At 37.0% G+C, this 277,579-nt stretch overlaps 1 protein-coding gene across 2 annotated transcripts; it reads right to left on the minus strand.

Moving 5' to 3' along the window:
- Nucleotides 1-2,993: 2,993 nt before the first annotated feature.
- Nucleotides 2,994-224,413, minus strand: LOC123547552 (protein mono-ADP-ribosyltransferase PARP14-like). 2 transcript variants are annotated; one of them, XM_053551802.1, is made up of 28 exons: nt 224,116-224,409; nt 217,630-217,751; nt 216,704-217,442; nt 206,121-206,225; nt 190,432-190,674; nt 183,522-183,779; nt 170,092-170,391; nt 164,226-164,474; nt 139,840-140,073; nt 136,258-138,021; nt 130,496-130,751; nt 110,173-110,399; nt 108,744-108,851; nt 102,199-102,311; nt 101,152-101,388; nt 98,953-99,174; nt 98,605-98,707; nt 43,230-43,436; nt 42,502-42,567; nt 36,104-36,283; nt 32,185-32,388; nt 31,661-31,884; nt 19,976-20,100; nt 16,802-16,984; nt 6,879-6,982; nt 5,022-5,164; nt 4,170-4,347; nt 2,994-3,404 (listed from the first exon to the last, which is right to left on the minus strand). In XM_053551802.1, exons 1-28 carry the CDS (start codon nt 224,309-224,311, stop codon nt 3,112-3,114), a joined length of 7,383 nt encoding a protein of 2,460 aa, XP_053407777.1. In that variant the 5' UTR covers nt 224,312-224,409; the 3' UTR covers nt 2,994-3,111. The 2 variants fall into 2 exon arrangements, with proteins under 2 accessions (XP_053407777.1, XP_053407778.1); XM_053551803.1 differs by lacking the exons at nt 2,994-3,404; nt 4,170-4,347; nt 5,022-5,164; ... (6 more) ...; nt 42,502-42,567; nt 43,230-43,436 and adding an exon at nt 70,558-79,783 and having other exon boundaries at nt 224,116-224,413.
- Between the last annotated feature and the right edge of the window lie 53,166 nt (nt 224,414-277,579).

Genomic DNA, 277,579 nt, shown 5'->3' on the forward strand with positions numbered 1-277,579 from the left:
TATTTCAATGTATTAGAGACAGCAACCTTTGATCTTATCTAACGTCTACGAAAAGTATAATTTTTAAACGTGCTTTATATACTAAGTTTTTTCAAAATTTGTCATTCAAAAAAATACTTTTTTGCCAGCATGCACAAAAAAAAGCCTCTGAAATAAATAATGCAGATACTAAATTATAATATGAAATGAAAAGAAGAACTTTGACAATAATGAACCAAAATGTTGATTTTTTAAAGTAACAGTTTTAAAAATTTATTAAAAAAAACCATTTGAACCAATAGCCAACTATTCGAAAGGAAACAATGAAAACTGGAACAGCCTTGTTGTTATTGCGAGTTGTTAAAGACAATAGTAATCCTTTAAAGGGAAATACAGGGTGTTTTCATGCTATTTTTATACTATTTCACAAATTAACCTCTGAAAAAAGTATTGTAAAAAGGATATTGAAGAATAAGCAAAAATCGCCAGATGGTAAAAAGTGACAAGCAAGAGCGAAGTGTACTGGTAGCCAGAAAAATAAGCATATTTTACTCATAGGAAATACTCATGAAATATACTAACATGGCCTAGCCTGGGTTTGCAAAATCATGAAAACAACAACGAACGTCATCCAATATGTCATAACGAATTGATCGAACGTCAAAACAATAAAGAAAACGTTAACGTATATGTCCTAAACCCTGCCTCAAATAAAACACGAAAAAGTTCCTTTAATATTTTGTATACTATATAACCTGTATTTTCCCCTTTTTCCAGCAAGCGTTTAATAGTATATAGACAGAAAAAAGGATAATTATTATATAACAATATAGTCATTAGAGAGGCTGAGATTTCATGTTGTATTTTATTGTTAATGATTTCCATTTTGTTCCGAGGCACAGATTCAGAACATGCAATTTCAACTTGTTCCAGACCATTCAGTCTAGGACAAAATCAGAGAGTTCTTTAAAAACCTTTTTGCAAATAGGTTTTTCGATGATTTGTCAAAAAATAAAGGTTAAATGTCTGGCCTTGAAAACCATTCTCTGATACAGAAATATTTTCTTTATGGAAATAAACATTCGAACTTTCCTTTCTTTTTGTGTAAGAAATCACACCATCAGGTAGATTTCCCATTAGACTTTGGCAAATGTCTCTAAACATTAATTTTATGAGCAATAAAACCCCATTGAGAATTTCAAGACAGTCCATACTGGTGTAAGAATAATGTTATAAAGCAACGGCACAAATAAAATGCATCGAAAAAATGACTACAAACATGTATTCTGAAAACTAGGAAAAAACAACAATATCATTTTAACTGTATTTTTAATATCTCAAAACATTTCCCAGTGACCTAATTCTTACCCCCAGATAAACCAAATATCAAATTTGACTAGATTTCACATGACAAAATTTTACTATGTCATGTAAATCAGGTAGACGCTAAAATAAAATCCCAACCTCTCCACTAAATTTTAAAAGGAAACTGGCAATGATGACCCATAATCGCTCAGCTGTTTAAACCTGGCCTTGGAAAACATCAAGATAAAAAAATCTGACCAATTTCGTGAACATGGTCATACATGTGGCTCTACAGTGTTAACAAGCTTTTCCTTTGATTTAGTGGTGACTTAAGTTTTTGACCACATGATACAGTTTTCGAACTTGAACTAGAATCACCAGATAAAACATCTTACCAAGTTTCATGAAGATAGAGTCAAAAAAGTGCCTCAAGAGTGTTTTAACAAAGCTTTTTCCTTTGATCTGAACCTAGTGCAAATGACCCCAGTTTTTTGACCCCCATTTGACCCAGTTTCGAAACTTGACATAAGAATCATCAAGATAAATATTCTTACCAGGGTCATAAATGTGCCCTAGGGTGTTAACAAGTAAATTTTATTTTGATTTTACCTGGTAACCCAGTTTTTGACCCACATGATCCAGTTTCTATCTTGGCCTAGAGATCATCAAGATAAACAATTCAGTGCAAGTTTGCATCCCAAATCAAAAACAATAAATGGAAACCCTCTATATGGCTGAAAGGCCAACTTTGAATAATTGTGCCCCTAACATGAAATTACAAGGTAAAACTCCACATCAAGATAAAAAAGATTATAAATCGATATACCAGTTCAAATTCACAGAAATTGTATTAAGACATTCGAACAATTTGGTAATAAAATTCACTAAATATGATATTTTAGTTTTTTATTTTAAAAATAAGATCAGCAATAAAAGGGTTTTCAAAGACGTATCCTTAAAATGACATTAGTGGTGTTATTGGATTACATAGTGAAATTTTCAAAACGTCCTTTTGAAAAAAAGACAAAAATGAATCTTAATGTTTACAAATGGGGGTAATCGTGTATTTGAACAAGTCAAGTGTAAATCTTATATTTTTTATCAGGGGGTTTAATCCAACAATTAAATTTAAATTTAAACAAAAATCAAGCAAAATCAGATAGCAGCAAAAACAAATTTTTACCAGCCCACCATTTGTTGTTTTTGATAAAATCTTTAAAGGAAGTTCTTTAGTAGCATCAATGCAACAAATACTTGAACACTTTTAAAACAAATATTCTAAACAGTCGATATCGACCCCCTCCAAGCCCAAAACAGTTTCTGAAAAGTCCAATTTAAATTTTTCATACTAACAGGTGTGAAAAACTTCTTCGCAATTCTTACAGTTTGGATAAGGTCGAATTTCCCCCAAAAGATGACTGCTATACATATTACTTGTTTCACTGTAATTCATTTGGTCTTCAAAAATATATTTCATCTAAAGTAGTATCTTTTCAGCTCATGCTAAAATTAAGAGAAATTAGTTTAGCTTACTTTGTTTTTATTTTTGTAAAATTATATTTGATTTAACTTATTGCAAAACTGATTCAAACAAATTTAGGATATTGTATAATTTTATATTGAAATACAAATAGAAAAAGTGGAAACTCCACAGGTAAGACATATATTCATTACGTCTTTATGTAATAAGCAATATAAATGGATTCTAACCATTTAACTTTTACGAACAATATATGCTACCAAAAAACAATTGCAGGGTGAAAGGATGACCGAACAATTACACATACTGTCATCACTCATTTGAATGTTTTTCTTTCTCATACTTCGTTACTGTGGCTTAAATGATACAAGATATTCTGGATAGGCTTGTGTGTCGTGAAATATGATGTACATTCCTGGAGAACCTGGTCTATCAACAACAGAGTCATATAAGGCTGTGCTCCCAGCGCCACCTTTGTTAGGCGGTACACGCATTCCTTGTTTGCCTTGAGTAAACTCCCCTGTCAACACACGACAATAGTACATTCTCTTCACGCCACTAGGATCAGGTCGGGAGTATGTATTTCTACACGAATACTGTGCACTTACTGCAAAATATACGCCGTCACCATACATTGTGGCTGCAAATATTTAAAATAAAACGTCTAAATGAAAAAGAAATTTCTTTCCAGATCGTATCAAAGCAATAACATGTTCTTTATGAATTCCTATATACCCAATCAAGAATTTCAAGTTCTTAAATATCAAATCAAGAATTTCTAAGAAGTTTACTACTGACTAAATTTTGTCCTTTTTTTCTTTATATACCACATTTAAACTTTAATGCACAAGAAACTAGAGCTATCAATAAAAGTGATGAATGTACCCCCGCATGCATTGACACAGTACATTGCAATTTGACGCAAACAAATTTGCATAATTATGTGGACTGTATGTATATAGACTGTATATATACAGTATAGTAACAAAAAAACAAAGTCCCATAACTATGCAAAATATTTATCTAAAAGAATGTAACATGCACCATGCACAACTAGGGTTGTTACTGATCACTTGTGTGAAGTTTCATTAAACTGTGTCAAGGGGATGAGGAGAGATGGTGCGCACAAGATCATGTCTATGTATATAGTATAGTAACAAAAACAAACCCCCGTAACTCAGCAATTTTTTTTCTAAAAGAACCTAACATGCCCAATGCACAACTACTGTTGTTACTGATCATTTGTATGAAGTTTCATTAAACTGTGTCAAGGGGATGAGGAGAGATGGTGCGCACAAGATTGTGTCTACGGACAGACGGGCAGACAGACAACCTGAAACCAGTATACCCCCCTTACAACTTTGTTGTCGGGGGTACAATTAATTAGTTTTCACTTTTTACAAACCATTTTTGCCACAGTAACTTCTATTAAATCCATGTGCGTTGATATTGTCTACTGTTTCCATTGCTGTGCCATGCCATAATAATCTTTCATTTGTAGTATTGGGTGGGTTCTGATCATCAAGCTGCTTCTTCTTTGCCTGGTACTGAGCCCAAAGCGTCTTATTCTGCACACGCTCTACCTACATTAACATGAATAATGTGTTGTGATCAGAAAATCTGTAACTTTCTACGTTTTATTTCAAAGTAGAACATTTGCATAAGGTTTTTAACCTTTGCACTGCTAAATGTCTAAAGTTGACTTGTATGGCCGGTACCATTTATTATTCGAAGGGGTGTTTATTAAAAATGTACTGACTGAATAGCGAACAGTGCAGACCAAGATCAGCCTTCACGGATGTGCTTTGGCCAAAAGCTCAAGACCACTGCGCCATCGTAGTGTTTTTTAAGTATGAAGAGTAATTAAGTTATGTTGACCCTGAACTTGACCCACTGACCCCATATACAATCCCATCCTTGGATTTTCTACAAGCCACCTACAAGCCAAAATTACTTTTATTACATCAAGGTAAACTAAAGTTAAAATTTTCTATTTTAAGCAACAGTGACCTTGACCTTAATGACCTCATATGCAATCCCAACCCCCGTTTCCATGCAAACTACCTATATACCAAGTTTCATCTGAATTGGTCACTCCTTACTCAAGTTATTGAGTGAAAACCAAACGTTGACACTGCCCGCACGCCCAAGAACATTCCCCAATTAAATAACCAGTTTAACACTGAAAGCTGAAAGGACACAGTCATGAATTTATGAGCATTCTTTTATTTGTTTCACTATAACCAGAAAGTTATACCTTAACAACATTAAAACCAGCACCAGCTGAAGCCAAAAACTGTTGTGATACATCTTGATATTCTTGACTTGTAGTCGGTACTACCACAACTCTAAGATTTCCAGTCATATCTGCCCAAAGAGCTGGTTGTTCAAAGGCACCCTCTGAAAAACAATTAAGTACATGTACATTACAACTGCGATTACACAAAAAAGCATATTTGTAAGCAAGTTCCTCACTACTAAAGGATTTCATTAGTTTATCTTAATCAAGAAAATACTTATGTGTTCAGCTAAAAAAATGATTTAGTTGAGAGAAAAAGCAACTTTGTTCTGAAATCAATAACAAAGTTATTCTTATACACTCATAAATAAATCAGATGTGTGTCCATAGGACACATGTGCCCTAACTCCTATCACTGTATATGGTTTCATGACTATGTGAAATATTTTTTAAGATCTATGCAACACATTTTAAGCACTTTTTGCGTTTTTTTTTACTAACTGAAGGACAATAACTTTGGTCTAGCTGACTGAAACCCTAAAAAGAACAACAGGTGTACAACTTCACATGTCATATAACAATCCTATGTTTTATGACACTATGTCAAGTACATTTGAAAAACATGGGACACACACTTTAATTTTTTTTGACTAAGTAGAAGGCTTTACTTTTGTCTCGCAGAGTGAAAACAAAAAGCTCATGGTGCTGAATAATTACACGGTTTCATAACTTTAGGTGAAATATTTTTAAGATATAGGCAATACAATCTTTTAAGCACTTTGTGTGTATTTTTCACTAAGTCAAAGAACATAACTCTGGTGAAATCCCGAACAGAACATCAGGTGCACATTTTCACATACTATATAAATAGCCTGTAATGTTTTATAACTCAAAGTCAAATATTTTTAGATATAAGTGGCACAATATTGTAAACCCTTCATGAATATTTGTTTACTTTCTCAAGTGCAATAACTCTCGTCTGACTGCCAGAAATCCCAAAACACTCCAAGTGCACACCTTCACATACTGAATAATATTCCTATTATGTTTTTATGAATTCAGGTCAAAAACGCTTTAGGACACAAAATTCTATGTTCAACATAAATTTGGGTGGACGGACAGAAGGAATGACGGACAGACAAAGGCAACTCTTGCCCCCCCCCCCCACCCACCCCAAAAAATGGGGGACTGCACAAAAATAAATGTAATATATGTCTGTTCGCTTTTAATTTTCTAATCCAACATAATTTTGCAGGTATTATCAAAGGTATATTTCAAAATGGTTTATGAGCATCTTAATACAAAATAATGAAATAATACAAATTTCAAGATTGTGAGTCTTTGGAAAATTAATATAGTGACTTATTTTAACACTTAAATCAATTGTGCAATATATATGTTGCTTTCAGAGAGTACTTGTCGCAAGCAAAAAACAAGTATACTATACTTGTTTCTTGCTTGCGACAAGTATAATACCTAAGTTGTTAGGAAATACACACTATAAGAAATAATATAGCTGATATTTCTTCGGTCAAACTATTACGGGTAAAATAGGTTCACACCAGACTGACATTCATAGTGTTGTGTTCAAGCTATAGAGCTTACTGGACAGACCAGGAGGGTTTTAAAAAATAACTGCTTTCCAAGAGAATCCACTGTGAAATAATATCAGTCGTTAAATTATCAGATAATCTGTGAAAAAAATATCAGCTGATATGATTAACAGTGCAACCTGCAATTTCCATGGGACAAGTTTAAATCGGACAAAAAGCAACCGTCTTGCTTCCGAGAAGACATCAATTTAGAGCAATATATGATAACTCTGGTTGAAACAAAAGTCAAATGAATTCTTGCACTAATTAATCAGTTACTTACGCTTCACAAGATCTCTACGTAAAACTGTCACAACATCTGTCTTATCATCTTCAGGGTACTCCTCCATTTTGCCGAAATCCAGCACATATTTGGTTTTATTAGCGCTACAGGTTTAGAAAATAAGAAGCATGAACAAGGCAAGACAATACTGACAAAACATTGCAATATAATGACTGTCTACAACTTTAATACACATCTTCTAGTTTCATAATCCCTTAGTCTACAAACAAAATATGTTGTTTTCGTTTGTAAAGTGTAGTATTTACTTGGTCTGTAATGAAAACTGGAAATTGGGTGCCTTATAATATTTTGATAGTGAAAAGATCTGTCACTGCAAATGGGCATATGTTCTAAAGTATATATGTGTTATTGAGCAGATATTCTATTTTAAGCAACAGTGAACTTGAATTTTACACTAGCTGCCACTCTTAATCTACATCTACTTGCTATCAACACACACCTTTTGGAAAATAATTCAAATCTAAAATTACTGAGCTTAAATCATTTATTTCTATTTTTCAGTATTATGATCACAGATGCCTTAAAGACACTAGGTATCCAGGTAAATTTGCTATACATCAAGGTTCATGGCAATATGTCAATCCAACCTAATTTACTGGCCAGAAACTTTTGATAAAAGGAACATTCACACCAGTGACTCAAATGGCTTTTTTCTAACAAGAAAGCCATAGTGACCCTAGGTGATGGCTCATCTGAGTATTAATGTTGATAGTGGGTCACACCTGGAAAATATATGTAAAATTATTGTACTTTCTGACAAGAAATTGTATAATGTATCCACTGTATGCGCATAGGAAATACTATTTACATATGAAAATTTGACTACCCTCTATGGTTTCTGAAAACAAATGACCAAGCTTGGTACAGGTTCAGAGTTGGAACAATTCTATGAAATAATTTTAACTAGCTTTCATACAAACAATAAAATTAGATAGTGGATAAACATTCTGGCCAAGTTTTATGTAAATCAGTTAGACCATTAACTGTGTTTTGAAATGATTCGACCTAGCAACTTAGTTTATTACCCAAGTTACAAAGTTATCCTTGATTTTAAACTGACAAATGTTCTGACTAAGTCTTAGGACGATCAGGCAGAAAATGTGGCCTCTACAGTATAAACATGGCCTTTCTAGGATTTGACCTCGTTATTGACCTAGCCTACATAACCCAATTTCAAATTTGACCCTGTTTTCATAGAAACAAACGTTCTCACAAGGATTTTATGAAAATAAAATAGAACAAGGGTGCCACAGTCACAAAATACGCCCGCAGAGAGCTTGTTCAGTTGTCATTTTTGTATCTGACATTGACCTCTAAGCGTGACCTTGACCTTAGACCAAGGAACCTGGCTCTTGCGTATGACACTTTGTCTCATGATGATGAACAATTGTGCCTAGTTGCATCAAAATCCCTCCATGCATGAAGAAGAAATGCTCCGGTAAAAGTCATTCTTGAATTTGACCTTTGACCTCTAAGTGTGATCTTGACCTTTGATCTTGGGACCTTGCGCATGACACTCCGTCTTATGATGGTGAACACTTGTGCTAAGATACATCAAAATCCCTTTATGCATGAAGAAGAAATGCTCCGGAAAAAGTCATTCTTGAATATGACCTTTAACCTTTAAGTGTGACCTCCATGCATGAAGAAGAAATGCTCCGGACAAAGTATGTATAAGCCGACAGACTGCCCGCCTGCCAAGGGCGTTCCCATAATACGCCTCGTCTTCTAGACGTGCGAATAAAAAGTGACCTACCATTTGACCTCAGTCGTCACTTTTTTTACCCTGACCTCGATTTCACAGAAACAAATATTCTGACAAAAGATTTATGTTGATCAAATTGAAAATGTGGCCCCAAGTGTCAACAAGAGTGCCTGAATGTCACAATGTACGCCCATCATAGCAAATTTCTTTAAACTAGCACCAGTATTTGCAAATGGAATTCTAATTCTGTGGTTCTGTTGTAATTATTGTAAATGTTTTATTTTTCTAAATCCACAAAAAAACTTCTTACCAGGTAGAGATACCTTAAAATACACCTAAAATTTGGAAGTAACATCTATGTTGTACCATAGAAAAGTGGTCTTGGTTTTTCCCTACGGTCAGTTATAAAAAAAGTTACAATATAAGATATTTACAGTAACAACATAGGGAAGTAATTCTAAAGAAGGGACACTCCTTCTTATGATGGTGTACAATTGTGCCAAGTTACATGAAAATCCCTCCATGCATGAAGAAGAAATGCTCCGGACAAAGTCATTCTTGAATCTGACTTTTGGCCTCTAAGTGTGACCTTGACCTTAGAACTAGGGACCTAGTTCATGACACTCCGTCTCATGGTGGTGAACATTTGTGCCAAGTTATATCAAAATCCCTCCATGCATGACGAAGAAATGCTCCGGAAAAAGTTTTCATTCTTGTACCCTTTGACCTCTAAGTGTGACCTTGACCTAAGACCTAGGGACCTGGTTCTTGTGCATGACACTCCGTCTCATTGTGGGGAACATTTGTGCCAAGCTATATCAAAATCCCTCCATGCATGACGAAGAAATGCTCCGAACAAAGTTTTCATTCTTGTATCCTTTGACCTCTAAGTGTGACCTTGAACTTAGACCTAGGGACCATGTTTTTGCTCATGACACTCCGACCCATGACTGAGAACAACTGTGCCAAGTTTCATCCAAATCCCTCCATGCATGACGAAGATATGCTCCGTACAAAGTCATTCTTGAATTTGTTTGTTTGTTTTGGGTTTAACGCCGTTTTTCAACAGTATTTCATCATGTTAACGGCGGGCAGTTAACCTAACCAGTGTTTCTGGATTCTGTACCAGTAAAAACCTGTTCTCCGCAAGTAACTGCCAACTTCCCCACATGAATCAGCAGTGGATGACTAATGATGTCAGACACAATGTCGTTTATCAAATAGTCACGGAGAACATATGCCCAAGGATCGAACTCGCGACCCCACGATCCGTAGACCAACGCTCTACATACTGAGCTAAGCGGGCGGGCTCTTGAATTTGATCTTTGACTTCTAAGTGTGACCTTGACCTTAGACCTAGGGACCTGCTTATTGCACAAGACACTCCGTCTCATGATGGTGAACAATTGTGCCAAGTTTCATCAAAATCCCTCCATGCATGAAGAGGATATGCTCCGGACAATATCTGTAGCCGCCCGCCAATCCGACCATCCAACCGCCCGCCCGCCCGCCAGGGGCGTTCCCATAATACGTCCCGTTTTTCAAACGGGTGTATAAAAAGGCTTTGCTGGGATTTGACCTAGTAACATAGCTTTTTATTTGAAGAGACCTTATGGCCCAATTTGAAGAAATTCAAGAGAAGACATTTTTCTCTTTCATTTTTTTTGCAATGTCACTCTGACAAAATTATAGGTCATATAGTGACTTTCTAGCTTTTCATGGTGGGGGAAAACTCCAGGTGCCCATCCAGGCATCATTTCAACATGGACGGGCACCTTGGTAGAACCACCAACCTTCTGTTTACGACTCCTCACATGAAGAATTCTACGCCCAAAGCGGGACTCAACAAGAGCGCCGCCAAGCGGGGCAATATACGCCCGAAAGGCTTACATCATAGGATGGGAGCAAAATTTTAAGAACTTGACTGTTGTTGCCCCAAAGGACTAAAACAACAAAAGGATAACTTCAAAAAAACAAATCTAAGTCCACAAAAAAATATTCAAAGTCTACAAAAAAATCCTTTTCAGGTACAGGTATGTAAAAATACACCTTAAAATTGGAGGTACCATCCATGTTGTACCACAGAAAAGTGGTCTCGGTTTTTCCCTACGGCCAATAATAAAAAAGTTTCAAAATAAGTTATTTATAGTAACATAAAAGGGAAGTAATTCAAAAAAAACTAGAACTGTCACAGGAGTGACTCATACCCCCACCATACAGTCTTGTCACAGAAGAATGGCAACCATAAGAAATCTTAAAAATACTTAGTCTTTGGAGTACTTCATCCTGGGCTTCCACATGTAAGTAATACTAGTAAATATATTAAATCTCTAATATTAGAGATACACTAGAAGTGAATACAAAAAAGTGTCTTACCGACCCATGTTACCACAGAAAAATGTATTTACTTTTTACATAGGACTTATAATAAAAAAGTTAGAAAAATACCTAAAATATTGAAAATCTAAAAATAGGATTTCTAAAAATAGACCAATTCCTGGAATTTAAGGTGAAGAAACTCCATACAAAAGTTAAAAAAAGGTTACTTCCCTTTGGCTCTAAGCCAATCAGAATGAGATATAGTGAAAATACATCAAAATTAACCTTAAATTCTAGGTAAAAGGGGACACAATTCAGGAAAAATTAGTGTCAGAGTTATGCACCTTGTGTCACATGATGTGGGTGATGAGGTGGAACATCTATTTTAAGTCTGAATCAAATCCATTCTGTAGTAACTGAGATATAGTGAAAATACATAAAAATTAACCTTAAATTCTAAGTAAAAAGGGGCATAATTCATGAAAAATTGGTGTCAGAGTTATGCACCTTGTGTCACATGATGTGGGTGATGAGGTGGAATATCTATTTTAAGTTTGAATCAAATCCATTTTGTAATAACTGAGATATAAAGAAAATACATCAAAATCAACCTTAAATTTAAAGTAAAAGGGGACATAATTCATAAAAAATTTATGTCAGAGTTAAGCACCTTATGTCACATGATGTAGGTGGTGAGGTGGAACAACTATTTTAAGTTTGAATCAAATCCATTTAGTAATAACTGAGATATAGTGAAAATACAACAAAATTAACCTTAAATTCTAAGTAAAAGGGGACATAATTCATGAAGACTTGGTGTCAGAGTTATGCACCTTGTGTCACATGATGTGGGCACATGATGTGGGTGATGAGGTGGAACATCTATTTTAAGTTTGAATCAAATCCATTCAGTAGTAACTGAGATATAGTGAAAATACATCAAAATCAACCTTAAATTCTAAGTAAAAAGGGGCATAATTCATAAAAAAATTGGTGTCAGAGTTATGCACCTTGTGTCACATGATGTGGGTGATGAGGTGGAACATCTATTTTAAGTTTGAATTAAATCCATTTAGTAATAACTGAGATAGAGTGAAAATACAGCAAAATTAACCCTAAATTCTAAGTAAAAGGGGACATAATTCATGAAAACTTGGTGTCAAGAGTTATGCACCTTGTGTCACATGATGTGGGTGATAAGGTGGAACATGTATTTTAAGTTTGAATCAAATCCATTTGGTAATAACTGAGATAATAGATTTCGGGACGCGACGGGACGGGGCGGGACGGGACACGACGGGACGCGACAAAACTGACTCCTATATACCCCCTCAAACATGTTTGGTGGGGGTATAATTATTGTAAGTACAAAAAAAGAGATCTGACAAATAAAAACAAGAGCACTGCAATGCAGAGCAATATACACAAAGCAAAGTCATATATGACCTTTGACCTTAAGTGTGATCTTGACCTTGAAGCGAGTCATCCGGAAGATGCGCTCTGCACATCGTCTTGGTGTGGCGAACATTTGTGTCAAGTTTCTTTGAAATCCTTCAAGGGGTTCAAGAGTTACAGAGCGGACACGAAACAAAGTGATATGACCTTTGACTCCTGTGACCTTGACCTTGAAGCGAGACATCCAAAACATGCGCTCTGCACATCGTCTCGGTGTGGTGAACATTTGTGTAAAGTTTCCTTGAAATCCTTCAAGGGGTTCAAGAGTTACAGAGCGGACACGAAATTGCTAACGGACAGACGGACATTCCTATATATGGATACTTATGTGGCTACTCTTATGTTCTCTCTATTGTTCTTTTAGCCACGTAAGAGAAAAATAGCCACATAAAAGCCTTACGGAATGAATGACATCAAAGAAAAAGTACAGTTACCTATTGTTCCTATAGCCAACTAAGTATGCAAATGTGAGCTCGGACGGACAGACAGACGGACACCAGCGTCATAACATAATACGTCCCTTCGGGCGTATAAAAATACATTGTGGTGTAAATAATGTGAAATCAGCAACCTTGAACTCTAAGCCATGGAGGCCTCTAAAATACAAGACTTTATAAGAATGCTATAGACAAAGTTTGATAAAGATCCATCAAGCCCTTCAGGACAACAAATTTTGTTAAAACGTATTTTTATCCTTAGCTTTAGTGGCACTAAAGAGATTTGTGTACCCTCCTATGAATAAAATTATGGGAGGACCTTACAAGGATGTCACAGACTAAGTTTAGTGAAAATCCATCACCCAGTTCATGAAAAAAGTCATTCAAATATACTTCTATTTTAAGCTGTAGTGACACTTAACAAGAGGATCATGATGAGTAATATGAGCTACATGTTTCAAATGTCAAACTGATGATAAAATATCAAGAAAGTCAGTAGGTCACATTCATGGTCAATGAAATTCAGTTTTACGATCTGTGTGCAAAACTGTGTATGTAATCAAAATTTCAAGGCTGTATCTTAAAAAACAAGAAAGCAGGTCAGTAGGTCAAGGTCACAGTCAAGTGACATCATATTACTTGGGGTCATCAAGTAATTATAATTAAACAGTCGTGGAAATAGGATCAGATGATTTTTTAACTATTTTTCCTATATAACTCACATAATAACTAAGTGACCCCAGGGCGGGGCCTCTTTTAACCCCAGGGGCATAATTTGAACTATTTTGGTAGAGGACTACTAGACAATGCATCATACCAAATATCAAAAGCCTAGGTCGTATGGTTTCAGACAAGATTTTTAAAGCTTTTTCCTATGTAAGTCTATATAAAACTTGGGACCCCCAGGGCAGGGCCTCTTTTCACCTAAGGGGTACAATTTGAATAATTTTGGTTGAGAACCATAAGACAATGCTACAAACCAAACATCAAAGGTCTAAGTGTTGTGGTTTCAGACAAGAAGAGTTTTAAAGTTATTTTCCTATATAAGTCTATGTAAAACTTGGGACCCCCGAGGCGTGGCCATATTTGACCCTAGGGGGATAATTTGAATAATCTTGGTAGAGGACCACTAGATGATGCTGCATATCAAATATTAAAGCCCTAGGCCATGTGGTTTTGTACAAGAAGATTTTCAAAGTTTTCCCTATATAAGTCTATATAAACCATGTGACCCCCAGGGCGGGGCCATATTTGACCCTAGGGGGAAAATTTGAACAATTTTGTAGAGGACCACTACATGATGCTACACACCAGATATCAAAGCCCTATGCCCTGTGGTTTTGGACAAGAATTTTTTTTTAAGTTTTTCCTTTCGGTTGCCATGGCAACCAGAGTTCTGCATGGAATTCAATTCTTTGAAAAATTTTGAAAGGGGGCCACCCAAGGATCATTCCTGTTAAGTTTGGTGAAATTCTGCCCAGTGGTTTTCAAGAAGAAGATCTTTTTAGAAATTGTTGACGCACGACGGACATCAAGCGGTCAAAATAGCTCACCTTGTCACTTCGTGAGAGGTGGGCTAAAAATGGGAAGAAGCTGCTTACAGGAATCTCTTTTTTTATCTCTTACGATTAGGTTAAGTGTTCCCATTTGAAAAAGATTTTATAATAATGCTACGGACCAAGTCTGATTAAGTTCCATCAAGCAGTTCATTAAAAAAAGTTGTTTTTTAACTCTGTTAATACCCCCATTTGAACATAACTGGGAGCGGGCGGACATGATAAATAGTGCTGCAGACAAGGTTTATTGAAGATCTATCTATCAATTAAGACTGAACATAACTGGGAGCGGGCGGACATGATAAATAGTACTGCAGACAAGGTTTATTGAAGATCTATCTATCAATTAAAGATCTATCAATCAATTAATCAGAAAACGTTATTTAGAGACACTTCTATTTTAGCTCTAGTGGCCCCTAAAAGGTGCCAAAGACCCAAACTTGGACAATAGTAAGAAAGAACTTTGCCAAGATGATACAAACCAAGTCTGATGTTATTCTGAACAGTAGTTTTCTGAGACAAGATGTTTATATTCAAACATTGACAACGGACAATGCACGCCCGACCATCACCATCATCCTATACTAATAGCTCTACCTGAACCTGTTCTTCAGATGAGCAACCAAAAACAAGAGCCGTGTTAGACATGGCCAATCCCCCCGCCGGGCATATTATAATTGAAGGCTAAAGTTCCTGGCAAGTTAGTGTCTGAAAGTATTAATTTTGGGGAAAGCTTTGAAGAACCATTTAGTTGTGGTCCGCATCAGGGGTTTTAAAGATGTGGAAGAAAGAATAAGTCAGTGGTGAGGTGGTTTACTGCTAAATTTTATTAATTTTCATGAACAGTAAAGCTATGATGTTTTTCTATATGGCTACTGTAAAAAGAAGGAATGGAAAGCTAACAGGGAACACGAGTGCCAGAATGTCACAATATATGTCCGTCACAGCAAATTTGTTTACTCTAGCAGCTGTATTTGCAAATGGAATTTTAATTTTATGGTTGTTTAGTAATCATTGTAAGTCTTTTGTTTTTCTAAGTCCACAAAAAAACTCCTTACCAGGTAGAGATATCTTAAAATACACCTAAACTTGGAAAGTAACATCCATGTTGTACCACAGGAAAGTGGTCTTGTCTTTTGCCTACGGTCAATTATAAAAATGTTACAATATAAGTTATTTATAGTAACAACTAAGGGAAGTTAATCTTAAAAAAAAAAAAGTCCACACAAAAATCTTTACCAGGTAGAGATTGGTCAAAATACACCTCAAAATTGGATGTTGTACTACAGAAAAGTGGTCTCGATTTTTCCCTACAACTAGTAATGAAAAAGTTACAATAAAAGCTATTTAAAGTAACAACAAAGGGAGGTTATTCTAAAGAAGGGAACTGCGCATGACACTTCGTCTCATGATGGTGTATAATTGTGCCAAGTTACATCAAAATCCTTCCATGCATGAAGAAGAAATGCTTCGGACAAAGTCATTCTTGTATCTGACCTTTGGCCTCTAAGTGTGACCTTGACCTTAGAACTAGGGACCTAGATGCGCATGACACTCTGTCTCGTGGTGGTGAACATTTGTGCCAAGTTATATCAAAACCCCTCTATGCATGAAGAAGAAATGCTCCGAACAAGGTTTTTATTCTTGTATCCTTTGACCTCTAAGTGTGACCTTGACCTTAGACCTAGGGACCTGGTTCTTGCGCATGACACTCCGCCTCGTGGTGGTGAACATTTAAGCCAATATATATCAAAATCCCTCCATGCATGAAAAAGATATGCTCCGGACAAATTTTTTTAAGAAAATATGATAAAGGGGAATAACTCAAAAAATAGGCAAGGTAGAGTTATTGTTCTTGCACACTGCACTTCCTCCCAATGTGTTCTATCAGTGTATGAAGTTTGAAGAAAATCCCTCCAGTACTTTTTGAGTTATGCTCCGGACAAAATGTTTTAAGAAAATAAGATAAAGGGGAATAACTCAAAAAATAGGCAAGGTAGAGTTATTGATCTTGCACACTGCACTTCCTCCCAATGTGTTTTATCAGTGTATAAAGTTTGAAGAAAATCCCTCCAGTACTTTTGGATTTATGCTCCGACAATTTGTTTTAAGAAAATAAGATAAAGGGGAATAACTCAAAAAATAGGCAAGGTAGATTTATTGTTCTTGCACACTGCACTTCCTCCCAATGTGTTCTATCAGTGTATGAAGTTTGAAGAAAATCCCTCCAGTACTTTTGGAGTTATGCTCCGGACAAAGATCGTTGCGGACGGACGGACGGACGGAGAACATTTCTAATATCCCTACGCCTTTGGCGGGGGGATAAATAAATAGATTCGGGACGGGATAACTGTTCTTATATTTGAACTTACTGTTATATCGTAGGTTGTTACTGGTACTATCCTATTTATCATATTAGTCATCTCATACCTGAATTTCACATTTAGTGCTTTCGAGATGTATGCACTTTCTATTTTGTAATTCAAATCCTTGTCATATGGTTGCAGTGTCTGGCCAGTTTCTCCTATGTCAATATAGCTCCACTGGACAAGATTACTCATAAGTGCCGCCGAATTTTTTGCTTGCTCAAGAGAAACAGCATCTCGCATTATCCTACAGCAATAACAAATATATAGATATGTGAACATTCTAAGAAAACATTTTTCAAATAAAATACTGCTCACAAAAAAGTTGCATCTAAACGGCTCTTTCCTAATCACATACTAAATACTTTCATCTGATTCTTTGAAACAGAGAAATTGACTCCAATGGTCATGTGTGCAATCCAAACGGTACTGAAACAAGAGCTCGTAGAACACGAAATGACCCCCTTCATGCATTCAGTAATTGCACAAGGAACATAAATTATTTGGTGACAGTGGACTGGATGTTTGACCTCAAATCAATAATTATGGGTCATTTACCAATCATAAGTAAACTCTGTATCAAATGTGATCTTAGACCAAAGCATTCTCCAGTTATTTGGCAAAAAAAATTCTACTGTTCTGGGTCACATCCCAATTAAGTTTCGTGATCCTAGGCCCAAGCATTCTCAAGTTATAGTCCGGTAACTGTTTCATTATCCATAGGGGTCATCTGCTGGCCATGACCATCCTCCCTATTAACTTTCATGATCCTAGGTCCAAGCGTTCTTGAGTTATCATCCAGAAACCGTTTAACTGTTCCGGGACACTGTAACCTTTGACCTACTGACCTCAACATCAATAGGGGTAATCCGCTGGGCATGGCCAACCTCCCTATCAACTTTCATGATCCTCGGCCTAAGCGTTCTTGGGTTATCATCCAGAACCGTTTAACTGTTCCAGGTCACTGCGACCTTGACCCTTGACCTACTGACCTCAAAATCAATAGGGGTCATCTACTGGTCATGACCAACCTCCTATCAACTTTCATGATCCTAGGCATAAGCATTCTTGAGTTATCATCCGGATACTGTTCAGGGTCACTGTGACCTTGACCTTTGAGCAACTAATCTCAAAATCAATAGGTGTCATCTGCTAGTCATGACCAACCTCCCTATCAAATTTCATGATCCTAGGCCCAAGCGTTCTTGAGTTGTCATCCGGAAATCAATTGATCAACGGACCGACCGACCAACATCTGCAAAACAATATACCCCACCTTCTTCGAAGGGGGTCTGGGGAGCATAACAATGTCCTCGACCTTGATCTACTTGCTCTATAAGATACGGATCATTCTACACAACGTATTAACTATTTGTTAGTTTCTTTTGTTATAGAACCACCAATCTTCCGTAAGCCAGCTTGATGACTTCCTCACAAGTGAGAATTCTACATCCAAAGTGAGGTTTCAGGCCTACAGTGGAGACGAGAAAGTAATTCAAAGTCAGCAACCTTACCTAATGGCTATGGATATCCCAATGTGCCGGTACCAACATGTCAATCACTTGGTAGTAAATACAATGTTAATAGTTCATCTTAATAACTAATTTGATAAATCATGTCAAAAAATAAATATATATATATTATTTTCTCTCTCTCTCTCTCTCTCTCTCTCTCTCTCTCTCTCTCTCTCTATATATATATATATATATATCTGCATAACTACACATTATAATAAATAAGTACCTTTAGGCCAAAGACCTATCTAGCAGACCTTTTAGTGAGACTAATCTTGTCCAATTTCCCTATGTGCAATCCTAACCTTGTTTTCATTTGATTCACATCCCTATTAGACACATTTTTTTCTATATTTGATACTTCCTGCCCCTTATGTAATTCAAAGCTTTGTCGCTAAGTTAATTTGTATATAGATACTACATTTTTGTGTATCAATCAAAATAAAGTAGTTAAGCTGTCTAGACAAATCCAGCCCATCCCTACTCCCGCAAAACAGCATTTTGAAAACACTTAAACACAGTTAAAGACCTTAAAAGGATGATCCAGGAGATGCTGCTCATATAATATTTCATAAAAGGTCTGTCTAATTTCCATGCATTTCTTATTCTTTTCCATCCACATTTCCTTCGAACCAAGTACACATACCGCATATAAACCTATTACCTTAACTAGGAGCTACATAGAGCTGTATCCTGATTTTCAACTTCTTTTTTCTGTGCACTGTTTTATATGAATTGTTTGTAGTCTTGCACGTTGATGGTTTAACCCTTCCCAACAACTCCCCCACTTATATACAACTCCCCCATTTATTCCCACTTCCATCGACTTTCACAATGTTTTGATTATGATATATTTTGCTGATTTGTCATTCATTCGATGAAAGTCATAAACCCAATCTGCAAAATTTTTAGACTGAGACTTTCAAGTTCCACATCAAATAAAACTATATTCTTTCAGTTTTGCGATATATTTCTTTTCCCAATAATTGACATCATTCTTAAGGCTGACATAAAATTACCTGCATGAACTTAACAGTTGTAGTTTAGATATGTTTATGTGATCAAAGAATATAAGACAACTGCTGTTTGTAAACACATACGCCCCAAAGACTGCCTATCTGAGGCAACTGCATATGTAATGTTGTGAACAGTGACCTAGACCTTTGACTTAATAATGACATAAAAAACTACAAGGGGGTCATCCATCTACTGACTACAATTGTCCAATTAAGTTTGCAGGCCATGTCACTAATCATTCTACAGTAAACAAAATCATTTACAAGATCAAGGTCACTGTGATCGTGACCCTTGAGGAACTAGCGCCGCAATCTGTAGAGGTCAAGTTTATAACCAGTTGGCGCCGAAATTTGTAGAGGTCAAGTCTATAACCAGTATGCCAAAGGAGTATCTGATTATCAAGCAAAACCATTTCAGCCTGGAGGTCACTGCGATATTGACCTTTGACCTACCAACCAAAAACAATCATCCTATGAAGTTTTACGGCTGTATTCCTCAGCATTCTATAGTTATCGAGTGAAAACTGCTTTTACTCTAAAGGTCAGTGTCCTTGACATTTAACCTACAGACAGCAAAAAACAGAACAACTCACAGCGTTCACCAGTTATTGGTCTACCTATGGGCCGTTTGACATTGAGCAAAACAATATAACTGCTGTTCCATGAAGGGTATAAAATAAACATACATTTGTGTATTTCAACTTATACCTATGAATTTTATCAGACGCAGACATGACATTCGAGGCAATACCAGATATTTGTATATGGCCCTTAGCTGATTCCACTTGCATCTCTAGGTGAAACTGTTGCGCAATTGCTCGGATTTCCATCACCTGAATATAGAAAAGTATGTTTAAACTTGTGTATACATGCTTCCCTTCCTCATTCCCCTGAGTCTATGTACCTGTAAAAATTTGGGACTGAGTGCATTTTAAGAAAATACTGCTTCAAAATAAACATCAGTAACAATATTCAAATGAATATTACAATAATAACAAAATAAGTTATTTCATTTCAAATTGTCCTAGTATTTCAAAAGGATACCTATGCCTAAATCTAATCGTAGTTGTGGTATAATGACTTTAAGAATCCATTATACCAAATAATTTGTAGGTATTCTTTTCAGTTAGCTTTTCGGTCAAGAATAAGTCATGTACTTGACGAATACATTTCGCATTCCTTTTCACACTTAGCTTTCCAGTCTAGAAATTAGTCACAGGTTACATTCTTTCGCCCAGTTTATGCATTGTCCAGCAATGTATGTTTCAAAATTACTAATCGTTTTGACATGTGACTAACTGGATAAATGGCAGAGTAATTATAAACACCCGGTCTTTTGGTCACGTCGCATGACTCAAGACACGAATCATTTCTTTTATAAGCAGAAGATTTGAGACAGAACTTCAGAATCAATTTTGGTACTCAGTTAGGTTAGATACGTATGCCTGATACACACAAAATGAATAAGTTAAGATTAGTACCGAGGCAATTAACGTTAAAGTATTTATGTCGAAGAATAGAAGTTCTGTTAATAACTGAGAATATGTTAGAGAATAATGAAGAAAGACATTGATGTATATATTATCTTAGAACTTAGTACAATGTTAAATAGTAGTTATAGAAGAGAACAGTTGTTGTTGCTGTAGTTGAGTGGTGTGAACCTTATACCCTGTTACACCACACGGGTATGATTTGGTGCCTTAAAAGAACCAGGATTTAAACGAATCTTCAAACCGTCGCGGACACAACACGAAAGAAGTACTACCAACTAAGAAGAGGCCACCATGACGATTTAAGACGAAATAACTTTCACCACTGACGATTCAGCGGACGACTTGCTGAAATGGAATTGATGACCGATAAACCTCTACAGACAGCTGTTGGAATCACCTTGAACAAACGAAACGTGCAGACAAGATGCAATTTAAGACTCGGCAAGGAAAAAGAACATCCACGGTGTATGGTTATGGAAAAAGAAATCGATACTTCATCAGGTTAGTGACTGTTCATTTTAACTCGTATATCAACGATGCTATTCGGGAATTCTTTAGATACATTTTTGATTTGATGATAAGAATAATTAGGAAGATGTTATTATTCATAAGGAAAATACATTATTGTTGTACAGATAAATTTCGTACAGATTACTTATTAGCACATAAAATTGACGAAGAATACATATATTGTCCAGTTTCATTATTTTTGTTATATTAAGTGAGGAATACCCTTAGGGAAGTAAAGTAGTAACTTGCTCTCAATGGTAAAGTGACAAGGCAACATTTAATGAATCATTACCCAAATGCTCTGAACTCCATGAGATTTTGATATGACGTGGTAACGTCTGTGAGGCGTGTGTAACGCTAAATGTATTATTATAATGTATCGTTGTATGATGTGTCAAGAACCATCATACAGCATGAGTAATGCTTATACACAGTAGTATGTCGTAAGAAATGTGACCGTTGATGAAACCAGAAGTTTCTTATTTTATGAGTCTTAGGGGAATTATGTCGCTAGGAAAGCGACCATGTATTAATATGGAATATGAAGTTTATTACCGAGTCTTAGAGAATAATGTCGCTAGACATGCGACCCTGGCAATCAGACTTACGGAATGCTTATTATGTATGAGTCAGAGTAGTTGTGGTTATGTTTCTCAATATGAATTAGTAGTACTTGTCAATTAGCTGGATATTGTTTCACTAGTAACATATTTCAATGCATTATACGCATTTAAGATGAAATTCCGAAAGAAAATAGAATATTCCATGTATTTTATGAAGTTTAAAATTTACGGATAATTTATGTATAGAAAAAAAAACATACATGTGTATTTTACATTGTAGATATATCTATTATTAGAATGATTTTTGAAAAGAAATTTGTAATGAATACACTCCGAATAGTTGTCTGAAGTTTACAGAGTTTTTAACAGTCCTGACTTTAAGGTGACGACGCTTTGTTTACTAAAACGAAATAAAAACAACAAAAAAAAGATAAAAACAGGAAACCAGATTTGCATACAAAAGAGAAATTTATAAACATTCTATTGAGAAATTTTAAGAAGGCATTCTTATGTAAAGTTCTTAGACAAACGAAACTTTTGACAATGTTAAATGAGTTCTTATATCTTCATTAAACCTAGGGAATGCTCAACAACAAGACTTCTTGGAGCTACACTTCAAACCTTCTATCAAAAGGACCATCTGAAGCCGGACAAAGCTATTACTCAACAATGAAGGCTAATGATGGGCGGTGGCATACGAACATGTTTCATGGCTGTTTGGAGAAAACTGACAAGTTGATGGGTCACCACTCTTACTAATACGACTATAGCAACTGCGGTGTAGGGATGTTAACCAAGGAACAGAATGAATGATGTCACATTACTGACTACTCGTAAAAACAAGTATCGTTCCGATTGTTAAATAAGATTTTAGAACATTGTTTCTTTTTTTATCATATACTGAAAGTAGTAGATTTTTATAATTTCATTATTATATGAAACAGGTTAGGAGATTTTTCTTATTAATATTACTTTCGCGTATTTAATTGTATATTTTATAGAGTTTTGTGAAATCATTTATTTCATTATATCAGTAATTAACATTTAACACACGTCTTACTATTACTTGAAGTATTTTCTAACGATTATATTCTTTTTGACCGGTATATTTCTGATAGTAATATTGTGTACAAACAATTATTCTTTTTTTATTTCAGTTACAATCTTGAAGGCAAAACCCCTGTGGGCAAGGGAGGAAAAAGTGCATAAGTGTATTCTAGCTCTGGATTTTTGTTAAGTATTGTAAAACATATTGTGAAAATATATTTCGCTAGAAATGCTGGGTTTTATTTAAAATGTTCAGAGAAATTAAAAGGGGTTTTGACTTAAAAACGAAAAAAAACAAAACAATCTAGGACTGAAACAAAAACGAAAACATATTGAATATTCTAGGACTGAATAAAAAAAATCAGTGAAATTGTGAAAAATTATATCTATGCATACCTTTTATCTATCTTATTCATTGATAGCGTATATTATATCGTGCACTGACCTTATATATTCTTGATTTTGTGCATTCAAATTACGGCTAAAACTTTAAATATAAAATCTCGTATTAATTATCAGCCAGTTTTATGTACTGCATCATGTTTAATTTGTTGGTTGCCTCTCGTAAATTTTTGTGGGCAGCGAAGCGTGCCCACAGATTTACCATACCACAGATTTACGGACGAAACGCTTATCCGAAAACGAACAAGTTGCGTCTTTTGTAAATATTTTAATTTAAAACTCAGTTCCTGCTAGAAAAATTAATCGAAATTTCATTATTATAACAACACCAAAGAGCTTGTTTTGGTCACATGATCAGAAAACATCTAACTATCACGGCGAGCGTTCTATTTCGATATTGAATGATAAAATTGCACCCGTGTATCCGTAGAAGTTTGTAGCATAGAAATTGGTTTATGGAAAGATATATTGCATGAAATCAACAGAAGAGGTGTTATCTTATTTATTTTTCATAGTGAAAGATACGATCCTTTCATAATATTTATGTAAATAATTTTTATTTGCACGACTTAGGAAAATAATTGCGGCCGTAAACATTTAATTTCATTATAAATATTATTTTATGGTTGCTTTTAGTTTAAGAACTATTCTGAAGTGTCTTTTATCAATGTAATTTATGTATAATATATTCATAGCCTGCTTTTACCAAGATATGAGATCTCAATTTTTTTTTAAAAATCACCTGTCAATATCACAGGGGCCTGAACATGGAAACCCGTTTCTGATCAATAACTTGAGAACCACTTGACCCAGAATGTTGAAACTTCATAGGATGATTGTAGAGTAGATGACCCCTATTTATTTTTGAATCACTTGACCAAAAGTTAAGGTCACAGGAACCAGAACTTTGAAAACAGTTTCCAACCAATAACTTTAGAATCATTTGACCCAGAACTTTCAATCACGATGATAGGAATTACAGAGTAGATGACCCTTAATGTTTCTGGGGTCACTTGACTTAAGGGAAAGGTCACAGAGGCCTGAAGACAGAAAACTCTTTCTGGATCAATAACTTGAGAATCACTTGACCCAGAATGTTGAAACTTCATAGGATGATTGGACATGCAGAGTAGATGCCCCTGTTGATTCTGGGCTCACTCGATCAAAGATCAAGGCCACAGGGGCCTGAGCATGGAAAACGGTTTACCTGAGAACCACCTGACCCAGAATTTTGAAACTTCTTAGGGTGATTGGACATGCCAAGTAGATGATCTCTATTGCAGCCAACCAACAGTGTCTCTTTGGCTTTTGCTTCTATCCTCTATTGACTTCTTGCCTATTACGATTATGCATTGGGGGAGACATGAGCATCTTCTTATTTGAAAATTAATTGCTCTCCTTCGAAGAAGGGGAGGGGTATATTGTAAATATTATTGTTTGATGATGAATGTTGGTCGGTCTGTAGACCAATCGGTTTCCGGATGACAACGCCTAGGATCATGAGATCAGGAGATTTGTCATGACCAGCAGATGACCCCTATTGATTCTGAGTTCAGTAGGTCAAAGGTCAATATCACATTGAAAATAGAACTTTTTTTGCCATGGAACTAGATTATGCTTTGGTCTAAGATTACATTTGATACGGAGGTCATTTAAGACTGATAAATGACTTATAATTATTGATTTAAGTTCAATACGTTAAATGTCCAGTGGACAGTTATCAAATAATTTCTGTTCCTTGTCAGTTACTTCATGCAAGTGTTCTACAAGCTCTTGTTATAACTAGAATCTCCAAACATCACAAAATTATCAATTTGTCCATGACCTTTGCTCACCTTGACTGTTATTCCCCTTGTTCTAGTAAAAGCAGAGTGTTTTCCCATTGATTTGTTAAAAAAAATGCTTATAATTAAAAAAAGATTTTGAGCAAGATTAACCAAACCTCACAAAATTTTCAATAAGCACATAAGCTTTGCTCATACATTATTTTATCCCCTTTGACAGAGTAAAAGCAGTTTTACCCCTTGATTTGGTATAAAAAGGTTGAAAATGCTTGTTAATCAAAAGTAGTTAAACTTGAATCACCAATCTTAAGCTAACTGTTCATGCCCATTACCAGAAGCTGTCAACCGCTGCCCACATCAGTCCTCTCAGTGCTTCAATTGTTTTTGTTTTTATTTTTATTCTCTTATAGATAATTAAAAGAAAAACTCACAAGAAAGGGGCGAATGTGGTATAATGACTTTAAGAATCCATTATGCCAATTAATTTTTAGGCATTCTTTTCAGTTAGCTTTTCGGTCAAGAATAAGTCATGTACTCGAAGAATATATTTCGCATTCCTTTTCACACTTAGTTTTCCAGTCTAGAAATCAGTCATGTGTAATAACTGGCAGGTTACATTCTTTCGCCCAGTTTATGCATTGTCCAGCAATGTACTTTCAAAATTACTAACCGTTTTGACAGGTGACTAACTGGATAAATGACAGAGTAATTATAAACACCCGGTCTTTTGGTCACGTCACATGACTCGAGACATGAATCATTTCTTTTATAAGCAGAAGTTTTGAGATAGAACTTTAGTATCACTTTTGGTACTCAGGTTAGATACGCATGCCCGACACACGCAAAATAAAAAAGTTAAATTTGGACCGAGGCAATTAACGTTGAAGTATTTTTGTCGAAGAACAGAAGTTCTGTTATTAACTGAGAATATGTTAGAGAACTATGTTAGAGAATTATGAAGAAAGACATTGATGTATATATTATCTTAAAATAATATTAAATCGTAGTTATAGAAGAGAACAGTTTTTGTTGCTGCTGTAGTTTAGTAGTGTGAACCTTAGACCCTGTTACACCACATAGTTATTGTAATGCAAAAAAAAATTATTTAATGTAAAGTTCAGAAATTCCGCAACTTCTAGTTGCAGAATTATATGGAAATCGCAGCCTTTGTCTTGCTATCAGTTACCTATAAGCCGCATTTCAAAATCTCAACCAAAACTTAAGTTATTGAATGGACACCAAATTTTGATGACGATTTCAACAAAAGTTTCTTTTTTTAGTAATTGTGACCTAGACCTTTACCCAATGGCATAAAAATAAGAAATGACGTTTTGTTTTCAAACAAGAGGGTCATTGACCCTAAAGCGCTTACCTGTGTACAAGGCTTCAAGTTTGTATAAGTACAGAGTTAAGTTTCTTCTATGTTAGCCTAAATTATATACATGTCACACACACTTTTGAACCTAGGGCAATAATTTGAACAATTATGGTAGACATTACAAATCTGATAACACACGCCAAATATAAATGCTCTAGCTATTATTGATTCAGAGATGAAAAGTGACCAAGCCCTCTAGCGGCCATGTTTCTTGACGAATCGGTATAATTTGAACAATTTTGATAGAGGGTGACATAAGGACCATTTGTGTGAAATTATATCAAAATCAGACCATCGGTTTAGGAGGAGATGTCGTTTAAGTTTTTTTCCATTTTTAGCTCTAGCAGCCCCTATGTGCAACCAAGCGGAACCGTTTGAACAATTTTAGTAGAGGACCACCCAAGGATCATCATGGCTAAGTTTCATCAAAATCCATTCCGTGGTTTTGGAGGAGATGTCGTTTAAACACAAATGTTGACGACGGACGACTTGACGCACGGACGACGGACACAGCGTGATCACAATAGCTCATCATGAGCACTTTGTGCTCAGGTGAGCTAAAAAATGGAGCTCAGTGGGATTTGTACCGCCATCTATCTGTTCCACAGCACAAAATGTAACTTTGGCCCAACGCTCTAGACCACCTTGCCGCGCCAGAATTTTTTTAGTATGCAAATTAAATTAGTTATACTGACCTTGAGCCTGACCCCCCTGAGCCTTTATGCAATCCCAGCCAGCCTTATTTATTCTATAAACTACTTATATGCCAAGTTTAATTTCAATCCATCAACCGAAGCTTAAGTTATTGAGCGGACACTTTTTTCTATTTTAAGTTAGTGATCTTGACTTTAACTCGACTAACCCCAAGTTCAATCTTAGCCTTAGTCTTGCTATAAGCTACCTTTAGGCCATGTTTCCTTTCAATATCTCAACCGAAACTAAAGTTATTGAACGCAAACTAAATCTTGACGCTGCCCATCCATCCGTCCATCAATCCGCCTAATGACTTCGCCAATTTAATAACCAGATTTTCAAAAAGCCTGGTCAAAAATACCAATGTTAAGGCTCTCTACAGGCTTTCTATATAAAAAGAAAAATCCAGATTGATTTTGCTTATGTTAGGAACTTGTTTATCTACAATAACACTACTTTAGCCAACATGATGTGTAGAAAACTCTGTTTTTGTATCGCAACTACCGAAAATTATTATCAAAAGAAGGAAAGAAGGAAAAGAGGAATTTAGCTGTACTCTGCATCATACACACTGAAATATTTATTTAAACAATACTGGTTTATCAACTTCGATAACTTTTATCAATTGCTATCTTTTTAAAACAAGAGGGCCATGATGGCCCTAAAGCTCACCAGAGTTGATCTGGCCTACTGATCTAGTTAAACTGTTTTTGACCCCACATGACCCAATTTCAAACAGGACCTAGAGATCATAAAGACAAACACACTGACCAAGTTTCATAAAGATAGGGTCACAACTGTGGCCTCTAAACACACTGACCAAGTTTCATAAAGATAGGGTCACAACTGTGGCCTCTCGAGTGTTAACAAGCTTTTCCTTTGATTTGAGCTAGTTTTTGACCCCACATGACCCAGATTCGAACTTGTTTTGTTTGTTTGTTTTGGGTTTGACGCCGTTTTTCAACAGTATTTTAGTTATGTAACGACGGGCAGTTAACCTAACCAGTGTTCCTGGATTCTGTACCAGTACAAACCTGTTCTCCGCTAGTAACTACCAACTTCCGACATGAATTAGGTGGAGGACGAATGATTTTATCAAATCGTCACGGAGAACATACGCCTCGCCCAAGTTTCGAACTCACGACCCCGAGATCCGTAGATCTGCGCTCTCCCTATTTAGCTAAGCGGCCGGGCTGATTCGAACTTGACCTAAAGGTCATCAAGACAAACATTCTGAACAAGGCTCATGAGTCTCAAACTTAAACCATGGACTCAGAGTGTTAACAATGTTTTCCTTTGATCTGGCCTACTGACCTTGTTTTTGACCTTACCTGACCCAGTTTCAAACCTGACCTACAGATTATCAAGACAAACATTCTGACCAAGTTTCATAAAGATTGGGTCACAACTGTGGCCTCTAAGAGTGTTCACAAGCTTTTCCTTTGATTTGACTCAGTGAGTTGGGTTTTACGGCGAATCGACGGGTGACCTAGTTTTTGACCCCACATGACCCAGATTCATTAAGACACACATTCTGACTAATTCTCATGAGTTTCAAACTTAAATTGTGGTTTCTAGAGTGTTAGCAAGCCTTTCCTTTGATCTAGCCTACTGATACAGTCTTTGACCCCACATGACCCAGTTTCGCACTTGACCTAGAGATCTTTAAGACAAACATTCTGACCAAAGTTCATAAAGATTGAGTCACAAATGTGGCTTCTACAGTGTTCACAAGCTTTTCCTTTTATTCGACCAGGTGACCTAGTTTCTGACCCCACATGACCAGAATTCGAACTTGACCTAGAGATCATCAAGCATTCTGACCAAGTTTCATAAATATTGGGTCACAACTGAGGCCTCTAGATTGTTTACAAGGCAAATGTTGACGGACGCCGGACAATGACCGGTCACAATAAAGTGCTCAAGGTGAGCTAAAAATTGATATTGTGATGTTTATCCGGAAGCATGTCCATTTAATTTGTACCATGGCTCACAAAATCCTTCTTCATCAACCTTATCATTATTACAAAATTCAACAGGTTTGGGAGAAGGGTTACATACTACTGTAGAACAGTAATTGATATAGTCAGAAACCTTTAGCAAAATTTTCTAAGGGGAAAAAGGAAATGTAAGCAGGAGTTATGGAATTTGCCATGTTAGGTCATCTCATAATGCCAAAGACGTATGGCAAAAATATTTAGTTCAGTAATTCCTCAGAAACATGTTTTCATGCAAAACTTTGTTTAAAATGGTCATAATTTTGACAAAATAAAACCTAAAGTTTAGTAACTTGCTGTAAGAGGTGAACTTTCATGACGCTTGAGAAAACTGTGAAGTTTGAACGTATTTTGCCCTGTAGTTTTTGAGAAAACACCTAAAATACAATGTAAACAAGTAGCATAATTTTGACAAAAGAAGATATGTTTGTAAAACATGTATGTCTCTCCATGGTGGGCTGTCTCATTTTCAGTCCCCTGATCACTATGACCTTGATCTTTGACCTACTAACCCCTAAAACAATAAGGGTAATCAACTTCATAAGCCTAATCATGCTATCAAGTTTGATGATATTGGGTCAAGTGGTTCTTAAGCTATTGAGTTGAAACAGTTTCAATGGTTCAGGCCACTGTGACCTTGTCCTTTGATTTACTTACCCCCAAAACAATAGGGATATTCTATTTCATTAAGCCCAATCATTATATCAAGTTTGAAGGTTCTTGGTCAAGTGATTCTCATGTTACCGTAAAGAAGTAGTTAAGAGGTAATCTACTTCATAAGACAAATCATGCTACAGGCCTTCCAGCATGGCCTTGCAAAAAAGTAGGAGGAAAGGAGGTCCCTACACAAAAAAGTAGGAAAAAACAGGTTTGCGGACAAAAAAGTAGGAAAAGTTATTAACATAAAATTTGCAATGCTTACCTTAATAGCTGTTAATACTACACCTACACCAGGCCCGGACCCAGAAAATTTTGACTTGGGGGGCACCAGACTAGAACAAAGACGTTACTGCCAAGGCGCATAGCGAGCGCCGAGAGTAGCTAGGTATTGAAGGGGTGCCTTTGCCCATGTTAGGGGGTCACGGGGTCTCCCCCTGGAAAAATTTTGAAATACATGTATGAAATGGTGGCCTCTGGTGCATTAACTGGTGGTTTTACTACCCTCATTTTAGGGGGGTCACGGGGCTCTCCCCCTGGAATTTTTTTAAATACAGGCAAGTAATGGTGGCCTCTGGTGCATTTTTAGGCCTAAATTTTGAGGTAATGGAGGGGCTACTCCCGTCTTTATGGGGGTGGGGGTGGGGTCAGGAGCTCTCCCCCTTGAAAATTTTGAAATACAGGTGTGAAATGGTGGCCTCTGGTGCGTTTTCTGGGTCTAAATTTTGAGAGAAAAAATCCTTTGCCAAAATAGTAGGGTGCATCTTTGATAAGTATAGGTCACTCCTCAGCCAATTTGGAGAGCACGAGCCCCCTTTGCCAAACCCTGTACCCGGGCCTGTACATTGGACCCCCAGATGTCTTGACTGGCAGTTTCTGTGCTTGAATCAGTGTACCCATATGGTTTGGTAGGATTATAGGTACCTTGATATATTGCAGGAGGCACCAAATGGCTCTAGAAACTGCCAGTAACACATCAAGAGTCCATCATCTGCAAATATAACTATTGGAAAGGCTTTTTTTGTTTTTTCCTTTTTATGTCAAGCAAAAAAGTAGGAGAAGTAGGAGGTTTTCATCGAAAAGTAGGAAAAAGTAGGAGGAAAATGTAGGAAAAAGTAGGAACGCCGAAAGGCCTGATGCTTCCAAACTTGAAAATACTTGGTCAAATGATTCTCAAGTCATTAAGCGCAAACCGTTTTCAAGCTTCAGACCCCTGTGATCTTGACTTTTGACCTACTGACCCCAAAAGTAATAGGGTTCATCCACTTCTTAAGCGCAATCATGCTTTCAAGTGTAAAGTGGTTCTCAAGCTGTTCTCGAGATTCAAACCCCTGTAACCTTTATCTTTGACCTACTGATCTCAAGAACAATAGGTGTCATCTTTTTTCAAAAACCCAATAAGCTACCAAGTTTGAAGGTCCTGGGTCCAGTGGTTCTCAAGTTAATGGAGGGAAACCCTTTTCAAGTCAAGGTTCGGGCCCTGTGAACTTGACTTAATGACCCCATAAACAATACGAGTCATCTACTCAATACGCCAAATCATGCTACCAAGTTTGAATGTTCTGGTCAATTCGTTAACAAGTTATTGAGCGGAAACTGTTGGCTCAATCGACAGACGGACTGACCTGCCAACATACCGACCGACATGTACAAGCAATAAACCCCTGCTTCTTTAAAGGGGGACATAATAAAAGCGAGAGTGATACAACTTGTCCTGTGAATTCATCTTATGGTGCCAAATGCATACATGATTGGCAGCATTAAAAGTTTTAGAGAAACCTTTTACATACAAACCTTTTGTGATGCAGAGGCTGACACGACGCCAACGACAGGATGACAATAGCTCTACTATTAGTAAAAATTCTTCACCTGATTATCATCCATTTTCATGATTATGCTATCATCAAAGCGTTTAGAGTGGACTTCTTTTTCAAGGCAGCTTTCCAACTTCTTAATAGCTTGGTTGATTATATCTTCCGACAAAGCAAGAATAATAAATGTGACTGTATTTGGGTCCGTCTGTGTCTTGGGTATTTTCTTCCCTTTCGGTCTGCCAGACTGACCATCATCTGCTCCTTTACCGCTCCACCATCCTGTAAAAAAGATATTATTTTTGTATCAGTGCATCAGTAATTATTCTCACCCCACACTCATCTAAAATATCCTGCCTAGAAGAGATCAGAACAATAATCCTACAAATTTACTAAACACCCTCAAATTGCCAACGACTGAATGACGTGGCAATTGGTAACCTTAACCTCAGTATCCATTTAACAGATACATTCTGCATTGCAAAAATAACCAAATGAAACCTTGTTAATCTTACTGCTTTATCACCTCATTTTTGTTTGATATGGATTGAATTTAGATCTGGTTTTCATTTGTATGCTAACCTTTAACGCTTCTGACTAATTTACCAACACCCCAACCTTCATTAGAGCTGATGGTTTTCCTGATGGCTACGTGGAAGTCCTCAACCATTTTTTGTTGAAATATTACCAGTCTCACTTCTTGAACTGAGGTTGGTTGAGATTTTTCAAACTCTATAATTGCTTTCGTCATTGTTTCTGCTATATCTGACGCTTCAATCTGAATTCCTGAAATATGTCAAAATATGCAAATGTCTAACACAAAAACATTATCATCAATACATTCTTTGTTTATGCAAGAGGACCATCAAGGCCTTCAGTTGCTAACCTGAAAATGGGTATTTGACATTAAATTTATGTAGGACACACTGAATCATGAATGGCAACAACTGTTTAGTATAAACAAGTGAATGATGTAATACAAAGCCCCCTACTGCAAGGCTCGTTATTTTCTCTACTGTTATTTGTAGTAATAACAAAGGGAAGTAAATCCTAAAAAAAATATATATAATAGAAAATCCACACAAAAATTTTTACCAGGTAGAGATAGGTCAAAATACACCGAAACATTGGATATAACATGCAAGTTGTGCCATAGAAAAGTGGTCTCGATTGTTCCCTACGGCCAGTAATAAAAGAGTTACAATATGAGCTATTTATAGTAAAACGATGGTAAGTAATTCTAAAAAACAAGGGTGCCTCATAGTGGTGAACATGTATGAAGGAGAAATGCTCCGGACAAATCATTCTTGAACTTGACCTTTGACCTAGGGACCTGGTTCTGCGCATGACAATCTATCTCATGATGGTGAACATTTCTGCCAAATTACATCACATCCCACCATGCATGAAGAAGAAATGCTCCAGACAAAGTCATTCTTGTACCTGACCTTTGGCCTCTAAGTGTGACCTTGACCTTAGATCCAGAGACCTGGTTCTCATGCATGACACTCCGCCTCATGGTGGTGAACATTTGTGCCAAGTAATATTAAAGTATCTTTAATGATTGTTGAGTTACAGACTGGACAGGAAAAAAGCCCTTTTGGCCTTAAGTTCGAAGTGTGACCTGACCTTTCAAGGCCCGGGTTTTGCGCAAGACCAGTTGTTTCATCCAGGAAAACATTTGTGCCAACCGATATTTAAATCCTGTTTTGCATTGCAAAGTTATAGACCCGACAGGAAAAAAATCCTGTTGACCTTTGACCTCCAAGTGTGACCTTGACCTTTAAGCTAGGGTTCTAGGTGTTGAGCATGACACGTCATCTCATCATGGCGAACATTTATGCCAAGTAATATTGTAATCCCTTGATGGATGACAGAGTTATGGACCGGACAGAAAAAAAACCTGTTGACGTTTGACCTTTAATTGTGACCTTGACCTTTGAGCTAAGGGTCCGGGTTTGGCGCATGACACGTTGTCTCATCATGGGGAATATTAAAATCCCTTAATGAATGACAGAGTTATGGACCAGACACGAAACAGACCCTGTTCATGGCATGTAAACATCTGACTGCCAAGTCTGACCTTGACCTTTGAGCTAGGGCCTAGGGAGCTGAAAGTTGTGCATGACAAATCGTCTTATAATGAGGAACATTTGTGCCAAGTAATATTTAAATCCCTTCATGGATGGTAGAGTTATGGACCGGACAGGAAAAAAGCCCTGTTGACCTTTGACTTCCAATTGTGACATTTACCGTCGGGCCAAGGGTCCGAGGTTTTCGCATGACACGTCGTCTCATCATGGGGAACATTTGTGCAAAGTAATAGTAAAATCCCTTTATGAATAACAGACAAGACACGAAACTGCGGACGGACGGAGGAAATGATGGTATGACATGGACGGAAAAGCGCATTCCTATAGTCCCCGAAAGGGGACTAAAAAACATAAAACAGGTCAGGTGCCCCTTTTGAACAAATCGGTGAGGCCCTTGCTACTGACCATAGAATTAATCCAAAGATATTTCTATTTTTAGCTAAGTTTTCCCCATAAAGGAGTCAAAAGCCTCTATTTTAAATATTAGAATGCCATCTACAGACCAAGTTTGATGAAGATCAAACACTTCATTAGTAAACGTTGTTTAAAGGTATTTAAGGCTCTAATATGAAGAACATAAAAAGGGGAACATATAGTGATGCTACATACATGTACCAAGTTTGATGAAGATTCATCAAGCTGTTCATCAGCAGAAGTTGTTTAAACGTTTTCCTATTTTTAGCTCTAGCGGCCCCTAAAAAGGGTACGGACGACTAAAAACGGACACATGGGGATCACAATAACTCACCTTGAGCTCAGGTCAACTAAAATGTAAAGAGACTACGATTAAGGTATATATTCCTTGAAATTCATTATCTAACATCACAACAGCCAAATTTCGCAGGATTCAACTTATATGAAGCAATTAAAATGACATCGGTTCGCCATGTCCGTTGTGATATGGCAACTTTAAAACAAGAGGGTTATGATATCGCTCACCTAAGAAACACTGCTTCCTGAACAGGTTTGGAAGATAATTATGCAAGAAAATGTCTGTGAAATTATTCTGAAATAGTATAATTGTACAATCTTCGTAAAGGGAAAGCAGTTTTTGACCACGAGATTTTTTTTAAGGTTCCACAATATATATATAGGCAAAAGGCGGCCATGTTTTTGATGACGCAGAATAATTTGGACAATCTTCATAAAGGTTCACCAAAGGAAATTATTTTAAAATTGGACCTGTTGCTTCTGACAATAAGATTTTTAAAGTTTCCAGTGGAAAAAAATGACCACTCTCCTCTGGCTACCATATTTTTTAGATGAATCTGAAATATTTGAAAAATCTTGTAGAGGGTCATACAAGAAGCACCATTTGCGTGAAATTACTTCAAAATTGGGACTGCAAATTCACACAAGGAGACTTTCACACTATATACATACGTTTTATAACGAATCGAAATAATTGGAACAGTCTTAGTAGAGGATCGAACTAGGACAAAATGCGTGAACTTATTTCAAAATCAAATCAGCAGTTCCATACAAAAATGTTTTTAAAGTTTCCAATATATACTTATAGGGAAAGTGACCACGTCCGCTGGCGGACATTTTTTAAATGAATCGGAATAATTTGATCAAACTTGGTATAAGGTTTTATAAGGACCATTTGTGTGAAATTATTACAAAATCGGATGAGCGGTTTAGGAAAAGATGTCGTTTGAAGATTTTTCTATTTTTAGCTCTGGTGGCCCCTTCATGCGACCTAGCAGAAAACCGTAGGAAGACCTCCAAAGGAATATCCAGGCCAAGTTTCATCAAAATCTTTTTAGTGCTTTAAGAGGAGATGTCGTTTAATATTGTTGACGAATGATGGACGACCGTACAGATGCACGCACAGCGAACACAGCGTAATCACAATAGCTCAACATGAGCACTCTGGCATAATTTTGACAAAATGTAGCCAAATTTATCAAACCTACCATGTGAGGTCATCCTGTGGTGCCAAATATGTGCATAGGGTTTGAAAATATTTGGCGTAGACGGTAAGAGAAACATGAAAAAAAAAACATTCTATGTAAAAAAGTGGCATTATTTTGCCAATATGAAAGCTAGATTTATTGGCCTTTGATTTCATTTCATGATGCCAAAGACTTAGGTACAGTTTGGAAACATTCAGTCAAGCAGCTTTTTAGAAACCTGCCTACATGTAAAACATTCAAATTAAAATAAATTTTGTAGGTTGAGCTACAAATATTTAACGTGTCGAGTGAGGTCATCTCATATTGCCAAAAAACATACGCTAGGTGGTTGTGGGTGCCAAAACATGTGTGACAGCAAATTCTCTTCTTTTTGAAACATTTCAAATAGTTGAGCTAAAGCATACCTGGAGATCTTATTCAATTGCAAACGAACATACTATTCTTTTGAAAAGGCAACAAAAACAAAATTACAAAAAAAATGTTACCAACCTGTTCCTAGGGCTGGAAATGCAATACTTTTCATTTTATTCCTTTCAGCCGTAAGTAGACATTTCTCTATCATTTCTTTCCATTCGCGTGTTGTTTCCTTGGCAACAACATGTATAATACGCTCACAGCTCATTCCAGGCGCTGATGTTACAACAACCCCATTCTTTTTCATTTCCTTTCCTATAAAAAGCAATCGAAATATTTTCAAATATTTTCTACAAAATTAAATTTCATAGAAACTAAAAGCCAAATGGAAGTTCATGTTTCACACAACAAAACATCAGTTTGGGATAGGGTTGGGCAACAAGTTAAATATTTTGTATCAAGTTAAATATTCTGTATCAAGAACTGTCTCTGAAACAAATCACGTTTAAATTCAATTACACAATGCCTCTAGAAAACATAAGGGTCACTGACCCTAAAGCGCTCTTCCGTGTAAAGGCTTCAAGTGTGTTTGTATAACGTAATGGTATAAGTCGAAATTAAATGTGACAAGTATAGAGTAAAACCCTTATATTATCCACTATAAACATACAGGGAAAAGTGACCACACACCCCAGCGGCCATTTTGGGGCGAAACAGAATAATATGTATAATCTTCGTAAAAGGTCACCTATTACATATTTGTGTAAAACTGTTTAAAAATTGGACCTGTTGTTTCTGACAATCACATTTTTCAAGTTTCCAATATATACAGGGAAAAAGTGACCACTCCCCACTGGCGGCAATGTTTTATGAAAAATCAAAACAAGAGCTCGTAGAACATGAAATACTCCTCCCGCTTCACCCCTTGGTGCATTCGATAACTGCACAAGGAACAAAAATTCTTTGGTCACTGTGCACTGGCCGTTTGACCTACTGACCTCAAATCAAAAAGTTTGGGTCATTTACCAGTCATCATATGTGATTTTAGACCAAAGCATCCTCTAGTTATTCGACAAAAAAAGTTCTAAAGTTCTGGGTCAATGTAACCTTGACCTTTGACCAACCGACCTCAAAATCAATAGGGGTCATCTGCTTGTCATGATCAACCTCCCTATTAAGTTTCGTGATCCAAGGCTCAAGCATTTTCAAGTTGCCATTCCATTCGGAAATGGTTTCACTGTTCCTGGTCACTGTGACCAAAACCTTTGACCTACAGATCTCAGAATCAATAAGGGTCATCTGCAGGTCATGACCAACCTTCCTCTCGACTTTCATGACCCTTAGTCAAAATCATTCTCTAGTTATTTGGCAAAAATGTTCTACTGTTCTTGGTCAATGTAACCTTAATCTTTGACCAACTGACCTCAAATCCTTAGGGGTCATATGCTGGTCATGATCAACCTCCCTATTAAGTCCCGTGTTCCTAAGTCTAAATGTTCTCAAGTTATCGTGCGGAAACGGTTTCACTGCTCCGGGTCACTTTGACCTTGACCTTTGACCTACTAACCTCAGAATCAATAGGGGTCATCTGCTGGTCAGGGTCAACATCCCTATTAAGTTTCATGATCCAAGGCCCAAGCGTTCTAAAGAAATCAGCTGGAAACGGTTTAACTGTTCCAGGTCACTGTGACCATGACCTTTGACCTACTGATCTCAAAATCAATAAGGGTCATCTGCCTGCTGGACATGACCAATCTCCCTATCAACTTTCATGATCCTTAGTCAAAAGCATTCTCTGGTTATTTGGCAAAAATGTTCTACTTTTCTGGGTCAAAGTAACATTGACCTTTTACCTACTGACCTCAAAATCAATAGGGGTCATCTGCTGGTCATGATAAACCTCCCTATTAAGTTTCGTGATCCTAGGCCCAAGCGTTCTCAAGTTATTGTGCGGAAACGGTTTCGCTGTTCTGGGTCACTGTGACCTTGACCTTTAACCTACTGATCTCAAAACCAATAGGGGCATCTGCTGGTCATGATCAACCTCCCTATTAGTTAATACAAATTTATTTAAGGTCGACTGCGAAGCAAGTTCTACAACTTCTTTTAATCACTCTCGACACCTCATTCCAGATGGATTCCATCGCCAAGAGGGTATGAGAGAAGAGGCTAGTTTCCATTTTAATGCTGAGCGCCAAGCAAGGGAGCTACTGGTACCATCTCGAAGCGTAAGCTCCACAGTTAGGTTATCGAGGCCATCCTTATTAAGTTTCGCGATCATAGGCCCAAGTGTTCTCAATTTATCGTCCGGAAACGGTTTTGGTATTCAGGGTCACTTTGACCTTGACCTTTGACCTGACCTCAAAATCAATAGGAGTCATCTGCTGGTCATGATCAACCTCTCTATTAAGTTTCGTGATCCTAGGCCCAAGCTTTCTCAAGTTATCGTCCGGAAACAATTTTACTGTTCCGTGTCACTGTGACCTTGACCGTTGACCTACTGATCTCAAAATCAGTAAGGGTCATAGGCTAGTCATGACCAACCTCCTTATCAACATTCGTGATCCTACGCCCAAGCATTCTTCAGTTATGATCTGGAAACCGACTGGTCTACGGACCGACAGATACTGACCGACCGACCAACATCAGCAAAACAATATTCTCCTCCTTCTTCGAAGGGAGGGGGCAAAATAATTTTAAAAACAACGGTTAGGCAAGGCATTTGTGTGAAATTATTTTAGAACCGGGACACCAGTTTCATACAAGAATATTTTTTAAGTTTCCACCATTTACATATAGGGAAAATGACCACGCGCTGTGGCGGTCATGATTTTAAATGAATCTGAATAATAAGAAGTCTTGACAGAGGGTTACAAAGGACCATTTGCCTAAAATTGTTTTAAAATCGGGACAGCAGTTTCATTCAAGAAGAGTTTCAAAATTTGCACTATATACATGTACTGAAAAATGATCACCCCGCTGGCAGCCATATTTTTTTATGAATCAGAATAACTTGAATTTTGTAGAATGTCACACGACCATTTCTGCGAAATTATTTTAAAATCGAGCTGGCAGTTTCATACAATATACTATAAATGTATAGGGAAAAGTGACGACATCCTCTGGCGGCCATGTTTTAGACGAATCACAATGATTTTAACAATATTAGTGTAACATCACACATGGACCATTTGTTTGAAATTATATTAAAATCGGGCCAGCATTTTCACTCAAAAAGATTTTCGAAGTTTCAAAGTTTCCACTATATACCAAGGAGGAAAGTGACCACACCCTCTGGCGGTCTTTTTTAATGAAAAATCGTAATCGGAAAGGACCATTTATGTAATATTTTAAAATCGGGCCACCACTTTCACATGAGAAGTTTTTTTAAAATATAAAGTGGAAAACTAAAGTGTCCACTACATACATATATGGAAAAGTGACAACTCCCGTTAGTGGCCATGTTTTTTACGAATTTGAATAATTTGAATAACCTTGGTAGAAGGTGACATAAGGACCATTTGTTTAAAATTAATTAAAAATCATACAATCGGTTAAGGAGATGTTGTTTGAAGATATATCTAATTTTAGTTCTGGAGGCCCCAATGTGCAACCAAGGGAACCGTTTTAACAAGTTTTGACAAGGAGATGTCATTAAAAGAAATTGTTTACGACGGACGGACGAATGGACCGATGGACACACACACGCACGACAGATGAAGGACGATGGACACAGTGTGATCACAACAGCTCATCGTGAGCACTTCCAGCGTAGGTGAGCTTAAAACAATGAAAACTATCTTTTTCTCTTATCATACAATAACTAATTCATGGACAGCCCTAAACTTTCATTCAATGATAAATAGTGGGAAATGAACATTGAAAACTGAACAGATTCATAAATAGCACTTATTCTAAATTCCATGGAAAATAGTTGGGAGTTATTTCTATCCCGTAAGTAATAGATAACAATTTCTTCGAGAGAAGAACAATGAGAACTGGATATACTAAGACAGGAACAGACCAAGTAAGTAATGAAAGAAATCCTCAAATGAAAGTTCAATTGCAAATTTTAAGCGTACATACACACCTAAAAGTCAAGTAATAATGGTTTCAAGATAAACTATAACACAAGGTCCATGAAGGTCCTGTATCGCACACCTGGCTTTTCCATTCACACCCAAGTGACCTAGTATCCAGTTTTACCCAAATTCAATTAAAACATTCTGTTCGCGTTTTATGTAAATCAGACTAAAATGTTAACCAAACAAAATCTCTGATCTGACCTAGTGACCTAGTGTTTGACCCTAGATGACAAAAAATTTATTAAGAAAAAAACAATATGAAAAGATTTCATGAAGATCAGGATTAAAAGGTTATTTCTAGAATGTAAACAAGTATGCCCAAGGGCGTAATGTCGAGCCCGTCAGCTGTCAAGTGTGACCTTGACCTTAGACATTGGGACCTGGTTCTAGCGCATGACACTTCGTCCCATAATGGTGAACATTCATGCCAAGTTACATCAAAATCCCACCATGCATGATAAACTTCAACTTGACATTTGACCTCCAACTGCGACCTTGACCTTTGAGATAGGAAGATGTGGTTTGTGCATGACACGCCTTCTTATTGAGGTAAACATTCCTGCCAAATATAAACAAGATTGGTCCATGCATGTCAAAGTTACGGTCCGGACAAAATCGGACGGACGCACGGACGCAAATACACCGAACTGCCAAAAGTGGCGACTATATCGAGCTCACCGCAAGCGGGCTCGACAAAAAATAGATGATTTTTTTGTTATTTTTTTATTTTACCAGGTGACCTAATGTTTGAACTCAGCTGAGACAGTTTCATTCTTACCAAGACATTTTGAACAAAACATTATTACAGTTTCATGAAGCTGAGATACGGCTTCAATAGCTTTATTTTTTGTACTAGCTTTTGAACTTGGGTTACCAAGTTTCAATTTCACATAGGTTTCATGACTTGTGCAAAAACATATCTGATGAAAACAATACATAACAAACAGTGGACAGCTTTTAATAACTACAAGAGGGTTATGATGACCCCATATCGCTCACCTGTTAAACCTGGCCTTGGAATCATCAAGATAAACTTTCTGACAAAGTTTCATGAAGATATGGTCATGAATGTGGCCTCTAGGGTGTTAAAAAGGTTTCCCTTTGATTTAAGTGACCTAGTTTTTGACCCCACATGACCCTGTTTTGAACTTGGCCTAGAAATCATCAAGATACACATTCTGACCAAGTTTCATGAAGATAGGGTCATAAATGTGGCTTCTTCAGTGTTAACAAGCTTTCCTTTGATTTGACTGGATGACCTAGTTTTTGACCCCTTATGACCCAGTTATGAACTTGGCATAGGAATCATCAAGATAAACACTCGGGAGATTGGGTCATAAAAGTGGCCTCTAGGGTGTTAACAAGCTTTTAATTTGATTTGACCTGGTTACCTAGTTTTTGATGACCACATATGACCCAGTTTTGAACTTGGCGTAGGAATCATCAGGACTAACATTCTGTGCAAGTTTGTATCAAATCAAAGCATAAATGAAAACCAGAATATGGCAGGGGCAATAACCCATCATGAAATATAACCTGTTTTCGAAAGGAGCCAAGATGTTATTGTGACTTTGTAGTTGTTTGTAAGTGTGGTTAAATGTCACTTCTATCGTGTCCACAATGTAAAAATTAACTCTTTCCGGTGTCAATCAGTGGCCTAACTCTGGAAACTACATTCATCATGGAATCCAAGATCTACTGTTGTTACAGATATTTTGCAAGTTTGTATCAAATCAAACCAAAAATGAAGTCTATATGGCTGCAAAAGCCAAAATAGCAAAGTTTGGCCCTTTAAGGGGCCATGACTCTGGAACCCATGACGGGATCTGGCCAGTTTTCGACAGGAACCGAGATATTAAGCCAATACAAGTTGTGTGCAAGTTCGATTAAAATCGATTGCAAGATGTGGTCTCTATCGAGTTCCCCAGAAATAGTGCACGGACGACGGACGGACGAACAGACGAAGGGCGATCACAAAAGTTCACGGGACAGGTGAGCTGAAAATTGTTGAAATTGAACATGTAACAGTTAGTTTAGAATCATTCATTTCTATTGGCTATCCTGAATATTTAGAAAGAACTAGTGTACACATTTCATTTTAAATTACATTATTACCAATGTTCATATTATTGTGTCTTTAGCTGTAAGAAATGTGTGTTCGTATTTAGCATTTTCAACAGTTTTTCAGTAATTTAATGACAGCATCTACTTGTAGCAGTGAAGACAAAGCCCAACCTTTTCGTGCTACCATACTGGAGTATCCTGCTGTAGACATATGCCATCCCAGCCAATTTCTAAAACTATCCGCTTACTGTTATAAACCTAATACAGGTTACTATTACTATTTTGTAGACTTTGGTACGAACTGAGCAAGAACCTCTCCCTCTACCATTGTGCCACCACTACAGTTCTGTTAGAAACAGTCTAATTTTAAGGCACACTACTTACTTAATGAATCCACTTCTTTTGTTAATGCTTTGCCACCTTTTTTCATCAGTGCCTGTGAAACTTTACCTAAAAAGCAAAATACAATTCAATTTCTACTCGCGTGGACCTAATAATGCCCTTTCATTACGTTAACTATAAATCCTTGTGCTTCAAATGGACTTTCCAGATAAATTAATCCATTGTTTCATTCACGCTTTACAACCATTATATAATGTATCACGCTATTTATCCAAGCTGTAAACTTCACTTATTACTTTGACTTTAATCTGGTTCTTTATTCCAGCTGTAATATTCACTTATAACTTTTTATAGTGCTTTATCTGAGCTTTACAGTCATTTATTATTACATCTACTTACGTTCATTGGTTCATTTGACCTTAAAATTTAGTTAGGTAGTATAACCCAATTTATTCTCCATTTTTACAATTACTGCAGATTTGGTCATTTTCGAGATTTTACTTAACAATTTCTTGGCTAGCAGCCTCATTCGTAAAGAACGATTATTTTTATTTTGCAGGTAGCATTTTTTTACAAATATTTCCTTCTATATATTACTTATACATGTGTACATTTATTTAGGTCCAAAGATTCAGTCACACATTCTCACCTGGACCTAAATCTAGGCTTACTTGGATATATTTTACAATATACTGATTTTTAACAAGAGTTATTTCATATATTCGCAAGGAATTTATTCTTACCTCTTTCTAGACTGCACTTACGCTTACCTCGACTTAAATCAAGTGCCTCGTTTGAGCTATTCACGATGCAGTCTGCATTCTCTGCTGTGATGTCACCTTGCTGAACAGACACAGTTATACTGCCAAACTTATATTTCGCATCATCATCACTACCGTCGTCGTCATGTTCTGGTAAACTCTCATAGACATGTTCGTCATCACTATCATCATCTTTTTTATTACTTGATGACCTCTCTGAAAGAACGACATTTAAACTAAAGTTGGAAAAGTCTTTTTTTTTTCATTCAGTTTATGCTTATCGACTATTTTTTTGTGGTACATCAAATGATTATCTTTGGCTAAAGAAGTGTAAATTTGGTTGTTTCTGTTTGTCATGATTTTTTTATTTGGATTTTGCACTAGTTTTAGCAGTATTAAAGTAATATAACAGCTTCTCTGCAAGTAACTGCCAACTCCCTCAAAAGAATCAGAGGCGGAGCACGAATAATTTCAGAAACAAGGTTTTCTATCAAATTGTCACGAAGGACACATCCCTCGCAGAGGGGTTGAGCTAAACACTTCACAATCCACAGTGTTAAGCATAACCGTCTGGCTCTCATGATTTTGTAAATAAATAATAAAATCTATAAGAAGATCCTTTGGAAGCACAGAATGCTACCAAGCAATGTAATAGCAGGCAGACTCGGTTTGACTGAGTCTGTTCATGAGAGGTAATGGAAAGTGCAACACCCCTCACGCCCCCTAACACCGGCTTAAGCGGAACTCTATTACAAAGATGTTGAATGGACTCCATGATCCCGAAATACCATAAAATATAACAACACTGATCAAAGTACGGGGAGACTTTTAGCCGCCACACGGCATTTAAAGCTTGCTGTTGTGATAGTTAATAACATCTTTTAAATCTATAAAGTTATATGTGGTCACTTACATATGTCTTCACGAGTTATGTTTTACAGTAAGCGTAAAATGCACGTGCTTTTTTTTTTTGTTTTGTTTGGGGTCAAATCAACACAATTTAGGTCATATGGCGACTTTTCAAGCTTCTGATGATGAAGATCCAACATGCCCCTCTGTGCTTTTCCTCTTTTCCACGGTATATGACTGTTCAAAAACTAGACCAAATTGGACAAGCAGTGTAATTATTTATCAAATACATTGCTTTGGAGAGACTCAGCACATCGGAAACCTGGGACGAAAAACACCAGGAAACCAGAAGATATATTCAATGTACTCGTGGAACCTGGAGGTACTGAGAGCCTACATCTCTATGCACGAGTAAACCTGCTGTCTTTTTTAATTACCTGTATATTTAGTTGATATTTTTTTTTTTTTTGGAATTTTTCAATAAATTAAGACTTTTATACAACTTAACGAGGTAGGTAATCTGGTAACCAGGGTAAATTCAAATTAGTTGAACCGCAGCAATTTTTTGTATTTCGTGTAATTTAAAGTTTTATCTGCTACAATCTCAATTTCGTTTACCTCTGTCCCTTCAAGTACAATTTTCATCCAGGTCTGAAGTACACGACCCTCCTAAGCTGTTTCATATTGAAAGAAGAAGGCAAATACGGATATTTAACACTTTTCAGAATTTTTGGTTTTATTGTTATCCGTAGAAGTCTACATAATTGATAACTGTACTAGTATGCGCGTTAGCTTTCTACTATAAATTTAAAATGTATATGTCGCGGGGCCCCTGTTTCCATGGTAACGCATTTTCTCTCATTTTTAAACAACTATGTATGAAAACGGGATTTTCGACGGCTTCAGTGCCATTCTGTTAATGGAATATTTGGGTAATATTATTAGCAAAATACCAAGCACTTTACATGGTACCCTATTTTTCTTAAAGTTTAAATTTAAGTAACCATAGCAACAGAGATGTTTAACATAACTTATATTTTGCTTTTTATTGTAATTTCTTATACAAAATATATAACATAATTATCTTTCTTGTTAATGTAGCTTTAAATTATCTTATTTCTCACGTAAGTAATATTTTCGTGTTATTTGCACATACTTAAACACATTTCACACTTTAAAATACTTAAAGCAGTACCCCTCGTCTAACATCCTTTTTGAAACAAGAGGGCAGAGACGGCCCTATATCGCTCACCAGAGTTGATCTGGCCTACTGACCTAGCTTTTGATCCCACATGACCCAGTTTCAAACTTTACCTAGAGGTCATCAAGACAAACATTCTAGTTTCATATTGATATTGTCACAACTGTGGCCTCTAGAGTATTTACAAGTTTTTCCTTTGATTTGACAGAGTTACCTAGTTTTTGACCCCACATAACCCTGATTCGAACTTGACCTAGAGATAATCAAGGCAAAAATTTAGACCACTTCTCAGGAGTTTCAAACCTAAATCGTGGACTCTGGAGTGTTCACAAGATGTTCTTGATATGGCATACTGACCTAGTTTTTGACACCACATGACCCAGTTTCAAATTTATCCTAGAGATCATCAAGACAAACACTCTGACCAAGTTTCATAAATATTGGGTCACAACAGTGTTCACAAACTTTTCCTTTGATTTGACAGGGTGACCAAGTTTTTGGCCCCACATGACCCAGATTCGAACTTGACCTAGAGATCATCAAGACAAACATTCTGACTAATTCTCATGAGTTTTAAACTTAAATTGTGGTCTCTACAGTGTTAACAAGGTTTTTCTTTGATCTAGTCTACTGACCTAGTTTGACCCCACATGGCCCAGTTTCATACTTGACCTAGAAATCATCAAGACAAACATTCTGACCAAGTTTCATAAGACTGAGTCACAACTGTGGCCTCTGGAGTGTTCACAAGCTTTTTCTTTGATTTGACTTAGTTTTTGAACCCACATTACCCAGATTCTAAATTGACCTATAAATCATCAAGACAAACATTCTGACTAATTCTCATGAGTTTCAAACTTAGATTGTGGTCTCTAGAGTGTTATCAATGTTTTCCTTTGATCTGGCTTAGTGACCTAGTTTTTGACCCAACACGACCCAGTTCCAAACTTGGCCTAGAGATCATCAAGACAAACATTCTGACCAAGTTTCATAAAGATTGAGTCACAACTGTGGCCTCTAGGTTGTTCACAAGCTTTTCCTTTGAACTGGCCTACTGACCTAGTTTTTCACCCAACATGACCCAGTTTTGTAACTTGACATAGAGATCATCAAGACAAAACATTCTGACCAAGTTTCATAAATATTGGGTCACAAATGTGGCCTCTGGAGTGTTCACAAGGCAAATGTTGACGCACGACGGACGAGGGACGTCGACGGACGCCGGACAATGACTGGTCATAATAGCTCACTTTGAGCACTTTGTGCTCTGGTGAGCTAAAAATCTTTCTGCATGCTGCTATTATTCTCATGGATATTGTTGAAATGCAAATGAAAAGCCAGTGTCAACGCTTCTGAATTTTACATTTAGATATATATAGGTCAAAGGCTTCGTTTCCATGGTAACATGAATTTAATTCAAGAAACCACAATTTCCTACTGAAATTTGAACAATTTTAGAGCTTAGTTTTAGTATATAAGTAACAAATTATCAACGGAAACTGAAAAATAGGTATTACAAATCAAACTGCCCAATATTTATTTGAAAATGGCCGTAATAAGTAGACAGGTTCAGGATTTCTTTCATACGAAATGGATATACAAACACATTTAGTTTGTCGTAAACGTCGTCGTAAATCGTCGCGTTAGCTTCCGGTTGGGCATGCGCACATAAAAATATTAAGGTAACCTACCTCCTTCATGGTGAAATTGACATCTTTCATTTCAATCATAATTATAGATAGTAAGACTGTGCTGGTAGTGCATCTCATCTAATTTTCTGTTCACTCTTGTGTCTATTTTTTGTCCTCTTTCATTTACAATGCATACTAATTTGTGCTGGGAATAGGACATATCAAAGTTTTAAAATTAGTATAAAGTAGCCTCCTCGTCTAATAATCATGAATTCTAAACCCACATTCAATTATTTAATTGATGAAAACATTTGGCCTTAACATTTGGTCTAACTATCTGGGTTTTCGAAAAAGAAATAACTCTGACAGATAATTTCAAACAAGTAAGATTTCATAATCCTGTTAACTTTAAATCACTGCAGTCCAGTCAATTGAACTGAGGGGTGTCCAACTTTTTTGAATAACTGTATGTTCAAAAGCCGTTTGTTACTGTAACAAGTGATTTATGATCTGCACCATTCAGCAATGCTTAGACTAAGATATGTATATGTATCTTTACACTTTAAATGCCAAAGCAGTAGTGTTTCAATCTTAATTTTGTTAACCAAGTACATACATTCAAACCTGTGTTAAAGACCACCTCTAAACAGAGACCACCTAGCTCTAAAGACCACATATTTTGTTTCCCTTTTTAACATTTACAGTGTATTTTAATCTGTGAATAAAGACCACCTCCCAATAAAGACCACATTTTGGCTCTTTATAGACATGTTTGACTGTATTATTTTTATCAATAAGACAGTGTTACAAATAACTAGATAAGAATCCGCAGTACACTGGTTTACCGCACTTACGGTCAATGTATAGTCAAATGTTATTTGTCATCAATTAAGTTGTGAGTTGTTGGGTGGGTGGTTGTGGGGCTATGGATACTACAACAAGAGGGTCATGATGACCCTGGATCGCTCACCGGAGTAATATGAGGTACATGTTTCAAATGTCAAACTGATGGTAAAATATTAAGAAAGTAGGTCAGTAGGTTATAGTCATGGTCACTGAAAGTCAGTTTTAAGATCGGTGTGCAAAACTGTATATGTCATTCATTTCAAGGCTGTATCTTAAAAACAAGAATGTAGGTCAGTAGGTCAAGGTCACAGTCAAGTGACCCTTAATTACTTGCGATCATCAGGTAGTTATAATTAAACAGTCTAGGAAATATGATCAGATAATTTTTGAAGTATTTTTTTCCTAAATAACTCATATAAAAACTAAGCGACCCTCGGGGGCATCTTTTCACCCCAGGGGCATAATTTGAACAATCATGTTACAGAGCCACTAGGCAATCCTACATACCACATATCAAATTTTTGAAAATTCGCCTAGGTAGGCCTTGAACATTCAGTCAAGAAGATTTTTAAAAGTTTTTTCCTATGTAAAACTTGGGACCCAGATGGCAGGACCTCTTTTTACCCCAGAGGCATAGATTGAACAATCTTGCTAGAGGACCACTAGGCAATGCAACATGCCAAATATCAAATTCCTGGTCCGGGCAGTTTAAGACAAGAATATATTTTTTTTAATCCTATATAAGTCTATGTGAAACTTGGGACCCCCGGGGAGGGACCTCTTTTCACCCCAGGGGCATAATTTGAACAATCTTTATAAAGGATCACAAGGCAATGCTACATACCAAACATCAAAGGCATAAGTCTTGTGGTTTCAGACAAGACGATTTTTAAAGTTTTTTCCTGTACAAATCATTGTAAAACTTGGGACCCCTGAGCCGGGGCCTCTTTTCACCCAAGGGGCATAATTTGAACAATCTTTATAGGGGACCATTAGATGATGTCACATGCCAAATATTGAGGCTCTACGCCTTGTGGTTTTGGACAAAAAGATTTTCAAAGTTTTTCCTATATAAGTCTATGTAAAAAAAAACAAAGACAAATATCAAACAGGGAATGCCACGTACCAAAATCGCAGCCTCCCCAAAACAAAACCTACAGCACGCAGACGTGCACACCACAAACACACACACACATACACAAACACGTGCACACACACAAAGCCAACACACGAGGACAAAACGAACAAACAAAGGAACACACACACATACACGCGCACACACACAAAGCCTACACAAGAGGACAAAACGAACAAACAAAGAAACACAGTGGGGCACCGCCTTGGAACGGTCAGTGGCAAAAACACCACTGGGGAGCTTAAACCGGTTTATGGTGCGCACCCAACCTCACTCTTACCCTCACCATGTTCCAAAGACACGGGACACTGTAAGTAAAAGTAATCCGCTCCAGGTGAATCTCTAACACACGTAATGGAAACAAAAAGGCATGGCATGTAAAACACAAAAATGCTCGTGTATAAAAATATAAAAAGCAAACCTTTAGAACCAAAAACGTATGTACTCAATGCCTTTTCAGAAGACAGAGCAACAAGAGAAACACCCTTAACTCCCTGGGGCCGAAATGCGACTGTAGGCGTTATATTTTCTACCCCTGTAGCGTCGATATGCGACTATACGCGCGTTATCAGGACTCCCCAGGACGGCGATTGACGAGTATAGTCGCGGCACCGACATCATGATGGTTGCGATAAGTACTTGTTAATTTTAGATAATGTTGACAAAGGCAAAATTACTTTGCATACTGGCTATTATTTCTTTGATGTAATAATTACTAGTTGTGCTAATAATTAGTTCCATTGTTAAAATAAATGTCTGTAACTATGCGGTAATGTAAATGAAATAAAAAGACGATCTCCGCTGTGTTTCGTTCATACTGTATTTCAAAAGAGTAAAATAATGTCGTCGGCCAGAGATCTTTCTTAAAATGAAGAAAATATTTATTTATTATAATGCTGATTCTGGAATATCAGTTCCGTCGGATGATGATTCCGACAATGCGATTCCATTATCAGACAAATGAATGGTTGAAGGCTGAAATATTGGTAAACTTACATTACATACGATACAAATGGACTAAAAATAACACAAGAAAACATGTTTCATAAAATATAAAGAAGTATATGTAAATAAACGCATGTTTGTAAATTTAATAATTATTCAAAGATGGGTGTAAATATTACAACTGACTCAGCGCGTGACATACAACATTTGTGTACATGTTTAGAAATAGATTATACATCAAAATAAACCACTGATATTCACACAATAACGGGTGTAAGTTTAAGTAATGTTGATGTAAATATTCAGTGTTTATGATGCATTTCTAATGGGAATTTAATGTTCAAGTATCTATTAAACGCAGTAGGTGTGTTAAAATTATGAATATTTCGAAGTGAAAATTTTGTTCTATTTGAATATACGAAATTGGATATAAAAAATATTTGTTCAAACTTCGAATAATTTGTAAGTTTTTTTCAATTTACACCAAAGTTAATTCCCCTGCATGATTTCAACTGACTGTATGCGAGTGTGATTATGATAAGGTTAGATAATGTTCTTCGACGTCAGGTGGTAATTCTTATCCCGCCGCAGCAGGTATGTTACGATATCGGCCTCAGGGAGTTAAGGGCCCGACGAAACAGGCCAGAAGACAGATATCAAAACAGTTCAGTCCTGGTAGGATTTAAAAACTGCTTATCATAGAGTCCTCCCCCACTTCCATCAGACACAATCAAAGATGGAAGCGTAGTGTCCAATTGTAAACGGGTTGAACACTAAACCATGTGACCCCCAGGGCGGGGCCATATTTGACCCTAGGGGGGATAATTTGAACAATCGTGGTAGAGGACCACTAGATGATGCTACATACCAAATATAAAAGCCCTATGACCTGTGGTTTTGGACAAGAAGATTTTTAAGTTTTTCCTTTCGGTTGCCATGTCAACCAGAGTTCTGTATGGAACTCAATTCTTTAAACAATTTTTAAGAAGACCATCCATGGAACATCCCTGTGGAGTTTCACGAAAGTTGGCCTTGTGGTTTGGGAGGAGATGTTGTTAAAAGGAAAGTGTGGACGGACGGTCAGACGACGGACGATAAGCGATCACAATACCCTAACCCTGAGCATTTGGTTCAGGTGAGCTAAAAATCATCAAGAAACACAAGATGAAAGAAATAGAAGTACAGTTGAATATCGTTACCTCGATATCGGTTAGCTCGATACTCCGGTTAGCACGATGTGTTTGTGTCGGTCCCGATTTTTCCCTATTTATCTTAATGTAATTATTTCTTATTACCTCGATATGATTAGCTCGATATTTTGTTTAGCTCGATGAGATTTTTCAGTCCCGTCAACTTACCTGTACTGTTTTTACACCTGGTTTCGTCGATATCACAGCTTGTCAAAAAATATCCATGTTAATTGTAAGGTGTGAAAATCAACCTATTGTTGTCCGGCGATGTATTAATCAAATTCAAGTTAGTTTGTGTGTTTTTTGTTTGTTTGTTATTTAATCTTTAATCCAATTTAAATGTCAGGAAGTTTGCATTTAATTCCCAATAATTAGTATTATAAAACACCGTGCAAGCAGCAAAGCTGTTTCAAATATAACAACTAATTTGGGTGAAATATTTTCTGTTTGACGGAGAGAAAAAATCTGCCATTTAGGATTGAGTAACAATATGCATATTTAACTGGCATTTTTTTTTGTTATTGAAGCACAGTCAAAATGACTACTCAACTAGGAACGTTACCGCTGCATTCAGACTTGTTTAGGGAAGGAATAAAAATGCTACTGTTTAAATGTATATTTTGAAAAACTAAAAAGTTGTATGTATGTATTTAATTAAGATGTTTTATTTGTAAATGAAATTAAAATCGTATGAACGTTTTATATATTTTCTTCCCCCTTTCAAACCCTCTGAAAAAAAGCATTGGATATAATGACAATATAGTCGTCAAACACAAGTACAAAGTAGTCCCAGATAGTCGACATCATTACGTCGAACTTCGGATACGTCGATGCAATTTTTACAGTCCCATGAATATCGAGGTAACGGAATTCGACTGTATTTTTTAAACAAGAGGGTCATTGACCCTAAAGCGCTCACCTGTGTACAAGACTTCAAGTGTGTTTGTATAAGTACAGAGTTAGGTTTCTTCAATGTTAGCCTATATCATAAACATGTCACACACTTCTGAACCTAGGGCAATAATTTGAAAAATTATGGTACACATTACAAATCTGATATCACACGCCAAATATCAAGGCTCTAGCTATTATTGATTCAGAGAAGGAAAGTGACCACAGCCCCTGGCAGCCTATTTTTTGACGACTCAGAAAAATTTGAACAATCTTGGTAAAGGGTCACATAAGAACCATTTGTACAAAATTATTTTAAAATCGGTCTAGCAGTTTCACATAAAAAATCTACATATAGGGAAAAGTGACCACGCCCTCTGGCGGTCGTATTTTTTGACGAATCTGAATTATTTTAAAAACGGGCCACCAGTTTATACAAGAAGATTTTAAAGTTTCAACTATATACATATAGGGAAAAGTGACCACGCCCTCTGGCGGCCATGTTTTTCGACAAATCAAAATAATCTGAACAATCTTGTTAGAGGGTCACACAAGGACCATTTGTGTAAAATTATTTTAAACTTGAAAAAGCAGTTTCATACAAGAAGATATTTAAAGTTTCCACTATATACATATAGGGAAAAGTGACAACGCCCTCTAGCTGCCATGTTTTTTGATGAATCAAAATAATTTGAACAATCTTGGTAGAGGGTCACACAAGGACCATTTGTGTAAAATTATTCTAAAATCGGGCCAACAGTTTCAAACAAGATTTTTAAAGTTTTCACTATATACATACAGGGAAAAGTGACAACGCCCTTTGGCGGCCATGTTTTTTGACGAATCATAATAATTTGAACAATCTTGGTAGAGGGTCACACAAGGACCATTTGTGTAAAATTATTCTAAAATCGGGCTAGCAGTTTCATACAATAAGATTTTTAAAGTTTCCACTATATACAGATAGGGAAAAGTGACCATGCCCTCTAGCGGTCATGGTTTTTGACGAATCGGTATAATTTGAACATTCTTGGTAGAGGGTGACATAAGGACCATTTGTGTGAAATTATTTCAAAATCACACCATCGGTTTAGGAGGAGAGGTCGTTTGAAGTTTGTTCTATTTTTTATCTCTGGCAGCCCCTATGTGCAACCAAGCGGAACCGTTTGAACAACTTTGGTAGAGGACCACCCAAGGAACACCATGGCCAAGTTTCATCAAAATCCATTCAGTGGTTTTGGAGGAGATGTCGTTTAGACACAAATGTTGACGAACGCACGCACGCACGCACGACGGACGCCGGAAACAGCGTGATCACAATAGCTCACCATGAGCACTTTGTACATTCCAAATAAAACCCCAGATGCACATCTTCACATTCAATATTTTCTTCAGATATGTGTGACAAACTTTTCGGCCGCATATTTTAACTACGACAAGCACCAAAGCTAGGTATTTCAATGACATTGACCTTTAATGTAAACAAATATGGCGGCCGTCGATTGAAAGTAGAAAGTGCAACTCGCTTGAAAATTCGTAAATACACTCGTGATTTTTTTATGGAAAAGACATGTTCTTTAGGAACAAAATCGGCGGTGAAACTTTGCTTTTATTTAATAACATAGAAAGTTGGAAATGATTTTCAATTTTCATAAATACAGCAGCAAACAAAAAGAAATTTCTACAGATGATGGATTACCTCACAACTATTTTATTATTGCAGAAATTAAATCATTATCAACTCGCATTTACAAGCGATCTGCCTCCAAAACTTCGAATCGTAAAGTGCTCACTGCGCATGCGCAGCGGAAGTTATGAAATTCTAAGGGAGAAGCAATTATTCACTTCCTGTATTTTTTATGGTCTATTCATCACTAAAGGGGAAGTAACTAAAACATTACTTATTATGCATTCTGGAACTTATCCCTTTGTTGGAAGTAGTGGTCTCCCTTTTGTTTACATTTTTTCTTGCATCAAGAGAGAAAAAGCAGGAGAAACAATTTTATGGAGCAGAATCTTTTTTGCAATAAAATCAATTAATTTCTTAGCATTTTTAGAAAGGCATTGCCTTAAGAAATGAAGTAATATTTTGAAAAATAGGAAATGTATTTTTTTTATAAAATGTCATTGAAATAGCTACCAACGCTTCGTATTGGATCTGAAGACAAACTATAGAGGTTTACGTTGAGACGACCTTTCCGCTAGCCAATCGGAGCCTTACTTTCAACATTTTGAAAGTGAAAGTAAAAGTTAAAAAGATCTTTTTTCCTGTGATTCCTGTTTTCGATATGTGATTTTCATAGGTTTAGAATTCTTATGGCTGCGCCTTCGTGTTTTTTCTTTGCGAAAAAATAAATCAATAAAGCTTATGAGAATTACTTATTTTTCCTAATTTTCCATTCAATATTGAAAAGCCTTTGTGATGAGAACTGGAGGTCCGATCCCCTTTCTAAATTCCAGTTTGTTTTGTTCTGCCCATTGTATTCTCGTTAAGGGGAAGCCCATTATTTTAACTAGGGACCATACGCCGCACTTCATGGAATTACATGCTAGTGTATCATTGAAGGTTCCATGTGCACCGCTGTATGAATACATCTTCGGATGTTTCTAAATTGATTTTTGTACTTGTAGCATGTGTAAATGCCGAGTTCTGCTCAACCTGGGGCTAGAGGGCGTGGGCGGTAGCATGCATTTCCACTACCGTCCATGAACAGGCTCAATCAAACCGAGCCTGCAACATTTTCGTTTTTGTATTGTTGGGCGACCTGTGCTTTATATTTAACCGTCGGTAAGTACGTGTTCCTCTGTGGTATATTAATCAAGAATGCAGGCGGCCCGGGTTTGATTCCCGACTCGGGTGTGATTTTTCCTTGATTAGCATTTTTAAGACAGTTTAGAAACAAATACTCATGTTTTTATGTTCATAAAATGATGAAATTCAATTCAAAAGAAAGATTATGTTAGCCAAATCTGAAGTCCAAAATCTGAAGTCCAGTCCCTTAAAAGCTACTTGTTGGCCCAGAGTTTATGTGAAAATTTCCACCAAATTTGGCAATGAGTGTATATATGACACTGAAAAATGATAAAATGGATGAAAATAAAAGTTAAATATTGTTCAAAATGCAAGAATGGGAATTTTGAGCATTATTTCAAAAGCGTTGCGACGGTTTACTACTTCCTGCACAATATTTGGTTATTTATAAGAGTATCTTGAAAAATGTTTTGTAAGATATTTGTATCACTAGTCACTTTCAGAGTACTCGCTTTTCTGGATTTTTGAGAGGAATTATGTTTTGATTAAAATATTTGGGTCAGCCCCTTTTTTAGCCAAAGGCTTGTTGAAATGAGTTGTCTAACTGGTTCAATACAAATAAATTGGTGGAAATAAAAATAGCAATATAGGAAATCCCATTATACAGAAAGATGATTTGGAATAGGTCGCCATCGTATCTAACATTTAGGAACATCCAGTACTTTTGTCAGATTGCAACTTCTAAATGCTGAACATGCTGAATAATGACGATTCATGATGTAGCTCTTAATACCTTTTGAGACATGCACGATACAAATTTTGGGTCGAGGGGCAAGGATATATCTAAGCAGAAAAACAGTGCAATGTACAAAGTTTGAAATTCTCATTCATCCTCTTAGGGATTTAAATTTATAATTTTGTATTATAGATTGAACCTTCGATTTGGTTTATTTACGGCAATGCAAGGACATTGGAATTCATCAACGTTGAAAACTTTTGTAAACAATCCTGTCAAAAACATCTGTCGACAACCATGTCATAAACAACTTATTCATGGTAAATCAATAACTCTATAATCAACACAGGTCCTCTTGCCTGTAAGACAGACATTCTTAATTACTCCCATATGCGTAATGATTTAAAATGTGTACGGCATTGGGAATCTTCAAATCATTCAAAATATCCTTCCAACTATTTGTCCTTATTTCTATATTCATTAAATATTACTAACACTTGTAGCTTTATTTAGTGAAAATTGTACATCATAGTTTTGTATCTATGTAAAATGAATACAAAATTGAAGCAGAAATAAAACCACAGCACAAGAACAACACTTACACAATAAAAAGGATAACAGACAAGAAATGTGACATGACTCCTTTTTATCACAAAAATCAAAATGTTAACATTAAGGATGTCGGATCAATTCTTTTCTACAGTTAAATATTTTATATATTTTGTGAGTTTCTATGACAAATAGGAGCAAAAAAAGCACGGATAACCGCATTTGTTTTTTATTTTATAGGGCATTTTCTTCACTCACTGTTTAAGCATTTCTGAAATTAAGTAAAACTGAAACAAGAGCGGTCCGTAAGACAGCACGCTCGACTTTTCCCAGTGCTTGATTCTGAATTAGAGCTGTGCCAGTAAAAACTCTAAAAAGGGGCATAACTCTGTCAAAATTCAAATCAATGTTATTGGGATTGTTTCTCCTGGTGTAGACTTTGATAGTAAATAACAATTTTAAGTTTCAAGTAAAACGCTTTGATAGAGAGATATTTGACTATATCAAAAACTCACGAAAACATTCTGAGTTAACAAGGGGCATAACTCTGTCAAAATTTTAATCAGAGTAATGTGAACTGTTTCTCCTGGTGTAGACTTTGATAGTGAATTACTATTTTAAGTTTCAAGTTAAAAGCTTTGATAGTAACAAAGATATTTGACTTTATCAAAACCTTACGAAAACATTTTAATTTAACAAGGTTCATGACCCTGTCAAAATTTAAATCGGAGTTATGGGGATTGTTTATCCTGGTGTAGACTTTGATAGCAAACAACTATTTTAAGGTTCATGTCAAAAGGTTTGATAGTAACAGAGATATTCAACTTTAATAAAATCTTTAACCAAACAACTCTAACTTAAAAAGGGGCATTACTCTGCCAAAACTCAAACGGAAAACATTCTAAGTTAACAAGGGGCATAACTCAAAATTTTAATTAGAGTAATGCGGATTGTTTCTCCCTGTGTTGAATGTGATAGTAAATAAATTTTTGAAGTTTCAAGTCAATAGCTTTGATACTAATAGGGATATTTGACTTTATAAACAAGAGGGCCTTAATGGCCCTATATCGCTCACCTGTTATCACTGCACTTCAGGACAGGAAGGTCAAAAAATCATAATCAAGATCAATCAAAAGAATCATGAGTAAATATAGGTTAAAAGCTTTTCCTTTGGTATGACCTGGTGACCTAGTTTTTGACCCCAGATGACCCGATATCGAACTCGTCCAAGATTTTATTGAGGGTAACATTCTGACCAAGTTTCATTAAGATTGGGCCAAAATTGTGACCTCTAGAGTGTTAACAGTCAAATTGTTGACGACGGACGACGGACACAGGGTGATCACAAAAGGTCACCTTTGAGCACTTCGTGCTCAGGTGAGCTAAAAATCATTTTATTAAAGAGGGCCAAGATGGCCCTAGGTCGCTCACCTAAGTAAGACACCATAAAAGGGTAAACATGTTTTACCAGGATATTTCATGGAGACAAATATTCTGACCAATTTTCATTAAGTTTGGACCAAAAAACGTGACCTCTTGAGTGTAAACAAGCATTTTCTTTGATTTGGCCTAGTGACCTATTTTTTACTCCACATGACCCAGATTCGAACTTGCCAAAAATTTCATGAAAACAAACATTCTGAAAACGTTTCGGTAAGATTGGAGCAAAAAAAAATGGCCTCTAGACGGTATACAAGCTTTTCCTTTGATTTGAAATAGTGACCTAGTTTTTGACCCCACGTGACCCAGATTTGAAATCATCCAAGACTCAATGATAACAAACATTCTGACCAAGTTTTATGAAGAAAGAATCAACAAGAGGGCCATGAAGGCCCTGTATCGCTCACCTGACCTACTGACCTAAAGATCATCAAGATCAACATTCTGACCAAGTTTCATTAAGATATTTTCATAAATGTAGCCTCTAAAGTGTTAACTAGCTTTTCCTTTGATTTGACCCAGTGACCTAGTCATTGACCCCCACATGACCCAGATTCAAACCTGACCTAAAGATCATCAAGATTAACATTCTGATTAAGTTTCACGAAGATACAGTCATAAATGTGGCCACTAGGGTGTTAACAAGCTTTTCCTTTGATTTGACCTGGTGACCTAGTTTTTGACCCTAGATAACCCAAAAATCAAACTCGTCCAAGATTTTATTGAGGGTAACATTCTGACCAAGTTTCATTAAGATTGGCCCAAAATTGTGACCTCTAGCGTGTTAACAAGCTTTTCCTTTGATTTAACCTGGTGACCTAGTTTTTGAAACCACCTGATCCAGATTTAAACTTGACCTATGGATCATCAAGATTAACATTCCGACCAAGTTTCATTAAGATATGGTCATAAATGTGGCCTCTAGCGTGTTAACTAGCTTTTCCTTTTATTTGACCTAGTGACCTAGTTTTTGAACCCAGATGACCCAATATCGAACTCGTCCAAGATTTTATTGAGGGTAACTTTCTGACCAAGTTTCATTCAGATTGGGCCAAAATTGTGACCTCTAGAGTGTTAACAAGCTTTTCCTTTGATCTGACTTGGTCACCTAGATTTTGACCCTAGATGACCCAATATCGAACTCGTCCAAGAACTTTATTGAGGGTAACATTCTGACCAAGTTTCATTAAGATTGGACCAAAATTGTGACCTCTATAGTGTTAACAAGCTTTTCTTTGATTTGACCTGGTGCCTAGGTTTTGACCCCAGATGACCCAATATCGAACTCGTCCAAGATTTTATTGAAGGTAATATTCTGACCAAGTTTCATTAAGATTAGGTCAAAATTGTGACCTTTAGAGTGTTAACAGTCAAATTGTTGACGACGAACGGACGGACGGACGGACGGACGACGACGGAAGACGGACACAGGGCGATCACAAAAGCTCATCTTGAGCACTTCGTGCTCAGGTGAGCTAAAAATGTGCCCCTACGGTGTAAACAAGCTTATTCTTTGACTTGACCTGGTGACCTAGTTTTTGACCCTACATGACCCAGATAAAAATTCATCCGATATTTCATGCAGACAAACATTCTGACCAAGTTTCATGCACATCAAATGAACGAGTGTTAACAAGCTTTTCCTTTGATTTGACCGGGTGACCTAGTTTTTGAGCCCTATATGACCCAGTTTCGAACTTGGCCTAGAAATCATCAAGATAAACATTCTGACCAAGTTTCATGAAGATAGGGTCATAAATGTGGCCTCTAAGTTATTAACAAGCTTTTCCTTTGATTTAACCTGATGACCTAGTTTTTGACCCGACATGACCTAGATTCAATCCAGGCCTAGAGATCATCATTTATTTATTTATTTATTTAGGTTTTACGGCGCATCAACACAGTATAGGTTACATGGCGCCAAACAGGACTACAAATTTTGGTTCCACATCTCATTTACATCAAAAAAACAAGAGGACCATGATGGTCCTGAATCGCTCACCTATCCCCACATGACCCAGTGTTGAACTGTTTGTTTGTTTGTTTTGGGTTTAACGCCGTTTTTCAACAGTATTTCAGTCATGTAACGGCGGGAAGTTAACCTAACCAGTGTTCCTGGATTCTGTACCAGTACAAACCTGTTCTCTGCAAGTAACTGCCAACTTCCCCACATGAATCAGAGGTGGAGGACTAATGATATCAGACACAATGTCGTTTATCAAATAGTCACGGAGAACATACGCCCCGCCTGAGGATCGAACTCGCGACCCCGAGATCCGTAGACCAACGCTCTTACCTACTGAGCTAAGCGGGCGGGCTCAGTGTTGAACTGAGTATGACGTCGTTATTTCTATTATTTGACATAGTCACCTAGTTTTTGAGCACATGTGACCTAGATATCATCAAGATAAAAAATTCTGACCAATTTTCATGAAGATTCATTGAAAAATATGGCCTCTAGAGAGGTCACAAGCTTTTTCTATTATTTGACCTAATGACCTAGTTTTTGAAGACACGTGACCCACTTTAAACTTGACCTAGATATCATCAAGGTGAACATTCTCACCAATTTTCATGAAGATCTCGTGAAAAATATGGCCTCTAGAGAGGTCACAAGGTTTTTCTATTTTTCGACCTACTGACCTAGTTTTTGACCGCACATGACCGAGTTATGAACCTGACCTAGATATCATCAAGCTGAACATTCTCACCAGTGTTCATGAAGATCCATTGAGAAATATGGCCTCTAGAGAGGTCACAAGGTTTTTCTATTTTTAGACCTACTGACCTAGTTTTTGACCCCACGTGACCCAGTTTCGAACCTGACCTAGATATCATCAAGGTGAACATTCTGACCAATATTCATGAAGATCTCATGAAAAATATGGCCTCTAGAGGGGTCACAAGGTTTTTCTATTTTTAGACCTACTGACCTAGTTTTTAACCCCACGTGACCCAGTTTCGAACTTTTTCTAGATATCATCAAGGTAAACATTCTGACCATTTTCCTGAAGATCCATTGAAAAATATGGCCTCTAGAGAGGTCACAAGGTTTTTCTATTTTTAGACCTACTGACCTAGTTTTTGACCGCACGTGACCCAGTTTCGAACTTGACCTAGATATCATCAAGGTGAACATTCTGACCAATTTTCATGAAGATCCATTGAGAAATATGGCCTCTAGAGAGGTCACAAGGTTTTTCTATTTTCAGACCTACTGACCTAGTTTTTGATCCAACATGACCCAGTATCGAAATTGACCTAGATATCATCAAGGTGAACATTCTGACCAATATTCATGAAGATCTCATGAAAAATATGGCCTCTAGATAGGTCACAAGGTTTTTCTATTTTTAGATCTACTGACCTAGTTTTTACCCCCACGTGACCCAGTTTCGAACTTGGCCTAGATATCATCAAGGTGAACATTCTGATTAATTTTCATGAAGATCCATTGAGAAATATGGCCTCTAGAGAGGTCAAATAGTTTTTCTATTTTTAGACCTAATGACCTAGTTTTTGACCCCACGTGACCCAGTTTCGAACTTGACATAGATATCATCAAGGTGAACATTCTGACCAATATTCATGAAGATCTCATGAAAAATATGGCCTCTAGAGAGGTCACAAGCTTTTTCTATTTTTAGACCTACTGACCTAGTTTTTGACCCCACGTGACCCAGTTTCGAACTTGACCTAGATATCAAGGTGAACATTTTGACCAATTTTCATGAAGATCTTGTGAAATATATGGCCTCTAGAGAGGTCACAAGGTTTTTCTATTTTTAGACCTACTGACCTAGTTTTTGATCCAACATGACCCAGTTTCGAACTTGACCTAGATATCATCAAGGTGAACATTCTGACCAACTTTCATAAAGATCCCATGAAACATGTGACCTCTAGAGTGGTCACAAGCAAAAGTTTACAGACGCACGCACGCACGCACGCACGCACGGACGGACGACGGACGACGGACGCCGCGCGATCACAAAAGCTCACCTTGTCACTTTGGGTGAGCTAAAAACATGAGGTATGGAATCAAAATTTGCATACCTGCTGGAATCACAGAGTTACTGCAAAACCAAGTGTTAAGACCCTATTAATCGCCTCTTACGATCATGCAAGGGTAAGGCAGTGGTTCCAATTCTTTTCATACACAGATCGTCCCAGAACCACATGGGGCAAGATAAACATTCTGTGCAAGTTTGTATCAAATCAAAGCAAAAATGAAACCTCTATATGGCTTAACGGGCCCAAAATAGAATTTTCCCCTTTCAGGGGCAGTAACTCTAGAACTCATGATGGAATCAAGCCAGTTTTCAAAAGGAACCAAGATCTTATTGCGACTTCAGTTGTGTGTAAGTGTGGTTAAAATCAAATATAAAATGTCACTTCTATCGTGTTCACAAGGTAAAACTTAACAAATTTTGGCTCTTTCAGGTGTCAATCAGGGGCCGTAACTCCGGAACCTATGATTGGAATCTGTTCAAGATATCTTGCAAGTTTGTACCAATTCAGATTCTATAAATTATGGCTGCAAAAGCCAATATAGCAAATTTTGGACCTTTCAGGGCCATAACTCTGGAACCAATATTTGGATCTGGCCAGTTTTAGACAGGAACCGAGATATTATGCCAATACAAGCTGTGTGCAAGTTTGATTAAAGTTGATTGCAAAATGTGGTCTCTATCTTGTTCACAAGCCAAAAATAGCAAATTTTGGCCATTTAAGTGGCCATAACTCTGGAACCCATGATGGGATCAGGCCAGTTTTCGAAAGAAACGAGATATTTTGCCAATACAAGTTGTGTGCAAGTTCGATTAAAGTTGATCGCAAAATGTGTTCTCTATTGTGTTCACAAGCCAAAATTAGCAAATTTTGGTCATTTAAGGGGAAATGCCACAGTTGCCTCTATGTATATAGGGCATAAAATTTCCTACGGGCAGAATTTCTTTTAACGGTGTGTACTGACTGGGAAACAAGTTTAAAACAGAAATATGTATCAAAAAATCAAAGGTACTCAGGCTTGATCTTTGAAAGCAGATTTTTTTCAGTATTTTCCGACTTTCAAGGGCAGATAATTCATGACCAAGGCTGGGTTCCTATGGTTTGCTTTATTTCATAGTTCTGTTTTTGATTTGATTCTCTGTCAGTAAAAAAGGTTTAAAGAGGAAATTCCTTCTGTAAGAATGTTTTTTGCCCCATGTCAATATAGAGACTGTTGCAAATGTCCTTAACTATGAACATGACAAAGTGATACCGCAAAGTCCTAGTCTTTCCTATAGACCGAATTTCTTTAAACTTTTTATACTGACTGCAAATGAAGTCTGAAACAGAAATAAAATTTGAAATACACAGTTCTCTTGCTTTGATCTTGAATTATCTGTCTTTAAAAAATGGAATTTTTAGTATTTTCTGATTTTCAAGGGCAGATTACTCAAGATCATGCCTGGGTACCTATGATGTTTATACATATTTCCGTTTTAAACTTGATTCTCAGTCAATACAGAAAGTTTAAAGAAATTCTGCCCGTAAGAAAAATTTTGCCTATATACATATAGGCAACTGTCCCATTTCCTCTTAAGGGGCCATAATTCTGGAACATATGATGGGATCTGGCCAGTTTTCGAAAGGAACCGAGATATTATGCCAATACAAGTTGTGTGCAAGTTTGATTAAAGTTGATTGCAAAATGTGGTCTCTATCTTGTTCACAAGCCAAAAATAGCAAATTTTGGCCATTTAAGTGGCCATAACTCTGGAACCCATGATGGGATCAGGCCAGTTTTCGAAAGAAACGAGATATTTTGCCAATACAAGTTGTGTGCAAGTTTGATTAAAGTTGACCGCAAAAGGCTGGGTTCCTATGGTTTGCTTTATTTCATAGTTCTGTTTTTGATTTGATTCTCTGTCAGTAAAAAAAGTTTAAAGAGGAAATTCCTTCTGTAAGAAAGTTTTTTGCCCCATGTCAATATAGAGACTGTTGCAAATGTCCTTAACTATGAACATGACAAAATGATACCGCAAAGTCCTAGTCTTTCCCATGGACCGAATTTCTTCAAATTTTGTATACTGACTGCAAATGCAGTCTGAAACAGAAATAAAATTTAAAATACACAGTTCTCTTGCTTTGATCTTAAATTACCTGTCTTTAAAAATGGATTTTTTAGTATATTCTGATTTTCAAGGGCAGATTAATCAAGATCATGCCTGGGTACCTATGATGTTAATACATATTTCCGTTTTAAACTTGATTCTCAGTCAATACAGAAAGTTTAAAGAAATTCTGCCCGTAAGAAAAATTTTGCCTATATACATATAGGCAACTGTCCCATTTCCCCTTAAGGGGCCATAATTCTGGAACCTATGATGGGATCTGGCCAGTTTTCGAAAGGAACCGAGATATTATGCAAATACAAATCTGCAAGTTTTATCAAAATTGATTGCAATATGTGGTCTCTATCGTGTTCACAAGAAATTGTGGACGGACGGACGGACGGACGGACTGACGGACTGACGGACGACTGGCGATCACAAAAGCTCACCCTGTAACTACGTGACAGGTGAGCTAACAAGAGCTGTCAGAGGACAACAACGCTCGACTTTTCAGCAACCTTGTCAGTTGAATGAAAATAAAAGTTGAAAAATGGCAATAATTTTGTAAAATTGCAAAACAGGGTTATGGAACCTGTAAAATGCATATCAGCTCATGACAATGAACAACAATGTGAAGTTCAATCCATTCCCATTAGTGGGTACTGAGATACCCGAGCTTACATACAAATACTTAACCAACTGCTAAGTCAAAAAAGGGACATAATTTTGTAACAAGAGGGCCATGATGGCCCTATATCACTCACCTGTTATCATTGCACTTGAGGACAAGAAGGTCCTCAGAAAAAATATCTAAGTCCAAAGGACAGAAACAACAAAGGGAAGAAATTAAACCAAAAAGGAAAAACAATTCTTACAAGGTACAGATATGTCAAAATACACCTAAAAATTGGAGGTACCATCCATGTTGTACGACAGAAAAGTGGTCTCGGATTTTCCCTACGGCCAATAATAAAAAAGTTACTAAAACAAGCTATTTATAGTAACGTAAAAGGGAAGTAATTAAAAAAAATGATTGTAAGTTAACAAAAGAAGGATCTGCCAAATAAATCTGTTGACATAAATGAAATTTCAGATCAGTATCTTCATTAGTTACGGAGATATACCCATTTTAATTTGAAATAAAGGGAGGTAATTTGAAATAAAATCAGTCCATAGTTATCTACCCTCATTGGCTCAGTCCAACTAATGACAATAATGTAATTTCAAATAAGTCCTGTAAGTACTTACTGATATAAATCCATTTTGATTACAATCAGGGGAGTTAATCAGATATAAAATAACTCTGGAACCTACGAATGTATCTGATTTGTCATGGAATCCAAGATTTATTGTTGTTGAAGATATTTTGGAAGTTTGTATCAAATAAAACCATAAATGAAGTCTCTATATGGCTGCAAAAGCCAAAATAGCCAATTTTGGACCTTTAAGGGGCCATAACTCTGGAACCCATGAAGGAATCTGGCCAGTTCAAGAAAGGAACCAAGATCTTGTGGTGATACAAGTTTTGTACAAATTTGGTTAAAATCAAATTATAAATGAAGCTGCTATTGTGCAGACAAGGTCAAAATAGCTAATTTTGGCCAATTCAGAGGGCCATAACTCTGGAATCCATTATGGGATCTGGCCAGTTCAAGAAAGGAAACGAGATCTTATGGTGACACAAGTTTTGCGCAAGTTTGATTAAATTCAAATCATAAATGAAGCTGCTATTGTGCAGACAAGGTCAAAATAGCTAATTTTGGCCCTTTCAGGGGCCATAACTCTGGAATCCATTATGGGATCTGGCCGGTTCAAGAAAGGAACCGAGATCTTATGGTGACACAAGTTTTGTGCAAGTTTGATTAAATTCAAATCATAAATGAAGCTGCTTTTGTGCAGACAAGGTCAAAATAGCTAATACTGGCCCTTTCAGGGGCCATCACTCTGGAACCCATAAAGGGATCTGGCCAGTTCAAGAAAGGAACCAAGATCATATGGTATTACAAGTTGTGTGCAAGTTTGATTAAATTCAAATCATGATTGAAGCTGCTATTGTGCAGACAAGGTCAAAATAGCTAATTCTGGCCCTTTCAGGGGCCATAACTCCGGAACCCATAAAGGAATTTGACCAGTTCAAGAAAGGAACGAACCGAGATCTTATGGTGATACAAGTTGTGTGCCAGTTTGGTAAAAATCAGATTATAAATAAAGCTGCTATTGTGCAGACAAGGTCAAAATTGATAATTTTTGCCCTTTCAGGGGCCATAACTCTGGAACCTGTAATGGGATCTGGCAAGTTCAAGAAAGGAACTGAGATCTTATGGTGATACAAGTTGTGTGCAAGTTTGGTTAAAATAAAATCATAAATGAAACCACTATCGTGCAGACAAGAAATTGTTGACGCACGAGACGGACGCACGAGACGGACGCACGGACGGACTGACGACGGACGACGGACGAAGGGTGAACACAAAAGCTCACCTTGTCACTATGTGACAGGTGAGCTAAAAATGCAATGTAGGGTTATGTAACATCTGCATTACATGTCAGATCATGACAGTGAACAAGTGTGTGAAGTTTCAATTCATTCCCATAAGTGGGTACTGAGATACCAGCTTACATACAAAAACTTAACCAAAAACTGCTAAGTCGAAAAAGGGACATAATTTTGTAAAAATGCAAAGTAGAGTTATGGAACCTTTCCAATGCATGTCAGATTATATCAGTGAACAAGTGTGTGATGTTTCAATCCATTCCCATTAGTAGGTACCGAGATACCAGCTTACATATAAAACCCAGCTTACATATAAAACCTTAACCAAAAATTTCTAAGTCGAAAAATTGGCATAATTTCATAAAAAAGCAAAATAGACTTATGGAACCTGTGCAATGTTAGTAAGTTTATCACAGTGAATAAGTGTGTGAAGTTTCAAAAACCGTTTCCCATAAGTGGTTACTGAGATACCAGCTTACATATAAAAACTTAACCAAATCGGGACGCCGACGCCGACGTGGACCCCGACGCATGAGTGAATCCAATTGCTCTACCTATTCTTTGAACAGCCGAGCTAACAAGAGCTGTCTGATGACAGCGCGCTCGACTATTCGAAGAATTGACTGAAGAATGGGGTCAAAATATTTCCACGGATATTCAGACAAAAGAAATAAATAGATTAGACAAACAATGTTCCTGTATTACTTTGATTTCGATAAGTCTTGCGCTAAATGGCAATATATGAGCCAATTTCAAAGTCCAAAAAAGGCCATAATTCAGTCAAAATAGTTATGTACTCTTGCCTACAGATAGAAATCATAATGATAAACAAGTGTTCAAAGTTTAAAAGCCATATGTCAAATAATTTTGACAAAACATGGACTTGTATGAAAACAGAACCAATTTCAAAGTCCAAAAAGGGCCATAATTCAGCCAAAATAGATGACAGAGTTATGTTTTCTTTCCTACAGATAGAGACTATTATACTAAACAAGTGATAAAAGTTTCAAAGCCATATGTCAAACACTTTACAAACAAGGCAGTCTGAACGACAGCTAAATCCCCCGCCACTGCTATGGATAGTGAAAGGGTAAACCTTTGATTTTAGCTGTGACCTTGACCTTGAACTGACATGGCTGACTCATGAATTCTGCACAACGTCTTGAGGAGGTGATCATTTGACCCAAGTTTCATGAAAATCCTTCAAGGGGTTTAGGAGATACAGAGCTGAAACCTTTGACCTTCAGTTGTGACCTTGACCTTGAGTTGACATGGCTGACTCATGAGTTCTTGATGAGGTGATCATTTGACCCAAGTTTGATGAAAATCTTTCAAGGGGTTTAGGAGATACAGAGTGGACACCAAATGGAAGGCTCAAACCTTCTACCCTTAGTTGTGACCTTGAGCTGGCATGGTTGACTCATAATTTCTGCACATCATTTTGATGAGGTAATCATTTGACCCAAGTTTTATAAAATTCCTTCAAGGGGTTTAGGAGATATAGAGCGGACACGAAATGGAAGGCTCAAAACTTTGACCTTCAGTTGTGACCTTGACCTTGAGCCGACATGGCTGACTCATTAGTTCTGCACATCGCCTTGATGAGGTGATCGTTTGACCCAAGTTTGATGAAAATCCTTCAAGGGGTTTAGGAGATATAGAGCGGACACAAAATGGAAGGCTCAAACCTTTGACCCTAAGTTGTGACCTTGACCTTGAGCCGGCATGACTGACTCATGGGTTCTGCACATCGTCTTGATGAGGTGATCATTTGACCCTTTTTTTTATAAAATTCCTTCGAGGGGTTTAAGAGATATAGAGCTGACACAAAATGGAAGGCTCAAACCTTTGACCCTGAGTTGTGACCTTGACCTTGAGCTGGCATGGCTGACTCATGGGTTCTGCACACCGTCTTGATGAGGTGATCATTTGAACCAAGTTTTATAAAATTCCTTCAAGGGGTTTAGGAGATATAGAGCGGACACAAAATGGCAGGCTCAAACCTTTGACCTTGAGTTGTGACCTTGACCTTGAACCGACAAGGCTGACTCATGGGTTCTGCACATCGTCTTGATGAGGTGATCATTTGACCCAAGTTTGATGAAAATCCTTCAAGGGGTTTAGGAGATATGGAGCGGACACGAAAGTGTTACGGACGGAAGGACAGACGGAAGGACGGACGGAAGGACGGACGCAGACCATTCCTATAATCCCTCCGCCATGGCGGGGGATTAAAAATATGAACTGGTACGAAAAACTTAACCAAGATTTCTAAGTCAGAAGGGGCCATAATTCAGCTAAAATCCTTGATGGAGTTATGTACTCTTGCCTATACTGGACATGGTGATGGTAAACAGTTGTTGAAAGTTTCAAAGCTTTATCTCAAAAGACTTTGTCAAAATATGAACTGGTACGAAATATTAACCCAGATTTCTAAGTCAAAAAGGGCCATAATTCAGCCAAAATCTTTGATGGAGTTATGTGCTCTTGCCTATAACTGGACATGGTGATGGTTAACAAGTGTTGAAAGTTTCAAAGCTTTATCTCAAAAGACTTTGTCTAAATATGAACTGGTACGAAAAACTTAACCAAGATTTCTAAGTCGGAAGGGGCCATAATTCAGCCAAAATCCCTGATGGAGTTATGTGCTCTGGCCTATAACTGGCCATGATGATGGTTAACAAGTGTTGAAAGTTTCAACGCTTTATCTCAAAAGACTTTGTCAAAAAGTGGACTGGTACGAAAAACTTAACCAAGGTGTGACGCCGACGCCGACACCGACGCCGTGGTGAGTAGGATAGCTCTACTTATTCTTCGGGTTCAAAAGATGGAACACTACAAAAAAGGTCACAACAACAATAAGCTAGATTAAAAAAGGATTTTAACATAAAGGTAATCATGATTTTAAAAATAATATAACAATAGGGACATTAAAAATAGGCTTTACAGCAGTAACACCTGTGTCAGTTTAATTTCATATGGCACATGTCATCAAAGTAAAATTAGGTAAAATTCGAATGACACAATATGCTTTTAGCACTACTAACAAACAGTAACAGTAACAAACTGTGTTGGTTTGCTTTTTAGGAGTCATATTAACACAATTTAGGTGTGACTTTTCCAGCTACTGATGGCAGAGGAAGAACCCGGGAGCCTCTTTGGCATTATTTCGTACCAAAAAAACACTTGGTAGAACAATCAATATTCTGTAAACCAGCTGAATGACTTCCTCGAAAAAAAGACTTCTTCACCACCCACAAACAAAGTTTCGAACCCATGCAGCGAAGGGCAAGCGATATTAAGTCAGCGACCTAAACCGCTCGGCAATGAAGGTCCCATAAAACTTAATTAAAGACAGACAAACAAACAACGAGGTTCTGACTTTTAAGCGACTATTTTGCCAGTGTATACAATACAACTTTTATTCTGCTGATAATTAAAATAGTTAAAGATACTGATTCTGGTATGCAAGGTATATCGCCTATGGTCTGCGTACTGGCAGTAAGAGCCAATTTACAAGACTGGACGATTGATAGACTTGCTTCTGGTTATCATATTAAGCTACTGTATAGCTACTGTGCAGTAGATAGATTGCATGTGATATTTTTCACCTTTATAGCAAACCAGTTCTTACTTTTATGACCAGGTAAGAAAGCCAGCAATATTCAATTTTTCTGTTTTTATTTTGTTACTTAGATAAAAAGATCGTAATTAATTAATAATTGAAAAAATGCTTGTCATAACTCTTATTGAGTTTTAAATCATTATTTCATTTTTCATTAAATAAAGGTGAGAGTTTTCTAAAATAAATGGAGAGAATTGTCTTGATGTAAGAATTACAATTTAATTGGTCAGGACATTACTCAACAAGAATGAGCAATTACAATTAGTATATTATCAATTAGAATAATTTTGTGTATAATCTGATAAAAAGCTGCATTTCAATCAGTGAAATGTATAGCACTGGAAATAACCAATTATCTTTACATTTCAATAAAATTTATGATCCTCTGACATGGACTACATGTCAAGTCTACAGGGGTTTTATGGACCCTTATCAGACTGGACCAGACAGGATCATGTTTATTGGGGGATTAAAGTGTCTGGCTTTTAGGGGGGTCACTTATACAGGAGATTTTCTTTGCCTTTAATGTGATAGGTTTAATACAATTTTCAACGGTATTTCCGCTATGTGACGAAGGTCAATCTGACAACTTAGTATGTTAGGGTTTCACCTGGAGGGGATAACTTTTATTTACACTGTCTTGTGACTTTGGAACATGGTGGGGGTACGAGTGAGGTTAGGTGCAGCATAAACCGGTTTAAACTCCCCAGTGGTGGTTTTGCCACTGACCATTCCAAGGCGGTGCCCCACTGTGTTCCTGTATTTGTTTGTTTTGTCCTTGAGTGTTTACTCTGTGTGTGTGTGTGTGTGTGTGTGTGTGTGTGTAGTGCGCGAGTGTTGTTCGTGTGTGTCTTTGGGGATGCTGCGTTTTTGGAACGTGGCTTTCCCTGTTGGATATTCTTTCATGTTTTTTTTTACCCAAGGCAGCTAATCGGACGGACTGACAACTTCACAGTTGTATTTAGTTCATATCTTTTATCAATGAGCCTAAATATACCAAACATGAAAAAGAGATAATTGTAAAACAAACTACGCTTCAAAAATTAATCGCTCACCTGAGTAATATGAGCCACATGTTTCAAATGGCAAACTGATGCTAAAATATTAAGAAGGTAGGTCAGTAAGTTACATTCATGGTAACTGAAAGTCAGTTTTAAGATCGGTGTGCAAAACTGTACATGTCATCCAAATTGCAAGGCTGTATCTTAAAAAACAAGGAAGTAGGTCAGTAGGTCAAGGTCACAGTCGAGTGATCCCTAATCGCTTGGGGTCATCAGGTAATTATAATTAAACATTCTAGGAAATATTATCTGATAAGTTTTGAAGTATTGTTTCCTGTTATAACTCATTATAACAAATGATCCCCAGGGCGGGGCCTCTTTTCACCCCAGGGACATAATTTGAACAATTTTGATAGAGAAACACTAGGAAACGCAACATACCAAATACCAAAAGCCTAGGCACTGCAGTTTCGGGCAAGAATATTTTTACAGTTTTTTTTCTATATAAGTCTATGTAAATCTTGAGACCCTCCCCACCCCGGGGGCAGAACCTCTTTTCACCTCAGGGGCATAATATGAATACTTTTGGTAGAGGAACACAAGGCAATGCTACCTACAAAATATCAAAGACCTAGGTCTTGTGGTTTTAGACAAGAAGATTTTTCCTATGTAAGTCTATGTAAAACTTGTGACGCCCACCCCAGGGGCACAATTTGAACAATCTTAATGGAGGACCATAAGATGATGTCACATGCCAAATATCAAGGCTCTACGCCTTGCGGTTTTGGACAAGAAGATTTTTAATGTTTTTCAGAGTTCTGCATGGAATTAAATTCTTTGAACAATTTTGAAAGGGAGCCACCCAAGGATCATTCCTGTGAAGTTTGGGGTAATTCTGCCCAGTGGTTTCAAGAAGAAGACTTTTTTATAAAAGGTTGACGGACGCACGACACACGACTGACATTGAGCGGTCATAAAATGCTCACCATAAGCCTTTGGCTCAGGTGAGCTAAAAGGTAACAAACATTTGTAACTGATAAAAACAACCTAATCTGCATATTGTACTTTCCACATCTAAACTATTCAAGTAAAGCATTACATGATTTATTTATTTATTTATTTGGGTTTTACGGCGCACTAACACAGCATAGGTGATATGGCGCCAAACAGGACTACAAATTTTGGTTCGACATCTCATTTACATCGAAATAAAAACATGAGGTATGGAATCAAAATTTGCATACCTGCTGGAATCACAGAGTTACTGCAAAACCAAGTGTTAAGACCCTATTAGTCGCCTCTTACGATCATGCAATGGTAAGGCAGTGGTTCCCATTCTTTTCATAAACAGACCGTCCCAGAACCACATGGGGCAAGCATTACATGGCATTTAGCGTTACATGACATTTAATACTTAACCTGATTGGTTAACAACATGAAGCAAAATATCATTTATGCCTCCTTAAAGTGTTTTCACCACTAAACATGTTCATTGAAGCCTGAACACATAACGTACAAAAATATGAATAGCCTGAACACGGAAGCAGTGTACTGCAAAGAAAAGTGTGCATAGTACACCAATGTTAGCTACTGATCTTTACTTCAACTGAAAACACGCATATCTCCCAGCACAGCTTCATTTAAATGGCAAGATTATACGGATCTTAGTCATTCATGCTTTCCGTAACTTCGACTGATAAGTTGGGAAAACGCCTGCCTTACACATGCAGACATGTCATATCATTTTTCTTACCTACCGTTGATATATCTGCAATATTTTCAAAGATATTATCAATTAAAACTCGCTCTTACACCATGATGTCATAATAGGACGTCAAATTTTGACGTCAATATGCACACAGGAAAAGATAAGGTGATCTCTTTCTCGGATAACCTTGTCTTTCTCTCCGCGTGGTAGGAAATAAAACAAGAGGGCCAAGATGGCCCTAGGTCGCTCACCTGAAAAACACACCATAACTCACCAGTGTAAACAAGTTTGACCTAGTGATTTCATGGAAAAAATATTCTGACCAATTATCATTAAAATTGGAGCAAAACTCTAAAGTATAAACAAGTATTTTTTTATTTGATCTACTTTTTGACCCCAGATGACCAATATTCAAACTTGACCTGGATTTCATCAAGGCTATCATTCTGACCAAATTTTATGAAGATCAATTGTAAAATACAGCCTCTATCGCATACACAATGTTTTTCTTTGATTTGACTTAGTGACCTTGTTTTGACTCCAGACTACCCATATTCGTATGCCTTGATTTCATCAAGGCAACCATTTTCACCAAATTTTATGAAAATCCAGTGTAAAATGCAGCCCCTATTGCATACACAAGGTTTTTCCTTGGTTTGACCTAGTGACCTAGTGTTTGAACCCAGATGACCCATTTTCGAATTTGACCTAGATTTAATCAAGGCTATAATTCTGAAAAAAAGTTCATGAAGATCAGTTGAAAAATACAGCCTCTATCGCATACACAAGGTTTTTCTTTGATTTTACCTAGTGACCTACTTTTTGACCCCAGATGACCCATATTAAAATTCTATTTAGATGTCATAAAGGCTATCATTCTGACTTAATTTCAGGAAGATCAATTGACCTACTTTTTGACCCCAGATGACCCATTTTCAAACTCGGCCTAAATTTAATTTTTCCAAATTGGTGTAACACAAAGATGTGCTGGTAGAAGGACAAACATAAACATTAAACAGTACAATTAATTTCTTGGGGAAAAAGAAAGGGAAGCCATAAAAAGTAAATAGAATATTGTATAACTTGTTACGAAATGAAGGTTCTCACGCATAAACATAGTGAAATAGAGGGCCAAGATTGCCCTAAGTCGCTCACCTGTGTAACACACCGTAACAGTGTAAACATGTTTTACCTAGTGATTTCATGGAGACAAATATTCTGACCAATTTTCATTAAGATTGGACCAAAAAACGTGGCCTCCTGAGTGTAAACAAGCATTTTCTTTGATTTGACCTAGTGACCTAGTTTTTTTATCCCCCATGACCCAGATTCGAAGTTGTCCAAAATTTAATGAAAACAAACATTCTGCAAAAGCTTCGGGAAAATTGGAGCAAAAACGTGGCCTCTAGAGTGTATACAAGCTTTTCCTATGATTTGATCTAGTGACCTAGTTTTTGACCCCACGTGACCCAAATCTGAAATCATCCAAGACTTCATGATAACAAACATTCTGACCAAATTTAATAAAGACTGAATCAAAAATGTTCCACCTAGAGTGTAAACAAGCTTATTCTTTGATTTGACCTGGTGACATAGTTTTTGACCCCATATAACCCAAATAAAAATTCGTACGATATTTCATGCAAACAAACATTCTGACCAAGTTTCATGCACATCAAATGAACAAGAGTGTTAACAAGCTTTTCCTTTGATCTTATGACCTAGTTTCTGACCCCATATGACTCAGTTTCGAAATTGGGCTAGAAATCATCAAGTTAAACATTCCGACCAAGTTTCATGAAGATAGTGTCATAAATGTGGCCTCTAGGTTGTTAACTAGCTTTTCCTTTGATCTGACCTAATGACCTAGTTTTTGACCCGACATGACCCAGTTTCGACCCAGGCCTAGAGACCATCAAGATAATCATTCTGTGCAAGTTTGTATCAAATCAAAGCATAAATGAAACCTCTATATGGCTTAAAGGGCCAAAATAGAAATTTTGCCACTTTCAGGGGCAGTTACTCTAAAATCCATGATGAAATCTAACCAGTTTTCGACGGGAACCGAGATCTTATTGTGACTTAAGTTGTGTGTAAGTGTGGTTAAAATCAAATATAAAATGTCACTTCTATCGTGTTCACAAAGTAAAAGTTACAAAATTTTGGCTTTTTCAGGGGTCAATCAGAGGTCGTAACTCCGGAACCTATGATTGGATCTGACAGATTCATCATGGAATCCAAGATTTATTCATGCTGAAAATATTTTGCAAGTTTGTATCAAATCAAACCGTAAATGAAGTCTCTATATGGCTGCACAAGCCAAAATAGCAAATTTGGCCCTTTAAGGGTCCATAACTCTGGAACCCATGAGTGGATCTGGCCAGTTTTCGAAAGGAACCCAGATATTATGCCAATACAAGTTATGTGCAAGTTCGATCATAGTCAATTGCAAAATGCTGTCTATTGTGTCCACAAGCCAAAAATAGTAAATTTTCGCCCTTTAAGCGGCTAATACTCTGGAATCTATGATGAGATCTGGCCAATTTTCGAAACGAACTGAGATATTATGCCAATATAAGTTGTGTGCAAGTTTGATTAAAGTTGATTGCAAAATGTGGTCTCTCTCGTGTCCACAATCCAAAAATAGCAAATTCTGGCTATTTAAGGGGCCATAACTTTGGCACTCAAGATGGGATCTGGCCAATTTTCGAAGGAACCGACATATTATGCCAATACAAATTGTGTGCAAGATTTATTAAAGTTGAGCGCAAAATGTGGTCTCTATCGTGTTCACAAGGCAAACATTGCACATTTTGACACTTCAAGGGGCCATTACTCTGGAACCTATGAAGGGATCTGGCCAGTTTTCGAAAGGAACCAAGATATTATGCCCACATACAAGTTTTGTGCAAGTTTGATAATAATCAAATATAAAATGTGGTCTCTATCGTGTTCCCAAGGAAATTGTGGACGGACGGACGAAGAGCGATCACAAAAGCTCACCCTGTCACTACGTAGATTGTAAGCAGTGAAATTTAGCTTTTCCTATTCAAGTCCACAACAACCAATCAACCAAAACCCTGTAAAATATGCGTAACTAAGCTTAGTACTATAAAGTTTCATTGAAATCAAATCGGTAGTATAGGAGTTGTCTAGAAAAACTTTCATCAAAAATGACCTTTAAGGAAATAGAACAAGAGGACCATGAAGGCCCTGTATCGCTCACCTGATCTATTGACCTAAAGATCATCAAGATTAACATTCTGACCAAGTTTCATTAAGACATGGTCATAAATGTGGCCTCTAAAGTGTTAACTAACTTTTCCTTTGATTTGACCTGGTGACCTAGTTTTTGACCCCACATGACCCAGATACGAACTTGACCTAAAGATCATCAAGATTAACACTCTGATTAAGTTTCATGAAGATACAGTCATAAATGTGGCCTCTACAGTGTTAACAGCTTTCCCTTTGATTTGACCTGGTGACATAGTTTTTGATCCCAGATCAAAAAATATCAAACTCGTCCAAAATTGTTTTGAGGGTAACATTCTCACCAAGTTTCATTAAGATTGGGCCAAAATTGGGACCTCTAGACTGTAAACAAGCTTTTCCTTTAATTTGTCCTAGTGACCTAGTTTTTGACGCCCACCTGACCCAGATTTAAATGTGACCTATAGATCAGCAAGATTAACATTCTGACCAAGTTTCATGAAGATACAGTCATAAATGTGGACTCTACAGTGAAAACTAGGTTTTCCTTTGATTTGACCTGGTGACCTAGTTTTTAATCCTACATGATCCTAATTCAAAGTAAACCTTGAGATCATCAAGAATAACATTCTGACCAAGTTTCATGAAGATACAGTCATAAATGTGGCCTCTACAGTGTTAACAAGTTTTTCCTTTGATTTGGCCTGTTGACCTAGTTTTTGATCCCAGATGACCCAATATCAAACTCGTCCAAGACTTTATTGAGGGTAACATTCTGACCAAGTTTCATTAAGATTGAGGCAAAATTGTGACATCTAGAGTGTTAACAAGCTTTTCCTTCGATTTGACCTGGTGACCTTTTTTTTGACCCCAGATGACCCAATATCGAACTCATCTAAGATTTCATTGCGAGTAACACTCTGACCAAGTTTCATTAGGATTGGGCCAATATTGTGACCTCTAGAGTGTTAACAGTCAAATTGTTGACGACGACGGACGACTGACGGACGAACGGACGACGACGGACACAGGGCGATCACAAAAACTCACCTTTGAGCACTTCGTGCTCAGGTGAGCTAAAAAGTGGAAAACCACATTCAACCAAAAATCAATAACTAAACCAAATTATGCCAAAGATATGTAAAACTAGAAGATGCTTTTGTAGAAAAGCGCATGTCTCCCCCAATGCATAGTCGTATAGGCAAGTAGTCAGTAGGGGACAGGAGAACAAGTAAAAGAGACACTGGTGGTTGGCTGCAATAGGCATCATCTACTTGGCATGTCCAATCATCCGACTAAGTTTCAACATTCTGGGCCTAGTGATTCTAAAGTTATGAATTGGAAATGGTTTTCTATGTTCAGGCCCTGTGACCTTGACCTTTGATCGAGTGACCCCAAAATCAGTAGAGGTCATCTACTCTGCATGTCCAATCATCATATTAAGTTTCAGCATTTTGGATCAAGTGGTTCTCAAGTTACTGATAGGAATCTACTCTGCATGACCAATCATCCTATGAAGTTTCAACATTCTGGGTCAAGTGGTTCTCAAGTTATTGACATGAAATGGTTTTCCATGTTCAGGTCCCTGTGACCTTGACCTTTGAAGTGACCCCAAAAACAATAGCGGTCATCTACTCTGTAAGTCCTATCACCCTATGAAGTTTGAAGGTTGTAGGTCAAATGGTTCTCACGTTATTGACTGGAAATGGATTTCCATGTTCTGGCCGCTGTGACCTTGACCTTTCATCGATTGACCCAAAAAACCATAGGGATCATCTACTCTGCATGACCAATCATCCTATGAAGTTTCACAATTCTGGATCAAGTGGTTTTCAAGTTACTGACCGGAAATTGATTTCAGTGTTGTTAGCTGCGACCTTGGCCTTAAAAAGAATGATCCCAAAATCAATATGGGTCATCTACTCTGCATGTCCAATCATCCTATGAAGATTCAACATTCTGGGTCAAGTGGTTCTCAAGTTACTGACCAGAAATGTTTTTTCCACGTTCAGGCCCCTGTGACCTTGACCTTTGTAAGAGTGACCCCAAAATCTAAAGGGATCATCTACTCTGCATGTCCAATCATCCTATGAAGTTTCAACATTCTAGGTCAAGTGGTTCTCACGTTGTTGATCGGAAATGGCTTTCCATGTTCAGGCCCCTGCGACCTTGACCTTTGTTAGAGTGACCCCCAAATCAATAGGGCTCATCTACTCTGCATGACCAATCATCCTGTAAGGTTTTAACATTCTGGGTCAAGTGGTTCTCAAGTAATTGATCAGAAATGGTTTTCCATGTTAAGGCCCCTGTGACCTTGACCTTTAATAGAGTGACCCCTAAATCAATAGGGGTCATCTACTCTGCATGACTAATCATCCTGTAAGGTTTTAACTTTCTGGGTCAAGTGGTTCTCAAGTTATTGATCAGAAATGGTTTTCCATGTTAAGGCCCCTGTGATCTTGACCTTTATTATTAGAGTGAACCAAAAATCAATAGGGGCAATCTACTCTGCATGACCAATCATCCTATGAAGTTTCAACATTCTGGGTCAAGTGGTTCTCAAATTATTGATCGGAAATGGTTTTCCATGTTCAGGCCCCTGTGACCTTGACCTTTGATGGAGTAATCCCAAAAACAATTGGGGTCGTCTACTCCAAAAGCCCTGCCACCCTATGAAGTTTGAAGGTTCTAGGTCAAATGGTTCTCCAGTTATTGATCGGAAATGTAGTGTGACGGACGGACGGACAGGGGGAGACATAACTAACCTTGGTACTAAACCCTTTTTTACAAAGTTTGGTTGAAGTCCCAACAGAAATTTTGGTAGTTTAATGTTCGTGTAAAATAGAGACAGACAAACAGACTGGCTGACATACAGACTGACAGACAGCACAAATCATCTACACCACATACGGGGAAACAGAAAAACGTTTTCCGTGTTCTTACAGACTAGAGTACAAAGAAGGCATAATTCATTAGTAAACTTAGTACATACGCTTCTTTACTTTTACAGAAGATACTACGCATCACTGAATTTAAAACAGTTTCAATTTCACAGTTCAAGTACACTCTTTGTTCTCTCCAACAATATACAAAAGATTACTGTCTCTGAGGTTGTTTAAAGTGAAAAAAATAATAAAAACTACAAGTAGAATGGATTAGGTAAACTTATAGAAAATCAACTGGTTCCTTCTTAAAATCAAAACTGATTCTGGATAAAATATGTCTGCATAAAAAGACTCTTTCTATAAATATTTGCTTCGATAAAAGTCAAAGAGAACATAGGAATAAACAAGTAAATATTATTCTTAACAATTTATATCACTATCAACAATATTCCGCCTAAATCATATGCCACAATAATTATATTCGTGAACATGATACAGTTAAGACAACAATATGCTTTCAAAAACATTCTCAATATATGTTTCAATAATTTAGCTGATTATGACACGTCCTACATAATTTCATGTCATCAAGACTTAAAGAGCAAGTATTAAAGTTATTTTCCCTAGGAGAATGACAATAGTTTCTACAAACCTCACATTGTATCACAGTTTGGTTTGTAGCGAGATTAAGTAAATCTTTACACTGACAGCAAATAGCTACCATATACACTTTCCTACGCTGTGAAGTTACATCGCCAGGAAATTCAGGAAACGGCAATAAAGCCTTCTGTGACAAACAACCGTACAAATGGTTTCGCATTTGTTTCAAATCATAGCGATCTCCAGATGGATCTTGCCTACCTGCAAGACTAAATGCAGCGGCAATAGCAAAAAGCCCACAGTCAGCTTTGTTTTTCTGCTTTTGGAATTGCGCTAATTCAACAGTAATAGCTGTTGATTCATCTACTGGTGACATTCTGATTATTTGTTTCAGACAAAAGCTGTCAAAATGACGATACATGCTGTCAAACACTTTAATTACACCAGGGTCACACCCAATTGTTGTTGCCGTGACCCAATGATGTCCATGAGAATGTAGGATCTGTAGAAATTCTCCTGTACACTTCGTAGCCTGTCCTACCGTTGTAACACAAACATCCTCTAACCCACTTATATCCGAGTTAGTATTTTTAATGATCCTACTAGCCCTATCAATATCATCATCTTCCAACCAATATTTTGGATCATGTATACGTTGCAAACCTTTGAATGGTGAGACATAGTTTGCTTCTCTGACTTTTTCTTTTCTGATCAACTTTTGCTGCACCATGTGTTCAGATTTGTCGAACTGTGTTTCCGAGTCAGAGTCATCATCTACCAAGCAGAAGAGATGACATGTGGTAAAATTGCTTTGAATTGTTAAAACCTATCAGACAACTGACATTCAATGTCTATATCTTTGTTTTTTGAAAGAACAGATTGGCAGATTTGTAACAGTATCAAATATGATTTAATAAGGTTGTTCAATAATAACATATGTCAAGATGTTCATTAAAAATATATGCCTCTATCCCATCTCACAATGGCTAGTTGGAAGAACGTGGTATGATAACAGTCTAAAACACACTTTAACCATGATCTTTAACCTAATAACCCTAAAAGTATTACAGGTCTTCTCCTGACCACATACACTCACACTTAGTTTGACGTAGTAGGTAAAAGCATTACTAAAACCATTTTCAGTCCCATTATTCCTAACCTTTGATACCCGAAACAATAGCGCTCATCTGCTGACAACAGGTAATCGACCCCTGAATTCGGTAACCCATGATTTGTCCATTTATTGACTGAAAACTGCTTTCTATCTTCAGCCCAGACATTCTACAAAACTGATAAGAAACAGTTTTACAATCTTAATCTCACCATGAGCGCGACGCTTGACCTCTTTACCACCAAATTGATTGTGGTTATCTACTGACGACAAGCAATCACCATATAGTTTGATGTCCTTGCAAAAGGATTTTCCACCAAACTCTTTCAGCCTTAAGCTCAAGGTAACCTTTACATCTACCCTACTCATCAAAAACAAAAGCAGACAACTACTGAGAACTGGCAATCTTCAAATGAAGATTGACTGTCAAAGGTGCAAGCATTCCCGTTATTGTTCCAAAACCAAAATTTTTCAGCCAAAGGGTCAATGTAACCTCGATCATTTACCTACTTAACCCTTACCCTGCTAAATTTCTATAATAAACTTGTCCATCTTCCAATTTGGACAGTACCATTAACTGTTAGCGGTGCTTACCAAACTGATACTGGCTGAATAGTGAACAGTGCAGATCATGATCAGACTGCAAGGATGTGCAGGCTGATCATGATCTTCACTGGTCGCAAAAGCAGGACCAATCGTGTCCAGCATGCTAAGGGTTAATCAAAAACGTAAGGGCCGCCTACTCACCAAGAACTGATTGACTGACATGACCAAAACAATATACCACCGCTCTTTGTTAGTGGGGATATAAATATCACATGTTATAGTATGCACGTTGATGTTATGTGAAATAACAAACTTTTGAGGTCTATTTTTAACAAGTATATACAAGGATATTTCAAAATGCAAGCATTTTCCACATGACAGTCACTTCTGCTTGGTTTCTATCACACGACATGAGGTGTTAGACGTTTTCAATTTCTAACAAATCTGTGATCAATAAAATATTTCAATACACTTAGGATTCAATCTAGATGTAAAACAATAATTTATACAATAAGTAATCTATCCATCAGACTTTAATTATCAAAACAGGAAAGAAATAAATAATGTGTGTCCAGAAGACACTTGTGCCCACTTCTTGTCACTATTATGGTTATGCGTTACTTATTGACAATGCAAAAGACTAAATACACTAATTTTTCCTCTGGCTGGGGATGCGAGCCATTAGGAGTGCGAAGGGAGGGGGGTGAGGGGGTATGGACATACAAAACGTCTTCAAGAAACACAGAAGAAGAGAACCATAAATGGCTTTAACTTACTCAACTGACCTTGCCTATTTGACTTAAATATATGTATGACACACAGTTTAAAGAATGGTAACAATTGCTTTTAGTATGAAAGGCTCTTCAACCTTCACCTTGGAATACGACCGTACAAATGATTCAAAAGACAATCTTATCACTAGTATCAATTAAATGTTGCATGGAAACAATGCGGCATATAATAATCGTAAGACAAGAGGGCCATGAAGGCCCTGTATCGCTCACCTGACCTATTGACCTAAAGATCATCAAGATTAACATTCTGACCAAGTTTCATTAAGGATAACATGGTGTAATAGCCATATTTCATATCTTGTAACTGAATTGTAATATTTAAATCAAAGTTGGTCACTTTAAGGACGTATGCTAGAATTTGGTGCGAAAATTTTCCCAATAACAGAATTTCTTCAAACTTTGGATATTGAAGGACAATCATCTAAGAAACAAAAAAATGTAATAAAAATCATAGGTCACCGGTATCGAAAAAGAGTTATCTGCCCTTGAAAACGGCATTTCCTCCAAAAATGACGTTTTCAAGGGCAGATAACTCTTTTTCGAATCCGGTGACGTATGATTTTTATTGCATTTTTTTTGTTTCTTAGATGATTGTCCTTCAATATCCAAAGTTTAAAGAAATTCTGTTATTGGGAAAATTTTCGCCCATCTCATATACAGGGAATTCTAGCGTACGCCTTTAAAGACATTCAAAATAAAAAACTTTTCACAGAGAGATTTTTCAAATTTTATCATTTTTGGGGGAGATAATCGGTATTGAGGTTAGCATTGATACCTATGGGAAATATATAATTTCTTTGATTATGAGAATCTGACCTTGAGTTTCGAGAAAATTTTGCGGTAGAAAGCTGCATTATATGATTCTGATACAAATATCAAAAAGAAATCTCAAATTCCCCGAAGGGGAAAGGAGAAAATCATTTTTTTTCTAGTTTTCAGGGGAGAATGAAAAACCAAAATTATCAAGGGAGGTAATCTAAAGGAAATTTTGAGAACTTCTGTCACTACATAACTTGTCAATATGCACCTTACTTCTATCGTTTGACATTTTTAAAGCTAACATTATCAAGTTGTATGTACGCTTGGTGAAATTGAGGCCTATTACACCATGTTATCCTTAAGATATGGTCATAAATGTGGCCTCTAAAGTGTTACCTAGCTTTTCCTATGATTTGACCCGGTAACCTAGTTTTTGACCCCAAATGACCAAGATTCAAACTTGAACTAAAGATCATCAAGATTAACATTCTGATCAAGTTTCATGAAGATATAGTCATGAATGTGGCCTCTGGAGTGTTAACAAGCTTTTCCTTTGATTTGACCCGGTGACCTAGTTTTTGATCCCACATAACCCAGATTCGAATTTGACCTAAAGATCATCAAGATTACCATTCTGACCAAGTTTCATGAAGATACAGTCATAAATGTGGCCTCTAGAGTGTTGACAAGCTTTTCCTTTGATTTGACCTAGTGACCTAGTTTTTTACTCCACCTGAGTCAGATTTGAATGTGACCTATAGATCATCAAGATTCACATTCTGACCAAGTTTCATTAAGATATGGTCATAAATGTGGCCTCTACAGTGTTAACTAGCTTTTCCTTTGATTTGATCTGGTGACATAGTTTTTAAGCCTAGATGACCCAATATCGAACTTGTCCAAGACCTTATTGAGGGTAACATTCTGACCAAGTTTCATTAAGATTGCGCGAAAACTCTGACCTCTAGAGTGTTAAAAAGCTTTTCCTTAGGTCTGACCTGGTGACCTGGTTTTTAAAGCCAGATGACCAAATTTCGAACTCGCCCAATATGTTATCGAGGGTAACATTCTGACCAAGTTTCATTAAGATTGAGCCAAAATTGTGACCTCTAGAGTGTTAACAAGCTTTTCCTTTGATCTGACCTGGTGACCTAGCTTTTGACCCCTAATGACCCAATATCGAACTAATCCAAGATTTTATTGAGAGTAACATTCTGACCAAGTTTCATTAAGGTTGGGCCAAAGTTGTGACCTCTAGAGTGAGAGGAAGGACGACGGACGACGGACACAGAGCGATCACAAAAGCTCGCCTTTGAGCACTTCGTGTTCAGATCAGCTAAAAATAGACAGGATAAAGTATATATGGAAATACCTCAATCACATTATAATATAAAAATTTATTTTCTATCTGAAAGTTAGAGCGGCATTAGTCATTCAGTCTTACAATATAAATCTCCATTACTAAACTCAACTCCAGTTCACTCTTGGTTTCAGTTTATGCCTTTATAACCTACCTCACTTATAAAATCCACTCCTATCCATGTTTTAGTACATGCTGCCATGAACCCAAATTTTGACCTATTATAATTATAAACAAAAGCATCGCCTGCTTGGGCCATCGCTCGTCTGAAAGTTCAGGACAATATGCAAGAAAATAGTTACTAGTTACTGTTCTTGGCCTTCTTTCTCATCTTAATTGATGACAAAAATGTAAGTAATGTAAGTATTCCAGAAAAGTGAACTTAAAAGCAACCAAGAACTAGAAGATGCTTTTGCAAAAAAGCGCATGTCTCCCCCAATGCAAAGTGGTATAGGCAAGAAGTCAGTAGGGGTCAGGAGCGAAAGTCAAAGAGACACTGATGGTTGGCTGCAATAGGGATCATCTACTTGGCATGTCCAGTCATCCCGCTAAGTTTCAACACTCTTGGCCTAGTGGTTCTCAAGTCACTGTTCAGGCTCCTGTGACCTTGACCTTTGATCAAGTGACCCCAAAATAAATAGGGGTCATCTACTCTGCATGTCCAATCATCCTATTAAGTTTCAACATTCTAGGTCAAGTGGTTCTAAAGTTATTTTCCGGAAATGATTTCACATGACCAGGCCCCTGTGACCTTGACCTTTAATAGACTGACCCAAAAATCATTAGGAGTCATCTACTCTGCATGTTCAATTATTCTATGAAGTTTCAACATTCTGGATCAAGAGGTTCTCAAGTCACTGATCGGAAATGGTTATCAATGTTCAGGCCCCTGTGACCTTCACCTTTAATGGAGTGATCCCAAAATCGGTAGGGGTCATCTACTCTGCAGGAGCAATCATCCTATGAAGTTTCAACATTCTGGGTTTAGTGGTTCTCAAGTCACTGACCGGAAATTGTTTTCCATGTTCAGGCCCCTGTGACCTTGACCTTTAATAAGAGTGAACCCAAAATTAATTGGGGTCATTTACTCTGCATGTCCAATTATCCTATAAAGTTTTAACATTCTGGGTCAAGAGGTTCTCAAGTTATTGATCGGAAACAGTTTTCCATTTTCAGGCCCCTGTGACCTTGACCTTTGACAGAATGATCCCAAAATCGATAGGGCTCATCTACTTTGCATGTACAATCATCCTATGAAGTTTCAACATTCTGGGTCAAGTGGTACTCAAGTTACTGATCGGAAATGGTTTTTAATGTTTAGGCCCCTGTGACCTTGACCTTTAACAGAGTGACCCCAAAAACAATAGGGGTCATCTACTCTACATGACTAATCATCCTATGAAGTTTCAACATTCTGGGTCAAGTGGTTCTCTAGTTATTGATCGGAAATGGTTTTCAATGTTCAGGCCCCTGTGACCTTGACCTTTGACGGAGTGACCCCAAAAACAATAGGGGTCATCTACTCTTCATGATCAATCATCCTATGAAGTTTCAACATTCTGGGTCAAGTGGTTCTCTAGTTATTGATCGGAAATGGTTTTCAATGTTCAGGCCCCTGTGACCTTGACCTTTGACTGAATCAAAAGGGGTCATCTGCTCTTCATGACCAATCATCCTATGAAGTTTCAACATTCTGGGTCAAGTGGTTCTCTAGTTATTGATCGGAAATGGTTTTCAATGTTCAGGCCCCTGTGACCTTGATCTTTCATGGAGTGACCCCAAAATCAATAGAGGTCATCTACTCTTCATGACCAATCATCCTATTAGGTTTCAACACTCTGGGTCAAGTGGTTCTCCAGTTATTGATCGGAAATGATTTTCAATGTTCAGGCCCCTGTGACCTTGGCCTTTGACAGAGTGACCCCAAAAACAATAGGGGTCGTCTACTCCAGCAGCCCTACAACCCTATCAAGTTTGAAGGTTCTAGGTCAAATGGTTCTCCAGTTATTGCTCGGAAATGAAGTGTGACGTAAGGACGGACGGACGGACAGGGCAGAAACTATATTCTCCCCCAGAGGGGGGGGGGGGGGGGGGGGGGGGGGGGGGGGGGGGGTGGGGGGAGAGACATAAATACTGATTCTTTAAGTGAACAGGAGGGCCCTCAAGGCCCTGTATCGCTCACCTGAAGAAAGTAGGTTAGTAAATCACATTCAAGGTCACTGAAGTCGTTTTAAGATCGGTGTGCAAAATTGTATATGTCATCCAAATTTCAAGGCTGCATCTTAAACAACAAACAAGAGGGCCATGAAGGCCCTGTATCGCTCACCTGACCTACTGACCTAAAGATCATCAAGATTAACATTCTGACCAAGTTTCATTAAGATATGGTCATAAATGTGGCCTCTGAAGTGTTAAATAGCTTTTCCTTTGATTTGACCCGGTGACCTAGTTTCTGACCCCCACATGACCCTGATTCGAACTTGACCTAAAGATAATCAAGATTCACATTCTGACTAAGTATCATGAAGATACAGTCATAAATGTGGCCTCTAGAGTGTTAACAAGCTTTTCCTTTGATTTTACCTGGTGACCTAGTTTTGAATCCCGGATGACCCAATATCAATCTCGTCCAAGATTATATTGCGGGTGACGTTCTGACCAAGTTTCATTAAGATTGGGCCCAAATTGTGACCTCTAGAGTGTTAACAAGCTTTCCCTTTGATATGACCTTGTGACCTAGTTTTTGACCCCAGATGACCCGATATCGAACTCGTCCAAGATTTTATTGAGGGTAACATTTTGACCAAGTTTCATTAAGATTGGGCCAAAAATGTGACCTCTAGAGTGTTAACAAGCTTTCCCTTTGATTTGACCTGGTGACCTAGTTTTTCACCCTAGATGACAGGATATCGAACTCGTCCAAGATTTTATTGAGGGTAACAATCTGATAAAGTTTCATTAAGAGTGGGCCAAAATTGTGACCTCTAGAGTGTTAACAAGCTTTTCCTTTGATCTGACCTGGTGACCTAGTTTCTGACCCCAGATGACCCAATATCGTGCTCGTCCAAGATTTTATTGAGGGTAACATTCTGACCAAGTTTCATTAAGATTGGGCCAAAACTGTGACCTCTAGAGTGTTAACAGTCAAATTGTTGACGACGGACGACGGACACAGGACGACGACGGACACAGGACACAGGACGATCACAAAAGCTCACCATTGAGCACTTCGTGCTCAGGTGAGCTAAAAAGTAGGTCAGTAGGTCACATTCAACATGACCTAGATTCGAACTTGACCTAAAGATGATCAAGTTTAACATTCAGCTGAAGTTTCATGAAGATACAGTCATAAATGTGGCCTATAGAGTGTTTTCAAGTTTTTCCTTTGATTCGACCTGGTGACCTAGTTTTTCATTCCGGCTGACCCAGATCTGAACTTGACCTAAAGATCATCGAGATTGACATTCTGACCAAGTGTCATTAAGATACATTCATAAATGTGGCCTCTAGAGTGTTAGCAAGTTTTCCTTTGATTTGACCTGGTGATCTTGTTTCTGACTCCACTAGACCTAGATTTCAACTTGACCTAAAGATCATCAAGATTTACATTCTGACCAAGTTTCATAGAGATAATATGATCATAAATGTGGCCTCTAGAGTGTTAACTAGCTTTTCCTTTGATTTGACCTGGTGACCTAGTTTTTGACCACACCTGACCCAGATTTAAACTTGACCTAAAGATCAAAAAGATCATCAAGGTTAACATTCTGACCATGTTTCATGAAGATATAGTCATGAATGTGGCCTCTAGAGTGTTAACTAGCTTTCCCTTCGATTTGACCTAGTGACCACACCTGACCCAGTTTTGATCTTGTCCTAAAGATCATCAAGATTAACATTCTGACCAAGTGTAATTAAGATATGGTCATAAATGTGGCCTCTAGATTGTTAACAAGCTTTTCCTTTGATTTGACCTGGTGTCCTAGTTTTTGACCCCAGTTTTCCTAGATTTGGACTTTACCTAAAGATCATCAAGATTAACATTCTCACCAAGTGTCATTAAGATACAGTCATAAATGTGGCCTCTAGAGTGTTAACAAGTTTTCCTTTGATTTGACCTGGTGACCTAGTTTCTGACTCCATTTGACATAAAGATCATCAAGATTAACATTCTGACCAAGTTTCATAGAGATAATATGATCATAAGTGTGGCCTTTAGAGTGTTAACTAGCTTTACATTTGATTTGACCTGGTGACCTAGTTTTTGACCCCACGTGAACCAGATTTGAACCTGACCTAAAGATCATCAAGATTACCATTTTAAAATTTTGACCATGTTTCATGAAGATATAGTCATGAATGTGGCCTCTAGAGTGTTAACTAGCATTTCCTTCGATTTGACCGAGTGACCTAGTTTTTGACCTTACCTGACCCAGTTGATCTTGTCCTAAAGATCGTCAAGATTAACATTCTGACCAAGTGTAATTAAGATATGGTCATAAATGTGGCCTCTAGAGTGTTAACAAGCTTTTCCTTTGATTTCGACCTGGTGATCTAGTTTTTGACCTCAGATGACCAGGATTCAAACTTGACCTAAAAAAACATCAAGATTAACATTCTGACCAAGTTTCATGAAGATATAGTCATAAATGTGGCCTCTAAAGTGGTAACAAGTTTTTTTTTTTTATTTGAACTGGTGACCTAGTTTTAGATAACCTTACCCGGATTCAAACTTGACCTAAAGATCATCAAGGTTAACATTCTGACCGAGTTTATAATAGATATTGTCAAAATGTGGCCTCTAGAGTGTTAGCAAGCTTTTCCTTTGATTTGGTCTGGTGACCTAGTTTTTGACCACACCTGACCCAGATTAAAACTTGACCTATAGATCATCAAGATTAACATTCTGACAAAGTTTCATAAAGATACACTCATAAATGTGGCCTCTAGAGTGTTAACAAGCTTTTCCTTTGATTTGACATGGTGACCTACTTTGTGGCCCCAGATGACCCAATATCGAACAAAAATTTTATTGAGAGTAACACTCTGACTAAGTTTCATTAAGATTGGGCCAAAATTGTGACCTCTAGAGTGTTAACAGTCAAATTGTTGACGACGGATGGACGACTGACGACGACGACGGATGACGACGGACACAGGGCGATCACAAAAGCTAACCTTTGAGCAGTTAAGTCAGACTTAAGGCTCTTGGCCTTCCTACTAATTTTATGATGATTTAGAAGTTTCAACTCTCAAAGCTAGTGTTCTTATAGCATTCAAGTAAAGTGGTCCTAAACAAAAAATTTAGCCAAGCAATTCTAATTTTCTAAGTACAGAAAGGGCGATAATTCTAATAAAATGCAGGTTAAAGTTATGATTCTTGGTATACTTACTCATCTAATAATGATAAGAAGTGTTCAAAGTTTCAAAATCGTAGCACTTATTCTTTTGGGGGGAAAACGGACTTACGCAAAATTTTTAACCAAGAACATCAAATTCAAGAACAAAAAGGGCCATACGTCTTAAAAAATATACTTAACAGAGTTATGCTTCTGAGCATACGTAGTCACCTAATGATGATAAACAAGTGTGCAAAATTTCAAAGCTATAGTTGTTATAGTTTTGAGAAAAGGTGGACTTAAACAAAAAAGTTAATCAACGCTGACGTCGAAACTAGAGCTATCACTAAATGTGATGAATGTACCCCCCGCATGCAATGACACAGTACATTGCAATTTGACGCACACAAGATTGCATAATTATGTGGACTGTATGTATATAGACTGTTTTTTTGTTACTGTACTGTATACATACAAAGTCCCATAACTATGCCGAATATTTATCTAAAAGAACGTAACATGCACCATGCAAAACTAGGGTGGGTACTGATCACTTGTGTGAAGTTTCATTAAATTGTGTGCAAGGGTTCGGAAGATTAGGCGCGCACAAGATTGCATATGCAGACTGTATGTACATAGTATGTTAACAAGAAACAAAGTTCCATAACTCTGCAATTTTTGCTGTTGAAAGAACCTAACATGCCCCATGCAAAACTACTGTTGTTACTGATCACTTGTGTGAAGTTTCATTAAATTGTGTCAAGGGGATGAGGAGAGATGGTGCGCACAAGATTGTGTCTATGTATATAGTATAGTAACAAAGAACAAAGTCCCATAACTATGCAGAATATTTATATAAAAGAACGTATCATGCACCATGCACAACTAGGGTTGGTACTGATCAGTTGTGTGAAGTTTCATTAAATTGTGTCAATGGGATGAGGAGAGACGGTGCGCACAAGATTGTGTCTATGTATATAGTATAGTAACAAAACACAAAGTCCCGTAACCTTGCATTTTTTTTTCTGAAAGAACCTAACATGCCCCATGCACAACTACTTTTGTTACTGATCACTTGTGTGAAGTTTCATTAAATTGTGTCAAGGGGATGAGGAGAGATGGTGCGCACAAGACTGTGTCTACGGACAGACAACCTGAAACCAGTTTACCCGCCCCCTTACAACTTTGTTGTCGGGAGGTACAAAAAGTCAAGACAAGCTAGAAAGTCATGTCAGAGATAAACCAACTTTAGGATTTTATAATTTTTCTTGACGCCTACTGGAACTTATTTTAGATTAGTTCATTCAAGAATTTCCAACCAGGTCAATGCTGAGTATGTTAAGTTCTGGCTTCTCCATCAAGCGAAAGTTTAAAATGTTAGAAAGGATGCTTCTGACCAAATTTGATGAACATACGTCAGGTAGATCATGAAAAAAAATGTTTAAAGGATTTTCTCTACCAGGCACAACCAAATGAACAAGAGTTAGAGGGTTTTATGAAAGATGGTCTCAGGAAATCATTTGCTAACAAACTCCCCTGTAAAAGTTCATGACTCCGTGTCACATACTTCTTGTAACATGTGTCTAAGTAAAGGGTTGTAACTATGGTCTTTCCAAGTGAAATCACAAACTAAACTCAAGGTTCAAAGTTTATCATGCTGCATAATATTCCTGTATGGTTTCACGACTCTATGTGAAAAACAAGAGCTGTCGCTAATGGTGACAAATGCCCCCGCAGCGCCTTGACCTTTGACCTGGTGACCTTGACATTTGACCTGGTGATCCCAAAGTCAATAGGGGTCATGTACTCAATAAGTACTATTAGCACGTGAAGTTTGAAGGTCCTGGGTGCAATGGTTCGCGAGTAAAGTGCCTTCATGCAATAAGTTAACATTGGCCCCTGTGACCATGACCTTTGACTTGGTGACACCAAAGTCAGAAGGGGGCGTGTACTCAGTAAGTACTATCAGCATGTGAAGTTTGAAGGTCCTGGGTGCAGTGGTTTGCGAGTAAGGTGCCTTCATGCAAAAAGTTAACATTGGACCCTGTGACCTTGACCTTTGACCTGATGACCCCAAAGTCAGTAAGGGTCATGTACTCAGTAAGTACTATCAGCACGTGAAGTTTGAAGGTCCTTGGTTCAGTGATTCGCGAGTAAAGTGCCTTCATGCAAAACGTTAATATTGGCCCCTGTGACATTGACCTTTGACCTGGTGACCCCAAAGTCAGTAGGGGTCGTGTACTCAATATGTACTATCAGCAAGTTTGAAGGTCCTGGGTGCAGTGGTTCGTGAGTAATGTGCCTTCATGCAAAAGGTTAACGTTGTGACGAACGAACGAACAAACGGACGGACAGTTGAAAACTCATATGCCTCCCTTCGAGGGCATAAAAAAATTAAATATATGTCACAAAAATTTTTAAGCCCTTTATTCATGTTTTACCACGTCAAGGGCCATCATTCTGGTCTGACTGGGCCTAAATCCAAGAAGGTCAAACTAGATGCCCACGGGCAACATGTCGAGCCCGCCCGCAGTCAAAAGGAGTGGAAGTTGCACATGACACTCCCTGTCTTACTGAGGCAAACATTTATGCCAAATAAAAAAGAGATTGCAAAAAGCTACAATATAAGTTATTTAAAGAAACAACAAAGGGACGTAAATCTTAAAAAAAAAATTCTAAATCCACACAAAAATCCTCACCAGTAGAGATAGGTCAAAGTTCACCTGAAAATCGGATATAACATGCATATTGTACTACAGAAAAGTGGTCTTGATTTTTCCCTCTGACCAGTAATAAAAAAGTTACGAATATAAGCTATTTATAGTAACAACAAAGGGAAGTAATTCTAGGATCTTGCGCATGACACTCTGTCTCATGATGATGAACAACTGTGCCAAGTTACATCAAAATTCCTCTATGCATCAAAAAGAAATGCTCCAGACAAAGTCATTCTTGTATCTAACTTTTGACTTCTAAGTGTGACCTTGACCTTAGACCTAGGGACCTGGTTCTTGCGCATGACACTCCGTCTCATGGTGGTGAACATTTGTGCCAGCGACATCAAAATCCCTCCATGCATGAAGAAGAAATGCTCCGGACAATGTTGTCATTCTTGTATCCTTTGACCTCTAAGTGTGACCTTGACAGACGTAGGGACCTGGTTCTTGCGCATGACACTCCGTCTCATGATGGTGAACAATTGTGCCAAATTACATCAAAATCCTTCCATGCATGAAGAAGAAATGCTCCGGACAAAGTCATTTTTGAATTTGACCTTTGACCTGTAAGTGTGACCTTGACCTTTGAGATAGGAACCTGGGGTTTGCGAATGACACTCCGTCTCAGTGAGTTAACATTCATGCCAAATATAAACAAGATTGCTCCATGCATGTCAAAGTTATGGTCTGGACAAACAAATCCGGACGGACGCACGCACATACACCGAACAGCCATTTGGACAACTATGTCTTCGCATCCGCAAGCGGGCTCGACAAAAATCATAATCAAGATCAATCAAAAGAATTATGAGAAAATATAGTTGAAATTTTCTTAAAAGTTACTTCAAATCAAGCCAGTAGTGGAGGAGGAGGATAGGAGCAAAATTTTGACTGATGAAGCCCAAAGGACAGGAACAACAAAGGAAAGAATTTAACCAAAAAGAAAAAAAAAATCTAACAAGGTACAGATATGTCAAAAAAGTAACATAAAAGGGAAGTAATTGAAACAAGAGGACCATGATGGTCCTGAATCGCTCACCTGTTCCCACATGACCCAGTTCTGAGTATGACGTCGTTTTTTCTATTATTTGACATAGTAACCTAGTTTTTGAGCTCATGTGACCCAGTTTTGAACTTGACCTAGATATCATCAAGATAAAAATTCTGACCAATTTTCATCAAGATCCATTGAAAAATATGGCCTCTAGAGAGGTCAAAAGATTTTTCTAATTTTAGACCTACTGACCTAGTTTTTGACCGCAGCTGACCCAGTTTCAAACTTGAACTAGATATCATCAAGATGAACATTCAGACCAACTTTCATACAGATCTCACGAAAAGTATGGCCTCTAGAGAGGTCACAAAGTTTTTTTATTATTTGACCTACTGACCTAGTTATTGATGGCACGTGAGCCAGTTTCAAACTTGACATAGATATAAGGTGAACATTCTGACCAATTTTCATGTAGATCCATTTAAGGGTATGGCCTCTAGAGAGGTCACAAGGTTTTTCTATTTTAAGACCTACTGACCTAGTTTTTGATCGCAGTTGACCCAGTTTCAAACTTGACCTATATATCATCAAGATAAACGTTCAGGCCAACCTTCATAAAGATCCCATGAAAAATATGACCTCTAGAGAGGTCACAAGGTTTTTTCATTATTTGACATAGTGACCTAGTTTTTGAGCTCATGTGACCCACTTTCGAACTTGACCTAGATATCATCAAGATGAACATTCTGACCATTTTTTGTGAAGATCCATTCACAAGTACGGCCTCTAGAGAGGTCACAAGGTTTTTCTATTTTTAGACCTACTGACCTAGTTTTTGACCGCATGTGACCCAGTTTCGAACTTGACCTAGATATCATTAAGATGAGCATTCAGATCAACTTTCATACAGATCCTATAAAATATATGGCCTTTAGAGAGGTCACAAGGTTTTTCTATTATTTGACCTACTGACCTACTTTTTGATGGCACGTGACCCAGTTTCGAATTTGATCTAGATATCATCAAGGTGAACATTCTGACCAATTTTCATGAAGATCTTGTGCAATATATGGCCTCTAGAGAGGGCACAAGGTTTTTCTATTTTTAGACCTACTTACCTAGTTTTTGAAGGTACGTGACCCAGTTTCGAACTTGACCTAGATATCATCAAGATGAACATTCTGACCAATTTTCATGAAGATCTTGTGAAATATATGGCCTCTAGAGAGGTCACAAGGTTTTTCTATTTTTAGACCTACTAACCTAGTTTTTGACGGCACGTGACCCAGTTTCGAACATGACCTAGATATCATCAGGGTGAACATTCCGACCAATTTTCATGAAGATCTTGTGAAATAAATGGCCTCTAGAGAGGTCACAAGGTTTTTCTATTTTTAGACCTACTGACCTAGTTTTTGACCGCACGTGACCCAGTTTCGAATTGACCTAGATATCATCAAAATGAACATTCAGATCAACTTTCATACAGATCCCATGAATAATATGGCCTTTAGACAGGTCACAAGGTTTCTCTATTATTTGACCTACTGACCTACTTTTTGAAGGCACGTGACTCTGTTTTGAACCTGATCTAGATATCATCAAGGTGAACATTCTGACCAATTTTCATGAAGATCTTGTGAAATATATGGCCTCTAGAGAGGTCACAAGGTTTTTCTATTTTTATACCTACTGACCTAGTTTTTGAAGGTACGTGACCCAGTTTCGAACTTGACCTAGAATCATCAAGGTGAACATTCTGACCAATTTTCATGAAGATCTTGTGTAATATATGGCCTCTAGAGAGGTCACAAGGTTTTTCTATTTTTAGACCTACTGACCTAGTTTTTGACAGCACGTGACCCAGTTTCGAACTTGACCTAGATATCATCAAGGTGAACATTCTGACCAATTTTCATAAAGACCCCATGAAAAATGTGACCTCTAGAGTGGTCACAAGCAAAAGTTTACGCACGGACGGACGCACGCATGCGCGGACGACGGACGCTGCGCGATCACAAAAGCTCACCTTGTCACTTTGTGACAGGTGAGCTAAAAAATATTGTAAGTCAACAAAAGAAGGATCTGCCAAATAAAAACAAGAGCACTGCAATCGACGCAAATGCAGAGCAATATACACACAAAACAAAGTCATATGACCTTTGACCTCTACGTGTGACCTTAACCTTGAAGTGAACCATCCTAAGTATACGCAGTGCACGTCGTTTCGATGAGGTGAACATTTGTGTAAGGTTTCTTTGAAATCCTTCAAGGGCTTCAAGAGTTACAGAGTGGAAGGGAAATTGCTAACCAACAGACATACAGACAGACGGACACCGAGGCGATAACATAATATGTCCCTTCGGGCTTATAAAAAGAAATCGAGATCTTATGGTGATACAAGTTGTGTGCAAGTTTGGTTAAAATCAAATCATAAATGAAGCTGCTATTGTGCAGAAAAGGTCAAAATAGCTAATTCCGGCCCTTTCAGGGGCCGTACCTCTGGAACCCATTATGGGATCTGGCCGGTTCAAGAAAGGAACCAAGATCTTATAGTGACACAAGTTTTGTGCAAGTTTGATTAAATTCAAACCATAAATGAAGCTGCTATTGTGCAGACAAGGTCAAAATAGCTAATTTTGGCCCTATCAGGGGCCATAACTCTGAAGCCCATAATGGAATCTGGCCATTTCAAGAAAGGAACCAAGATTTTGTGGTGATACAAGTTGTGTGCAAGTTTAGTTAAAAACAAATCATAAATGAAGCTGCTATTGAGCAGACAAGGTCAAAAAATCTAATTTTGGCCCTTTAATGGGCCGTAACTCTGGAACCCGTTATGGGATCTGGTCGGTTCAAGAAAGGAACCAAGATCTTATGGTGACACAAGTTTTGTGCAAGTTTGATTAAAATCAAATCATAAATGAAGCTGCTATTGTGCAGACAAGGTCAAAAAAGCTAATTTTGGCCCTTTCAGGGGCCATAACTCTACAACCCATAAAGGGATCTGGTCGGTTCAAGAAAGGAACCGAGATCTTATGGTGACACAAGTTTTCTGCAAGTTTGATTAAATTCAAATCATAAATGAAGCTGCTATTGTGCAGACAAGGTCAAAATAGCTAATTTTGGCCCTTCAGGGGCCATAACTCTCGAACCCATTATGGGATCTCGCCAGTTCAAGAAAGGAACCAAGATCTTATGGTGATACAAGTTGTGTGCAAGTTTGGTTAAAATAAAATCATAAATGAAACCACTATCGTGCAGACAAGAAATTGTTGACGCACAAAAATAGCAAATTCTGGCCCTGTAAGGGGCAATAACTCTAGAACCCATGATGGGATCTGCCCAGTTTTCGAAAGGAACTGAGATATCATGCCAATACAAGTTTTGTACAAGTTTGATCAAAATTACTTACAAAATGTGGTCTCTATCTTGTTCACAAGAAATTGTGGACGGACGGACGGACGACGGACAAGGGTGATCACAAAAGCTCACCCTGTCACTACGAGACACTACGTGACAGGTGAGCTAACAAAACCACAGGTACACAACTTCACATGCTGAATAACATGCGTATGATGTTTGATGAATTTAGGACATACATTATGCAATACAAATTAAAATTGACGGACATACAGAGACAAATATACAGACAAATGTAAATTTAAGAGAACCACACAGAAATAATTCAATACGTGATTTCCTGTGACCTATGCAGCTCCCATGATCCTTTCATACAACACAGCATAACCTATTATGTAATTGCGACATAGTGTTTGAAAGAATAAACTAAAATACTAGAATGTGTCCGTAAGACACAGGGCATGCCCCCACTGACACATAATTAAGGGGCAATAATTCAAATTGCAGTCTTAAGTGGGTATAGCCTCAACAAACATTTTATATAAAGGATTCATTATTCTAGGCCATATACTTTTTGAGCTATAAACATCACAAACAAAAAATCCACTATTTTGGCTGTTTAAGGGCCATAACTCTGTAATAAGCGCTAAGATTCTCAAGAAGAATGGCAAGTGTGCAAGGTCACATCATGATAAAGACTCATGCACGGTTTCATGAATTTACATCAAGAACTTTTTAAGCTAAGCACATTGTTAGGTGAAAATGTGCATTTCTGACTACTTCAGGGGCCATAACTTTAAAAACAGGGAGTGGAGCCTGGCGAAAATAAGTGGTGCGCAAGTTTATATCACTCATAATATAAAGACTTATGCAAGCTTATATCAATTTATATCAGATAGATTTTAGCTAGGCGATAGGCGAATCACAATGTGAAAATGTGTATCTTTGACTATTTCAGTATTTCAGGGGCCAATTCTCTGGAAATGGGGGGTGGGGGGGGAGCCAGATGAAAAATAGGTGCACAAGTTCATATCATGATTAAGATTCATGAGGTTTCATCACTCTATATCAAATACTTTTTGAGCTAGGCGCGTCACGAGGTGTATTTTTAATTATGTCAAGGGCCATAACTCTGGAAATAGGGGGCGGAGACAGACAAAAAATAGGAGGTGCGCAAGTTCATATCATGATTATGACTCATGCAAGGTCTCATCAATTTATATCAAATACGTTTTGAGGTAGGTGCGTCACAAACTTCGGACGGATAGACGGACACACGGACAAGACCAAACCTATATGCCCCCACCACTTATGGGGTGCACAAACATTAACAAGAGGGCTAAAGTTGCCCGTGTAGTGGCTCACCTGAATCTGACAATCTGACCTTGAATTAGCCTTTTTACTTTGACATTATCTAACTTAAACAGACTATGTTTATTAACACTAATCCAACGAATGATTATTCCCTATATACCTTAACAATACTCAATGATATTTGATATTTATATCTGAATTGTTTGTATATAATATATAAATATATACAAATGTATGAGCTTTACATATCTTTGTAATATTTAATAAATTTAGACAATAGCTATAAATAGCCAATATTGTTTTTATGCCATACTGTAGTTTTCATGCCCAACTTTAGTTTATACTTGTTTTGTATTAGTTTAATGCCATTTTTCAATGGAGTATTTAAGATATGTAATAGCATTCGTTACTGTTAACCCGACAAGTGTTCATGGATTCTGTACCAGGCCTAGGGGCCTCCGTGGTCGAGTGGTTAATGTCGCTGACTTCAAATCACTTGCCCCTCATCGATGTGGGTTCGAGCCTCTCTCGAGGCGTTGAATTCTTCATGTGAGGAAGCCATCCAGCTGGCTTACGGAAGGTCGGAGGTTCTACACAGGTGCCCGCTCGTGGTGAAATAATGCACAAAGGGGCACCTGGGGTCTTCCTCCACCTTTAAAGGTCCATTACTAAGGGAAAATGAGTTGGCATTTTTTTTCATAGCCAGTGCACAGACTTCTGCCAGACACTAAATAATGAAGATTGGCAGGTCAAAATTTACAGAAGGTCTTTGGAACTCAAAGAAATGTATGTGTATTATGTTGAAATTTCAATGAATCGACAGAATGACCCAGCAGGTCTTTTTAACTTTCTTCATACTTCATAGAAAAATAATTGTATATATACTGCGATTTATTTCGAATTTCTACATACCAACTTTCATTTTCCAATAAAATGAAATAGTTTCTGTGCTTTTTAAAAGAAATTAAAATGTTCACTTTCCTTAGTATTGGACCTTTAAAGCTGGAAAGTCGCCATATGACCTATCATGTGTCGGTGCGACGTTAAATCTAAAAAAAAATTGTACCAGGCCTAACCTTCACGAAAAGTAAAAGAAAGCTTCCAAATATGAATCAGCCTCTATTGGATTTTAATTTCTGAAACAATAGATTTGTGTCCAATAGGAAGCTCCAAAATGTAACAGATAAACGTTAAAGATGCTCTAATGATGACCATGGTACTCAATTTATCCATGCCTCTTCCTACATGTGTAGCTGTGTCTACCTCCTACTTAATGGCAGGATTGATACTTTATAATTTACCTTCTCCCCTTCCTTGCCGTAAGTCTTCATATACGTTAAATTTCCGTGTCTGTCTCCCACCACGTTTCCCAGAAGCCCATCTTTCAATTTCAGCTTCAAATGCCTGAAAAAGTGTATGTTCGTTTCATTATAACAATTAACAACTGTTACAATATATATTCTTAATTTATTGTCTAAACTGGTTAAGATTTCCTCTACTTTCAAAATATTAATGTGTTATGTTTTAAAACGAACATAATGTTATAGGATGGATAAAGAAATGAATGTAACAAAATGTTTTTATAAAAGAATCTACTGCCAATAAAATGTAAGGAAGTGGTACATTAGATTCATGTGTACATAAAATACCTGAATTGTTTGAAAATCCTTCTGATACACGATAAATCTAACATCTTTGACACTAGACACTGGGTTACTTTCTGCAAATTTGGATACAGCTGTAAGCATTTCGCTTGCTACGATGTCGCGGGGAAATCCAAGGTTACCAGTGCCTATAGCAGGAAATGCTATACTAGTCTTGTTTTGTTTCTCTGCTTCCTTCATACAGTCTTTCACTAACTTTTGTAAAGCCTGAAATTGCACCAATTAAAGTTGCAACCATAACTTAAGTTTTAGTCGAATCAATTTTAGTTATAACATGGATAGAGTGAACGTGCATCAAAACATGTAACATAATTTCTAAATATAATTCATTGGATATTTCTGCCAGGGTAATGTAACTTCTGCCAGGGTAATGTAACTTGTGTACAAGGCTTCAAGTGTGTTTGTGTAACATTATGGCACAAGTAAAAGTTAGGTTTCTGATAGCTGAAAACCTATTTCTAACCAAAAAACCCATATGATCAATGAACCGGAACCATTTGAACAACTTTGAAAGAGATCATTTTTGTAAAGTTTCATCGAAATCCATTCAGTGATTTGGATGAAATGTTGTTGTTGATGAAAAGATATTGTTGATGAAAAGTTACCACGCCCTCTGGCGGCCATGTTTTTTAACGAATCAAAAAAAATTGAACAATATTTGTAGAAGGTCACACAAGGACCATTTGTGTGAAAGTATTTTAAAGCCCTGCTCCGCGGCTATTCAAATTCTATTGTGTATATGAAACCCATGATTACAATAGGGAACAGTTAACGGCCAAACAACAGGTATTTTATATAGAATTTTATATAAAATAGACTGTTTTGACAGGCGTCACTGTTCATAGTCAGGATTTTCATGCTTTTTCAGTGACAATTTAAGGTTAAAAGCTAGGACCGGAGCAGGTCTTTAAGGGTTAATTTGTTGGATTCTTCCAACATTCAGTCCTACGAGAGAAAGACTGTACTGGTGTGCCATATACAAGTGACTTCTAATACAGGTTAGACTGCAAAGGCAGATAAATAAGGTGACCTCTAATGCTGCTTAGTCTATAAGAGACTGTTGTGAACAGAAGCACACTGCATATATGTGACCACTAATGCAAGTAAGATTTAAGAAACTTATGAGCTCAGACATGCCACATACAGGTGGTGACCACTAACTCAGATTTGACTGCAAGAAACCTGTGAGCAGAGGAACGCTATATCCAACTGACCACTAATGCAGGTAAATCTACAGAGGCATGCCATATACATGGGAACTCCGTTGCAGGTGATACTGCAGTTGCATGCAAATACAGGAGACCACTAATACAGGTAGGACTGCAAAGGCACGCTACATACAGGTGACCATTAATGCAGCTAAGACTGCAGTGACACGCAAATACAGGTGACCACTAATGCAGGTAGGATTGCAGAGGCATGCAAATACATGTGACTCCAAATGCAGATAAGACTGCAGGGGCATGCAAATTCAGGTGACTTCTAAGGCATGTAAGATTGCAAAGGCATACAAATACAGGTGAACACTAATGCAGCTAAGACTGTCTAGGCATGCCATATACAGTGACCTCTAATTCAGATTTACCGTAAGAAATATGTAAAACGCTAAATGGGACCACTAATACAGGTAAGACTGCAGAGACATGCAAATACAGGTGACATCTAACACAGGTTAAGATTGCAAAGGCATGCAATATACAGGTGACCTGTAATGCAGGTTAAACTGTAAGAAACTTGTGAGCAGAGGCATGCCATAAACAGGTCATCACTAATGCAGGTACGACTGCAGAGGCATGAAAATACAGGTGACCACTAATGCAGGTAAGACTGGAGAGGTATGTAAATACAAGGTACCTCTAATGCAGGTTAAACTGTAAGACACTTGTGAGCAGATGCAAGATATATACATGTTACCACTAATAAAGGTAAGACTGCACTGCAGAGGCATGAAAATACAGGTGACCACTAATGCAGGTTAGGCTTTAAGTGCCTGCTGTGCATCATGCATTATTAGATTTTCGACTTTTGTTGTCAAATATCACTATCTTCACCTTTCTGACCATTTATTTTCAATATAACTTTTTTCATTTTTTTTTCACTTGTTCTCCGGTGCTAAGAAAACTGTTAACTACAAATCAGTAATAATAATTATTGTTAAAATGTAAGAAAGTACACAAGACATACCTGTTTACATAATGTATCTTTGCTTCCATCCCAATTTGTCATTGAACTATGGATAACAACATCACACTTCAGTTTCTGCCCAGATGTTATTGCTATCTCACCATCTTTTATACCATTTGGATATTTGCCTGATACTTCTTGCTGAAGTTCTATTCCGCCTGTTTTCAATAGCGAGGCTGAAACAGCTCCATTCTTTAAGTCAAGATTTTTAGCAGTAGTGTTAACCATCACATCAACCTAAATAAATAAACAAAGATAAAAAAATAATTGTTAAGGAGTTTCAAAACAAATGGCAACCATTTGTTCATAGATGCAAAAACCACAACCTTACTTTTTTCAAAAAATGATAAAAATTAACTACGAATCATGTTGGAATTGTTGAAAATTATTAATTCAATAAATTAAATACAAAACCTACAATAAAAGGCAGGTTTTCACAACAACACTGGTGAGTCATAATATTTGGAAGAAAGATACAAGGCACATCTATTGTAATTTACAGAATTTGAAGTTGTTTTTATTATCAACAAAATTAATCTGGTGCACCACCACCAGTACACTGTAATTACAATAATTCTAATATGAGCGAATATATCAATTATTTGAATAAAACTTGCACTTCCCCTTGTTATAAATGATCTCATACTCATAGAAAAAATATTTTTTTCAACAATTAAACATGAGCTAAAATTCAAAGCCATGTTACCACGGCAACAGCAACTACCAATGCCGATCAAAAAAAATCACTTCACCTCTTGTGTTGCTGAAACAACACCCCCACCCTCTCCACAAAAAAAATGTTTGCAAAAGGAAGTGCAAGGAGACATGTATTGATATGTTTGAGGTCAAATCCACTTAAAGGCATTACATTACATTTTGTATATACAGAACTTAACACAAACTATATAATCCATATTTAAGATTATAATCATTGCAAATATTTAAAGACTCGTCATTCCAAACACTCATATTATAATATGAACATACTTCAAAACACAATTTGATAATCTAATATTGCTTAAAAGTCTGCATGACATATATATTTACTTTTTGTCGAGCAATTTCCCCTTTCACAACAGAAACAGCAATATTTCCTATACTTGCACCGCTGTCACTTCGCTTGATAGGTCTACCCTTTGGTAAAGGAGGCGGTTGTCTTCCTACAAAAGTGAAACACATGAGCTGGCTAATGACAGGGTTCTCGACTATCTGAAGCCTTTCCACCTAACACTAGCTTAAATACAAATTGAATACGGGGGATAATTTTTCTCTCCAAGCCATTTAACATCATGCCCAGAGTTATGAAACTTTCCATGTAAGGTCATACCATAATGCCAAAGACATACGGAGAATCCGAACTCATTTGATCAAGTACTTCCTGAGAAACATGTTTACATGCAAAGTTGTTATAAAATGTCTATGTCAAAAAGGGGCATAATTTTGACAAAATAAAGCTGGAGTTATGTTACTTGTCCCATAATGTAATCTCATGATGTCAAATACATAAAAAGTGAAGTTTGAAAGCATTAGACTTAGTAGTTTTAGAGAAACCTGCTTACATGCAAAACTTCTGTAACATGAACACCAACGATAGAGGTGACAAAAATAGCTCTACCATTTCAAAAATTTCAAATAGTCTAGCTAAAAATCTACAAAAAAAGGGGGCATAATTTTAACAAAATATATAAACCAGAAAAATGGAACTAGTCCCGTTAGGTCACGTCACGATGCAAGAGACAAGCATGAAGTTTTAAAAACATTTGATTTGGTAGCTTCAGAGAAACCGACTTATTATATGCAAACTTTTAACCTAAGTTAAAATGGGACATAAGTTTGACTTGAAAAGAGCACCGCAATGCGGAGCAATATACCCCCAAAGGTATGACCTTTGACCCCTTAGTGTGACCTTGACCTTGTAGCTAGCCATCCCGAATATGCACTCTGCAAGTTTCTTTGAAATCCTTCAAGGGGTTCAAGAGTTACAGAGCGATGACCTTTGGCCCCTAACTTTGACCTTGACCTTGAAGCAAGACATCCAGAACATGCATTCTGCACGTCGTCTCGATATAGTGAAAATTTGTGACAAGTTTCTTTACAATCTTTTAAGCACGGACACGAAACACACTCATGACTATTGACCCCTAAGTGTGACCTTGAGTTTGAAGCGAGACATCCAGAACATGCGCCGTGCAGGTCGTCTCAATGTAGTGAACATCTGTGTCAAGTTTCTTTGAAATCCTTTAAGGGGGTCAAGAGTTACAGTGCAAACAGGAAACACACACACACGACCTTTGACCTTGCGATCTTGACCTTGCACGCGCTCTGCACGTCATCCCGATGTGGTGAACATTTGTGCCATGTTTCTTTAATATCCTTCAAGGGGTTCAAGAGTTACAGAGGCTGAGAGCGGACACGAAATTGCTAATGGACGGACAGACAGTCAGACAGATGGAAAGACGGACGGAAACTGTGGGTATAACATGATACCTCCCTTTAGGCGTATAATAAAAGCTAGAGTTATGTTACTTGCCTTGTGATTTTATGAAACCATGCTTACATGCAAAATTTTAACCTGATATTCTAAGTTAAAAGGGGACATAATTTTAAAAATAAGATAAAAGCTAGATTAACTTGTCCTTAGAGATCATCTTATGATGCCAAAGACATGTATGAAGTTTGAAACCATTTGGCAAAGCAAACCCGCTTACACGCAAAACTTTAAACTGAAATTCTACAAGTTAAAAAGATGCATAATGTTGACAATACAAAAACTAGAGTTATGTAACTTGTGCTTTGGGCCATCTTATGATGTTGAAGGCATGTGAAATATGAAAGCATTTGGCAAAGCAGTTTCTGAAAAAGCTCCTTACATGAAAAACCTAAAATTCTAAGTTTTAAAAGGGGCATAATTTTGACAAAATATAAGCTGAAATTATGTAACTTGTCCTTGGAGGTCATCTAATGATGCGATAGACATGTATAAAGTTAATTATAAGCAATTTTATTGCTATAGGACAAATCGTTCTTCAGCTACTGATTAGTGGTGTTCTTAGAAGCAATGTCACTGTGACAATGACCCTTGACCTGCTGACCGAAAAACATTACTGATCATAAAATGATCAAAGGCAATCATCCTACAGAGACTGACGGTCGCAGGTCCAAGCCTTCCCCGATTATTTATCTGACACTAAACGGCTGACTGACATATCAATGAACTAGAATGTGTCGGTAGGACACAGGGTGTGCCCCCCACTGGTACATTTGTCACAAATAAGGGGCAATAATTCAAATGTTTGCAGTCTTAATGGGGTATAGCCTCAACAAACATTTTATGAAAAGGATTCATTATTCTAGGTCCTATACTTGTTGAGCTATGAGTATCACAAACAAAAAATCCACTATTTTGGCTATTTCAAGGGCCATAACTCTGTAATAAGACCTAATGACCTAGTTTTTGACCGCAAGTGACCCAGTTTCGAACTTGACCTAGACATTATCATGATGTACATTCAGACCAATTTTCATACAGATCCCATGAAAAATATGGCCTTTAGAGAGGTCAAAAGGTTTCACTAGTTTTAGACCTTCTGACCTAGTTTTTGATCGCATATGACCCAGTTTCGAACCTGACCTGGATATCATCAAGATGAACATTCTGACTAATTTTCATAAATATCCCTTGAAAAATATGGCCTCTAGAGAGGTCACAAGGATTTTCTATTTTTAGACCTACTGACCTAGTTTTTAAAAGCAGATGACCCAGTTTAGAACCTGACCTAGATATCATCAACGTGAACATTCTAATTTTCATGAAGATCCATTGAAAAATATGGCCTCTAGAGAGGTCACAAGGATTTTTATTTTTAGACCTACTGACCTGGTTTTTGAAGGCACGTGACCCAGTTTCGAACTTGACCTAGATATCATCAACATGAACATTCTGACAAATTTTCATAAAGATCCCATGAAAAATTTGGCTTCTAGAGAGGTTACAAAGATTTTCTATTTTTAAACCTACTGACCTAGTTTTTAATTGCACATGACCCAGTTTCAAATCTGACCTAGATATCATCAAGATGAACATTCTGACCAACTTTCATAAAGATCCCATGAAAAATATGGCCTCTAAAGAGGTCACAAGGATTTTCTATTTTTAGATCTACTGACCTAGTTTTTGACCACACATGACCCAGTTTAAAACTTGACCTAGATATCATCAAGATGAACATTCTGATTAAATTTCATAAAGATCCCATGAAAAATGTGACCTCTAGAGTGGTCACAAGCAAAAGTTTACGGACGAACGCACGGACAGACGACAGACGCTGCACGATCACAAAAGCTCACCTTGTCACTTTGTGACTGGTGAGCTAAAATAGGGGGTGGAGCCAGCCAAAAAATTAGAGGTGTGCAAATTTATATCATGTAAAGACTTATGCAAGTTTTCAACCATTTATATTAAAAACTTTTTGAGCTACGTGCGTCACAAGGTGAAAATGTGCATTTTTGACTATATCAGGGGCCATAACTCTAAAAAAAGGAGGCAGACCCAAATGAAAAATAGGAAGTGGGTAAGTTCATATCATGATTAAAACTCATGCAAGGTTTCATGAATCTATATCAAATACTTTTTGGGCTAGGCATATCACAAGGTGAAAATGTGCATTTGTGACTATTTCAGGGGCCATAACTCTGAAAATAGGAGGCGGAGCCAGATGAAAAATAGGAGGTGCGCAAGTTCATATCATGATTAAGACTCATGCAAGATTTCATGAATCTATATCAAATACTTTTTGAGCTAGGCATGTCACAATGTGAAAATGTGCAATTTTGACTATTTCAGGGGCCATAACTCTGAAAACAGGGGACGGAGCCAGATGAAAAATAGGAGGAGCGCAAGTTCATATCATGATTAAGACACAAGCAAGGTTTCATGAAACTATATCAAACACTTTTTGACCTAGGCGTGCCACACGGTGAAAATGTGCATTTTTTACTATTTCAGGGGCCAGAACTCTGAAAATAGGGGCGGAGCCAGATGAAAAATAGGAGGTTTCGCAAGTTCATATCATGATTAAGACACATGCAAGGTTTCATGAATCTATATCAAATAATTTTTGACCTAGGCGTGTCACAAGGTGAAAATGTGCATTTTTGACTATTTCAGGGGCCATAACTCTGAAAATAGGGGATGGTGCCAGCTTAAAAAAATAGAAGGTGCGCAAGTTCATATCATGATAAAGACTCACACAAGGTTTCATCAATTTATATCAAATACTTTTCGAGCTAGGCGCGTCACGAACTTCGGACGCACGGTCGGACGGATGCACGGATGAGACCAAATCTATATCAAAAATGACTAGCAAGGTTCATTGTTCAAAACATTTAAACTTCAAGGACAACTAGAAAATGCTTTTGTAAAAAAGCGCATGTCTCCCCCAATGCAAAGTCCTATAGGCAAGAAGTCAATACATGGTTCATACAGACCTGCCCAAAAAAAAATTCAAGTAGTTTTCAAGTAGTTTTCCTCCATTTTCAAGGACTAAAATGGGCGCAATGTCACTGTTGCTGAGACATGAAATAACCAAAAATGACCTTCAATGCATCGCAGATAAATTAGTGTGAAAATTACTTGAAAGAGCATAAAACCTGTAAAGTACAGTACTGTACTGTACTATCGCCAACTCCGTGGCAGGCCCTTATGGCGGTAACAGTTGGGTTTTTTTCCGTCGTGTTTTAGTTTATTTTAGTCCGTTTATAATGTTTGTCCATTTTCACTTCGCACCTGACGAATTTAAGGACTATTTGCCATCTTTTGTATGTTTTTTCCTAAATTCAAGTAGTTTTCAAGTAGTTTCTGACTGTTACAAAATTCTAGTAGTTTTCAAGGAGTAGGCATCAAATTCAAGGACTTTTCATGGCCTGTGCGAACCATGCAATAGGGGTCAGGAGCAAAAGTCAAAGAGACACTGATGGTTGGCTGCAATAGGGATCATCTACTTGGCATGTCCAGTCATCCCGCTAAATTTCAACACTCTTGACCTAGTGGTTCTCAAGTCACTTTTCAGGCTCCTGTGACCTTGACTTTTGATCAAGTGACCTCAAAATAAATAGGGGTCATCTACTCTGCATGTCCAACCATCCTATTAAGTTTCAAAATTGTAGGTCAAGTGGTTCTCAAGTTATTTCCAAAAAATGATTTTACATGAACAGGCCCCTGTGACCTTGACCTTTAATAGACTGACCCCAAAATCAATAGGGGTCATCTACTCTGCATGTTCAATCATCCTATGAAGTTTCAACATTCTGGGTCAAGTGGTTCTCAAGTTATTGATCAGAACTGGTTATCAATGTTCAGCCCTCTGTGACCTTGACCTTTGACAGAGTGACCCCAAAACCAATAGGGGTCATTTACTCTGCATGAACAATCATCCTATGAAGTTTCAACATTCTTGGTCGAGAGGTTCTCAAGTTATTGATTGGAAATGGTTTTCCATGTTCAGGCCCCTGTGGCCTTGACCTTTAACAGAGTGACCCTAAAATCGTTAGGGGTCATCTACTCTGCATGACCAATCATCCTATGAAGTTTCATCATTCTGGGTCAACTGGTTCTCAAGTTACTGACCGGAAATGGTTTTCAATGTTCAGGCTCCTGTGACCTTGACCTTTCACAGAGTGACCCCAAAATCGTTAGGGGTCACCTACTCTGCATGACTAATCATCCTATTAAGTTTCAACATTCTGGGTCAAGTGGTTCTCAAGTTACTGACCGGAAATGGTTTTCAATGTTCAGGCCCCTGTGACCTTGAACTTTAAAGGAGTGACCCCAAAATCGATAGGGGTCATCTACTTTGCATGTACAATCATCCTATGAAGTTTCAACATTCTGGGTCAAGTGGTTCTCTAGTTATTGATCAGAAATGGTTTTCCATGTTCAGGCCCCTGTGACCTTGATCTTTGATGGAGTGACCCCAAAATCAATAGGGGTCATCTACTCTTCATGACCAATCATCCTATGAAGTTTCAACATTCTGGGTCAAGTGGTTCTCTAGTTATTGATCGGAAATGGTTTTCAATGTTCAGGCCCCTGTGACCTTGACCTTTGACGGAGTGACCCCAAAATCAATAGGGGTCATCTACTCTTAATGGCCAATCATCCTATGAAGTTTCAACATTCTGGGTCAAGTGGTTCTCTAGTTATTGATTGGAAATGGTTTTCAATGTTCAGGCCCCTGTGACCTTGACCTTTGGCGGAGTGACCCTAAAAACAATAGGGGTCGTCTACTCCAGCAGCCCTACAACCCTATGAAGTTTGAAGGTTCTAGGTCAAATGGTTCTCCAGTTATTACTCGGAAATGAAGTGTGACGGACGGACGGACGGACGGACGGACGGAAGGACGGACGGACGGACGGACGGACAGAGCAAAAACAATATGTCTCCTGGGGGAGACATAATAAAACAACAATTATTCAAGGTAAAATTTCCTTTCTGAACACAAACCAGTACTGGTGATAATCTTCAAGCTTATCAACGAAATTCCGTTGAACAAATGAAATATATCTGTATTAAACCAATAAACAATTTCAAAAACCTCTAGGAAGGGCCACGGCACTAGAGCTAGAGTAGTAGTCGTCATCTTCCTCCTCGTCAGAGTCCATTGGTCGTATATCGTAAGGATTATCGTCATAGTCATCATCATCTGTAAATGTTTTATCATGCTTCAGCAAGTATACACATTAATATGTTTTAACAAGAGCTGTCTCCATAGGATGACACATGCCCCCGATGGCACTTTGAATGAATAGTTATGGCCGATGTTAGAGTTTAGGACCTTTGACCTACTGACCTGGGTATTGAGTCGTCTTACTGTGCCATACATTCATGCGTAGTTATTTTAAAATCCATGCACGAATGACAAAGATATGGACCGGACATGCCCATCATTGCACTATCATGAAATATGACCTTTAACGTCTAAGTGTGACCTTGACTTTTGAGCTACGGACCTGGGTCTTGCGCGCGACACGTCGTCTTACTGTGGTACACATTCATGCCCAATAATTTTAAAATCCATGCATGAATGACAAAGATATGGACCGGACACGCCCATCAATGCACTATCATGAAATATGACATTTAACGTCTAAGTGTGACCTTGACCTTTGAGCTACAGAACTGGGTCTTGCGTGCGACACGTCGTCTTACTGTGCCGCACATTTATGCGTAGTTACTTGAAAATCCATGCATGAATGACAAAGATATGGACCGGACACGCCCATCAATGCACTATCATGAAATATGACCTTTAACGTCTAAGTGTGACCTTGACTTTTGAGCTACGGACCTGGGTCTTGTGCGACACACGTCATCTTACTGTGGTACACATTCATGCCAAGTTATTTGAAAATCCATCCATGGATGACAAAGATATGGACCGGACACGAAAATTGCGAACAGACCGACAGACCGACAGACGGTTCAAAAACTATATGCCTCCCTTCGGGTGCATAAAAATCTTGATCAATCAAATCTTAATAGTTAATATTTCTACTGCCAATAAGCAGCAACAATGTTAATTTGTTACTGATTAAACTTTATGGAGATAAGATTTTATGTATACATTGTTTTCAGGAGTATGGTAATATTCCTCAATGTTACTTATTTCTGTAGTCAATGGTTTTACTCACTGAAAGCTATATTTTGTACGCAGCAATTTCCTTAACATAACATGTGGACTTAACAATCTTATAACAGGCTTCTTTAAAACTGATTTCTCATGTATAACGAGGTGATCAAAAAGAAAAATGCACACAAAGTTTGCATTTTAGTATCTGCATCCTAGACAAATTGAAATAAAATCAAATATATTCTAAACATCGTTTCATACATGGAAATCTGCAAAACATTCTAAAAATGAAATTTAAGAAAAAGTTGTATATTTTATGGTTCGGTGTAATTAATTGAATACAGTGAGACCTGTACAGTCGATCTGAAAGGCATTCTTTTGAAAATATTCTTACATGAAGCAGACTTTCTCGTGGCTGGGCTTGGTCTTTTATTCTGCTTAAGAACATATTTCTGGAAATTTGTTGCACCAAATTCATCGCTTAGTGCGGCGTTGAATGCTTCAACTGTATTTAACTTCATATCACATAAGTATATATCTGTCACTGTGCTGTCCTGCACTTCACGGAAGTAGTTTTTCACAGCTTCCACTATTGTCAAGGTGGCTTTTCGCACAGGGTATCTGTGAAAATAGTAACCCATAAAACAAATAAACACTACTGGTTCGTCAATTCAATTCAATTCAATTCATTCTTTATTGCATAATAAAGCCTCCGGCCCATACACAAGAGAAATACAGAACATATAACATCTAATCACATATGTGAAGCAAAGGTCATTTACATTTACATAATAATATTATAAGGTACTTGTCAATTATGTATTATACAGTAAACACATGTCAGTATAGTCTTGTACCAAATACATGTTCAAGTAAAGTCTGAAACTAGCCTACTTCTTTCTTTAAAAGCGTAATATATATACATTGCTAGGTTTCTAATAATTTCATCACTTTCTGTTGACATTAGATCATAAAAGTTTTGTATTGTAGCATTGTTAACAAAGTGGTATGGCAAGTATAATGACCGAATATTTGAATACAAAGGACATATAAGTACAAAATGAAATTCGTCTTCAATAACAGCTTCACAATATGGACAGTCACGATGTTCTCTATCTAAACCAATATGTCTACCTTTTTCAATCATGAGATTATGTGAAGAACTTCGAAAATTTGCCATACAGGATCGAAATTTTGCTACATCTACAACAGTAACATACTTTTCCACATTGTACGAAGGTTTAAAATGTATATAATGACAAAGTTTACTACTTTCATTGCATCTAGTCCTCCAGTTTTGAACATATTGGTCCTTCAACCTTTGTTCAAATTGAAACAGAAAATAGCGTGGGTTAGCGACTTCTTGGCGTTCCCAAATATATCCAAACCCGTTAGTATATAAATATTGTTTTACATCTGTTGCCCAATTTATACAACCTAAATTATCATAACATAAAAGCATTTCATAGCACAATTTGATATATCTGTTTCTAGGCAAAGTAAGCAAACGCATCCAATATTTGATACAACGTTTAGCTGAATATATATACATGGGGAATCTACCAACGTCCCCAAGAACAGCGTCGTTACATGCACTTCTGTTCACTTTAAGAAAGCGTTTACACGCATATACCTGAAATGATTCGACACATCGCATATGTTTTAGTCCCCATAGTTCTGAACCATATAGTTACACAGCCGCAACTTTTGTATCAAATATTTTAAAGAACGTTTTATAAGGTAAACATTGCAAATTTTGTAGAGAATTGAAAATATATATCAGAACTTTTTTCGCTTTAACCGACATAGCTTCAGCCATTTTGTACAATGACAGTCTGTTAGAAAAATATATGCCAACATAGGTAAAACCATTCACAGTATCTATTACGTTATTACCAAAGAACCAGCGTTCTCTCCTCGCTAATCGTCCACCTCGCTTAAAGACCAGTACTTTTGTTTTAGAAATATTTACTGTAAGTTTACTTGAATTACAAAAGGTTTCTAAAATATTTAATTGCCTTTGTAACCCTACTACAGTATCTGCTAAAAGAGCAATATCATCTGCGAACATAAGTAGGAATATTTCCATAGTATCAGGAAATAACTGGATGCCTCTAGTATTGTTTTGACATAACAAACTATCCAATTCGTTTATAAACATGGCAAACAAGATGGGACTCAAGTTACACCCCTGACGTAGTCCAACAGGGCAAGAAAATATACTGGTAAAACCTTGTTGTGTTCTAACACATGCTTTAACAGACACATAAATGGCTTGTATAGCCTTGTATAAATGACCTTGAACACCATTGTTTTTCAAAATATCATACAATACTGACCGGTCAACCGAATCAAAGGCTTTCTGAAAGTCAATGAAAGCTACGTATATCGATTTTCCTTTTACACTTAAATATTTGTTAACAATAGAATACAGTATTTTATATATATTATACTTTAACAGTATAAAGGCGTTATCAACTGTACAATAACCAGCTCTAAATCCAGCTTGACATTCTGATATTCTACTATATGCTTCTACATAGAAAGTTAACCTTTTGGTAATTATTGATATGTAGACTTTACTTAAAATATCTAATAAAGCAATACCCCTGTAGTTATTTGGATTGCTAACACTTCCCTTCTTATGCAGCGGAATAATTATTGACTTGGCCCACTCATCTGGAAATTCACCTTTTGTAAATAATCTGTTGAACAATTTTCGTATAAAAGGTAATAATACATTTACACCATAAACTATATGCTGTGGAATAAGGTTACCACCAGATGCCTTATGTATATTTAAAGACTTTACAGTATTTACAATCTCGTCATCTGTTATACTAGAATTAAACACTAAGTCCTCGATCTCATCGATATTTATATTCATATCAATATCTCTATCGTCCTGTTCATAATCAATATTGTCATCAGCAACATTCGCTGCAAACAGGTTGCTAAAATGTTCAAACCAGCTGTTCAAAGATATATTTGGTTGCGACTTGGGTTTATCTGTCAATTTCTTCAACTCACGCCAAAACATCTTTGAATTATTTACAACAGATTCTATTTTAGACACATATTTTTTATTATTTAAGTAACGTTTCCGTCTACACATATTTTATAAACATGTTTGCTATTTATATAGTCGTTCAGATTATTTTCACATCGGCTGGACCGAAACTTGTTTAAAGCTTTTCTACTCTGTAATTTTCCAGCTTTACAATCACTGTCAAACCATAGTTTATTTTCTTTACGAATAATTGGCCTTCTTAATTTTTGAAATCTAGCACTGCTATCTACTATAGCCGTTTCTAATTCGCGTACAATAACGTTTATATCAATATTACCGTCGTCTAGCATGTTATCTATCGGGTTGAAACAACCATTCAATATATTTTCCGATAAACATTGTAAATACTCCTTACAATTGTCATCATATAGATTGTAACACAAGTGCAGATTCTCATCAGTGGTCACGGGTGTGTCACCATGACTTAATTTCAAACTTAGACTTATAGGCATATGACAACTCTCCGTGTTCGGTGAAATCTGGAACTGTTGAATGAGGTCAAACAAGCATTTAGATGTTATAAAATAGTCAATAGTACTACAACCATTACTATTAATGAAGGTATAGCCGTTACTCTCTGGATGCACACCAAAACGACCGTTTGCTATAATACAGGAAAACACTTTACAAAATTCTATAAGCTCATGACCGAATTTATTCATCTTGGTGTCAGACGAAGACCTTGCAATAACTACCTCACTGTTAATAATATCTCTAAATTCCGTTAATTCTGGTACATTGACAGAACATGTAACATAGTCTAGAGCGTTAGAAGTTCGGGCATTAAAGTCACCATTTAACAACAATTCTGTATCAAGTAATTGATTTGTAATAATACAATCCTCCAGTTCTTGTAACCCCATCATATCCTTATAATCATAAAACGGAGAATTTTCTGGTGGTATATACAATGAAACATATAGAACATCTCTATCTGTGGTCAGTAATGTTTTATCAAACAACAGCATAACACCAAAAGTAAACCATTCACATACACGCTTCACAAAAGATGTCATATCACTTTTAATTAAGACAGTAACACCGCCCATATGCCTTCCACCAGCATTTGATTTTTTAGCACTACAGGAATACACGTTATATTCAGGAAAATACTGTTCACAATAATCTGATTCCAGCTCCCATGTTTCTTGAATACCAATGACGTAAGGACTTTTCAAAAAATCCAATATGTCAAAACTATTTAACTTTGATTTAAAACCTTCTATATTCCATGTCAATAAATTAAGTGTATCTCCTGTATGTATTGGGCTTTGACCTTTATCCTATTTTTTGGTGTGATTGACCTCCAAAGAGACCGACTCCATGGCTTCAACATCAGGTTCGCCGCTATTACCACCTTGCCTGTTACGTACTACACGCCTGAAAGTTCTAGTTTCTCCATTATAATCTTCATCCTTAGAAACCGGTTTATAAGTATGCAGATTTCCACCTTTGAAATACCCACGTAAGCCCTTTCGTTTTAGCTCTTTCAATTGTTGTCGCTGAATGTAGGACAAATCATTAGAAATACGGATGCCATTTCTCCTAAGACTATCTCGATATTTAAAGAGTTTAAATTTATCTTCACTACGTGCAAACTGTGCAATTACCATCCTTGCACTTTCTCCATCTTTTTCACCAATGCGTTTAACATATTTTATAGTGTCAGCATCGAAATTTTCGACTTCATCCGCAATACTCGGTCACAGGATAAACACTTTAAAACCCCATTCTTTTGCCTAAATGTTTATTAGCTAATAAATATTATCACATTCATATGAAATTAATTATTCTAAGTATAACACACTGAAAGAAAAATAGGAATGTGCAAATGTGCAAACAACAAGCATAAAATCATGAAATAATAAAACCAAATATAGAGTTTTGGTGAACACTGTATAAGAACTAATTAAGTCAGAGAGTGGACACTGTCAATTTTCAAAATATTTAGTAATTCAAGGACAATAACTCGAGAGTTTCTAGAGTGCAACAGCTCTACTTATTCTTCGAACAGTCAAGCTTAACACGGAATACTAACAAGCCTTGCCGGTGCAGACGCTCATCTGATTTTTTTGTCTCTGTGTAATAGAAATATTTTCTAAGTACAAAAGGTTGGATTTGGATTTAACGTCGCACCGACTAAGTACAAAAGGGGCCATAATTCTTGCAAAAAGCAATGTAGAGTTACAGTACTTGCTGTGCAGAGTCAACTTCAATGGCGAATAACTGCTCCAAGTTTTCTAGCAATAGTTTGACCGTTAAGGAGAAAAGTTGACCTAAATGCAAAAGTTAACCAAGAAATCTGATATTTTCTAAGTCCAAAATGGGCCATAATTCTTGCAAAAAGCAGGATGGAGTTGTGTTTTTTGCTGTACAGAGTCAGCTTCTGATGGTGAACAAGTGTTGCAAGTTCTAAAGCAATAGCTTTGATAGTTTAGGAGAAAAGCTGACCTAAACACAAAACTTAACCATAGAATCTGAAATCCAAAAAAGGCCATAATTCTTGCAAAAAACAGTATGGAGTTATGCTTCTTGCTGTACAGAGTCAGCTATTGACGGTGAACAAGTGTTGCAAGTTTTAAAGCAAAAGCTTTGACAGTTTAGGAGAAAATTTGACCTAAACATAAAACTTAACCAAGAAATCTGATATTTTCTAAGTACAAAAGGGGCCATAATTCTTGTAAAAAGCAGAATGGAGTTATGCTTCTTGCTGTACAGAGTCAGCTATTGATGGTGAACAAGTGTTGCAAGTTTCAAAGCAATAGCTTGATAGTTTAGAAGAAAAGCTGATTTAACATAAAACTTAACCAGGTAACGCAAACGCCGATGCCGATCAAGTGATGACAATAACTCATCTTTTTTTTTCAAAAAATCAGATGAGCTAAAAACTGATAAGAGAAAGAATAACAAAACACGTTTGTTACATGGGGAAATCATCCAAGTGACCTTGACCTAAGAGTTTTCTAAACCAAAAGCTGTTGGTTCTTCACAACCAACAGATTAAGTTCAGATTTAAAGGGGCACAAGTGTCCTTTGAAATATTTACCAACATTATTATTACATATGACAAGAGCAAATCTATATGCCCCCACCACCCATGGTGTGGGGGGGGGCACAAAAATATGCATGTGGTCCAAATTTGAAGCCTGTAGCTTCAGAAATGTGAAAGTAGGTCACTAAGGTCAATCTCAAGATCAAAGTTCATTTCGATACACAAAACTATGCATGTGGTTCAAATTTGAAGGCTGTAGCTTGAGAAATGTGAAAGTAGGTCACTAGGTCAAAATCAAGGTCAAATTTTATTTCAGAACACAAAACTATGCAAGTGGTCCAAATTTGAAGCTTGTACCTTCAGAAATGTGAAAGAATGTCACTAGGTCAATCTCAAGATCAAAGTTCATTTCAGTACACAAAACTATGCTTGTGGTTCAAATTTGAAGGCTGTAGCTTGAGAAATGTGAAAGAAGGTCACTAGGTCAAAATCAAGGTCAAGTTTTATTTTGGAACAAAAAATTATACATGTGGTCCAAATTTGAAGCCTGTACCTTCAAAAATGTGAAAGTAGGTCACAAGGTCAATAACAAGGTCAAATTTATTTTCGGTACACAAACATATGCATGTGGTCCAAATTTGAAGGCTGTAGCTACAGAAATGTGAAAGTAGGTCACTAGGTCAAGATCAAGGTCAACTCATGTCAAGGTTCATCTTGCCACTCAAAACTTACATGTGGTCCAAATTTGAATGATGTAAGTTATGGACATGAAGATTCTTAGCTTTTCCCTATATAAGTCTATATGAACCATATGACCCCTGGGGCGGGGCCATATTTGACCCTACAGGGATAATTTGAACAAACATGGTAGAGAACCACTAGATGATGCTACATTACAAAATATCAAAGCCATAGTCTTTGTGGTTTGGACAAGAAGATCTTCAAAATTTTTCCCTATATAAGTCTATGTAAACCATGTGAGCCTTAGGGCGGAGCCATATTTGACCCTAAGGGAATAATTTGAACAATCTTATTAGAGGACCACTAGATGATGTCATATACAAAAAATAAAAGCCCTAGGCCCTGTGGTTTTGTACAAGAGGTTTTTCAAAGTTTTTTCCTATATAAGTCTATATAAACCATGTGACCCCAGGGCGGGGCCATATTTGTCCCTAGGGAAATAATCTGAATAATTTTAGGAGAGGACCATTAGATTTTGCTACATACCAAATATCAAAGCCCTAGGCCCTATGGTTTTGGACAAGATCAGAAACCGTTTAACTGTTCCTGGCCAATGTGACCTTGACTTTTGACATACTGACCTCAAAATCAATAGGTGTCATCTGCTGGTCATGACCAACCTCCATATCAATTTTCGTGACCCTAGGCCTAAGCGTTCTTGAGTTATCATCCAGAAACCGTTTCACTGTTCAGGGTCGCTGTGACCTTGACCTTTAATATACTGACCTCAAAATCAATAGGGGTCATCTGCTGGTCATGATCAACCTCCCCATCAACTTTCATGATCCTAGGCACAAGTGTTCTTGAGTTATTATCCGGAAACCGTTTTACTATTCAGTGTCACTGTGACCTTGACCTTTGACATACAGACCTCAAAATCAATAGGGGTCATCTGCTGGTGATGACCAACCTCCCTATCAACTTTCATGATCCTAGGCTCAAGCGTTCTTGAGTTATCATCCGGAAACGGATTGGTCTACATTCCGACCGACCGACCGACCGACCATCTGCAAAACAATATACCCCTCCTTCTTCGAAGGGGGGCATAAAAATTCTTACAAGGTACAGATATGTCAAAATACACTTAAAAATTGGAGGTACCATTCATGTTGTACCACAGAAAAGTGGTCTCTGTTTTCCCTACGGCAAATAATAAAAAAAGTTACTAAATAAGCTATTTATAGTAACATAAAAGGGAAGTAATTAAAAAAAAATTATTGTAAGTGAACAAAAGAAGGATCTGCCAAATAAAAACAAGAGCACTGCAATGTAACGCAAATGCAGAGCAATATTCACACAAAACTAAGTCATACGACCATTGACCTCTAAGTGTGACCTTGACATTGAAGTGAGCCATCCGAAACATGCGCTCTGCACATCGTTTCAATGAGGTGAACATTTGCGTAAGGTTTCTCTGAAATCCATCAAGGGGTTCAAGAGTTACAAAGCGGAAGTGAAATTGCTAACCAACACACAGACGGACACCGAGGCGATAACATAATACGTCCCTGCGGGAGTATAAAAAGGAATCGAGATCTTATGGTGATACAAGTTGTGTGCAAGTTTGGTTAAAATCAAATCATAAATGAAGCTGCTATTGTGCAGACAAGGTCAAAATAACAAATTTTGGCCCTTTCAGGGTCCATAACTCTGGAACCCATTAAAGGATCTGGCCGGTTCAAGAAAGGAACCAAGATCTTATGGTGACACAAGGTTTGTGCAAGTTTGATTAAATTCAAATCATAAATGAAGCTGCTATTGTGTAGACAAAGTCAAAATAGGTAATTCCGGCCCTTTCAGGGGCCATAACTCTGGAACCCATTATGGGATCTGCCCGGTTCAAGAAAAGAACCAAGATCTTATGGTGACGCAAGTTTTGTGCAAGTTTAGTTAAAATCAAATCATAAATGAAGCTGCTATTGTGCGGACACGGTCAAAATACCTAATTTTGACCCCTTCAGAACCATAACTCTAGAACCCATTACGGGATCTGGCCGTTTCAAGAAAGGAACCAAGATCTTATGGTGACACAAGTTTTGTGCAAGTTTAGTTATAATCAAATCATAAATGAAGATGCTATTGTGCAGACAATGTCAAAATAGCTAATTCCGGCCCTATCAGGGACCATAACTCTGGAACCCATTACGGGATCTGGCCGGTTCAAGAAAGAAACCAAGATCTTATGGTGACACAAGTTTTGTGCGAATTTAGTTATAATCAAATCATAAATGAAGATGCTATTGTGCAGACAAGGTCAAAATAGCTAATTCTGACCCCTTCAGAACCATAACTCTGGAACCCATAAAGGAATCTGGCCAGTTCCAGACAAGAACCAAGATCTTATGGTGATACAAGTTGTGTGCAAGTTTGGTAAAAATCAAATCATAAATAAAGCTGCTACTGTGCAGACAAGGTCAAAATAGCTAATTCTGGCCTTTTCAGGGGCTGTAACTCTGGAACCCATAATTAGTTCTGGCGTTCAAGAAAGGAACCGAGATCTTATGGTGATACAAGTTGTGTGCAAGTTTGGTTAACATAAAATCATAAATGAAATCACTATCGTGCAGACAAGAAATTGTTGACGGACGCACGCACGCACGGACGCACGGACTGATGACGGACGACGGACGAAGGGTGATCACAAAAGCTCACCTTGTCACTAAGTGACAGGTGAGCTAATAAAAAGGGGGGATAATTCATGAAATATTGGTGTGAGAGTTATGGCCCTTGTGCCATATGATGTGAGTGATGATGAGGAATAACTATTTTAAGTTTAAAGCAAATCCATCAAGTAACAAGAGCTCGTAGAACACGAAATGCCCCCCTTGATGCATTCAGTAATTGCACAAGGAACAGAAATACTTTGGTCACTGTACACGAAAGTTCTACTATTCTGGGTCCTTTGACCTACTGACCTCAAAATCATAAGGGGTCATCTGCTGGTCATGATCAACCTCCCTATAAAGTTTCTTGATCCTATGCCCAAGCATTCACAAGTTATTGTCCTGAAACGGTTTAACTGTTCTGGGTCACTGTGACCTTGACCTTTGACATACTGACCTCAAAATCAATAGGGTCATCTGCTAGTCATGACCAACCCCCTATCAACTTTCATCATCCTAGACCCAAGCATTCTTGAGTTATCATCCGGAAATCGTTAAACTGTTTCGGGTCGCTGTGACCTTGACCTTTGACCTACTAACCTCAAAATCAATAGGGGTCATCTGCTGGTCATGACCAACCTCCCTATCAAGTTCCATGTAGGTGCAAGCATTCTTGAGTTATCCGGAAACCGTTTAACTGTTCAGGGTCACTGTTACCTTGGCCTTTGATCTAATAGCCTCAAAATCACTAGGAGTCATCTGCTGGTCATGACCAACCTCCCTATCAACTTTCATGATCCTAGGCCCAAGCATTCTTGAGTTTTCATCCGGAAACCGTTTAAATGTTCCAGGTCACTGTGACCTTGACCTTTGACCGACTGACCTCAAAATCAATAGGGGTCATCTGCTGGTCATGACCAACCTCCCTATCAACATTCATGATCCTAGGCTCAAGCGTTCTTGAGTTATTATCCGGAAACCAATTGGTCTACATACCGACAGACCGACCGACCAACATCTGCAAAACAATATACCCCTCCTTCTTCGAAGGGAGGCATAATTACAGAGATAAGGAGAAACAAGAGGGTCATGATCACCCTGGATCGCTCACCAGAGTAATATATTTCAAATGTCAAATTGATGATTTTTAGAAATTTTTTGGAAAATTTTCCGATGTACAATCAAGTAACCACTGGGGCGGGGCCAATTTTACCCCGGGGGTCATGATTTGAACAAAGTTTGTAGAAGTCGACTAGGCAATGTTACATATCGAATATCTAAGATCTAGGCCTTCTGGTTTATTTTAAGCAAATTTATGAAGATTTCCCTATGTACAATAAAGTAACCCCTGGGGCTGGGTCAATTTGACCCTGAGGGGGTCAATATTTGAACAAATTTTGTAGAGGTCCACTAAGCAATGCTACATGTTGAATATCTAAGCTCTAGGCCTTCTGGTTTATTTTTAGAAAATATTGAAGATTTTTCTATGTAAAATCAAGCGACCCCTAGGGCGGGGTCAATTTAGACCCCGGGGGTCATGATTTGAACAACTTTAGTAGAGGTCCACTAGGCAATGCTACATGTCAAATATCTAAGCTCTAGAGCTTCTGCTTTTTGAGAAGATTTTTTAAGGTTTTCCTATGTAAAATCAAGTGACCCCTGGGACGGGGTCAATTTTGACCCCGGGGGTCTGATTTAAATAAATTTTGTAGAGGTCCACTAGGCAATGCTACACGTGAAATATCTAAGACCTAGGCCTTCTGCTTTATTTTTAGAAATTTTTTGAAGATTTTCCTATGTAAAATCAAGTGACCCCTGGGGCGGGGTCAATTTTGACCCTGGGGTCATGATTTGAACAACTTTAGTAGAGGTCCATTAGGCAATGCTACATGTCAAATATCTAAGGTCTACGGCTTCTGGTTTTCAAGAAGAAGATTTTTTAAGATTTTTCTATGTACAATCAAGTGACCCCTGGGGCGGGGTCAATTTTGACCCCGGGGTCATGATTTGAACAAACTTGGTAGAGGTCCACTAGGCAATGCTTCACACCAAATATCTAAGCTCTAGGGCTTCTGGTTTTTGAGAAGAAGATTTTTAAAGTTTTTCCTTTCGGTTGCCATGGCAACCAGAGTTCTGCATGGAATTCAATTCTTTGAAAAATTTTTAGAGAAGACCATCCAAGGAACATCCCTGTGAAGTTTCATCAAAATTGGCCTGTTGGTTTAGGAGGAGATGTTTTTTAAAGGAAAGTGTGGACGGACGAACGGACGGACGGACGGACGACGGACGGACGGACGGACGACGGACGGACGCCGGACGGTGAGCGATCACAATAGCTCACCCTGAGCACTTTGTGCTCTGGTGAGCTAAAAAGAGAAAGTGTAAAAAAAAACTTTAACCAAGGTGGGGACGCCGACGCCGGGGTGAGTAGGATAGCTATCCATATACTTAGTATAGTCGAGCTAAAAACCAATTTACTCAACCCTTTACGTGTTTCAGTATTATAGCTTTTCTTACTTGTTACCTATGGCACATCGAATGTTGCATAATTCAATACCTTTGATCTATAATGCCATATATTTACCTACAAGAGGGTCATGATGACCCTGGATCGCTCACCTGAGTAATATGAGCTACATGTTTCACATGTCAAACTGATGATAAAATATTAAGAAAGTCAGTAGGTCACATTCATGGTCAATGAAGTTCAGTTTTACGATTTGTGTGCATAACTGTGTACGTCATCAAAATTTCAATGCTGTATCTCAAAAAACAAGAAAGTAAGTCGGTAGGTCAAGGTCACCGTCAAGTGGCATCATATTACTTGGGGTCATCAGGTAATTATAATTAAACAGTCTTGGAAATAGGATCAGATGATTTTTAAGTATTTTTTCCTATATAACTCACATAATAACTAAGTGACCCCAGGGCAGGGCCTCTTTTAACCCCAGGGGCATAATTTGAATAATTTTGGTAGAGAACTACTAGACAATTCATCATACCAAATATCAAAAGCCTAGGTCGTATGGTTTCAGATAAGAAAATTTTTTAAAGATTTTTCCTATAAAAGTCTATACAAGAGGGCCATGATGGCCCTATATCGCTCACCTGTTATCATTGCACTTGAGGACAAGAAGGTCCTCAGAAAAAATATCTAAGTCCAAAAGACAGAAACAACAATGGGAAGAAATTTAACCAAAAAGAAAAAAAAATCTTACAAGGTATAGATATGTTAAAATACACCTAAAATTGGAGGTACCATCCATGTTGTACCACAGAAAACTGGTCTCTTGTTTTCCCTACGACCAATAATAAAAAAGTGTCTAAAAACAAGCTATTTATAGTAACGTAAAAAGGAAGTAATTAAAAAAATATATTGTAAGTGGACAAAAGAAGGATCTGCCAAATAAATCTGTTGACATAAATGAAATTTCAGATCAGTATCTTCAGTAGTTATGGAGATATAACAATTTTAATTTGAAATAAAGGGAGGTAATTTGACATAAAAACAGTCCATAGTTATCTACCCTGATTGTCTCAGTCCAACTAATAACAATAATGAAATTTCAAAAAAGTCCTGAAAGTACTTACTGATATAAATCCATTTTGATTCCAATCAGGGGAGGTAATCAGATATAAAACTAGAAAATGCTTTTGTAAAAAAGCGCATGTCTCCCCCAATGCTAAGTCCTATAGGCAAGAAGTCAATAGGGGTCAGGAGCGAAAGTCAAAGAGACACTGATGGTTGGCTGCAATAGGGATCATCTACTTGGCATGTCCAGTCATCCCGCTAAATTTCAACACTCTTGGCCTAGTGGTTCTCAAGTCACTGTTCAGGCTCCTGTGACCGTGACCTTTGATCAAGTGACCTCAAAATAAATAGGAGTCATCTACTCTGCATGTCCAATCATCCTATTAAGTTTCAACATTGTAGGTCAAGTGGTTCTCAAGTTATTTCCAAAAAATGATTTTACATGAACAGGCCACTGTGACCTTGACCTTTAATAGACTGACCCCAAAATCAATAGGAGTCATCTACTCTGCATGTTCAATCATCCTATGAAGTTTCAACATTCTGGGTCAAGTGGTTCTCAAGTTATTGATCGGAACTGGTTATCAATGTTCAGGCCCCTGTGACCTTGACCTTTAACGGAGTGACCCCAAAAACAATAGGGTTCATTTACTCTGCATGAACAATCATCCTATGAAGTTTCAACATTCTGGGTCGAGAGGTTCTCAAGTTATTGACTGGAAATGGTTTTCCATGTTCAGGCCCCTGTGGCCTTGACCTTTAACAGAGTGACCCTGAAATCGTTAGGGGTCATCTACTCTCCATGACCAGTCATCCTATGAAGTTTCATCATTCTGGGTCAAGTGGTTCTCAAGTTACTGACCGGAAATGGTTTTCAATGTTCGGGCCCTTGTGACCTTGACCCTTCACAAAGTGACCCCAAAATTGTTAGGGGTCATCTACTCTGCATGACCAATCATCCTATTAAGTTTCAACATTCTGGGTCAAGGGTGGTTCTCAAGTTACTGACCGGAAATGGTTTTCAATGTTCAGGCCCCTGTGACCTTGGCCTTTAATGGAGTGACCCCAAAATCGATAGGGGTCATCTACTTTGCATGTACAATCATCCTATGAAGTTTCAACATTCTGGGTCAGGTGGTTCTCTAGTTATTGATTGGAAATGGTTTTCAATGTTCAGACCCCAATGACCTTGACCTTTCATGGAGTGACCCCAAAATCAAAAGGGGTCATCTACTCTTCATGACCAATCATCCTATGAAGTTTCAACATTCTGGGTCAAGTGGTTCTCTAGTTATTGATCGGAAATGGTTTTCAATGTTCAGGCCCCTGTGACCTTGACCTTTGACGGAGTGACCCCAAAATCAATAGGGGTCATCTACTCTTCATGACCAATCATCCTATGAAGTTTCAACATTCTGGGTCAAGTGGTTCTCTAGTTATTGATCGGAAATGGTTTTCAATGTTCAGGCCCCTGTGACCTTGACCTTTGACGGAGTGACCCCAAAATCAATAGGGGTCATCTAATCTTCATGACCAATCATCCTATGAAGTTTCAACATTCTGGGTCAAGTGGTTCTCTAGTTATTGATCGGAAATGGTTTTCAATGTTCAGGCCCCTGTGACCTTGACCTTTGACGGAGTGACCCCAAAATCAATAGGGGTCATCTACTCTTCATGACCAATCATCCTATGAAGTTTTAACATTCTGGGTCAAGTGGTTCTCTAGTTATTGATCGGAAATGGTTTTCAATGTTCAGGCCCCTGTGACCTTGACCTTTGAAGGAGTGACCCCAAAATCAATAGGGGTCGTCTACTCCAGCAGCCCTACAACCCTATGAAGTTTGAAGGTTCTAGGTCAAATGGTTCTCCAGTTATTGCTCGGAAATGAAGTGTGACGTACGGACGGACGGACGGACGGACGGACGGACAGGGCAAAAACAATATGTCTCCTGGGGGAGACATAATAACTCTGGAACCTATGATTGGATCTGATTTGTCATGGAATCCAAGATTTATTGTTGTTGAAGATATTTTGGAAGTTTTGTATCAAATAAAACCATAAATGAAGCCTCTATATGGCTGCAAAAGCCAAAATAGCCAATTTTGGACCTTTAAGGGGCCATAACTCTGGAACCCATGACGGAATCTGGCCAGCTGAAGAAAGGAAGCAAGATCTTGTGGTGATACAAGTTGTGTGCAAGTTTGGTTAAAATCAAATCATAAATGAAGCTGCTATTGTGCAGACAAGGTCAAAATAGCTAATTTTGGCCCTTTCAGGGGCCATCACTCTGGAACCAATTAAGGGATCTGGCTGGTTCAAGAAAGGAACCGAGATCTTATGGTGACGCAAGGTTTGTGCAAGTTTGATTAAATTCAAATCATAAATGAAGCTGCTATTGTGCAGACAATGTCAAAATAGCTAATTCTGGCCCTTTCAGGTTCCATCACTCTGGAACCCATAATGGAATCTCGCCAGTTCAAGAAAGGAACCGAGATCTTATTATGATACAAGTTGTGTGCAAGTTTGGTTAAAATAAAATCATAAATGAAGCTGCTATTGTGCAGACAAGGTCAAAATAGCTAATTCTGGCCCTTTTAGGGGCCATAACTCTGGAACCTATCATGGAATCTGGCCAGTTCAAGAAAGCAACCAAGATCTTATGGTGATACAAGTTGTGTGCCAGTTTGGTAAAAATCAATCAAATAAAAAAAATAGCTGCTATAGTGCAGACAAGGTCAAAATAGCTGATTTTGGCCCTTTCAGGGGCCATAACTCTGAAACCCATAATGGGATCTGGCCAGTTCAAGAAAGGAACCGAGATCTCATGGTGATACAAGTTGTGTGCAAGTTTGGTTAAAACTAGAATGTGTCTGTAGGACACAGGGTGTGCCCCCCACTGGTACATTTGTCACAAATAAGGGGCAATAATTCAAATGTTTGCAGTCTTAATGGGGTAAAGCCTCAACAAACATTTTATGCAAAGGATTCATTACTTTTGAGCTATGAGCATCACAAACAAAAAATCCACTATTTTGGCTATTTCAAGGGCCATAACTCTGTAATAAGAGCTAAGATTCTAAAGAAGAATGCCAAGTGTGCAAGGTCACATCACGATAAAGACTCCAGCAAGGTTTCCTGAATTTACATCTAATACTTTTTGAGCTAGGCACATAATTAGGTGAAAAAGTGCATTTTTTTTACTATTTCAGGGGCCATAACTATAAAAAAAGGGGGTGGAGCCAGCCAAAAAATTAGAGGTGTGGAAGTTTATATCATGATAAAGACTCATGCAAGTTTTCAACCATTTATATTAAATACTCTTTGAGCTACGTGTGTCACAAGGTGAAAATGTACATTTTTGACTATTTCAGGGGCCATAACTCTAAAAATAGGGGGTGGACCCAAATAAAAAATAGGAGGTGCGCAAGTTCATATCATGATTAAGACTCATGCAAGGTTTCATGAATCTATATCAAATACTTTTTGAGCTAGGCATGTCACAAGGTGAAAATGTGCATTTTTGACTATTTCAGGGGTCATAACTCTGAAAGTAGGGGGCGAAGCCAGATGAAAAATAGGAGATGCACAAGTTCATAGCATGATTAAGACTGATGCAAGGTTTCATGAATCTATATCAAATATTTTTTGAGCTAGGCATGTCACAAGGTGAAAATGTGCATTTTTGACTATTTCAGGAGCCATAACTCTGAAAATAGGGGGTGGAGCCAAATGAAAAATAGGAGGTGCGCAAGTTCATATCATGATTAAGACTCATGCAAGGTTTTATGAATCTATGTCAAATACTTTTTGAGCTAGGCTTGTCACAAGGTAAAAATGTGAATTTTTGACTATTTCAGGGGCCATACCTCTGAAAATAGGGGGTGGAGCCAGATGAAAAATAGAAGGTGCGCAAGTTCATATCATGATTAAGACTCATGCAAGGTTTCATGAATCTATATCAAATATTTTTTGAGCTAGGCATGTCACAAGGTGAAAATGTGCATTTTTGACTATTTCATGGGTCATAACTCTGAAAATAGGGGGTGGAGCCAGATGAAAAATAGGAGGTGCGCAAGTTCATATCATGATTAAGACTCATGCAAGGTTTCATGAATCCATATCAAATACTTTTTGAGCTAGGCGTGTCACAAGGTGAAAATGTGCATTTTTGACTATTTCAGGGGCCATAACTCTGAAAATAGGGGGTGGAGCCAGATGAAAAATAGGAGGTGCGCAAGTTCATATCATGATTAAGACTCATACAAGGTTTCATGAATCTATATCAAATACTTTTTGAGCTAGGCGTGTCACAAGGTAAAAATGTGCATTTTTGACTATTTCAGGGGCCATAACTCTAAAAAATAGGGGGAGGAGCCAGAAGAAAAATAGGAGGTGCGCAAGTTCATATCATGATAAAGACTCATGCAAGGTTTCATCAATTTATATCATATACTTTTCGAGCTAGGCGCGTCACGAACTTCGGACGGACGGATGGACGCACGGACAGACGGACGGACGCACGGATGCACGGACAAGACCAAATCTATATGCCCCCACCACTCATGGGGAGGCACAATAAAATCATAAATGAAACCACTATCGTACAGACAAGAAATTGTTGACGGACGCACGGACGCACGCACGCACGGACTGACGACGGACGACGGACGAAGGGATCACAAAAGCTCACCTCGTCACTATGTGACAGCTGAGCTAATAAAACTTGGGACCCCCAGGGCAGGGCCTCTTTTCACCTAAGGGGTACAATTAGAACAATTTTGGTTGAGGACCATAAGACAATGCTACAAACCAAATATCAAAGGTCTAAGTATTGTGATTTCAGACAAGAAGATTTTTAAACTTTTTTTCCTTTATAAGTCTATGTAAAACTTGGGACCCCCGGGGCGGGGCCATATTTGACCCTTTGGGGATTTGAATTATTTTAGTAGAGGACCACTAGATAATGCTACATACCAAATATCAAAGTCCTAGGCCATGTGGTTTTGTACAAGAAGATTTTCAAAGTTTTCCCTATATACAAGTCTATATAAACCATGTGACCCCCGGGGCGGGGCCATATTTGACTCTAGGGGGATAAATGAACAATCTTGGTAGAGGACCACTAGATGATGCTACATACCAAATATCAAATGGTGAATAAGTTATGCTCCAGACAAAAAATATGAAAGACAAATTTCACCTTTGAGCCCCATTTGTGACCTTGATCTCACACTTACTGAACGCATTTACGCCATCTACTATATGCCATGTTTAAAGTCAGTATATTGAATGGTTACCGAGTTGTGCTCCGGACACGGACGAACAGTAGTTAAGTGGTTATTCCTGTGTTCTCTCTATTGTTCCTTCTAGCCACATAAAAGAACAAAATTACTGTAATCTACTGTTCTTAGCCATATAACTATCCTACTGTGAGTACAGACAGACTGACAGATTGACAGATGTATGCATCATCACATAAGATGTCCATTTTTCTAAAACGGTCATATAAAAATGTAGCCTTTAAGAAAATTAACAAGATTTTCGTATAAACTGACCTTATGACCTAACTTTTGCTAAAAGATGACCCAGTTTCAGACTCACAAAGATTCAGTAAATACAAAAATTCTGACCAAATTTTCAAAATATTTCATGTTGACAGAGTAGAAAATGCGGCATCTGGAATGGTTAATCTGGAATGGTTAACAACGATTTAACCTAATGACCTACATTTTTACACCAGACGATCAAGTTTCAAACTTTGCTTCGTTTTATAGACACACAGTCTTGACCAGTTTTCATCTTGACAAGGTGAAAACATGTTGCCCCTGAAGTATTAACCAGGTTTTCCAATGATTTGACCTATTGACCTAGTTTTTGACAAAAGACGACCCAGTATCAATCTCATCACAAAATGTATTAAGGTAACATTTCATAATGTAACATTTCTTTGTTTATTTTGGGTTCAACGCCATTTTAAACAGTATTTCAGTCATGTAACGGCAAGCAGTTAGCCTAACTAGTGTTCCTGGGTTCTGTATCAGTATAAACCTGTTCTCCGTAAGTAACTGCCAACTTCTCCACGTGAATTATCAGAGGTTGAGGACGAATGATTTCAGACACTATGTCTTTTATCAAACCGTCACGGAGAACATTCGCCCCGCCCGGGGATCGAACTCGCAACCCCGCGATCCGTAGACCAACGCTCTCCCTACTGAGCTAAGAGGGCGGACCATTTGTGACCTCTCGAGAGTTAACTGTGTAATTAGGACAACAAGCGATGCATGCCCAACAAAGGATCACTGACCTATACTAACCGCTCATCTTGAACCTTTCATTTAACAAGAGGGCCATGAAGGCCCTGTATCGCTCACCTGACCTACTGACCTAAAGATCATCAAGATTAACATTCTGATCAAGTTTCATTAAGATATGGTCCTAAATGTGGCCTCTAAAGTGTTAACTAGCTTTTCCTTTGATTTGACCTAGTGACATAGTTTTTGACCCCACATGACCCAAAATTCGAACTTGACCTAAAGATCATCAATATTAACATTCTGACTAAGTTTCATGAAGATACAGTCATAAATGTGGCCTCTAGAGTGTTAACAAGCTTTTCCTTTTATTTGACCTAGTGACCTAGTTTTTGACACCACCTAAACCAGATTTGAACTTGACCTAAAGATCATCAAGATTAACATTCTGACCAAGTTTCATTAAGATATGGTCATAAATGTGGCCTCTACAGTGTTAACTAGCTTTTCCTTTGATTTGACCTGGTGACCTAGTTTTTTATCCTACATGACCCAGATTCAATCTGGACCTTGAGATCATTTAGATTTACATTCTGACTAAGTTTCATGAAGATAAAGGCATAAACGTGACCTCTAGAGTGTTAACAAGCTTTTCCTTTGACTTGACCTGGTGACCCAGTTTTTGACCCCAAATGACCTAGCATCGAATTCGTCCAAGATTTTATTGAGGGTAACATTCTGACCAAGATTCATTAAGAATGGGCCAAACTTTTGACCTCTAAGAGTGTTAACAAGCTTTTCCTTTGATTTAACCTGGTGACCTAGTTTTTGATCCCAGATGGCCCAATATCGAACTTATCCAAGATTTTACTGAGGGTAACATTCTGACATAGTTTCATTAAGATTGGGCCAAAATTTTGACCTCTGGAGTGTTAACAAGCTTTTCCTTTGATTTGACATGGTGACCTAGTTTTTGACCCCAGATGACCCAATATCGAACTCATCCAAGATTTTACTGAGGGTAACATTCTGACCAAGTTTCATTAAGTTTGGGTCAAAATTGTGACAGCTTTTCCTTTGATTTGACCTGGTGACCTAGTTTTTGACCCCCAGATGACCCAAAATCGAACTCGTCCAAGATTTTATTGAGGGTAACATTCTGACCAAGTTTCATTAAGACTATTCCAAAATTGTGACCTCTAGAGTGTTAACAGTCAAATTGTTGACGACGGACGGACGACGGACGACTGACTGACGGACGGACGACGACAGACGACGGACACAGGGCGATCACAAAAGCTCACCTTGAGCACTTCGTGCTCAGGTGAGCTAAAAAATGAAGGTTCATAAATGATTAATTAGTTTAACAAGCCTACAAGGAGGCCAAGTCGTGAATGTAACCGTTCAAATCTCTTGCCCGTGGGATCCAGTCCGGATTATGTCAAATGAAAAAGCCATCCATCTGGCTTGCAGATGATCGGTGATTCTAGTCATCGAAAATAATGAAAAATATTATCAAATACTCACCCGTATGTGCCACAACTTATAGCTGGCATAGCAACTGATGTGAGATTTCTTGCAGAAGCTTGCTGGAGACACTTAAAGACAGCTTCTGCCAACATCTCATCTTCCTTCATCATGCCTCCCCTCCAAACTGGTCCTCTTACATGTACGATAAAATCTGCCTTTAATTTTCCTGCAGTACTAACAAATGCATCACCGTCATCAAGTCTGACTTCATCTTTAATGTAGTCACTACATTCTTTCTGTATTTCTTTGCCACCTTCAAATATGAAAATTCATAAGGTATTTACATTTTCAAAAGGGTGCATTAAGATTTAACTTTAAAAACAAGAGGGCCATGATGGCCCTAGGTCGCTCACTAGAGTAACACATCATAACAAACATGTTTGACCTAGTGACCCGGATTTTGACACCACATGACCAGTTTCAAACTTGTCTGAGTTTTCAAGGAGATATACATTCTGACCAAATTTCATAAAGATTGGAGCAAAAATATGGCCTCTACTGTTTTTTCTTCGATTTTGACTAGTGACCTACTTTTTTTTTACTCAACTGGACCCAATTTTTAACCCGTTCAAAATTTAATGGAAACAAATATTCTGACCAATATTCATTAAGATTGGACTAAAAATGTGTAACAAGAGGGCCATGAAGGCCCTGTATCGCTCACCAGACCTATTGCCCTAAAGATCATTAAGATTTACATTCTGACCAATTTTCATTAAGATATGGTCAAAATTGTGGCCTCTCAAGTGTTAAATAGCTTTTCCTTTGATTTGACCCGGTGACCTAGTTTCTGACCCTACATGACCCAGATTCGAACGTGACCTAAAGATCAAGATTAACAATCTGACTAAGTTTCATGAAGATACAGTCAAAATGTGGCCTCGAGAGTGTTCACAAGCTTTTCCTTTGATTTGACCTTGTGACCTAGTTCTTGATTCTACATGACCCAGATTAAAACTGGACCTTGAGATCATTAAGATTAACATTCTGACCAAGTTTCATGAAGATACAGTCATAAATGTGGCCTCTAGAGTGTTAACAAGCTTTTCCTTTGATTTCAGACCTAGTGACCTAGTTTTTGACCCCATCTGACCCAGATTTGAACTTGACCTACAGATCATCAAGATTAACATTTTGACCAAGTTTCATGAAGATACAGTCATTAATCTTGCCTCTACAGTGTTAACAAGCTTTTCCTTTGATTTGACCTGGTGACCTAGTTTTTGATCCAGATTGACCCAATATCAAACTCGTATAAGATTTTATTGAGGGTAACATTCTGACCAAGTGTCATTATGTTTGTTTGTTTGTTTTGTGTTTAACGCCGTTTTTCAACAGTATTTCAGTCATGTAACGGCGGGCAGTTAACCTAACCAGTGTTCCTGGATTCTGTACCAGTACAAACCTGTTCTCCGCAAGTAACTGCCAACTTCCCCACATGAATCAGAGGTGGAGGACTAATGATTTCAGACACAATGTCGTTTATCAAATAGTCACGGAGAAGAATGGACCTAAATTGTGACCTCTAGAGTGTTAACAAGCTTTTTTTTTATTTGACCTGGTGACCTAGTTTTTAATCCCAGATGACCCAATATCGAACTTGTCCAAGATTTTATTGAGGGTAACATTCTGACCAAGTTTCATTAAGACTGGGCAAAAATTGTGACCTCTCGAGTGTTAACAAGCTTTTCCTTTGATTTGACATGGTGACCTAGTTTTGACCCCAGATGACCCAATATCGAACTCGTCCAAAATTTTATTGAGGGTAACATTCTGACCAAGATTCATTAAGATTGGGCCAAAATTTTGACCTCTAGAGTGTTACAAAGCTTTTCCTTTCATTTGACCTTGTGACCTAGTTTTTAATCCCAGATGACCCAATATCGTACTTGTCCAAGATTTTATTGAGGGTAACATTCTGACCAAGTTTCATTAAGATATGGTCATAAATGTGGCCTCTACAGTGTTAACTAGCTTTTCTTTTGATTTGACCTGGTGACCTAGTTTTTTATCCTACATGACCCAGATTCAATCTGGACCTTGAGATCATTTAGATTTACATTCTGACTAAGTTTCATGAAGATAAAGGCATAAACGTGACCTCTAGAGTGTTCACAAGCTTTTCCTTTGACTTGACCTGGTGACCCAGTTTTTGACCCCAAATGACCTAGCATCGAATTCGTCCAAGATTTTATTGTGGGTAACATTCTGACCAAGATTCATTAAGATTGGGCCAAACTTTTGACCTCTAAGAGTGTTAACAAGCTTTTTTTCATTTGACCTGGTGACCTAGTTTTTAATCCCAGATGACCCAATATCGAACTTGTCCAAGATTTTATTGAGGGTAACATTCTGACCAAGTTTCATTAAGACTGGGCAAAAATTGTGACCTCTCGAGTGTTAACAAGCTTTTCCTTTCATTTGACCTTGTGACCTAGTTTTTAACCCCAGATGACCCAATATCGTACTTGTCCAAGATTTTATTGAGGGTAACATTCTGACCAAGTTTCATTAAGATTGGGCCAAAATTGTGACCTCTAGAGGGTTAAAAAGCTATTCCTTTGATTTGACCTGGTGACCTAGTTTTTGACCCCAGATGACCCAATATCGAACTCATCCAAGATTTTACTGAGGGTAACATTCTGACCAAGTTTCATTAAGTTTGGGCCAAAATTGTGACCTCTAGAGTGTTAACAGTCAAATTGTTGACGACGGACGACGGACACAGGGCGATCACAAAAGCTCACCTTTGAGCACTTCGTGCTCAGGTGAGCTAAAAAAGCATTTTCTTTGATTGGACCTAGTGACCGAGTTTTTGACCCCACATGACCCAGATTAGAACTCGTTAACATTGGAGCAAAATAGTGGCCTCCAGAGTGTAAACAAGTTTTTCCTTTGATTTTACCAAAGTTTTTGAACCTACATGACCCAGAGTTGAAAACATACAAGTGTAAACAAGATCATTCTGATCAAATTTCATGAGTATACATTGAAAAATGCAACCACTATAATATATGCATAGGTTTTCTTTGATTTGACCGGGTCACCTAGTTTTTTACCCCAGATGACCCAGATTAATTTGTTACCTAGATTTTATCAAGACAAACATTCTGACTAATACTCAGGAGTTTCAAACTTAAAATGTGGTCTCTAGAGTGTTAACAAGATTTTCCTATGATCTTACCCTAAATGACCCAGATTTAAACTTGGCCTAACGATCAAGATAAACATTGTGACCAAGTTTCATGAAGATAGGATCATAAATATGACCTCTTAGAGTGTTAACAAGCTTTTCCTTTGATTTGACCGGGTGACGTAGTTTTTGAACCCACATAACCCAGATTCAAATTTGACCTACAGGTCATCAGATAAACATTCTGACCAAGCTTCATAAAGATAGGGTCATAAATGTGGCCTCTAGAGTGTTAACAAGCTTTTCCTTTAATTTGACTGAGTGACCTAGTTTTTGACCCAACATGACCCAGATTCGGACTTGACCTAGAAGTCATCAAGACAAATAGTCCGACCAGTTCTCACGAGTTTCAAACTTAAAATGTGGTCTCTAGAGTGTTAACAAGATCTGATCCGGCCTAGTGACCTAGGTTTTGACCCCACATGACCCAAATTCAAATTTGCTTTAAGATCAACAAGATAAACATTCTGACCAAGATTCATAAAGATAGGGTCATAAATGTGGCCTCTAGAGTGTTAAAAAGCTTTTTCTTTGATTTGACCGAGTGACCTAGTATTTTACCCTACATGACCCAGGTTCAATCTTGGCCTAGAGGTCAACAAGATAAACATTCTGACAAAGTTTCATGAAGATAGGGTCATAAATGCGGCCTCTAGAGTGTTAACAAGATTTTCCTTTGATCAAGCCTGGCCTAGTTTTTGACCCCACATGACCTAGTTTCGAACTTGACCTGGAGATCATCAAGACAAATATTCTTACCAAGTTTCATAATGATTGGATTATAACTCTAGCCTCTAGTGTGTTAATAAGGCAAATGTTGACGCACGACGGATGGCAGACGACGATGGACGTCGGAAATGACCGGTCACAATAGCTCATCTTTAGCACTTCATGCTCTGGTGAACTAATAAACCCTGTTAAAACTTTTATTACGATATTTTGGTTTGGAGATTACCGGATTTTAAAACAAATGAAAATCAACTAGCTAGCATTGTTATATGTGTGCAATTATTATTATTATTATTTGCCCTTTAAGCAGCACAGTCAAAAGTCAATCTTTTTTCTAATTTCATCTTTCTAACAAAGTTCATGTGAGAAAGCTCCAGTTTCTGGCAATGACCCATTTGAAACAAAGTAGTCCTGTCTACGAGGGTTTTATGGATCAAATCTGTGTTTCATGAGGTAAGGGCAATTAACTTCCAAAAGATTAAGCAAGCTAGATGTCAGTTAAGTAGATTAGATTTTTTCAAAACTTTCCTACCTAATTATCATCCTTATGTACTACAGTTGAGGTAAAATCTGACCTCGTGAAGTACCTTGCTTTAAGAACAAGAGGGCCATGATGACACTGGATCGCTCAACTGAGTAATATGAGCTACATGTTTCAAATGTCAAACTAATGACATAATATTAAGAAAGTCAGTAGGTCATATTCATGGTCAATGGTGATTCAGTTTTACGATTTGTGTGCAAAACTGTGTGTGTCATCAAAATTTCAAGGTTGTATCTTAAAAAACAAGAAAGTAAGTCAAGGTCACAGTCAAGTGACATCATATTACTTGGGGTCATCAGGTAATTATAATTAAACAGTCTTGGAAATAGGATCAGATGATTTTTAAGTATTTTTTTTCTATATAACTCACATAATAATCAAGTGACCCCAGGGCGGGGCCTCTTTTAACCCCAGAGGCATAATTTGAACAATTTTGTTAGAAGACTACTAGACAATGCATCATACCAAATATCAAAAGCCTAGGTTGTATGGTTTCAGACAAGAACATTTTTAAAGCTTTTTCCTATATAAGTCTATATAAAACTTGGGAGCCCCAGGGCAGGGCCTCTTTTCACCCCAGGGGTATAATTTGAAAAATTTTGGTTGAGGACCATAAGACAATGCTACAAACCAAATATCAAAGGTCTAGGTGTTGTGGTGTCAGACAAGATTTTTAAACTTTTTTTCCTATATAAGTCTATGTAAAACTTGGGACCCCCGGGGCGGGGCCATACTTTAACCTAGGGGGATAATTTCAACAATCTTGGTAGAGGACCACTAGATGATGCTACATACCAAATATCAAAGCTCTAGGCCATGTGGTTTTGAACAAGAAGATTTTCAAAGTTTTCCCTATATAAGTCTATATAAACCATGTGACCCCCGGGGCGGGGCCATATTTGACTCTAGGGGGATAATGTGAACAATCTTGGTTGAGGACCACTAGATGATGCTACTCACCAGATATCAAAGCCCTAGGCCCTGTGGTTTTGGACAAAAAGATTTTTAAAATTTTCCTTTCGGTTGCCATGGCAACCAGAGTTCTACATCGAATTCAATTCTTTGAACAATTTTGAAAGGGGGCCACCCAAGGATCATTCCTATTAAGTTTGGTGTAATTCTGCCCAGTGGTTTTCAAGAAGAAATTTTTTTTAGAAATTGTTGACGGACGACGCACGACGCACGGCGCACTACGCACGATGGACGACGGACATCAAGCGGTCACAATAACTCACCTTGTCACTTCGTGGCAGGTGAGCTAAAAATTCAAAGTTAAAATTGTGTCAAGCAAACCTTTTTGAACAAGAGCTTTTCCAAGTCCTCCAGTTAAACTGAGTTTGTCATCAGCTGAGTTTACAATCATACCAACAGTCAGTTCTGTCATGTCACCTTCTGCTGTATATATATTCCTACAATCATATGCCTTACAATAACCAATGATTTTCAGTCCCTTAATTCCAATATTTTCATTCACTTCACTGTCTGCTGGAATTGTATCATAGGGATCATCAATAATTTCTTCAGCATAATCATCACCCTTCACAGACACCACGCATGCCAGTGTACTTTCTATTGTATTAAGGTTGTCTTTTCCTTTCGGGGTTTGCATGTGCTCAGCTAACCCAGGTTTGTTCAAGATATGTTCACGCTGTTGTACTCTTTTTAATAATGCCAACAGATTTGATCTTGCTTCTTGGATACCATCTTCTGTTCCATGGACTTCAAATCCTCCATATCCTGGTATTGACACTATCTGTACATGACTGTGCTTTAAACTTTTTGCAATATTTTGAAGTTCGCTTTTATGATGCCTTTCAATCAGACGATGGACATTCTTGGTACATGTGACTTTTACTTCTGTCACAGTGTTCAAACGAAGGAACTTTTTCACACTATCTACTATTTCATTTGATATATCATCTGTAGCACAAATCTGAACTTTACTAGCATCCTCTGGTACTTTTATGTAACTTTTTCCAGTATGGTGAGCATGTAATTCATCAACTTTAGTTTGCCAACTTTCTGAGTTCACCACTGTTTTGGAAGCTTTTTTAAGAGCAATAGTGTTTTCAATGACTGACCCACGTATTACACTCAAACAATCTTGAATTTGTTCATCAGATGTGCTGTATACAACCAAGCTTCCATCTATGATATCCCACACTGCTGTGAGATGACTAGTTTTTAATTTTCTAACTATATGTTCTTTTGTCTGTTTCAATAGGAACAACCCGGCTGCTGGATCGGATATTTTGTCTATACTAGCAGTTGCAAATCTGCTTTTCATTTCATACATCTTCAACTTTGCATCACGTACCTGCCCTAATGGCCCTTCAAAAACAATCTCGTTTTTGTTTTGGTTTATTTTCACCTTTAGGTCAGGGAAGAGTTTCTCCATTTCTGTGGGAAATTTGTCAGCTAAAAGCATTCTTGTTTCAATTAATTTCAATGCTGTGTAAACTTCTTTAATTTTTTCACGTTCCTTCTCTACTTCTGCCATAACTTTTTTTGTGATGTCATCAATCCTCTTTGAAAGATTTTCAGTGACATGTTTGTTCCCTACAGCTGTTATAATGCTCTCATTTTTATCTACGAATATAGCAACAGCTTCCGGATTATCTATTGTGACAGTTTGCAGTTCTTCCATTACTTTAGACCAAATATCCTGTAGCACTGGCACTTTGTTAACTATAATGTTCTTCATGAAGTCTTGAAAGTTCTGCTCTGCTGTCTCCTTCCACTGCTTAACCAACCTGAAACAGTCCTTCACTTCTTTTGTTAACATACATGTCAATACAACATGTCCAGTTTCATCAGGCCAACATATCTTTGTGTAAAAAGTGTCTAGCTGTGTTTCTAAAGCTGAGCGATTCACGTTGGAATGTTTCATGAATTTTATTTTTTGGGGGTCCACATTCTTTAGAACTAAGTCTTCTGGTACACGTAAGGTTCTTTCAGCTATTTCTCCTTCCGGTCTGCCGAGGCATTCCTGGTATCGTTTCACGTCTAACTTTTGTCCACCTAATTTGTGTTTCCTTTGTAAAACGTTTTCAATAACTGAAAACAAAATACTTTTTCATATTTTTACTGTTACATATTTTTTCTAGTCATGCATGAATCATTCAGTAAGATCAGATTAATGAAAGAAGTAGGACCTAAAATTGACAAATCTATGTATTTCTCTTAATTTGAATGTATATCTTACCTTACTTGTGGAGAAAGCTTTAAGCTTACCTGAACCAGTTCTTTGTATACTGACGAGATAAAGAAACGCCTCATTCAAACTCGGTATACAATTTTTCGTTAACCGTGATTCAAAATTAGAAAAGAACAATTCCATTCGCAAATTAGATGCTTTACAAGAATTTATGGTCAATAAGAAATCATTTCATTGTCGCATTAAGCTTAAATCTTGAATTTTAATAGCCCGGTCGGAGAAATTGCATTAGAAAAATCAGTAGCGCGTGTGGCCACCTCTGCTAGCAACCACAGCAGCAAGGCGACGCCTCATAGAGCCGCACCAGTTGCGTAACAGATACCGTGGGATTCTGGCCCACTCCTGGTGCAGCGCTGCAACCAGTTCCCGGACGTTTGCTGGCTGGGGTTGACGTTGGCGTAACCGCCGTCCGAGATAATCCCACGCGTGTTCAATCGGATTGCAGTCCGGTGAACACGCCGGCCAAGGTAAAACATTAATGTTTCTAGCCTGTAGAAAGTCCCTGGTGACGCGTGCAACGTGAGGTCGCGCGTTGTCGTGCTGATAGACTAATCCTTGACGTTGACGGAATAAAGGGACAACTACATGACGTAATATCTGGTCGATGTAACGCCTGGCTGTGAGATTACCTTGGCAAACGACGAGTTGGGACTTAAACCTATGGTTGATTGCTGCCCACACCATTACTCCACCTCCACCGTAACGATTGTGCTCCAAAACGCAATTGTTTGCGTAGCGTTCATGGCGTCGTGTATAGACACGGATACGTCCGTCGGCGTTCCACAAGTTGAAACGCGACTCGTCACTGAACACTACGTTCTGCCAACGCTGGACGCGATGGTTGCGGGCCCAAATAAGACGTTGGTGACGGTGGCGTAACATTAGAATTAGACTGCGGTAAGGCCTACGACAGGTAATTCCGCGTTCTCTGAGTCGATTTCTCACTGTATGTCGACTAATTGGACGTCCACGGTTACCTACAACTATACGTGACGTACATTGCGCCGTCACAAATCTGTCACGTAAATGACGTTGACTTATATAATTATCCTGTCGTATTGACGTTACACGCGGTCTACCTGAACGTGGTCTATCGATAGACGTTCCCGTGTCTCTAACACGTCGAATAAGACGCACAATTGTCGAACGAGAGACGTTAAAACGTCTAGCAACTTGTTCCTGCGTTCGCCCACATTCAAGCATAGCCAAAACCTGAGCCCTCTCTTCAGAATTCAGCCTCGGCATTACGAAAACTAATGTTTTTTTCAGAGAATAGCTGAAAATATGGTTGTGTGTCGTATTACACATGTACATGTGCAAAAATCGTTCAATCAAACCACATGGTTTACATGCACGGACTGCACGAGGAAATCATGACCAGGTACATGAAGTGAACAAATGGCTGAATGAAATCGCGCGAGTTTTTGTTCACTGTGTTTGTCGGTCAAAGTACATGTAGATTTACTACATTTCACAACAATTAAAAGCGTTAGGAAAAAAATAACGCCAAATTTCAATGAGGCGTTTCTTTATCTCGTCAGTATACTTTTATTTCAACATTTTCTGTCTGTTGAATATTCAGTAAGTCACACACTAACTATACCTTAATTTTTTAAAGCTTTACAGTTTGTTATAATCACTGGAAGGCAAGTACTCACTTGTATAATCTGCAAAGTATACAATGCATGTGTCATCTTCATTCATCACCACCTTCTCAACTTGTCCACCACCACTTTTTCGAGTGTTTTCAAAGTAAAACTCGACAGTGTCCTTGGTTACTTCAGACGCCACATTAGCAACAATTATACAGCTAGATATTGGAACAGGGTACACCTTCAATGTAGCTTCTTCCAATTTAAGTTTTCTGAATACGTCCTCCAGTTTCTGGAAATCTGATTACAAACAAAAAGAAATATGCTAACTGACTGAGACCTATTCTTACGGTATTTTTTCTCATTTGATAAACCGGTAGAAATGCTGTTACGTCATTCAGCCAGATAACTTGAATAAAGCCTGGACTCTGTATATGGAATGACAAGAAGATACTGGTAAAACCGATGGATGCTCCCCCGAACATGTTTTTTGCATATCAAAATAATGAATTAAATTTCCTATGAAGTTTCAATGAATTCCAGCCAGAGGTTGCTGTAAAATACTCCAGACAAGAAATGGTACTGAAGTATAGTATATTGAATAATCAAAAGGCAATAACTCAGAAAATTCATTTGACTGGAAAACTAGATAATCCTTTTAATAGTAAAGTTTCCCATGAGGTTTGGCTAAAGTCCAACCAGCGGTTGCAGAAGAATAGTGCGGACATAAATTACAATAGTATACTAATGTTGAACAAGAGGGTCATAATGACCCTGGATCGCTCACCTGAGTAATATGAGCTGCATGTTTCAAATATCAAACTGATGCTAAAATATTAAGGAAGTAGGTCAGTAGGTCAGTAGGTCACATTTACGGTCACTGAAAGTCAGTTTTAAGATCGGCGTGCAAAAATGAACATATCATCCAAATTTCAAGGCTGTAAAACCAAGAAAGTAGGTCAGTAGGTCACATTCATGGTCACTGAAAGTCAGTTTTAAGATTGGTGTGCTAAACTGTACATGTCATATAAATTTCAAGGCTGTATCTTAAAAAACAAGAAAGTAGGTCAGTAGGTCAAGGTCACAGTCAAGCGATCCATAATCGTTTGGGGTCATCAGGTAATTATAAGTAAACAGTCTAGGAAATATGATCTAATAATTTTTGAAGTACTTGTTCCTATATAACTCATATAACAAGTGACCCCCAGGGTGGGGCCTTTTTCTACCCCAGGGACATAATTTGAACAATCTTTGATTCACTAGGCAATGCTACATACCAAATATCAAAGGCGTAGACCTTGAATTTTCAAACAAGAAGATTTTTAATTTTTTTCCTATATAAGTCTATGTTAAACTTGGTACCCCATGGGCAGGGCCTCTTTTCACCCCAGGGACATAACTCGAATAATTTTGGTCGAGTAACACTAGGAAAGGCAACATACCAAATATCAAAGGCCAAGGCTTTGCAGTTTCAAGCAAGAAGATTTTTAAAGTTTCTTTTCCTATATACGTCTATGTAAAACTTGAGGCCCCCGGGGCAGGGCCTCTTTTCACCCCAGGGGCACAATTTGATAGAGGACCACAAGGCAATGCAAAATACCAAATATCAAAAGCAAAGGCCTTGCAGTTTCAGACAAGAAGATTTTTGAAGTTTTTTAAGTTTTATATAAGCCTATGTAAAACTTGAGACACCCCTCACTTCACCTCCCACCCCCCTTCCCGGCAGGGCCTCTTTTCACCCAAGGGGCATAATTTGAACTCTTTTTGTAGAGGACCACAAGGCAATGTTACATACAAAATATCAAAGGCCCAGGTCTTGTGGTTTTAGACAAGAAAGATTATTAAAAGTGTTTTCCAATAAAAGTGTGTGTGTGCGTGCGTGCGTGCGTGTTCGGGTTTAATGTCTTTTTCAACAATTTTTCAGTCATATAAACGACGGTGTCTACTTGTAGCAGTGAGCACAATGCCAAACTTTATAGTGCTGCCTCACTGGAATATCACGCCGTAGACACGTGGCATGATACCCCAACCAGTCACATTATACTGACAGTTGGCTGACCAGTCCTAGCACTATCTTTTAATGCTGAGCGCCAAGCGAGGAAGCTACTAGTACCATTTTTACGTCTTTGGTATGACGCGGCCGGGGATTGAACCCACGACCTCTTGTGACCCCTGGGGCTGGGCCTCTTTTCAACCCAGCGGCACAATTTGAACAATCTTGATAGAGGACCATAAGATGATGTCACATGCCAAATATCAAGGCTCTATGCCTTGAGGTTTCGGACAAGAAGATTTTTAAAGTTTTTCCTTTCGGTTGCCAGAGTTCTTTATGGAATTCAATTCTTCGAAAAAATTTGAAAGAGGGCCACCCAAGGATCATTCCTGTGAAGTTTGGTGTAATTCTGCTCAGCGGTTTTCTAGAATAAGTATTTTTTTTTATAGTTGATGGACGGATGACGGACGGCGGACGACTGACATTGAGCGGTCACAAAAGCTCACCTTTGCCCCAGGTAGCTAAAAATAAAAGGGCAACTAGAGCTGCTTTTGAGAAAAGCGCATGTCTCCCACAACTGCCTAATCATCTAAATAGTAAGTTAGTCTTTAAATACTGTTTTACTCACTACTCACCTTTGAAGAGTAAAAAGGCTGAATTTGGGTAATTCAATTCTGAAGTGCCTGGGCAATTTGGCTAGTTATTGAACTTGGCCGAGGAGTTATGATCAAAAACATTTGCGTCAGGTTTGGTGAAGATCGGATTAAAACAGTTAAACCTAGAGCGTGGACAAGAGTAAAAAGGACTTATGGACAAACACATTTTTGTTAAAGTTTGGTGAAGATCGGATGAGAAATGTTCGACTTAGAGCGCAGACAAGAGTAAAAAGGCCGATTTTCGGTAATTCAAGGGCCATAATTCTGAAGTGTTTGGGGTGATTTGCCTAGCTATCGAACTTGGCCGAGGACTTATGTTCAAACACATTTTGTTCAAGTTTGGTGAAGATTGGATTAGAGCGCAGACAAGGGAGGCCAAAAGGACTCCTATACTACTAATGATTAGTGTGTATATATATAATGATAATCTTTTCGCCCAGTTTCGGGGTGATTTATGTGCCCAAGACCAGAGCGTTTTTCGGTAATTCAAGGGCCATGATTCTGAAGTGCCTGGGTCGATTTGGCTAGTTATCGAATTTGGCCGAGGAATTATTGGCAAACATATTTTGTTCAAGTTTGGTGAAGATTGGATAAGAAATGTTCGACTCAGAGTGCGGACAAGTTTTGTGACAGACAGACAGACACACTGACACACAGACAGGGATAAATGAATATGTCTCCCACACCAATGTGTGGTGGGAGACATAATAACTCAGAGAAAATTAATCTGACCAAAACAGCAGGATAATATGTGCATCTTCTTTTGATAGTGATGCTTCCTATAAAGTTTCGCTAAATTCCAACCAGCAGTTGCTGAGAAATACTCCGGAAAAGAATTGTACTATCGTATACTACAGCAGATTAATCAAAGGGAAATCACTCGGTGAACTTTCATCCAATCAGAACGCGAAGAAAACATGCGCATCACCTCTTGATCATAAGTGAAGCTTCCAATGAAGTATGGCCTAATTATAACCAATGGTTGCCGAGAAATACACCGGACAAGAATTGCACTTTAGTATACTAATGTTGAATAATCAAAGGGCAATAACTCGCTTAAAATCAAGCGACCGTCACACAAAGACAATATGCGCATCTCCACTTGATAGTAAAACCTCCTATGAAGTTTCGCTCAATTCCAATTACTGGTTGCTGAGAAATACTCCAGATAAGGATTGTACAATAGTACACTACTGCCTAATAATCAAAGGGCAACAGCTCAGTATCAAATCATCCGACAAGAACACAAAGACAATATGCGCATTTCCTCTTGATAGTGATGCTTCCTATGAAGTTTCGCTAAATTCCAACAAGTGGTTGCTAAGAAATACTCCAGACTAGAATTGCGGGACGGACAGAGCGGTAACTATAAGCTTCCCCTTCGAAAAGCATAACAAGAGCTGTCACAGGAGACAGTGGGTTCAACTATTTCGATGCTTCTTGGTGAAACTGTAAAAAATAATGTGTGTGTGTGTGTGTGTTGTGTGTGTGTGTGTGTGTGTGTGTGTGTGTTGTGTGTGTGTGTGTGTGTGTGTGTGTGTGTGTTCGTTCGGGTTTAACGTCTTTTTCAACAATTTTTCAGTCATATAAACGACGGTGTCTACTTGTAGCAGTGAGCACAGTGCCCAACTTTATAGTGCTGCCTCACTGGAATATCGCGCCGTAGACACGTGGCATGATACCCCACCCAGTCACATTATACTGACACCGTGCTGACCAGTCCTAGCACTATCCTCTTAATGCTGAGCGCCAATTATGTGGAACTGAATCAAATCTATTTAGTAATACCTGAGATAGACCGAATGTGCATCACAACTTGAACCTGAAATTCTAATAACAAGAGGGCCCCGAAGGCCCTGTATCGCTCACCTGGCCTAATTCTAACCCCTGATAAGTTAAAATCTAAGTTGGCCTTGATTTCATAGAGACAAAAATTTTGACAAAGTTTTATGAAGGTTAAGTAGAAAATGTGACTTCTAGAGTTTTATATGAGTGTTATTCTAGCGCTCAAAAAAGCAGGGTGCTGTTTGAAATTGGAAAAGTACGGTAGCAGTGGTTTCATATTTGAAGTTTATATTCCATTTATGAGTATTGCACACTTGTCACAGACCAAGGTTGTAAATGATGTCTTTTTAAAGCCAGTTACAGATAATTTGATTTTAGGGACGTTATTTGAATAAACTATCTAAGCTGAAAGGCTTGAGGTTAGTTCTGAAATAAGTCTTTGTGAAATAAGTGTATTTCAGGGCGAGGGCAATTGTGAAGGTTGGGGAGGGGGGTGATTAAAACAAACTTACAAAAGGACAACTATACAATGCTACATGTCAAATATCTAAGTTGAGGGTATTACAGTTTTAGAGTATTTGAAATTTCAGTCTGGTGGTCTGCTACCCTAAAAAGGATGCGTACTTGTTTTTGTTTGGACACTGAATTTTCTACTTTCTATCCTCAGTGCGATTTTAGTATGCCCAACTTCGGGGGCATAATAATTAACAAGAGGGTCATGATGACCATGGATCGCTCACCTGAGTAATCTCAGCGACATGTTTCAAAGGTCAAACTGAGCTTAAAATATTAAGAAAGTAGGTCATATTCAAGGTCACTGAAAGTCAGTTTTTAAATCAGGGTTAAAAACTGTATATCTCATCCAAATTTCAAGGCTGTACCTTAAAAAACAAGAAAGTAGATAAGTAGGTCAACATCACAGTCAAGTGACCCCTTATTACCTGGGGTCATTAGCTAATTATAATTAAACAGTCTAGGAAATATGATCAGATAATGTTTTTTAAGTATATTTTGCTTTTATAACTCATATACAAGTGGGGTGAAAATGGGCCCGCCCCAGGGGCATAATTTGAACAATCTTGTTAGTGAACCTCTAGGCAAGGCTACATACCAAATATCAAAGGCCTAGGTCTAGAACTTTCAGACAAGATTTTTAAAGTTTTATCCCATATAAGTCTAAGTAAAACGTGGGACTCTCGGGCTGGGGCCTCTTTTCACCCCAGGGACATAATTTGAACAATCTTGGTAGAGGACCACTAGGCAATGCAACATACCAAATATCAAAAGCCTACATCTTGTGTTTTCAGACAAGAAGATTTTTAAAGTGTTTTCCAATATAGTCTATGTAAAATTTGGGACCCCCGGGCCAGGGCCTCTTTTCACCCCAGGGGCATGATTTGAACATTCTTTGTACAGGACCACAAGGCAATGATACATACCAAGTATCAAAGGCCTGGGTCTTGTGGTTTCAGACAAGAAGATTTTTAAATTTTTTCCTAAATAAGTCTATGTTAAATTTAAGACCCCCAGGGCGGAGCCTCTTTTCAACTTAGGGGCATAATTTGAACAGTCTTTATAGAGGACCATTAGATGATGCCACACGCCAAATATCAAGGTTCTACACCTTGCCGTTTTGGGCAAGAAGATTTTTAAAGTTTTTCCTTTCGGTTGCCATGGCAACCAGAGTTCTTTGTGGAATTCAATTCTCTGAACAACTTTAAAAGGGGACCACCCAAGGAACATCCAGGCCAAGTTTCATCAATTTCCACCAAATTGTTTCAGAAGAGATGTTGTTTAAAGGAAAGTGTGGACGGACGGACGGACGCTGGATGGTGAGCGATCACAATAGCTCACCCTCTTAGAGTATTGTATTGTTTAAAATTACTTCTTCAATTGATAAATCAATAATAATTAAAAGGGATGCACAGAAATACAGGGATCGAATTTAGCGGTCGCTAACTCGCGAAATTCGAGTAAAAACTAGAGCCGCTTTTGAGAAAAGCTCATGTCTCCCACAACTGCCTAATCATCTGAATAGTAAACAAGAGGGTAATGATGACCCTGAATCGCTCAACTGAGTAATATGACCCACATGTTTAAAATGGCAAACTGATTCTAAAATATTAGAAAGTAGGTCAGTAGGTCACATTCATGGTCACTGAAAGTCAGTTTTAAGATCGGTGTGCAAAACTGTACATGTCATCCAAATTTCAAGACTGTATCTTAAACAAGAAAGTCATGATGACACTGGATCGCTCACCTGGAGAAATATGAGCTACATGTTTCAAATGTCAAACTGATTAGCTAAAATGATAAGAAAGTCACATTCATGGTCAATGAAATTCAGCTTTACGATCGGTGTGAAAAACCGTGTATGTCATCCAAATTTAAAGGCTGTATCTTAAAAAACAAGAAAGTAGGTCAGCAGGTCAAGGTCACAGTCAAGTGACATCTTATTACTTGTAATCATCAGGTAATTATAATTAGACAGTCTTGGAAATAGGATGAGATAATTATTTAAGTATTTTTCCTATATAACTCATATAATAACTAAATGACCCCGGGTGGGGCCTCTTTTAACCCCAGGGGCATAATATGAACAGATTTGGTAGGGGACTACTAGGCAATTAATCATACCAAATATCAGAAGCCTAGGTCGTGTAGTTTTAGACAAGAAGATTTTTAAAGATTTTTTTACTATATAAGTCTATATAATACTTGGGACCCCAGGCCAAGGCCTCTTTCACCCCAGGGGTACATTTGGAACAATTTTGGTTGAGAACCATAAAACAATGCTACAAACCAAATATATTTTACCCTAGGGGGATAATTTGAACAATCTTGGACCACTAGGTGATGCTACATATCAAAGCCGTCTGTCTGCCTGTCTGTCTGTCTGTCGTCTGTCGTCTATCTGTCAACATTTAGCTTGTGTATGCGATAGAGGCTGTATTTTTCAACTGATCTTCATGAAATTTGGTCAGAATGATAACCTTAAATCTAAGCCGAGGTCGAAAATGGGTCATCTGGGGTCAAAAACTAGGTCACTAGGTCAAATCAAAGAACAACAGGACCATGATGGTCCTGAATCGCTCACCTGTCCACATATGACCAAGTTTTGACCTGAGTATGACGTTGTTTTTTCTATTATTTGATATAGTGACCTAGTTTTTGAGCTCATGTGACCCAGTTTTGAACCTGACATAGATATCATCAAGATAAAAATTCTGACTAATTTTCATGAAGATCCATTGAAAACTGTGGCCTCTAGAGAGGTCACAAGGTTTATTATTATTTGATCTACTGACTAGTTATTGACGCACGTGACCCAGTTTTGAATCTGACCTAGATATCATCAAGGTGAACATTCTGACCAATTTTCATGAAGATCCATTCAAAAGTATGGCCTCTAGAGAGGTCACAAGGTTTTTCTATTTTTAGACCTACTGACCTAGTTTTTGACCGCAGTTGACCCAGTTTCAAACTCGACCTAAGTATCATGAAGATGAACATTCAGACCAACTTTCATACAGATCCTATGAAAAACATGACCTCTAGAGAGGTCACAAGGTTTTTTTATTATTTGAACTACTGACCTAGTTACTGATGGCACGTAACCCAGTTTCGAACTTGACCTAGATATCATCAAGGTGAACATTCTGACCAATTTTTATGAAGATCCATTTGAAAGTATGGCCTCAAGAGAGGTCACAAGGTTTTTCTATTGTTAGACCTACTGACCTAGTTTTTTGACTGCAGTTGACCCAGTTTCAAACCTGACCTAGATATCATCAAGATAAACATTCAGACCAACTTTCATACAGATCCCATGAAAAATATGGCCTCTAGACAGGTCACAACGTTTTTTTAGTCTTTGACCTACTGATCTAGTTATTGAGGCACGTGACCCAGTTTCGAACTTGACCTAGGTATCATCAAGGTGAACATTCTGACCAAATTTCATGAAGATCCATTAGAAAGTATGGCCTCTAGAGAGGTCACAAGGTTTTACTATTTTTAGACCTACTGACCTAGTTTTTGACCGCAGTTGACCCAGTTTCAAACTTAACCTAGACAGGTCACAAGGTGTTTTTAGTCTTTGGCCTCTAGAGAGGTCACAAGGTTTTTTTTATTATCTGACTTTCTGACCTAGTTATTGACGGCACGATTCCCACTTTCGAATTTTACCTACATATCATCAAGGTGAACATTCTGACCAATTTTTATGAAGATCCATTCGAATGTATGGCCTCTAGAGAGGTCACAAGGTTTTTCTATTTTTAGACCTACTGACCTAGTTTTTTGACTGCAGTTGACCCAGTTTCAAACCTGACATAGATATCATCAAGATAAACATTCAGACCAACTTTCATACAGATCCCATGAAAAAAATGGCCTCTAGACAGGTCACAAGGTTTTTTTAGTCTTTGACCTACTGATCTAGTTACTGAGGCACGTGACCCAGTTTCGAACTTGACCTAGGTATCATCAAGGTGAACATTCTGACCAAATTTCATGAAGATCCATTAGAAAGTATGGCCTCTAGAGAGGTCACAAGGTTTTACTATTTTTAGACCTACTGACCTAGTTTTTGACCGCAGTTGACCCAGTTTCAAACTTAACCTAGATATCATCAAGATGAACATTCAAATGAAAAATATGGCCTCTAGAGAGGTCACAAGGTTTTTTTTATTATTTGACTTACTGACCTAGTTATTGATGGCACGTATCCCACTTTCGAATTTTAGCTAGATATCATCAAGGTGAACATTCTGACCAATTTTTATGAAGATCCATTCGAAAGTATGGCCTCTAGTGAGGTCACAAGGTTTTTCTTTTTTTAGACCTACTGACCTAGTTTTTGAACGCATGTGACCCAGTTTCGAAGTTCACCTAGATATCATCAAGATAAACATTCAGACCAACTTTCATACAGATCCCATGAAAAATATGGCCTCTAGAGAGGTAACAAGGCTTTTCTATTATTTAACCTACTGACCTAGTTTTTGAAGGCACGTAACCCAGTTTCGAACTTGACCTAGATATCATCAAGGTGAACATTCCGACCAATTTTCATGAAGACCTTCTAAAAACTATGGCCACTAAAGAGGTCACAAGGTCTTGTAATTTCTTGACCTACTGACCTACTTTTTGACCGCACGTGACCCAGTTTCGAACTTGATCTAGATATCATAAAGGTGAACATTCTAACCAATTTTCATAAAGACCCCATGAAAAATGTGACCTCTAGAGTGGTCACAAGCAAAAGTTTACGGACGGACGCTCGCACGGACGACGGACGCTGCGCGATCACAAAAGCTCACCTTGTCACTTTGTGACAGGTGAGCTAAAAACCTTGTGTATGCGATAGAGGCTGTTTTTTCAGTTAATCTTCATTTGGTCAAAATGATAACCTTGATGAAATCTAGGCCGAGTTTGAAAATGGGTCATCTGAGGTCAAAAACTAGGTCACTAGGTCAAATCAAAGAAAAACCTTGTGTATGCGATAGTGGCTGTATTTTTCAATTAATCTTCATGAATATTGGTCAGAATGATAACCTTGATGAAATCTAGGCCCAGGTTGAAAATAGGTCAACTGGGATCAAAAACTAGGTCACTGGGTCAAATAAAAAAAAAACCTTGTGTATGCGATAGAGGCTGTATTTTTCAATAAATCTTCATGAATTTTAGTCTGATTGATTACCTTGATGAAATCTAGGCCGAGTTCGAAAATGGGTCATCTGGGGTCAAAAACCAGGTCACTAGGTCAAATCAAAGAAAACACTTGTGTATGCAATAAAGGCTGTATTTTTCAATTAATCTTCATGAATTTAAGTCAAAATGATTGCCTTGATGTAATCTAGGTCAAGTTCGAATATGGGTCATCTGAGGTCAAAAACTAGGTCACTAGGTCAAATCAAAGAAAAACCTTATGTATGCGATAGAGGCTGTATTTTTCAATTGATCTTCCTGAAATTAAGTCAAAATGATAACCTTAATAAAATCTAGGCCGAGTTCGAAAATGGGTCATCTGGGGTCAAAAACTAGGTCACTAGGTCAAATCAAAGAAAAAACCTTGTGTACGCGATAGAGGCGGTATTTTTCAATTGATCTTCATGAAATTTGGTCAGAATGATTGCATTGATGAAATCTAGGTCAAGTTTGAATATGGGTCATCTCGGGTCAAAAATTAGGTCACTAGGTCAAATCAAAGAAAAACTGTGTATGGGATAGAGGCTACATTTTTTAATTGATCTTCCTGAAATTAAGTCAGAATGATTGCCTTGATAAAATCTAGATCAAGTTTGAATATGTGTCATCAAGGGTCAAACAAGAGCTGTCACTTATGGTGACAAATGCCCCCGCAGCACCTTGACCTTTGACCTGGTGACCCCAACGTCAGTAGGGGTGGTGTACTCAAAAAGTACTATCACCATGTGAAGTTTGAAGGTCCTGGGTGAAGTGGTTCGCATTTAAAGTGCCTTCATTCAAAAAGTAAACGTTGGCCCCTGTGACCTTGACCTTTGACCTGGTGACCCCAAAGTCAGTAGGGGTGGTGTACTCAATAAGTACTATCAGCATGTGAAGTTTGAAGGTCCTGGGTGCAGTGGTTCGCGAGTAAAGTGCCTTCATGAAAAAAGTTTATGTTGGCCCCTGTGACCTTGACCTTTGACCTGGTGACCCCAAAGTCAGTAAGAGTGGTGCACTCAATAAGTACTATCAGCAAGTGAAGTTTGAAGGTCCTGGGTGCAGTGGTTCGCGAGTAAAGTGCCTTCGTGCAAAAAATTAATGTTGGCCCCTGTTACCTTGACCTTTGACCTGGTGACCGAAAAGTCAGTAGGGGTGGTGTACTCAATAAGTGCTATCAGCACGTGAAGTTTGAAGGTCCTGGGTGCAGTGGTTCGCGAGTAAAGTGCCTTCATGAAAGAAGTTAACGTTGGCCCCTGTGACCTTGACCTTTGACCTGGTGACCCTAAAGTCAGTAGGGGTGGTGTACTCAGTACTATCAGCATGTGAAGTTTGAAGGTCCTGGGTGCAGTGGTTCGCGAGTAAAGTGCCTTCATGCAAAAAGTTAATGTTGGCCCCTGTGACCTTGACCTTTGACCTGGTGACCCCAAAGTCAGTAGGGGTGGTGTACTCAATAAGTATTATCAGCACGTGAAGTTTGAAGGTCCTGGGTGCAGTGGTTCGCGAGTAAAGTGCGTTCATGCAAAAAGTTAACCTTGTTACGAACGAACTAACGAACGGACGGACAGTTGAAAACTAATTTTTCAATTGATCTTCATGAAATTTTGTCAAAATGATTGCCTTGATAAAATCTACGTTGAGTTTGATTACGGGTCATTCGGGGTCAAAAACTAGGTCAGTAGGTCAAATCAAAGAAAAACCATCCATATGCGACAGAGGCTGTTTTTTTTTTTTCAATTAATCATGAATTTTTTTCAGAATGACTTCCTTGATGAAATCTAGGTCAAGTTCGAATAGGTCACTAGATCAAATCAAGGAAAAACCGTGTGTATGCAATAGGAGCTGCATTTTACACTGGGTTTTCATCAAATTTGGTCAGAATGGTTGCCTTCATGAAATCTAGGTCAAGTTCGAATATGGGTCATCTGGCTAAAAAAGTAGGTCACTAGGTTAAATCAAAGAAAAACCTTGTGTATGCGACAGAGGCTGTATATTTCAACTGATCTTCATGAAATTTTGTTAGAATGATAGCCTTGATGAAATCTAGTACAAGTTCGAATATGGGTCAACTGGGTTTAAAAACTAGGTCACTAGGTCAATCAAGGAAAAACCTTGTGTATGCAATAGGAGCTGCACTTTACACTGGATTTTCATTAAATTTAGTCAGAGTGGTTGCCTTGATGAAATCTAGCTCAAGTTAGAATATGGGTCATCTGGGGTCAAAAACTAGGTCACTAGGTCAAATCAAGGAAAAACCTTGTTATGCGATAGAGGCTGTATTTTTTCAATTGGTCTTCATGAAATTTGGTCAAATTGATGGCCTTGATGAAATCTAGGTCAAGTTCGAATATGGGTTATCTTGGGTCAAAAACTAGGTCACTAGGTCAAATCAAAGAAAATACTTATTCATACTAAGATTTTTTGCTCTTATTTCAATGAAAATTGGTCAGAATATTTTTTTCCATGAAATCACTAGGTCAAACATGTTTACACTTTTATGGTGTGTTATATTGTGTTTCTAAGGTGAGCGACCTAGGGCCATCTTGGCCCTCTTGTTCAAGATGCAGCCTTAAAATTTTGACGACATACACAGTTTTGCAAAAAACAATCGTAAAACTGAATTTCATTGACCATGAATATAACCTTTTGACTTTCTTAATATTCTATCATCAGTTTGACATTTGAAACATGTAGCTGATATTACTCAGGTGAGCGATCCCGGGTCATCATGACCCTCTTGTTTAGCTCACCTGAAGCAAAGGCTCAATGTCCGTCGTCCGTCGTGTGTCCGTCAACGTTTTCTAAAAAAATCTACTTGAAAACCACTGGGCAGAATTACACCAAACTTCACAGGAATGATCCTTGGATGGCCCCCTTTGAAAATTGTTCAAAGAATTGAATTCCATGCAGAACTCTGTTTGTCATAGCAACCGAAAGGAAAAATTTAAAAATCTTCTTGTCCAAAACCACAAGATGTAGAGCCTTGATACTTGGCTTGTGACATCATCTAATGGTCCTCTATGAAGATTGTTCAAATTGTGCCCCTGAGGTGAAAAGAGGTCTCGCCCCGGGGTTCACAAGTTTTACATAGACTTATATTGGAAAACTTTTTAAAAATCTTCTTGTCCAAAACTGCAAGGCGTAGACCCTCAATACTTAGCATGTGGCATCATCTAATGATCCTCTATGAAGATTGTTTAAACTAGAAGATGCTTTTGTAAAAAAGCGAATGTCTCCACCACTGCATAGTCGTATATGCAAGAAGTCAATTGGGTAGAAGAGCGAAAGTCAAAGAGACACTGATGGTTAGCTGCAATAGGGATCACCTATTTGGCATGTCCAATCATCCAACTAAGTTTCAACATTCTGGGCCTAGTGGTTCTCAAGTTATGAATTGGATACGGTTTTCAATGTTCGGGCTGCTATGACCTTGACCTCTGATCAAGTGACCCCAAAAACATTTGGGGTCATTTACTCTGCATGTCCAATTATCCTATTAAGTTTCAACATACTGGGTCAATCGGTCCTCAAGTTACTGACCCGAAATGGTTTTCTATATTCAGACCCCTGTGACCTTGAACTTTAACTGAGTGACCCCAAAATCAATAGGGGTCATCTACTCTGCATGTCCAATCATCCTACGAAGTTTCAACATTCTTGGTCAAGTGGTTCTCAACTTATTGATCGGAAATGGTTTTTCATGTTCAGGCCCCTGTGACCTTGACTTTTAATAGAGTGACCCCAAAATCAATAGGGGTCATCTGCTCTGCATGACCAATCATCCTTTGAAGTTTCAACATTCTGGGTCAAGTGGTTCTCAAGTTATTGACCGGAAATGGTTTTCCATGTTCAGGCCCCAGTGACCTTGACCTTTGACGGAGTGACCCCAAAAACAATAGGGGTCGTCTACTCCATAAGTCCTGTCACCCTATGAAGTTTGAAGGTTCTAGGTCAAATGGTTCTCCATTTATTGATCGGAAATGAAGTGTGACGTACGTACGTACGGACGGACGGACAGGGCGAAAACAATATGTCTCCCCCAGAGGGAGAGCCTTTGGCTCTGGTGATCTAAAAAGTACACTTCAGGAGTACGTTTTAACACGAATGGTTCAATGCTAGGTGGACTATTATAAATGGTTCAGTATTTTTGGAGTAAGTTTTAGGATGAATGTTTCAGCATTTTTACGAGTCTAGGTGATTAGGATGAACGGTTCAGTAATTATTGCCAAGGGCCATTATTCCGAAGAGCCTGGGCCGATTTGGCTAGTTATCAAACTTGGCCGAGGATTTATTGGCAAACACATCTTGTTCAAGTTTAGTGAAGATCGAATGAGAAATGTTCGACTTAAGAGTGCGGACAAGCTTTGTGACAGACACACACACACACACACACACACACACAGACAGTAGTAAATCAATATGTCTCCCACACCACTGTGTGGTGGGAGACATAATAAAACAAGAGCTGTTCGTAAGAAAGCCAATGCTCGACTATTCGAATTATTGTCCCAGAAGCAGGAAAATATTACCCTAAATGTTAAAATATCTATAAAGTTTTAATCCTGTATCTGCATTAGTTTTGCAGATAGTAACTTGCATGCAAAACTTTAACCAGAAGTTTTATATTCAAAAGGGGACATAATTTGACCAAAATGCATGTCAGAGTTATGTGACTTGATGCAATCAACTAGTTTTATAACCCCAAAGGCACATGTGAAGTTTCAATTTAATATCTGCATTTGTTTTGCAGAAAGTTACTTGCACGCAAAACTTAAACCAGAATTTTCTAAGTCTAAAAGGGGGCATAATTTGCCAAAAATACATGTCAGAGTTATGGAACTTGACCTGAGAAACACACCATAACACACCATAACAGTGTAAACATGTTTGACCTAATGATTTCATGGAAAAAAAATATTCTGACCAATTATCATTAAAATTGGAGCAAAAAATCTTGAGCATAAGTAAGTATTTTCTTTGATTTGACCTAGTGACCTAGTTTTTGCCCCCAGACTACCCATATTCGAACTTGACCTAGATTTCATCAAGCCAACCATTCTGGCCAAATTTTATGAAATCCAGTGTAAAATGCAGTCCCTATTGCATACACAAGGTTTTTCCTTGATTTGACTTAGTGACCTAGTTTTTTAACCCAGATGACCCATATTCGAACTTGACCTAAATTTCATCAAGGCTATCATACTGACAAAATTTCATGAAGATCTGCTGAAAAATACAGCCTCTATCGCATACACAAGGTTTTTCTTTGATTTAACCTAGTGACCTACTTTTTGACCCAGATGACCCATAATTGAACTTGACCTAGATTACATCAAGGCAATCATTCTGACCAAATTTCATGAAGATTAATTGAACAAGAGGACCATGATGGTCCTGAATCGCTCACCTCTTCCCACATGACCCAGTTTTGAGTATGACATTGTTTTTTCTATTATTTGACATAGTGACCTAGTTTTTGAGCTCATGTGACCCAGTTTTGAACTTGACCAAGATATTATCAAGATAAAAATTCTGACCAATTTTCATGAAGATCCATTGAAAAATATGGCCTTTAGAGAGGTCACAAGGTTTTTCTATTATTTGACCTACTGACCTAGTTTTTGATGGCACGTGATCCACTTTCAAACTTGACCTAGATATCATCAAGATGAACATTCAGACCAATTTTCATACAGATCCCATGAAAAATATGGCCTTTAGAGAGGTCACAAGGTTTTTCTATTATTTGACCTACTGACCTAGTTTTTGATGGCACGTGACCCAGTTTCGAACTTGACCTAGATATCATCAAGATGAACATTCTGACCAAGTTTCATGAAGATCTTGTGAAATATATGGCCTCTAGAGAGGTCACAAGGTTTTTCTATTTTTAGACCTACTGACCTAGTTTTTGACGGCACGTGACCCAGTTTCGAACTTGACCTAGATATTATCAAGATGAACATTCTGACCAACTTTCATAAAGATCCCATGAAAAATGTGACCTCTAGAGTGGTCACAAGCAAAAGTTTACGGACGGACGCACGTACGCACGGACGGACGCACGGACGGACGACGGACGACGGACACCGCGCGATCACAAAAGCTCACCTTGTCACTTTGTGACAGGTGAGCTAAAAATACTACAGCCTCTATCGCATACAGAAGGGTTTTCTTTGATTTGACTTAGTGACCTACTTTTTGAGTCCAATGACCCACAATCAAATTCAACGTAGATTTTATCAAGGCAATCATTCTGAGGAAATTTCATGAATATCAATTGAAAAATACAGCCTCTATCGCATACATAAGGTTTTTCTTTAATTTGACCTAGTGACCTGGTTTTTGACCTCAGATGACCCATATTCAAACTCGACCTAGATTTCATCAAGGCAATCATTCTGACTTAATTTCAGGAAGATCAACTGAAAAATATATCCTCTATCGCATACATAAAGTTTTTCCTAGATTTGACCTAGTGACCTACTTTTTTGACCCCAGATGACCCATATCCAAACATGACCTATATTTCATCAATGCAAATGAAAATTAATTGAAAAATACTACAGTCTCTATCGCATACAGAAGGGTTTTCTTTGATTTGACCTAGTGACCTACTTTTTGAGTCCAATGACCCTTAATCAAACTCAACGTAGATTTTATCAAGGCAATCATTCTGAGGAAATTTCATGAATATCAATTGAAAAATATAGCCTCTATCGCATACACAAGGTTTTTCTTTGATTTGACCTAGTGACCTAGTTTTTGACCCGAGATGACCCATTTTCAAATCCGGCCTAGATTTCATCAAGGCAATCATTCTGACCAAATTTCATGAAGATCAATTGAAAAATACAGCCTCTATCGCATACACAAGGTTTTTCTTTGATTTGACCTAGTGACCTAGTTTTTGACCCCAGATGACCCATTTTCGAACTCGGCCTAGATTTCATCAAGGTTATCATTCTGACCAATACTGATGAAGATTGATTGTAAAATACAGCCTCTATCGCATACACAAGGTTTTTCTTTGATTTGACCTAGTGACCTAGTTTTTGACCCGAGATGACCCATTTCCAAACTCGGCCTAGATTTCATCAAGGTTATCATTCTGACCAATATTCATGAAGATTAATTGAAAAATACAGTCTCTATCGCATACACAAGGTTTTTCTTTGATTTGACCTAGTGACCTAGTTTTTGATCCGAGATGACCCATTTTCGAACTCGGCCTAGATTTCATCAAGGTTATCATTTTGACTAATATTCATGAAGATTAGTTGAAAAATACAGACTCTATCGCATACACAAGGTTTTTCTTTGATTTGACCTAGTGACCAAGTTTTTGATCCGAGATGACCCATTTTCGAACTCGGCCTAGATTTCATCAAGGTTATCATTTTGACTAATATTCATGAAGATTAGTTGAAAAATACAGACTCTATCGCATACACAAGGTTTTTCTTTGATTTGACTTAGTGACCTAGTTTTTGATCCCAGATGACTAATTTTCGAACTCGGCCTATATTTCATCAAGGTAATCATTCTGACCAAGTTTCATGGAGATCAGTTGAAAAATACAGCCTCTATCGCATACACAAGCTAAATAACGACAGATGACAGACGACGGACGCCGGACATCGAGCGATCAAAAAAACTCACCTGAGCATTGCTCAGGGAAGCCAAAAATAAGTTTCACATCTATATGCCTTTAAGTAATAGCTGTATGTATTTGCACACTAAACTTTAACCAGGATTTTCTAAGTCCAAAGGGGGCATAATTTGGCCAAAATGCAGGTCAGAGTTATGGGACTTGATGCTATCAGCTAGTTTTATAACCCCGAAGACACAGGTGAAGTTTCAAATCAATATCTGCATTAGTTTTGGAGATAGTAACTTGCATGTAAAACTTTTACCAGGATTTTCTAAGTCTAAAAGAGGGCATTTGCCCAAAATACATGTCAGAGTTATGGGACTTGATCCAGTGAGGTTGGTAATTGACCTAGAAAAAGGAAAAACAAGTTTCAAATCTATATGCCTTTAAGTAATACAGTAGCTGTATGTACTTGCACGCAAAACTTTAACCAGGATTTTTCTAAGTCCAAAGGGGGCATAATTTGGCCAAAATGCAGGTCAGAGTTATGGGACTTGATGCTATCAGCTAGTTTTATAACCCCGAAGACACATGTGAAGTTTCAAATCAATATCTGCATTAGTTTTGGAGATAGTAACTTCCATGTTAAACTTTAACCAGGATTTTCTAAGTTCAAAAGGGGGCATAATTTGCCCAAAATACATGTCAGAGTTATGGGACCTGACCCTGTGAGGTTGGTAATTGATCTAGAAAAAGAAAAAATAAGTTTCAAATCTATATGCCTTTTAGTAATAGCTGTATGTTCTCGCACGCAAAACTAACCAGGATTTCCAAAAACGGTGCATGATTTGGCCAAAAGGCAGGTCAGAGTTATGGGACTTGATGCTATTAACTAGTTTTATAACCCCGAAGACACATGTGAAGTTTCAATTCAATATCTGCATTAGTTTTGGAGATAGTAACTTGCACGTAAAACTTTAACCATGATTTTCTAAGTCTAAAAGGGGGCATAATTTGCTCAAAATACATGTCAGACTTATGGAACTTGACCCAGTGAGGTTGGTAATTGACCTAGAAAAAGAAAAAATAAGTTTCAAACCTACATGTATATGCCTTTAAATGACAGCTGTATGTACTTGCATGCAAAACTTTAACCAAGGTGTGACGCTGACTCTGACAGGGTGAGTAGAATAGCTAGACTATTCATCAAATAGTCAAGCTAAAATTGCGAGTAGAAAATCATGGCACTCGAATATTTTCGAGATCCCGTTTGAAAATCGTGGAATTGGCTTAAACTGTCCTTTGCTCTTTAATACCTCCTTTGGGGTAGTTAATTTACCGATAATCACGTGACCGCTTGTAGACGCTTGTCGCTTCATACTAATGTAATTATCGGATATTCTAAGTAAGCGTCTAGACAACATTTGTTTTCGTTTTGGTCGGTGATTCACAAATTTCTGCGGAAATGGAGAGGAAAATAACAAGTTTCTTCGTGCCAAAAAGGCCCGCGGAGACCGAAAATGCTAGCAACACTAGGGGCAGTGACCTGAAAAAACCTAAAACTTCCGAGTCCAGCCAAACGTCCAAAGAATCATTGAGTACTTTGGTTCATATTGTACTTTCAAAACCAGAAAGTCCCCGGCCTGTCCGGAACGTGAACTTTTATATGAAACAAAACAACTTAATAAATTTAGCATGTAAACATTTAAATAATTGCTAGTGGAACCCACTATTTTGCTAGTGGAAAAAAATGGCACTAGCAAAAATTTGCTAGAGGGAAAAAAAGTTAAATTCGATCCCTGCCTCAAGTGAGCTAAAAATTTGAAAACATTACAATGCCAAAGCATGTTACCATCTATAAATCTGTTATTCAGATTGTTACATGTATAAATATTCATAAGTAGAAAGATTTCAATAAACTATATTTTGGTTTTAGTACTTGTAACAAAACAAGAGGGCGTGGATGGTCACTTGCACTTCCACTACCGTCCATGAACAGGCTCAATCAAACCGAACCTGCAACATTTTTGTTTATGTCGTGTTGGGCGACCTGTGGTTTTCCACTTTTTTATTTTACATGTTGATGTTAGATTCCAACTTGACCTAAAGATCATCAAGATTAACATTCTGGCCAAGTTTCATGAAGATACAGTCATAAATGTGACCTCTAGAGTGTTAACAAGCTTTTCCTTTGATTTGACATGATGACCTGGTTTTTGACCCACATGACCCAGATTTAAACTTTACCTAGAGGTCTTCAAGACAAACATTCTGATCAATTCTGTGAGTTTCAAACTTATAATTAGGTCTCTAGAGTGTTAACAAGCTTTACCTTTGATTTGACCTGATGACCTAGTTTTTGACCCCACCTGACCCAGATTGGAATTAGTCCTAATGATCATCAAGATTAACATTCTCACCAAGTTTCATTAAGATATGGTCATAAATGTGGCCTCTAGAGTGTTAACAAGCTTTTCATTTGATTCTTTGACATGGTGACCTAGTTTTTGACCCACCATGACCCAGATTCAAACTTGACCTTAAGATCATCAAGGTTAACATTCTGACCAAGTTTCATGAAGATACAGTCATAAATGTGGCCTCTAGAGTGTTAACGAACTTATCCTTTGATATTTTGACCTGGTGACCTAGTTTTTGACCCCACTTGACCCAGATTTGAACTTGACCTAAAGATAATTTAGATTAACATTCTGGCCAAGTTTCATAGAGATATTTAATAAATGTGGCCTCTAAGAGTGTTAACAAGCTTTTCCTTTAATTTGACCTGGTGACCAATTTTTGACCCCACCTGACTCAGATTTGAACTTGACCTAAAGATCATCAAGATTAACATTCTGACTAAGTTTCTTTAAGATATGGTCATAAATATTGCCTCAGGAGTGTTAACTAGCTTTTCCTTTCATTTGACCTGGTGACCTAGTTTATGATCGCACATGACCCAGATTTGAACCTGACCTAAAGATCATCCAGGTTAACATTCTGACCAGGTTTCATGAAGATAGAGTCATAAATGTGGCCTCCAGAGGGTTAACAAGCTTTTCCTTTGATTTTTTGACCTGGTGAACTACTTTTTGACCCCACTTGACCCAGATTTGAACTTGACCTAAAGAACATCAAGATTAATATTCTTACCAAGCTTCATAGAGATATTTTCATAAATGTGGCCTCAAAAGTGTTAACAAGCTTTTCCTTTGATTTGACCTGGTGACCTAGTTTTTGACCCCACCTAACCCACACCTTAAGTCACAATAAGATCTTGGTTTCTTTCGAAAAACCGGCTAGATTCTATCATAGGTTTTAGAGTTACTGTCCCTGAAAGAGGCAAAATTTTCTATGTTGGCCGTTTCAGCCATACAGAGGTTTCATTTATGCTTTAAACCCCCAACATTTCCTACTGGGGCAGACAGAAAATAGTGGGAGGAGCTACATTTTGTTACTCAGAAGCAGTAGCTAAAAATAACCATTGTAAACACAGGTAGCTTGTAGCAGACGATCTTTCAAAATACAGAAGAGCATGCAACTTACTTGCTGTTTTCAGTTGTAAAAGTTATTAATCCAATTTTTGTAAATATTTTCTTTAAAATCACTAGTTTTTCTTTTCTTCACAGGTACTTGATAAGTTTTGTGGGATTTCTTTTATAAGACATTGTTCTATAGGAAGTAGATTCCCTATCAATGTTATCATTCCAGTCAACAAAGCAAAATTTATTCTCATTTGATATGCTGTTTCGTTTGAGAAATTATTTAATTAAATCCAAATTAATCAAGATGACTGTAACACTAGGACTGTGAAACACAGTGTCAAGACATGAAATGAATATTTGGCGGGATTTTTGGTGGCCTGTTTCAGTCTGACAATGTATTATCAAGAAAGTCAAGATAATAGGCAATTAGTGAGGACTGTCAAAACAATACACATTCATGGCATCAAATTTACTGATAAGTCTGTGGCACTTTGCAGCTGGACTTTCATACCATATTATTCCCAAATTCAATTGAAAATAATGCATTGAGTGGGGAAAATGGAAAATAGTTACTGTGGAAACAGAACAGTCAGAAATTACAACTTATTTATCTAACACAAGCTTCAGTAAATAAACACTTATGTACTACATGTACTAGTTATATAATAAGTATTTATTCACTTCATGCACATAATAAGTGTAAATCATTTTCTGAGATAAACACAAAGGTGATAAAAAGCAGGTAAACAGAGGTGACTGTGAATGTTGTGAATAATCTTCTGCTGCAGTATTTTGGTTGATAAACAAAGCCACGTGCTTATTCTGTTTACATTTCTCTGCTCTCTGAGATTATGACCTCTAAGCCCTTCCCGGGAAATTCAAATTTTTGACAATTGAGATTTAAAAAAAATCTATAAGTATACTTTCTTGACATTTTTTTGAAAAAAATAAATGCACCAATAGAAATGATACATATCAAAGTATAAATGTGCATGTTTTAATTTTTTTTCATTCAGGAGTTCTTTCAGGATTTCAAAAAAGGGTTCTCTGATGTTTACCATGCATATTTTATGTAGAAACCTGCCCCAGTGCCATCTTCCTGCTTTTATATCCCAGTTGGGGGTTTAATTTGATACAAACTTGCACAAAATGTTTATCTTGATAATCTATAGGCCAAGTTTGCAACTTGGTCATATGGGGTTAAAAGCTAGGCCACCAGGTCAAATCAAAGGAAAAGCTTGTTAACACTCTAGAGGCCATATTTATGACTCTATCTTCATGAAACTTAGAATGTTCATATTGATGATTCCTATGCCAAGTTAAAACTGGGTCATATGGGGTTAAAAAACTAGGTCTCCTGGTCAAATCAAAGGAAAAGCTTGTTAACACTTTTGGGGCCACATTTATGACCCTAACTTCATGAAACTTGGTAAGAATGTTTATCCACAGTTCTTATGGTGTTATGGAGTAATGTTTCTTGCTGTACAGAGTCACATTTTGATGGTGAACAAGTGTTGCAAGTTTGAAAGCAATAGCTTTGATAGTTTAGGAGAAAAGCTGACTTAAACACAAAACTTAACCAAGAAATCTGATTTTTCTAAGTCCAAAAGGGGCCATAATTCTTGCAAAAAGCAAGATGGCGTTATGTTTCTTTCTGTACAGCGTCAGTTTTTGATGGTGAACAAGTGTCGCAAGTTTCAACGCAATAGCTTTGATAGTTTAGGAGAAAAGCTGACCTAAACATTAAACTTAACCAGGCTATGCTGACGCAGATGCCGATGATGATGACAATAACTCATCTTTTTTTTTTCAAAAAATTAGATGAGCTAGAACAGGAACCAAGAATTATGGTAATACAAGTTGTGTGCAAGTTTTGTTAAAATCCAATCATAAATGAAACTGCTATTGTGCAGACAAGATCAAAATAGTCAATTTCTGACCCTTTCAGGGGCGGTAACTCTAGAACCCACGGTGGAATATGGCTGGTTTAGATAATCCTTTTTTGCATGACAAAGTTCTAGACCGGACAGGAAAAAAATCCTATTGACCTGTGATCTCTTAAGTGTGACCTTGACCTTTAAGCTAGGGTTCTGAGTGTTGCGCATAACATGTCTTCTCATCATGGGGAACATTAATGCCAAGTAATATTGTAATCCCTTGATGGATGACAGAGTTCCGGACTGGACACGAAATAGATCCTCTTCATGCCATGTTAACATTTGACTGCCAAGTGTGACCTTGACCTTTGAGCTAGGAGTCTGAAAGTTGTGCATGGCATATTGTCCTATTATCATGGGGTACATTTGTGCCAAGTAATATAAATATCCCTTCATGGAAAGGACAGGATAAAAAGCCCTGTTATATTTGACCTTCAATTGTGACCTAGACCTTTGAGCCAGGGGTCTGGGTTTTGCGCATGACACGTCGTCTCATCATGGGGAACAGTTGTGCCAAGAAATATTAAAATCCCTTAATGAATGAGACCCGACACGAAGCTGCAGATGGACGGACAGAATATGGTTGGAAAAAGCGGATTCATATAGTCCCCGAAACTGGTTTTCAACCATTAGAGGACTGGCTAAAAATATACAGCATTGTGTAAAACATCAAATTTCATAACCTCTAAACCATCGAGGGTCACAAATGCAAAGCTTCTATATAACCATTTTAAAATCAGGATAGTATTTTCCGAAAAGAAGACTTTCATAATTTTCGCTTAAGCTCTGTAAGGAAACCCCCTTCTCTCCCTACTTCCCCCTCGGCTTGAGAAGCAATTATTTAAAACTGGTTAAATGATGTTAAGCAATTTGGCAAAAAGTCTCCTAAGGAACATTTCCATAAGAATAAATTAAAATCAGGCCAGAAGATTCTTATAGTTGCTTATTCTTTTGGCTGCTATTGCAACCACTATTATGTATGAATGACCTAGATTTTGCCACAATAAGGAACATTCCATTAAAGTTTGGCTGACATTGGCTCGGTGATTTAGCAGGTGTTCTTTAAAGAAATTGTGTATGAAAAACAGATGATGAATATCCAACAATTCTAAAAGCTTACCAAGGTTATATAACTTTAAACTCTGACTGTTTCAATACACACCCATTTTATGTGGGACTCTATGTAACCCAGGATATGGTCAATGTTTCTTAAATCTGCTCACTTAATATCTTAATATATTAAAGAAATTCATAGTAACATTCAGCTTTTTGTTCAAGTGTAGTAAAAACTGCAACCAACTTAGAGAACCAAACCTGGAATATCATTAAAGGTAATCATGACAACATCTTCTTGTTCTGCATGATAGTCCATGGTATCTGGTATAAATCCTGTTTTTGCCTCTATGAAGTTGAACAAACAGTCTTGTGTTGTCGATGGTTTTAATCCTTTAATCAGAATCTTGTTGTCATAAGATGGTGGTGGTATAGGAGGTATATACAGAGAAACACTCAACTCTTTGCCTTCAACATGGTGGGAGCCTTTATTGACTATGCTTTCTGCATCTGAAAAATGCATCACAATATCTAAGCACAAAGCATATTTTAGACTACAAACTCTGTATGATCTAGAATATATCTAATATTTCTAAAATATGCAAAATTAAAGAGTCTATCACAATTTCAAATCTGATATTTTCTATCCTATCACTACCAAAACGTTTTAAGGTTTTTGCGATTTTTGTTTGTTTGTTTGTTTGTTTGTTTGTTTTGGGTTTAACACCATTTTTCAACAGTATTTCAGTCCTGTAACAGTAGGCAGTTAACCTAACCACTGTTCCTGGATTCTGTGCCAGTATCAATACCAACCTGTTCTCTGCAAGTAACTGCCAACTGCCCCACATGAATTATCTGAGGTGGAGGACGAATGATTTCGGACACAATGTCTTTTCTCAAATCGTCACAGAGAACATACGCCACGCCCGGGGATCGAACTCGCGACCCCACGATCCATAGACCGTAGACCAACGCTCTTCCTACTAAGTTAAGCGGGCGGGACTAGGTTTTTGGGAACTACATCTAGTTATAATCTAACTTTGAGCCAGGCTAAAAGAGATGTAACCACAGCCAGATCACTATACAACCTCTCAGTCTAATGTGTGACTTGAAGTTTGGAACTTGTGTAGATGACATATATGTATATTTACAAAAAATATACACATGGCCTTATAACTCAGTTATTAATTCGAAATTAAGGTTACAAATACATAATTTATCACGGTGATCTACCATACCCAATATTAATCAGACTAGTAAAAGAGTTCAAGATACAGCTGAAACTTGGTTAATCTCAAATTAAGATGGTCTGAGAGTTTTACCTCAAGTAAACCAAAATGAGACTTGAAACTTACATTTTTGATGCAGTTTTTTCTTAATATCGTGGGCTGAGCGCGAAACTATTGTAACTGTATATAAATAAAATACAAGATACAATAGTTTCGCGCTCAGCCCTCGATATGTTGTCATAGCCTAATAATATAAATGTACAAGTGAACAAGGCTAACACAATCTATATATATTTTGTGAGTACAAAGCAATTGGAAACCAAATTTTTTTAAATTGTTGTTTATTTTGAAGACACATTTTTACTTTAAATCTATAGGAATTTACTTTGACTCAACCTTAGTCACAGTGTGTCCAATCTGACTTAAACAGAGAGAAAATATGTACAAGTATAGTAAAGATAATAATTAATATTGATGGAACTTGAAAACTTGTCAAGATAGCCGAAATTTTCAGATTAGCCAGTTTGAGATACAGAGCTTCAACTGTATATGAAAAAGAACTACAAGAACCATACCTCTTAAAAATGAATGAAATTCAAAACCAAACAAAAACATGTAAATTGTATATACGAATGAAGCTCAACAACAAATGTCTGAGCATTCTACCAAACAAGAGCTCATAGGACATGAAATACCCACTCCCCCCCTCTCCCTTGATACATTCAGTAATTGCATAAGGAACAGAAACTAGAAAATGCTTTTGTTAAAAAGCGCATGTCTCCCCCAATGCAAAGTCCTATAGGCAAGAAGTCAATAGGGGTCAGGAGCGAAAGTCGAAGAGACACTGATGGTTGGCTGCAATAGGGATCATCTACTTGGCATGTCCAGTCATCCCGCTAAATTTCAACACTCTTGGCCTAGTGGTTCTCAAGTCACTGTTCAGGATCCTGTGACCTTGACCTTTGATCAAGTGACCTCAAAATAAATAGGGGTCATCTACTCTGCATGTCCAATCATCCTATTAAGTTTCAACATTGTAGGTCAAGTGGTTCTCAAGTTATTTCCAAAAACTGATTTTACATGAACAGGCCACTGTGACCTTGACCTTTGACGGAGTGACCCCAAAATCAATAGGGGTCATCTACTCTTCATGACCAATCATCCTATGAAGTTTCAACATTCTGGGTCAAGTGGTTCTCTAGCTATTGATCGGAAATTGTTTTCAATGTTCAGGCCCCTGTGACCTTGACCTTTGACGGAGTGACCCTAAAATCAATAGGGGTCATCTACTCTGCATGACCAATCATCCTATGAAGTTTCAACATTCTGGGTCAAGTGGTTCTCTAGTTATTGATCGGAAATGGTTTTCAATGTTCAGGCCCCTGTGACCTTGACCTTTGACGGAGTGACCCCCCAAAAAAATAGGGGTCATCTACTCTTCATGACCAATCATCCTATGAAGTTTCAACATTCTGGGTCAAGTGGTTCTCTAGTTGTTGATCGGAAATGGTTTTCAATGTTCAGGACCCTGTGACCTTGACCTTTGATGGAGTGACCCCAAAATCAATAGGGTCATCTACTCTTCATGACCAATCATCCTATGAAGTTTCAACATTCTGGGTCAAGTGGTTCTCTAGTTATTGATCGGAAATGGTTTTCAATGTTCAGGCCCCTGTGACCTTGACCTTTGACGGAGTGACCCCAAAAACAATAGGGGTCGTCATCACCAGCAGCCCTACAACCCTATGAAGTTTAAAGGTTCTAGGTCAAATGGTTCTCCAGTTATTGCTCGGAAATGAAGTGTGACGTACGGACGGACGGACGGACAGGGCAAAAACAATATGTCTCCTGGGGGAGACATAATTATTTGGTCACTGTACACAACAGTTCTGTTCTGGGTCAATGTGACATTGACCTTTGACCTATTGACCTCAAAATCAACAGGGGTCTTCTACTGGTCATGACCAACCTCCCTATCAACTTTCATGATCCTAGACCCAATCATTCTCAAGTTATGGTCAGGAAACAGTTTAAATGTTCCTGGTCAATGTGACCTTGACCTTTGACTTACTGACCTCAAAATCTATAGGGGTAACCCGGGTTATCTGCTGGTCATGACTAACCTCCGTATCAGCTTTCATGATCCTAGGCCCAAGTGTTCCTGTGTTATTATCCGTAAACTTTTTAACTGTTCCGGGTCATTGTGACCTTCGACCTACTGATCTCAATATCAATAGGGGTCATCTGCTGCTCATGACCAACCATTCTATGAACTTTCATGATCCTAGGCCCCAGCTTTCTGGAGTTATCATCAGGAAACCATTCAACTGTTCCAGGTCACTGTGACCTTGACCTTTGACCAATCTCAAAATCAATAGGGGTCATCTGCTGATTATGACCAACCTCCCTATCAACTTTTATGATCCTAGGCTGAAGCGTTCTTAAAGTTAACATCCAGAAATGGAATGGTCTACATTCCAACCGACCAACAGACCGACCGACATGCAAAACAATACACCCCTCCTTCTTCGACGGGGGGCATAATAATTTACTAGACATTGTTTTTCACACAAAAAAACAAGAGCTGTCACTATTGGTGACAAATGCCCCCGAAGTAGGCCCAAGAATGCCACAGTTGTATGTGCAAAAAAATCACATATCATTTTGTGACCTTGACCTTGACCTAAGAGGCATGGGTCATAAGCGTGACACATCTTCTCAATATGGTTAACATTTGTGTCAAATTATTTTCAAATCCCTTGATAAATGGCAGAGTTATGGACCGAACAAGAAACAGACCAAGTTAACCTTTGACTTCTAAGTTTGACCTTGACCTTGGAGCTAGGGGTCTGGGTCTTGCTCATGACATGTCGTCTCATTATGAGGAACATTTATGCCAAGTAATTTCAAAATCCCTTAATGAATGGCAGAGTTATGAACCAGACACGAAACAAACCCTGTTAACTTTGGACTTCTAAGTGTGACCTTGACCTTGGAGCTAGGAGTCTGAGTCTTGCGCAAGACACGTCGTCTCATTATGGTAAACATTTATGCCAAGTTGTCTCAAAATCCTTTTTTGGATGGCACAGTTATGGACCGGACACGTAACAGACCATGTTAACCTTTGACCTCCAAGTGTGACATTGACCTTGGAGCTAGGGGTCTTGGTCTTGCGCATGACATGTCATCTCATTATGGTGAATATTTTTGCCAATTTCAAAATCCCTTTATGAATGGAAGAGTTACAGCCCGGACAAGAATTTACCGGACACACACACACGGACGGACAGTGCGATATTAATATGCCCACCTTCGGGGGCATAAAAACATACATGTCCAGCACTTATCATGTAAAATGGCAAAATGCCAAAAAATAAGGGCCATAACTGCAGGGTACATCACTGAACCATATCATTTCATTGACATACACAACTAGGATTGTCAGTGGTAACTCCTGTGAAATTTGGTGGCATTCCAAACAATGGTATAGAATAAGTAGCAAAGAGCAATGGATTTGACCAAATCAAGGTTCATTATTCTGCTGAAATGTATAACTAGGCTTGGCACTGACAACTCCTGTAAGTTTAGCATCCCGTCTCCTTTTACTATAAGTTATCGTGCCCAACTTGATTTTGGCTGCTGGTATGTGTGCGTGTTTACGTTGTAGGGCAACTGTGATCAAGGAATGTAGCATTCCCTTTTGAATATTCATAATTGTTCCTCTTTCCCCTTCTACCCCCTACCCGTCTATATTTTTCCATTTAAGCTTCTTTTTGTTGTGGGCCTTCTTTAAAAATGCGTGGCTCTGGGGCTGTGTTTGTGGTGCTCTGTACTTCCAAGAAATCTACCCTTATCAATTATCTTTGGTGGAAATCTGCCCAATGGTATACAAGAAGTTGCCAAAATAGCATACAATTTGACAAATAAAGGGCCATAAATATTACTGAAGCAACACATGCTAATAATATGCATATTATATACTAGTAAGAGAAGTGGCTAAAATATAATAAAATTTCAAGCATCAAGGGCCGTAAATCAAAGGCTGAAAAACAACAAACAGGAATATGCCCATGATATGCACAACTAGGCTTGGCACTGATCACTTTTATAAAATTTTGTGTAAATCCTCCTGGCTGTATTGGGAGCAGTTGCCTGGACAAAGTGAAGTACGACAAATGAAGGGCCATAAATCTGCTGAAAATCACTGAACTGGAACATGTTGATGATATGTATAACTAGGATTGGCACTGATAACTCCTTTAAGGTGTGGTGGAGACAGACGCACAGCACTTAATCAGTATGTTTGTTTGTTTTGGGTTTAACGCCGTTTTTCAACAGTATTTCAGTCATGTAACAGTAGGCAGATAACCTAACCAGTGTTCCTGGATTCTGTACCAGTACAGACCTGTTCTCCGCAAGTAACTGCCAACTTCCCTACATGAATCGGAGGTGGAGGACTAATGATTTCAGACACAATGTTGTTTATCAAATAGTCACGGAGAACATACGCCCAGCTCGAGGATCGAACTCACGACCCCGCGATCCATAGACCGATGCTCTACCTACTGAGCTAAGCGGGCTGTATCCTCCATTACATGTGGGAGACATAAAGTTATAACTCTGCTGGAAAATCATCAAACCAGATCAGGAAATGCAGATGATATGCACAACTGGGCTTGGAAATGATCACTTTTATGAAGTTCGGTGTAAATCCATCCAGTGGTGTTGTTGGAGTTGTGTGGACAAACTTTGTGACAGCAGACAGTTATGCACAGAGGGCTATTCCAATACACTGTATAGGAACTTTCTTTCATGAACTTGATCAAAGCATTTCAGTTTTGCAGTGATTTATAACGTATGAATTACAGAAAGAGATATAGAAAATTATCACAATATACCTTTTGGGTTCTTAAATGTAATATATATAACATCCTCATCTTCTTCATCACTTTTGATGTCCTCAATATCGCCACCTCCAGATCGTCTTGAATTCTCAAAGTAAAATTCAACTGTATCTCTAGATACAGATTTGTCAACACCTTTCACTTTGATTGTTTTTGGTGGTTCAGGTTTATCTTCTTTATCTTCTTCTTTCACTTTGTCTGACTTTTTGGACAGTTTGGTTGGAACATGAAGTTCAACAGTGAGTTTTTCTTTCCTTACAACATGACTCTCTCTTTCCTCAACCCTTTGTGCAACTAAAGATAAAAGACAAAGAAAGAAAGATACAAAGTCTCAATATTATGATAGTATATAGACATAAAAATCAAAGCCTTGAGATGTCCCATGGGAGCAGGTTTTTGTAGACTTATTTTCTGTTTTATGGCACTGTTGTGTACCTCAATACCATTCATTAAATGCTAGGATAAAGCAGAGAGTATCTGAATTTATATTTTGTCAATCAAAAATCAAAAATATAACTTTATACAAGAGGGCCATGATGGCCCTATACATGGCTCACAAGAGTTGGTCTGGCCTACTGACCTAGTTTTTGACCCCACATGACCAGAGTTGGACTTGACCTAAAGATCATCAAGACAAACATTTTGACTAAATTTTATAAAGATCTGGTTACAATTGTGGCCTCTAGAGTGTTCACATGCTTTTCCTTTGATTTAACCGGTGACCTATTTTTTGACCCCCACATGACCCAGATTAAAACTTGACCTATAGATTATCAAAACAAATATTCTGACTAATTCCCATGAGTTTCAAACTTAAATTGTGGTCTCTAGAGTGTTGAAAATATTTTCCTTTGATCTGGCCTAGTGCCCTAGTTTTTGACCCCACATGACCAAGATTCAAACTTGACCTAGAAATGATTAAGACAAACATCCTGACCCAGTTTCTTAAAGATCGAGTCATAAATTCGGCCTCTAAAGTGTTCATAAGCTTTTCCTTTGATTTGACCAGGTGACCTAGTTTTTGACCCCACATGACCCAGATTGAAACTTGACCTAGAAATCATCAAGCCAAACTTTCTGACTAAGTTTCATAAAGATTGGGTCACAACTGTGGCCTCTAGTGTTCACAAGCTATTTCTTTGATCTGATGTACTGACCTAGTTTTTGACCCCACATGACCCAGTTTCGAACTTGACCTAGAGATCATCAAGAAAAACGTTCTGACCAAATTTCATAAAGATTAGGTCACAAATGTGGTCTCTAGAGTGTTCACAAGCTTTTCCTTTGATCTGACCTACTGACCTAGTTTTGACCCCAAATGACCCAGTTTCAAACTTGACCTAGAGATCATCAAGACTAACATTCTGACTAAGTTTCATAAAGATCGGGTTGCAAATGTGGTCTCTAGAGTGTTCACAAGCTTTTCCTTTGATCTGACCTACTGACCTAGTTTTTGACCAACAACATGACCCAGTTCCAAACTTGACCTAGAGATCATCAAGATAAACATTCTGACCAAGTTTCATAAAGATTAGATCAAAAGATCAAGATCAAAGATTAGATCAAGGCAAATGTTGATGCACGACGGACGACGACAGACGCCAGACAACGATCAGTCACAACAGCTCACCTTGAGCACTTTGTGCTGTTTGCATGCAAATCAAAAACAAAACTTCACTGTGATATATCAACATTCACCAACTTTACTTTATCAGTGTTCTGCTCAGACCGCAATATCACAGGAATCTAGCGTAGAAATCATGAATGTCACTCTAAAATTGGTCTAGAAGCGTCAGTTGTCTCATTACGAAAATGCTGCAGATGAAAATGTTCAAACTAATGATTAATGGCCTAGTACTTCATGTGGCTTAAAAACCCCATAGACCACACAAAACCTGATGTTGTTCTCCACCCACTGTCCCCGAGAGAATCTGCTGACTGCTTAAAATCTGTCAACTGTTCTCTCCAAAACTGAGTATGCGTCACAAAATCAAACCACTGAGGGTGCAGAAAATTCAGATAAAGCCAAAAAGAAAGGTGACATATCTTCTAAATCTATTACTCATCAACATAATTTCATATTTTCCAAAACATTCACAGGTTCTTTCTTTTAACAAAAGCTGTTTGTAAACAAGAGGGTCATGATGACCCTGGATCCCTCACCTGACTAATATGAGCTACATGTTTTGAATGTCAAACTGATGCTAAAATATTAAGAAAGTAGGTAAGTAGGTCACATTCATGGTCACTGAAAGTCAGTGTTAAGATTGGTGTGCAAAATTGTTTGTGTCATCCAAATTTCAAGGCTGTATCTAAAAAAAACGACAAGGAAGTAGGTCAGTAGGTCAAGGTCACAGTTAAGTGGCCCCTAACTTCTTGAGGTCATCAGGTAATTTAATATAATTAAACAGTCTAGGAAATATGATTAGATAATTTTTGAAGTATTCTTTCCTATACAACTCATATACAAGTGACCCCCAAGAATGGGCCTCTTCTCACCCCAGGGGCATAATTTGATCAAGATTTTTACAGTTTTTTCCTATATAAGTCTATGTAAAACTTGGGACCCCTGGGTGGGGGCCTCGTTTCACCTCAGGGGCATAATTTGAACAATCTTCATAAAGGACAATTAGATGATGTTACATGCCAAATATCGAGGCTCTCTTTGCGGTTTTGCACAAGAAGATTTTGTAAGTTTTTCCTTTCGGTTGCAAGTTCTGTATGGAATCCAATTAACCTCAGAAACATCAGAGGTCATCCAATGACTACAGGCAACCATTCTACTGAAATACTGTTGAAAAACGGCATTAAACCCAAAACAAACAAACAAAACAGGCAACCATTCTATGAAGGTTGCCAGACACTCAGTGTTCTTTAATTATAGAAATGAAACTATTTTCAGTCTCAAGACCACAGTGACCTTCACTTTAACCTACAGGCCCCAAAGAATAGAGGTCACCTCATCTCGGACTACAGACAATAATCATTTAATGTCTGACAACTGACTGACAAGGCATTCTTTAGTTATTGAGCAGAAACTGTTTTTAGTCTCAAGGTCAACGTGACCTTGGCCTTCAACCTATTGACCTCCAAAACAATATGAGTAATCAACTGACAACAGGCAATCATTCTGTAACATCTGACAACTGAAGGAAGTATTCCTTAGTCATTTAGCAGAAACTGTTTTCAGTCTCAAGGTCACTGTGACCTTGGCCTTTGTTCTATTTAAACCCAAATCAATATGAGTCATCTACTGACTATAGGCAAACATTCTATGACATTTCACCATTACATAAAACAACATACCCGCTATTCTTGGATTACTGAAATAACTTTTAATGTAAAACATGTTTTTGCTAATTTATATTAGGTCAAGTGTGGATCAAGTTCCACAGCTTATATTAATCACTTGACACTTCATTCCTGATGGAATCCATTGCCAATTGCCATGAGGGTATGAGAAAAGAGAAGCCAGTTTTTCCCTATATAAGTCTATGTAACCATGTGACCCCCATGGCGGAGCCATATTTGACCCTAGGGGAACAAGCAAATTCGATGAATTGGTATCCCTCGCCGAAAGGGTTTGTGGTGAGGAATGGCAAAAAGATATATCCGGCAAAAAGTTAGGGATGTTAATAAGAAGCAAATAATTTCATTAGTCAAAATCAATTTAACAGAAAACAAATGTTTAATTAAAGAGTACATAATAAATGTATGATACTTTGATCCTGACAAAAGAATTTATTTTGAATGGGATATGCTTACTGTAATAAGCTTAGCTTTTAAAATTAAATGCAGTTAATTGAAATGTGAGCTTGAAGTTTAACTGGAATGAAATATTGTCTTTGAGTGGTTTGGCACCAGGTGTTGCTGTTTTACATGTACATTTGAACTTAAAAGATCAGATGTCCTTTAGAGAACACAGGTAAGATATCTTGAACATGGCTGAGGGCAAGGTTTGTGCAGTCACAACTTAACATGTTGAAGGTTTGAACATTTAAAAAAACAAGAGGACCATGATGGTCCTGAATCGCTCACCTCTTCCCACATGACCAAGTTTTGAGTATGACGTCGTTTTCTCTATTATTTGACATAGTGACCTACTTTTTGGGCTCATTTGACCCAGTTTTGAACTTGACCTAGATATTATCAAGATAAAAATTCTGATCAATTTTCATGAAGATCCATTGAAAAAATATGGTCTCTAGAGAGGTCACAAGGTTTTTCAATTATTTGACCTATTGACCTAGTTTTCAAAGGTACGTGACCCTGTTTTGAACTTTATCTAGATATCATCAAGGTGAACATTCTCACTAACTTTCATGAAGATCTCATGAAAAGTATGGCCTCTAGACAGGTCACAAGGTTTTTCTATTTTTATACCTACTGGCCTAGTTTTTGACCGAACGTGACCCAGTTTCGAAACTGACCTAGATATCATCAAGGTGAACATTCGGATTAATTTTCATGAAGATCCATTGAAAAATATGGTCTCTAGAGAGGTCAAAAGATTTTTCTAATTTTAGACCTACTGACCTAGTTTTTGACCGCAGTTGACCCAGTTTCAAACTTGACCTAGATATCATCAGGATGAACATTCAGACCAACTTTCATACAGATCCCATGAAAAGTATGGCCTCTAGAGAGGTCACAAGGTTTTTTTATTATTTGACCTACTGACCTAGTTTTATAAGGCACGTGACCCAGTTTCAAACTTGACCTAGATATCATCAAGGTGAACATTCTGACCAATTTTCATAAAGATCCATTCAAGGATATGGCCTCTAGAGAGGTCACACGGTTTTCTATTTCAAGACCTACTGACCTAGTTTTTGATTGCAGTTGACCCAGTTTCAAACTTGACCTATATATCATCAAGATAAACATTCAGACCAACTTTCATACAGATCCCATGAAAAATATGGCCTCTAGAGAGGTCAAAAGGTTTTTTCATTATTTGACCTACTGACCTACTTTTTGATCGCACATGACCCAATTTCGAACTTGACCTAGATATCATCAGGACACATTCTGACCAATTTTTATGGAGATCCCATGAAAAATATGGCCTTTAGAGAGGTCACAAGGTTTTTCTATTATTTGACCTACTGACCTAGTTTTTCAGGGCACGTGACCCACTTTCGAACTTAACCTAGATATCATCAAGATGAACATTCAGACCAACTTTGATACAGATCCCATGAAAAATATGGCCTCTAGAGAGGTCACAAGGTTTTTCTATTATTTGACCTACTGACTTAGTTTTTGAAGGCACGTGACCCACTTTCAAACCTGACCTAGATATCATCAAGGTGAACATTCTGACCAATTTTCATAAAGATCCATTCAAGGATATGGCCTCTAGAGAGGTCACACGGTTTTTCTATTTCAAGACCTACTGACCTAGTTTTTGACCGCACATGACCCAGTTTCAAACTTGACCTAGATATCATCAAGATGAACATTCAAACCAACTTTCATACAGATCCCATGAAAAATATGGCCTCTAGAGAGGTCACAAGGTTTTTCTATTATTAGACCTACTGACCTAGTTTTTGACGGCACGTGACCCAGTTTCGAACTTGACCTAGATATCATCAAGGTGAACGTTCTGACCAATTTTCATGAAGATCTTGTGAATTATATGGCCTCTAGAGAGGTCACAAGGTTTTTCTATTTTTAGACCTACTGACCTAGTTTTTGACGGCACGTGACTCAGTTTCGAACTTGACCTAGATATCATCAAGATGAACATTCTGACCAATTTTCATGAAGATCTCATGAAATATATGGCCTCTAGAGAGGTCACAAGGTTTTTCTATTTTTAGACCTACTGACCTAGTTTTTGACCGCACATGACCCAGTTTCAAACTTGACCTAGATATCATCAAGATGAACATTCAAACCAACTTTCATACAGATCCCATGAAAAATATGGCCTCTAGAGAGGTCACAAGGTTTTTCTATTATTAGACCTACTGACCTAGTTTTTGACGGCACGTGACCCAGTTTCGAACTTGACCTAGATATCATCAAGGTGAACGTTCTGACCAATTTTCATGAAGATCTTGTGAAATATATGGCCTCTAGAGAGGTCACAAGGTTTTTCTATTTTTAGACCTACTGACCTAGTTTTTGATGGCACGTGACTCAGTTTCGAACTTGACCTAGATATCATCAAGATGAACATTCTGACCAATTTTCATGAAGATCTCATGAAATATATGGCCTCTAGAGAGGTCACAAGGTTTTTCTATTTTTAGACCTATTGACCTAGTTTTTGACGGCACGTGACCCAGTTTCGAACTTGACCTAGATATCATCAAGGTGAACATTCTGACCAATTTTCATAAAGATCCCATGAAAATGTGACCTCTAGAGTGGTCACAAGCAAAAGTTTACGGACTGACGCACGCACGCACGCACGGACGGACGACGGACGCTGCATGATCACAAAAGCTCACCTTGTCACTTTGTGACAGGTGAGCTAAAAAAAAGGGAATGGAAATATATATATCTATATACAGATATATGTATATATTTATTTTTTTAGGGGGTGGGGGTGCAAGGGAACGGGAGAGGAAACAAAATTTCACATGTTGATTATAAATATTGATTGAAAATTAAAAATGAAAAAAAAAAGGTAAAAGGGTGAAGTTGGAGGGGGGAGGGGGGGCAGAGGATGCATGATCAGTGGTGGGCATGACTGTGTGGAGAAGTGAGGTGGGGGAATGGTACAACTTGGAAGGTTTGAAAAAAATCTAAAATAAGAAATGAAAAAAAAATTTTTGGGGGGAGTGGGGTTGGGAGGGGGAGGGGGTGTGACCAAGGCAAGTGGGTGACCAGGTGTGGGTGCGCAACTTCACACGTTTATAATAGAAGTTCACAGAAAAGAATGAAAGAAATTTAATGAAATTCTGCCAAATGGTAAGTTTGTTATGTACAAATATGTGGATTTTTAGACAATTAAAGGGCAATAACTCTGAAGTCACAAAAAGAAATCCGTACAAAATTGTCTGTGCACAACCATATTATAGTGCTCTTAATTCTGTTAAAGTTTCATAGTTCTAGGTCAAATATATCAAAAGTTATGATGCAGAAATTGGCATATCTATAGATCTATAGTACCCTATATAGTTAACACTAGAAACTTCTAAGGGCCATAACTCTGGTGTTACTTGGGCAATCTGTCTGAAACTTGATGGGCCCCATAACCTCATAGTGGTGAACATGTATATGAAGTTTGTTTGAATAAAATCTAAAATAAGGAATCATTGTTTTTTCGGGGGGGGGGGGGGGGGGTCGGGGGGAGGGGGGGGATCAAGGTAAGGGGTGACCAGGTGTGGGTTCACAACACCACATGTTTACAATAAATGTTAATGGAAAAAAATGAAAGAAATTTAATGAAATTCTAGCAAATGGTAAGTTTGTTATGTACAAATATGTGGATTTTTATACAATTAAAGGGCAATAAATCTTAATTTACAAATAAATCCAAATGAAATTGTGTGTACACAACCACATTATGGTGATCTAAATTCTGTTTAAATTTCATAGTTCTAGGTCAAATATATCAAAAGTTATGATGCAGAAATTGCCATATTTATAGTACCCTTTATAGGTAACACTAGAAACTTCTAAGGGCCATAACTCTGGTGTTACTTGGGCAATCTGACTGAAACTTGACGGGCCGCAAGAACTCATTGTGGTGAACATGTATATGAAGTTTTTAATAAATATTCCCAACTATTTCCTAGATATGGCTCCGGACGGACGGACGGACGGACGGAAACGGATTGGTCTACATTCCAATCGACCGACCGACAGACCGACATCTGCAAAACAATATACCCCTCCTTCGAAGGGGGGCATAAAAAAGAATTTAAACAAGAGGGCCATGATGGCCCTATATCGCTCACCTGTTATCATTGCACTTGAGGACAAGAAGGTCCTAAAAATATCTAAGTCCAAAGGACAGGAACAACAAAGGGAAGGAATTTAACCAAAAAGAAAAAAAAACTTACAAGGTATAGATATGTTAAAATATACCTAAATATTGGATGTAACGTCCTTGTTGTACCACAGAAAACTGGTCTCGTGTTTTCCCTACGGCCAATAATAAAAAAGTTACTAAAAATAAGCTATTTATAGTAACATAAAAGGGAAGTAATTAAAAAAATAAATATTGTAAGCGGACAAAAGAAGGATCTGCCAAATAAATCTGTTGACATAAATGAAATTTCAGATCAGTATTTTCAGTAGTTATGGAGATAGAACAATTTTAATTTGAAATAAAGGGAGGTAATTTGACATAAAATCAGTCCATAGTTATCTACCCTGATTGTCTCAGTCCAACTAATAACAATAATGAAATTTCAAATAAGTCCCGTAAGTACTTACTGATATAAATCCATTTTGATTACAATCAGGGGAGGTAATCAGATATAAAATAACTCTGGAACCTATGATTGGATCTGATTTGTATTGGAATCCAAGAATTATTGTTGTTGAAGATATTTTGGAAGTTTGTATCAAACTAGAGCTATCACTAAAGGTGATGAATGTACCCCCCGCATGCACTGACACAGTACATTGCAATTTGACGCACGCAAGATTGCATAATTATGTGGACTGTATATATATATAGACTGTATGTTTACAGTATAGTAACAAAAAACAAAGTCCCATAACTATGCAGAATATTTATCTAAAAGAATGTAACATGCACCATGCACAACTAGGGTAGGTACTGATCACTTGTGTGAAGTTTCATTAAATTGTGTGCAAGAGTTTGGTAGATTAGGCACGCACAAAATTGCATATGCAGACTGTATGTACATAGTATGTTAACAAGAAACAAAGTCCCATAACTGCAATTTTTGTCACTGAAAGAACCTAACATGCCCAGTGTACAACTACTGTTGGTACTGATCACTTGTGTGAAGTTTCATTAAATTGTGTCAAGGGGATGATGAGAGATGGTGCGCACAAGATTGTGTCTATGTTTATAGTATAGTAACAAAAAAACAAAGTCCCATAACTCTGCAAATTTTTTTTCTAAAAGAACCTAACATGCCCCATGCACAACTACTGTTGGTACTGATCACTTGTGTGAAGTTTCATTAAATTGTGTCAAGGGGATGAGGAGAGATGGTGCGCACAAGATTGTGTCTATGTATATAGTATAGTAACAAAAAAACAAAGTCCCATAACTCTGCAAATTTTTTTTCTAAAAGAACCTAACATGCCCCATGCACAACTACTGTTGGTACTGATCACTTGTGTGAAGTTTCATTAAATTGTGTCAAGGGGATAAGGAGAGATGGTGCGCACAAGATTGTGTCTATGTATATAGTATAGTAACAAAAAAAACAAAGTCCCATAACTCTGCAAATTTTTTTTCTAAAAGAACCTAACATGCCCCATGCACAACTACTGTTGGTACTGATCACTTGTGTGAAGTTTCATTAAATTGTGTCAAGGGGATGAGGAGAGATGGTGGGCACAAGATTATGTCTATGTATATAGTATAGTAACAAAAAACAAAGTCCCATAACTCTGCAAATTTTTTTTCTAAAAGAACCTAACATGCCCCATGCACAACTGCTGTTGGTACTGATCACTTGTGTGAAGTTTCATTAAATTGTGTCAAGGGGATGAGGAGAGATGGTGCGCACAAGATTGTGTCTATGTATATAGTATAGTACAAAAAAAACAAAGTCCCATAACTCTGCAAATTTTTTTTCTAAAAGAACCTAACATGCCCATGCACAACTACTGTTGGTACTGATCACTTGTGTGAAGTTTCATTAAATTCTGTCAAGGGGATAAGGAGAGATGGTGCGCACAAGATTGCGTCTACGGACAGACGGACAGACAGACAGACAGACAACCTGAAACCAGTATACCCCCCCTTACAACTTTGTTGTCGGGGGGTACAATAAAACCTTAAATGAAGTCTCTATATAGCTGCAAAAGCCAAAATAGGGGCCATAACTCTGGAACCCATGAGGGAATCTGGCCAGTTCGAGAAAGGGACCAAGATCTTGTGGTGATACAAGTTGTGTGCAAGTTTGGTTAAAATCAAATCATAAATGAAGCTGCTATTGTGCAGACAAGGCCAAAATAGCTTATTCTGGCCATTTCAGGGGCCATAACTCTGGAACCCATAATGGGGTCTGGCCAGTTCAAGAAAGGAACAGTAATCTTATGGTGATACAAGTTGTGTGCAAGTTTGGTTAAAATAAAATCATAAATGAAACCACTATCGTGCAGACAAGAAATTGTTGACAGACGCACGCACGCACGCATGGACGACGGACGAAGGGTGATCACAAAAGCTCACCTTGTCACTATGTGACAGGTGAGCTAAAAATTTAAAATCAAACAAGAGGGTCATCATGACCCTGGATTGCTCACCTGAGTAATATGAGCTACATGTTTCAAATGTTAAACTGATGATTTTTAGAAATTTTTTGGAAGATTTTCCAATGTACAATCAAGTAACCCCTGGGAATGGTGCCAATTTTACCCCAGGGGTCATGATTTCAATAAAGTTTGTAGAAGTCTACTAGGCCATGTAACATATCAAATATCTAGGATCTAGGCCTTCTGGTTTATTTTTAGCAAATTTATGAAGATTTCCCTATGTACAATCAAGTAACCCCTGGGTCTGGGTCAATTTGACCCTGGGGGGTCAAGATTTGAATAATTTTGCAGAGGTCCACTTGGCAATGCTACATGTCAAATATCTAAGCTCTAGGCCTTCTGGTTTATTTTTAGAAAATTTTGAATTTTTTTCTTTGTACAATCAAGTAACCCTAGGGGGAGGGGTCAATTTGACCCCGGGGATCATGATTTGAATAAATTTTGTAGAAGTCTACTAGGCAATGCTACAAGTCAAATATCTAAGTTCTAGGCCTTCTGGTTTATTTTTAGAAAATTTTTGAAGATTTTCCTATGTAAAATCAAGTGACCCCTGGGTCGGGTTCAATTTTGACCCCGGGGGGTCATGATTTGAACAAATTTTGTAGAGGTCCACTAGGCAATGCTACATGTCAAATATCTAAGCTCTAGGCCTTCTTGTTTATTTTTAGAAAAATTTTGAAGATTTTCCTATGTAAAATCAAGTGACCCATGATTTGAACAAATTTTGTAGAGGTCCACTAGGTAATGCTACATGTCAAATATCTAAGCTCTAGGCCTTCTCGTTTATTTTTAGAAAATTTTGAAGATTTTTCTATGTACAATCAAGTAACCCCATGGGGCGGGGTCATGATTTGAACAAATTTTGTAAAGTCTACTAGGCAATGTTACATATCAAATATCTAAGATCTAGGCCTTCCCTATGTACAATCAAGTAACCCCTGGGTCTTGGTCAATTTGAACCGGGGTGGAGGTGGGGATGGGGGGGGGGTCAAGATTTGAAAAAAAAAATTGTAGAGGTCCACTAGGCAATGCTACATGTCAAATATCTAAGCTCTAGGCCTTCTGGTTTATTTTTAGAAATTTTGAAGATTTTTCTATGTACAATCAAGTAACCCCATGGGGCCCGGGGGTCACGATTTGAACAAATTTTGTAAAGTCTACTAGGCAATGCTACATGTCAAATATCTAAGATCTAGGCCTTCTAGTTTATTTTTAGAAAATTTTTGAAGACTTTCCCATGTAAAATCAAGTGACCCCTGGGGGTCACGATCAGAACAAATTTTATAGAGGTCCACTAGGCAATGCTACATGTCAAATATCTAAGCTCTAGGCCTTCTGGTTTACTTTTAGAAAAATTTGAAGATTTTTCTATGTACAATCAAGTAAACCCATGGGGCGGGGTCAATTTGACACAGGGGGTTATGATTTGAACAAATTTTGTAGAGGTCCACTTGGCAATGCTACATGTCAAATATCTAAGCTCTAGGCCTTCTGGTTTATTTTTAGAAAAAATTTGAAGATTTTCCTATGTAAAAACAAGTGACCCCGGGGTCATGATTTGAACAAACTTGGTAGAGGTCCACTAGGCAATGCTTCACACCAAATAACTAAGCTCTAGGGCTTCTGGTTTTTGAGAAGAGGATTTTTAAAGTTTTTCCTTTCAGTTGCCATGGCAACCAGAGTTCTGCATGGAATTCAATTCTTTGAAAACATTTTGTAGAGCTTCACCCAAGGAACATTCGTGTGAAGTTTGGATGAAATTGGCCTAGCGGTTTATGAGGAGATGTCGTTTAAAGTAAAAGTTTACGGACAACGGATGACGGACGCTGGACGGTGACTGACCAGAATAGCTCACCCTGAGCCTTTGGCTCTGGTGAGCTAAAAAGGCTTTTAAAGGCATTTGAACAAACTTGGGAGAGGACCATATAATTATGCTACATACCAAGTTTGATGAAGATCCATTAAGTGGTTCATGATAAGAAGTTGTTTAAAACTATTTCTATTATTATCTCTGGCAGCCTCTAAAAGTGGCCAAGTGCCCCCATTTGAACAAACTTTGGAGAGGACCATATAATGATGCCACAAACAAAGTTTAATGAAGATCCATCAAGCAGTGCTTGATAAGACATCTTTTAAGGTATTTCTATTTTTAGCTCTAGCGGGCCCCTAACAGAGGCCAAGTGCCCCAATTTGAACAAATTTGGGAGAGGACCATATAATGCTGCTACAGACCAAGTTTGGTGAAGATCCATCAAGCAGTTCATGAGAAGAAGTCATTTAAAGATATTTCTATTTTTAGCTCTAGCAGCCCCTTAAAGGGGCCAAGTGCCCCCATATGACCAAACTTGGGAGAGGACCATATAATGATGCTACAGACCAAGTTTGATGAAGATACATCAAGCGGTTTATGAGAAGTTGTTTAAAGGTATTTCTATTTTTAGCTCTAGCAGCCCCTAAAAGGGGCCAAGTGCCCCACTTGAACAAACTTGATAGAGGACCTCACCAGGATTCTACAGACCAAATTTGGTGTTATTCTGACCAGTAGTTTCAGAGAAGATATTTAAGTAAAAATGAACAGACGATGGTCGACAAACAACGGACCATCCACCCCATACTAATTGCTCACGCTGAACCTTTGGTTCAGGTGAGCTAAAAATCTATCCATTCAGTAAATCCAAACAGAACATAACTTCAGACTGACCAACCGCCACAGCACAAACCAGTTCTAAACACAATTCTCTGACAGAGAAGTGATTCAGGACTTTAAATAACTAAGGTAAGTTTTTCTGATTAGTTTGATCAGTTTACAGCTCTAATACAAATTTATGCTTTCATCTTTTGATAATTTGACCAGACTTTTTAAATTTATTTAGACTTCATAAAAAACTATTACGTAATAACTGACTGTTACAGTAATTTTATTTAAGATCATTTTACAATTACTACATTTCCTGTATCAGTATTTATATCACAAAAACAGAACATAAAAACCTCACCTTCTTCATTCTCAAATGTTACAAGGACCATATTATTTTCTTCATCAAATATGCAACCAACTACTCCACCACCACCGGACCGCCTATAATTGTCAAAGTACATTTCCAATGTCTCAAGCTGTTCCTCACACACGATACTGCGTGGACCAGTCACTTTGATAGTACACCGGGGAAGAGGAGGCTCTGGCTTGTATACTGTCACTTCAACTTCTTGTCCCATCATCTTTACTGGACACTTTTTTAAGACAATATCGACAGCTGAAAATGTTCACAATAAAACATTTATTTGCAACTGAAGACATTGTGTAAGGAAGTCATGGCCAACATAAGGAAGCCCATTATCCACGAAAGTCATGTCGGACCAGATCATCTACTTTGCCAAAGGTTTTTTCTTTCAAGAAATGCTGGAAACAAGGGAAAATAACAAGGAGAAATAATTCTGTAAAGACAGATGAAAAATTTATAGTTCATGCGGACAGATCTGACTTTGCTGTATCCTTGACCTTTGACCCACCACCTTAGTTCATGCGCTAGAATACTAAGACACAACAAGAGGACCACGATGGTCCTGAATCACTCACCTGTCCCCACATGATCCAGTTTTGAACTGAGTATGACGTCGTTTTTTCTATTATTTGACATAGTGACCTAGTTTTTTGAGCTCATGTGACCCAGTTTTGAACTTGACCTAGATTATCATCAAGATAAAAATTCTGACCAATTTTCATGAAGATCCACTGAAAAATATGGCCTCTAGAGAGGTCACAAGGCTTTTCTATTATTTCACCTAATCACCTAGTTTTTGAAGGCACGTGACCCAGTTTTGAACTTAACCTAGATATCATCAAGGTGAACATTCTCACCAATCTTCATGAAGATCTCATTTAAAAAATGGCCTCTAGAGAGGTCGCAAGTTTTTCTATTTTTATACCTACTGACCTAGTTTTTGACCTCACATGACCCAGTTTCGAATTTTACATAGATATCATCAAGGTGAACATTCAGACCAATTTTCATGAAGATCCATTGAAAAATATGGCCTCTAGAGAGGTCAAAAGGTTTTTCTACTTTTAGACCTACTGACCTAGTTTTTGACCGCAGTTGACCCAGTTTCGAACTTGACCTAGGTAACATCAAGATAAGCATTCAGACAAATTTTCATACAGATCCCATGAAAAATATGGCCTCTAAAGAGGTCACAAGGTTTTTTCTATTATTTGACCTACTGACCTAGTTTTTAATGGCACATGACCCAGTTTCAAACTTGATCTAGATATCATCAAGGTGAACATTCAGATCAATTTTCATGAAGATTCATTCAAAAGTATGGCCTCTAGAGAAGTCACAAGGTTTTTCTATTTTTTTACCTACTGACCTAGTTTTTAATCACAGTTGACCCAGTTTCGAACTCGACCTAGATATCATCAAGATGAACATTCAGACCAACTTTCATACAGATCCCTGAAAAATATGGCCTCTAGAGAGGTCACAAGGTTTATTTATTATTTGACCTACTGACCTAGTTTTTGAAGGCACGTGACCCAGTTTGAACTTGATTTAGATATCATCAAGGTGAACATTCTGACCAATTTTCATGAAGATCCATTGAAAAGTATGGCCTCTAGAGAGGTCACAAGGTTTTTCTAATTTTAGACCTACTGACCTTTTTTTGGACTGCACATGACCCAGTTTCAAACCTGACCTAGATATCATCAAGATGGACATTCTGACGAATTTTCATAAAGATCCCATGAAAAATGTGACCTCTAGAGTGGACGCACGCACGCACGCACGGACAACGGACGACGGACGCTGCGCAATGACAAAAGCTCATCTTGTCACTTTGTGACATGTGAGCTAAAAATATAAAGGTTATCTTTTTTTTGGAAGAGGAGATGGGTGAGCATTGCCGCATTCCTCAAATCATCACATCACCACCTTCTTGTATTATAACTTTAAAGTCAATATCTTGAACAGTTTTTAATCAGTGCTCTGGACACAAAATACAAGGACAGCTTTGGAAACAATTTATGACTTTGACCTTTGACTTACAGACATGCACATCATCTCATTGCATTTTACCTATATGTCAAGTTTGAAAGTCACTTCCTTCAATGGTTATCAATTAGGATCTGGACAAAAATATGACAGACAGATTTAACCTTGCTGTGACCTTGACCTTTGACCTACAGACCTGATTCATGCACACTGCACATTGTCTCATTGTCATCTACCTATATGCCAGGACTGAAGTCAATACCGAGAACAGTTATTAAGATATGATTTGAAAATGTAATATGATGGTCAAATTTGACCTTTGAAATCCATTTGTGACCTTGACCATTGACCTACCATTCTGGTTCATGTGCTCTTTTTCTCTGCATGTTGTCTCATTGCCATCTACCTATATGCCAAGTTTAAATTCAATACCTTCAATGGTTATGGTTCAATGAGTTATGCTCTGGACATAAAATATGACAAACGCAATACGTCCGTTTTTCCAAAACGGGCGTAAGAAAATCTTCTAAGCAGTAGGGAGCAGATATGAATCTTAGCTCATTAATATTGATCTTCAAGTATGACCTTGACCTTGCATCTAGTTCCCTGGGTTGTGCTCTCTGCACATCATCTTTAAAGATTAAGGAGATAGGTTACCTTGTTACCAGGGTAAATTTAAATTATTTAGTAAAACCTTAGCAATTTATTGTATTTCATGTAAGTTAATGTTTTAGCTGCAACAATCTCAAGTTCGTTTATCTCTGTCCCTTTGAGTAAAAGTTTTATCCAGGTGTGAAGTACATGACCCTCCAAAGGTATTTTATATTGATGAAAGAAGATGGAGAGTACAGGTATTTAACACTTTTCAGTGTATTTCGGTTTCACTATTATCCGTAGAAGTTTGCATAATTGATAATTTTATTAGTGTCTAAAATAAGCTTAAAATGTATATATGACGCGGGGCTCGTGTTTCCATGGTAATGCATTTTCTATCATTTTTTAAACAACTATGTATGATAACTGGTATTTTAACAGCTTTGACACTTTACATGGTACCCTATTTATCTTAATGTTTAAAGTAACCATGGCAACAGAGATGTTTAAAATATCTTATATCTGATTCTTATTATTGTAATTTCTTTGAAAAAGATTAAATACAATTACCTTTCATTTTCTTGTTTAATGTAGCTTCAAAATATTTTATTTCTAAAGTATATAAGTACAAATGTAATATGTTCGTGTTATTTGAATTTATTTAAACAAATTTAGAAAAGCTTAAAATACTTACAGCAGTGAGTCCTCATTTGACATTTTTATGAAAAAATCATTGTGCCCTCATGGCTAGTGTTGAAATACAGATAAAAAGCTGAAGTTTCTTAAACAGACCAGTGTCAATGCCTTTGAATTTTACATTAAGATATATAGGTTACGGTATTCGTTTCTGTGGTAACATTAATTTAATTTTTTTCTACTGAAATTTGTACAATTTTAGTGCAAAGTTTAAGTATATAAGTACTAAATTATCAATGGAAAAAGGAAAAGGGTATTACAAATCAATTGTCCCAATTTTTATTTGAAAATGGCCATAAAAAGAAACTTTTAACCCAGCTATACGGGGATCGAACTTTTTTTCCAACTAGCAAATTTTTGCTAGTGCCATTTTTTTCCACTAGCAAAATGATGGGTTCCACTAGCAATTATTTAAAAGCTGTTTACGTTCTAAATTTATTATGTTGTTTTGTTGTTATTTGGTTTCATATAAAACTTCACGGTCCCGACAGGCCGGGCCTTTCTGGTTTCGAAAGTACAATACGATCCAAAGTACTCAATGATTCTTTGGACTTTTGGCTGGATGTTGAAGTTGTTAGTTTTTCTCAGGTCACTGCCCCTTAGTGTTGCTAGCATTTTCGGTCTCCACGGGCCTTTTTGCACCTCTCCATTTCTGCAGACCTTACAAATTACAGATCAGAATGAAAACAAATATTGCCTAGACGCTTACTTAGATATCCGATAATTACATTTGTATAAAGCGACAAGCCTCTACAAACAGTCACGTGATTATTGGTAAATTAACTGCCCCAAAGTAGTTTTTAAAGAGAAAAGGACATTTTGAGCGGATTCCCAGATTTTCGAACATGATTGTGAAAATATTCGAGTGCCATAATTTTCTACTCGCATTTTTTCATTCTGACTCGAATTTCACGTGTTAGCGAACGCTAAATTCGATCCCTGCTATATTCCCAATAACATTAGTTACCATCAACCATTTTCTTACATTCCTCATAACTAGGGGTGAGTATTGCCACGAAAATTGGTATTGCGATATATTGCAATATTGTATGTGAATATTGCAATATACTGCGATATATTGTACCAGTTATTTAATGAACAAAAACATGACAAATCATATTGTTTTTTTTTCAAATTTATTCAATTAAAAATGAGTAAAATGACTAGTATCAACAACACGAGTGTTTGCTCGACCCTCTCAATAAATAAAAATACCAGTAAACAATTTCAGATCAAAGAGCAAGCTTAAAACCAAAATGCTATGACGCCGATTACCGGATATTCAAAAGCGAAAGTAGACTGCGTCAAAATATTATTTAGTTTATTGAGCGGCACTACATTCGGTTTACGGATACAATCATATAACACAGGTTGCTCAATTCACCGATTATAAACGAGGAAAATGGTATAGCTGTTGTATGAATAATAAATTCTAGTTGATAGAAAAATTACTAATGAGTCGCTGACAAATACGAAATTATATTTATCTAAATTTTCTTATTGGTTTTATTATGTGGAATTGGGTCCGTAAAATAGCTGTAAACCAGTCTGCTACCTGCACCGGAAATGAAAGGAGAAAAATGAAAACAAAGTTGAATCGTGCTGGCAAGAAAAGAATTTTTGTGTGAATCTTCTTGGTTTACGTTAGTGTTACTTAATGTTATAAAATAACCGGTATTCGAAAATCATATCGCAATATCGTATCGTCGGGAAAAACATCGCAATAACCGGTCTACCGCGGTATATCGCCCACCCCTACTCATAACATTTCAATATAACTACAAAAAAGCTACAAAATATTGATCATTATTCAGAGCAAAAGACTCATAAAATATTTTGGCAAATAATGGCTGTTTAAAATAGTTCAAATAAAAAAATGCTCAGAATTAAGTACTTTCAAGAAAAAACTATTAATTTTGCGCGTTAACTGACATGTAACGTCACGACGTCGGTGACATCATTTTAAGACAACAATGTTAAAATGCATTTCTGTGGTAACTTATTCATTATTTCCGCATTATTAAACTATTAAGCATCTTTCATGCAATTTAGACAATATAGAGCTGACACAATCTTAACCTATTTGACCAAGAACATCCTTGTGTGAACTTGACCCCAGACCTAGAAACCTGGGTTGTGCACTCCGCAAGTCATCTTGATGAGGTGAGCAACTGATATTAGTTTTAGAAAAATCTCAAGCGGTTCAGAAAATATGGAGCAGACACAAACTGAGGCTATTTGATCTTTCACCTCCAATATCACCTTGACCCTGGACATAGTGAGCCGTCTAGTGTGCTCTGTAGGTAATCTTGGAAAGGTCAACAATCAATGCTAGTTTTATGAAAATCCTCCTAGTAATTAAGAAGATATGGAGCAGACACAATGGATGGACAGGTGGACAGACAAATGGACATGCTTGACTCACAGGTCAATACTTCTAATAAAATTCAGTTATGGTTCTTGGCATATATACTCAACTAATAATGATGAACAAGTGTGCAAAATTTCAAAGCTAAAAGTTTTAAAGCATTCATGAAAAGAGGACCATGATCGCCCTACATTTCAAACTTTTGTGACATATAGACAGACAGACTGACAAACAGCACAAAATGAATATATCTCCAAACATAATAAGAAAATGATGAAGACAGAAGACAAGAGGGTCATGATGACCCTGGATCACTCACCTGAGTAATATGAGCTACATGTTTCAAATGTCAAACTGATGATTTTTAGAAATTTTTTGGAAGATTTTCCAATGTAAAATCAAGTAACCACTGGGGCGGGGCCAATATTACCCCGGGGGTCATGATTAGAACAAAGTTTGTAGAAGTCTACTAGGCAATGTAATATATCAAATATCTAAGATCTAGGCCCTCTGGTTTATTTTTAGCAAATTTATGAAGATTTCCCTATGCACAATCAACCCCTGGAGCTGGGTCAATTTGACCCCGGGGGTCATGATATGAACAAATTATGTAGAAGTCTATTAGGTAATGCTACAAGTCAAATATTTAAGATCTAGGCCTTCTGGTTTATTTTTCGAAAATTTTTGAAGATTTTCCTATGTAAAATCAAGTGACCCCTGGGGCGAGGTCAATTTTGACCCCGGGGATCATGATTTGAACAAATTTTGTAGAGGTCCACTAGGCAATGCTACATGTCAAATATCAAAGCTCTAGGCCTTCTGGTTTATTTTTTTTAAAAATTTGAAGATTTTCCTATAGAAATCTATGTAAAATCAAGTGACTCCTGGGGCGTGGTAGAGGTCCACTAGGCAATGCTTCACACCAAATATCTAAACTCTTGGCCTTCTGGTTTTTGAGAAGAAGATTTTTAAAGTTTTTCCTTTCGATTGCCATGGCAACCAGAGTTCTGTATGGAATTCAATTCTTTGAACAATTTTTGTAGAGCTTCACCCAAGGAACATTCCTGTGAAGTTTGGATGAAACTGGCCTAACGGTTTATGAGGAGATGTCATTTAAAGTAAAAGTTTATGGATGACAGACTATCGATGCTGGACAACGGACGCCGGATGACAGACGGTGAGTGATCAGAATAGCTCACCCTGAGCCTTTGGCTCAGGTGAGCTAAAAAAGTAGAACTGGAAAAGTAAAACTACCTTCTGGTTCCTCAAACTCTACAATAGCAGTAGCATTCTCTTCATCAATATCAACATTGAATACGGTACCACCTCCATATTTCTTTTTGTTCTCGAAGAACATTTCCAAATATTCGTCATGAGCACTTGAAGGCAGGTTGCTGACCACTATTTTTGTTTGCTTCTCTTCCGTAACTGGCATCTCTGGTTCCTCTGTTCTATCTACTGGTTCTTCATTCATTGTTCCATGCTGTAGCCCAAGTTCTGTACAGTAAAAACAGTTTTGATAGGTTTCAAGACAAATTGATGCAGTTTTAGGAAGCCCCTAGGTACCCCTCAAAGCAGTATTTCAAACACTAGTCAGCATCTGGGCAGAAACACATCACTTTCATCCTTATATGACAGAAGCCAATATTCCCAAATAGAATCTACAAAAAAAATTATTTCTTCCTAATTGTGACACTTCCTATACTAGGCAAAAGGGATCTGTCTGAATGAAATGTTTTTTCCCCCAAATGAGCAGTTATCACATATGAATTTCCCACTTTGAAATGCCAGAATCTCTTCCCAATGTTCTGATGAAAAGCCCTGACTAATAAACCTTCTGTAAGCCAGCTTGGAGGCTTCCTCACATGAATGAATTCTACACCCTTAGTTAAGTTACAAACTTACAGTGGTTAGAGGAAAGCGATTTCAAGTCAGTGACCCTAACCACTGGGCTAGGGAAGCCCCTTGAAAAGACAAACCTTTCTTTGCTATTTACTTTGATAAACACAAGGCATATAAACAGTCTACAGTCCATTTATAAATTATAGGTGTCTTGTAGTTTTAATATTCTCAACTCTTATACGTTAAAATATGTCTCAGGGAAAACATACCCCGGATATAAAACTTCACATGTTGAACAATATTCCTATTATGTTTCAAGACCCTTGGTCAAATATGTTTAAAGTTAAATGCGACACAAACTTTTATGTCCTTTTATGCATATTTCTGAGCAAGTCAACAGCCATTACTCCGGTGTGGCTAGTTGAAATCTCTAACAAAACACCAGGTGCATACTGTCCATGCAGAATAATATTCCTGTAATGTTTCATAATTGTAGGTCAAATACATTTTGAAATACATGCAATACAAACTTAAGCCCTTTTTCTGCATTACTAAGTCAAGGGCCATAACTCTGGTCTGACAGGGTGAGATCTCAATTAAAACACAAGGTGCACAACATACGAGGGCTGTTCAAAAATAACGTAGACCTTTGCTGTCAAATGTTGCATATTGTGTAAATAATAATGTGAAATATATCGTTGTAATTCGGAATCTTTCTGTAATTTGGTCATACATTTGTTATTACATTTTTGCTGATAGGCGTAGCGTGTTGAACGGTTTTATTACCATAGCTACGCATAACCGGTGCAGTCGCTTTTTGGTTTGTTGTTCAGACGCGGAAGGCAAAGGAAAACAACATTTAAACAAAGTGAGTATTACTGTTTTTAATGCATGTAATGTCGTCATCGACTCGCGTGGATACTAAGACAGTTGCTTAATTATGGAGAAATTTTGGCGAACAGCAACTGAAATTCATATACTAATGAAGCAGACGCCATAACAATTTTCAGTCATCTGTGTCTTTATCTTCAAGTGGTACAAACGATTTTCAAATGGTCCAGAATTGCTAAAAGACAGTGAAGATGGAGGGTTAAAACAGAAAAACTGCAAATGGATGTTAACGCCAATGTATAACGCCTTATGTCCAAGATGCGTGTTATAAGTGTTCATACATTTTTAGTATTCTACCCAAACAATTTCTTAAGACTAAAGTATTGCTCATGAAAATTTATAAAATAAATTTACAAATATGAATTAATGCAAACTTAATGAAAGCATTACAATGAAGGCACGACATCATTAACGTCGCTGAAATATGATCACCGTGCGCCTGATCCATGTAAGTGACTGTTTTCGAGGAGGCGTAACACCTGAATCATGGTCATAATCAGGTCAAATTTGCAGTGCAGTTAGTAGAAAGATTGCAAATCATGATGGTATATTTCTTGTTTTGCTTCATTAAAGTACAGTTGAACTTCAATGGCTCGAACTCAGATCTTTCAAACACCCGGGATCGCTAGAACTCTCCGCCCGGTCACGAATTTATTCCTTCTTTATTGTATATAGTTCTACCTCGGATCACTCGAACTTCGATAATTCGAACTCTCGAACTCATTTGGTGGTCCCCTCGGCTTAATTACAGTGATAACTAGAAAATGCTTTTGTAAACAAGAGCTGTCTCCATAGGATGACACATGCCCCCGATGGCACTTTGAATGAATAGTTATGGCCGATGTTAGAGTTTAGGACCTTTGACCTACGGAGCTGGGTCTTGAGCGCGACACGTCGTCTTACTGTGTCACACATTCATGCGTAGTTATTTTGAAATCCATGCATGAATGACAATGATATGGACCGGACACGCCCATCAATGCACTATCATGAAAAATGACCTTTTAATGTCTAAGTGTGACCTTGACCTTTGAGCTACGGACCTGGATCTTGCGTGCGACACGTCGTCTTACTGTGGTACACATTCATGCCAAGTTATTTTAAAATCCATCCATTGATGACAAAGATATGGACCGGACACGCCCATCAATGCACTATCCTTTAACGTCTAAGTGTGACCTTGACCTTTGAGCTACGGACCTGGGTCTTGCGTGCGACATGTCGTCTTACTGTGGTACACATTCATGCCAAGTTATTTGAAAATCCATCCATCGATGACAAAGATATGGACCGGACACGCCCATCAATGCACTATCCTTTAACGTCTAAGTGTGACCTTGACCTTTGAGCTACGGACCTGGGTCTTGCGCGCGACACGTCGTCTTACTGTGGTACACATTCATGCCAAGTTATTTGAAAATCCAGCCATCGATGACAAAGATATGGACCTGACACGCCCATCAATGCACTATCCTTTAATGTCTAAGTGTGACCTTGACCTTTGAGCTACGGACCTGAGTCTTACGCGCGACACGTCGTCTTACTGTGGTACACATTCATGCCTAGTTATTTGAAAATCCATCCATCGATGACAAAGATATGGACCGGACACGAAAATTGCGGACAGACTGACAGACCGACAGACCGACAGACGGTTCAAAAACTATATGCCTCCCTTCGGGGGCATAAAAAGCGCATGTCTCCCCCAATGCAAAGTCCTATAGGCAAGAAGTCAATAGGGGTCAGGAGCGAAAGTCAAAGAGACACTGACGGTTGGCTGCAATAGGGATCATCTACTTGGCATGTCCAGTCATCCCGCTAAATTTCAACACTCTTGGCCTAGTGGTTCTCAAGTCACTGTTCAGGATCCTGTGACCTTGACCTTTGATCAAGTGACCTCAAAATAAATAGGGGTCATCTATTCTGCATGTCCAATCATCCTATTAAGTTTCAACATTGTAGGTCAAGTGGTTCTCAAGTTATTTCCAAAAAATGATTTTACATGAACAGGCCACTGTGACCTTGACCTTTAATAGACTGAACCCAAAATCAATAGGGGTCATCTACTCTGCATGTTCAATCATCCTATGAAGTATCAACATTCTGGGTCAAGTGGTTCTCAAGTTATTGATCGGAACTGGTTATCAATGTTCAGGCCCCTGTGACCTTGACCTTTAATGGAGTGACCACAAAAACAATACGGGTCATTTACTCTGCATGAACAATCATCCTATGAAGTTTCAACATTCTGGGTCGAGAGTTCTCAAGTTATTGATTGGAAATGGTTTTCCATGTTCAGGCCCCTTGACCTTGACCTTTAACAGAGTGACCCTAAAATAGTTAGGGGTCATCTACTCTGCATGACCAATCATCCTATGAAGTTTCATCATTCTGGGTCAAGTGGTTCTCAAGTTACTGACCGGAAATGGCTTTCAATGTTCGGGCCTCTGTGACCTTGACCTTCAACGGAGTGACCCCAAAATCGTTAGGCATCATCTACTCTGCATGATCAATCATCCTATTAGGTTTCAGCATTCTGGGTCAAGTGGTTCTCAAGTTACTGACCAGAAATGGTTTTCAATGTTCAGGCCCCTGTGACCTTGACCTTTAATGGAGTGAACCCAAAATCGATAGGGGACATCTACTTTGCATGTACAATCATCCTATGAAGTTTCAACACTCTGAGTCAAGTGGTTCTCTAGTTATTGATCGGAAATGGTTTTCAATGTTCAGGCCCCTGTGACCTTGACCTTTGACGGGGTGACCCCAAAATCAATAGGGGTCATCTACTCTTCATGACCAATCATCCTATGAAGTTTCAACATTCTGGATCAAGTGGTTCTCTAGTTATTGATCGGAAATGGTTTTCATTGTTTAGGCCCCTATGACCTTGACCTTTGACGGAGTGACCCCAAAATCAATAGGGGTCATCTACTCTTCATGACCAATCATCCTATGAAGTTTCAACATTCTGGGTCAAGTGGTTCTTTAGTTATTGATCAGAAATGGTTTTCAATGTTCAGGCCCCTGTGACCTTGACCTTTGACAGAGTTACCCCAAAAACAATAGGGGTCGTCTACACCAGCAGCCCTACAACCCTATGAAGTTTGAAGGTTCTAGGTCAAATGGTTCTCCAGTTATGGAGTGAACCCAAAATCGATAGGGGTCATCTACTTTGCATGTACAATCATCCTATGAAGTTTCAACACTCTGGGTCAAGTGGTTCTCTAGTTATTGATCGGAAATGGTTTTCAATGTTCAGGCCCCTGTGACCTTGACCTTTGACGGGGTGACCCCAAAATCAATAGGGGTCATCTACTCTTCATGACCAATCATCCTATGAAGTTTCAACATTCTGGGTCAAGTGGTTCTCTAGTTATTGATCGGAAATGGTTTTCAATGTTCAGGCCCTTATGACCTTGAGCTTTGACGGAGTGACCCCAAAATCAATAGGGGTCATCTACTCTTCATGACCAATCATCCTATGAAGTTTCAACATTCTGGGTCAAGTGGTTCTTTAGTTATTGATCAGAAATGGTTTTCAATGTTCAGGCCCCTGTGACCTTGACCTTTGACAGAGTTACCCCAAAAACAATAGGGGTCGTCTACACCAGCAGCCCTACAACCCTATGAAGTTTGAAGGTTCTAGGTCAAATGGTTCTCCAGTTATGGAGTGAACCCAAAATCGATAGGGGTCATCTACTTTGCATGTACAATCATCCTATGAAGTTTCAACACTCTGGGTCAAGTGGTTCTCTAGTTATTGATCGGAAATGGTTTTCAATGTTCAGGCCCCTGTGACCTTGACCTTTGACGGAGTGACCCCAAAATCAATAGGGGTCATCTACTCTTCATGACCAATCATCCTATGAAGTTTCAACATTCTGGATCAAGTGGTTCTCTAGTTATAGATCGGAAATGGTTTTCAATGTTCAGGCCCCTATGACCTTGACCTTTGACGGAGTGACCCCAAAATCAATAGGGGTCATTTACTCTTCATGACCAATCATCCTATGAAGTTTCAACATTCTGGGTCAAGTGGTTCTCTAGTTATTGATCGGAAATGGTTTTCAATGTTCAGGCCCCTGTGACCTTGACCTTTGACGGAGTGACCCTAAAAATTATAGGGGTCGTCTACTCCAGCAGCCCTACAATCCTATGAAGTTTGAAGGTTCTAGGTCAAACGGTTCTCCAGTTATTGCTCGAAATGAAGTGTGACGTACGTACGGACAGACAGATGGAAGGACAGACGGACGGACAGGGCAAAAACAATATGTCTCCCCCAGAGTGGGGGGGACATAATTACACCTATTCAGTCGAACAGACAATTTTGCCGGGATGGCTTGTGTTTACAAAGTTTTTCACACTTCTGCCTGACATTTGCCAAGCTTCCCCTTTAACCGGCGCATGCGTAATTTTCACACACGTAATTAGCGTCGGTATACGACAAACAAATTAATCAAAGTGACTTTCGTTCACTGCAATGCTTTAATGGGCTTTGATTATATGAATAAAATTATTTAAAATAATTGAGCAATGTACATACTACGTCTGTCTTTATTTTTTCTGCATAAAAACGGGAGATCTGACGTCAACTTTCATACTGCTTTAGCATGGCTGAACAACTAAGTAAAGGACCCGGATACAGGGGGATAGCTAAGTCGGCTACTGGAAAGCAATATATTTGATAGTATTTGTACTGGACTATGATTCAAAAAGGTTTGTTATTCATGTCTTTCTATTTGATGCTGTCTTCACCAAACTCTTATAATTATATTAGTGTTTTATCTGTGTTTTTCCGTATCTATGTCATGTTTGAAAATAAATATAAAGCATATTTCAGCGTTCGTTTTTTATTTATCATCGTATCATACACACATTTAGGTACAATATGAAAATATATTACAATGTAAGGTTTGTAACACATCATGCCCTCGAATTCCTAAATTCAAAATGTCCGCCATTTGGATGGCTCGAACAATGGAAAACTCGAACTAATTTCCAAGGGACCCTCGAGTTCGAGCCATCAAAGTTCGACTGTATATAAAAGCTAGAGAAAAAGTCTACGTTATTTTTTGAAGAGCCCTCGTAACATGTTGAATAACAATCCTATGAGGTTTGATGACTCTGGGTCCAATATTTTTTTTAATAAACATGACACAAATTCGAACAGATAGACTGTCGGTCAAGGGCAACTCTTAAGTGCCCCCCTCACCCCAAAAATTTTGGGGAGCATAAAAAATACTAATATTACTAGCTGGCTTTGGATTGGGAACTGGATGTGAGAAGTATTTTGAATGATATCATAACTATCTACTTGTTTGATTTACTATTTGCAGTAAATGAGAATGCTGACAAGAAATTTGTACATGAATGGTCAAGTAAGTATAAGTGCCTGCTCAAAAAATATGTACAACATATGTGAATAGTTCAAATGAATACACATAGTGATCGAGTATCTTTTGTTTTATTTATTTCTTTGTCCTGATTCATCACAGTTGAAAGCATAAACCAGAGAGCGGCTCAGCCCTAGATCACTCACATGAGTTACGCTGCTTGCATGAACAGTTTTTGTAGGTGGTTATGCAAGGAAAATGTCTGAGAAGTTATACTGAAATACTGTAAAATCATTTAATTTCGTGGTTTTAGTCGAAACGGCAATTTCGTGGGGATATGAATTTGTGGATTTCAACTTTTAAACATAAAATGAATTGAAATTTTACTTGTTCGTTGGGATTAAATTTCGTAGATTGACTCAACAACGAAATCCATGAAAATTAATGATTTCACAGTAGTGACAGTGTTTTCTGACAAGAATATTTTAAGTTTCTACAAAATAAATATAGACAGTAATATGTGTTGATGGTGGTGGGGTGAGTGAGTTGGGTTTTACGACGAATCAACACAAAATGGTAAGTTGGGGGAATGGTGTAATATGACAATATCAAATAAGAAGACTTTTCCACTACATATCAAACAAGAAGAGTGTTCTGCTACATATATATATAGGGAAAAGTGACCACACACCCCAGCTGCTGTTTTTTTTTTTACGAAACAGAAAAATTTGTACTATAATTGGGCCTGCTGTTTCTGATAAGAACATTTTTAAAGTTTCCAATATATACCTATTGGGAAAAAGTGACAACTCCCTCTAGCGGCCATGTTTTTTTTAATTTAAAAAATCTTTGTAGAAAGTCACACAAGAACAATCTGTAAAATTATTTTAAAATCGGGCCAGCAGTTTCATACAAGATGTTTTAATTCTCTCCTATATACAGATAGGGAAAAGTGACCATGTCCTCTGGTGGCCATTTTTTGGATGAATCAAATTAAATTAAACAGTCTTGGTAAAAGGTCACACAAGGATCATCTGTGTGAAATTATTTCAAAATCGGCCAGCAGTTTCACAAAAGAAGATTTTTTAACTTTCCAATACATACATATGTAGGGAAAGTGACCATGCCCTCTGGCATCCATGGTTTTAAATGAATTGGAATTATTTTAAGAAATTTTATTAGAGGGTCACACAAGGACAATCTGTAAAATTATTTTAAAATCGGGCCAGCAGTTTCATACAAGATGTTTTAATTCTCTCCTATATACAGATAGGGAAAAGTGACCATGTCCTCTGGTGGCCATTTTTTGGATGAATCAAATTAAATTAAACAGTCTTGGTAAAAGGTCACACAAGGATCATCTGTGTGAAATTATTTCAAAATCGGCCAGCAGTTTCACAAAAGAAGATTTTTTAACTTTCCAATACATACATATGTAGGGAAAGTGACCATGCCCTCTGGCATCCATGGTTTTAAATGAATTGGAATTATTTTAAGAAATTTTATTAGAGGGTCACACAAGGACAATTTGTGTAAAATTAATCTAAAATTGGGCCAGCAGTTTCACACAAGAAGATTTTCAAAGTTTTCTTTCTCTATATATATATAGGGAAAAGTGACCATGCCCCCTGGCGGCCATGTTTATTGATGAATTAGAATAATTTTGACAATCTTAGTAGGAAGTTATCTGAACTATCTTAGTAGAAGGTTTGAAAAGGACCATTTGTGTGAAGTTATTTCAAAATCGGACCAGCGATTTAGGAGGAGATCTCGTCTTAAGATTTTTGTATTTTTAGCTCTGGCAGCCCCTATGTGTAACCAAGGGGAACAACTTTGGTAATGGACAATCCAAGAAACATCCATGCCAAGTTTCATCAAAATCCATTCAGTGGCTTTGGAGAAGATTTGGTTTAAAGAAATTGTTCACAATGAATGTACGCACGCAAAACAGACGACAGACACAACTTGATCACAACAGCTCACCATGAGCACTTCGTGCTCAGGTAAGCTAAATATCATGGAATAACATGTTTTAGACCAAGACCATCCACATACTAGTAAACAATGATTTTATTTCTGACTCTGAAAAGCTCTTAATAGTTAAAAATGCTTGAAAAGTCCATAAATTTAAAATGTTTGAAAAATCCTTAAATTCAGTGAAATTTTGTAATATTTCTTTTTTATTAAATACTTGAAGAAACAATGAAAAAGAAGGAAATTTAGTTGTAAACCTAATGACCCTAAATATATCACAGCAAAATATATTATCTGTACTATAGTCAAACTAATACTGCTGACAGGCATTTTATATTGGTGATCGAAAGTAAATTGTGGGAAACCAATTCAACATTATAAATATGGGTGAGACTGCAGAAAAAGTAGAACAAGAGCTGTCCTTAAGACAGCACGCTCCACTATTTGGCGATTTGACAGTAAAATGAATTTATGTCTCAATTATATTGTACTGAAATTTTTAATTTCAAGTCATTATCTTTTTAAAGTACCAAAGATCAGTCTATGAAGGAAGCTTTTGAAAAAATTTAACATGAAAATAATTCCAAGTATAACACCTTGGTGGCCTTGACCTTGGGTATAATGGGCCCAGCCCCTGCACATACTTTGTATGCTGGACAATGTTTATGTGAGGTTACAGTAAGATATAAGCAATAGTAACAAAGATACATGAGCTGTCCCTAAGACAGCGTGCTCCACTATTCGGCAATTTGACAGTAAAATGAATATATGTCTCAATAAGAGACCTCTACTTTTAAAAGGAAGATACACCAAGGGGCATAATTCTGTCAAGAACAAAATGAGAGTTATTGTGATTGTTACCACACGTGCAGATGATGATGGTAAAGATATATTTTCAGTTTCAAGTCATTATCTTATATAGTACCAAAGTTATGTCCAGAAAACGAAGTTTGTCAGAAAATTTAAGTATGAAAGGGGCATAATTTTGTCAAAAATACAAATCAGAGTTATGGGGATTGTTAACACATATGCAGATGATGATGATAAACTTTAAGATACATTTTACGTTTCAAGTCTTTATCTTATATTGTACTAAAGTTATATCCAGAAAGCGAAGATTGCCAAAAAACATTAAGTATGAAAGGGGCATAATTCTGTCAAAAATACAATAAGAGTAATGGGGATTGTAACCACACATGCAGATGATGATTGTAAAGAAATAGTTTTAATTTCAAGTCATTATCTTTTAAAGTACCAAGGATATGTCTATAAACAAAGCTTTTGAAAAAATTTAACATGAAAATAATTCCAAGTATAACAACTTTCTAACCTTGACCTTTGTTAAAATGGGCCCAGCCCCTGCACATACTTTGTTTGTATGCTGGAAAATGTTTATGTGAACTTACAGTAAGATATAAGTAATATTAACAAAGATATGACAGAAAAGCAAAGGTTTCTGAAAAACTTTAACCTTAAAAATAACCTAAGTATAACCCCTCAGTGACCTTGACATTGGGTATAATGGGCCCAGCCCCTGCACATACTTTGTTTGTATGCTGGACAATGTTTATGTGAACTTACAGTAAGATATAAGTAACAGATATAGTAATATATTTCCCTACGGCCTGTAATAAATAAGTTACAATATAAGTTATTTATAGTAACAACAAAGGGACATACCGGTAATTCTAAAAACAAGAGTGCCTCATGGTGGTGAACATTTGTGCCAAGTTACATCAAAATTCCTCCATGCATGAAGAAATGCTCCGGAAAAAGTCATTCTTGACTTTGACATTTGACCTCTAAATGTGACCTTGACCTTAGACCTAGGGACCTGGTTCTTGCACACAACAATCTGTCTCATGGTAGTGAACATTTATGCCAAGTTACATCAAATCCCTCCATGCATGAAGAAGAAGTGTTCCAGACAAAGTCATTCTTGTATCTGACCTTTGGCCTCTATGTGTGACCTTTACCTTCGACCTAGGGACACTCCGTCTTATAGTGGTGAACATTTGTGCCAAGTAATATTCAAATCCTGTTTTGCATGACAAAGTTATACACGGACAGGGAAAATGTCCCATTGACCTTTGATCTCCAAGTGTGACCTTGACTTTTAAGCTAGGGTTCTGGGTTTGCGCACGACATGTCGTCTCATCATGGAGAACATTTATGCCAAGTAATATTAAAATCCCTTGATGGATGACAGAGTTCTGGACCGGACAGGAAAAAAACCCTATTGACCTTTGACCTCCAATTGTTACCTTGATCTTTGAGCCAGGGGTCTGGGTTTTGCGCATGACACATCATCTCATCATGGGGAACATTTGTGCCAAGTAATATTAAAATACCTTCATTGATTGTAGAGTTATGGACCGGACATGAAACAGACCCTGTTCATGCCATGTTAACATTTGACTGCCAAGTGTGACCTTGACCTTTCAGCTAGGGGTCTGAAAGTTGTGCAAGACACATCGTCTTATTATGAGGTACATTTGTGCCAGGTAATATTAAAATCCCTTCATGGATAGCAGAGTTATGGACCTGACAGGAAAAAGGATCTGTTGACCTTTGACCTCCAATTGTGACCTTGACCTTTAAGCTAGGGGTCTGGGTTTTGCGCATGACACGTCTCATCATGGGGAACATTTGTGCCAAGTAATATTAAAATCCCTTCATGGATGACAGAGTTATGGACCGGACACGGAAAGGCGGACGGACGATCCTACATATGGATACTTATGTGGCTACTCTTTTGTTCTCTTTATTGTTCTTTTAGCCACCTAAGAGAAAAATAGCCACATAAAAGCCTTACAGAATGAATGACATCAAAGAAAAAGTACAGTTACCTATTGTTCCTATAGCCACCTAAGTATGCAAATGTGAGCTCGGAATGACAGAATGACGGACGGAAAAGCACATTCCTATAGTCCCCGAAACTGGTTTTCAACCGAAAAACTTTAACCTTAAAAATAACTAAAGTATAACACCTTGGTGACCTTGACCTTATGTATAATGGGCCCAGCCCCTTCACATACTTTGTTATGCTGGACAATGTTTATGTGAAGTTACAGTAAGATATATGCAATAGTAACAAAGATATGACAGAAATACAATGGTTGCCGAAAAACTTAAACCAAGAAAGGTCACGCAGACGCCGACGCCGGGACGAGTAGAATAGCCTCTGTATTATCGGAATAGTGGAGCTAATAACAGAAAAACAAAGGTTGCCGAAAAACTTTAACCTTAAAAATAACCTAAGTATAACACCTTGGATACCAATTTAGTGACCACGACCTTGGGTATAATGGGCCCAGCCCCTGCACATACTTTGTATGCTGGACAATGTTAATGTGACCTTACAGTAAGATACAATTAATAGTATCAAAGATGACAGAAAAACAAAGGTTGCCGAAAAACTTTAACCTTAAAAATAACCAAAGTATAACACCTTGGTGACCTTGACCTTATTCATTATGGGCCCAGCCCCTATACATACTTAGTTTGTATGTTGGACAATGTTTTTGTGAAGTTACAGTAAGATATAAGCAATAGTAACAAAGATATGACAGAAAAACAAAGGTTGCCGAAAAACGTTAACCTTAACTAGAATGTGTCTGTAGGACACAGGGTGTGCCCCCATTGGTACATTTGTCACAAATAAGGGGCAATAATTCAAATGTTTGCAGTGTTAATGCGGTTTAGCCTAAACAAACATTTTATGAAAAGGATTCATTATTCTAGGCCGTATATTTTTGAGCTATGAGCATCACAAACAAAAAATCCACTATTTTGGCTATTTCAAAGGCCATAACTCTGTAATAAGTGCAAAGATTCTCAAGAAGAATGCCAAGTGTGAAAGGTCATGTCATGATAAAGACTCAAGCAAGGTTTCATAAATTTACATTAAATACTTTTTGAGCTAGGCACATAATTAGGTGAAAATGTGCATTTTTTAACTATTTCAGGGGCCATAACTCTAAAACTAGGGGGCAAAGCCAGACGAAAAATAGGAAGTGCACAAGTTCATATCATGATAAAGACTCAAGCAAGGTTTCATCAATTTATAACAAATAATTTTTGAGCTAGGTGCGTCATGAACTATGGACTGATGGACAGACGGCCGGACGCATGGACGAATGCACGGACAAGGCCAAATCTATATGCCCCCCACCACTCATGTAAAAATAATCTAAGTATAACACCTTGGTGACCTTGACCTTGGGTATAATGGGCCCAGCCCCTGCACATACTTTGTTTTCAAGCTGAACAATGTTACTGTTAAGTCACAGTAAGATATAAGCAATAGTAACAAAGAACAAGAGCTGTCACTATTGGCGACAAATGCCCCCTAAGCATGCTCAAGAATGCTACAGTTGTCTGCGCAAAACAAACACACATCATTTCGTGACCTTGATCTTGACCCAAGAGACCCGGGTCATAAGCGTGACACACCTTCTCAATATGGTTAACATTTGTGTCAAATTATTTTCAAATCCCTTGATAAATGGCAGAGTTATTGACCAGACAAGAAACAACTTTGACTTCTAAGTGTGACCTTGACCTTGGAGCAAGGGGTCTGGGTCTTGCGCATGACACATCATCTCAATATAGGGAACATTTATGGCAAATAATTTTAAAATCCCTTCATCAATGGCAGAGTTATGGACCGGACAAGAAACCTTATGTTAACCTTTAACCTCTATGTGTGACCTTGACCTTAGACCTAGGGGTCTTGCGCATGACACGTTGTCTCATTGTGAGGAACATTTATGCCAAGTTATTTCAAAATCCCTTCATGGATGGCAGAGTTATGGACTAGACATGAAACAGACCCTGTTAATCTTTGGCCTCTGTGACCTTGACCTTGGAACTAGGGTCTTTCGCATGACATGTCATCTCATTATGGTGAACATTTATGCCAATTTATTTCAAAATCCCTTTATGGATGGCAGAGTTACAGCTCAGCCAAGAATTTACACGGATGCACAGACACACAATCATACGGACGGACAGACCGAAAGTGCAATTTTAATATGCCCACCTTCGGGGGGGCATAATAAAAACAAGAGATCACAGAGTGATCTTGGCGCCCACCAATGTGCCATTTTTGAGTGTTCCAAATTTCAAGACTTACTGACTAGCTCAAGGTCAAATTTCATTTCCGTATACAACACTGTGCATGTGGTCCAAATTCGAAAGCTGTAGCTTGAGAAATGTGAAAGGAGATCACTAGATCAATTTCAAGGACGAAATGTGAAAGTAGGTCACTAGGTCAAAATCAAGGTCAAATTACACTTCAGAACACAAATTTATGCACGTGGTCCAAATTTAAAGCCTGTACCTTCAAAAATGTGAAAGTAGGTCACTAGGTCAATGTCAAGGTCAAAGTTTGTTTCGGTACACAATCCTATGCATGTGGTCTAAATTTGAAGCCTGTAACTACAGAAATGTGAAAGTAGGTCACTAGGTCAATCTTAAGGTCAAAGTTCATTTCGGTACACAAAACTATGCAAGTGGTCCAAATTTGAAGGCTGTAGCTCGAGAAATGTGAAAGTAGGTCACTAGGTCAAAATCATGGTCAAATTTTATTTCGGAACACAGAACTATGCATGTGTTCCAAATTTGAAGCCGGTACCTTCAAAAATGTTAAAGTAGGTCACTAGGTCAATGTAAAGTTCAAAGTTTGTTTCGGTACACAAAACTATGCATGTGGTCCAAATTTGAAGGCTGTAGCTTGAGAAATGTGAAAGTAGGTCAGTAGGTCAAAATCAAGGTCAAAGTTTTTTTCAGTGCACAAAACTATGCACGTGGTCCAAATTTGAAGGCTGTAGCTACAGAAATGTGAAAGTAGGTCACTAGGTCAAAATCAAGGTCAACTCATGTCAAGGTTCATCTTGCCACTCAAAACCATACATGTGGTCCAAAGTTGAATGTTGTAGTTTATTGACAAGAAGATTTTAAAATCTTTTCCCTATATAAGTCTATATGAACCATGTGACCCCCCAGGGCGGGGCCATATTTGACCCTAGGGGGATAATTTGAACAAACTTGGTAGAGAACCACTAGATGATGCTACATTACAAATGCCAAAGCCCTAGGCTTTGTGGTTTGGACAAGAAGATTTTCAACGTTTTTCCCTATATAAGTCTATGTAAACCATGTGACCCCTGGGGCGGGGCCATATTTGACCCTAGGGGGATAATTTGAAAAATCTTAGTAGAATACCACTAGATGATGTCATATACAAAATATCAAAGCCCTAGGCCCTGTGGTTTTGAACAAGAGGTTTTTCCCTATATAAGTCTATATAAACCATTTGACCCCAGAGGCGGGGCCATATTAGACCCCAAGGAAATAATTTGGATCATCTTGGTAGAGGACCACTAGATGATGCTTCATACCAAATATCAAAGACCTAGGCTCTGTGGTTTTGGACAAGAAGATTTTCAAAGTTTTTCCCTATATAAATCTATGTAAATTATAGAAATAAACAAAGGGCCATAACTTACTAAAAAATTGTTGAACCAGTCTGATTTTCAGGGGGACACAACTAGGGTACAAATACATCTTTCTCACAAAGTTTGGTCAAAATCTCCCCGATAGTTTCTGAGGAGATGCGATAACGAGAAATTGTTAACGGACGGAAGGACGGACGGACGGAAGGACGACAGACCATGGACGCAGAGTGATTTGAATAGCCCACCATCTGATGATGGTGGGCTAACAAAGGTTGCCGTAAAACTTAAACCAAGAAAGCTCACGCCGATGCCAGGGCAAGTAGAAAAGCACCCCTATTCTCCGAATAGTGGAGCTAAAAAGTGAAAGAGATGTTGGAGTTATCTGATTCAGGCTCTGGTGAGCTATATTATTTTTGCACTATCTAAATAAAGGATTAACCTTGATTTTCCACCGTTTCTGGTTGGTTTTCTCTCTCTAATTTTGCCTGCAATTTTTGCATTTCTTCATCTTGATCTGCAATGACTTGATTCTGCCTGGCTGCACCTGATAAAAGCAGAATTTTGTGAATAAATGAATGGGCATTGCTCCATTATAAGAGCTGTATTTATATTTGACTTCAAAACAAAGGTAAACATTAAGGTAAACATTAAAGGTGGTCAATTACATTTAAATAACATTTTACAACATTTCATTTTTCATATTATCTGTTTTTAAACTGGATTTATTTACGGCACAAAACAACCCATTAGATATAGTTAGATCACTTTTAGAAATTTATACTTAATGCTTTTGATAAATTTTGGAATAACGGTTCTTTAATATGGAAGCATTTAAAAAACCAAGTTCTTTCAATTTCAATATAATTTGTATAGCTTTGGAATCAATTTCATTTCCAGTCTATCTTGGTTGTGCATCCAAAATAGGCAAAGGGAGGTGATAATAATTGAAAATACATGGTTTTCCCATGGAAATTTATACTGAGGGTCAGCATGACCTCCTCAAGTTAGACTTTGGGGGTCATTTTTTTTAAATATTATATGTTCAGAAAGGAGGAAAAAGAAATAGATATAAATAAATGGGCCTTTGTGGGGTTGCTCTGACACTTAAAAGTGTTTATATCATAACATGGCAGGGACTTCATTTTATGGTTATTGCTTTCAATTAACAGCAAATAATATTCATTGAAGCATTACTATAAGCAGGATCCTTGTCACTATTAAAGACCATGTAGCACTTTCTAAATGTTCCTGCACACAGCAGATGACAGGAAACATGTTACTGAGATATGTTGTTGAACAGTTTACCTTATCCAGTGACTCTGACCTGTATCAGATAGTTAAACTTTTGATGCAGTCAAATTTGTTAAGAAATGTAGATCGGTTTACGAAAAAATAAGAAAAAAGTGAAACAAGAGCTTGCAGAACACAAATGCCCCCTTGATGCATTCAGTAACTGCACAAGGAACAGAAATTATTTGGTCACTGTGCACTGAACATTTGACGTACTGACCTCAAATCAATAATTATGGCTCATTTACCAGTCATAATTAAGTGACCTCAGTATCAAATATGATCTTACACCAAAGCATTCTCTAGTTATTTGGCAAAAAAGTTCAACTGTTCTGGGTCAATGTGACTTTGCCATTTGACCTACTGGCCTCAAAATCAACAGGGGTCATCTGCTGGTCATGATCAACCTCCAAATTAAGTTTCATGAACCTAGGCCCAAGAGTTCTCAAGTTACTGTCCGGAAACGGTTTAACTGTTCCGGGTCACTGTGACCTTGACCTTTGACCTACTGACCTCAAAATTAGTACGGGTTATCTGCTAGTCATGATCAACATCCCTATCAACTTTCATTATCGCAGGCCCAAGTGTTCTTGAGGTATCATCCAGAAACTGACTGGTCTACTGACCAACCAACATCTGCAAAACAATATACCCCTCCTTCGAAGGGGGGCATAAAATCCCATTAACACACTAAAGTCTTGCATTTCTGAAGAATTTCAGATATATATATATAAATGCAACTCTTTGTCAAATATAATACAATAGTTCTTATATATCATTCCCCAGACTAAGAATGTTTATTAAATTTATGCTAAAATTAATGGTAAAATAACTCTATTTTGACTGGGCAACCATGACAGGAAAGCCAAATTTTATACCTTTAATGAAAATCTAACATGAATTAACCACTCAATTAACATAAACAAGTTTAAATGATCAGATGTTTAAGTTTTGAACAAATACATTACTTGACCAAAATCTGATTCTCCACATTTAAGGTTCTTGTAAAGTCTTTTGTTTTAGTTTTCTACGCCTCGTAGGCCTTGGTTTATCATAAGAATATAGCAAATATATATGTCCAAAAAAAGTAGAAGAAATTTACAAAACAGGTCATCTCTATTAAACGGTACATTTTGTCCTGTATCACATGTACTTCGATGGTTTACATTCTATTTTGTAGAAGATTTCAAGCTTCTTTTTCAATTTCAAAAGTATTTTGTCAATACTACCGGTAACTTTTATGGTTATTGTATGTCTTACATATTTCCCCAGGTACTTCGGGAGTTGAAAGTGTGACAAACCATGTACATTTCAAACAAATGCAAAATTTGGAAAATGAAAGTGAAAGTAGAGCTGTCAAAATGACAAAACAAGAGGGCCATGATGGCCCTATATCGCTCACCTGGTTAAATGGTTGCTATGAAGATTTGCATTTAAGCTTGACCCAAGGTCATGATTTGAACAAAACTTGGTAGAGATCCACTAGGCAATGCTACACACCAAATATCTAAGCTCTAGGCCTTCTAGTTTATTTCTAGACATTTTTTGGAAGATTTTCCTATGTACAATCAAGTAACCCCTGGGGCGGGGCCAATTTGATGCCAGGGGTCATGATTTGAACAAATTTTGTGGAGGTCCTCAAGGCAATGCTACATGTCAAATATCTAAGCTCTAGGTCTTCTGGTTTATTTTTAGAAATTTTTTGAAGATTTATTGATGTACAATAAAGTTACCGCTAGGGCGGGGTCAATTTTATCCCGGGGGTCATGATTTGAACAAAGTTTGTAGAAGTCTACTAGGCAATGTTACATATCAAATATCTAAGATCTAGGCCTTCTGGTTTATTTTTTGCAAATTTATGAAGATTTCCCTATGTACAATCAAGTAACCACTGGGGCGGGGTCAATTTTGACCCTGGGGGGGGGGGTCAAGATTTGAACAAATTTTGTAGAGGTCTACTAGGCAATGCTACATGTAAAATATCTTAGCTCTAGGCCTTCTGGTTTATTTTTAGAAAATTTTGAAGATTTTTCTATGTACTATCAAGTAACCCCATGGGGTGGGGTCTATTTGACCCCGGGGGTCATGATTTGAACAAATTCTGTAGAAGTATACTAGGCAATGCTACAGGTCAAATATCTAAGATCTAGGCCTTCTGGTTTATCTATAGCAAATTTATGAAGATTTCCCTATGTACAATCAAGTAACCACCTTCTGGTTTATTTTTAGAAAAAATTTTAAGATTTTCCTATGTAAAATCAAGTGACCCCTGGGACGGGGTCAATTTTGACCCCGGGGGTCATGTTTGAACAAATATCTAAGCTGTAGGCCTTCTGGTTTATTTTTTTTTAAAAATTTGAAGATTTTCTTATAGAAGTCTATGTTAAATCAAGTGACCCCTGGGGCGGGGTTAATTTTTACCCCGGGGTCATGATTTGAACATTTTTAGTAGAGGTCCACTAGGTAATGCTACATGTCAAATATCTAAGCTCTAGGGCTTATGGTTTTTGAGTAGAAGTTTTTTTAAGATTTTCCTATGTAAAATCATATGACCCCTCGGGCGGGGTCAATTTTGACCCCAGGGTCATGATTGAGCAAAATTGGTAGAGGTCCACTAGGCAATGCTTCACACCAAATATCTAAGCTCTAGGGCTTCTTGTTTTTGAGAAGAAGATTTTTTTTAAGTTTTTTCTTTAGTTCTGCATGGAATTCAATTCTTTGAACAATTTTTGTAGAGCTTCACCCAAGGAACATTCCTGTGAAGTGGATGAAATTGGCCTAGCGGTTTATGAGGAGATGTTGTTTAAAGTAATAGTTTACGGATGGACAACAGAAGACGGAGGAAGTGCAATCACAAAAGCTCACCTTGTCACTCCGTGACAGGTGAGCTAACAAGAAAGTAGGTCAGTAGGTCAAAGTCACAGTTGAGTGACATCATATTACTTGAGGTCATCAGGTAATTATAATTAAACAGTCTTGGGAATAGGATCAAATGACTTTTAAGTATTTTTCCTATATAACTCACATAATAACTAAGTGACCCCAGGGCTGGGCCTCTTTTAACCCCAGGAGCATAATTTGAATAATTTTGGTAGAGGACTACTAGACAATGCATCATACTAAATATCAAAAGCCTAGGTTGTATGGTTTCAGACAAGAAGATTTTTAAAGTTTTTTCCTATACAAGTCTATATAAAACTTGGGACCCCCAGGGCAGAGCCTCTTTTCACCCAGGGGTACAATTTGAACAATTTTGGTTTAGGACAATAAGACAATGCTACAAACCAAATATCAAAAGTCTAAGTGTTGTTATTTCAGACAAGAAGATTTTTAAACTTTTTCTTCTATATAAGTCTATGTAATACTTGGAACCCCGGGGTGGAGCCATATTTGACCCTAGGGGGATAATTTGAACAATCTTGGTAGAGGACCACTAGATGATGCTACATACCAAATATCAAAGCCCTAGGTCATGTGGTTTTGTACAAGAAGGTTTTCAAAGTTTTCCCTATATAAGTCTATATAAACCATGTGACCCCCAGGGCGGGGCCATATTTGACCCTAGGGGGATAATTTGAATAATTTTGGTAGAGGACCACTAGATGATGCTACATACCAGATATGAAAGCCCTAGGCCCTGTGGTCTTGGACAAGAAGATTATTAAAGTTTTTCCTTTCTGTTGCCATGGCAACCAGAGTTCTGCATGGAATTCAATTCTTTGAATAATTTTAAAAGGGGACCACCCAAGGATTATTCCTGTTAAGTTTGGTGTAATTCTGCCAAGTTGTTTTTCAAGAAGAAGATTTTTTTAGAAAATGTTGACAGACGCAAGACACACGACGGACATGGAGCGGTCACAAAAGCTCACCATGAGCCTTTGGCTCAGGTGAGCTAAAAATGCGATGCTTCAAAAAAAATTTAAGTTAACTATTTTTTGTTTCCTAGAGTACCCAGATAAGTCTGTTAGACACGCAACAAAAATAAATTTAGAGAAAAAATATGTTTGAAAAAGAAGTTTAATATTTTCTACAAAACAGAGCATGAGCAGGCGAAGAACATAATATGTTGTAAGACAAAATACATATTACCAAACAAGGTGATCTTAATACAAAGTATTTTCTACTTCTTCTGAACAATTCCGTATATTAAGTTATAAATATTATGGGTCTGTCAGGTATAATTTTCAAAATGAAAATTTACAAAAGGGGTGGTCTCAAAAGCTTTACATAAAAATATTTGAAAATATAAATAATTACTATATATGATTATATAGTTTATAAAAACATAAAATTATCAGGTTTAATGTGTATTAACTGTACTATGAATTGGTTTAAAGTAGTATATCATATAAACTTCATACCATGTATAGCAACGTGTACTACTACGGAAAACTGGAAGTATTTTCATAATCTACTGATACTGCATGACATTTAAATCTGAATGTAGTTCTTTATAAACAATTAATTTATATAATTAGTAAAATTTAATACATTTTATGAGTATTTTCAACATGTGAAGTAAAATTTAAAGATAATATATTTTAGTGAAAGTTGGGCACTGGATATGTGTAAAAGCAAATACTTCAAAAACAAAAGCGCTGTCCGTAAGACAGCCAATGCTGTTGTCCACGAAGCAGGAATATTACTGTAAATGTTAAAACAGAGTTTCAATCCAGTATCTGCATTAGTTTTGGAGATAGTAACTTACATACAAAACTTTAACCAGAAGTTATTAAGTTCAAAAGGGGACATAATTTTGCAAAATACACATAAGAGCTACAGGACTTGATGCTATAAGCTAGTTTTATAAACCCAAAAGAAACATGTGAAGTTTCAAGTCAATATTTGCATTAGTTTTTTGTATGCAAAACTTTAACCAGGAAGTCCAAATGGGGGCATAATATACTGCAGTATGGCATAATGAACTGATATCTGTCAATGATGTATAAACAATATTGTACTTTATATACAATATGTTATAACAAAACACTTGGATTAAAATTTATATATATAAGAACCTACAGTTGTTTTCATATGGCATTTTTTTGGCCGATTTTCAAAGAAGAGGGTTATATATATAAAAACCTACAGTTGTTTTCATATGGCATTTTTTTGGCCGACTATCAAAGAAGAGGGTCATGATGACCCTGAATCGCTCACCTGAGTAATATGAGCTACATGTTTCAAATGTCAAACTGATGATAAAATTATTAAGAATGTCAGTAGGTCATACTCATGGTCAATGAAATTCAGTTTTACGATTGGTGTGCAAAACTATGTATGTCATCAAAATTTCAAGGCTGTATCTTAAACAAGAGGGTCATGATGACCCTGGATCGCTTACCTGAGTAATATGAGCTACATGTTTCAAATCTCAAACTGATGATAAAATATTAAGAAAGTCAGTAGGTCACATTCATGGTCAATGAAATTCAGTTTTATGATTTCTGTGCAAAACTGTTGTATGTCATCAAAATTTCAAGGCTGTATCTTAAACAAGAGGGCCATGATGGCCCTATATCGCTCACCTGTTATCATTGCACTTGAGGACAAGAAGGTCCTCAGTAAAATATCAAAGTCCAAAGGACAGGAACAACAAAGGGAAGAAATCTAACCAAAAAGAAAAAAAAATTCTTACAAGGTATAGATATGTCAAAATACACCTAAAAATTGGAGGTACCATCCATGTTGTACCACAGATAAGTGGTCTCGGCTTTTCCCTACGGCCAATAATAAAAAAGTTACTAAAAATAAGCTATTTATAGTAATGTAAAAGGGAAGTAATTAAAAAAATAAATATTGTAAGTGAACAAAAGAAGGATCTGCCAAAAAAATCTGTTGACATAAATGAAATTTCAGATCAGTATCTTCATTAGTTATGGAGATATACCCATTTTAATTTGAAATAAAGGGAGGTAATTTGACATAAAACCAGTCCATAGTTATCTACCCTGATTGTCTCTGTCCAACTAATAACAATAATGAAATTTCAAATAAGTCCTATAAGTACTTACTGATATAAATCCATTTTGATTACAATCAGGGGAGGTAATCAGATATAAAATAACTCTGGAACCTACGATTGGATCTGATTTGTCATGGAATCCAAGATTTATTGTTGTTGAAGATATTTTGGAAGTTTGTATCAAATAAAACCATAAACGAAGTCTCTATATGGCTGCAAAAGCCAAAATAGCCAATTTTGGACCTTTAAGGGGCCATAACTCTGGAACCCATGATGGAATCTGGCCAGTTGAAGAAAGGAAGCAAGATCTCATGGTAATACAAGTTGTGTGCAAGTTTTGTTAAAATCAAATCATATATGAAGCTGCTATTGTGCAGACAAGGTCAAAATAGCTAATTTTGACCCTTTCAGGGGCCATAACTCTGGAACCCATTGTGGGATCTGGCCGGATTAAGAAAGGAACCGAGATCTTATGGTGACACAAGTTTTGTGCAAGTTTGATTAAATTCAAATCATAAACGAAGCTGCTATTGTGCAGACAAGGTCAAAATAGCTAATTTTGGCCCTTTCAGGGGCCATCACTCTGGAACCCATAATGGAATCTCGCCAGTTCAAGAAAGGAACCAAGGTTTTTTTTCTGGTGATACAAGTTGTGTGCAAGTTTGGTTAAATTCAAATCATATATGAAGCTGCTATTGTGCAGACAAGGTCAAAATAGCTAATTCTGACCCTTTAAGAGGCCATAACTCTGGAACCCATAACGGAATTTGGCCAGTTCAAGAAAGGAACCAAGATCTCGTGGTGATACAAGTTGTGTGCCAGTTTGGTAAAAATCAAATCATAAATAAAGCTGCTATTGTGCAGACAAGGTCAAAATAGCTAATTTTGGCCCTTTCAGGGGCCAAAACTCTGGAACCCATAATGGGATCTGGCCAGTTCAAGAAAGGAACCGTGATCTTATGGTGATACAAGTTGTGTGCAAGTTTGGTTAAAAAAAATCATAAATGAAACCACTATCGTGCAGACAAGGAATTGTTGACGCACGGACGGACGCACAGACAGAGTGACGACGGACGATGGACGAAGGGTGATCACAAAAGCTCACCTTGTCACTATGTGACAGGTGAGCTAAAAACAAGAAAGTAGGTCAGTAGGTCAAGGTCACAGTCAAGTGACATCATATCACTTGGGGTCATCAGGTAATTATAATTAAACAGTCTTGGAAATAGGATCAGATGATTTTTTAAGCATTTTTCCTATATAGCTCACATAATAAGTGACCCCAGGGCGGGGCCTCTTTTAACCCCAGGGGCATAATTTGAACAATTTTGGTAGAGAAATACTACACAATGCATCATACTAAGTAGTATGGTTTCAGACATGAAGATTTTTAAAGCTTTTTCCTATATAAGTCTATGTAAAACTTGGGACCCCCGGGGGGGCCATATTTGACCCTAGGGGGATAATTTGAACAATCTTGGTAGAGGACCACTAGATGATGCTACATACGAAATATCAAAGCCCTAGGTCATGTGGTTTTGTACAAGAAGATTTTCAAAGCTTTCCCTACATAAGTCTATATAAACCATGTGACCCCCGGGGCGGGGCCATATTTAACCCTAGGGGGATAATTTGAAAAATCTTCGTAGAGGACCACTAGATGATGCTACATACCAAATATCAAAGCCCTAGGCCATGTGCTTTTGTACAAGAAGATTTTCAAAGTTTTCCCTATATAAGTCTATATAAACCATGTGACCCCCGTGGTGGGACCATATTTGACCCTAGGGGGATAATTTGAACAATCTTGGTAGAGGACCACTAGATGATGCTACACACCAGATATCAAAGCCCTAGGCCCTGTGGTTTTGGACAAGAAGATTTTTAGTTTTTCCTTTCGGTTGCCATGACAACCACAGTTCTGCATGGAATTCAATCCTTTGAACAATTTTGAAAGGGGACCACCCAAGGATCATTCCTGTGAAGTTTGGTGTAATTCTGCCCAGTGGTTTTCAAGAAGAAGATTTTTTTAGAAACTGTTGACGGATGACAGACGACGTACGACTGACAACGCACAAAGGACATCAAGCGGTCACAATAGCTCACCTTGTCACTTTGCTAAAAAAAAAAAAATTCTATATAAGTCCACAAGAAACTCTTTACCAGGCAGAGATAGGTCAAAATGCTCCTAAAAACTGGATGTAACATGCATGTTGTACAACAGAAAAGTGGTCTCGATTTTTCCTTACAGCCAGTAATAAATAAGTTACAATATAATCTATTTATAGTAAAACAAAGGGACGTAATTCTAAAAACAAGGGTGCCTCACGGTGGTGAACATTTGTGCCAAGTTACATCAAAATCCCTCCATGCATGAAGAAGAAAATGCTCGGAACAAAGTCATTCTTGTATCTGACCTTTGGCCTCTATGTGTGACCTTGACCTTAGACCTAGGGACAAGGTTCTTGAGCATGACACTTCATCTCATGGAGGTGAACAATTGTGCCAAGTGATATTAAAATCCCTTCAAGGATTGTTGAGTTACAGACTAGACAGGGAAAAAGCCCTTTTTGCCTTTGACTTCCAAGTGTGACCTTGACCTTGCAGCTCCTGTGTTGCACACAACACATTGTCTCATCCAAGGGAATATTTGTGCAAACTGATATTTAAATCCTGTTTTACATGACAAAGTTATAGACCTGACAGGAAAAAGTCCCATTGACCTTTGATCTCAAAGTGTGACCTTGACCTTTAAGAAGGGTTCTGGGTGTTGCGAATGACATGTCATCTTATCATGGGGAACATTTATGCCAAGTAATATTAAAATCCTTTGATGGATGACAGGGTTCTGGACCCGACACGAAAAAACCCTATTTACCTTTGACCTCCAACTGTGACCTTGACCTTTAAGCTAGGGGTCCGGGTTTTGCACAGGACATGTCGTCTTATCATGGGGAACATTTGTGCCAAGTAATATCAAAATCTCCTCATGGATGGCAGAGTTTTGGACCCGACAGGAAAAAAGCCCTGTTGATCTTTGACCTTCAATTGTGACCTTGATCTTTGAGCCAGGGGTCCGGGATTTACGCATAACATGTCATCTCATCATGGGGAACATATGTGCCAAGTGATATTAAAATCCTTTAATGAATGACGGAGTTATGGACCGGACACGAAACAGACCCTGTTCATGCTATGTAAATATTTGACTGCCAAGTGTGACCTTGACATTTGAGCTAGGGTCCGAAAGTTGTGCATGACACATCGTCTTATTATGAGGTACATTTGTGCCAGGTAATATTAAAATCCCTTTATGGATGGCATAGTTATGGACCGGACAGGAAAAAAGCCCTGTTGACGTTTGACCTCCAATTGTGACCTTGACCTTTAAGCTAGGGGGTCGGGGTTTTGCGCAAGACATGTCGTCTTATTGTGGGGAACATTTGTGCCAAGTAATATTAAAATCCCTTCATGGATGACAGAGTTATGGACAGGACACGAAATTGCGGACGGACGGACGGAATGACGGACAGAAAAGCACATTCCTATAGTCCCCGAAACTGTTTTCAACCATTAGGGTACTAATAAATTTCTTGTATAATCAGACCCATTTTGGACATTTTCAGCCAAAGGGGTATGTGTGAGTTTTTCCAAAAATGGTTACACACTACCTCACCTTTTTCGTAATTTAACCATGTTCCTTACCATCGACACATTAAGTACCAATACTTAGCAATCAAGTATGAAATAAAATATAAAATAATTACCATAATCAGGTCTGTCTATTGATGACTTGACTTCAGAAGACTGACCTTGACCTCTGAAATTACCATCATTGTAATGTGGAGGTGGTCCTGAAGGCTGTTGGGGTGGAGGTCTCCCAGGTCCACCTCCCCCTTGAGCTTGTTGGGGTGGCATGCCAGGAAATCCTGGTCTAGGATATGGGATCATCGGACCACTTTGAGGATCATAAACCAGAAATGGCATAGGCATAGGCATTCGAGGTCTAAATTGCATATTTTGTCCTCTTGGAGCATTTTGTTGGTCAGACTGAAAAGTTGGGGGCATTGCAAACATAGGAAAACCTGGTGGAAACTGTCCTTGACCACCAGGGCTAAACCGAAAATTTTGCTGTGGACCAAATTGCGGACCCAAGCCTGGAGGATGACCTTGCTGGTGTTCATGTGCTTGCATGGGAGGCTGACCCTGTGCATTTGCTAACAAATGCACTTGCTGATGCATATCGCCTTGGTTCATTTGTAAATCATCAGCTCCTTGTCTGTGATCTGCATCTCCCTGAGGATTCATCGGTATGTTGTGATAAAATCCTGACACAGCACCATAGGGTCCTTGAGGCCATGCATGTGGTGGTATTTGATGTTGGTCTCTTCCTGGTGGTGTTTGTTGTTCTGGTCTCCTGGGTGGTAGCTCTGGTCCTACATGTGACTCCGGTTCCCGTGTTGAATCAGCAGAGGACTGAGGCTGACTGTTATCTGGCTCTGGTATCTAACAAGGGATAAAAGTACACTTTTTCTGCAGTATTACTTCTACTACTTTCGAAAAAAAGCTTACTTTCATTATTAATAAGATCACCACTTTAACTAATGTATGTATTAACATAAATAATTCTGAGAAGCAGTATTTTCATATTGGCAAATTCATTTCAAAAACCACAGTAATTCTCATTACAAACCTCAAAATCTTTCCATCTGTCTGGAAGTTCACAAGCTATTGCTTTCTGATATTTCACCATGAAATATTTGTCTTCTATTTGTATTTTTTCTTCTTTCACCTCTTTACACATATGATCTACATCTGTTTCAAACAAAATGAAAGAAAGAGATCATAGAAGGTAACAATACAGTTAAGTTATATTCATAGCTAAAACAATGACTCAGCCCCATGTGGTCATGGAACAAATTGACTACAAGACCTCACAAAGCGACACAATATATGGCCAAGGGGTTATATAAGAAGCAAAATTTAAAGATTTTCTTTTGGTAAGAGGTGGGGCTGGGGGAAGCAGGGAGTGTGTGTGTATGTGGTGGTGACATGATACTAAAGGGCAAAAAACTGAAGGATTTTAGGGGGCGGGGGAGGGGGAGTGTATCGTAGATTATTGCAGTTTGCACATCGCCTCAAGTTTCAAGTTGATGCCTTTAATATTTTATAAGTTGTGCTCTGGACATGAAATATGATGGGCAGATTTGATCTTGACCTTTGACCAACCACCCGGGTTCATGCAATCTGCATATCATCTCATCACTACCTACCTACATGACAAGTTTAAAGTCAATACCTAGAATGGTTAATAAGCTATGCTCCATACAAAAAAAACCCAGACAAATTTGACCTTTGAGCTCCATTTGTGACCTTGACTTTTGACCTACCACCCTGGTTCATGCACTCTGCACATCATCTCATCTCTACCTACCTACATGCCAAGTATGAAGTCAATACCTTGAATGGTTCATCAGACAAATTTGACATTTAAGCTAAATTTATGACCTTGACCTTTGACTTAACCCTTAGCATGCTGGAAACATCTGATTCTACCTTTGCGACCAGTGTAGATCATGATCTGCACTGTTTGCTATTCAGTCAGTATCTTTTTGGTAAGCACCCCTTTAAGCAGTTAATGACACTGTCCAAATTGAAAGATGGACAAGTTCATTACAGAAATTTAGCAGGGTAAGGGTTAAAGACCAGGTTCATGTGCACATCGTCTCATTGCCACCTACATACAAGCCTAGCTTGAAGTCAATACCTTGCAAGGTTATTTAGTTATGCTCCGGACACGAATTATGACGGTGTTATTGGACAGAATTCATACCACTTTCATTTGTAATTAATTTTCTGTCAATTTCAGTATGGACCTTGCCAAGTTGGAAACTCTACCTAATGTTAAGATAAAACTTATCTTATCTTAAAATATATTAATCACAATAAACTTCTTAGTTGTTTAGTAACAGTGTCCAACATTAAGTCCCACTGAGTAATATAAGTGTGTATGTGATTATCAGTCTGTCTGTCTGTCAACTCATCACACACACACCCTGGCCTATAGACAAATCCATACAGTTTCTAATTACTACAAATTTTCATTTTTTCCAAGTACTCTGGTCTTATGGAACAACCTCCCATCTGAAGTTGTTCTCCTGTCTACGCTCGAATCTTTCAAGCAGACAGTATGCCAACATACATGCAATTACTTGTAGCAAAGTGCATTTTTAACCTAATTTTACTCCTCTTGTCTGTATATCTAACACTACTTTTTTTTCAGTCTCACTTTATCACTTTGACATCTCACTGTCAACACTGTTGTATAAATCTTTCTCATGCACTGACTGCGCATCTGCTAATAATACTCGAAAGGGGAGTTAAGCAGTATATGAAGATAGATAGATGAACTGTGATTATTTGCTGTCCGTCAGTCCAAGATTATGCTGAGAACCTGGGGCCGCTATTACAACGGACAGACCAACAGTATACATTAACAAATAATATCCACTAAAGCACTACGACAACAATTTCAACAAAATTGATCATTTGAACCAAACTATGGGCAAAACAGGAAACACTGTACAGCAATGTTCTGATTTTCTGAACAACCATTGCAGGAAAGCAGCTAAGAGTACAGTGTGTCAAGCAGTTCCGAATCACCTAACAGAAAACGTTCAATATATCAAACAGAACTGTGTCCTTTGGGGTTTAGTGTTCATATGGCAAGATGAAAAAAAAAAAAGGTATTATTTTATTTCTGTGATTACTAGTTTGGCCACGGGGTACATACTGATATTCGCTGCAAATTTGCAAATAATTGCCAGTCTACAGAAAAATATGCAGAATTTAGATTACAATAAACATTTCAAAACATAGTCATGACTGTTTATTTCCATCTGCAAAAAGTTATTTTGAAAATAAGAAAGCCTTCAATTTTATATGAGGTCATTTCCAAACGTAATCAGTCAAGTAGTTCCGAATCACTTTTTACAACATTTATCTCCCCTGCAAGAACAATATGACACGTAACTTCTCAAAAGTTTGTGATATTATTTGTGTTACTATGGGACATTCAAGGGACAAAACATTTACTTTTTATTGGCAATAATTATGTGAAGGAAAAAATGAAGTGATTCAGAACTGCATTAGATCAGGAAGGTCTAATACGGGGAGTAGAAACTCCGTATAAATCAATACATTTATCTGTATTATGATGTTGTCCATACCTGTAAATATCGACCAGTCGTTAGCGATCGATATTTTGTTTTCGCCACTATCGATTAGCGTGTAATTAGCATATTACCTCATGTTAATCATGGAGCTATATAACACTTATTGTTCAAAGGGTTTACCAGTCACATGTTAAGTGGCGATAATTAGATGATCAGAGATTGATCTAAAGGGATTCTGAAGCAAAAACAGCATGCGACTGCATGACTTGTGGTGATATGCTTAATTATTATGAATTAACTCGAGCTCACTTCCCTGAAGAAATATTTTACCACGTAACTTCAAACCTTTATCAAAGGGCCGATTTTTGTTGGATTTGAATAAAAAGAATAGAAAATTACAGAAAGCCGACACTTTTCTTAATCTTGTAGAACCATAATTATAATTATTGTTTATAATGTCAGATTTCTACATACAGAAACAAACATTCTTCTTGAATGTAGGGAATGTTTCAAACGAAACTGTTGTTTAAACTACAAAAATTAGTTTAATAAATTTAATCTTAAAACTGATGTGTGAAAAATACAATGTATTTAAATTAAAATAACAACATTTTTTTTTAAAAAGGCCGACAACGAAGTTACATTTAGTATTCCGAACTTTTAGATAAAACTGCAGAAAATCATCTAGGTTTAACACGCATTTAAATGGTGAAGAACAGCAATATCATAAACAAATATTTTCAGGCAACAGTTCAGTTAAAAGTTTTGACTTGCTATTTTCATTAAAATATGTCCTAATTTTTTTGTCCTAAATTCTCTAAATCAACAAGGCAAATATCATGTAAAAAACGACATCTTTCTCTCTGGGTAAGACAAGTCTAGATTTAGCCATTTTCACAGGGCGAAAAGTAACATTAATGTAGATATTTTCCATTTAAAAACAGATGCAGGCAATAATTTCATGGCAGAACTTTTGTTTTCAACAAAAAATTCAACAAATGCTTTCCCAGATTTTCACTGAAAGGACCAGTTAAACTGTATTAAAGGCGTAAGTGTTTGAGTAATAGCAGAATAACCTACGGCATATGCTTCGATTGGACGACAGCATAAGATAAGATAAATGCCGGTTTCCTGTCCCCGTATCAGTTGTTCCAGATTAGATTCGGAATACCTTGACACACTGTATACATAGTAAACATGCATAATATATATAAACTCGATCTACCAGTACCAAACCATTACAACAACGAGGCTGCAAAGGGCAAAAAATTTCAGTTTTAAATTAATCAACTCTGGTCATACTATTTTTTATTTAAATTAGTACAAGCACTCGCTCTTCCTGAGTTTTTGTACAGTGAACTCGCCTATTCTGAACCAGTCTGTAAACTGACTCATTTCCAAGCTTTAAAGCAGCCGTCGCGCATACGTCAAGAAAAATCGTAAGCTATGTTTTGGTTTTATATCTAATGCATTAAACTAATAATTCATTGCTGGTAATCGTTCAAGTTATTCTTACATAATCCATATTTGCAACATTGTCCAAATGCTATATTTTTCTTATGTGGAAATCTGACGAATGTAAACACAAATGTCAGATTCAAGAAGCGATTGCGTTTTAGTTTTTTAACGAAATGAAACGAAAGGGAGATTAAAAAGAAGGAAATTTTACGCTCTTTCCAGTCATATATTCCACATTAAAAACAACTTGACCATTGAGATGCCTAAAGAGGAAATATAGATGGCATACATTGTGCCTATTCCGAATCACACATTTTCAGTTCTGTTCTGCTGCATGTTGTTTAAAGGTTGCAGAAAAAATGCCGATTCAATGTGTCCAAAATATTAATTTATGTTATTATTTTTACCATACATGTGACCTCCCGTGCGGGAGGGTCAAAATCCTGATTTTTTCACCTTGCCTCCCGTCTCCCGACCAAAACCATATTTCTCCCGCTTTTCAAAAAAAAAAAAGATCAGTATTATGACTGGGTTGATCATTACCGAGGAGTGCCAAACATGTTTGCACAGTAAATCAAAGTGTCAACGACTGTTGTGTATTATACAGTATTATACATGTTTGACACACATGTACCTGGAGGAAAGAGTTGTTTTCACAGGTGAATTATTAATTGTTTGTTTTGATAAGGGATTAGACAAGCAGGGCATTTTCCACCTGTCTCACGGGGGCCGAATATCTGCCCATTCTCAATGCCAATTAAGCTCCATTTTTTACCAATTTGAAGCAAAAAACTCTCAGTCATAAGAAATAATTCCCAACTGAAATGAATTTTGATCATTCAAAGAAAACTTTTGCTCGGTAATAAAATCACATAAATAACTGTTGGAAAAAACAACCCATTATATTTTTAGAACAGGAGTGTTATTTCCCCTTATGTAGTTACGCCATTTTCTTCCCAATGTTTACCAAATTAATTTGCTTCTAAATCGGACATATTTGATTGAAAATTGGATGACAACACACACTCATTTATTTGATAACATCAATCTACATTATTAAGGGTAAGGGTGAATACATGTTGATGCATTTCTGTTTTCTATTTTTCTGTCAAAATCATCAGTATTTTTATACGAAAATGGGTGGGGTAAAGAATTTACATAATTTATGAGTTGTGTTCAGACCAATTTAGAGCTTCGTTTTTTTTTTAAGTCCTCGAGTAGAATAATGTTAATCCATGTTCACCTTCATTTCAGACCTAAATTGAGACTTTGTTTCTACAAATTTACAGTAACCTGTTAAGAAAGTTTAAAGTTAGAACAAGAGGGAGCTTCTGTAAGATAGCATGCTTGCCTTTTCTCAGTGATTGACTCTGAATTAAAGCTTTGCCAGTAAAATGGGCAATTAAAGCTTTGCCAGTAAAAGGGGCAATTAAAGCTTTGCCAGTAAAAGGGGCATAATAGTCAATAGCTTTGAATGTAACAGAGATATTAGACATTATATAAAACTTTAACAAAAAAAAAAAAATGAAGTTAAAAAGTGGCATAACTCTGTCAAAATTCAAATCAAGAGTTATGAGGATTGTTTCTTCTGGTGTAGACTTACATACATTATTTTGTGGCCGAAAATGTTGGATTTTGCCTCTAAGTTATGTGTCCGCGCGCTTAATTTATGTCGATGAAAAACCTCCAGTTTTGAGACCCCAACTCCAGCTGAAAAATGGCAAACCTCCAGTTTTGGGATTCTGAACTTATCACATGTATGTTTTTACCCATGGCCAGATGTTAAAGGAAAAGGCAAAGGTCTTATACCATGTGACTATTTTATTCACACGAAGGACAAGACCGCCCACATGACTGTTTTAAAACAGCATATTTCAATAATGCCAGAGAAGGATGTCATGCCTATTGTTTTAGTCATTTAATTGGCCTTGAATGCGATTATTTCTATTCCTAACATAAAATAATTTCAGTTTTCGATTCAAGATGGTAGTTTTATGTTGTTGCCAATAGTAATAAGAAAACAATTTCAATTCATTTGTGGTGATTCGGAATAGGCGAGTATGACCCTGATTACGCACAGTACCAGTCTGATCAATTACAGAAATCTGTTACAAACAACGTTTGTTTCAAATTTCTTTTCACGTTATTTTGATCGTGACATATTTGTCCAGCATTTAAGATAATATTTATATTTAAAATATAAACCTGACGAAGTAAAACGATAAAAAATTAAAAACTGGTTTGGGAAAGGCAAGTTCGCTGTACTTCCTCATTTGACTTTATCGATAAAATTGTCCAAGTAAAAATTATTTTATTATTTGTTATGACATGAAAGAGAATCAAACTGCACATAATTAAGCATACTCAATGTAACTTTTTCTTTCTACAAATGTCCACATCAATTTTCCGGAAAAAAACAACTTTCGTTTTGAAACCGAAAGTAGGGCAGTTTTTTGTCGAATTCTAAGTAATAAACGTTTCCCTGATACGTATGAGTTCTCGAAATTATAGAAACGTTATTATACATATATAATAAAGTAAGGAACCTGTTGCTGAGGAACATAATAGCACAAATCTCGTCAAATTTCTGCTACTTTCGATTCCGTCGACTTTGTCTGTGTCCACTATTCGCCCATATTGAAAATGACTTTCAACAAAACTGCGTATGGAAAGTTCTGATACGCCGATTGGAACTTGGCAAACCGCAAGGCATGTTTCACTTATCTCTTCTAACGTCGGCATTTCCTCAGGCTAAAATGTCATTTCTTCCAAATATTTTGCCAAGCTGTTGAATCGTTCACATGACGGCAGAAAATGAAAAGATTACGATACACAACAACCTGTGTAATTGGACGAAATATGTTAAACATGATCTGATTGGACGAATAAATGTGTTTCATAAATAAATTACGGTATACGGTTTCCGGTAAAAATTGGACGGCTGACCTATCCCCCTCTCCAACACACATACACACGCGCGCGCACGCATAAACGCACGCATGTGCTCGTTTTTCGACTGTTACTGGTAGCAGTTCGTGCTCTATAATTAGTGAATATTGATGTACTGCTATTATCCGACATTGTGGCAATATAATAACTTAACACAACTTGAGAGCTATAAAAATAAATAGGTCTGTGTATTTTACACTTTTTTGCTTTACACCACTGAATCAATGTTAAAAAATACATATACAGTATGGCATACAAAGTGTACACAAATTCGTAAGACAGTTGGTAAGAGAACGTTTACACAATACTGTACGTAATACCATAAAATTCAATAACTTAATAGTTTACTAAAATCTGAGAGATTCTAAGATCTTTAAGATTTTGAATTACAAGAACTATCTAAAAGTACAACTTTGCTGGCACCTCGTGGCAGTCAAGTTCAAGCATTAACCCGGCTGTGGTTAAGCCGTACTCGGACTTTTTTTTTAGATCAGCGTCCCCGACTATTTATGATCTGGCGAAGGACTTTTTTTATTTTCATCAGAATATTTTTGACAGGTATGCTCTGAATAATAGTTTACAGAAATGAATGCATGTTGTATACTCAATATAAATGCCTGGCAGAATGTCAGCGTGATATGTCTATAGGAATAGAGTGTCGTATTCAAGAAACAATGATGAGTTTTTGTGTACAGAGGAAAACAAACTCGCATTGTACCGGAAAAATATATCAAAAAGCTGACCAACTTGTAAAAAAGTTTGTGTTTGCGAACTCGTACACTTTGAGATGGATATCATGAAAAAAAGATGTATTGCAAATTTATATTTAAAAATAATGTATAGACATTAAAACATTTCAATAAGCTCACGTTTACCACAAAATGGTGAATACTAAGTTTTCTGTGGTAAAGGACTGTTTATGACCGTGGAACTAGCACTACTAATGATTCCAGACTTGTAAGATGTGGTGAATTGTAATGAGAAGATACATAAAATTAATTAAAGTTGATAGAACTACGAACTAATAAAAGTATCAGCAACATGCTACATATGATATTATTTTACTTGTTCATGCTTAAGTGAATGTTATATAGATATTACATTGCTTGGAATGGGAGAGTAAATATTGTCCGTATGAGAAGGGATATTGTCAAAGGCCCGAGGCTAACAGTATTTCTCCAAATGTTGACAGTGTTACTGTCCAACCAAAAGCAATGACATACTTGCTGTATTATACCTAAAATAGAAAGATTTGTGACGCTTATTTATGTGCACATTTCAAAATAAATGACTGAGAATGATGTTCTGGTTCCAGTCTCTAAAGTTTCAAGTTTATTTCTACATCAGGGCATATAATATGCATGTGATGAGAACAATGATACACATATTGAACCAGTAATTTCAAAGACAATGCTAAGTATACAAACAACAAAGCAGCATATTGTTATCTAAAAAAAAATAAAGCTATAAGTCATTTTACTGTTTCTAAGAGTTACACATGTGCATCCAACTATGAGATCAATATATTTTACATGGAGAATGAAATTATTTAAAGACAAAATGGTTTTACAAAATAATGCTAGTTTAATAAGTTTTGACTTAATTTTACAATTCATAAGATCATCTAATTTGAATGAACTAGGATGGTTAAAATAATACTTTGGCACTGACTTTTTTCTACTGGCACTGAAGAAGTCACATTCAAATAGATAGTGAAATTCATCCCCAACTGAATATTTGTCACAAAGTGTACATTTTCTTTCACAACGTTCAATGTTATAATGTCTTCCCTTCTCAATAGGTAAAGAATGACTCATAGTTCTAAATTTACAAAGAGTCTTAGCTAAATTATGTGGCAAGATACTAGTATCCAGATATTTTTCAAAACAATGTACTTTTTTATACATACGATATACAAGACATTTTGGAGAGTTATCAACAGAGTTATTCCAGTTTTGTACAAAATGATCTTGCAATCTAGTCTTAACCAGTGATTTGAAATGTCTCAAGTTTGTAACCTTTTGGTTAATAAAATAGTCAGACAAACCAAGCTCGTCAAGATTAGACTTAACAAAAGATATGCAAGGGGAAGTAAGTATATTGCTACTGTGCAAATGCAGAATAGTTTTATACAGTATTTTACCAATTTTGTCATCTTTATATAGTATTTAATAATTTGATATAAAAACATAATACTCTAGATTTGGCTTGCAGTGTTATAGGCATAATACCTAACTCTCCGTACACCATACAATTTGGTGTGGATGATTTCAAATTCAGGATGAATTTACAAAATTTTAAATGAAATTGTTCTAAAATCTTAAGATTTTCAACACCCAGGCCTCATTTCCATACAACAAAATTGGTGCAATCATTGTATCAAATAAATGTAATTGCATAGAGAAAGTAAGATTAAGTTTACGAGATAATCTAGATAATCGAAAACATGGCACGTCTTGCCTGTTCTACAAGTTTTGCTTTGGCTTTAGAAAAATTGCCATTATAATTAAAAAGTACACCAAGATACGAAAAGTCCTCAACAATTTCCTACGTTCCTCCCAACGAAATGTGTTACAAAAATCTCTCGCACGCCAAAGTGACGTAACGACATGTCTCAATTCAGTCACTATAACTGAGGCTTAGCTGCTGAAGAAAGTATTCTGATTGGTTGAAATAATAATCTTTTTTTTTTTAAAAAAATAACCTTTGTACGACCAGACTGGATCACTTAACTAACATTAAAGTTGCGACCGTTGCTTTTGTAACGCGTCTGTGGCTTCATTTCTTAGATGATGTTTAAGAAACATATATAGAATGTGTACGACCATAAGAATCTGAATCAAGCACGATAATAGGTAAAATTGCTACTTACTATAACCCTGGTGGTACGGATCTTAATTTTGCCAAAATAGCAACGTATTTTGTTACTTTCACTGTCCAGATTTACATATAAATGCATTAAACAATATTCATTGTTTCAGATTCAGTTTCACAAAAAATCGGACGGAAAGATCGGTTGTCCTTTCTTCATAATCATTTTCCCAACGGTTTACAGTCTGAAGCATCGATGTTTGTTTAATGCAGATGAATGTACGAGATCAACTAGTAGCTTCAAAGATTGCAGAGTATGTTCGACCGTCTTGATGGTTGGGACTGAAGTATGTTTTTGTAAAGTACTTCAAAAGTTCTTACATGCAAGACAGGAATTTCCCGTGTTTTTGCTTTTGCTGGAAAAAACTCATCTTACACCCCCGGGTTTAAGACGACTCGCGTGCTGAAATTTATGAATGAATGAGTAAATTCATACACTACTATAATAGAATAGTGCTTAAAAGAAAAGCATTTGTTTTATTTAATTTCTGCTAATAGTCTATCACTAGTTGAAGGCTTGAATGAAAATATCTGGCTCTCGGGAAACTGTTTCGCGGTAATTAAGCAGAGCCTCGTTGCCGCCTAAACAGTCACCCTCAAGCCATATATTTCTATCTGCGCCTCCAACCAATATGTATCTTTTGAAGGGGGCTCATATTTCATTACATATTTTTCATTTTGAACTCATTTAGAATGAAAACAAGGCCATATTCTTTGTCCCAGGTCCGATACTGGTGCCTGTGCCTCCAACTACAGAAAGATTCGTATAATCAGTGCAGGTTAAGTTTTGCCTGGCAGATTTTCCCTGCTCTTTAAGTATGCTGTTAGTAATTTCGCGTCATGCCAGCCGAAGGTTGCATCAAATTTTCACATCTTCCATATAATTGTTAGACCTGACTTCATAACGACTTGGATCATTGCCGCTTTCTGCATATATATTGCTGTCTTTCTGATTATCATATTAGTGAAATATATGTCTGGACGCCCGTTCGACCAGGAAACTATCCGTTCGTGTCCAAGTGCGTCAGTCTTACGTCCTGCATGAAATAACTCTAGGGATGTTTTGCAGCTTTTTCAAATTGTGGTAAATATAATTTTGTAATTAGAAGACGGGACAAAAGCACCGCCATGCTTATTTTTTTGTCTCTGTATATTAGAAATATTGCCCTATCCATTATTTTCTAATTCCAAAAGGAGCCGTAATGCTTGCAAAAGGCAATGTAGAGTCACGTACGGCACTTGCTGTCCAGAGTCAGCTTATAATGGCAAATAACTGCTCCAAGTTTTAAAGCAAAAGCTTTGACCATAAAGGAGAAAAATTGATCTAAACGCAAAACTAAACCAAGAAATCTGATATTTTTTAAGTCCAAAAGGGGCCATAGTTCTTGCAAAAAGCAGGATGGAGTTATCTTTCTTGCTGAGAAGAGTCAGCTTTTAATAGTGAAGTATACGTTGAACAAACCCTATACACAGTAACTTCATCACTGATTGGGAATACCTTGAATGAACTCAACTTGCAATATCTCACCGATCATAAATTTCATGAACACAATATATGTGCATTACCTCACTGACAGGGAACACCTTGAACAAACTATATGTGCATGACCTCACTGACAGGGAACACCTTGAACACAATATATGTGCATTACCTCACTGACAGGGAATACTTCGAACAAACTTTCACTGACAGGGAACACCTTCAACACAATATACATTTGTATGTGCATTACCTCACTGTAAGGGAACACCTTGAACACAATATATGAGCATTACCTCACTGACAGGGAATATCTTGAACAAACTTCATGTGAATTACCTCACTGACAGGGAATACCCTGAACAAACTGTATTATGTACAGTACCTCACCGACAGGGAATACCTTGAACAAACTATATCTACAGTATGTACATCAATAATCCGAAATACCTTGAATGTGTATTACCTCAGTGATCCAGTATACTTTGAACAAACTCTAGTACCTCACTGATAAAATAACACCATGAGCAAACTCTATGTGCAGTACCTCACTGATAAAATAATACATTGAGCAAACTCTATGTGCAGTACCTCACTGATCAAATAAATCCTTGAGCAAACTCTATGTGCAGTACCTCACTGATAAAATAATAAATTGAGCAAACTCTATGTGCAGTACCTCACTGAAAAAAATAAATCTTTGAGCAAACTCTATGAGCAGAACCTCACTGATAAAATAACACCTTGAGCAAACTCTATATGCAGTACCTCACTGATAAAATAACACCATGAGCAAACTCTATTTGCAGAACCTCATGTTTAAAATAACACTTGAGCAAACTCTATATGCAGTAACCTCACTGATAAAAAATACATTGAGCAACTCTATAGGGATACCTCACTGACAAAATAAACCATTGAGCAAACTCTATGCAGTACCTCACTGATAAAAATAAATCATTGAGCAAACTCTAGTATGCAGACCATCACTGATAAAAATAAACCTTGAGCAAACTCTATGTGCAGAACCTCACTGATAAATAATACATTGAGCAAACTCTATGTGCAGTCCCCTCACTGATAAAATAAACATTGAGCAAACTCTATGTGCAGAAACCTCACTGATAAAATAAAACCTTGAGCAAACTCTATCGTCAGTAACCTCACTGATAAAAATAATACATTGAGCAAACTCTATGTGCAGAACCTCACTGATAAAATAAATCCTTGAGCAAACTCTATATGCAGTAACCTCACTGATAAAATAATACATTGAGCAAACTCAAATATGCAGTACCTCACTGAAAAAAAATACAATTGAGCAAACTCTATGTGCAGTACCTCACTGATAAAATAAACATTGAGCAAAACTCTATGTGCAGTACCTCACTGATAAAATAAAATTGAGCAAACTCTAATGCAGAACCTCACTGATAAAAATACATTGAGCAAACTCTATATGCATACCTCACTGATAAAATAATCCTTGAGCAAACTCTATGGCAGAACCTCACTGATAAAATAAACAACCTTGAGCAAACTCTATTGCAGTACCTACTGATTAAAATAATACATTGAGCAAAACTATGTGCAGTACCTCACTGATAAAATAATACATTGAGCAAACTCATGTGCAGACCTCACTGAGTAAAATAATCTTGAGCAAACTCATGTGCAGATACCTCACTGATAAAATAAACATTGAGCAAACTTATGTGCAGAACCTCACTGAAAAGAAATACCTTGACAAACTATCTATGTGCAGACCTACTGATAAAATAATCACTTGAGCAAACTCTATGTCAACTCATGATAAATACCTTGAGCAAACTCTATGTGCATACCTCACTGATAAATAACACTTGAGCAAACTCTATGTGCAGTACCTCACTGATAAAATAAACATTGAGCAAAACTCTATGTGCAGTACCTCACTGATAAATAATAACACTTGAGCAAACTCTATGTGCAGTACCTCACTGATAAAATAATACATTGAGCAAACTCTATGTGCAGTACCTCACTGATAAAAATAATACATTGAGCAAACTCTATGTGCAGACCTCACTGAAAAATAATCTTGAGCAAACTTATGTGCAGAACCTCACTGATAAAATAATCATTGAGCAACTCTATGTGCAGTACACTACACTGATAAAATAAATCCATTGAGCAAACTCTATGTGCAGAACCTCATGATAAATAAACCTTGAGCAAACCATTGCAGTACCTCATGAAAAATATACATTGACAACTCTATGTGCAGAACCTCACTGATAAAATAAACATTGAGCAAACTCTATATGTGCAGACCTCACTGATAAAATAATACTTGAGCAAACTCTATTGCAGTACCTCACGATAAAATAATACATTGAGCAAACTCTATATGCAGTACCTCACTGATAAAATAATCCTTGAGCAAACTCTATGTGCAGAACCTCACTGATAAAATAAACACTTGAGCAAACTCTATGTGCAGTAACCTCACTGATAAAAAATACATTGAGCAAACTCTATGATGCAGTAACCTCACTGATAAAATAACACTTGAGCAAACTCTATATGCAGTACCTCACTGATAAAATAAACCTTGAGCAAACTCTATATGCAGTACCTCACTGATAAAATAAACCTTGAACAAACTCTATGTGCAGAACCTCACTGATAAAATAAACCTTGAGCAAACTCTATTGCAGACCTCACTGATAAAATAATACTTGAGCAAACTCTATGTGCAGAACCTCACTGATAAAATAATACAATTGAGCAAACTCTAATGCAGAACCTCACTGATAAAATAATACATTGAGCAAACTCTATGTGCAGTACCTCACTGATAAAATAAATCATTGAGCAAACTCTATGTGCAGAACCTCACTGATAAAATAAATCCTTGAGCAAACTCTATGTGCAGAACCTCACTGATAAAATAAATCATTGAGCAAACTCTATGTGCAGAACCTCACTGATAAAATAAACATTGAGCAAACTATATGTGCAGTACCTCACTGATAAAATAATACATTGAGCAAACTCTATATGCAGTACCTCACTGATAAAAAAAATACATTGAGCAAACTCTATATGCAGTACCTCACTGATAAAATAAACCTTGAGCAAACTCTATGTGCAGACCTCACTGATAAAATACTACTTGAGCAAACTCTATTGCAGATACCTCACTGATAAAATAAACACTTGAGCAAACTCTATTGCGATACCTACTGATAAAATATACAATGAGCAAATCTAGTGCAGAACCCACTGATACAAAATCATTGACAAACTCTATTGCGTACCTCACTGATAAAATAATCCTGAGCAAACTCTATGTGCAGTACCTCACTGATAAAATAATCATTCAAACTCTATGTGCAGTACCTCACTGATAAAAATAAATCTTGAGCAAACTCTATATGCAGTACCTCACTGATAAAATAATACATTGAGCAAACTTATAGTGCAGTACCTCACTGAAAAATAAACATTGAGCAAACTCTATGCAGAACTCACTGATAAAATAACACTGAGCAAACTCTAGTATGCAGTACCTCACTGATAAAATAATCATTGAGCAACTCTATTGCAGACCTCACTGATAAAATAAACATTGAGCAAACTATATTCATAACCTCACTGATAAAATCAATACATTGAGCAAACTCTATGTGCAGAACCTCACTGATAAAATAATACCTTGAGCAAACTCTATGTGCAGAACCTCACTGATAAAATAAATCATTGAGCAAAACTCTATGTGCAGTACCTCACTGATAAATAAATCTTGAGCAAACTCTATGTGCAAACCTCACTGATAAATATACACTTGAGCAAACTCTATATGCAGTACCTCACTGATAAAATAAACTTGAGCAAACTCTATGTGCAGTAACCTCACTGATAAAATAAACTTGAGCAAACTCTATATGAGTACCTCACTGATAAAAAATACATTGAGCAAACTCTATGTGCAGATCCTCACTGATAAAATAAACACTTGAGCAAACTCTATATGCAGTACCTCACTGTTAAAATAATACATTGAGCAAACTCTATGTGCAGTACCTCACTGATAAAAAATACTTGAGCAAACTCCTATAGTGCAAACCTCACTGAAAAATAAATCCTTGAGCAAACTCTATGTGCAAAACCTCACTGGTAAAATAATAATTGAGCAAACTCTAGTGCAGACCTCACTGATAAAATAATCCTTGAGCAAAACTCTATTGCAGAACCTCACTGATAAAATAATCTTGAGCAAACTCTATGTGCAGAACCTCACTGATAAAATAAATCATTGAGCAAACTCTATATGCAGTACCTCACTGATAAAATAACAACTTGAGCAAACTCTATATGCAGTACCTCACTGATAAAATAATACATTGAGCAAACTCTATATGCAGTACCTCACTGATAAAATAAATCCTTGAGCAAACTCTATGTGCAGAACCTCACTGATAAAATAACACCTTGAGCAAACTCTATATGCAGTACCTCACTGATAAAATAATACATTGAGCAAACTCTATGTGCAGTACCTCACTGATAAAATAACACCTTGAGCAAACTCTATATGCAGTACCTCACTGATAAAATAACACATTGAGCAAACTCTATGTGCATTACCTCACTGATAAAATAACACATTGAGCAAATTCTATGTGCAGTACCCCACTGATAAAATAATACATTCAGCAAACTCTATGTGCAGTACCTCACTGATAAAATAAAACCTTGAGCAAACTCTATGTGCAGAACCTCACTGATAAAATAAATCCTTGAGCAAACTCTATGTGCAGAACCTCACTGAAAATAATACAACTTGGCAAACTCTATTGAGTACCTCACTGACAAAATAAACTTGACAAACTATAGTGCAGTACCTCACTGATAAAAAATCACATTGAGCAAACTCCTATTGCAGTACTTCACTGATAAAATTATACATGTGAGCAATTTAGTCAGATACCTCACTGATAAAATAAACTTGAGCAAACTCTATGTGCAGAACCTCACTGATAATAATAATACATTGGCAAACTCTATGTGCAGAACCTCACTGATAAAATAATACATTGAGCAAACTCTATGTGCAGACCTCACTGATAAAATAAATCCTTGAGCAAACTCTATGTGCAGAACCTCGCTGATAAAATAACACCTTAGCAAACTTATATGCAGTACCTCACTGATAAAATAATACATGACAAACTCTATGTGCAGAACCTCACTGATAAAATAACCTTGAGCAAACTCTATATGCAGTACCTCACTGATAAAAATAATAAATTGAGCAAAAAAAACTCTATATGCAGTACCTCACTGATAAATAATACATTGAGCAAACTCTATGTGCAAGACCTCACTGAAAAATAATCTGAGCAAACTCTATGTGCAGACCTCACTGATAAAAAAACCTTGAGCAAACTCATATGCAGACCTCACTGATAAAATAAACCTTGAGCAAACTCTATGTGCATACCTCACTGATAAATAATATTGAGCAAACTCTATGTGCAGACCTCACTGATAAAATAAACATTGAGCAAACTCTATGTGCAGACCCACTGATAAAATAATACTTGAGCAAACCTATGTGCAGTACCTCACTGATAAAAATAATACATTGAGCAAACTCTATGTGCAAACCTCACTGATAAATAAATCCTTGAGCAAACTCTATGTGCAGAACCTCACTGATAAAATAATACATTGAGCAAACTCTATATGCAGTACCTCACTGATAAAATAAATCCTTGAGCAATCTCTATATGCAGTACCTCACTAACAAAATAACACCTTGAGCAAACTCTATATGCAATACCTCACTGATAAAATAAATCCTTGAGCAAACTCTATGTGCAGAACCTCACTGATAAAATAACACATTGAGCAAACTCTATGCAGAACCTCACTGATAAAAATAATCATTCACAAACTCTATGTGCAGAACTACTGTAAATATACACCATTGAAAACTCTATGTGCAGTAACCTCATGATAAAATAATACATTGAGCAACTCTATATGCAGTACCTCACTGATAAATAATTAATTGAGCAAACCTATGTGCATACCCATGATAAAATAAATTCAGCAAACTCTATGCAACATCACTGATAAAAAAACATGCATAACTCTATGTGCAGACCTCACTGATAAAATAAATCTTGAGCAAACTCAGTGCAGAACCTCACTGATAAAATAACACTTGGAGCAAAACTTTTGCAGTCCTCTGATAAATAACATTGACAACTCTATATGCAGACCTCACTGATAAAATAATACATTGAGCAAAAACTCTATTGCAGAAACTCATGATAAAATAAATCCATGAGCAAACTCTATTTACAACCTCATGATAAATAAACATTGAGCAAACTCTATGTGCATACCTCATGATAAAAAATCCATGTCGCAAACTTATGTCAGAACCTCACCGATAAAAAAACATACTTGAGCAAACTTATATCATTACCTCACTGATAAAATAAAATTGACAAACTCTATGTGCAGAACTCACTATAAAATAACATCTTCGCAAACTCTATAGCAGTACCTCACTGATAAAATAATACATTGACAAAACTCTTGCAGAACCTCACTGATAAAATAATCACATTGAGCAAATCTAATGCAGACCTCACTGATAAAAAATACACCTTGAGCAAACTCTTGTCAGGACCTACTGATAAATAATACATGAGCAAACTCTATGTGCAGACCTCACTGATAAAATAAACCTTGAGCAAACTCTATGTGCAGACCTCACTGATAAAATAATACATTGAGCAAACTCTATGCAGAACCTCACTAAAAAATAAATCATTGAGCAAACTCTATGTGCAGAACCTCACTGATAAAATAAATCCTTGAGCAAACTCTATGTGCAGAACCTCACTGATAAAATAATACATTGAGCAAACTCTATTGCAGAACCTCACTGATAAAATAATTTGAGCAAACTTATTGCAGAACCTCACTGATAAAATAATACATTGAGCAAACTCTATATGCAGTACCTCACTGATAAAATAAATCCTTGAGCAATCTCTATATGCAGTACCTCACTGATAAAATAACACCTTGAGCAAACTCTATATGCAGAACCTCACTGATAAATAAGTACATTGAGCAAAATCTATGTGCAGAACCTCACTGATAAATACACTTGAGCAAACTCTATTGCAGAACCTCACTGATAAAACTAGAGCACACTAAAGTGTGAATGTACCCCCACATCATTGACAGTACAATTCAATTTGACGCACAAAAAAGATTGCATAATTATGTGGACGTATGATAAATAATCTGTATGAAAACTAGACTATCATAAAGGATGATAAATGTACCACACATTGACACAGTACATTTCATTTGACCACACAAGATTGATAAATATGTGACTGTATGAAAGATGTATGATACGTATGTACAAAACAAAGTCCCAAAATATGCAGAAATTATACTAAAAGAAGTAACATGCCCATGCTAACTCAGGTGGTACTGATCACTTGTGTGAAGTTCATTAAATTGTGCAAGGTTGTGATAGCATGCCAAGATGCTATGCAGACGAATTACATAGTATTAACAAGAAACAAAGCCATACTCTGCAAAAAATTTTTCAAAGAACCTAACATGCCCCTGCACAACTACTGTAGTTAATGATCACTTGGTGAAGTTCATTAAATTGTGTCAAGGGAATGAGAGAGATGGTGCGCACAAGATTGTGTCATGTATACTAGTAAAAACAAATCAAACTTGCAAATTTTTTTTCTAAAAGAACCTAACATGCCATGCAAACTATGTAGTACGATCACTTGTGTGAATTTTCATTAAATGGTCAAGGGGATGAGGAAGATGGTGCGCAAAGATTGGTCTAAGTATATAGTAGTACAAAAAAAATCATACTTGGCAATTTTTATTCAGAACCTATGATAAATACTTGACAAACTTTTGATACTATGTAAAAAACTACAACCTTCGTCACGAAAAAACAGCAACGGCAGACCCCAATAAAAACTTACAACTTGTGCGGTCATAAAATCTGCAAACTCTTGTGCGACTCCTGAAAAACCTTGAAAATAGCGAACTCTGAAAATATACATTGAGCAACTCTATGGCAGCTATATAAAATAATCATTGAGCAAATCTATGTCGAACCTCACTGATAAAAAATCCTTACAAACTCTTGTGCAAACCTCTATAATAATAATGACAAACTCTATGTGAAACCTCACTGATAAAATAAATCCTTGAGCAAACTCTATGTGCAGAACCTCACTGATAAAATAATACATTGAGCAAACTCTATATGCAGTACCTCACTGATAAAATAAATCCTTGAGCAATCTCTATATGCAGTACCTCACTGATAAAATAACACCTTGAGCAAACTCTATATGCAGTACCTCACTGATAAAATAGTACATTGAGCAAACTCTATGTGCAGAACCTCACTGATAAAATAACACCTTGAGCAAACTCTATATGCAGAACCTCACTGATAAAACTAGAGCTATCACTAAAGGTGATGAATGTACGCCCCACATGCATTGACACAGTACATTTCAATTTGACGCACACAAGATTGCATAATTATGTGGACTGTATGTATATAATCTGTATGAAAACTAGAGCTATCACTAAAGGTGATGAATGTACGCCCCACATGCATTGACACAGTACATTTCAATTTGACGCACACAAGATTGCATAAATATGTGGACTGTATGTATATAGACTGTATGTATACAGTATAGTAACAAAAGACAAAGTCCCATAACTATGCAGAATATTTATCTAAAAGAATGTAACATGCACCATGCTCAACTAGGGTTGGTACTGATCACTTGTGTGAAGTTTCATTAAATTGTGTGCAAGGGTTTGGTAGATTAGGCATGCACAAGATTGCATATGCAGACTGTATGTACATAGTATGTTAACAAGAAACAAAGTCCCATAACTCTGCAAAAAATTTTTCTGAAAGAACCTAACATGCCCCATGCACAACTACTGTTGTTACTGATCACTTGTGTGAAGTTTCATTAAATTGTGTCAAGGGAATGAGGAGAGATGGTGCGCACAAGATTGTGTCTATGTATATAGTATAGTAACAAAAAAACAAAGTCCCATAACTCTGCAAATTTTTTTTCTAAAAGAACCTAACATGCCCCATGCACAACTACTGTTAGTACTGATCACTTGTGTGAAGTTTCATTAAATTGTGTCAAGGGGATGAGGAGAGATGGTGCGCACAAGATTGTGTCTATGTATATAGTATAGTAACAAAAAAACAAAGTCCCATAACTCTGCAATTTTTTTTTCTAAAAGAACCTAACATGCCCCATGCACAACTACTGTTGGTACTGATCACTTGTGTGAAGTTTCGTTAAATTGTGTCAAGGGGATGAGGAGAGATGGTGCGCACAAGACTGCGTCTACGGACAGACGGACAGACAGGCAGACAGACGGACAGACGGACAGACAGACAGACAACCTGAAACCAGTACACCCCCCTTACAACTTTGTTGTCGGGGGGTACAATAATAAATCCTTCAGCAAACTCTATGTGCAGTACCTCACTGATAAAATAACACCTTGAGCAAACTCTATGTGCAGAACCTCACTGATGAAATAATACATTGAGCAAACTCTATGTGCAGTACCTCACTAATAAAATAAATCCTTGAGCAAACTCTATGTGCAGAACCTCACTGATAAAATAATACATTGAGCAAACTCTATGTGCAGAACCTCACTGATAAAATAAATCCTTGAGCAAACTCTATGTGCAGAACCTCACTGATAAAATAATACATTGAGCAAACACTTTGTGCAGAACCTCACTGATAAAACAAATCCTTGAGCAAACTCTATATGCAGTACCTCACTGATAAAATAATATATTGAGCAAACTCTATATGCATTACCTCACTGATAAAATTATACATTGAGCAAACTCTATGTGCAGAACCACACTGATAAAATAAATCCTTGAGCAAACTCTATTTGCACAACCTCACTGATAAAATAATACATTGAGCAAACTCTATATGCAGTACCTCACTAATACAATAATACATTGAGCAAACTCTATGTGCAGAACCACACTGAAAAAATAAATCCTTGAGCAAACTCTATGTGCAGAACCTCACTGATAAAATAATACCTTGAGCAAACTCTATATGCAGTACCTCACTGATAAAATATTACATTGAGCAAACTCAATGTGCAGTACCTCACTGATAAAATAATACATTGAGCAAACTCTATGTGCAGAACGTCACTGATAAAATAAATCCTTGAGCAAACTCTATGTGCAGAACCGCACTGTTAAAATAATACATTGAGTAAACTCTATGTGCAGTACCTCATTGATAAAATAAATCCTTGAGCAAACTGTATGTGCAGAACCTCGCCGATAAAATAAATCCTTGAGCAAAGTCTATGTGCAGAACCTCCCCGATAAAATAAATCCTTGAGCAAACTCTATGTGCAGTACCTCACTGATAAAATAATACATTGAGCAAACTCTATGTGCAGAACCTCACTGATAAAATAAATCCTTGAGCAAACTCTATGTGCAGAACCTCACTGATAAAATAACACATTGAGCAAACTATGTGCAGAACCCCACTGATAAAATAAATCCCTAAGTAAATTCTATGTGCAGAACCTCACTGATAAAATAAATCCTGGAGCAAACTCTATGTGCAGTACATCACTGATAAAATAACACCTTGAGCAAACTCTATGTGCAGAACCTCACTGATAAAATAATACATTGAGCAAACTCTATGTGCGGAACCTCACTGATAAAATTATACATTGAGCAAACTCTATGTGCAGAACCTCACTGATAAAATAATACATTGAGCAATCTCTATGTGCAGTACCTCACTGATAAAATAAATCCTTGAGCAAACTCTATGTGCAGAACCTCACTGATGAAATAATACATTGAGCAAACTGTATGTGCAGAACGTCACTGATAAAATAATACATTGCGCAAACTCTATGTGCAGAACTCCACTGATAAAATAAATCCTTGAGCAGACTCTATATGCAGAACCTCACTGATAAAATAATACATTGAGCAAACTCTATATGCAGAACCTCACTGATAAAATAATACATTGAGCAAACTCTATATGCAGTACCTCACTGATAAAATAATACATTGAGCAAACTCTATGTGCAGAACCTCACTGATAAAATAAATCCTTGAGCAAACTCTATGTGCAAAACCTCACTGATAAAATAAATCCTTGAGCAAACTCTATATGCAGAACCTCACTGATAAAATAATACATTGAGCAAACTCTATGTGCAGAACCTCACTGATAAAATAATACATTGAGCAAACTCTATATGCAGTACCTCACTGATAAAATAATACATTGAGCAAACTCTATGTGCAGAACCTCACTGATAAAATAATACATTGAGCAAACTCTATATGCAGTACCTCACTGATAAAATAATACATTCAGCAAACTCTATGTGCAGTACCTCACTGATAAAATAAATCCTTGAGCAAACTCTATGTGCAGAACCTCGCTGATCAAATAAATCCTTGAGCAAACTCTATGTGCAGAACCTCATTGATAAAATAAATCCTTGAGCAAACTGTATGTGCAGAACCTCGCCGATAAAATAAATCCTTGAGCAAAGTCTATGTGCAGAACCTCCCCGATAAAATAAATCCTTGAGCAAACTCTATGTGCAGTACCTCACTGATAAAATAATACATTGAGCAAACTCTATGTGCAGAACCTCACTGATAAAATAAATCCTTGAGCAAACTCTATGTGCAGAACCTCACTGATAAAATAACACATTGAGCAAACTATGTGCAGAACCCCACTGATAAAATAAATCCCTAAGTAAATTCTATGTGCAGAACCTCACTGATAAAATAAATCCTGGAGCAAACTCTATGTGCAGTACATCACTGATAAAATAACACCTTGAGCAAACTCTATGTGCAGAACTTCACTGATAAAATAATACATTGAGCAAACTCTATGTGCGGAACCTCACTGATAAAATTATACATTGAGCAAACTCTATGTGCAGAACCTCACTGATAAAATAATACATTGAGCAATCTCTATGTGCAGTACCTCACTGATAAAATAAATCCTTGAGCAAACTCTATGTGCAGAACCTCACTGATGAAATAATACATTGAGCAAACTGTATGTGCAGAACGTCACTGATAAAATAATACATTGCGCAAACTCTATGTGCAGAACTCCACTGATAAAATAAATCCTTGAGCAGACTCTATATGCAGAACCTCACTGATAAAATAATACATTGAGCAAACTCTATATGCAGAACCTCACTGATAAAATAATACATTGAGCAAACTCTATATGCAGTACCTCACTGATAAAATAATACATTGAGCAAACTCTATGTGCAGAACCTCACTGATAAAATAAATCCTTGAGCAAACTCTATGCGCAAAACCTCACTGATAAAATAAATCCTTGAGCAAACTCTATATGCAGAACCTCACTGATAAAATAATACATTGAGCAAACTCTATGTGCAGAACCTCACTGATAAAATAATACATTGAGCAAACTCTATATGCAGTACCTCACTGATAAAATAATACATTCAGCAAACTCTATGTGCAGTACCTCACTGATAAAATAAATCCTTGAGCAAACTCAATGTGCAGAACCTCGCTGATCAAATAAATCCTTGAGCAAACTCTATGTGCAGAACCTCCCTGATAAAATAAATCCTTGAGCAAACTCTATGTGCAGTACCTCACTGATAAAATGATACATTGAGCAAACTCTATGTGCAGAACCTCACTGATAAAATAATACATTGAGCAAACTCTATGCGCAGAACCTCACTGATAAATAAATCCTTGAGCAAACTCTATGTGCAGAACCTCACTGATAAATCCTTGAGCAAACTCTATGTGCAGAATCTCACTGATAAAATAAATCCTTGAGCAAACTCTATGTGCAGAACCTCACTGATAAAATAATACATTGAGCAAACTCTATGCGCAGAACCTCACTGATAAAATAAATCCTTGAGCAAACTCTATGTGCAGAACCTCACTGATAAATCCTTGAGCAAACTCTATGTGCAGAACCTCACTGATAAAATAAATCCTTGAGCAAACTCTATGTGCAGAACCTCACTGATAAAATAATACATTGAACAAACTCTATGTGCAGAACATCACTGATAAAATAATACATTGAGCAAACTCTATATGCAGTACCTCACTGATAAAATAATACATTGAGCAAACTGTATGTGCAGAACCTCACTGATAAAATAAATCCTTGAGCAAACTCTATGTGTAGAACCTCACTGATAAAATAAATCCTTGAGCAAACTCTATGTGCAAAACCTCACTGATAAAATAATACATTGAGCAAACTCTATGTGCAGTACATCACTGATAAAATAAATCCTTGATCAAACTATGTGCAGAGCCTCACTGATAAAATAATACATTGAGCAAACTCTATGTGCAGAACCTCACTGATAAAATAATACATTGAGCAAACTCTATGTGCAGAACCTCACTGATAAAATAAATCCTTGAGCAAACTCAATGTGCAGAACCTCACTGATAAAATAATAAATTGAGCAAACTCTATGTGCAGAACCTCCCTGATAAAATAATACTTTGAGTAAACTCTATGTGCAGAACCTCACTGATAAAATAAATCCTTGAGCAAACTCTATGTGCAGAACCTCACTGATAAAATAATACATTGAGCAAACTCTATGTGCAGAACCTCACAGATAAAATAAATCCTTGAGCAAACATTATGTGCAGAACCTCACTGATAAAATAACACATTGAGCAAAGTATGTGCATACCCAACTGATAAAATAATACATTGAGCAAACTCTATGTGCAGAACCTCACTGATATAATAAATCCTTGGGCAAACTCTATGTGCAGTACCTCACTGATAAAATAACACCTTGAGCAAACTCTATGTGCAGAACCTCACTGATAAAATAATACACTAAGCAAACTCTATGTGCAGAACCTCACTGATAAAATAATACATTGAGCAAACTCTATATGCAGAACCTCACTGATAAAATAATACATTGAGCAAACTCTATGTGCAGTATCTCACTGATAAAATAAATCCTTGAGCAAACTCTATGTGCAGAACCTCACTGATGAAATAATACATTGAGCAAACTATGTACAGAACCTCACTGATAAAATAATACATTGAGCAAACTCTATGTGCAGAACCTCACTGATAAAATAAATCCTTGAGCAAACTCTATATGCAGAACCTCACTGATAAATAATACATTGAGCAAACTCTATTGCAGTACCTCACTGATGAAATAATACATTGAGCAAACTCTATTGCAGTACCTCACTGATAAAATAATACATTGAGCAAACTCTATGTGCAGTACCTCACTGATAAAATAAATCCTTGAGCAAACTCTATGTGCAGAACCTCCCTGATAAAATAAATCCTTGAGCAAACTCTATGTGCAGAACCTCACTGATAAAATAATACATTGAGCAAACTCTATGTGCAGAACCTCACTGATAAAATAATACATTGAGCAAACTCTATATGCAGTACCTCACTGATAAAATAATACATTAAGCAAACTCTATGCGCAGAACCTCACTGATGAATCCTTGAGCAAACTCTATGTGCAGAACCTCACTGATAAAATAAATCCTTGAGCAAACTGTATGTGCAGAACCTCACTGATAAAATAATACATTGAGCAAACTCTATGTGCAGAACCTCACTGATAAAATAAACACATTGAGCAAACTCTATATGCAGTACCTCACTGATAAAATAATACATTGAGCAAACTCTATGTGCAGAACCTCACTGATAAAATAAATCCTTGAGCAAACTCTGTGCAGAACCTCACTGATAAAATAAATTCTTGAGCAAACTCTATGTGCAGAACCTCACTGATAAAATAAGTCCTTGAGCAAACTCTATGTGCAGTACCTCACTGATAAAATAAATCCTTGAGCAAACTATGTGCAGAACCTCACTGATAAAATAATACATTGAGCAAACTCTATGTGCAAAACCTCACTGATAAAATAAATCCTTGAGCAAACTCTATGTGCAGAACCTCACTGATAAAATAATACATTGAGCAAACTCTATGTGCAGAACCTCACTGATAAAATAAATCCTTGAGCAAACTCTATGTGCAGAACCTCACTGATAAAATAATACATTGAGCAAACTCTATGTGCAGAACCTCACTGATAAAATAATACATTGAGCAAACTCTATGTGCAGTACCTCACTGATAAAATAAATCCTTGAGGAAATTCTATGTGCAGAACCTCACTGATAAAATAATACATTGAGCAAACTCTATGTGCAGAACCTCACTGATAAAATAAATCCTTGAGCAAACTCTATGTGCAGAACCTCACTGATAAAATAATACATTGAGCAAACTCTATGTGCAGTACCTCACTGATAAAATAAATCCTTGTGGAAACTCTATGTGCAGTACCTCACTGATGGGGAACAACTTGTGAATGAACTCTATGTGCATTCTTACCTCAATGGGTGGGAAACCTTGAACAAAGTTCTTCAGATACTTCTTTTTTAGCTTGCGTTGCTACTGACCTCAGCACTTTGAATAAGCGAGGATTTAAGCAGTCTTTTACAGTAATTTAAGGAAGAAGAAAATGTTAAAGGCATTGACCTCCAGATAGTATGACAATAGTATGACAATGAAAAAAGAAAAATTTTACATATCAGGAAACTGTCGCTATATTTCTTCAAAAGGCTTTGCAATTTTGTTACTGATAATAATTGTATTATTTGAAACGCCTGAGAATTAGTTGTCTTTATGTCTGATTATTACTCCCATATTTCCATTCAAATACGAAAAGCAATGGTAACGGGGTACTGGAGGTACACTCCCTTAATCATAAATGTTTATAATTAACAACCGGTAAGTTTGGGTGTATTGGTCAGCAGCTGTAAGAAGAACTATTTCCTGGGTTACCCCGGTTTGTTCAATATATTCCTAATTGGTTGAACATTTACTAAGAGGTTACTTATGAGTATTCTTTTCTTCATGAATATCATTCAAAATTTTAGTAGCACAGTTTGATGTTAAAATGCTTGCCAACATTGTAAGCTCCTAGACGTAATCTATAAAATGTATATTTAAAAGGATAATCTGCAATTTTATGAACTTGTTAATTAAGAACAAGAAACATGGGAATTTCACGAAAATCAGGTTATCCAACTTTGCATCTTTAAAACAAGAGGACCATGATGGTCCTGAATCGCTCACCTCTTCCCACATGACCCAGGTTTGAGTATGACGTCGTTTTTTCTATTATTTGACATAGTGACCTAGTTTTTGAGCTCATGTGACCCAGTTTTGAACTTGATCTAGATATTATCAAGATAAAAATTCTGACCAATTTTCATGAAGATCCAATGAAAAATATGGCCTCTAGAGAGGTCACAAGGTTTTTCTATTATTTGACCTACTGACCTAGTTTTTGAGGGCATGTGCCCACTTTCGAACTTGACCTAGATATCATCAAGGTGAACATTCTGACCAATTTTCATGAAGATCTCATGAAATATATGGCCTCTAGAGAGGTCACAAGGTTTTTCTATTTTTAGACCTATTGACCTAGTTTTTGACCGCACGTGACCCAGTTTCGAATCTGACCTAGATATCATCAAGATGAATATTCAGACCAACTTTCATACAGATCCCATGAAAAATATGGCCTTTAGAGAGGTCCCAAGGTTTTTCAATTATTTGACCTACTGACCTAGTTTTTGAAGGCACGTGACCCAGTTTCGAACCTGACCTAGATATCATCAAGGTGAACGTTCTGACAAATTTTCATGAAGATCTTATGAAATATATGGCCTCTAGAGAGGTCACAAGGTTTTTTCTATTTTTAGACCTACTGACCTAGTTTTTGAAGATACGTGACCCAGTTTCGAACCTGACCTAGATATCATCAAGGTGAACATTCTGACCAATTTTCATGAAGATCTTGTGAAATATATGGCCTCTAGAGAGGTCACAAGGTTTTTCTATTTTAAGACCTACTGACCTAGTTTTTGATGGCACGTGACCCAGTTTCGAACTTGACCTAGATATCATCAAGATGAACATTCTGACCAACTTTCATAAAGATCCCACAAAAAATGTGACCTCTAGAGTGGTCACAAGCAAAAGTTTACGGACGCATGGACGGATGGACAATGGACGATGGACGCTGCGTGATCACAAAAGCTCACCTTGTCACTATGTGACAGGTGAGCTAAAAAATGGTCATATTCTATGATACATATCTGACTGCATCCAATCATGCCATTCAGAAGTACAGGTAAAAGGAAAATACATGTGTCATTTCCCTATGTAATAAATTTATCATTTTTTGATAAAAGCTATCTTAACACAAAGTTTGCTGACAATAGGTGCATCTAAACTTAAGATATTGTGCATAAACCATCTTTTTATCTTTAGTAACAGTGACCCAAAATAAAATCCAAAGCCAATTCTTATATTTAAAGTTATAAACTCAAAACAACAAACTGAAGAAAAATGTATTTTTTAAATAACTATGACCATATTTGGAGATCTGAACAGACACCTTTTAATTCCACAGCATAAAAATCTCTTTTTTATTTCAAATATTACCCCATTTTTGTATTTTTAGCTTAAAAAACATTGACCCTCAGGTCCAAGTGACCTCAAATACATTCCCAACCTTTTGTGTTTGATAAAAGCTATCTACACACCAAGTATACTGCCAGTAAGTGTACCAAAACCAAAGAGTGGAAACCATTATTCTATTTTTAGTAACAGTGACCCGAAATATCATTCAAAGCTAATTTTTCAGATAAGCTTGCTGTACACAAACTTTGGTGAACATTTGTATTTTAATTCATTTTCTACTTTTGCCTTTTAAAACATAAAGTTTAAGAAAGTAAGATAATGGTGTAGGACGAAATCAATGATTTCTCATCATACCAATTGCGTCAAGTCAGGAAATTCAATCCAAATGCAAAAATTTTAAATATTCCTGTTTGTGTTATAAGGTTTGAAATATTTTTTTTTTTATAATCATGTAACAGAATGGTAAAATTCTCACTTTGATAGGATCACGTCTCATCAATGGAAAAAGTAAATTAATTCACACCTGTTTGCAATAACCACCCTTGGGGAAACTAGAACTATCACTGAAGGTGATGAATGTACCCCCAGCACGCAATGACACTGTACACTGCAATTTGACACACACAAGATTTCATTATTATAGACTATGTATAAAGTGTATTAACAAAAATCAAAGTCCCATAACTCTGCAGAGCATTTTTCTGTAAGAACCTTACATGCACCATACACAAGTAAGGTTGGTACTGATCACTTGTGTGAAGTTTCATTAAATTGTGTGCAACGGTTCGGGAAATTAGGCGTGCATAAGATTGCATATGCAGACTATGTATATAGAATAGTAACAAAAAAGTCCTATTACTCTGTAGAATGTGTATCTGAAAGAACCTAACATGCACCATGCACAACTAGGGTTACTACTGATCACTTGTGTGAAGTTTCATTAAATTGTGTATAGGTTCTTGAGATTTAGCGTGCACAAAATTGCATTATGCAGACTCTATGTACATAATATAGTAACAGAAAACAAAGTCCCATAACTCTGCAAAAAAACTTTCTGAAAGACCCTTATATGCACCATGCACAACTACTGTTGTTACTGATCACTTGTATGAAGTTTCAATAAATTGTGTAAAGGGGATGAGGAGATCATTGGTGCGCACAAGATTGTGTCTACAGACAGACGGACAACCTGAAACCAGTATACCCCCATACAACTTCATTATTAAGGGGGAACAATAACAAAAGTGGCCTTTGTTGACAGGTGGTCTCACAACACAGGTAAATTTATACCATCAATTGTTAACAGAAAGAGAAAATAGTGGCCTTCAAAAGCAAGTTTTACAGTACTTGCCAATATTCTGAGGTAGTTTTAGCAGAGGCCCGACTGTATTTGACTTGGCAGTCCATTTTCACAAGGTTCCAGTCAAGTATAGTTGAAACTGGTATCTCAAATTCCAATGGATCAAATGTTTTACCACATATAACAGAAATGCTACTAAACCTTTACCCTGCTAAATTTCTAAAATGGACTGGTCCATCATTTAGTTTGGGCAGTACCACTTACTATTCAAAGGGATGTTAGGCAAAATTAACTGACTGAATAGCGAACATTGCAGACAATGATCAGCCTGCATATCTGTGCAGGCTGATCTTGGTCTGCACTGGTCGCAAAGGCAGACACAGTTGCCGCCAGCAGGCTAAAGGTTAAAATGATATTTTGTGCACATGTTTTCCGAATGGGACTTGACAATGTCTTTGATATTGGAATTCTGAAATAAGTAAGGTCAAGATAATGAGTTTCAACTGTATTTACACCATTTATGTGCGAGACATTGAAAACAGAAACATTGCATAACAGTTCAAATGGATTTATGCATTTTATCACATTCTCACATATTAACACACAATTGTGAGATATACATCTGAAACTTTACAAATGAATGAAAAAGTGATATCAGTTGTGCCATAAATTGTATACAACTAATGTTAACCTATCAGTAATCCTTGCGGTTTAAAAAGGTCACTCATTCAAATCCTACTTTATTTCATATAAACTATAACTGATTCAGATCAGATTAAGGTATCTGAAGTGAATACCACTTTTTAGCTCACCAGAACCAAAGGCTCAGGGTGAGCTATTAGGATGGGTCACCGTCCGGCCGTAAACTTTTTACTTTAAATGACATCTCCTCATAAACTGCTAGGGCAATTTCATCCAAACTTCACAGGAATATTCCTTGGGTGAAGCTCTACAAAAGTTGTTCAAAGAATTGAATTCCATGCAGAACTCTGGTTGCTACGGCAACCGAAAGGAAAAACTTTAAAAATCTTCTTCTCAAAAACCAGAAGCCCTAGAGCTTAGATATTTGGTGTGAAGCATTGCCTAGTGGACCTCTACCAAGTTTGTTCAAATCATGACCCCGGGGTCAAAATTGACCCCGCCCCAGGGGTCACTTGATTTTACATAGGAAAATCTTAAAAAATCTTCTTCTCAAAAACCAGAAGCCTAGAGCTTAGATATTTGACATGTAGCATTGCCTAGTGGACCTCTACTAAAGTTGTTCAAATCATGACCCCGGGGTCAAAATTGACCCCGCCCCAGGGGTCACTTGATTTTACATAGGAAAATCTTCAAAAATTTTCTAAAAATAAACCAGAAGGCCTAGAGCTTAGATATTTGACATGTAGCATTGCCTAGTGGACCTCTACAAAATTTGTTCAAATCATGACCCCCGGGTCAAAATTGACCCCGCCCCAGGGGTCACTTGATTTTACATAGGAAAATCTTCAAAGAATTTCTAAAAATAAACCAGAAGGCCTAGATCTTAGATATTTGACATGTAGCATTGCTTAGTAGACTTGTACAAAATTTGTTCCAATCATGACCCCCGAGGTCAAAATTGACCCTGCCCCATGGGGTTTCTTGATTGTACATAGAAAAATCTTCAAAATTTTCTAAAAATAAACCAGAAGGCCTAGAGCTTAGATATTTGACGTGTAGCATTGCCTAGTGGACCTCTACAAAATTTATTCAAATCATTACCCCCGGGGTCAAATTTGACACCGCCCCAGGGGTCACTTGATTTTACATAGGAAAATCTTCAAAAATTTTCTAAAAATAAACCAGAAGGCCTAGATCTTAGATATTTGACATGTGTCATTTCCTAGTAGACTTCTACAAAATTTGTTCAAATCATGACCCCCAGGGTCAAATTGACCCCGCCCCATGGGGTTACTTGGACATAGAAAAATCTTCAAAATTTTCTAAAAAAAAACAACAGAAGGCCTAGAGCTTAGATATTTGACATGAAGGATTGCCTAGGGGACCTCTACAAAAGTTGTTAAAATCTTGACCCCCCAGGGTCAAATTGATCCAGCCCCAGGGGTTACTTGATTGTACATAGGGAAATCTTCATAAATTTGCTAAAAATAAACCAGAAGGCCTAGATGTTAGATATTTGATATGTAACATTGCCTAGTAGACTGCTACAAACTTTGTTCAAATCATGACCCTCAGGGTAAAATTGTCCCCGCCCCAGGGATTACTTGATTGTACATAGGAAAATCTTCAAAAATTTTCTAAAAATCATCAGTTTGACATTTGAAACATGTAGCTCATATTACTCTGGTGAGCGATCCAGGGTCATCATGACCCTCTTGTTTCTATACTTACCTTCCATAAAGTTCTATCCAAAATTGAATTCATTTATTTATTTTGTTGGGTCTTACATCACATCGACACAGGTCATATGGCTACTTTCCAGATTTGATGGTGGAGGAAGACCCCAGGTGACCCTATGTGCATTATTTCATCACGAGCGGGCACCTGGGTAGAACCACCGACCTTCCGAAAGCCAGCTGGATGGCTTCCTCACATGAAGAATTCAACGCCCTGAGTGAGGCTCCAACCCACATCGATGAGGAGTGAGTGATTTGAAGTCAGCGACCTTAACCACTCGGCCACGGAGGCCCCTAAAGAATTGGAAACAAAAATATAGATCCAATTTTTCTTACTGAAATGTCTGTCTATGGTGTTCTCCTATCATAAAAGAGATTTGTAATGGCTTAAGTCTGCATATTAAAACCCTCCTTTCAGTTGCAATTTACAAAGTTTGTCATAATTGGAATATAAAAATCATCTAATTTCATGTAGAATATACCTATTTTATGTTAAAAAAGTGAGAAAAAAATGTGCAGAAAATTGAAATTTACATTCAATTTATTTACTTCTGACTTCTTTCAGTTACCGTTCAACAATTTTGGACCTTATTCCATAAACTTTTAATAATGTAAGTACGGTCCATGTTAGATACATAACATTTCTCTGAAAGTTGCATTAATTTCCTTCTTTTCCCATTGCTAATACAACAAGAGCTGTCTATATGACAGCGTGCTCCACTATTCGGCGATTTGACAGTAAAATGAACATATGTCTCAGTAAGAGACATCTACTTTAAAAGGAAGATACTCCAAAGGGCATAATTCTGTCAAAAACACCGATTAGATTTTACACAGAGAACACATGCAGATGATGATGGTAAAGATATATTATGAGTTTCAAGTCATTATCTTATATAGTACCAAAGTTATGTCCAGAAGGGATTGTTACAACACATGTAGATGATGATGATAAAGGTACATTTTAACAAGTCTTTATCTTATATTGTACTAAAGTTATATTATCAAGAAAGCAAAGAAGACAGGTGATGATTACAAAGAAACATTTTTAATTTCAAGTCATTACCTTTTAAAGTACCAAAGAAATGTCTATAAACGAAGCTTTTGAGAAAATTTCACACGAAAATAATTCCAAGTATAACAACTTTGTGACCTTGACCTTGGGTATAATGGGCCCATACTTTGTTTGTATACTGGACTATGTTTATATGTGAACTTCCAGTAAGATATAAGCAATAGTAATAAAGATATGACAGAAAAACAAAGGTTGCCGAAAAACTTTAACCTTAAAAATAACCTAAGTATAACACCTTAAAAAATTGTGGCCTCAACGCGAAACTAGTCTATGTGTATATAGAAATAGAAGCAGATAGACTAGTTTTGCGTTGAGGCCTACGTTACCTTACGTTTGCAACCTTTGTGAACTTGACCTTGGGTATAAGGGCCCAGCCTCTGCTTGACAGAAAAACAAAGGTTGCCGGAAAACTTTAACCTTAAAAATAAGTATAAAACCCTGGTGATCTTGACCTTATGTATAATGGGCCTAGCCCCAGCACTTATTTTGTATGCTGGAAAATGTTTATGTGAAGTTACAGTAAGATATATGCAATAGTAACAAAGATATGACAGAAAAACAAAGGTTGCTGAAAAACTTTAACCAAGAAAGTTTACGCCGATGCTGACGCCAGGGTGGGTAGAACAGCTCCCCTATTCTCTAAAAATAGTGGAGCTAAAAACTTATTCTATAACATGCGACAAAAAAAAATTATCAATCTTGTAGCATTTTTTCGTAAGTAGATCCAGTCTGTCTAGCATACCCTGACAAAAAATTAGGGCTAATATTAGGGCAATTTGTACAAAAAAATAGGGCTAAAATTAGGAATTTGGTACAATTTTAAGGAAATTTTAGGGCTAAATTTAGGAATCTTCAAATTAAAATATGGACTTTAAAGACCATGTAATGTGCTTACCTTTATGTGATTGACATAAAAGTAACTCACAAATAGTGCTTTATTTACAGAAAAGACGTCTACCACTGGTAAACTGCTTTGAACTGTGCTAAACTGTTTTTTTCTGAATTAGAAGAACTTTTAAACAACATTTAAAACATTTTCTCTTTTTGATCATTGCAAAAAAGTTAAAAAATTAGGAATTTTTGTGAAAAAAATAGGGCCTTTTTAGGAATTTCCTTTGATTTTTTTAAAAAAAATAGGAATTTTAGCCAAATTGAAAAAAAATAGGAAAAAGTAGGAATTTTAGGGACGCTAGACAGCCTGTAGATCATTATCCAGAATGAATGGCTAAAGTCGCTCACAACTAATGTGCATCCAAAATAAGGGACTAAAGTGGCTTGAAACCAATATGTATGCTCCTGTGGATGAAGGGCTTATATAGTTCAATACCTGCATGCATACTTGAGGCAAAGTCATTGCAGCTCAAAAATAGTAGAAAATTTATAACAAAGTGATTAAACTTCTGTTGTCTGGATGTGTGGTCCACTTTTCGTTCTTGTTCTATTTAGTTGACAGTATTTCATAAATTCTTCAGTCTGACAGTAGTTCATGAATTCTGCAGTCTGACAGAAGTTCATGAATTCTTCAGTCTGACAGAAGTTCATGAATTCTTCAGTCTGACAGTAGTTCATGAATTCTTAAATCTGGTAGCAGTTCATGAATTCTTCAGTGTGACAGTAGTTCATGAATTCTTCAGTGTGACAGAAGTTCATGAATTCTACAGTCTGGAAGCAGTTCATGAATTCTTCAGTGTGACAGAAGTTCATGAATTCTTCAATCTGACAGTAGTTCATAAATTCTACAGGCTGGTAGTAGTTCATGAATTCTTCAGTCTTGTAGTAGATCTAAATATAAATATTCTCCAGAAATCTGTAAGTAATGATGGAATGTTTCTCCAGTTCTCAGCTACCATCTTCCTCAACCTAAAAAATACATGTTCATATAAGAGACTACTTTTGAAAAAGTGTATGCACCTCATTTCAATGTAAGTGGTAATTGATATGCAGTATCTGGGAAAATGTTTGTTCAAGTCATGAATGACAAAGTTACAGACAAGACATGAATTCTGGATGGTCATTCATTAAAGAGAGACATTTTAAAAAGTAAGATGGGTAGTTTAAGGTCAATGTACACTTCATTTCTCTTATTCATACATTTCCTATTGCATTTTTAGAGTTATGCCCTAGACAAGAACACTCAGTAAAGGGAGATAATACATCTCCAATGATATGGTTCTAGCACTAAACAAATCACCATGTCATGCTGAATATTGGTGCAAAGTTTTTTTGAAATCCATCCCTGACTGACAAAGTTACAGTGCAGTCAGGAAATCTGGATGGACATTCAATAAAAGGAGGTTTTTTTCAAAAAGTAGAAGGGTTTGATTTAAGGTTCTTGCACCTGACATACCTTCATGTCATACTGATAATTGCTGCAAAGTTTTTTATGAAATCCATCCATGATTGACAGAGTAACAGACCAGATACAAAATCAGGACAAATGAAAGATTCTGTTTTGTTTTCATCACCAGATAACAAGGTTTTTTCTCTTATTTCTCTTTAGATATAAGACAATATCGTATATAATTATTTCAAAGTACTGGTACTCTGGAAATGTTAATAGGAATTTCCTTTAATTTTCAAAATATCTTGATTAGTTTTGAAATTTATTGTAAAACAAGAGTGGCAGACTGTCACAAAATACGCCCGTCATCGAACTTGGCCCCAATTCAAGGGCCATAATCCAAGAGTGCCTGGGGCAATTTGGCTGGTTATTGAACTTGGCTGAGATATTTTGCCCATAAACATTGTCAGCAAGTTTGATGAAGATCGGATGAAAACTGTTCGACTCAGAGGACAGACAAGGCTAAATTTGCAGATTTTGAGTAATTAAAGAGCCATAACTCTAAAGTGCCTGAGGGGATTTTATGGGTTATCGAAACTGGCCGAGATATTATGCCCACAAACATTGTCACCAAGTTTGGTGAATACTGGATGAAAACTGTTTGACTTAGAGAGTAGACATGCTTTTGGACGCCGACCGCCTGCCCTCTGCCACGAGTGTTCACATAATACGCCCCACTCTTCCAGAGACGAGAGTATAAAAAATAAGGTTCTGACCACAGTGGTATTTCCCACAGTTTTCTGCTGTATTTGATACCAAATAATTTAAAAATCCAATTTTGACTACATTAATTTTGTGAGTTGGACTGTTATAAAACTTTCAGGATATCTTAGCATTACTACAAATAAAAAACAAGAGCACCGCCTTGCGGGTGCTGACGCTCATCTGATTTTTTTTGTATAATAGAAATATTGTCCTACCCATGATTTTCTAAGTCTAAAAAGGGCCATCACTCTTGCAAAAAGCAGGATAGAGTTATGTTTCTTGATGTACAGTGTCCACTTATGATGGTGAAAAACTGTTGCAAGTTTTAAAGCAATAGCTTTGATAGTTTATGAGAAAAGTTGACTTAAACATAATATTCAACCAAGAAAATGATTTTTCTAAGTCCAAAAGGGGCAATAATTCTTGCAAAAAGCAGGATGGAGTTATGTTTCTTGCTGTACAGGGTCAGCTTATGATGGTGAACAAGAGTTGCAAGTTTTAAAGCAATAGCTTTGATAGTTTAAGAGAAAAAGTTGACCTAAACATAAAACTTAACCAAGAAATCTGATATTTTCTAAGTCCAAAAGGGGCCATAAATCTTGCAAAAAGCAGGATGGAGTTATGTTTCTTGCTGTACAGGGTCAGCTTATGATGGTGAACAAGTGTTGCAAGTTTTAAAGGAATACCTTTGATAGTTTAGGATAAAAGCTGACCTAAACATAAAACTTAACCAAGAAAACTGATTTTCTAAGTCCAAAAGGGGCAATAATTCTTGCAAAAAGCAAGATGGAGTTATGTTTCTTGATGTACAGGGTCTGCTTATGATGGTGAACAAGTATTCCAAGTTTCAAAGCAAAAGCTTTGATAGTTTAGGAGAAAAGTTGACCTAAACATAAAACTTAACCAAGAAATCTGATATTTTCTAAGTACAAAAGGGGCCATAAATCTTGCAAAAAGCAAGATGGAGTTATGTTTCTTGCTATACAGGGTCAGCTTATGATGGTGAACAAGTATTCCAAGTTTCAAAGCAATAGCTTTGATAGTTTAGGAGAAAAGCTGACCTAAACATAAAACTTAACCAGGCAACGCCGACGCAGAGGCCGACGCCGACACCGACAACCGCTCAAGTGATGACAATAACTCATCATTTTTTTTCAAAAAATCAGATGAGCTAAAAAACAAGAGATCACAGAGTGATCTTGGCGCCCACCATTGAGCCATTTTTTAATGTTCCAAATTTCAAGACTAGCTCAAGGTCAAAATCAAGGTCAAAGCTCATTTCGGTACACAAAACTGAGCACTTGACCCATGCATGTGGTCCAAATTTGAAAGCTGTACCTTGAGAAATGTGAAAGTAGGTTACTAGATCAATTTCAAGGTCAAAGTTCATTTCGGTAAACAAAACAATGCATGTACTTCAAATTTCATATGAGATCAACATATCAATGTTAGGAAATAAAAAAGTAAAAAAATAAAATTGTATAGATTTGGATAAAAAGCTAACATCAACTAGATTTCTTCATTATGTTCAAGCTGACTTTGTTTCTTTATTCAACGGAGAGCCGTTGGTATATTATTTCTTAAGTATATTCTTACTATTTCTAATGCACTATATTATTATATGAAAATATAAGACGAAAATTGTTATTAATTCAAGATGAACTGTCGTATGTTAACAGTATCCGATTATGCTATGTTGGACTTTATACGGATTCTTTTCTCATTTTCTAGTATCAACTCTGGGATTTATTTTACTTCATTCATCAGAAATAAATCCATAAACGCACACCTATTCTTAATAATTTCCACATTTAATACTCCGTAATGTCTGAGATTATACTTTAGAAAATCTGGTCATCATCACTTTTACATTGCAAGAACCTTTTGACAAGATAATGAGTTCAGGATAGGGATGTGCGTGGTATGTGAAAACCTCCTGCGACAAACCCTTTTTTATTTATTTCTGAAGTATACTGTATATGGATAGGGAAACTTACGACTGTCAATTGTAAAATCAGAAAGAAACGTCATTTGCGTTTGAAACCATAGTAACCATAACTTAGTAAGTTTGCTCTCTGGAACGTAAATACACTAAGCAAATTCTACATGATAAATCGTAGTAACTTTTAAATTGATTGTAATTTCATGCCACTTCCGTGTTGAAAAAGATGATGTTTTCGAGTTGACAATATTTCAAATGAATATCTGAATGTAAAGAAATATTTCTTTTGAAATAACTATACATTGTATGAAAACAATGCTGCGCTGGACATGGGGATATGTCTACTTCTGTTGTGAGTAATGCTTATATTAACGCATATACAATGGAAATCTATAATTTATAACTGTCAACTTTCCCATAGATGAGATCCGCGAGGATATAATTTGGCATTATAAAAAGTTATAAGTATAGAGAAATTATACGAAAAGAACGCCATCACAATATATTAGGCCAGTGGCGGCAATGCATGTTGTAGAAATGTGCACACCCATCTGTACTGTCAGGCATTTTATGTTGAATAATTGCACGGATAATTCCAAATTTAAACGGACGAACAGGCACGTATGATGTATCCAGTATGCAATATATTTCAGTTGTCAAGAAAAGCCACTGTTTACCTATTAACAAAAATGTGCCCTAAAATTCTGTGATGGAATGGGAAAATTTAATTTTATTAATGATGAAATAAGTTAATGTAAAAGATACAGAAGATCAAAGGTAAGATCTGATCTAGGTATACCATTTATTTATTTCCTCTGTATATTGTAATTGAATATTCTCTTTAGCAGCAGCAAAAATATTACCGTCGGCCGCTAAAGGTAGGTAGAGCGAACAAGAATTGAACATTTCACCTGAAACTTAACACCTGCTCCGCAATGTGTAGGCCGATTCAATTTTCATAACTAAATGTAGAAATATAAGATCATAATAAATGTAAAGTGTAAGTGCCTATTTCATCGAAAATGCTATTCCATTAAAGCAGACGTTTGGGAATTGACTTTGTTCTCGCAGAAAATGACAAAGTCGTATTTATATAAATCAATATGCTTGTCAAAAAAATCTATGAAATCTTCTGGTGATGGACTTTACTTCACCACTTTTATCAGCAATGCACACCTTTCATGATTTCCACAACAAACATTCCATTGTCGTCTATATATTGCCATGGAAACGAACATTGAACCTCGGGTGAAAACAGTCATCAGGTTGAGCACCCGTTTTCGACAAAAAAACAAAATTAAAAGTAGGTAGTGGAATATAAATTCCATTCCCTTCAAATGATATCTAGCATAGGGGTTGGAACCAGAGCATTGGTTCATGAAACTATTTTATTCTATTCTTTCTGTTATTTTTGTGAAATAGACGATTCCCGTTTTAAGAAACTACGACGTTTTTCTACTTCACTAATACCAATTTAGACTTCAACACGCCGACAGGAATATATACATTCTCATTAATTATGAACAACAATCAACTGCCGAGACGCAGTTCTCGAATTTATATAAGTTCAATTTTGTTACAGACAGAAAAAGTACGTGAAAATCATCGAAAAGCTTCGGGCAGACATTAAGGTAGTTCTGCACGTTTGATAAACCGGAAGTCATGGCGTAACGTCATTTATCCGGAAAACGTAGAATAATGTCTGGATTCGACGTACGGAAACGAAAATCAGTTTATGAATTAATGGCAACCAGTGAGTAAATTTATTAAAATGGCACTGTTACTATCTTTCTAAAGTTAAAATATGATATTAAAACATCTGACACTTTAAATAATTCAAAATAATGTCTTAAAATTAGCTTGAAATAGGCGGACCACTTTAATCATAGCCAAATATCTCAAAAATAAGCACATGGACCTATACATTTTATTTCAACATATTATAGGCCATATATTTATTTACGACTGTGAGAAGATTCATTAAAATCTACATTGTAGAAAAATTTCTATTCGCGAAAATGTTATGAAAGTTGCGATTTTCCCATAGACTCCCATTATGAAAACTTGCGTGAGGTCGAAATTTTTCAAATCAGTCTAGCAAAAAATCAAGCAAACGACCCAATCTTTTTTATTTGCTGAATTTTCTTAGTATATTCCAAAGTTTTGAAAAATCAGAGTGTAAACAAATCCTACATTGTAGAAAAAATTTCGATCCTAACGTGCAGAACTACCTTAATTTTAGCTCTCTTCAGAATATGACTTAAGCATTGAATTCTGTAGTTTGTAAAATTCGTAGAATTTCTATTACATTTAAGGGAGGCTGTGCTTGCATAATATTATATATTTGGGTCCGAAGTCGATTAGCGGGCCACGAAATGGAAAAGTGTTTTTTTTTGGCACCAAACTATGTTTGAACACTTCCCCAATGGTCTAGGGGGTAGGTGGGTGTTGATTTAACAGATAATTAGTTATAAATTTTTAAGTTTTAGACCTTGCTTTAGCCCTTCATGTACATAAACCCTGTAGATTTACGTCTTCTTTACGTTAAATCCTGTATAACGTTGTTTTACAAAGAATTCAATAAATCTATGCATGTCATATCTCGCTATATTTGCATACACGTGAACGTATCACTGTTATATTATTTTGTGTCACGAAATAATGATCTGTCAAAACATACAATAAAGACCAGAATAAAAGCATGTCAAAGGCATCTATTTCTGCTTTTTAAATTTTTTTTTTTGTTGAAATACAATATTTTATTGCTTCACTGTCGTTTTATGAAATATTGAATATATTTCCAGGCCGCGGTAACTGTACACCCTGTTTCAAGCGATCAAGTTCGTTTTTTACAGTAAAAATTAAAGATCCAGTTCAATTAAATGTATTGCCTTGAAATGCATCAACGAAACATATGAATTTTCATAGAAATCGTTTAAAGTCTCAATAGTCAGATCAATTTTTGTTCCGAATGTGTAAATACAGAAACATAATTGAATGTGCTCGTCTAACATTCATTTAAGAAATAATTTATAGCAAAAGAGTGTTTTAACACTATTTATGCACGATGGGCGGTTAAAGTCGGGCGTAATAATTCCACGAGGGCGCAGCCCGAGTAAAATTATTTGTACGACGTATTACCGCCCGAGTGTATAAACAGTGTTAAAACACGGTTTTGCTATAAATTATTTCAATTCTAATATGCCCTTAATCTAAAACAGTAGATAAAATATAGTTGCGCTCTTTCTTGGTCGCAACAAAAACATTGACGTTACCGCACGTTAACGTGACGTCATTGTAGCGTAAGAGTGTTTTAACAGAGAAAAACATTTTAGAATTAAATTTGACCATTCTGTCAGTAAGTTGTCTCTCCAGATAAAAGTGCTTTGTATGAAACATTTCAAGTCTTCCTGATCACAATGCCATGCAGATACATTGCGATGCGTGTTAGATATCCAATAAAGGACCTTTTTTTCTGTATCAAAAAGCTCAAGGATTGGCAACAGGGATTGAACATTTGCTTCTATCCAAATTGGTTTCCGTTTGACATTTCGTGACAAAATTGCTAAGCACCATTAAAATCACCGTCATTTCATGCAACACAAGTATTATTGTCAGTTGAAAATACTAGGCAAAACAGAATATCTGATTTCTGTGTATGTAATACATATTTCTAGTGGACTGCTATTTTTTTCATAGATGAAGTTATGGAATGTGTTCGTTACGTCTTGACACGAAACACACAGGAAGTCTGTTCACATGAAATTTAACGAAATCTTTGCACGACACCTAAAGCCGCAGTCACATGGTCAGGTATTACAGGCTACGCATTACTACATTTTTAAAACGTTGGAAAGCGACAATATACTTAGAAAACGTATTAGATACGGCCATACACGTAACAATGAGTTCTGTTGACACGTTTGTCTTGATCTGTAAAAACAAATTTCAATATGATATACATGTGTTATCCGAGTTTTAATACATCATTTCTACGTCTTGTTACGTATTATTCTACGTTTAATAAGTTTATTTCAGAAATAATAAGTTCCCAAACGTGGTTTATCGTAGGATAACCCGTGTTTTGAATTCTTATGCGTAAGAATGTATCACGAAGGCTGTAGGCCTGAGAGATATATTCTTTCGCATAAGAACGAAAAACTCGGTTTATTCTACAATAAATCACACTTGGGAACTTATTATCTCGATTCTAACACGACATACTAGATTATCTCGATTCTAACACGACATACTAGTATCAACAGTGTTAGAAAAAATGGTAACTACTTTCAACGACAGTGCTACGCACCTGGATCGGATGACGTCATTGCACGCGAGTGGTTTATTGTAGAATAAACCGAGATAGATTTTGCTCTACATGTATGTAGGTTATTTTGCTGGTCGTGTTAGAATTATAGGTATTACTTGATATCACTTCGTGCTACTAGGGGCAGCTACGTTTCATTAAGTTTTTGGGTTCTGACTTTATCTAGTAATTTCAAGTAAAAACGTACCTAATCTTAGTAAAACGCCGCGAAATCATGACAGACACCTAGTAAAACGTACTCATCCGTAGTGAAAGTGTGACACTCAGCCGCTGTCATTATGTCAGACCCGATACTACGCAGAAACACGTAGTGGAGCCTTACTAGAACTAATATCCTACATTTAGCAGTCCGTCAGATGGGAAACGTAGTTATACCAAGCCCTTAAGACATTTTGCTAGGAGCTTTACTAACATTTATATGATTTAGATATTTACACCGAGTGCAACTGCTTAAAAGCTTCCCGTTCTGAAATTGTTCCACATCATCTTGTAAATACCAATTGCATGAAATATGTTGCAATGTTGTTGTTCGAATTTCATAATACAAAACGACGCGTAAATCTTATCTAATATATGTTATGCCAACACGGAATCTTGGGGAAAAGATGACAGAAGGTGTTGTGAGAATGTTTCTTATATTCACTCTGAATATGTAGGTAGACTGACCTCGAACACTTTTTAAATTTGGCATGAGCAAAAAAATCTCATCCGAGAAATGACTATGACCGATTAATATTCAGATTTAAATGACAAGCACCTTATAGTATTATTGAGCATTTTGAAAGCCGATTTAATGATGTTGAGAAACTGGACAACTTGAAATCTTTTCAATTAATATGCCTTTGCTATGATGCCGCACTGGACGTTAAAGAAATTATATTCTCGTCTTGTGATTTAATTTAACTTATGAGAAAACTGTCAATTAACACTAAACAATCTATCATTGTTACCACAAGAAAGACATCATAATCACCTAAATAATCCTTTAGAAAATCCGGTTATCAGCTCTTCAGCCTTTCCAGAAAAGTCTAACAATTCTAGCTGTCAGTGAAAATAACATTGATTGATGTAAGAGCTATTCTTTAAATAGAATATATATTTAGTAATAAGATTGATTCACGACAAACTCGGCTAGATACAAACATTTTTGTCCAATTATTTTTCATTAATGGTATTTATAATCGTGCAAAAATTAATACTATCACCAGCACGTGTGAGTGTGTGCGTGCGTATATGCAGCCGTGCGTGCTGGCGTGCGTAATATTTACTTTGATATCTTGAATTTTCATCAAAGACGTATAAAAATTCGTATTTTGGTCATGTTTTACAGCATTGTCCCTTCTAAACTGACGTGATTATTTTATATCGGGAGCATATAAAACATAAATATATGGATGTCGCGTCGGTATTTATATAAAAATGTATGAAACAATACCTTTCTTATACCGTGAAGATATTTACTTCAAAGTTGAATACAATACTTCTTGTTAGAGTGGGGTACATATACATTAAAAGCATATAAATCTCAATTCCTGTTTGGTAGGGGAATCAAATGTTGCATCAAATACGTATAGAATATAACACAGTTACACACTTAAGTTGAGGTATTTATGTAATTCTGTAGAAATGTTACATTCAAGCTGATCATCTTAACTACATATTGAGCGGAACATTGGTCTGAAATTGTTGTATTTATACGCACTCATGGAATAAGAATGGACAGTATTTTACGTTTTGTATGAAAAGATTTCTAATTCTCACAGTAATATAGAATTAGAATTGTTAGCAACTTGACTGGAACATCTTTATAGGACAGTAATAAACTCATACACATTGTTTGGATACAACAACCGAGCTAGCAATTCAGGGGCATGAAATTATTGTGTAGATAAAAGGAATGAAATACTTGCAGTACAAATAATGTGGAAGTCTACAACTGACCAAACTCTATAGAAAATTTCGTTTTTTTATTACGTAATCTTTAAAAGTCATATTTTTTTTCATACTTACTGATCAGTAATGAGTAACAATTAATAACAATCAATTGCCATTTTTTTTCACATACGTTAAACTCCATATTTAATTTGATACTGTATCCAGCGTCTTTAGTTCAAGAAAATATCACTTGTCACGTGCTATACTAAGATAACAAAATATATGAGATAGCTGTCGGTTACAAAATCCATTTGTAAAGATTTATACTGATTATATAGATTTAAAGACACCGTTCGTAGATGCTGCACTGGATCCATCATTCCGATAAACAATTACGTGTTTCCTCCGCTAAATGAATCACGGTATTGCACCACATGATGAAATGTTATTATACACTAGAGTTGTTTGAATATGTTCTTTTAAGTGCATAAAGGACATAAATGTGCTTAAATCAAAAGAAGCATTATTCTTGTCTGTACCGCGGGCAATTTAATTTACAACATTCATTGGAAAGCCATGGTAGTTGTCACTTTATTACAGATATGTGTCCTTAAACCAGTTATTTCGTTTCATGTTTGTATCATGGGCTTTTACTTAAACCAAGGAAATTTCAATTACGAGTACCCGTCGGCACTCGGATATAAACACTGATCTGTCGTAACCTGGGCAACATCAGGATCGGACATTCACTTCCAAAGCTTTATTTCAATAATCAATAATAAAGGTCAGAAGAAGCAGGCTAAAATAAACATCCATTTTCATCTAGGAAAAACAGTTTCGTTGTTTATGCCATCATTTTATGAGAATCATTGCCTGGTACTGCCCATTTAAGAATGATTTTTTTTATAATTAGAGCTTAAATTATTTTTATGCAGAATCTTTAAATGAATAGTAAAAAGAGAAGAACTCGTTAAAAGTCTCCAGAAGGGTGCTCCAGATTTATCGCAAGGGTGGTATTCAATATTTTCTAAATCTCTGGGCGCAATATCAGGCGATGTAACTTTATCACAGGGTGGTCCCGTTTCATTTTAGATATAAAGAATGTTGTTATTTTATGTTAATATGGAAGACATATTTTATTTCAAATAGGTAAATAACCTGTCCATAATATAAAGTAAAAAATCTCTGTAAAACAAACACTGAGGGCGATGCTCTTCAGAGATTTGCACTGAAAACAGGCAATAAACAATAAAAGACAAGTTGTTTGTTGTTTATCCACTATGGTCTGTTATCAGAAACTGTTCTAAAATTTATCATTGAACATTAACAATAATAACAATTAGCTGTCGTGACATTTCTTGACAAAACAAAGTGCAATGTCAGTGAAATCGCTTTCATTTTATGCAGTCTAATATAATGAGACCTGTTAGTCTAATAAAAGACACATTTGATATCACAGGATTTTTTTGTGTGTAGAGAAGAAGCTTCTTAGCATTCTGCGTAAAGCATCGTCTGATTTGTTTTGTAGCAAATGCACGTTTTTCTGACTTGATCATATTAGAGATTTTGAATTTATTCTGCTGCAACTGGATACGATGAAAAGAAATGTTTATATGGCAATCGTAATGACATAGTAAGTGACTTAGAAACTTTTGTTTTAGCTTGGATGCTAGTTTAGGGACCAATGAGCAATAAATGATATAGTTTTGCATTGTTTTTAATTTCCTTATGAAAAAAAAACATGATTAAAAACATGTGTCCAATTGGATTTTTCCAAAATCCAATCGGATATATGGCGTCTGATTGGAATTTTCGAAAGTCCAATCGGACTTTTTCTCATATTTTGGCGGGCTGGATTTTTTTCCGGGTGGAAAACAATAAATTTTTAATAACAAATTTAAAGACATATTTGTGTTACTTTTGTGTTGTACTGTCTTTTTGTCAGAGTTTGAGACCAATTCAATGGTAAATAAAAAAAATCCCATTTCAAAAGCTGGGAAAAAAATCCGATTGGATATTTTCAGAAAAAAAAATCAAATTTATTGTAAACGCTTATAAACAGGATCAATGAACACCCTGAAAACATAAATAGTGGATAACAATATTTTTAGACAGTTTAAAATGGTTTTGAAAAAATTAAAAATCCAACTGGATTTTTTTTCCAATTTTAGGAGCTGGAAATTTTTTCAAGTTTAAAAGTTGGAAATTTTTCCAGCTTTAAAAATTGGAAATATTTCCAGTTTTAAAAATTGGAAATATTTCCAACTTTGAAAATTGGAAAAATACCCAGCTTAAAAGATGGGATTTTTTTTCCAATTTTGAGTGACTGTGGTCATTTTAAGGCTAAAATGCTTCTAAGCATATATCCAGTGTGTTTGCAATCTTTTCTATGTAATTTGCTAAAAAGAAATAAATCAATAAAGCTGCTCTTCGTTGTCTTCATTTTTGAACTGCATTAGTATAATTTTACTGACCAATGTGCCATAAATAGGTATGTTATTAGTACTTATACAAACTATATATTATATTATACAAATCTAATAACGAATTATAATTCCAAGATAGAGACTAAAATTACACTAAATATAACTTTATTAGGTTATTTGCTATAGCGCAACAATTGTTTATCATATATAGAAAGAAATTTTGTTATTTCGTTTCATCATGTGACATTTTCAGCCTGCCGAACGCGTTGTTTCTATGATTAAAGCGAGTAAAACACCGGTTTCTGGACACTAAATTTTGAAAGAAAAATGGCCCAAAATACAATCCTTGTGCGACCTGTACCTTACTATCTGCAAATAATTGGCCTAAAACATCTGTTAATCAAAAAGCGTGCGACCAGACGAAAATCTTGTAAATGCGCACTGTTTCCACAAATTTGAGCTTAATCTGGATGGACGGATGACTATTTCATAACAATCACTCGCGTGTTCCCTTTGACCTTTAAGTGTGTCCATGATATTTAAGATTGGGACGGATTTTGCACGCGACAAGTCACCTAGTAATAGTAGTCATTTGCGCAAAGTGTTTTCAAAAATCTTTCTTACATAGTTAACAAAGTTGTAGGCCGGTCATAATTTTGTGCATGACGCATAAACACAAACAAAATTAAAACTATTATGCCCCCAACTGCACTAAAATGAAGGGGGTATAAATACAAGGACAAATGTTAAAATTAATAAATGAATCAATGACTTATTAAGTGAATCCCTATCATACGCAAGAGTAACCAAAGGAACTCATTGCAAAACACAAAAATGCTTATGCAGAGATATATAAATCAAAAACTACGGGACAATGTATATACTCATTATCATAAATAAAAAGGAATCAGAGCTTCAAAAACGCCATTAACGGCACAGACAAGCAAGAAAGTGAACACTCCCTGACGGTCCCGTACAATAAAAGAAAACGTAGAGACCAACGTTAAAGGGCTTCACACTCATCTTAGAAGAGTTTGTGTTAACTGAGAAAATCTATTATAACACACTTTCATAAGCATTTTAATTAGCTTTGCATTCAATTACATCAATTTGTCTGTAAATAGTACTAAGTATATAGACGCACTGAAATTATTTGTCGCCTATACGTTGTTTACCTAAAAGCTGATCCTGTTTCTAACAGCGTCGTTAATGCGAGAAAATATCACGTGTTCACGCGGTAGGTTACAAATCAATGTGACAGCCGTCTGTAACAAAATACATTTTTCGAAGAATTGTGAACATTTCTACTAATGGGATAGATTTATAGACATTGTTCCCGTGAGATAATGGCTTGACCAATCATTCTAATCAACAACACTTATTTTCTTCGCTAAATGTATCCTGGAAAGACAGCCTTCAAACCACTGTCTTAATTTCAACAATCAATTTTGTGGTCATTATTTAAAGAGACGTATTCTGTCTTGTAATATGGGCAATTTCAGTTTTAAGTCTTCGACAAATATAGCCTTCTTTTCGAGGAAAATCAGAAGATGCAGAACGCAGAAGTTTTAAGTGATTGTAAGACCGTCTGCTGATAAAGTTTCGAAAGTAGTGTGACATTTCGGGACTGCTTATACAAAAAGCAGCGGAGGAATTATAGTTGAAACTCGAATTTCAACGGATCGTGCGTTTGACTTCGAGATAACCGAAATTCGACTTAAAATGATATTTTGTGAACGTGTTTTCCGGGTGGTACTTGAAAACATCTTCGAGATAGCCGTAATTTTGAGATAAACGAGTTCGAGATATGGAGTTTCAATTGCAATTTTTATTCTTCTATGAGACAAACTTCCACTAATACACTTCTATCTAGCAAGGTTTTCACTACAATGACTACAATCATCTAGATATTCCGTTTTACTGAAAGTACGGGTACAAAACGTATCAGCTTTTGAGTTGTTTTTTTTTCAAAACTGTCCCTCAGTAATACCATCAAGCGATATATGAACAGCTATTCAGAGCTGTTTTTGACTTTCGAGGAAATCTAGTTTCATTTTCGAGTACCATGAGTACATGCTTTTTATTTTACGAGTCCGTTAACGCACACCTATCATCATTACATAATAGATACTACTTAATTTTCTTTAAAAAAATACAGTATATTAGCTCTTGAACTTACTTAAAAAGGTATATCTTATCAACCATTTAATGGTATTGGATTTATAATTCTATAAAAATAACACTAATAGGGAATCGATTGGTCCCTCTACGGTTACATGCGATATACCGAATCGAATTAAAAAATGTGTACTTCCAGCACGTGAATACGCTTTTTCCTTGTGCCTAATAAGCGTCCACATAACTTGTCCGAACCGCAACGTCTTGCACATCAGTATAAATATGGATATATGATATATATACATGTAGTGTACACTTGTAAATAAAAGCACCTAGTGAGCACAGTTCATATAAATAAATATACCTCTCCGGAGGGTGCGCCTATCCAAGATGTGGAAAATACAATACAATATGGACAATGTTGTTTTTATTCTAAAATCTACCTTTAAATTGATAAGGAATCGATCCAACGCGTAGCGACGTCCTCTGCGGTAACATGCGATATACTGAATCGAATTAAAAATGTGTCCTTCCGTGCTTTTCAAATGTTATGGGATGAGTTGAAGTCGGATCGATTCCCTTTTGAGGCATTGCCTTATTTCATATAAGCAAACAAGAAGGTGATTGAAGTAGATACGCTTTTATTTGACAAGACTATGTTTGTAAACAGTGAAAGAAAAGGGAAGGGCAACCACTCAAAATATCATAACCTTTGCTATATTACTGTGGTACTATTAATCGAGGAATATGAGGCATACAGACACTAAATAGGAAAATGGCGCGAAAAAAATGGAAGTCGCATAATGGCGGAGTCCTCATTTTTTTTAAATTTGTCATGGTAACTTAGATCATACACCACCACTACAATTTGGGGTCTTATTTTTAGCTGATTTTGCAGTTTTATGTTTGACTGAAAATACTTTTCTTGCATCAAACATGACCCCCACTTTTCTTTTAATTTTTATTCAGCACTGACAATATTCTCCAAGAAATTGTAAGTTACAGACATTTAAAATGGGTTCTGATGTGTGTTGTAGCGATTGGAAATATGTCAATTTTATATAGAATAAAGAAGAACAGCTATTCAGTGTGTTGTAACCTATGAATGTGATTTGTATATTTACAGGATGTTCCCAAATCTATGCGAAAGCCATGACATATGCGACAATGCGGAGTCACCATCCTGTAAACTGTTTATCTCACTGAATGTTTCTAAGCAGAAACGATGTGCAGTAAATGGTTAATGCTATTTTCTAAAATTTTTTATTTTATATAGCAATTTCAACCATAGAAATACGTTACAAATTCTCAAGATACTGGTGACACGCGCACAGGTGTGTACCCACACCCCTCCCAGCAAATGAAAAAATATCTACTATAACATCATTTTTTACAAAAATATTTATAGAAGTCAAACCCAATTCGGAATCCACAATTTGCAGATATTTCAATACATGTATCTTGAACTTGTCTGCTTTCCTTAGCATGATCTTTGTATATATGATTGATTGTTCAATACTCTCCTGAATAACAATTTCAATACATTTTAACTTACTTACATGTGATGAAACGACACAGTCATATGACTACTATACAGCTATTGACGATGGAGGAAACCCCAGGTGGCCCTAAAAGGCCGTTTGGTAAAAGTTACACGTTTCTGTTGTAAGAATAGAAGTTAATGACAGCCATTGCAACCTTATCGAAAATAAATATACATTTACTATCTATTATATTGGCTGTCTTGCTTTAATTACAACATGTGTTTGAAGATTTTTGTGAACTGTTCTCCATATCTTCATACAAGGAGTCATAAATCTTTCTCACTGTATAAAGTATGTAGCTTTTATTTAATGGAAATGGCTCTAGGCTTGGACATCGGGTTGAACATTTGCTGTAATTAAATGAAGTTGTCAGTATAGTTCGTGACAATCAGTGACACATCAGTGCAAGTGCCTGCCAGCTTGTAAAATCTAATGTTCTTGTAAGCTGATCTAATCAATTTAGCAGAGACATATTTCCGTTTTCTAGTAAAGTGAACAAAGTTAAAAACATTGTCCGTAAGTCAATGTCTGCCTATTTGTATGAAAGAAATGTTTCTGTTAGTCTTTCATTTATTCTTATAAATGGTTACAAAAATTATTCTGTTACCTCAAGACATAAATCAGAGGAGAGAACAGTTCAAATGCAATCGCCATAATATTTAAGTGAAATACTATAATTACTGTTGAAACATGCATGGTGTCACTGAGTGTAATGTGTTATAAAAGCTTAAAGTCTAGATCGCTACAATTATTTTCGTACAAATTTCTTAACACATAACGAGGCGTTTAATTTCAAATATACAGCGTATTCTTTAGAGAATCGACATTACCAGTAGATGAAAATATGCAATAAATTTACTTTCATTGAATTGAAAGGTTTGAAAATTAAAAATGTAGCAAAGGATATGATACAAGATATATTGTTCAAATTGTAGTGGTACATGCGGAGGTTGTAAAGGTCGATGATTATACTCTTGCTCATTTTGAATACACGGATCATGGTGGATGTGGAGTTAAAGGTTAAATCTTTCAACAGCTTTTGACATCGGGTTTAATAGTTGACAATATGTCTTTGAATTTCAAATTTCTTATCCCTTAGGTGTGTTACTAAGCAACGGACCTATCGTTTGAATCAACTAAGCACAAGAGAGAGTCCGCATCTTTTTACTTTGTTAAACCTGATATTACGTTGGTATATCCAAAATTCAGACAATTATCTTATGTAATATCAGGCGATGTAAACAAACATGTGCAATATTTCAGAATTTGTAACAGTTTTGATATATCAGGCTTTCTCCCAACAATAAATAAGTCTCAGAAAATGCAGAATAAAATAAACATTCATTTTTCTCGGAAAATACAACATTTTCATTGCTTCGCGGTCAACTTTTGAAAAGAAGAAATAACCAGGACAGTGTGAGTTTACAATGGGTTTAGTGAGATCAAGCTTTTTTGTTATTATTATCACTTGTAGACCCAATGTTACTAGTAGTTGTTGCAGTACCTTGAAAAGCGGACATCCTTGCCCCAGTTGTTACGTTCGCTGACTTCAAATCACTTGCTCTGCAGCGATGATGGTTGGAACTTTCCTAATAATTATATTCCAATGAGCAAACATTTCTTTGCACCAAATTTAGCCTAATCTGTGGAGTTGCTTCTGTAGAGGTTGCGCTGTGTAAAAAAAGACGACTTTACTCTGTTCTTTGAACAGTTAAAGGTCTGGGCTTGTCATTAGAGACTGAACATCAAAAGTAGTGACATTCCATAAAAAAAACAGTATTGAAAAGTCAGTGCAATTGGCGGTCATTTTATGCTGTCGTTTTGCTAAGGTATTGTGTGTAATCAGTCAGATATTTTTACTTTTTATAGGGCGGAAACTTGAAAAAACTGTACACAAAATGCCATCTAGTATTTTGTATCTTAGACATGTTTTTGCCAATTCTTATTAATGTAATCGAATTTGTGCGTCTATCCTCTGAGACAAAAGATACTCTAAAATTAAGATTTTTAGTAAATTCTTACGATTTTTATGATAAGTAGATCATTTAGAAGCATAGCACTCACCCTAGCAAATTAATATAAGGCTTCTTTCCATAATAAAATCATCAAGCATTATGCTCCACCTTCATTTATATTTTCTCTAGTCACGAGTATTAATACGGTACTTAAGACGGATTTTAGTTGTACGTCATGCTTTGTAAATCAACCTACGTATAAGTATATTAAAAAGCAATCACACGCTAGGTGTTCCTTGTAACCAACGATATCAAATATATATACAATCTGATACTGTTTCCAGCATCTCTAGCACAAAAAATACATTTGATACTCTAAACTTTGAACTCGCTAATCTCAAAATTCTTGCTATCTTGAAGACATTTTCGAGTCCCGTCCCGAAAGCACGTTCATAAAATATCATTTTAAGTCTCGAAGACAAACGCTTGATCCCTTGGAGTTTCAACAGTAATATATGTCATGTGGTAGACTAAGATAACAAAATAAATGACAGCACAAAATCCATTTGTAAAGATTTTTACTCAGAGACACCGCTCATGGTCAGATGCTGCACAGTATCGATCATTTTGATAAATCCTTTGCTAAATATATCGTTACAATACGTGTTTTGTGAGTTCTGGCTTATGTCACAGTAGGAAATAATTACTAGACTTAAGACAAAAGTATACCTAAAGTAGAAAATAAATACTAGATTTAAGACAAAAGTATATACCTAAAAAGCATTGGAGACACCTAGATATGCCTAAATAAACATTATGTGCAGCATGTTAGACACATTAATCAAAAACATTGCTATGTATATTTTAGTCCTTGAAACAGTGCCCGTATGGTAATACATGTACTGTATTTGTTGAGAGTATTTGAAACAACTTAAACATATATAAGAATGTTTTCATCTGAAATTGACATGAATTTAAAAAAAACAACTTTGCACAAACAGGATGAAAAATGCCGAATGTGTGTATATTTTCATATTATGGGACTATAGCCTTCGTCGATAAATACTTTGCTATAGTCATAGTCACTGTTTTGATGGCAGCTTAAGAATAAAAATATATCTCTGTGACTATGCCGTCCAATACGCAGTAAGTTGCCGCCATATCGGAGAGGGGCATGTTTTGGCGTGTTTCGAATCACATTAACGCATCGGACCTTCAAGTCTTCGTATTGTATTATCGCACAGTCATTTTCCCAGTCTACTCATTGAATGGGGCAGAAAAAATAAATAAAATTAAATAAGTTGATAAAAACGAAGACCCTAACGGAACAGCGACATAGCGCTAAAGATTTAGAAAGTCGGTATTGAAAAGGATGGCGAGAAGCGCTGTAACAGTAACTGTTACTAGTTCTTTTTACTCCAAGACATTTAGACCTACCTAAAATTAATAAGTCGCTTGTTTTCTCTACACATACGTGAATTTATTATAATTTTGGTACCTTTTCAAGTATCTTGAGCACGAAGATATATCCTGTGTTAAGTGGTGGATTAATATAACAAATAAATGAGACAGACGTTAGGTAACAAAATCCATTTGTAAAACTTTCGTCTGATGGTATAGATTTATAGATGCAATGCACGCCAGAATAGCACTGCGTAACAATAACATGTTCCTTTTGCTAATCAGATCATTGTAACACGCCATATGACGCAAGTTACGCGAATTTCATATATAGTTGTATACAATGAATACCATTTTGACTGTGTGTCCGCAGATATTATGTTTGTTTGTATTAAGAATAGCATCGTTTTTCAATGTTGTAACAGCGGGTAGATAACCGAATTCTGTACCTACCTGGTTTCCATGTGTAGCTGTCAATATTTCTAAATGAATTACATGTGAAAGACGAATGATTTACGACAAATTGTTGTTTATTAAAACAAGCAAGGACAACATACTTCTCTCTCGGGGATAAAATTTGCAACTCAGCGATCTATAGAACGTAAAAGTGCGGATCCGCAAAAAAATATTTGTTCTACTGGAATATGACTTCTCTATTTTAGAATACACTTGCATTTATGTGACGTTTGAAATATTTGCTATTCAAATCACTCGCAAAAGCGTAATCCGTAACTTAATTTGGCATCAGTCGTTAGAGTCTTCTGAAATGAATATCTCAGAGATAAAGTCCTCTTTATCAGCATTTTCTGAAAAAGAATTACAATATCTCTTGTCTCTGACTCTAACAGATGAGCCTAGAGAAAGAAGACTTCCTGAGAAAATATCAGCGTCATTAATAAGAAAGAAATAAGCATCATTACAGATTACTTAATCTTAACAGACTTTGCAAGTCTACCCAAAACTCAATTTAAGTTGTATTCTTGTGAGTATTTGCAAAGACTAGTGCTGAAAATTACATATATACATTTACTGCGCTTCATACAGTCAGTGTTTATGAAAATGCATGAAGATCATTGGAAGCAGCTCGGTTTGACTGCGTCTGTTCGTAAGAAGTAATAAAACAAACAAAACCCGCGTGCCCATTTGTGCGGGGTTTTCAAAGGTACATAGAATGGACTACGGCAGCTTTAGTATAATTAAGAAAAAAAAAACAACAAACAACACTTTGTGACAGTGTGGCCAGTTACACAAATGAATAAGTAGCCGGTATATTTTACACTTTTTGTTGTCACTGTATCAGCGAAATATTGTTATATTTGACAAAGTTTTACTATATTTTTAAAATGAAAGCTGCATATTAGTTGTTTATATTTATTGTTGGATCACTTAATTTGGCGAATCTTGAAGTGTTAATGAAATTATGTTGTAAGATTGATTGTTCTCGTATAATTATATCTTATGTTTAAAGTGATTTATTTCGTTTGCTCTGGTCAGAAGAGCTGAAGAGGGATTACCCGTATAATTTGTATGGCATTACCTGTGTATTTCTTCCCTTAAAGAATATTATTTTTAGACGTTCTTGGACATGGTAAAATGACACATACATGTAGTTATATTCGACCAGATTATTACGAAGAAAAGTAAATTGATAATTTCCATGTTTTAGGTATTACATTATTGTACAAATTAACAACAAAAGAAATTCGCATATTACTCTGCTATTTGGTACATTTTTTTTAAGTCAAGTTTTATTCCTGAAATAAAATATCAGATTCTTATTTTTACTATGTGCATGTCAAAATTCGTGGTTTTTTTTATCTACGGGAAAAAGATGGACTTAAATGATCAAAATCAAGCATTTGTAACTTTTCTGAATAGATTACTGATTTCGGACTGAAAAACGTGTTCCTTATAACCGAGTTTTCGCTTTAACTGAGTTCGTTGTATCTAAAGATTTTTATATGAAATAAAGAAGTTAAAAATCGTAGAATAAAAATAGTTCTTTATATCCGAGTTTTGCTATTTCTGAGTTTGCTAAATGTGAGTTTTACTTCAGTTTAAAACAGCAGACAGAGATACGTCCGACAACAATGTCATTTCAAAGGCAAATATCGCCTTCTATAAAGAAGGAAAAGAGGGGGATCCGTTCCTAGAGGATGAATATCATTTAATTGCAGACTTAAAAAATTTCGCAATTTGCATAGTTAGGTTAATTGCAGTTTCATACCACTTTCATGATATTTGTGATTAACAATGTCCTTGAAGGAATCTTTAAATTGTATTTATTTTTCTATCCACCAATTTGCCAGCGGAAAATATTACTCTATGAAATGATGCTGCGTTGGAATTTTGAGGAATTTACTCTGATCTTGGGTTTGTATTTTACTCCCTTTACGAGGAAAAAATCCATTAACACAGGACTGTTAATCAAGTTTTCGCAATAAAGACTCCATATTCATCAAAGTCCTGTTCACATGACAAAATAGATACATAGGGTGTAAAATTGGAGCATGTACAATATTTGTATACGCGCAAATGCATCAGAATTTCGTTCACATACAATGAAAGGATTCTGTGTGCCTGTCATTTATTTGCTGATGTATCGATTAGATAGTTTTCATTTATTTTTTCCATAAAGGAAACTTAAACAATATCATGATAACACATTTGCTTGTAATCTTTTCATTTTTCACTTACTCCTCTGTATTTTTTATCTAATGCAATATAATTAATTCTCCAACTAATACTCTAATCTTGGACATGGGTGTAAATATTTGACTCGGGTGTAAATCTTGGAGTGTAAATCTTGGACTTGGGTGTAAACCTTGGGCCAGGTTGTAAATCTTGGACCTGGGTGTAAATATTGAACATGGGCTTAAACCTTGGACCAGGGTGTTATTCGTGCGTATGTAAATTGTGCTTTAGAGAATCCTTAAGAAAATCCAGTTACATTATACAAGCTCTTGAGCATTGCTAGAAACGTCTGGCTTGGAAATAATTTAAATAGCAGGATTACTTTATGAGATTCGCAGTGATTTGTAAATAAAGACATACCTTACACTTTATTAATATTATATTTAAAGTAATATTTGTATTTGTAATATTAGTAATCGTCAAAAACAAAAGCTATTATCAAACATTTTTCATTTTATGTGGTATGAATATAATTTAAGGGGCATTTGACTCGTTCTGCAAAGACATGTCGCTTTGTTATAGAAAATGATTATGACAAGTTATCTGAATATCAGTTTTTGTATAAAAGAAGTTAAAGACTCAAACTCAAAATGTTTGACCCCTGAGTGTGATCGAGATTTTTAATTTAGGGATATGAACCGTAGCTAATGTATTCGTATATCCGTCTATGTATTGCATACACAAATTATAAACACCCCAAGAAAAATGACAAAGATATTAAACCTTTTCGTGCAACATTGACCTAGTAGTCTTTTATCTTCCACATTACACGTTTTTCGTTGTGACTGTCATTTGTACAAAGTTTTGTGAAATCCAACAATACACTGCAAAATTCTGTGCCAGACAGAAACAGCTGCTAACCCACTAACATGTTAATCATTCATACAGAAAAATGAACCATCTTTGACCTCTGAGTTTGACCTTGACCTTTAAGTTATATTTCTTTAATGAAATACATTTACTTGTTTTGATTATCAAAATTATTTAAAAATCACATCGTTTATAACAAGGTTCTGGGCCGGATAATATTTTTCGAACACCAACACGTGCATATACATAGCCAGCAGCAAACATAAAGAGTTATTTATGATTGGGAGCGGGGGGCATACAACAAACAAAACTAACTGAAATGCCACTTGGATGACATTTTGGTATTATTTATCAAAGACGTATTCATATCAAAGGCTTTATAGATAAATTGTTTGATACTGTTCCCAGTCCATTAAGTGCAAGAAAATATCACTTGTCATGTTGTAGACGAAGATAATACAAACGAGTCGTCTGTACATACTCATAGCATAGATCTACAGAAACCGCTGACGTCAGATAGTACATTGGACCAATTATTTTGATGATCAGTAATGTGTTTACTGTGATAGCACAGGTATGATATAAGTACATAATGATTTTAGATATGCTTTACATTTTTACATAATGTGCTTTACATTTTTACATAAATGATTTTAGATATGCTTACATTCTTACATAAATGATTTAAGGTATGCTTTACAATTGGTGTTTTCAATATAACTTCTTCTCGGCGATATATGACCATTTTGTGTCGATTCGCCGTAAAACCCAACTCACTCACTCACTATATTACCTTAATCATGTATAAGGCTTTGTATGTGTGCATATCAATATGCCCTTTGAACAGCCATTAAGATCCAATACCACTATCAAATGAGCTAACAGTACACTGACGAAAGAGAAACATTATAACCACTTAATCTTTATCTATAACATATTTTAAAACATCAAAGACATCATTTCCTTAAAAGAAATGAGAAGTTCAATTCTAACAGTTGATCTTATAAAGTCTCCCTCGTAACCTTAATTATCACAAAGTCATTAACGATGCACATAATGTGTCAAAATGTATCGTAGGACCCCATTTGAATCAATAGGGGTACAACGACTTGTTCTAACTGACACGAAAAGTCTGAATGTTCATACACATTTTGAGTGTATTTTAGTGTCAATAATTCATCATTTACAAGCTAAAAGTAATCATGATATTGAGCCAAACTTGGATTGACCGCAAAACATGATTTTGGGGAAACTAGATCAGTGACAAGATATACTCCATAAAATATTTTTTTAGTTAGGTTTCAAAGTTGGTGTTATTAGTATGCAAGACATATAAAAGATTTTCCTTGTATATACAACAGGGTTGAGAAAATCGTTAGTTTTGTGTGTAAGGCACGTTTCTATAAGACCTAGAATTATTTATTCCTATCACATGTTATAGGGGTACAACGACTTGTTCTAACTGACACGTGAGGACCCCACAATTTTACATACTGCCAAAAATCCATAAAACTTTTGATGATAATCTACCTCTTGGATACCCTGGCCGACCTATTGTGTCTGCATATGATTCATGCACGGATCATATATCTAAATACGTTGACCATATTCTGCAACCATTTGTGCAGTCCCTGCCGTCGTATATAAAAGACAGAAATGATTTTATTACAAAGCTTAAACAGCATAAACTAAGCAACCATAAAACATTTCTAGTTACATTGGATGTTAATTCTTTGTATACAAATATCCCACACACTGAAGGTATAGAAGCATGCAAATATTTTTTGGAAAATAGTAACTATAATGGTAGATTGTCAGTGGACAGTGTATGTAAACTTATACAAACTGTATTAGAAAACAACTTCTTCAAGTTTAATAATGATAATTATCTACAAAAAACTGAGACAGCTATGGGTAGTCCCATGGCTCCATCTTTTGCTTCCTTATTCATGGGTAAACTTGAACAACCTTTTCTTAATAGTTGTGAGTTGAAACCAGATGTTTGGTTTAGATTCTTGGATGATATTTTCATGCTCTGGAGTCATTCTTTAGATGAGCTTAAGAAATTTTATTGAGTTGTTAAATACAGTTCATCCAATGATTAAGTTCACATATAACATATCTGAATCTG

Source organism: Mercenaria mercenaria, chromosome 9 (genome assembly GCF_021730395.1).
Source record: "Mercenaria mercenaria strain notata chromosome 9, MADL_Memer_1, whole genome shotgun sequence".
Taxonomy (NCBI): domain Eukaryota; kingdom Metazoa; phylum Mollusca; class Bivalvia; order Venerida; family Veneridae; genus Mercenaria; species Mercenaria mercenaria.

Bases quoted from the DNA above. Each gene is read 5' to 3' on its own strand.
- LOC123547552 (XM_053551802.1), bottom strand. From the start codon at position 224,311: ATGCCGACGTTAGAAGAGATAAGTGAAACATGCCTTGCGGTTTGCCAA. The intron at 32,389-36,103 runs GTTGGTAACATT...GACATATTTCAG, and splicing joins ATTTCCAGCCCTAGGAACAG to GAATTCAGATTGAAGCGTCA. The intron at 16,985-19,975 runs GTATAAGTTGAA...TTATTGCTGTAG, and splicing joins GCGTCTGATAAAATTCATAG to GATAATGCGAGATGCTGTTT.